The following is a 288,358-nucleotide window of genomic DNA, read 5'->3' on the forward strand; positions in this document are numbered from 1 at the left end:
CCATTCTTTTTACACTAGTTATAGATTCTGATGCTTCACTTCAGGTTTCTGTATCCCTGACCTTCTTATTGACGATGAAATACAGACATTGCATCGAAATTAAATACAAAAGGCACAATGCCGACTTAAGCACAAGTTAACTTACTTTTATTACTGTCTTTGATTTGTACCACTCCTGTGACACTAGCTATAGATTCCGATGTTTCGCTTCAAGCTTACTATATCCCTCTGACCTTCTTATTGACGATGAAACACAGAAATTGCATCGGAATTAAATACAAAAGGCACAATGCCGACTTAAGCACAAGAGGACTGACTCTTCTTACTGTCTATGTTTTGGACCATTCCTGTGACACTAGTTATAGATTCCGATGCTTCACTTCAGGTTTACTGTACCCCTCTGACCTTCGTATTGACGATGAAACACAGAAATTGCATCGGAATTAAATACAAAATGCAGACTGCCGACTTAAGTACAAGAAAACTGACTCTTCTTACTGTATATGTTTTGAACCATTCCTGAGACACTAGTTATAGATTCCGATGCTTCACTTCAGGTTTACTATATCCCTCTGACCTTCTTATTGAAGATGAAACATAGAAATTGCATCGGAATTTAATACAAAAGGCACAATGCTGACTTAAGTACAAGATAACTGACTCTCCTTACTGCCTATGTTTTGAACCATTCCTGTGCCACCAGTTATAGATTCCGATGCTTCACTTCAAGGTTACTGTATCCCTCTGACCTTCTTATTGACGATGAAACACAGATATTGCATTGGAATTGAATACAAAATTCACAATGCCGTCTTAAGTACAAGATAACTGACTCTTCTTACTGTCTATGATTTGACCCATTCCTGTGCCACTAGTTATAGAATCCGATGCTTCACTTCAGGTTTACTGTATCCCTCTGACCTTCATATTGACGATAAAACACAGAAATTGCATCGGAATTAAATACAAAAGGCACAATGCCTTCTTAAGTACGAGATAACTGACTCTCCTTACTGTCTATGATTTGAACCAATCCTGTGCCGCTAGTTACAGATTCCGATGCTTCACTTCAGGTTTACTGTATCCCTCTGACCTTCTTATTGACGATGAAACACAGATATTGCATCGGTATTAAATACAAAAGGCACAATGCCGTCTTAAGTACAGGAAGACTGACTCTTCTTACTGTCTATGTTTTGAACCATTCCAGTGACACTAGTTATAGATTCCGATTCTTCACTTCAGGTTTACTGAATCCCGCTGACGTTCTTGTTGACGATGAAACACAGAAATTGCATCGGAATTAAATACAAAAGGCACAATGCCAATTCAAATACAACAAGACTGGCTCTTCTTACTGTCTACGTTATGAACCTTCCCTGTGAGACCGGTTTTAGATTCCGATGCTTCACTTCAGGTTTACTGTATCCCTTGGACCTTATTATTGACGAGGAAACACAGAAATTGCATCGGAATTAAATACAAAAACGCACAATGCCGACTCAACTACAAGAAGACTGGCTCTTCTTAATGTCTATGTCTTAAACCATTCCTGTGACACTAGTTATAGATTTCGATGCTTCAATTCAGGTTTACTGTATCCCTCTGACCTTCTGATTGACGATGAAACACAAAAATTGCATCGGATCTAAATACCAAAGGCACAATGCCGACTTAAGTACAAGAAAACTGACTCTTCTTACTGTCTATGTTTTGAACCATTCCTGTGACACTGGTTATAGATTCCGATGCTTCACTTCAGGTTTACTGTTCCCTCTCACCTTCTTATTGACGATGAAACACAGATATTGCATCTGAATTAAATACAAAACGCACAATGCCGATTTAAGTACAGGAAAACTGACTCTTCTTACTGTCTATGTTTTGAATTATTCTTGTGACACTAGTTATAGATTCCGAAGCTTCACTTCAGGTTTACTGTATCCCTTGGACCTTCTTATTGACGACGAAACACAGAAATTGCATCGGAAATAAACACAAAAGGCACAATGCCGTCTTAAGTACAGGAAAACGGACTCTTCTAACTGTCAATGTTTTGAACCATTCTTGTGACACTAGTTACAGATTCCGATGCTTCAATTAAGGTTTACTGTATCTCTCTGACCTTCTTTTGACGATGAAACACAGAAATTGCATCGAATTAAATACAAAAGGCACAATGCCGACTTAAGTACAAGAAGACTGTCTCTTCTTACTGTATTTGTTTTGAACCATTCCTGTGACACTAGTTATAGATTCCGATTCTTCACTGCAGGTTTACTAAATCCCGCTGACCTTCTTGTTGATGATGAATTACAGAAATTGCATCGGAATTAAATACAAAAGGCAAAACGCCGACTCAAATACAGGTGACTGGCTCTTCTTAATGTCTATGTTATGAACCTTTCCTGTGAGACCGGTTATAGATTCCGATGCTTCACTTCAGGTTTACTGTATCCCGTGGACCTGTTTATTGACGACGAAACACAGAAATTGCATCAGAATTAAATAGAAAAGGCACAATGCCGACTAAAGTACTAGAAAACTGACTCTTCTTGCTGTATATGATTTGAACCATTCCTGTGACACTAGTTATAGATTCCGATGCTTCACTTCAGGTTTACTGTTCCCTCTCACCTTCTTATTGACGATGAAACACAGATATTGCATCTGAATTAAATACAAAACGCACAATGCCGTTTTAAGTACAGGAAAACTGACTCTTCTTACTGTCTATGTTTTGAATTATTCTTGTGACACTAGTTATAGATTCCGAAGCTTCACTTCAGGTTTACTGTATCCCTCTGACCTTCTTTTTGACGATGAAGCACAGAAACTGCATCGGAATTGAATTCAAAAGGCACAATGCCGACTCTTGTACAAGAAGACTGGCTCTTCTTACGGTCTATGTATTGAACCTTTGCTGTGAGACCGGTTTGAAATTCCGATGCTTCAATTCAGGTTTACTGTATCCGGTGGACCTTCTTATTGACGACAAAACGCAGAAATTGCATCGGAATTGAATACAAAAGGCACAATGCCGACTTAAGTACAAGAAATTTGACAGTACTTACTGTCTGTTTTGAACCATTCCTGTGACACTAGTTATACATTCCGATGCTTCACTTCAGGTTTACTGTATCCCTCTGATCTTCTTAGTGACGATGAAACACAGAAATTGCATCGGTAGTAAATACTAAAGACTCAATGCCGACATAAGTACAATTAAACTGACTCTTCTTACTGTCTATGTTTTGAACCACTCCTGTGACACTAGTTATAGATTACGATGCTTCACTTCAGGTTTACTATATCCCTCTGACCTTCTTATTGACGATGAAACACAGAAATTGCATCGGAATTATATACAAACGGCACAAAGCCGACTCAAGTACAAGAAGACTGGCTGTTCTTACTGTCTATGTTTTGAACCTTTCCTGTGAGCCCGGTTTTAGATTCTGATGCTTCACCTCAGGTTTAGTGTATCCCTTGCACATTCATGTTGACGATGCAACACAGAAATTGCATCGGAATTAAATACAAAAGCACAATGCCGACTTAAGTATAAGAAAACGGACTCTTCTTACTGTCTATGTTCTGAACCATTCCTGTGGACTAGTTATACATTCCGATGCTTCTCTTCAGGTTTACTGTATCCCTCTGACTTTCTTATTGACGATGAAACACACAAATTGCATCGGAATTAAATAGAAAAGGCACAATACCGACTTAAGTACAAGAAAACTGACTCTTCTTACTGTCTATGTTTTGAACCAGTCCTGTGACACTAGTTACAGATTCCGATTCTTCACTTCAGGTTTACTGAATGCCGCTGACCTACTTATTGACGATGAAACACAGAAATTGCATCGGAATTAAATACAAAAGGTATATCGCCGACTCCAATACAAGAACACTGGCTCTTCTTACTGTCTATGTTATGAACCTTTCCTGTGAGATCGGTTTTAGATTCCGATGATTCACTTCAGGTTTACTGTGTCCCGTGGACCTTCTTATTGACGACGAAACACAGAAATTGAATCGGAATTAAATTGAAAAGACACAATGCCGACTTTAGTACAAGAAAACTGACTCATCTTACTGTCTATATTTTGAACCATTCCTGTGACACTAGTTATAGATTCCGATGCTTCAATTCAGGTTTACTGTATCCCTCTGACCTTCTTATTGACGATGATACACAGAAATTGCATCGGAATTAATTACAAAAGGCACAATGCCGACTGAAGTACAAGAAGGCTGGCTCTTCTTACTGTCTATGTTTTAAACCTCTCCTGCGAGACCCGTTTTAGATTCCGATGCTTCACTTCAAGATTACTGTATCCGGTGGACCTTCTTATTGACGACGAAACGCAGAAATTGCATCGGAATTGAATACAAAAGGCAGAATGCCGACTTAAGTACAAGAAATCTGACAGTTCTTACTGTCTATGCTTTGAACCATTCCTGAGACACTAGTTCTACATTCCGATCCTTCTTTTCAGGTTTACTGTATCCCTCTGACCTTCTTATTGACGCTGAAACACAGAAATTGCATCGGAATTAAATAGAAAAGGCACACTGCCGACTTAAGTACAAAAAGACTGACTCTTCCTACTGTCTATGTTTTGAACCATTCCTGTGACACTAGTTACAGATTCAGATGCTTCACTTCAGGTTTACTGTATCCCTCTGGCCTTCTTATTGACGATGAAACACACAAATTGCATCGGAATTAAATAGAAAAGGAACAATGCCGACTTAAGTACATGAAGACTGACTCTTCTTACTGTCTATGATTTGAACCAATCCTGTGACACTAGTTATAGATTCCGATGCTTCACTTCAGGTGTACTGTATTCCTTGGACAATGTTATTGACGATGAAACACAGAAATTGCATCGGGATAAAATACAAAAGGCACAATGTCGACATAAGTACAAGTAGACTGACTCTTATTACTGTCTATAGTTTGAACCATTCCTGTGACACTAGTTATAGATTCTTATGCTTCCCTTCAGTATTACTGTATCTCTCTGACTTTATTGACGATGAAACACAGAAATTGCATCGGAATTAAATACAAAAGGCACAATGCCGACATAAGTACAAGAAGACTGACTCTTCCTACTGTCTATGTTTTGACCATTCCTGTGACACTAGTTATAGATTCCGATGCATTACTTCAGGTTTACTGTACCCCTTGGACTTTCTTATTGACGATGAAACACAGAAATTGCATCTTGAATCAAATACAAAAGGCACAATACCGACTTCAGGACAAGAAGACTGACTCTTCTTACTGACTATGTTTTGAACCATTCCTGCGACACTAGTTATGGATTCGGATGCTGCACTTCAGGTTTACTGTATCCCTCTGACCTTCTTATTGACGATGAAACACAGAAATTGCATCGGAATTAAATCCAAAAGGCACAGTGCCGAATTAAGTACAAGAAGACTGACTCTTCTTACTGTCTATGTTTTGAACCATTCCTGTGACACTAGTTATAGATTCCGACGCTTCACTTTAGGTTTACTGTATCCCTTGGACCTTCTTATTGACGATGATACACAGAAATTGCATCGGAGTTAAATACAAAAGGCACAATGCTGAATTAAGTACAGGAAGATTGACTCTTCTTACTGTCTATGTTTTGAACCATTCCTGTGACACTAGTTATAGATTCCGATGCTTCAATTCAGGTTTACTGTATCCCTCTGACCTTCTTATTGACGTTGAAACTCAGAAATTGCATCGGAATTAAATACAAAAGGCACAATGCCGACTCAAATACAAGATGACTGGCTCTTCTTACTCTCTATGTTTTGAACCTTTCCTGTGTGACCGGTTTTAGATTCCGATGCTTCACTTCAGGTTTACTGTATCCCTTGGACCTTCTTATTGACGACGAAACACAGAAATTGCATCGGAATTAAATAGAAAAGGCACAGTGCCGAATTAAGTACAAGACGACTGACTCTTCCTACTGGCTATGCTTTGAAACATTCCTGTGACACTAGTTATAGATTCCGAAGGCTCACTTCAGGTTTACCGTATCCCTTGGACCTTGTTATTGACGATGAAACACAGAAATTGCATCGGAATGAAATAGAAAAGGAACAATACCGACTTAAGTACAAGAAGACTGACTCTTCTTACTGTCTATGATTTGAACCATTCCTGTGTCACTAGTTATAGATTCTTATGCTTCACTTAAGTTTTACTGTATCCCTCTGACCTTCTTATTGACGATGAAACACAGAAATTGCATCGGAATTAAATACAAAATGCACAAAACCGATTTAAGTACAAGAAGACTGACTCTTCCTATTGTCTATGTTTTCAACCATCCCTGTGACACTAGTTAAAGATTCCGATGCTTCAATTGAGATTTACTGTATCCCTCTGACCTTCATATTGACGATGAAACACAGAAATTGCATCGGAATTAAATAGAATTGGCACAATGCCGACTTAAGTACAAGAAGACTGACCCTTCATACTAACTATGATTTGAGCCATTCCTGTGACACTAGTTATAGATTCCGATGCTTCACTTCAGGTTTACTGTATCCCTCTGACCTTCTTATTGACGATGAAACTCAGAAATTGCATCGGAATTAAATCCAAAAGGCACAGTACCGAATTAAGTACAAGGAGACTGACTCTTCTTACTGTCTATGTATTGAACCATTCCTGGGACACTAGTTATAGATTCCGATGCTTCACTCCAGGGTTACTGTATCCCTTGGACCTTCTTATTGACGATGAAACACAGATATTGCATCGGAATTTAATACAAAAGGCACAATGCCGACTTAAGTACAAGAATACTGACTCTTCTTACTGTCGATGTTTTGAACCATCCCTGTGACACTAGTCATAGATTCCGATGCTTCACTCCAGGTTTACTGTATCCCATGGACCTTCTTATTGACGATGAAACACAGAAATTGCATCGGATTTGAATACAAAAGGCACAATGCCGACTTTAGTAAAAGAAAACTGATTCTTCTTACTGACTATGTTTTGTACTATTCCTGTGACTCTAGTTATAGATTCCGATTCTTCACTTCAGATTTACTGTATCCCTCTGAAGTTCGTATTGACGATGAAACACAGAAATTGCGTCGGAATTAAATACAAAACGCACAATGCCGAATTAAGTACAAGAAGACTGACTCTTCATACTATGTTTTGAGCCATTCCTGTGACACTAGTTATAGATTTCGATGCTTCACTTCAGGTTTACGGTATCCCTCTGACCTTCGTATTGACGATGAAACACAGAAATTGCATCGGAATTAAATCTAAAAGGCACAGTACCGAATTAAGTACAAGAAGACTGACTCTTCTTACTGTCTATGTATTGAACCATTCCTGTGACACTAGTTCTAGATTCCGATGCTTCACTATATGTTTACTATATCCCTTGGACCATCTTATTGACAATAAAACACAGAAATTGCATCGGAATTAAATACAAAAGGCACCACTAGGACTTAAGTACAAGACGACTGACTCTTCTTACTGGCTATGCTTTAAAACATTCCTGTGACACTAGTTATAGATTCCGAAGGCTCACTTCAGGTTTACCGTATCCCTTGGACCTTGTTATTGACGATGAAACAGAGAAATTGCATCGGAATTAAATAGAAAAGGCACAATGTCGACTTAAGTACAAGTAGAATGACTCTTATTACTGTCTATGTTTTGAACCATTCCTGTGACACTAGTTATAGATTCTTATATTTCACTTAAGTTTTACTGTATCCCTCTGACCTTCTTATTGACGACGAATCACAGAAATTGCATCGGAAGTAAGTAGAATTGGCACAATGCCGACTTAAGTACAAGAAGACTGACTCTTCATACTAACTATGATTTGAGCCATTCCTGTGACACTAGTTATAGATTCCGATGCTTCACTTCAGGTTTACTGTATCCCTCTGACCTTCTTATTGACGATGAAACACAGAAATTGCATCGGAATTATATCCAAAAGGCACAGTACCGAATTAAGTACAAGAAGACTGTCTCTTCTTACTGCCTATGTATTGAACCATTCCTGTGACACTAGTTATAGATTCCGATGCTTCACTCCAGGTTTACTGTGTCCCTTGGACCTTCTTATTGACGATGAAACACAGATATTGCATCGGAATTTAATACAAAATGCACAATGGCGACTTAAGAACAAGCAGACTGACTCTTCTTACTGACTATGCTTTGACCCATTCCTGTGACACTAGTTATAGATTCCGATGCTTCACTCCAGGTTTACTGTATCCCATGGACCTTCTTATTGACGATGAAACACAGAAATTGCATCGGAATTGAATACAAAAGCCACAATGCCGACTTTAGTAAAAGAAAACTGATTCTTCTTACTGACTATGTTTTGTACTATTCCTGTGACTCTAGTTATAGATTCCGATTCTTCACTTCAGATTTACTGTATCCCTCTGAAGTTCGTATTGACGATGAAACACAGAAATTGCGTCGGAATTAAATACAAAACGCACAATGCCGAATTAAGTACAAGAAGACTGACTCTTCATACTATGTTTTGAGCCATTCCTGTGACACTAGTTATAGATTTCGATGCTTCACTTCAGGTTTACGGTATCCCTCTGACCTTCGTATTGACGATGAAACACAGAAATTGCATCGGAATTAAATCTAAAAGGCACAGTACCGAATTAAGTACAAGAAGACTGACTCTTCTTACTGTCTATGTATTGAACCATTCCTGTGACACTAGTTATAGATTCCGATGCTTCACTATATGTTTACTATATCCCTTGGACCATCTTATTGACAATAAAACACAGAAATTGCATCGGAATTAAATACAAAAGGCACCACTAGGACTTAAGTACAAGACGACTGACTCTTCTTACTGGCTATGCTTTAAAACATTCCTGTGACACTAGTTATAGATTCCGAAGGCTCACTTCAGGTTTACCGTATCCCTTGGACCTTGTTATTGACGATGAAACAGAGAAATTGCATCGGAATTAAATAGAAAAGGCACAATGTCGACTTAAGTACAAGTAGAATGACTCTTATTACTGTCTATGTTTTGAACCATTCCTGTGACACTAGTTATAGATTCTTATATTTCACTTAAGTTTAACTGTATCCCTCTGACCTTCTTATTGACGACGAATCACCGAAATTGCATCGGAAGTAAGTAGAATTGGCACAATGCCGACTTAAGTACAAGAAGACTGACTCTTCATACTAACTATGATTTGAGCCATTCCTGTGACACTAGTTATAGATTCCGATGCTTCACTTCAGGTTTACTGTATCCCTCTGACCTTCTTATTGACGATGAAACACAGAAATTGCATCGGAATTAAATCCAAAAGGCACAGTACCGAATTAAGTACAAGAAGACTGTCTCTTCTTACTGCCTATGTATTGAACCATTCCTGTGACACTAGTTATAGATTCCGATGCTTCACTCCAGGTTTACTGTGTCCCTTGGACCTTGTTATTGACGATGAAACACAGATATTGCATCGGAATTTAATAAAAAATGCACAATGGCGACTTAAGAACAAGCAGACTGACTCTTCTTACTGACTATGCTTTGAACCATTCCTGTGACACTAGTTATAGATTCCGGTGCGTCACTTCAGGTTTAATGGATCCCTTGGATCTACTTATCGAAGATGAAACACAGAAATTGCATCGGAATTAAATACAAAAGGCACAATGCCGACTTAAGTACAAGAATACTGACTCTTCTTACTGTCGATGTTTTGAACCATCCCTGTGACACTAGTTATAGATTCCGATGCTTCACTCCAGGTTTACTGTATCCCTTGGACCTTCTTATTGACGATGAAACACAGAAATTGCATTAGAATTATATCCAAAAGGCACAGTACCGAATTAAGTACAAGAAGACTGACTCTTCTTACTGTCTATGTATTGAACCATTCCTGTGACACTAGTTACAGCTTCCGATGCTTCACTTCATGTTTACTGTATCCCTCCGTCCTTCTTATTGACGATGAAACACAGAAATTGCATCGGAATTAAATACAAGAGGCACAATGCCGATTTAAGTACGAGAAGACTGACTCTTCTTACTGTCGTTGTTTTAAAACATTCCTGTGACACTAGTTATAGATGCCGATGCTTAATTTCATGGTTACTGTATCCCTTGGACCTTCTTATTGACGACGTAACACAGAAATTGCGTCGGAATTAAATAGAAAAGGCACATTGCCGACTTAAGCACAAGAACACTGACTCTTCCTACTGTCTATATTTTGAACCATTCCTGTGACACTAGTTATAGATTCCGATGCTTCACTTCAGGTTTACTGTATCCCTCTCACCTTCTTATTGACGATGAAACACAGAAATTGCATCGGAATTGATCAGAAAAGGCACAATGCCGACTTAAGTACAAGAAGACTGACTCTTCTTATTGTCTAAGTTTTGAACCATTCCTGTGATACTAATTATAGATACCGATTCCTCACCTCAGGTTTACTGTATCCCTTGGTCCTTCTTATAGACGATGAAACACAGAAAATGCATCGGAATTAAATACAAAAGGCACAATGCCGACTTAAGTACAAGAAGACTGACTCTTCCTACTGTCTATGTTTTGAACCATTCCTGTGACACTAGTTATAGATTCCGATGCTTCCCTTCAGGTTTACTGTATCCCTCTGACTTTCTTATTGACGATGAAATACAGAAATTGCATCGGAATTAAATAGAAAAGGCACAATGCCGACTTAAGTACAAGAAGACTAAATCTTCTTACTGTCTAAGTTTTGAACCATTCCTGTGACACTAGTTATAGATTCCGAATCCTCACTTCACGTTTACTGTATCCCTTGGCCCTTCTTATTGACGATAAAACACAGAAATTGCATCGGAATTAAATACAAAAGGCACAATGCCGACTTAAGTACAAGAAGACTGACTCTTCCTACTGTCTATGTTTGAACCCTTCCTGTGACACTAGTTATAGATACCGATTCTTCACTTCAGGTTTACTGTCTCCCTGTGACCTTCTTATTGACGATGAAACATAGAAATTGCATCGGAATTAAATAGAAAAGGCACAATGCGGACTTAAGTACAAGAAGACTGACTCTTCTTACTGTCTATGATTTGAACCATCCCTGTGACACTAGTTATAGATTCCGATATTTCACTTCAGGTGTACTGCATCCCATCGACCTTCATATTGACGATGAAACACAGAAATTTCATCGGAATTAAATTCAAAAGGCACAATGCCGACTTAAGTACGAGTAGACTGACTCTTCTTACTGCCTATGTTTTGAACCATTCCTGTGACACTACTTATAGATTCTAATGCTTCACTTCAGGTTTACTGTATCCCTCTGACCCTCTTATTGATGATGAAACACAGAAATTGCATAGGAATTAAATATCAAATGCACAATGCCGACTTAAGTACAAGAAGACTGAATCTTCCTAATGTCTACGATTTTAACCATCCATGTTACACTAGTTATAGATTCCGATGCTTCACTTCAGGTTTACTGTATCCCTCTGACCTTCTTATTGACGATAAAACCCAGAAATTGCATCGGAATTAAATAGAAAAGGCACAATGACGACTTAAGTACAAGAAGACTGACTCTTCATACTGTCTATGTTTTGAACCATTCCTGTGACACTAGTTATAGATTCCGATGCTTCACTTTAGGTTTACTGTATCCCTTGGACCTTCTTATTGACGACGAAACACAGAAATTGCATCGGAATTAAATAGAACAGGCACAATGCCGACTTAAGTACAAGAAGACTGACTCTTCTTACTGACTATGTTTTAAACATTTCCTGTGAGACCAGTCTTAGATTACGATGCTTCACTACATGTTTACTGTAACCCTTGGACCTTCTTATTGACTGTGAAACACATATATTGCATCGGAATTATATACAAAAGGCACCATGCCGACTTAAGTACAAGAAGTCTGACCCTTCCCACTGTCTATGTTTTGAACCATTCCTGTGACACTAGTTATATATTCCGATGCTTCACTTCAGGTTTACTGTATCCCTCCGTCCTTCTTATTGACGATGAAACACAGAAATTGCATCGGAATTAAATACAAGAGGCACAATGACGACTTAAGTACGAGAAGACTGACTCTTCTTACTGTCGTTGTTTTAAAACATTCCTGTGACACTAGTTATAGATGCCGATGCTTAATTTCATGGTTACTGTATCCCTTGGACCTTCTTATTGACGACGTAACACAGAAATTGCGTCGGAATTAAATAGAAAAGGCCCATTGCCGACTTAAGCACAAGAACACTGACTCTTCCTACTGTCTATATTTTGAACCATTCCTGTGACACTAGTTATAGATTCCGATGCTTCACTTCAGGTTTACTGTATCCCTCTCACCTTCTTATTGACGATGAAACACAGAAATTGCATCGGAATTAATCAGAAAAGGCACAATGCCGACTTAAGTACAAGATCCCTGACTCTTCTTATTGTCTTAGTTTTGAACCATTCCTGTGACACTAATTATAGATTCCGATTCCTCACCTCAGGTTTACTGTATCCCTTGGTCCTTCTTATAGACGATGAAACACAGAAAATGCATCGGAATTAAATACAAAAGGCACAATGCCGACTTAAGTACAAGAAGACTGACTCTTCCTACTGTCTATGTTTGAACCATTCCTGTGACACTAGTTATAGATTCCGATGCTTCCCTTCAGGTTTACTGTATCCCTCTGACTTTCTTATTGACGATGAAACACAGAAATTGCATCGGAATTAAATAGAAAAGGCACAATGCCGACTTAAGTACAAGAAGACTGACTCTTCTTACTGTCTATGATTTGAACCATGCCTGTGACACTAGTTACAGATTCCGATTCTTCATTTCAGGTGTACTGCATCCCTTCGACCTTCTTATTGACGATGAAACACAGAAATTTCATCGGAATTAGAATCAAAAGGCACAATGGCTACTTAAGTACGAGTAGACTGACTCTTCATACTGAATATGTTTTGAACCATTCCTGTGACACTAGTTATAGATTCTGATGCTTCACTTCAGGTTTACTGTATCCCTCTGACCCTCTTATTGACGATGAAATACAGAAATTTCATCGGAATTAAATACAAAAGGCACAATACCAACTTAAGTACAGGATGACTTACTCTTCTTACTGTCTATGTTTTGAACCATTCCTGTGACACTAGTTATAGATTCCGATGCTTCACTTCAGGTTTACTGTATCCCTCTGACCTTCTTATTGACGATGAAACACAGAAATTGCATCGGAATTAAATACAAAAGGCACAATGCCGACTTAAGTACAAGAGGACTGACTCTTCTTACTGTCTATGTTTTGAACCATTCCTGTAACGCTAGTTATAGATTCCGATGCTTCACATCAGGTTTACTGTATCCCTTGGACCTTCTTAGTGACGACGAAGCACAGAATTTGCATCGGAGTTAAATAGAAAAGGCACAATGCTGACATAAGTTCAAGAAGACTGACTCTTCCTACTGTCTCTGTTATGAACCATTCCTGTGACACTAGTTATAGATTCCGATCCATCACCTCAGGTTTACTGTATCCCTTGGACCTTCTTATTTACGATGAAACACAGAATTTGCATCGGAATTAAACAGAAAAGGCACAATGCCGACTTAAGTACAAGAAGACTAAATCTTCTTACTGTCTAAGTTTTGAACCATTCCTGTGACACTAGTTATAGATTCCGATTCCTCACTTCACGTTTACTGTATCCCTTGGCCCTTCTTATTGACGATAAAACACAGAAATTGCATCGGAATTAAATACAAAAGGCACAATGCCGACTTAAGTACAAGATGACTGACTCTTCCTACTGTCTATGTTTGAACCATTCCTGTGACACTAGTTATAGATAACGATTCTTCACTTCAGGTTTACTGTCTCCTTCTGACCTTCTTATTGACGATGAAACATAGAAATTGCATCGGAATTAAATAGAAAAGGCACAATGCGGACTTAAGTACAAGAAGACTGACTCTTCTTACTGTCTATGATTTGAACCATCCCTGTGACACTAGTTATAGATTCCGATATTTCACTTCAGGTGTACTGCATCCCATCGACCTTCATATTGACGATGAAACACAGAAATTTCATCGGAATTAAATTCAAAAGGCACAATGCCGACTTAAGTACGAGTAGACTGACTCTTCTTACTGCCTATGTTTTGAACCATTCCTGTGACACTACTTATAGATTCTAATGCTTCACTTCAGGTTTACTGTATCCCTCTGACCCTCTTATTGATGATGAAACACAGAAATTGCATAGGAATTGAATACCAAATGCACAATGCCGACTTAAGTACAAGAAGTCTGAATCTTCCTACTGTCTACGATTTGAACCATCCCTGTTACACTAGTTATAGATTCCGATGCTTCACTCCAGGTTTACTGTATCCCTCTGACCTTCTTATTGACGATAAAACCCAGAAATTGCATCGGAATTAAATAGAAAAGGCACAATGACGACTTAAGTACAAGAAGACTGACTCTTCATACTGTCTATGTTTTGAACCATTCCTGTGACACTAGTTATAGATTCCGATGCTTCACTTTAGGTTTACTGTATCCCTTGGACCTTCTTATTGACGACGAAACACAGAAATTGCATCGGAATTAAATAGAACAGGCACAATGCCGACTTAAGTACAAGAAGACTGACTCTTCTTACTGACTATGTTTTAAACATTTCCTGTGAGACCAGTCTTAGATTACGATGCTTCACTACATGTTTACTGTAACCCTTGGACCTTCTTATTGACTGTGAAACACATATATTGCATCGGAATTATATACAAAAGGCACCATGCCGACTTAAGTACAAGAAGTCTGACCCTTCCCACTGTCTATGTTTTGAACCATTCCTGTGACACTAGTTATATATCCCGATGCTTCACTTCAGGTTTACTGTATCCCTTGGACCTTGTTATTGACGATGAAACACAGAAATTGCATCGGAATTAAATACAAAAGGCACAATGCCGACTTAAGTACAAGAAGACAGACTCTTCCTACTGCCTTTGTTTTGAACCATTCCTGTGACACTAGTTATAGATTCCGATGCTTCACATCAGGTATACTGTATCCCACTGGCCTTCTTATTGACGATGAAACACAGAAATTGCATCGGAATTAAATAGAAAAGGTACAATGCCGACTTAAGTACAAGAAGACTGACTCTTCTTACTGTCTATGATTTGAACCATTCCTGTGACACTAGTGATAGATTCCGATGCTTCACATCAGGTATACTGTATCCCTTTGGCCTTCTTATTGACGATGAAACACAGAAATTGCATCGGAATTAAATAGAATAGGCACAATGCCGACTTAAGTACAAGAAGACTGACTCTTCTTACTAACTTTGCTTTGAACCAATCCTGTGACACTAGTTATAGATTCCGAAACTTCACTTCAGGTTTACTGTGTCCCTTTGACCTTCTTATTGACGATGAAACACAGAAATTGCATCGGAAATTAATACAAACAGCACAATGGCGACTTAAGTACAAGAAGATTGACTCTCCTTATTGACTATGTTTTGAACCATTCCTGTGTGACTAGTTATTGATTCCGGTGCTTCACTTCAGGTTTAATGGATCCCTTGGACCTACTTATTGACGATGAAACACAGAAACTACATCGGAATTAAATACAAAAGGCACAATTCCGACCTAAATACAAGAATACTGACTCTACTTACTGTCTATGATTTGAACCATCCCTGTGACACTAGTTATAGATTCCGATGCTTCACTCCAGGTTTACTGTATCCCTTGGACCTTCTTATTGACGATGAAACACAGAAATTGCATCGGAATTGAATACAAAAGGCAGAATGCCGACTTTAGTCCAAGAAAACTGACTCTTCTTTCTGACTATGTGTTGTACCATTCCTGTAACACTAGTTATAGATTCCGGTCCTTCACTTCAGATTTACTGTATCCCTCTGACGTTCTTATTGACGACGAAACACAGAAATTGCGTCGGAATTAAATGCAAAACGCACAATGCCGAATTAAGTACAAGAAGACTGACCCTTCCCACTGTCTATGTTTGAACCATTCCTGTGACACTAGTTATATATTCCGATGCTTCACTTCAGGTTTATTGTATCCCTTGGACCTTCTTATTGACGATGAAACATAGAAATTGCATCGGGATTAAATACAAAAGGCACAATGCCGACTTAAGTACAAGAGGACTTACTCTTCATACTGTCTATGCTTTGAACCATTCCTGTGACACTCGTTATAGATTCCGATGCTTCACTTCAGGTTTACTGTATCCCTCTGACCTCCTTATTGACGATGAAACACAGAAATTGCATCGGAATTAAATAGAAAAGGCACAATGCCGACTTAAGTACAAGAAGACTGACTCTTCTTACTGTCTATGTTTTGAACCATTCCTGTGACACTTGTTATAGATTCCGATGCTTCACTTCAGGTTTACTGTATCCCTTGGACCTTCTTAGTGACGACGAAGCACAGAATTTGCATCAGAGTTAAATAGAAAAGGCACAATGCCGTCTTAAGTACAAGAAGACTGACTCTTCCTACTGTCTATGTTTTAACCATTCCTGTGACACTAGTTATAGTTTCCGATGTTTCACTTCAGGTTTACTGATTCCCTCTGACCTTCTTATGGACAATCAAACACAGAAACGGCATCGGAATTAAATACAAAAGGCACAATGAAGACTCAAATACAAGATGACTGTCTCTTCTTACTCTCTATGTTTTGAACCATTCCTGAGAGACCGGTTTTAGATTCCGGTGCTTCACTTCCGGTTTACTGTATCGCTTGGACCTTCTTATTGACGACGAAACACAGAAATTGCATCGGAATTGAATAGAAAACGCACAATGCCGACTTAAGTACAAGAAGACTGACTCTTCCTGCTGTCTATGTTTGCACCATTCCTGTGACACTAGTTATAGATTCCAATGCATCACTTCTGGTTTACTGTATCCCTTGGACCTTCTTATTGACGATGAAACACAGATATTGCATCGGAATTAAATACAAAAGGCACAATGCAGACTTGTGTACAAGAAGGCTGACTCTTTTTGCTGTGTATGTTTTGAACAATTCCTGTGACACTAGTTATAGATTCCGATGCTTCACTTCAGGTTTACTGTATCCCTCTGACATTCTTAGTGACGATGAAACACACAAATTGCATCGGAATTAAATAGAAAAGGCACAATGCCGACTTAAGTACAAGATGACTGACTCTTCTTATAGTCTATGTTTTGAACAATTCCTGTGACACTAGCTATAGATTCCGATGCTGCACTTCAGGTTTACTGTATCCCTCTGACATTCTTGTTGACGATGAAACACACAAATTGCATCGGAATTAAATAGAAAAGGCACAATGCCGACTTAAGTACAAGAAGACTGACTCTTATTACAGTCTATGTTATGAACATTTCTTGTGAGACCAGTTTTAGATTACGATGCTTCACTATATGTTTACTGTATCCCTTGGACCTTCTTATTAACGATGACACACAGATATTGCATCGGAATTAAATACAAAAGGCACAATGCAGACTTGTGTACAAGAAGGCTGACTCTTCTTGCTGTGTATGTTTTGAACCATTCCTGTGACACTAGTTATAGATCCCGATGCTTCACTTCAGGTTTACTGTATCCCATGGACCTTCTTATTGACGATGAAACACAGAAATTGCATCGGAATTAAACACAAAAGGCACAATGCCGACTTAAGTACATGAAGACTGACTCTTCCTAATGTCTATGTTTTGAACCATTCCTGTGACACTAGTTATAGATTCCGATGCTTCACTTCAGGTTTACTGTATCCCTCTGACCTTCTTATTGACGAAGAAACACAGAAATTGCATCGGAATTAATTAGATAAGGCACAATGCCGACTTAATTACACAAAGACTCACTCTTCTTACTGACTATGTTTGAACCTTTCCTGTGACACTAGTTATAGATTCCGATGGTTCACTTCTGGTTTACTGTATCCCTTGGACCGTCTTATTGAAGATGAAACACAGAAATTGCATCGGGATTAAATAAAACGGCACAATGCCGACTTAAGAACAAGAAGACTGACTCTTCTTACTGACTATGTTTTGAACCATTCCTGTGACACTAGTTATAGATTCCGATGCTTCACTCAGGTTTACTGTATCCCTCTGACCTCCTTATTGACGATGAAACACAGAAATTGCATCGGAATTAAATAGAAAAGGCACAATGCCGACTTAAGTACAAGAAGACTGACTCTTCTTACTGTCTATGTTTTGAACCATTCCTGTGACACTTGTTATAGATTCCGATGCTTCACTTCAGGTTTACTGTATCCCTTGGACCTTCTTAGTGACGACGAAGCACAGAATTTGCATCAGAGTTAAATAGAAAAGGCACAATGCCGACTTAAGTACAAGAAGACTGACTCTTCCTAATGTCTTTGTTTTAACCATTCCTGTGACACTAGTTATAGTTTCCGATGTTTCACTTCAGGTTTACTGATTCCCTCTGACCTTCTTATGGACAATCAAACACAGAAACGGCATCGGAGTTAAATACAAAAGGCACAATGAAGACTCAAATACAAGATGACTGTCTCTTCTTACTCTCTATGTTTTGAACCATTCCTGAGAGACCGGTTTTAGATTCCGGTGCTTCACTTCCGGTTTACTGTATCGCTTGGACCTTCTTATTGACGACGAAACACAGAAATTGCATCGGAATTAAATAGCAAACGCACATTGCCGCCTTAAGTACAAGAAGACTGACTCTTCCGGCTGTCTATGTTTGCACCATTCCTGTGACACTAGTTATAGATTCCAATGCATCACTTCAGGTTTAATGTATCCCTTGGACCTTCTTATTGACGATGAAACACAGATATTGCATCGGAATTAAATACAAAAGGCACAATGCAGACTTGTGTACAAGAAGGCTGACTCTTCTTGCTGTGTATGTTTTGAACCATTCCTGTGACACTAGTTATAGATTCCGATGCTTCACTTCAGGTTTACTGTATCCCTCTGACATTCTTATTGACGATGAAATACACAAATAGCATCGGAATTAAATAGAAAAGGCATAATGCCGACTTAAGTACAAGAAGACTGACTCTTCTTATAGTCTATGTTTTGAACAATTCCTGTGACACTAGCTATAGATTCCGATGCTGCACTTCAGGTTTACTGTATCCCTCTGACATTCTTATTGACGATGAAACACACAAATTGCATCGGAATTAAATAGAAAAGGCACAATGCCGACTTAAGTACAAGAAGACTGACTCTTCTTACTGTCTATGTTATGAACATTTCTTGTGAGACCAGTTTTAGATTACGATGCTTCACTATATGTTTACTGTATCCCTTGGACCTTCTTATTAATGATGAAACACAGATATTGCATCGGAATTAAATACAAAAGACACAATGCAGACTTGTGTACAAGAAGGCTGACTCTTCTTGCTGTGTATGTTTTGAACCATTCCTGTGACACTAGTTATAGATCCCGATGCTTCACTTCAGGTTTACTGTATCCCATGGACCTTGTTACTGACGATGAAACACAGAAATTGCATCGGAATTAAATACAAAATGCACAATGCCGACTTAAGTACAAGAAGACTGAATCTTCTTACTGACTATGTTATGAACATTTCTTGTGAGACCAGTTTTAGATTACGATGCTTAACTATATGTTTACTGTATCCCTTGGACCTTCTTATTAACGATGAAACACAGAAATTGCATCGGAATTAAATACGAAAGGCACAATGCCGACTCAAATACAAGATGACTGGCTCTTCTTACTCTCTACGTTTTGAACATTTCCTGTGAGACCTGTTTTAGATTCCGAGGCTTCACTTCAGGTTTACTGTATCCCTTGGACCTTCTTATTGACGACGAAACACAGAAATTGCATCGGAATTAAATAGAAAAGGCACAATGCCGACTTAAGTATAGGAAGACTAACTCTTCTTACTGACTATGATTTGAACATTTCCTGTGAGACCAGTTATAGATTCCGATGCTTCACTATATGTTTAGTGTATCCCTAGGACCTTCTTATTGACGATGAAACACAGAAATTGCATCGGAATTAAATACAAAAGGCACAATGCCGACTTAAGTACAAGAAGACTGACACTTCCTACTGTCTATGTTTTGAACCATTCCTGTGACACTAGTTAGAGATTCCGATGCATCACTTCAGATTTACTGTATCCCTTGGACCTTCTTATTGACGATGAAACACAGAAATTGCATCGGAATTAAATACAAAAGGCACAATACCGACTTAAGTACAAGAAGGCTGACTCTTCCTACTGTCTATGTTTTGAACCATCCCTGTGACACTAGTTATAGATTCCGATGCTTCACTTCAGATTTACTGTATCCCTCTGACCTTCTTATTGACTATTAAACACAGAAATTGCATCGGAATTAAATACACTCCTGGAAATGGGAAAAAGAACACATTGACACCGGTGTGTCAGACCCACCATACTTGCACCATACACTGCGAGAGGGCTGTACAAGCAATGATCACACGCACGGCACAGCGGACACACCAGGAACCGCGGTGTTGGCCGTCGAATGGCGCTGGCTGCGCAGCATTTGTGCACCGCCGCCGTCAGTGTCAGCCAGTTTGCCGTGGCATACGGAACTCCATCGCAGTCTTTAACACAGGTAGCATGCCGCGACAGCGTGGACGTGAACCGTATGTGCAGTTGACGGACTTTGAGCGAGGGCGTATAGTGGGCATGCGGGAGGCCGGGTGGACGTACCGCCGAATTGCTCAACACGTGGGGCGTGAGGTCTCCACAGTACATCGATGTTGTCGCCAGTGGTCGGCGGAAGGTGCACGTGCCCGTCGACCTGGGACCGGACCGCAGCGACGCACGGATGCACGCCAAGACCGTAGGATCCTACGCAGTGCCGTAGGGGACCGCACCGCCACTTCCCAGCAAATTAGGGACACTGTTGCTCCTGGGGTATCGGCGAGGACCATTCGCAACCGTCTCCATGAAGCTGGGCTACGGTCCCGCACACCGTTAGGCCGTCTTCCGCTCACGCCCCTACATCGTGCAGCCCGCCTCCAGTGGTGTCGCGACAGGCGTGAATGGAGGGACGAATGGAGACAGGTCGTCTTCAGCGATGAGAGTTGCTTCTGCCTTGGTGCCAATGATGGTCGTATGCGTGTTTGGCGCCGTGCAGGTGAGCGCCACAAACAGGACTGCATACGACCGAGGCACACAGGGCCAACACCCGGCATCATGGTGTGGGGAGCGATCTCCTACACTGGCCGTACACCACTGGTAATCGTCGAGGGAACACTGAATAGTGCACGGTACATCCAAACCGTCATCGAACCCATCGTTCTACCATTCCTAGACCGGCAAGGGAACTTGCTGTTCCAACAGGACAATGCACGTCCGCATGTATCCCCTGCCACCCAACGTGCTCTAGAAGGTGTAAGTCAACTACCCTGGCCAGCAAGATCTCCGGATCTGTCCCCCATTGAGCATGTTTGGGACTGGATGAAGCGTCGTCTCACGCGATCTGCACGTCCAGCACGAACGCTGGTCCAACTGAGGCGCCAGGTGGAAATGGCATGGCAAGCCGTTCCACAGGACTACATCCAGCATCTCTACGATCGTCTCCATGGGAGAATAGCAGCCAGCATTGCTGCGAAAGGTGGATATACACTGTACTAGTGCCGACATTGTGCATGCTCTGTTGCCTGTGTCTATGTGCCTGTGGTTCTGTCAGTGTGATCATGTGATGTATCTGACCCCAGGAATGTGTCAATAAAGTTTCCCCTTTCTGGGACAATGAATTCACAGTGTTCTTATTTCAATTTCCAGGAGTGTAGAATAGGCACAATGCCGACTTAAGTACAAGAAGACTGACTCTTCTTACTGTCTATGTTTTTAACCATTCCTGTGACATTAGATATAGATTCCGATGCTTCACTCCAGGTTTACTGTATCCCTTGGACCTTCTTATTGACGATGAAACACAGAAATTGCATCGGAATTGAATACAAAATGCACAATGCCGACTTTAGTACAAGAAAACTGACTCTTGTTATTGACTATGATTTGAACCATTCCTGCGACACTAGTTATAGATTCCGGTGCTTCACTTCAGGTTTAATGGATGCCTTGGACCTACTTATTGACGATGAAACACAGAAATTGCATCGGAATTAAATACAAAAGGCACAATGCCGACCTAAGTACAAGAATACTGACTCTACTTACTGTCTATGTTTTGAACCATCCCTGTGACACTACTTATAGATTCCGATGCTTTACTCCAGGTTTACTGTATCCCTTGGACCTTCTTATTGACGATGAAACACAGAAATTGCATCGGAATTGAATACAAAAGGCACAATGCCGACTTTAGTACAAGAAAACTGACTCTTCTTTCTGACTATGTTTTGTACCATTCCTGTAACACTATTTATAGATTCCGATTCTTCACTTTAGATATACTGTATCCCTCTGACGTTCTTATTGACGACGAAACACAGAAATTGCGACGGAATTAAATGCAAAACGCACAATGCCGAATTAAGTATAAGAAGACTGACTCATCTTACTGTCTATTTTTTGAACCTTTCCTGTGACACTAGTTATAGATTCCGATGCTTCACTCTAGGTTTACTGTATCCCTTGGACCTTCTTATTGACGATGAAACACAGAAATTGCATCGGAATTAAATAAATAAGGCACAATGCCGACGTAAGTACAAAAAGAGTGACTCTGCATACTGTCTATGTTTTGAACCATTCCTGTAACACTAGTTAAAGATTCCGATGCCTCACTCCCGGTTTACTGTATCCCTCTGACCTTCTTATTGACGAAGAAACACAGAAAGTGCATCGGAATTAATTAGATAAGGCACAATGCCGACTTAATTTCAAGAAGACTCACTCTTCTTACTGACCATGTTTGAACCATTCCTGTGACACTAGTTATAGATTCCGACGCTTCACTTCAGGTTTACTGTATCCCTTGGACCTTCTTAGTGACGACGAAGCACACAATTTGCATCAGAGTTAAATAGAAAAGGCACAACGCCGAGTTAAGTACAAGAAGACTGACTCTTCCTAATGGCTCTGTTCTAAACCATTCCTGTGACACTAGTTATAGATTCCGATGCTTCTCTTCAGGTTTACTGTATCCCTCTGACCTTCTTATTGACGATGAAAAACAGAAATTGCATCGGAATTTAATACAAGAGGCACAATGCCGACTTAAGTACAAGAGGACTTACTCTTCATACTGTCTATGTTTTGAACCATACCTGTGACACTAGTTATGGATTCCGATGCTTCACTTCAGGTTTACTGTATCGCTCTGACCTTCTTATTGATGAAGAAACACAGAAATTGCATCGGAATTAAATACAAAAGGCACAATGCCGACTTAAGTACAAGACGACTGACTCTTGCTACTGTCTATGTTTCTAACCATTCCTGTGACACTAGTTATAGCTTCCGATGCTTCACTTCACGTTTACTGTATCCCTCTGACCTTCTTATTGACGATGAAACACAGAAATTGCATCGGAATTAAATACAAAAGGCACAATGCCGACTTAAGTACAAGAGGACTTACTCTTCATACTGTCTATGTTTTGAACCATTCCTGTGACACTTGTTATAGATTCCGATGCTTCACTTCAGGTTTACTGTATCCCTCTGACCTCCTTATTGACGATGAAACACAGAAATTGCATCGGAATTAAATAGAAAAGGCACAATGCCGACTTAAGTACAAGAAGACTGACTCTTCTTACTGTCTATGTTTTGAACCATTCCTGTGACACTAGTTATAGATTCCGATGCTTCACTTCAGGTTTACTGATTCCCTCTGACCTTCTTATGGACAATTAAACACAGAAACGGCATCGGAGTTAAATACAAAAGGCACAATGAAGACTCAAATACAAGATGACTGTCTCTTCTTACTCTCTATATTTTGAACCATTCCTGAGAGACCGGTTTTAGATTCCGGTGCTTCACTTCCGGTTTACTGTATCGCTTGGACCTTCTTATTGACGACGAAACACAGAAATTGCATCGGAATTAAATAGAAAACGCACAATGCCGCCTTAAGTACAAGAAGACTGACTCTTCCGGCTGTCTATGTTTGCACCATTCCTGTGACACTAGTTATAGATTCCAATGCATCACTTCAGGTTTAATGTATCCCTTGGACCTTCTTATTGACGATGAAACACAGATATTGCATCGGAATTAAATACAAAAGGCACAATGCAGACTTGTGTACAAGAAGGCTGACTCTTCTTGCTGTGTATGTTTTGAACCATTCCTGTGACACTAGTTATAGATTCCGATGCTTCACTTCAGGTTTACTGTATCCCTCTGACATTCTTATTGACGATGAAATACACAAATTGCATCGGAATTAAATAGAAAAGGCATAATGCCGACTTAAGTACAAGAAGACTGACTCTTCTTATAGTCTATGTTTTGAACAATTCCTGTGACACTAGCTATAGATTCCGATGCTGCACTTCAGGTTTACTGTATCCCTCTGACATTCTTATTGACGATGAAACACACAAATTGCATCGGAATTAAATAGAAAAGGCACAATGTCGACTTAAGTACAAGAAGACTGACTCTTCTTACTGTCTATGTTATGAACATTTCTTGTGAGACCAGTTTTAGATTACGATGCTTCACTATATGTTTACTGTATCCCTTGGACCTTCTTATTAACGATGAAACACAGATATTGCATCGGAATTAAATACAAAAGACACAATGCAGACTTGTGTACAAGAAGGCTGACTCTTCTTGCTGTGTATGTTTTGAACCATTCCTGTGACACTAGTTATAGATCCCGATGCTTCACTTCAGGTTTACTGTATCCCATGGACCTTGTTACTGACGATGAAACAGAGAAATTGCATCGGAATTAAATACAAAATGCACAATGCCGACTTAAGTACAAGAAGACTGAATCTTCTTACTGACTATGTTATGAACATTTCTTGTGAGACCAGTTTTAGATTACGATGCTTAACTATATGTTTACTGTATCCCTTGGACCTTCTTATTAACGATGAAACACAGAAATTGCATCGGAATTAAATACGAAAGGCACAATGCCGACTCAAATACAAGATGACTGGCTCTTCTTACTCTCTACGTTTTGAACATTTCCTGTGAGACCTGTTTTAGATTCCGAGGCTTCACTTCAGGTTTACTGTATCCCTTGGACCTTCTTATTGACGACGAAACACAGAAATTGCATCGGAATTAAATAGAAAAGGCACAATGCCGACTTAAGTATAGGAAGACTAACTCTTCTTACTGACTATGATTTGAACATTTCCTGTGAGACCAGTTATAGATTCCGATGCTTCACTATATGTTTAGTGTATCCCTAGGACCTTCTTATTGACGATGAAACACAGAAATTGCATCGGAATTAAATACAAAAGGCACAATGCCGACTTAAGTACAAGAAGACTGACACTTCCTACTGTCTATGTTTTGAACCATTCCTGTGACACTAGTTAGAGATTCCGATGCATCACTTCAGATTTACTGTATCCCTTGGACCTTCTTATTGACGATGAAACACAGAAATTGCATCGGAATTAAATACAAAAGGCACAATGCCGACTTAAGTACATGAAGACTGACTCTTCCTAATGTCTATGTTTTGAACCATTCCTGTGACACTAGTTATAGATTCCGATGCTTCACTTCAGGTTTACTGTATCCCTCTGACCTTCTTATTGACGAAGAAACACAGAAATTGCATCGGAATTAATTAGATAAGGCACAATGCCGACTTAATTACACAATGACTCACTCTTCTTACTGACTATGTTTGAACCTTTCCTGTGACACTAGTTATAGATTCCGATGGTTCACTTCTGGTTTACTGTATCCCTTGGACCTTCTTATTGAAGATGAAACACAGAAATTGCATCGGGATTAAATAAAACGGCACAATGCCGACTTAAGAACAAGAAGACTGACTCTTCTTACTGACTACGTTTTGAACCATTCCTGTGACACTAGTTATAGATTCCGATGCTTCACTCAGGTTTACTGTATCCCTCTGACCTTCTTATTGACGATGAAACACAGAAATAGCATCGGAATTAAATACAAAAGGCACAATACCGACATAAGTACAAGAAGGCTGACTCTTCCTACTGTCTATGTTTTGAACCATCCTTGTGACACTAGTTATAGATTCCGATGCTTCACTTCAGATTTACTGCATCCCTCTGACCTTCTTATTGACGATTAAACACAGAAATTGCATCGGAATTAAATAGAATAGGCACAATGCCGACTTAAGTACAAGAAGACTGACTCTTCTTACTGTCTATGTTTTTAACCATTCCTGTGACAATAGTTATAGATTCCGATGCTTCACTCCAGATTTACTGTATCCCTTGGACCTTCTTATTGACGATGAAACACAGAAATTGCATCGGAATTGAATACAAAATGCACAATGCCAACTTTAGTACAAGAAAACTGACTCTTCTTATTGACTATGTTTTGAACCATTCCTGCGACACTAGTTATAGATTCCGGTGCTTCACTTCAGGTTTAATGGATCCCTTGGACCTACGTATTGACGATGAAACACAGAAATTGCATCGGAATTAGTTACAAAAGGCACAATGCCGACCTAAGTACAAGAATACTGACTCTACTTACTGTCTATGATTTGAACCATCCCTGTGACACTACTTATAGATTCCGATGCTTCGCTCCAGCTTTACTATATCCCTTGGACCTTCTTATTGACGATGAAACACAGAAATTGCATCGGAATTGAATACAAAAGGCACAATGCCGACTTAAGTATAGGAAGACTAACTCTTCTTACTGACTATGATTTGAACATTTCCTGTGAGACCAGTTATAGATTCCGATGCTTCACTATATGTTTAGTGTATCCCTAGGACCTTCTTATTGACGATGAAACACAGAAATTGCATCGGAATTAAATACAAAAGGCACAATGCCGACTTAAGTACAAGAAGACTGACACTTCCTACTGTCTATGTTTTGAACCATTCCTGTGACACTAGTTAGAGATTCCGATGCATCACTTCAGGTTTACTGTATCCCTTGGACCTTCTTATTGACGATGAAACACAGAAATTGCATCGGAATTAAATACAAAAGGCACAATGCCGACTTAAGTACATGAAGACTGACTCTTCCTAATGTCTATGTTTTGAACCATTCCTGTGACACTAGTTATAGATTCCGATGCTTCACTTCAGGTTTACTGTATCCCTCTGACCTTCTTATTGACGAAGAAACACAGAAATTGCATCGGAATTAATTAGATAAGGCACAATGCCGACTTAATTACACAAAGACTCACTCTTCTTACTGACTATGTTTGAGCCTTTCCTGTGACACTAGTTATAGATTCCGATGGTTCAATTCTGGTTTACTGTATCCCTTGGACCTTCTTATTGAAGATGAAACACAGAAATTGCATCGGGATTAAATAAAACGGCACAATGCCGACTTAAGAACAAGAAGACTGACTCTTCTTACTGACTATGTTTTGAACCATTCCTGTGACACTAGTTATAGATTCCGATGCTTCACTCAGGTTTACTGTATCCCTCTGACCTTCTTATTGACGATGAAACAAAGAAATAGCAACGGAATTAAATAAAAAAGGCACAATACCGACTTAAGTACAAGAAGGCTGACTCTTCCTACTGTCTATGTTTTGAACCATCCCTGTGACACTAGTTATAGATTCCGATGCTTCACATCAGATTTACTGTATCCCTCTGACCTTCTTATTGATGATTAAACACAGAAATTGCATCGGAATTAAATAGAATAGGCACAATGCCGACTTAAGTACAAGAAGACTGACTCTTCTTACTGTCTATGTTTTTAACCATTCCTGTGACATTAGTTATAGATTCCGATGCTTCACTCCAGGTTTACTGTATCCCTTGGACCTTCTTATTGACGATGAAGCACAGAAATTGCATCGGAATCAAATACAAAATGCACAATGCCGACTTTAGTACAAGAAAACTGACTCTTCTTATTGACTATGTTTTGAACCATTCCTGCGACACTAGTTATAGATTCCGGTGCTTCACTTCAGGTTTAATGGATCCCTTGGACCTACGTATTGACGATGAAACACAGAAATTGCATCGGAATTAGATTCAAAAGGCACAATGCCGACCTAAGTACAAGAATACTGACTCTACTTACTGTCTATGTTTTGAACCATCCCTGTGACATTACTTATAGGTTCCGATGCTTCGCTCCAGGTTTACTATATCCCTTGGACCTTCTTATTGACGATGAAACACAGAAATTGCATCGAAATTGAATACAAAAGGCACAATGCCGACTTTAGTACAAGAAGACTGACTCTTCTTACTGTCTATGTTTTGAACCATTCCTGTGACACTAGTTATAGATTCCGACGCTTCACTTCAGGTTTACTGTATACTTGGACATTCTTAGTGACGACGAAGCACACAATTTGCATCAGAGTTAAATAGAAAAGGCACAACGCCGACTTAAGTACAAGAAGACTGACTCTTCCTACTGGCTCTGTTCTAAACCATTCCTGTGACACTAGTTATAGATTCCGATGCTTCTCTTCAGGTTTACTGTATCCCTCTGACTTTCTTATTGACGATGAAACACAGAAATTGCATCGGAATTTAATACAAGAGGCACAATGCCAACTTAAGTACAAGAGGACTTACTCTTCATACTGTCTAGGTTTGGAACCATACCTGTGACACTAGTTATAGATTCCGATGCTTCACTTCAGGTTTACTGTATCGCACTGACCTTCTTATTGATGACGAAACACAGAAATTGCATCGGAATTAAATACAAAAGGCACAATGCCGACTTAAGTACAAGACGACTGACTCTTGCTACTGTCTATGTTTCTAACCATTCCTGTGACACTAGTTATAGCTTCCGATGCTTCACTTCACGTTTACTGTATCCCTCTGACCTTCTTATTGACGATGAAACACAGAAATTGCATCGGAATTAAATAGAAAAGGCACAATGCCGACTTAAGTACAAGAAGACTGACTCTTCTTACTGTCTATGTTTTGAACCATTCCTGTGACACTTGTTATAGATTCCGATGCTTCACTTCAGGTTTACTGTATCCCTTGGACCTTCTTAGTGACGACGAAGTACAGAATTTGCATCAGAGTTAAATAGAAAAGGCACAATGCCGTCTTAAGTACAAGAAGACTGACTCTTCCTACTGTCTATGTTTTAACCATTCCTGTGACACTAGTTATAGTTTCCGATGTTTCACTTCAGGTTTACTGATTCCCTCTGACCTTCTTATGGACAATCAAACACAGAAACGGCATCGGAATTAAATACAAAAGGCACAATGAAGACTCAAATACAAGATGACTGTCTCTTCTTACTCTCTATGTTTTGAACCATTCCTGAGAGACCGGTTTTAGATTCCGGTGCTTCACTTCCGGTTTACTGTATCGCTTGGACCTTCTTATTGACGACGAAACACAGAAATTGCATCGGAATTGAATAGAAAACGCACAATGCCGACTTAAGTACAAGAAGACTGACTCTTCCTGCTGTCTATGTTTGCACCATTCCTGTGACACTAGTTATAGATTCCAATGCATCACTTCTGGTTTACTGTATCCCTTGGACCTTCTTATTGACGATGAAACACAGATATTGCATCGGAATTAAATACAAAAGGCACAATGCAGACTTGTGTACAAGAAGGCTGACTCTTTTTGCTGTGTATGTTTTGAACAATTCCTGTGACACTAGTTATAGATTCCGATGCTTCACTTCAGGTTTACTGTATCCCTCTGACATTCTTAGTGACGATGAAACACACAAATTGCATCGGAATTAAATAGAAAAGGCACAATGCCGACTTAAGTACAAGATGACTGACTCTTCTTATAGTCTATGTTTTGAACAATTCCTGTGACACTAGCTATAGATTCCGATGCTGCACTTCAGGTTTACTGTATCCCTCTGACATTCTTGTTGACGATGAAACACACAAATTGCATCGGAATTAAATAGAAAAGGCACAATGCCGACTTAAGTACAAGAAGACTGACTCTTATTACAGTCTATGTTATGAACATTTCTTGTGAGACCAGTTTTAGATTACGATGCTTCACTATATGTTTACTGTATCCCTTGGACCTTCTTATAAACGATGACACACAGATATTGCATCGGAATTAAATACAAAAGGCACAATGCAGACTTGTGTACAAGAAGGCTGACTCTTCTTGCTGTGTATGTTTTGAACCATTCCTGTGACACTAGTTATAGATCCCGATGCTTCACTTCAGGTTTACTGTATCCCATGGACCTTCTTATTGACGATGAAACACAGAAATTGCATCGGAATTAAACACAAAAGGCACAATGCCGACTTAAGTACATGAAGACTGACTCTTCCTAATGTCTATGTTTTGAACCATTCCTGTGACACTAGTTATAGATTCCGATGCTTCACTTCAGGTTTACTGTATCCCTCTGACCTTCTTATTGACGAAGAAACACAGAAATTGCATCGGAATTAATTAGATAAGGCACAATGCCGACTTAATTACACAAAGACTCACTCTTCTTACTGACTATGTTTGAACCTTTCCTGTGACACTAGTTATAGATTCCGATGGTTCACTTCTGGTTTACTGTATCCCTTGGACCGTCTTATTGAAGATGAAACACAGAAATTGCATCGGGATTAAATAAAACGGCACAATGCCGACTTAAGAACAAGAAGACTGACTCTTCTTACTGACTATGTTTTGAACCATTCCTGTGACACTAGTTATAGATTCCGATGCTTCACTCAGGTTTACTGTATCCCTCTGACCTCCTTATTGACGATGAAACACAGAAATTGCATCGGAATTAAATAGAAAAGGCACAATGCCGACTTAAGTACAAGAAGACTGACTCTTCTTACTGTCTATGTTTTGAACCATTCCTGTGACACTTGTTATAGATTCCGATGCTTCACTTCAGGTTTACTGTATCCCTTGGACCTTCTTAGTGACGACGAAGCACAGAATTTGCATCAGAGTTAAATAGAAAAGGCACAATGCCGACTTAAGTACAAGAAGACTGACTCTTCCTAATGTCTTTGTTTTAACCATTCCTGTGACACTAGTTATAGTTTCCGATGTTTCACTTCAGGTTTACTGATTCCCTCTGACCTTCTTATGGACAATCAAACACAGAAACGGCATCGGAGTTAAATACAAAAGGCACAATGAAGACTCAAATACAAGATGACTGTCTCTTCTTACTCTCTATGTTTTGAACCATTCCTGAGAGACCGGTTTTAGATTCCGGTGCTTCACTTCCGGTTTACTGTATCGCTTGGACCTTCTTATTGACGACGAAACACAGAAATTGCATCGGAATTAAATAGCAAACGCACATTGCCGCCTTAAGTACAAGAAGACTGACTCTTCCGGCTGTCTATGTTTGCACCATTCCTGTGACACTAGTTATAGATTCCAATGCATCACTTCAGGTTTAATGTATCCCTTGGACCTTCTTATTGACGATGAAACACAGATATTGCATCGGAATTAAATACAAAAGGCACAATGCAGACTTGTGTACAAGAAGGCTGACTCTTCTTGCTGTGTATGTTTTGAACCATTCCTGTGACACTAGTTATAGATTCCGATGCTTCACTTCAGGTTTACTGTATCCCTCTGACATTCTTATTGACGATGAAATACACAAATAGCATCGGAATTAAATAGAAAAGGCATAATGCCGACTTAAGTACAAGAAGACTGACTCTTCTTATAGTCTATGTTTTGAACAATTCCTGTGACACTAGCTATAGATTCCGATGCTGCACTTCAGGTTTACTGTATCCCTCTGACATTCTTATTGACGATGAAACACACAAATTGCATCGGAATTAAATAGAAAAGGCACAATGCCGACTTAAGTACAAGAAGACTGACTCTTCTTACTGTCTATGTTATGAACATTTCTTGTGAGACCAGTTTTAGATTACGATGCTTCACTATATGTTTACTGTATCCCTTGGACCTTCTTATTAATGATGAAACACAGATATTGCATCGGAATTAAATACAAAAGACACAATGCAGACTTGTGTACAAGAAGGCTGACTCTTCTTGCTGTGTATGTTTTGAACCATTCCTGTGACACTAGTTATAGATCCCGATGCTTCACTTCAGGTTTACTGTATCCCATGGACCTTGTTACTGACGATGAAACACAGAAATTGCATCGCAATTAAATACAAAATGCACAATGCCGACTTAAGTACAAGAAGACTGAATCTTCTTACTGACTATGTTATGAACATTTCTTGTGAGACCAGTTTTAGATTACGATGCTTAACTATATGTTTACTGTATCCCTTGGACCTTCTTATTTACGATGAAACACAGAAATTGCATCGGAATTAAATACGAAAGGCACAATGCCGACTCAAATACAAGATGACTGGCTCTTCTTACTCTCTACGTTTTGAACATTTCCTGTGAGACCTGTTTTAGATTCCGAGGCTTCACTTCAGGTTTACTGTATCCCTTGGACCTTCTTATTGACGACGAAACACAGAAATTGCATCGGAATTAAATAGAAAAGGCACAATGCCGACTTAAGTATAGGAAGACTAACTCTTTTTACTGACTATGATTTGAACATTTCCTGTGAGACCAGTTATAGATTCCGATGCTTCACTATATGTTTAGTGTATCCCTAGGACCTTCTTATTGACGATGAAACACAGAAATTGCATCGGAATTAAATACAAAAGGCACAATGCCGACTTAAGTACAAGAAGACTGACACTTCCTACTGTCTATGTTTTGAACCATTCCTGTGACACTAGTTAGAGATTCCGATGCATCACTTCAGATTTACTGTATCCCTTGGACCTTCTTATTGACGATGAAACACAGAAATTGCATCGGAATTAAATACAAAAGGCACAATGCCGACTTAAGTACATGAAGACTGACTCTTCCTAATGTCTATGTTTTGAACCATTCCTGTGACACTAGTTATAGATTCCGATGCTTCACTTCAGGTTTACTGTAACCCTCTGACCTTCTTATTCACGAAGAAACACAGAAATTGCATCGGAATTAATTAGATAAGGCACAATGCCGACTTAATTACACAATGACTCACTCTTCTTACTGACTATGTTTGAACCTTTCCTGTGACACTAGTTATAGATTCCGATGGTTCACTTCTGGTTTACTGTATCCCTTGGACCTTCTTATTGAAGATGAAACACAGAAATTGCATCGGGATTAAATAAAACGGGACAATGCCGACTTAAGAACAAGAAGACTGACTCTTCTTACTGACTATGTTTTGAACCATTCCTGTGACACTAGTTATAGATTCCGATGCTTCACTCAGGTTTACTGTATCCCTCTGACCTTCTTATTGACGATGAAACACAGAAATAGCATCGGAATTAAATACAAAAGGCACAATACCGACTTAAGTACAAGAAGGCTGACTCTTCCTACTGTCTATGTTTTGAACCATCCTTGTGACACTAGTTATAGATTCCGATGCTTCACTTCAGATTTACTGCATCCCTCTGACCTTCTTATTGACGATTAAACACAGAAATTGCATCGGAATTAAATAGAATAGGCACAATGTCGACTTAAGTACAAGAAGACTGACTCTTCTTACTGTCTATGTTTTTAACCATTCCTGTGACATTAGTTATAGATTCCGATGCTTCACTCCAGGTTAACTGTATCCCTTGGACCTTCTTATTGACGATGAAACACAGAAATTGCATCGGAATTGAATACAAAATGCACAATGCCGACTTTAGTACAAGAAAACTGACTCTTCTTATTGACTATGTTTTGAACCATTCCTGCGACACTAGTTATAGATTCCGGTGCTTCACTTCAGGTTTAATGGATCCCTTGGACCTACGTATTGACGATGAAACACAGAAATTGCATCGGAATTAGTTACAAAAGGCACAATGCCGACCTAAGTACAAGAATAGTGACTCTACTTACTGTCTATGTTTTGAACCATCCCTGTGACACTACTTATAGATTCCGATGCTTCGCTCCAGGTTTACTATATCCATTGGACCTTCTTATTGACGATGAAACACAGAAATTGCATCGGAATTGAATACAAAAGGCACAATGCCGACTTAAGTATAGGAAGACTAACTCTTCTTACTGACTATGATTTGAACATTTCCTGTGAGACCAGTTATAGATTCCGATGCTTCACTATATGTTTAGTGTATCCCTAGGACCTCCTTATTGACGATGAAACACAGAAATTGCATCGGAATTAAATACAAAAGGCACAATGCCGACTTAAGTACAAGAAGACTGACACTTCCTACTGTCTATGTTTTGAACCATTCCTGTGACACTAGTTAGAGATTCCGATGCATCACTTCAGGTTTACTGTATCCCTTGGACCTTCTTATTGACGATGAAACACAGAAATTGCATCGGAATTAAATACAAAAGGCACAATGCCGACTTAAGTACATGAAGACTGACTCTTCCTAATGTCTATGTTTTGAACCATTCCTGTGACACTAGTTATAGATTTCGATGCTTCACTTCAGGTTTACTGTATCCCTCTGACCTTCTTATTGACGAAGAAACACAGAAATTGCATCGGAATTAATTAGATAAGGCACAATGCCGACTTAATTACACAAGGACTCACTCTTCTTACTGACTATGTTTGAACCTTTCCTGTGACACTAGTTATAGATTCCGATGGTTCACTTCTGGTTTACTGTATCCCTTGGACCTTCTTATTGAAGATGAAACACAGAAATTGCATCGGGATTAAATAAAACGGCACAATGCCGACTTAAGAACAAGAAGACTGACTCTTCTTACTGACTATGTTTTGAACCATTCCTGTGACACTAGTTATAGATTCCGATGCTTCACTCAGGTTTACTGTATCCCTCTGACCTTCTTATTGACGATGAAACAAAGAAATAGCATCGGAATAAAATACAAAAGGCACAATACCGACTTAAGTACAAGAAGGCTGACTCTTCCTACTGTCTATGTTTTGAACCATCCCTGTGACACTAGTTATAGATTCCGATGCTTCACTTCAGATTTACTGTATCCCTCTGACCTTCTTATTGACGATTAAACACAGAAATTGCATCGGAATTAAATAGAATAGGCACAATGCCGACTTAAGTACAAGAATACTGACTCTTCTTACTGTCTATGTTTTTAACCATTCCTGTGACATTAGTTATAGATTCCGATGCTTCACTCCAGGTTTACTGTATCCCTTGGACCTTCTTATTGACGATGAAACACAGAAATTGCATCGGAATCAAATACAAAATGCACAATGCCGACTTTAGTACAAGAAAACTGACTCTTCTCATTGACTATGTTTTGAACCATTCCTGCGACACTAGTTATAGATTCCGGTGCTTCACTTCAGGTTTAATGGATCCCTTGGACCTACGTATTGACGATGAAACACAGAAATTGCATCGGAATTAGATACAAAAGGCACAATGCCGACCTAAGTACAAGAATACTGACTCTACTTACTGTCTATGTTTTGAACCATCCCTGTGACATTACTTATAGGTTCCGATGCTTCGCTCCAGGTTTACTATATCCCTTGGACCTTCTTATTGACGATGAAACACAGAAATTGCATCGGAATTGAATACAAAAGGCACAATGCCGACTTTAGTACAAGAAGACTGACTCTTCTTACTGTCTATGTTTTGAACCATTCCTGTGACACTAGTTATAGATTCCGACGCTTCACTTCAGGTTTACTGTATACTTGGACATTCTTAGTGACGACGAAGCACACAATTTGCATCAGAGTTAAATAGAAAAGGCACAACGCCGACATAAGTACAAGAAGACTGACTCTTCCTACTGGCTCTGTTCTAAACCATTCCTGTGACACTAGTTATAGATTCCGATGCTTCTCTTCAGGTTTACTGTATCCCTCTGACTTTCTTATTGACGATGAAACACAGAAATTGCATCGGAATTTAATACAAGAGGCACAATGCCAACTTAAGTACAAGAGGACTTACTCTTCATACTGTCTAGGTTTTGAACCATACCTGTGACACTAGTTATAGATTCCGATGCTTCACTTCAGGTTTACTGTATCGCACTGACCTTCTTATTGATGACGAAACACAGAAATTGCATCGGAATTAAATACAAAAGGCACAATGCCGACTTAAGTACAAGACGACTGACTCTTGCTACTGTCTATGTTTCTAACCATTCCTGTGACACTAGTTATAGCTTCCGATGCTTCACTTCACGTTTACTGTATCCCTCTGACCTTCTTATTGACGATGAAACACAGAAAATGCATCGGAATTAAATACAAAAGGCACAATGCCGACTTAAGTACAAGAGGACTTACTCTTCATACTGTCTATGCTTTGAACCATTCCTGTGACACTCGTTATAGATTCCGATGCTTCACTTCAGGTTTACTGTATCCCTCTGACCTCCTTATTGACGATGAAACACAGAAATTGCATCGGAATTAAATAGAAAAGGCACAATGCCGACTTAAGTACAAGAAGACTGACTCTTCTTACTGTCTATGTTTTGAACCATTCCTGTGACACTTGTTATAGATTCCGATGCTTCACTTCAGGTTTACTGTATCCCTTGGACCTTCTTAGTGACGACGAAGCACAGAATTTGCATCAGAGTTAAATAGAAAAGGCACAATGCCGTCTTAAGTACAAGAAGACTGACTCTTCCTACTGTCTATGTTTTAACCATTCCTGTGACACTAGTTATAGTTTCCGATGTTTCACTTCAGGTTTACTGATTCCCTCTGACCTTCTTATGGACAATCAAACACAGAAACGGCATCGGAATTAAATACAAAAGGCACAATGAAGACTCAAATACAAGATGACAGTCTCTTCTTACTCTCTATGTTTTGAACCATTCCTGAGAGACCGGTTTTAGATTCCGGTGTTTCACTTCCGGTTTACTGTATCGCTTGGACCTTCTTATTGACGACGAAACACAGAAATTGCATCGGAATTGAATAGAAAACGCACAATGCCGACTTAAGTACAAGAAGACTGACTCTTCCTGCTGTCTATGTTTGCACCATTCCTGTGACACTAGTTATAGATTCCAATGCATCACTTCTGGTTTACTGTATCCCTTGGACCTTCTTATTGACGATGAAACACAGATATTGCATCGGAATTAAATACAAAAGGCACAATGCAGACTTGTGTACAAGAAGGCTGACTCTTTTTGCTGTGTATGTTTTGAACAATTCCTGTGACACTAGTTATAGATTCCGATGCTTCACTTCAGGTTTACTGTATCCCTCTGACATTCTTAGTGACGATGAAACACACAAATTGCATCGGAATTAAATAGAAAAGGCACAATGCCGACTTAAGTACAAGATGACTGACTCTTCTTATAGTCTATGTTTTGAACAATTCCTGTGACACTAGCTATAGATTCCGATGCTGCACTTCAGGTTTACTGTATCCCTCTGACATTCTTGTTGACGATGAAACACACAAATTGCATCGGAATTAAATAGAAAAGGCACAATGCCGACTTAAGTACAAGAAGACTGACTCTTATTACAGTCTATGTTATGAACATTTCTTGTGAGACCAGTTTTAGATTACGATGCTTCACTATATGTTTACTGTATCCCTTGGACCTTCTTATTAACGATGACACACAGATATTGCATCGGAATTAAATACAAAAGGCACAATGCAGACTTGTGTACAAGAAGGCTGACTCTTCTTGCTGTGTATGTTTTGAACCATTCCTGTGACACTAGTTATAGATCCCGATGCTTCACTTCAGGTTTACTGTATCCCATGGACCTTCTTATTGACGATGAAACACAGAAATTGCATCGGAATTAAACACAAAAGGCACAATGCCGACTTAAGTACATGAAGACTGACTCTTCCTAATGTCTATGTTTTGAACCATTCCTGTGACACTAGTTATAGTTTCCGATGCTTCACTTCAGGTTTACTGTATCCCTCTGACCTTCTTATTGACGAAGAAACACAGAAATTGCATCGGAATTAATTAGATAAGGCACAATGCCGACTTAATTACACAAAGACTCACTCTTCTTACTGACTATGTTTGAACCTTTCCTGTGACACTAGTTATAGATTCCGATGGTTCACTTCTGGTTTACTGTATCCCTTGGACCGTCTTATTGAAGATGAAACACAGAAATTGCATCGGGATTAAATAAAACGGCATAATGCCGACTTAAGAACAAGAAGACTGACTCTTCTTACTGACTATGTTTTGAACCATTCCTGTGACACTAGTTATAGATTCCGATGCTTCACTCAGGTTTACTGTATCCCTCTGACCTCCTTATTGACGATGAAACACAGAAATTGCATCGGAATTAAATAGAAAAGGCACAATGCCGACTTAAGTACAAGAAGACTGACTCTTCTTACTGTCTATGTTTTGAACCATTCCTGTGACACTTGTTATAGATTCCGATGCTTCACTTCAGGTTTACTGTATCCCTTGGACCTTCTTAGTGACGACGAAGCACAGAATTTGCATCAGAGTTAAATAGAAAAGGCTCAATGCCGACTTAAGTACAAGAAGACTGACTCTTCCTAATGTCTTTGTTTTAACCATTCCTGTGACACTAGTTATAGTTTCCGATGTTTCACTTCAGGTTTACTGATTCCCTCTGACCTTCTTATGGACAATCAAACACAGAAACGGCATCGGAGTTAAATACAAAAGGCACAATGAAGACTCAAATACAAGATGACTGTCTCTTCTTACTCTCTATGTTTTGAACCATTCCTGAGAGACCGGTTTTAGATTCCGGTGCTTCACTTCCGGTTTACTGTATCGCTTGGACCTTCTTATTGACGACGAAACACAGAAATTGCATCGGAATTAAATAGCAAACGCACAATGCCGCCTTAAGTACAAGAAGACTGACTCTTCCGGCTGTCTATGTTTGCACCATTCCTGTGACACTAGTTATAGATTCCAATGCATCACTTCAGGTTTAATGTATCCCTTGGACCTTCTTATTGACGATGAAACACAGATATTGCATCGGAATTAAATACAAAAGGCACAATGCAGACTTGTGTACAAGAAGGCTGACTCTTCTTGCTGTGTATGTTTTGAACCATTCCTGTGACACTAGTTATAGATTCCGATGCTTCACTTCAGGTTTACTGTATCCCTCTGACATTCTTATTGACGATGAAATACACAAATAGCATCGGAATTAAATAGAAAAGGCATAATGCCGACTTAAGTACAAGAAGACTGACTCTTCTTATAGTCTATGTTTTGAACAATTCCTGTGACACTAGCTATAGATTCCGATGCTGCACTTCAGGTTTACTGTATCCCTCTGACATTCTTATTGACGATGGAACACACAAATAGCATCGGAATTAAATAGAAAAGGCACAATGCCGACTTAAGTACAAGAAGACTGACTCTTCTTACTGTCTATGTTATGAACATTTCTTGTGAGACCAGTTTTAGATTACGATGCTTCACTATATGTTTACTGTATCCCTTGGACCTTCTTATTAATGATGAAACACAGATATTGCATCGGAATTAAATACAAAAGACACAATGCAGACTTGTGTACAAGAAGGCTGACTCTTCTTGCTGTGTATGTTTTGAACCATTCCTGTGACACTAGTTATAGATCCCGATGCTTCACTTCAGGTTTACTGTATCCCATGGACCTTGTTACTGACGATGAAACACAGAAATTGCATCGGAATTAAATACAAAATGCACAATGCCGACTTAAGTACAAGAAGACTGAATCTTCTTACTGACTATGTTATGAACATTTCTTGTGAGACCAGTTTTAGATTACGATGCTTAACCATATGTTTACTGTATCCCTTGGACCTTCTTATTAACGATGAAACACAGAAATTGCATCGGAATTAAATACGAAAGGCACAATGCCGACCCAAATACAAGATGACTGGCTCTTCTTACTCTCTATGTTTTGAACATTTCCTGTGAGACCTGTTTTAGATTCCGAGGCTTCACTTCAGGTTTACTGTATCCCTTGGACCTTCTTATTGACGACGAAACACAGAAATTGCATCGGAATTAAATAGAAAAGGCACAATGCCGACTTAAGTATAGGAAGACTAACTCTTCTTACTGACTATGATTTGAACATTTCCTGTGAGACCAGTTATAGATTCCGATGCTTCACTATATGTTTAGTGTATCCCTAGGACCTTCTTATTGACGATGAAACACAGAAATTGCATCGGAATTAAATACAAAAGGCACAATGCCGACTTAAGTACAAGAAGACTGACACTTCCTACTGTCTATGTTTTGAACCATTCCTGTGACACTAGTTAGAGATTCCGAAGCATCACTTCAGATTTACTGTATCCCTCTGACCTTCTTATTGACGATGAAACACAGAAATAGCATCGGAATTAAATACAAAAGGCACAATACCGACTTAAGTACAAGAAGGCTGACTCTTCCTACTGTCTATGTTTTGAACCATCCTTGTGACACTAGTTATAGATTCCGATGCTTCACTTCAGATTTACTGCATCCCTCTGACCTTCTTATTGACGATTAAACACAGAAATTGCATCGGAATTAAATAGAATAGGCACAATGTCGACTTAAGTACAAGAAGACTGACTCTTCTTACTGTCTATGTTTTTAACCATTCCTGTGACATTAGTTATAGATTCCGATGCTTCACTCCAGGTTAACTGTATCCCTTGGACCTTCTTATTGACGATGAAACACAGAAATTGCATCGGAATTGAATACAAAATGCACAATGCCGACTTTAGTACAAGAAAACTGACTCTTCTTATTGACTATGTTTTGAACCATTCCTGCGACACTAGTTATAGATTCCGGTGCTTCACTTCAGGTTTAATGGATCCCTTGGACCTACGTATTGACGATGAAACACAGAAATTGCATCGGAATTAGTTACAAAAGGCACAATGCCGACCTAAGTACAAGAATAGTGACTCTACTTACTGTCTATGTTTTGAACCATCCCTGTGACACTACTTATAGATTCCGATGCTTCGCTCCAGGTTTACTATATCCATTGGACCTTCTTATTGACGATGAAACACAGAAATTGCATCGGAATTGAATACAAAAGGCACAATGCCGACTTAAGTATAGGAAGACTAACTCTTCTTACTGACTATGATTTGAACATTTCCTGTGAGACCAGTTATAGATTCCGATGCTTCACTATATGTTTAGTGTATCCCTAGGACCTCCTTATTGACGATGAAACACAGAAATTGCATCGGAATTAAATACAAAAGGCACAATGCCGACTTAAGTACAAGAAGACTGACACTTCCTACTGTCTATGTTTTGAACCATTCCTGTGACACTAGTTAGAGATTCTGATGCATCACTTCAGGTTTACTGTATCCCTTGGACCTTCTTATTGACGATGATACACAGAAATTGCATCGGAATTAAATACAAAAGGCACAATGCCGACTTAAGTACATGAAGACTGACTCTTCCTAATGTCTATGTTTTGAACCATTCCTGTGACACTAGTTATAGATTTCGATGCTTCACTTCAGGTTTACTGTATCCCTCTGACCTTCTAATTGACGAAGAAACACAGATATTGCATCGGAATTAATTACATAAGGCACAATGCCGACATAATTACACAAGGACTCACTCTTCTTACTGACTATGTTTGAACCTTTCCTGTGACACTAGTTATAGATTCCGATGGTTCACTTCTGGTTTACTGTATCCCTTGGACCTTCTTATTGAAGATGAAACACAGAAATTGCATCGGGATTAAATAAAACGGCACAATACCGACTTAAGAACAAGAAGACTGACTCTTCTTACTGACTATGTTTTGAACCATTCCTGTGACACTAGTTATAGATTCCGATGCTTCACTCAGGTTTACTGTATCCCTCTGACCTTCTTATTGACGATGAAACAAAGAAATAGCATCGGAATAAAATACAAAAGGCACAATAGCGACTTAAGTACAAGAAGGCTGACTCTTCCTACTGTCTATGTTTTGAACCATCCCTGTGACACTAGTTATAGATTCCGATGCTTCACTTCAGATTTACAGTATCCCTTGGACCTTCTTATTGACGATGAAACACAGAAATTGCATCGGAATCAAATACAAAATGCACAATGCCGACTTTAGTACAAGAAAACTGACTCTTCTTATTGACTATGTTTTGAACCATTCCTGCGACACTAGTTATAGATTCCGGTGCTTCACTTCAGGTTTAATGGATCCCTTGGACCTACGTATTGACGATGAAACACAGAAATTGCATCGGAATTAGATACAAAAGGCACAATGCCGACCTAAGTACAAGAATACTGACTCTACTTACTGTCTATGTTTTGAACCATCCCTGTGACATTACTTATAGGTTCCGATGCTTCGCTCCAGGTTTACTATATCCCTTGGACCTTCTTATTGACGATGAAACACAGAAATTGCATCGGAATTGAATACAAAAGGCACAATGCCGACTTTAGTACAAGAAGACTGACTCTTCTTACTGTCTATGTTTTGAACCATTCCTGTGACACTAGTTATAGATTCCGACGCTTCACTTCAGGTTTACTGTATCCCTTGGACATTCTTAGTGACGACGAAGCACACAATTTGCATCAGAGTTAAATAGAAAAGGCACAACGCCGACTTAAGTACAAGAAGACTGACTCTTCCTACTGGCTCTGTTCTAAACCATTCCTGTGACACTAGTTATAGATTCCGATGCTTCTCTTCAGGTTTACTGTATCCCTCTGACTTTCTTATTGACGATGAAACACAGAAATTGCATCGGAATTTAATACAAGAGGCACAATGCCAACTTAAGTACAAGAGGACTTACTCTTCATACTGTCTAGGTTTTGAACCATACCTGTGACACTAGTTATAGATTCCGATGCTTCACTTCAGGTTTACTGTATCGCTCTGACTTCTTATTGATGACGAAACACAGAAATTGCATCGGAATTAAATACAAAAGGCACAATGCCGACTTAAGTACAAGACGACTGACTCTTGCTACTGTCTATGTTTCTAACCATTCCTGTGACACTAGTTATAGCTTCCGATGCTTCACTTCACGTTTACTGTATCCCTCTGACCTTCTTATTGACGATGAAACACAGAAATTGCATCGGAATTAAATACAAATGCACAATGCCGACTTAAGTACAAGAGGACTTACTCTTCATACTGTCTATGTTTTGAACCATTCCTGTGACACTCGTTATAGATTCCGATGCTTCACTTCAGGTTTACTGTATCCCTCGGACCTCCTTATTGACGATGAAACACAGAAATTGCATCGGAATTAAATAGAAAAGGCACAATGCCGACTTAAGTACAAGAAGACTGACTCTTCTTACTGTCTATGTTTTGAACCATTCCTGTGACACTTGTTATAGATTCCGATGCTTCACTTCAGGTTTACTGTATCCCTTGGACCTTCTTAGTGACGACGAAGCACAGAATTTGCATCAGAGTTAAATAGAAAAGGCACAATGCCGTCTTAAGTACAAGAAGACTGACTCTTCCTACTGTCTATGTTTTAACCATTCCTGTGACACTAGTTATAGTTTCCGATGTTTCACTTCAGGTTTACTGATTCCCTCTGACCTTCTTATGGACAATCAAACACAGAAACGGCATCGGAATTAAATACAAAAGGCACAATGAAGACTCAAATACAAGATGACTGTCTCTTCTTACTCTCTATGTTTTGAACCATTCCTGAGAGACCGGTTTTAGATTCCGGTGCTTCACTTCCGGTTTACTGTATCGCTTGGACCTTCTTATTGACGACGAAACACAGAAATTGCATCGTAATTAAATAGAAAACGCACAATGCCGACTTAAGTACAAGAAGACTGACTCTTCCTGTTGTCTATGTTTGCACCATTCCTGTGACACTAGTTATAGATTCCAATGCATCACTTCTGGTTTACTGTATCCCTTGGACCTTCTTATTGACGATGAAACACAGATATTGCATCGGAATTAAATACAAAAGGCACAATGCAGACTTGTGTACAAGAAGGCTGACTCTTTTTGCTGTGTATGTTTTGAACAATTCCTGTGACACTAGTTATAGATTCCGATGCTTCACTTCAGGTTTACTGTATCCCTCTGACATTCTTAGTGACGATGAAACACACAAATTGCATCGGAATTAAATAGAAAAGGCACAATGCCGACTTAAGTACAAGAAGACTGACTCTTCTTATAGTCTATGTTTTGAACAATTCCTGTGACACTAGCTATAGATACCGATGCTGCACTTCAGGTTTACTGTATCCCTCTGACATTCTTGTTGACGATGAAACACACAAATTGCATCGGAATTAAATAGAAAAGGCACAATGCCGACTTAAGTACTAGAAGACTGACTCTTCTTACAGTCTATGTTATGAACATTTCTTGTGAGACCAGTTTTAGATTACGATGCTTCACTATATGTTTACTGTATCCCTTGGACCTTCTTATTAACGATGACACACAGATATTGCATCGGAATTAAATACAAAAGGCACAATGCAGACTTGTGTACAAGAAGGCTGACTCTTCTTGCTGTGTATGTTTTGAACCATTCCTGTGACACTAGTTATAGATCCCGATGCTTCACTTCAGGTTTACTGTATCCCATGGACCTTCTTATTGACGATGAAACACAGAAATTGCATCGGAATTAAATACAAAAGGCACAATGCCGACTTAAGTACATGAAGACTGACTCTTCCTAATGTCTATGTTTTGAACCATTCCTGTGACACTAGTTATAGATTCCGATGCTTCACTTCAGGTTTACTGTATCCCTCTGACCTTCTTATTGACGAAGAAACACAGAAATTGCATCGGAATTAATTAGATAAGGCACAATGCCGACTTAATTACACAAAGACTCACTCTTCTTACTGACTATGTTTGAACCTTTCCTGTGACACTAGTTATAGATTCCGATGGTTCACTTCTGGTTTACTGTATCCCTTGGACCTTCTTATTGAAGATGAAACACAGAAATTGCATCGGGATTAAATAAAACGGCACAATGCCGACTTAAGAACAAGAAGACTGACTCTTCTTACTGACTATGTTTTGAACCATTCCTGTGACACTAGTTATAGATTCCGATGCTTCACTCAGGTTTACTGTATCCCTCTGACCTTCTTATTGACGATGAAACAAAGAAATAGCATCGGAATTAAATACAAAAGGCACAATACCGACTTAAGTACAAGAAGGCTGACTCTTCCTACTGTCTATGTTTTGAACCATCCCTGTGACACTAGTTATAGATTCCGATGCTTCACTTCAGATTTACTGTATCCCTCTGACCATCTTATTGACGATTAAACACAGAAATTGCATCGGAATTAAATAGAATAGGCACAATGCCGACTTAAGTACAAGAAGACTGACTCTTCTTACTGTCTATGTTTTTAACCATTCCTGTGACATTAGTTATAGATTCCGATGCTTCACTCCAGGTTTACTGTATCCCTTGGACCTTCTTATTGACGATGAAACACAGAAATTGCATCGGAATCAAATACAAAATGCACAATGCCGACTTTAGTACAAGAAAACTGACTCTTCTTCTGACTATGTTTTGAACCATTCCTGCGACACTAGTTATAGATTCCGGTGCTTCACTTCAGGTTTAATGGATCCCTTGGACCTACGTATTGACGATGAAACACAGAAATTGCATCGGAATTAGATACAAAAGGCACAATGCCGACCTAAGTACAAGAATACTGACTCTACTTACTGTCTATGTTTCGAACCATCCCTGTGACATTACTTATAGGTTCCGATGCTTCGCTCCAGGTTTACTATATCCCTTGGACCTTCTTATTGACGATGAAACACAGAAATTGCATCGGAATTGAATACAAAAGGCACAATGCCGACTTAAGTACAAGAAGACTGACTCTTCTTACTGTCTATGTTTTGAACCATTCCTGTGACACTAGTTATAGATTCCGACGCTTCACTTCAGGTTTACTGTATCCCTTGGACATTCTTAGTGACGACGAAGCACACAATTTGCATCAGAGTTAAATAGATAAGGCACAACGCCGACTTAAGTACAAGAAGACTGACTCTTCCTACTGGCTCTGTTCTAAACCATTCCTGTGACACTAGTTATAGATTCCGATGCTTCTCTTCAGGTTTACTGTATCCCTCTGACTTTCTTATTGACGATGAAACACAGAAATTGCATCGGAATTTAATACAAGAGGCACAATGCCAACTTAAGTACAAGAGGACTTACTCTTCATACTGTCTATGTTTTGAACCATACCTGTGACACTAGTTATAGATTCCGATGCTTCACTTCAGGTTTACTGTATCGCTCTGACCTTCTTATTGATGACGAAACACAGAAATTGCATCTGAATTAAATACAAAAGGCACAATGCCGACTTAAGTACAAGACGACTGACTCTTGCTACTGTCTATGTTTCTAACCATTCCTGTGACACTAGTTATAGCTTCCGATGCTTCACTTCACGTTTACTGTATCCCTCTGACCTTCTTATTGACGATGAAACACAGAAATTGCATCGGAATTAAATACAAAAGGCACAATGCCGACTTAAGTACAAGAGGACTTACTCTTCATACTGTCTATGTTTTGAACCATTCCTGTGACACTCGTCATAGATTCCGATGCTTCACTTCAGGTTTACTGTATCCCTCTGACCTCCTTATTGACGATGAAACACAGAAATTGCATCGGAATTAAATAGAAAAGGCACAATGCCGACTTAAGTACAAGAAGACTGACTCTTCTTACTGTCTATGTTTTGAACCATTCCTGTGACACTTGTTATAGATTCCGATGCTTCACTTCAGGTTTACTGTATCCCTTGGACCTTCTTAGTGACGACGAAGCACAGAATTTGCATCAGAGTTAAATAGAAAAGGCACAATGCCGTCTTAAGTACAAGAAGACTGACTCTTCCTACTGTCTATGTTTTAACCATTCCTGTGACACTAGTTATAGTTTCCGATGTTTCACTTCAGGTTTACTGATTCCCTCTGACCTTCGTATGGACAATCAAACACAGAAACGGCATCGGAATTAAATACAAAAGGCACAATGAAGACTCAAATACAAGATGACTGTCTCTTCTTACTCTCTATGTTTTGAACCATTCCTGAGAGACCGGTTTTAGATTCCGGTGCTTCACTTCCGGTTTACTGTATCGCTTGGACCTTCTTATTGACGACGAAACACAGAAATTGCATCGGAATTAAATAGAAAACGCACAATGCCGACTTAAGTACAAGAAGACTGACTCTTCCTGCTGTCTATGTTTGCACCATTCCTGTGACACTAGTTATAGATTCCAATGCATCACTTCTGGTTTACTGTATCCCTTGGACCTTCTTATTGACGATGAAACACAGATATTGCATCGGAATTAAATACAAAAGGCACAATGCAGACTTGTGTACAAGAAGGCTGACTCTTTTTGCTGTGTATGTTTTGAACAATTCCTGTGACACTAGTTATAGATTCCGATGCTTCACTTCAGGTTTACTGTATCCCTCTGACATTCTTAGTGACGATGAAACACACAAATTGCATCGGAATTAAATAGAAAAGGCACAATGCCGACTTAAGTACAAGAAGACTGACTCTTCTTATAGTCTATGTTTTGAACAATTCCTGTGACACTAGCTATAGATTCCGATGCTGCACTTCAGGTTTACTGTATCCCTCTGACATTCTTGTTGACGATGAAACACACAAATTGCATCGGAATTAAATAGAAAAGGCACAATGCCGACTTAAGTACAAGAAGACTGACTCTTCTTACAGTCTATGTTATGAACATTTCTTGTGAGACCAGTTTTAGATTACGATGCTTCACTATATGTTTACTGTATCCCTTGGACCTTCTTATTAACGATGACACACCGATATGGCATCGGAATTAAATACAAAAGGCACAATGCAGACTTGTGTACAAGAAGGCTGACTCTTCTTGCTGTGTATGTTTTGAACCATTCCTGTGACACTAGTTATAGATCCCGCTGCTTCACTTCAGGTTTACTGTATCCCATGGACCTTGTTATTGACGATGAAACACAGAAATTGCATCGGAATTAAATACAAAATGCACAATGACGACTTACGTACAAGAAGACTGACTCTTCTTACTGACTATGCTTTGTACATTTCTTGTGAGACCAGTTTTAGATTACGATGCTTCATTATATGTTTACTGTATCCCTTGGACCTTCTTATTAACGATAAAACACAGAAATTGCATCGGAATTAAATACGAAAGGCACAATGCCGACTCAAATACAAGATGACTGGCCCTTCTTACTCTCTACGTTTTGAACATTTCCTGTGAGACCGGTTTTAAATTCCGAGGCTTCACTTCAGGTTTACTGTATCCCTTGGACCTTCTTATTGACGACGAAACACAGAAATTGCATCGGAATTAAATAGAAAAGGCACAATGCCGACTTAAGTATAGGAAGACTAACTCTTCTTACTGACTATGATTTGAACATTTCCTGTGACACTAGTTATAGATTCCGATGCTTCACTCATGTTTACTGTATCCCTCTGACCTTCTTATTGACGATGAAACACAGTAATAGCATAGGAATCAAATACAAAAGGCACAATACCGACTTAAGTACAAGAAGGCTGACTCTTCCTACTGTCTATGTTTTGAACCATCCCTGTGACACTAGTTATAGATTCCGATGCTTCACTTCAGATTTACTGTATCCCTCTGACCTTCTTATTGACGATTAAACACAGAAATTGCATCGGAATTAAATAGAATAGGCACAATGCCGACTTAAGTACAAGAAGACTGACTCTTCTTACTGTCTATGTTTTTAACCATTCCTGTGACATTAGTTATAGATTCCGATGCTTCACTCCAGGTTTACTGTATCCCTTGGACCTTCTCATTGACGATGAAACACAGAAATTGCATCGGAATTGAATACAAAATGCACAATGCCGACTTTAGTACAAGAAAACTGACTCTTCTTATTGACTATGTTTTGAACCATTCCTGCGACACTAGTTATAGATTCCGGTGCTTCACTTCAGGTTTAGTGGATCCCTTGGACCTACTTATTGACGATGAAACACAGAAATTGCATCGGAATTAGATACAAAAGGCACAATGCCGACCTAAGTACAAGAATACTGACTCTACTTACTGTCTATGTTTTGAACCATCCCTGTGACACTACTTATAGATTCCGATGCTTCGCTCCAGGTTTACTGCATCCCTTGGACCTTCTCATTGACGATGAAACACAGAAATTGCATCGGAATTGAATACAAAAGGCACAATACCGACTTTAGTACAAGAAAACTGACTCTTCTTTCTGACTATGTTTTGTACTATTCCTGTAACACTACTTATAGATTCCGATTCTTCACTTTAGATATACTGTATCCCTCTGACGTTCTTATTGACGACGAAACACAGAAATTGCGTCGGAATTAAATGCAAAACGCACAATGCCGAATTAAGTATAAGAAGACTGACTCTTCTTACTGTCTATGTTTTGAACCTTTCCTGTGACACTAGTTATAGATTCCGATGCTTCACTCTAGGTTTACTGTATCCCTTGGACCTTCTTATTGACGATGAAACACAGAAATTGCATCGGAATTAAATAAATAAGGCACAATGCCGACGTAAGTACAAAAAGAGTGACTCTGCTTACTGTCTATGTTTTGAACCATTCCTGTAACACTAGTTAAAGATTCCGATGCTTCACTCCCGGTTTACTGTATCCCTCTGACCTTCTTATTGACGAAGAAACACAGAAATTGCATCGGAATTAATTAGATAAGGCACAATGCCGACTTAATTTCAAGAAGACTCACTCTTCTTACTGACTATGTTTGAAACATTCCTGTGACACTAGTTATAGATTCCGATGGTTCACTTCAGGTTTACTGTATCCCTTGGACCTTCTTATTGAAGATGAAACACAGAAATTACATCGGGATTAAATAAAACGGCACAATGCCGACTTAAGTACAAGAAGACTGACTCTTCCTGCTGTCTATGTTTGCACCAGTCCTGTGACACTAGTTATAGATTCCTATGCATCACTTCAGGTTTACTGTATCCCTTGGACCTTCTTATTGACGATGAAACACAGATATTGCATCGGAATTAAATACAAAAGGCACAATGCAGACTTGTGTACAAGAAGGCTGACTCTTCTTGCTGTGTATGTTTTGAACAATTCCTGTGACACTAGTTATAGATTCCGATGCTTCACTTCAGGTTTACTGTATCCCTCTGACATTCTTATTAACGATGAAACACACAAATTGCATCGGAATTAAATAGAAAAGGCACAATGCCGACTTAAGTACAAGAAGACTGACTCTTCTTATAGTCTATGTTTTGAACAATTCCTGTGACACTAGCTATAGATTCCGATGCTGCACTTCAGGTTTACTGTATCCCTATGACATTCTTGTTGACGATGAAACACACAAATTGCATCGGAATTAAATAGAAAAGGCACAATGCCGACTTAAGTACAAGAAGACTGACTCTTCTTACAGTCTATGTTATGAACATTTCTTGTGAGACCAGTTTTAGATTACGATGCTTCACTATATGTTTACTGTATCCCTTGGACCTTCTTATTAACGATGACACACAGATATTGCATCGGAATTAAATACAAAAGGCACAATGCAGACTTGTGTACAAGAAGGCTGACTCTTCTTGCTGTGTATGTTTTGAACCATTCCTGTGACACTAGTTATAGATCCCGATGCTTCACTTCAGGTTTACTGTATCCCATGGACCTTGTTATTGACGATGAAACACAGAAATTGCATCGGAATTAAATACAAAATTCACAATGCCGACTTAAGTACAAGACGACTGACTCTTCTTACTGACTATGTTTTGAACATTTCTTGTGAGACCAGTTTTAGATTACGATGCTTCACTATATGTTTACTGTATCCCTTGGACCTTCTTATTAACGATGAAACACAGATATTGGATCGGAATTAAATACGAAAGGCACAATGCCGACTCAAATACTAGATGACTGGCTCTTCTTACTCTCTACGTTTTGATCATTTCCTGTGAGACCGGTTTTAGATTCCGAGGCTTCACTTCAGGTTTTCTGTATCCCTTGGACCTTCTTATTGACGACGAAACACAGAAATTGCAACGGAATTAAATAGAAAAGGCACAATGCCGACTTAAGTATAGGAAGACTAACTCTTCTTACTGACTATGATTTGAACATTTCCTGTGACACTAGTTATAGATTCCGATGCTTCACTCAGGTTTACTGTATCCCTCTGACCTTCTTATTGACGATGAAACACAGAAATAGCATAGGAATTAAATACAAAAGGCATAATACCGACTTAAGTACAAGAAGGCTGACTCTTCCTACTGTCTATGTTTTGAACCATCCCTGTGACACTAGTTATAGATTCCGATGCTTCACTTCAGATTTACTGTATCCCTCTGACCTTCTTATTGACGATTAAACACAGAAATTTCATCGGAATTAAATAGAATAGGCACAATGCCGACTTAAGTACAAGAAGACTGACTCTTCTTACTGTCTATGTTTTTAACCATTCCTGTGACATTAGTTATAGATTCCGATGCTTCACTCCAGGTTTACTGTATCCCTTGGACCTTCTTATTGACGATGAAACACAGAAATTGCATCGGAATTGAATACAAAATGCACAATGCCGACTTTAGTACAAGAAAACTGACTCTTCTTATTGACTATGTTTTGAACCATTCCTGCGACACTAGTTATAGATTCCGGTGCTTCACTTCAGGTTTAATGGATCCCTTGGACCTACTTATTGACGATGAAACACAGAAATTGCATCGGAATTAGATACAAAAGGCACAATGCCGACCTAAGTACAAGAATACTGACTCTACTTACTGTCTATGTTTTGAACCATCCCTGTGACACTACTTATAGATTCCGATGCTTCGCTCCAGGTTTACTGTATCCCTTGGACCTTCTCATTGACGATGAAACACAGAAATTGCATCGGAATTGAATACAAAAGGCACAATGCCGACTTTAGTACAAGAAAACTGACTCTTCTTTCTGACTATGTTTTGTACTATTCCTGTAACACTAGTTATAGATTCCGATTCTTCACTTTAGATATACTGTATCCCTCTGACGTTCTTATTGACGACGAAACACAGAAATTGCGTCGGAATTAAATGCAAAACGCACAATGCCGAATTAAGTATAAGAAGACTGACTCTTCTTACTGTCTATGTTTTGAACCTTTCCTGTGACACTAGTTATAGATTCCGATGCTTCACTCTAGGTTTACTGTATCCCTTGGACCTTCTTATTGACGATGAAACACAGAAATTGCATCGGAATTAAACAAATAAGGCACAATGCCGACGTAAGTACAAAAAGAGTGACTCTGCTTACTGTCTATGTTTTGAACCATTCCTGTAACACTAGTTAAAGATTCCGATGCTTCACTACAGGTTTACTGTATCCCTCTGACCTTCTTATTGACGAAGAAACACAGAAATTGCATCGGAATTAATTAGATAAGGCACAATGCCGACTTAATTTCAAGAAGACTCACTCTCCTTACTGACTATGTTTGAACCATTCCTGTGACACTAGTTATTGATTCCGATGGTTCACTTCAGGTTTACTGTATCCCTTGGACATTCTTAGTGACGACGAAGCACACAATTTGCATCAGAGTTAAATAGAAAAGGCACAACGCCGACTTAAGTACAAGAAGACTGACTCTTCCTACTGGCTCTGTTCTAAACCATTCCTGTGACACTAGTTATAGATTCCGATGCTTCTCTTCAGGTTTACTGTATCCCTCTGACCTTCTTATTGACGATGAAACACAGAAATTCCATCGGAATTTAATACAAGAGGCACAATGCCGACTTAAGTACAAGAGGACTTTTCATACTGTCTATGTTTTGAACCATACCTGTGACACTAGTTATAGATTCCGATGCTTCACTTCAGGTTTACTGTATCGCTCTGACCTTCTTATTGATGACGAAACACAGAAATTGCATCGGAATTAAATACAAAAGGCACAATGCCGACATAAGTACAAGACGACTGACTCTTGCTACTGTCTATGTTTCTAACCATTCCTGTGACACTAGTAATAGCTTCCGATGCTTCACTTCACGTTTACTGTATCCCTCTGACCTTCTTATTGATGATGAAACACAGAAATTGCATCGGAATTAAATACAAAAGGCACAATGCCGACTTAAGCACAAGAGGACTTACTCTTCATACTGTCTATGTTTTGAACCATTCCTGTGACACTCGTTATAGATTCCGATGCTTCACTTCAGGTTTACTGTATCCCTCGGACCTCCTTATTGACGATGAAACACAGAAATTGCATCGGAATTAAATAGAAAAGGCACAATGCCGACTTAAGTACAAGAAGACTGACTCTTCTTACTGTCTATGTTTTGAACCATTCCTGTGACACTAGTTATAGATTCCGATGCTTCACTTCAGGTTTACTGTATCCCTTGGACCTTCTTAGTGACGACGAAGCACAGAATTTGCATCAGAGTTAAATAGAAAAGGCACAATGCCGACTTAAGTACAAGAAGACTGACTCTTCCTACTGTCTATGTTTTAACCATTCCTGTGACACTAGTTATAGTTTCCGATGTTTCACTTCAGGTTTACTGATTCCCTCTGACCTTCTTATGGACAATCAAACACAGAAATGGCATCGGAATTAAATACAAAAGGCACAATGAAGACTCAAATACAAGATGACTGTCTCTTCTTACTCTCTATGTTTTGAACCATTCCTGAGAGACCGGTTTTAGATTCCGGTGCTTCACTTCCGGTTTACTGTATCGCTTGGACCTTCTTATTGACGACGAAACACAGAAATTGCATCGGAATTAAATAGAAAACGCACAATGCCGACTTAAGTACAAGAAGACTGACTCTTCCTGCTGTCTATGTTTGCACCATTCCTGTGACACTAGTTATAGATTCCAATGCATCACTTCAGGTTTACTGTATCCCTTGGACCTTCTTATTGACGATGAAACACAGATATTGCATCGGAATTATATACAAAAGGCACAATGCAGACTTGTGTACAAGAAGGCTGACTCTTCTTGCTGTGTATGTTTTGAACCATTCCTGTGACACTAGTTATAGATTCCGATGCTTCACTTCAGGTTTACTGTATCCCTCTGACATTCTTATTGACGATGAAACACACAAGTTGCATCGGAATTAAATAGAAAAGGCACAATGCCGACTTAAGTACAAGAGGACTGACTCTTCTTATAGTCTATGTTTTGAACAATTCCTGTGACACTAGCTATAGATTCCGATGCTGCACTTCAGGTTTACTGTATCCCTCTGACATTCTTGTTGACGATGAAACACACAAATTGCATCGGAATTAAATAGAAAAGGCACAATGCCGACTTAACTACAAGAAGACTGACTCTTCTTACTGTCTATGTTATGAACATTTGTTGTGAGACCAGTTTTAGATTACGATGCTTCACTATATGTTTACTGTATCCCTTGGACCTTCTTATTAACGATGACACACAGATATTGCATCGGAATTAAATACAAAAGGCACAATGCAGACTTGTGTACAAGAAGGCTGACTCATCTTGCTGTGTATGTTTTGAACCATTCCTGTGACACTAGTTATAGATCCCGATGCTTCACTTCAGGTTTACTGTATCCCATGGACCTTGTTATTGACGATGAAACACAGAAATTGCATCGGAATTAAATACAAAATTCACAATGCCGACTTAAGTACAAGACGACTGACTCTTCTTACTGACTATGTTTTGAACATTTCTTGTGAGACCAGTTTTAGATTACGATGCTTCACTATATGTTTACTGTATCCCTTGGACCTTCTTATTAACGATGAAACACAGAAATTGCATCGGAATTAAATACGAAAGGCACAATGCCGACTCAAATACAAGATGACTGGCTCTTCTTACTCTCTACGTTTTGAACATTTCCTGTGAGACCGGTTTTAGATTCCGAGGCTTCACTTCAGGTTTACTGTATCCCTTGGACCTTCTTATTGACGACGAAACACAGAAATTGCATCGGAATTAAATAGAAAAGGCACAATGCCGACTTAAGTATAGGAAGACTAACTCTTCTTACTGACTATGATTTGAACATTTCCTGTGACACTAGTTATAGATTCCGATGCTTCACTCAGGTTTACTGTATCCCTCTGACCTTCTTATTGACGATGAAACACAGAAATAGCATAGGAATTAAATACAAAAGGCACAATACCGACTTAAGTACAAGAAGGCTGACTCTTCCTACTGTCTATGTTTTGAACCATCCCTGTGTCACTAGTTATAGATTCCGATGCTTCACTTCAGATTTACTGTATCCCTCTGACCTTCTTATTGACGATTAAACACAGAAATTGCATCGGAAGTAAATAGAATAGGCACAATGCCGACTTAAGTACAAGAAGACTGACTCTTCTTACTGTCTATGTTTTTAACCATTCCTGTGACATTAGTTATAGATTCCGATGCTTCACTCCAGGTTTACTGTATCCCTTGGACCTTCTTATTGACGATGAAACACAGAAATTGCATCGGAATTGAATACAAAATGCACAATGCCGACTTTAGTACAAGAAAACTGACTCTTCTTATTGACTATGTTTTGAACCATTCCTGCGACACTAGTTATAGATTCCGGTGCTTCACTTCAGGTTTAATGGATCCCTTGGACCTACTTATTGACGATGAAACACAGAAATTGCATCGGAATTAGATACAAAAGGCACAATGCCGACCTAAGTACAAGAATACTGACTCTACTTACTGTCTATGTTTTGAACCATCCCTGTGACACTACTTATAGATTCCGATGCTTCGCTCCAGGTTTACTGTATCCCTTGGACTTTCTCATAGATGATGAAACACAGAAATTGCATCGGAATTGAATACAAAAGGCACAATGCCGACTTTAGTACAAGAAAACTGACTCTTCTTTCTGACTATGTTTTGTACTATTCCTGTAACACTAGTTATAGATTCCGATTCTTCACTTTAGATATACTGTATCCCTCTGACGTTCTTATTGACGACGAAACACAGAAATTGCGTCGGAATTAAATGCAAAACGCACAATGCCGAATTAAGTATAAGAAGACTGACTCTTCTTACTGTCTATCTTTTGAACCTTTCCTGTGACACTAGTTATAGATTCCGATGCTTCACTCTAGGTTTACTGTATCCCTTGGACCTTCTTATTAACGATGAAACACAGAAATTGCATCGGAATTAAACAAATAAGGCACAATGCCGACGTAAGTACAAAAAGAGTGACTCTGCTTACTGTCTATGTTTTGAACCATTCCTGTAACACTAGTTAAAGATTCCGATGCTTCACTCCAGGTTTACTGTATCCCTCTGACCTTCTTATTGACGAAGAAACACAGAAATTGCATCGGAATTAATTAGATAAGGCACAATGCCGACTTAATTTCAAGAAGACTCACTCTTCTTACTGACTATGTTTGAACCATTCCTGTGACACTAGTTATAGATTCCGATGGTTCACTTCGGGTTTACTGTATCCCTTGGACATTCTTAGTGACGACGAAGCACACAATTTGCATCAGAGTTAAATAGAAAAGGCACAACGCCGACTTAAGTACAAGAAGACTGACTCCTCCTACTGGCTCTGTTCTAAACCATTCCTGTGACACTAGTTATAGATTCCGATGCTTCTCTTCAGGTTTACTGTATCCCTCTGACCTTCTTATTGACGATGAAACACAGAAATTGCATCGGAATTTAATACAAGAGGCACAATGCCGACTTAAGTACAAGAGGACTTACTCTTCATACTGTCTATGTTTTGAACCATACCTGTGACACTAGTTATAGATTCCGATGCTTCACTTCAGGTTTACTGTATCGCTCTGACCTTCTTATTGATGACGAAACACAGAAATTGCATCGGAATTAAATACAAAAGGCACAATGCCGACATAAGTACAAGACGACTGACTCTTGCTACTGTCTATGTTTCTAACCATTCCTCTGACACTAGTTATAGCTTCCGATGCTTCACTTCACGTTTACTGTATCCCTCTGACCTTCTTATTGATGATGAAACACAGAAATTGCATCGGAATTAAATACAAAAGGCACAATGCCGACTTAAGTACAAGAGGACTTACCCTTCATACTGTCTATGTTTTGAACCATTCCTGTGACACTCGTTATAGATTCCGATGCTTCACGTCAGGTGTACTGTATCCCTCTGACCTCCTTATTGACGATGAAACACAGAAATTGCATCGGAATTAAATAGAAAAGGCACAATGCCCACTTAAGTACAAGAAGACTGACTCTTCTTACTGTCTATGTTTTGAACCATTCCTGTGACACTAGTTATAGATTCCGATGCATCACTTCAGGTTTACTGTATCCCTTGGACCTTCTTAGTGACGACGAAGCACAGAATTTGCATCAGAGTTAAATAGAAAAGGCACAATGCCGACTTAAGTACAAGAAGACTGACTCTTCCTACTGTCTATGTTTTAACCATTCCTGTGACACTAGTTATAGTTTCCGATGTTTCACTTCAGGTTTACTGATTCCCTCTGACCTTCTTATGGACAATCAAACACAGAAACGGCATCGGAATTAAATACAAAAGGCACAATGAAGACTCAAATACAAGATGACTGTCTCTTCTTACTCTCTATGTTTTGAACCATTCCTGAGAGACCGGTTTTAGATTCCGGTGCTTCACTTCCGGTTTACTGTATCGCTTGGACCTTCTTATTGACGACGAAACACAGAAATTGCATCGGAATTAAATAGAAAACGCACAATGCCGACTTAAGTACAAGAAGACTGACTCTTCCTGCTGTCTATGTTTGCACCATTCCTGTGACACTAGTTATAGATTCCAATGCATCACTTCAGGTTTACTGTATCCCTTGGACCTTCTTATTGACGATGAAACACAGATATTGCATCGGAATTATATACAAAAGGCACAATGCAGACTTGTGTACAAGAAGGCTGACTCTTCTTGCTGTGTATGTTTTGAACCATTCCTGTGACACTAGTTATAGATTCCGATGCTTCACTTCAGGTTTACTGTATCCCTCTGACATTCTTATTGACGATGAAACACACAAATTGCATCGGAATTAAATAGAAAAGGCACAATGCCGACATAAGTACAAGAAGACTGACTCTTCTTACTGTCTATGTTATGAACATTTGTTGTGAGACCAGTTTTAGATTACGATGCTTCACTATATGTTTACTGTATCCCTTGGACCTTCTTATTAACGATGAAACACAGATATTGCATCGGAATTAAATACAAAAGGCACAATGCACACTTGTGTACAAGGAGGCTGACTCTTCTTGCTGTGTATGTTTTGAACCATTCCTGTGACACTAGTTATAGATCCCGATGCTTCACTTCAGGTTTACTGTATCCCATGGACCTTGTTATTGACGATGAAACACAGAAATTGCATTGGAATTAAATACAAAATGTAAAATGCCGCCTTAAGTACAAGAAGACTGACTCTTCTTACTGACTATGTTATGAACATTTCTTGTGAGACCAGTTTTAGATTACGATGCTTCACTATATGTTTACTGTATCCCTTGGACCTTCTTATTAACGATGAAACACAGAAATTGCATCGGAATTAAATACGAAAGGCACAATGCCGACTCAAATACAAGATGACTGACTCTTCTTACTGACTATGTTTTGAACCATTCCTGTGACACTAGTTATAGATTCCGATGCATCACTCAGGTTTACTGTATCCCTCTGACCTTCTTATTGACGATGAAACACAGAAATTGCATCGGAATTAAATACAAATGCACAGTGCCGACTTAAGTATAAGAAGACTGACCCTTCCTACTCTCTATGTTTTGACCCATTCCCGTGACACTAGTTATAGATTCCGATGCTTCACTTCAGGTTTACTGTATCCCTCTGACCTTCTTATTGACGACGAAACACAGAAATTGCATCGGAATTCAATACAAAAGGCACAATGCCGACTTAAGTAGAAGAGGACTTACTGTTCATACTGTCTATGTTTTGAACCATTCCTGTGACACTAGTTATAGATTCCGATGCTTCACTTCAGGTTTACTGTATCGCTCTTACCCTCTTATTGATGACGAAACACAGAAATTGCATCGGAATTAAATACAAAAGGCACAATGCCGACTTAAGTACAAGGCGACTGACTCTTCCTACTGTCTGTGTTTTGAACCATTCCTGTGACACTAGTTATAGATTCCGATGCTTCACTTCAGGTTTACTGTATCCCTCTGACCTTCTTATTGACTATGAAACACAGAAATTGCATCGGAATTAAATACAAAAGGCACAATGCCGACTTAAGTACAAGAGGACTTACTCTTCATACTGTCAATGTTTTGAGCCATTCCTGTGACACTAGTTATAGATTCCGATGCTTCACTTCAGGTTTACAGTATCCCTCTGACCTTCTTATTGACGATGAAACACAGAAATTGCATCGGAATTAAATAGAAAAGGCACATTGCCGACTTAAGTACAAGAAGACTGTCTCTTCTTACTGTCTATGTTTTGAACCATTCCTGTGACACTAGTTACAGATTCCGATGCTTCACTTCAGGTTTACTGTATCCCTCTGTCCTTCTTATTGACGATGAAACACAGAAATTGCATCGGAATTAAATACAAAAGGCACAATGAAGACTCAATTACAAGATGACTGTCTCTTCTTACTCTCTTTGTTTTAAACCATTCCTGAGAGACCGGTTTTAGATTCCGGTGCTTCACTTCCGGTTTACTGTATTGCTTGGACCTTTTAATTGACGACGAAACACAGAAATTGCATCGGTATTAAATAGAAAACGCACAATGCCGACTTAAGTACAAGAAGACTGACTCTTCCTGCTGTCTATGTTTGAACCGTACCTGTGACACTAGTTATAGATTCCAATGCATCACTTCAGGTTTACTGTATCCCTTGGACCTTCTTATTGACGATGAAACACAGATATTGCATCGGAATTAAATACAAAAGGCACAATGCTGACTTAAGTACAAGAAGGCTAACTCTTCTTGCTCTGTATGTTTTGAACCATTCCTGTGACACTAGTTATAGATTCCGAAGGTATACTTCAGGTTTACTGTATCCCTCTGACCTTCGTATTGACGACGAAACACAGAAATTGAATCGGAATTAAATAGAAAAGGCACAATGCCGACTTAAGTACAAGAAGACTGACTCTTCTTACTGTCTATGTTTTGAACCTTTCCTGTGACATTAGTTATAGATTCCGATGCTTCACTTCAGGTTTACTGTATCCCTTGGACCTTCTTATTGACGACGAAATACAGAAATTGCATCGGAATTAAATAGGAAATGCACAATGCCGACTTAAGTACAAGAAGACTGACTCTTCTTACTGTCTATGATTTGAGCAATTCCTGTGACACTAGTTATAAATTCCGATGCTTCACTTCAGGATTACTGTATCCCTTGGACCTTCTAATCGACGATGAAACACAGAAATTGAATCGGAATTAAATACAAAAGGCTCAATGCCGACTTAAGTACATGAAGACTGACTATTCTTACTGTCTATGCTGTGAACCATTCCTGTGACACTAGTTATAGTTTCCGATACTTCACTTCAGGTTTACTGTATCCCTCTGACATTCTTAATGACGATGAAACACACAAATTGCATCGGAATTAAATAGAAAAGGCACAATGCCGACTTAAGTACAAGAAGACTGACTCTTCCTACAGTCTATGTTTGGAACCATTCCTATAACACTAGCTATAGATTCCGATGCTTCACTTCAGGTTTACTGTATCCCTCTGACATTTTTATTGACGATGAAACACACAAATTGCATCGGAATTAAATAGAAAAGGCACAATGCCGACTTAAGTGCAAGAAGACTGACTCTTCTTACTGTCTATGTTTTGAATCATTCCTGTGACACTAGTTATAGATCCCGATGCTTCACTTCAGGTTTACTGTATCCCTTGGACCTTGTTATTGACGATAAAACACAGAAATTGCATCGGAATTAAATACAAAATGCACAATGCCGACTTAAGAACAAGAGAACTGACTCTTTTTACTGACTATGTTGTAAACATTTCTTGTGAGACCAGTTTTAGATTCCGATGCTTCACTATATGTTTACTGTAACCCTTGGACCTTCTTATTACCGATGAAACACAGAAATTGCATCGGAATTAAATTCAAAAGGCACAATGCCGATTTAAGTACAAGAAGACTGACTCTTCCTACTGTCTATGTTTGAACCATTCCTTTGACACTAGTTATAGATTCCGATGCTTCACTCCAGGTTTACGTTATCCCTCTGACCTTCTTTTTGACAACTAAACACAGAAATTGCATCGGAATTAAATAGAAAAGGCACAATGCCGACTTAAGTACAAGAAGACTGACTCTTCCTACTGTCTATGATTTGAACCATTCCTGCGACACTAGTTATAGATTCCGATGCTTCACATCCAGTTTACTGTATACCTCTGACTTTCTTATTGTCGATGAAACACAGATATGGCATCGGAATTAAATACAAAAGGCACAATGCCGACTTAAGTACAAGAAGACAGACTCTTCTTAGTGTCTATGCATTGAACCTTTTCTCTGACACTAGTTATAGATTCCGATGCTTCACTTTAGGTTTACTGTATCCCTTGGACATTCTTATTGACGACGAAAAACAGAAATTGCGTCGGAATTAAATAGAAAAGGCACAATGCCGACTTACGTACAAGAAGACCGACTCTTCCTAGTTTCTATGTTTTGAACCATTCCTGTGACACTAGTTACAGATTCCGATGCTTCACTTCAGGTTTACTGTATCCCTCAGACATCCTTATTGACGATGAAACACACAAATTGCTTCGGACTTAAATAGAAAAGGCACAATGCCGACTTAAGTACAAGAAGACTGACTCTTCTTACAGTCTATGTTTTGAACCATTCCAGTAACACTAGTTATAGATTCCGATGCTTCACTTCAGGTTTACTCTATCCCTCAGACCTTCTTATTGACGACGAGACACAGAAATTGCATCGGAATTAAATACAAAAGGCACAATGCCGACTCAAATACAAGATGACTGGCTCTTCTTACTCTCTACGTTTTGAAACTCTCCTGTGAGACCGGTTTTAGATTCCGAGGCTTCACTTCAGGTTTACTGTATCCTTGGACCTTCTTATTGACGACGAAACACAAAAATTGCATCGGAATTATATAGAAAAGGCACAATGCCGACTTAAGTACAAGAAGACTGACTCTTCCTGCTGTCTATGATTTGAACCATTCCTGTGACACTAGTTATAGATTCCGATGCATCACTTCAGGTTTACTGTATCCCTTGGACCTTCTTATTGACGATGAAACACATAAATTGCATCGGAATTAAATACAAAAGGCACAATGCCGACTTAAGTACAAGAAGACTGACTCTTCTTACTCTCTATGATTTGAACATTACCTGTGAGACCAGTTTTAGATTCCTATGCTTCACTATATGTTTAGTGTATCCCTTGGACCTTCTTATTGACGATGAATCACAGAAATTGCATCGGAATTAAATACAAAAGGCACAATGCCGACTCAATTACAAGATGACTGACTCTTCTTACTCTCTACGTTTTGAACATATCCTGAGAGACCGGTTTTAGATTCCGGTGCTTCACTTCCGGTTTACTGTATCGCTTGGACCTTCTTATTGACGACGAAACACAGAAATTGCATCGGAATTAAATAGAAAACGCACAATGCCGACTTAAGTACAAGAAGACTGACTCTTCCTGCTGTCTATGTTTGCACCATTCCTGTGACACTAGTTGTAGATTCCAATGCATCACTTCAGGTTTACTGTATCCCTTGGACCTTCTTATTGACGATGAAACACAGATATTGCATCGGAATTATATACAAAATTCACAATGCAGACTTGTGTACAAGAAGGCTGACTCTTCTTGCTGTGTATGTTTTGAACCATTCCTGTGACACTAGTTATAGATTCCGATGCTTCGCTTCAGGTTTACTGTATCCCTCTGACATTCTTATTGACGATGAAACACACAAATGGCATCGGAATTAAATAGAAAAGGCACAATGCCGACTTAAGTACAAGAAGACTGACTCTTCTTATAGTCTATGTTTTGAACAATTCCTGTGACACTAGCTATAGATTCCGATGCTGCACTTCAGGTTTACTGTATCCCTCTGACATTCTTGTTGACGATGAAACACACAAATTGCATCGGAATTGAATAGAAAAGGCACAATGCCGACTTAAGTACAAGAAGACTGACTCTTCTTACTGCCTATGTTATGAACATTTGTTGTGAGACCAGTTTTAGATTACGATGCTTCACTATATGTTTACTGTATCCCTTGGACCTTCTTATTAACGATGAAACACAGATATTGCATCGGAATTAAATACAAAAGGCACAATGCAGACTTGTGTACAAGAAGGCTGACTCTTCTTGCTGTGTATGTTTTGAACCATTCCTGTGACACTAGTTATAGATCCCGATGCTTCACTTCAGGTTTACTGTATCCCATGGACCTTGTTATTGACGATGAAACACAGAAATTGCATCGGAATTAAATACAAAATGTACAATGCCGACTTAAGTACAAGAAGACTGACTCTTCTTACTGACTATGTTATGAACATTTCTTGTGAGACCAGTTTTAGATTACGATGCTTCACTATATGTTTACTGTATCCCTTGGACCTTCTTATTAACGATGAAACACAGAAATTGCATCGGAATTAAATACGAAAGGCACAATGCCGACTCAAATACAAGATGACTGACTCTTCTTACTGACTATGTTTTGAACCATTCCTGTGACACTAGTTATAGATTCCGATGCTTCACTCAGGTTTACTGTATCCCTCTGACCTTCTTATTGACGATGAAACACAGATATTGCATCGGAATTAAATACAAATGCACAGTGCCGACTTAAGTATAAGAAGACTGACCCTTCCTACTCTCTATGTTTTGACCCATTCCCGTGACACTAGTTATAGATTCCGATGCTTCACTTCAGGTTTACTGTATCCCTCTGACCTTCTTATTGACGACGAAACACAGAAATTGCATCGGAATTCAATACAAAAGGCACAATGCCGACTTAAGTAGAAGAGGACTTACTCTTCATACTGTCTATGTTTTGAACCATTCCTGTGACACTAGTTATAGATTCCGATGCTTCACTTCAGGTTTACTGTATCGCTCTTACCTTCTTATTGATGACGAAACACAGAAATTGCATAGGAATTAAATACAAAAGGCACAATGCCGACTTAAGTACAAGACGACTGACTCTTCCTACTTTCTATGTTTTGAACCATTCCTGTGACACTAGTTATAGATTCCGATGCTTCACTTCAGGTTTACTGTATCCCTCTGACCTTCTTATTGACTATGAAACACAGAAATTGCATCGGAATTAAATACAAAAGGCACAATGCCGACTTAAGTACAAGAGGACTTACTCTTCATACTGTCAATGTTTTGAGCCATTCCTGTGACACTAGTTATAGATTCCGATGCTTCACTTCAGGTTTACTGTATCCCTCTGACCTTCTTATTGACGATGAAACACAGAAATTGCATCGGAATTAAATAGAAAAGGCACAATGCCGACTTAAGTACAAGAAGACTGTCTCTTCTTACTGTCTATGTTTTGAACCATTCCTGTGACACTAGTTACAGATTCCGATGCTTCACTTCAGGTTTACTGTATCCCTCTGTCCTTCTTATTGACGATGAAACACAGAAATTGCATCGGAATTAAATACAAAAGGCACAATGCCGACTGAAGTACAAGAAATCTGACTCTTCTTACTGTCTATAATTTGAACCATTCATGTGACACTAGTTATAGATCTCGATGCTTCACTTCAGGTTTACTGTATCCCTCTGACCTTCTTATTGACGATGAAACACAGAAATTGCATCGGAATTAAATACAAAAGGCACAACGCCGACTTAAGTAGAAGAGGGCTTACTCTTCATACTGTCTATGTTTTGAACCATTCCTGTGACACTAGTTATAGATTCGGATGCTTCACTTCAGGTTTACTGTATCGCTCTGACCTTCTTATTGATGACGAAACACAGAAATTGCATCGGAATTAAATACAAAAGGCACAATGCCGACTTAAGTACAAGACGACTGACACTTCCTACTGTCTATGATTTGAACCATTCCTGTGACACTAGTTATAGATTCCGATGCTTCACTTCAGGTTTACTGTATCCCTCTGACCTTCTTATTGACGATGAAACACAGAAATTGCATCGGAATTAAATAGAAAAGGCACAATGCCGACTTAAGTACAAGAAGACTGTCTCTTCTTACTGTCTATGTTTTGAACCATTCCTGTGACACTAGTTATAGATTCCGATGCTTCACTTCAGGTTTACTGTATCCCTCTGACCTTCTTATTGACGATGAAACACAGAAATTGCATCGGAATTGAATACAAAAGGCACAATGCCGACTTAAGTACAAGAAGACTGACTCTTCTTACTGTCTATGTTTTGAACCATTCCTGTGACACTAGTTATAGATTCCGATGCTTCACTTCAGGTTTACTGTATCCCTTGGACCTTCTTATTGACGACGAAGCACAGAATTTGCATCAGAGTTAAATAGAAAAGGCACAATGCCGACTTAAGTACAAGAAGACCGACTCTTCTTACTGTCTATGTTTTGAACCATTCCTGTGACACTAGTTATAGTTCCCGATACTTCACTTCAGGTTTACTGTATCCCTCTGACATTCTTAATGACGATGAAACACACAAATTGCATCGGAATTAAATAGAAAAGGCACAATGCCGACTTAAGTACAAGAAGACTGACTCTTCCTACGAGTCTATGTTTGGAACCATTCCTATAACACTAGCTATAGATTCCGATGCTTCACTTCAGGTTTACTGTATCCCTCTGACATTCTTATTGACGATGAAACACACAAATTGCATCGGAATTAAATAGAAAAGGCACAATGCCGACTTAAGTGCAAGAAGACTGACTCTTCTTACTGTCTATGTTTTGAATCATTCCTGTGACACTAGTTATAGATCCCGATGCTTCACTTCAGGTTTACTGTATCCCTTGGACCTTGTTATTGACGATAAAACACAGAAATTGCATCGGAATTAAATACAAAATGCACAATGCCGACTTAAGAACAAGAAAACTGACTCTTTTTACTGACTATGTTGTAAACATTTCTTGTGAGACCAGTTTTAGATTCCGATGCTTCACTATATGTATACTGTAACCCTTGGACCTTCTTATTAACGATGAAACACAGAAATTGCATCGGAATTAAATTCAAAAGGCACAATGCCGATTTAAGTACAAGAAGACTGACTCTTCCTACTGTCTAGGTTTTAACCATTCCTGTGACACTAGTTATAGATTCCGATGCTTCACTTCAGGTTTACTGTATCCCTCTGACCTTCTTATTGACGATGAGACACAGAAATTGCATCGGAATTAAATACAAAAGGCACAATGCCGACTTAAGTACAAGAAGACTGACTCTTCCTACTGTCTATGTTTGAACCATTCCTTTGACACTAGTTATAGATTCCGATGCTTCACTCCAGGTTTACGTTATCCCTCTGACCTTCTTTTTGACAACTAAACACAGAAATTGCATCGGAATTAAATAGAAAAGGCACAATGCCGACTTAAGTACAAGAAGACTGACTCTTCCTACTGTCTATGCTTTGAACCATTCCTGCGACACTAGTTATAGATTCCGATGCTTCACATCCAGTTTACTGTATACCTCTGACCTTCTTATTGTCGATGAAACACAGATTTGGCATCGGAATTAAATACAAAAGGCACAATGCCGACTTAAGTACATGAAGACAGACTCTTCTTAGTGTCTATGCATTGAACCTTTTCTCTGACACTAGTTATAGATTCCGATGCTTCACTTTAGGTTTACTGTATCCCTTGGACATTCTTATTGACGACGAAAAACAGAAATTGCGTCGGAATTAAATAGAAAAGGCACAATGCCGACTTACGTACAAGAAGACCGACTCTTCCTAGTTTCTATGTTTTGAACCATTCCTGTGACACTAGTTACAGATTCCGATGCTTCACTTCAGGTTTACTGTATCCCTCAGACATTCTTATTGACGATGAAACACATAAATTGCTTCGGACTTAAATAGAAAAGGCACAATGCCGACTTAAGTACAAGAAGACTGACTCTTCTTACAGTCTATGTTTTGAACCATTCCTGTAACACTAGTTATAGATTCCGATGCTTCACTTCAGGTTTACTCTATCCCTCAGACCTTCTTATTGACGACGAGACACAGAAATTGCATCGGAATTAAATACAAAAGGCACAATGCCGACTCAAATACAAGATGACTGGCTCTTCTTACTCTCTACGTTTTGAAACTCTCCTGTGAGACCGGTTTTAGATTCCGAGGCTTCACTTCAGGTTTACTGTATCCCTTGGACCTTCTTATTGACGACGAAACACAAAAATTGCATCGGAATTATATAGAAAAGGCACAATGCCGACTTAAGTACAAGAAGACTGACTCTTCCTGCTGTCTATGATTTGAACCATTCCTGTGACACTAGTTATAGATTCCGATGCATCACTTCAGGTTTACTGTATCCCTTGGACCTTCTTATTGACGATGAAACACATAAATTGCATCGGAATTAAATACAAAAGGCACAATGCCGACTTAAGTACAAGAAGACTGACTCTTCTTACTCTCTATGATTTGAACATTACCTGTGAGACCAGTTTTAGATTCCTATGCTTCACTATATGTTTAGTGTATCCCTTGGACCTTCTTATTGACGATGAATCACAGAAATTGCAACGGAATTAAATACAAAAGGCACAATGCCGACTCAAATACAAGATGACTGACTCTTCTTACTCTCTACGTTTTGAACATTTCCTGTGAGACCGGTTTTAGATTCCGAGGCTTCACTTCAGGTTTACTGTATCCCTTGGACATTCTTATTGACGACGAAACACAGAAATTGCATCGGAATTAAATAGAAAAGGCACAAGGCCGACTTAAGTATAAGAAGACTGACTCTTCTTATTGACTATGATTTGAACATTTCCTGTGAGACCAGTTTTAGATTCCGATGCTTCACTATATGTTTAGTGTATCCCTAGGACCTTCTTATTGACGATGAAACACAGAAATTGCATCGGAATTAAATACAAAAGGCACAATGCCGACTTAAGTACAAGAAGACTGACTCTTCCTACTGTCTATGTTTTGAACCATTCCTGTGACTCTAGTTAGAGATTCCGATGCATCACTTCAGGTTTACTGTATCCCTTGGACCTTCTTATTGACGATGAAACACAGAAATTGCATCGGAATTAAATACAAAAGGCACAATGCCGACATAAGTACAAGAAGAGTGACTCGTCTTTTGTGAATGCTTTGAACCATTCCTGTGACACTAGTTATAGATTCCGATGCTTCACTTCAGGTTTACTGTATCCCTCTGACCTTCTTGTTGACGACGAGACACAGAAATTGCATCGGAATAAAATAGAAAAGGCACTATGCCGACTTACGTACAAGAAGACTGACTCTTATTAGTGTCTATGTTTTGAACCATTCCTGTGACTCTAGTTATAGATTCCGATGCATCACTTCAGGTTTACTGTATCCCTCTGACCTTCTTATTGACGAAAAAACACAGAAACTGCATCGGAATCAAATACAAAAGGCACAATGCCGACTTAAGTACAAGAAGACGGACTCTTCTTACTGCCTATGTTTTGAACCTTTTCTGTGACATTAGTTATAGATTCCGATGCTTCACTTCAGGTTTACTGTATCCCTTGGACCTTCTTATTGACGACGAAATACAGAAATTGCATCGGAATTAAATAGAAAATGCACAATGCCGACTTAAGTACAAGAAGACTGACTCTTCTTACTGTCTATGATTTGAGCAATTCCTGTGACACTAGTTATAGATTCCGATGCTTCACTTCAGGATTACTGTATCCCTTGGACCTTCTAATCGACGATGAAACACAGAAATTGAATCGGAATTAAATACAAAAAGCACAATGCCGACTTAAGTACATGAAGACTGACTCTTCTTACTGTCTATGCTGTGAACCATTCCTGTGACACTACTTATAGATTCCGATGCCTCACTTCAGGTTTACTGTATCCTTCTGACCTTCTCATTGACGTTGAAACACAGAAATTGCATAGGAATTAAATTCAAAAGGCACAATGCCGACTCAAATTCAAGATGACTGGCTCTTCTCACTCTCTATGTTTTGAACATTTCCTGTAAGACCGGTTTTAGATTCCGATGCTTCACTTCTGGTTTACTGTATCCCTTGGACCTTCTTATAGACGACGAAACACAGAAATTGCATCGGAATTAAATAGAAAAGGCACTATGCCGACTTAAGTACAAGAAGACTGACTCTTCTTACTGACTATGATTTGAACATTTCCTGTGAGACCAGTTTTAGATTCCGATGCTTCACTATAAGTTTACTGTATCCCTTGGACCTTCTTAATGACGATGAAACACAGAAATTGCATCGGGATTAAATAGAAAAGGCACAATGCCGACTTAAGTACAAGAGGACTGACTCTTCCTACTGTCTATGCTTTGAACCATTCCTGTGACTCTAGTTAGAGATTCCGATGCATCACTTCAGGTTTACTGTATCCCTTGGACCTTCTTATTGACGATGAAACACAGAAATTGCATCGGAATTAAATACAAAAGGCACAATGCCGACATTAGTACAAGAAGTGTGACTCTTCTTTTGTGAATGCTTTGAACCATTCCTGTGACACTAGTTATAGATTCCGACGCTTCACTTCAGGTTTACTGTATCCCTCTGACCTTCTTGTTGACGACGAGACACAGAAATTGCATCGGAATAAAATAGAAAAGGCACTATGCCGACTTAAGTACAAGAAGACTGACTCTTCCTAGTGTCTATGCTTTGAACCATTCCTGTGATTCTAGTTATAGATTCCGATGCATCACTACAGTATTACTGTATCCCTCTGACCTTCTTATTGACGAAAAAACACAGAAACTGCATCGGAATCAAATACAAAAGGCACAATGCCGACTTAAGTACAAGAAGACTGACTCTTCTTACTGTCTATGTTTTGAACCTTTTCTGTGACATTTGTTATAGATTCCGATGCTTCACTTCAGGTTTACTGTATCCCTTGGACCTTCTTATTGACGACGAAATACAGAAATTGCATCGGAATTAAATAGAAAATGCACAATGCCGACTTAAGTACAAGAAGACTGACTCTTCTTACTGTCTATGATTTGAGCAATTCCCGTGACTCTAGTTATAGATTCCGATGCTTCACTTCAGGATTACTGTATCCCTTGGACCTTCTAATCGACGATGAAACACAAAAATTGAATCGGAATTAAATACAAAAGGCACAATGCCGACTTAAGTACATGAAGACTGACTCTTCTTACTGTCTATGCTGTGAACCATTCCTGTGACACTACTTATAGATTCCGATGCTTCACTTCAGGTTTACTGTATCCTTCTGACTTTCTCATTGACGTTGAAACACAGAAATTGCATAGGAATTAAATTCAAAAGGCACAATGCCGACTCAAATTCAAGATGACTGGCTCTTCTCACTCTCTATGTTTTGAACATTTCCTGTAAGACCGGTTTTAGATTCCGATGCTTCACTTCTGGTTTACTGTATCCCTTGGACCTTCTTATTGACGACGAAACACAGAAATTGCATCGGAATTAAATAGAAAAGGCACTATGCCGACTTAAGTACAGGAAGACTGACTCTTCTTACTGACTATGATTTGAACATTTCCTGTGGGACCAGTTTTAGATTCCGATGCTTCACTATAAGTTTACTGTATCCCTTGGACCTTCTTAATGACGATGAAACACAGAAATTGCATCGGGATTAAATAGAAAAGGCACAATGCCGACTTAAGTACAAGAAGACTGACTCTTCCTACTGTCTATGCTTTGAACCATTCCTGTGACACTAGTTATAGATTCCGATGCTTCACTTTAGGTTTACTGTATCCCTTGGACATTCTTATTGACGACGAAACACAGAAATTGCGTCGGAATTAAATAGAAAAGGCACAATGCCGACTTACGTACAAGAAGACCGACTCTTCCTAGTTTCTATGCTTTGAACCATTGCTGTGACACTAGTTACAGATTCTGATGCTTCACTTCAGGTTTACTGTATCCCTCAGACATTCTTATTGACGATGAAACACACAAATTGCTTCGGACTTAAATAGAAAAGGCACAATGCCGACTTAAGTACAAGAAGACTGACTCTTCTTACAGTCTATGTTTTGAACCATTCCTGTAACACTAGTTATAGATTCCGATGCTTCACTTCAGGTTTACTCTATCCCTCAGACCTTCTTATTGACGACGAGACACAGAAATTGCATCGGAATTAAATACAAAAGGCACAATGCCTACTCAAATACAAGATGACTGGCTCTTCTTACTCTCTACGTTTTGAAACTCCCCTGTGAGACCGGTTTTAGATTCCGAGGCTTCACTTCAGGTTTACTGTATCCCTTGGACCTTCTTATTGACGACGAAACACAAAAATTGCATCGGAATTATATTGAAAAGGCACAATGCCGACTTAAGTACAAGAAGACTGACTCTTCCTGCTGTCTATGATTTGAACCATTCCTTTGACACTAGTTATAGATTCCGATGCATCACTTCAGGTTTACTGTATCCCTTGGACATTCTTATTGACGATGAAACACATAAATTGCATCGGAATTAAATACAAAAGGCACAATGCCGACTTAATTACAAGAAGACTGACTCTTCTTACTCTCTATGATTTGAACATTACCTGTGAGACCAGTTTTAGAGTCCTATGCTTCACTATATGTTTAGTGTATCCCTTGGACCTTCGTATTGACGATGAATCACAGAAATTGCAACGGAATTAAATACAAAAGGCACAATGCCGACTCAAATACAAGATGACTTACTCTTCTTACTCTCTACGTTTTGAACATTTCCTGTGAGACCGGTTTTAGATTCCGAGGCTTCACTTCAGGTTTACTGTATCCCTTGGACATTCTTATTAACGACGAAACACAGAAATTGCATCGGAATTAAATAGAAAAGGCACAAGGCCGACTTAAGTATTAGAAGACCGACTCTTCTTATTGACTATGATTTGAACATTTCCTGTGAGACCAGTTTTAGATTCCGATGCTTCACTATATGTTTAGTGTATCCCTAGGACCTTCTTATTGACGATGAAACACAGAAATTGCATCGGAATTAAATACAAAAGGCACAATGCCGACTTAAGTACAAGAAGACTGACTCTTCCTACTGTCTATGTTTTGAACCATTCCTGTGACTCTAGTTAGAGATTCCGATGCATCACTTCAGGTTTACTGTATCCCTTGGACCTTCTTATTGACGATGAAACACAGAAATTGCATCGGAATTAAATACAAAAGGCACAATGCCGAAATAAGTACAAGAAGACTGACTCTTCTTTTGTGAATGCTTTGAACCATTCCTGTGACACAGGTATAGATTCCGATGCTTCACTTCAGGTTTACTGTATCCCTCTGACCTTCTTGTTGACGACGAGACACAGAAATTGCATCGGAATAAAATAGAAAAGGCACTATGCCGACTTAAGTACAAGAAGACTGACTCTTCCTAGTGTCTATGTTTTAACCATTCCTGTGACTCTAGTTATAGATTCCGATGCATCACTTCAGGTTTACTGTATCCCTCTGACCTTCTTATTGACGAAAAAACACAGGAACTGCATCGGAATCAAATACAAAAGGCACAATGCCGACTTAAGTACAAGAAGACTGACCCTTCTTACTGTCTATGTTTTGAACCTTTTCTGTGACATTAGTTATAGATTCCGATGCTTCACTTCAGGTTTACTGTATCCCTTGGACCTTCTTATTGACGACGAAATACAGAAATTGCATCGGAATTAAATAGAAAATGCACAATGCCGACTTAAGTACAAGAAGACTGACTCTTCTTACTGTCTATGATTTGAGCAATTCCTGTGACACTAGTTATAGATTCCGATGCTTCACTTCAGGATTACTGTATCCCTTGGACCTTCTAATCGACGATGAAACACAGAAATTGAATCGGAATTAAATACAAAAGGCACAATGCCGACTTAAGTACATGAAGACTGACTCTTCTTACGGTCTATGCTGTGAACCATTCCTGTGACACTACTTATAGATTCCGATGCTTCACTTCAGGTTTACTGTATCCTTCTGACCTTCTCATTGACGTTGAAACACAGAAATTGCATAGGAATTAAATTCAAAAGGCACAATGCCGACTCAAATTCAAGATAACTGGCTCTTCTCACTCTCTATGTTTTGAACATTTCCTGTAAGACCGGTTTTAGATTCCGATGCTTCACTTCAGGTTTACTGTATCCCTTGGACCTTCTTATTGACGACGAAACACAGAAATTGCATCGGAATTAAATAGAAAAGGCACTATGCCGACTTATGTACAAGAAGACTGACTCTTCTTACTGACTATGATTTGAACATTACATGTGAGACCAGTTTTAGATTCCGATGCTTCACTATTAGTTTACTGTATCCCTTGGACCTTCTTAATGACGATGAAACACAGAAATTGCATCGGGATTAAATACAAAAGGCACAATGCCGACTTAAGTACAAGAGGACTGACTCTTCTTACTGTCTATATTTTGAAACATTCCTGTGACACTAGTTATAGATTCCGGTGCTTCACTTCCGGTTTACTGTATCCCTTGGACCTTCTTATTGAAGATGAAACACAGAAATTGCATCGGAATTAAATAGAAAAGGCACAATGCCGACTTAAGTACAAGAAGACTGACTCTTCTTGCTGTGTATGTTTTGAACCATTCCTGTGACACTAGTTATAGATTCCGATGCTTCACTTCAGGTTTACTGTATCCCTCTGACATTCCTATTGACGACAAAATACAGAAATAGCATCGGAATTAAATAGAAAATGCACAATGACGACTTAAGTACAAGAAGACTGACTCTTCCTACTGTCTATGCTTTGACCATTCCTTGACACTAGTTATAGTTTCCCATGCTTTACTTCAGGTTTACTGAATCCCTCTGATCTTCTTATTGACGATGAAACACAGAAATTGCATCGGAATTAAGTACAAAAGGCACAATGCCGACTTAAGTAGAAGAAGACTGACTCTTCTTAATGTCTATGCTGTGAACCATTCCTGTGACACTACTTATAGATTCCGATGCTTCACTTCAGGTTTACTGTATCCTTCTGACCTTCTCATTGACGTTGAAACACAGAAATTGCATAGGAATTAAATTTAAAAGGCACAATGCCGACTCAAATTCAAGATGACTGGCTCATCTCACTCTCTATGTTTTGAACATTTCCTGTAAGACCGGTTTTAGATTCCGATGCTTAACTTCAGGTTTACTGTATCCCTTGGACCTTCTTATTGACGACGAAACAAAGAAATTGCATCGGAATTAAATAGAAAAGGCACTATGCCGACTTAAGTACAAGAAGACTGACTCTTCTTACTGACTATGATTTGAACATTTCCTGTGAGACCAGTTTTAGATTCCGATGCTTCTATATAAGTTTACTGTATCCCTTGGACCTTCTTAATGACGATGAAACACAGAAATTGCATCGGGATTAAATAGAAAAGGCACAATTCCGACTTAAGTACAAGAAGACGGACTCTTCCTACTGTCTATGCTTTGAACCATTCCTGTGACACTAGTTATAGATTCCGATGCTTCACTTCAGGTTTACTGTATCCCTCTGACCTTCTTATTGACGATGAAACACAAATATTGCATCGGAATTAAATACAAAAGGCACAATGCCGACTTAAGTACAAGAAGACAGACTCTTCTTACTGTCAATGCTTTGAACCTTATCTCTGACACTAGTTATAGTTTCCGAAGCTTCACTTCAGTTTTACTGTATCCCTTGGACCTTCTTATTGACGATGAAACACAGAAATAGCATCGGAATTAAATAGAAAATGCACAATGCCGACTTAAGTACAAGAAGACTGACTCTTCCTACCGTCTATGCTTTGACCATTCCGTGACACTAGTTATAGTTTCCGATGCTTTCCTTCAGGTTTACTGTATCCCTCTGATACTCTTATTGACGATGAAACACAGAAATTGCATCGGAATAAAATAGAAAAGGCACAACGCCGATTTTAGTGCATGATGACTCACTCTTCTTAACGTCTATGTTTAGACCCATTCCTGTAAGACTAGTTATAGATTCCGATGCTTCACTTCAGGTTTACTGTATCCTTCTGACCTTCTCATTGACGTTGAAACACAGAAATTGCATAGGAATTAAATTCAAAAGGCACAATGCCGACTCAAATTCAAGATGACTGGCTCTTCTCACTCTCTATGTTTTGAACATTTCCTGTAAGACCGGTTTTAGATTCCGATGCTTCACTTCAGGTTTACTGTATCCCTTGGACCTTCTTATTGACGACGAAACACAGAAATTGCATCGGAATTAAATAGAAAAGGCACTATGCCGACTTATGTACAAGAAGACTGACTCTTCTTACTGACTATGATTTGAACATTACATGTGAGACCAGTTTTAGATTCCGATGCTTCACTATTAGTTTACTGTATCCCTTGGACCTTCTTAATGACGATGAAACACAGAAATTGCATCGGGATTAAATACAAAAGGCACAATGCCGACTTAAGTACAAGAGGACTGACTCTTCTTACTGTCTATATTTTGAAACATTCCTGTGACACTAGTTATAGATTCCGGTGCTTCACTTCCGGTTTACTGTATCCCTTGGACCTTCTTATTGAAGATGAAACACAGAAATTGCATCGGAATTAAATACAAAAGGCACAATGCCGACTTAAGTACAAGAAGACTGACTCTTCTTGCTGTGTATGTTTTGAACCATTCCTGTGACACTAGTTATAGATTCCGATGCTTCACTTCAGGTTTACTGTATCCCTCTGACATTCCTATTGACGACAAAATACAGAAATAGCATCGGAATTAAATAGAAAATGCACAATGACGACATAAGTACAAGAAGACTGACTCTTCCTACTGTCTATGCTTTGACCATTCCTTGACACTAGTTATAGTTTCCCATGCTTTACTTCAGGTTTACTGAATTCCTCTGATCTTCTTATTGACGATGAAACACAGAAATTGCATCGGAATTAAGTACAAAAGGCACAATGCCGACTTAAGTAGAAGAAGACTGACTCTTCTAAATGTCTATGCTGTGAACCATTCCTGTGACACTACTTATAGATTCCGATGCTTCACTTCAGGTTTACTGTATCCTTCTGACCTTCTCATTGACGTTGAAACACAGAAATTGCATAGGAATTAAATTTAAAAGGCACAATGCCGACTCAAATTCAACATGACTGGCTCATCTCACTCTCTATGTTTTGAACATTTCCTGTAAGACCGGTTTTAGATTCCGATGCTTCACTTCAGGTTTACTGTATCCCTTGGACCTTCTTATTGACGACGAAACAAAGAAATTGCATCGGAATTAAATAGAAAAGGCACTATGCCGACTTAAGTACAAGAAGACTGACTCTTCTTACTGACTATGATTTGAACATTTCCTGTGAGACCAGTTTTAGATTCCGATGCTTCACTATAAGTTTACTGTATCCCTTGGACCTTCTTAATGACGATGAAACACAGAAATTGCATCGGGATTAAATAGAAAAGGCACAATTCCGACTTAAGTACAAGAAGACGGACTCTTCCTACAGTCTATGCTTTGAACCATTCCTGTGACACTAGTTATAGATTCCGATGCTTCACTTCAGGTTTACTGTATCCCTCTGACCTTCTTATTGACGATGAAACACAAATATTGCATCGGAATTAAATACAAAAGGCACAATGCCGACTTAAGTACAAGAAGACAGACTCTTCTTACTGTCAATGCTATGAACCTTTTCTCTGACACTAGTTATAGTTTCCGAAGCTTCACTTCAGTTTTACTGTATCCCTTGGACCTTCTTATTGACGATGAAACACAGAAATAGCATCGGAATTAAATAGAAAATGCACAATGCCGACTTAAGTACAAGAAGACTGACTCTTCCTACCGTCTATGCTTTGACCATTCCGTGACACTAGTTATAGTTTCCGATGCTTTCCTTCAGGTTTACTGTATTCCTCTGATACTCTTATTGACGATGAAACACAGAAATTGCATCGGAATAAAATAGAAAAGGCACAACGCCGATTTTAGTGCATGATGACTGACTCTTCTTAACGTCTATGTTAAGACCCATTCCTGTAAGACTAGTTATACATTCTGATGCTTCACTTCAGGTTTACTGTATCCATCTAACCTTCCTTTTGACGATGAAACACAGTAAATGCATCGGAATTATATACAAAAGGCACAATGCCGACTTAAGTAGAAGATGACTGGCTCATCTCACTCTCTATGTTTTGAACATTTCCTGTAAGACCGGTTTTAGATTCCGAGGCTTCACTTCAGGTTTACTGTATCCCTTGGACCTTCGTATTGACGGCGAAACACAGAAATTGCATCGGAATAAAATAGAAAAGGCACAATGGCGACTTAAGTACAAGAAGACTGACTCTTCCTACTGTCTATGTGATGAACCATTCCCGTGACACTAGTTTTAGATTCTGATGCTTCACTTCAGGTTTACTGGATCCCTTGGACCTTCTTATTGACGGCGAATTGCAGAATTGGCATAGGAATGAAATAGGAAAGGCACAATGATGACTTAAGTACAAGAAGACTGACTCTTCCTATTGTCTAATTTTTGAACCATTCCTGTGACACTAGTTATAGATTCCGATGCTTCACTTCAGGTTTACTGTATCCCTCTGAACTTCTTATTGACGATGAAACCCAGAAAATGCATCGGAATTAAATAGAAAAGGCAGAATGCCGACTTAAGTTCATGAAGACTGACTCTTCTTACTGTCTATGTTTTGAACCATTCCTGTGACACTAGTTATAGATTCCGATGCATCACTTCAGGTTTACTGTGTCCCTTGGTCCTTCTTATTGACGATGAAACACAGAAATTGCATCGGAATTAAATACAAAAGGCGCAATGCCGACTCAAATACAAGATGACTGGTTCTTCTTACTCTCTACGTTTTGAACGTTTCCTGTGAGACCGGTTTTAGATTCCGAGGCTTCACTTCAGGTTTACTGTATCCCTTGGACCTTCTTATTGACGACGAAACACAGAAATTGCATCGGAATTAAATACAAAATGCACAATGCCGACTCAAATACAAGATGACTGGCTCTTCTTACTCTCTACGTTTTGAACGTTTCCTGTGAGACCGGTTTTAGATTCCGAGGCTTCACTTCAGGTTTACTGTATCCCTTGGACCTTCTTATTAACGATGAAACACAGAAATTGCATCGGAATTAAGTACAAAAGGCACAATGCCGACTTAAGTACAAGAAGACTGACTATTCTTACTGTCTATGCTTTGAACCATTCCTGTGACACTACTTATAGAGTCCGATGCTTCACTTCGGGTTTACTGTATCCCTCTGACCTCCTCATTGACGATGAAACACAAAAATTGCATCGGAATTAAATACAAAAGGCACAATGCCGACTCAAATACAAGATGACTGGCTCTTCTTACTCTCTATGCTTTGAACATTTCCTGTGAGACCGGTTTTAGATTTCGATGCTTCACTTCAGGTCTACTGTATCCCTTGGACCTTCTTATTGACGACGAAACACAGAAATTGCATCGGAATTAAATAGAAAACGCACAATGCCGACTTAAGCACAAGAAGACTGACTCTTCTTACTGACTATGATTTGAACATTTCCTGTGAGACCAGTTTTAGATTCCGATGCCTCACTATAAGTTTACTGTATCCCTTGGACCTTCGTATTGACGATGACACACAGAAATTGCATCGGAATTAAATACAAATGCACAATGCCGACTTAAGTGCAGGAAGACTGACTCTTCTTACTGTCTATGTTTTGAACCATTCCTGTGACACTAGTTATAGATTCCGGTGCTTCACTACAGCTTTACTGTATCCCTTAGACCTTCTTATTGACGATGAAACACAGAAATTGCATCGGAATTAAATGCAAAATGGGCAATGCCGACTTAAGTACAAGAAGACTGACTCTTCCTACTGCCTATGTTTTGAACCATTCCTGTGACACTAGTTATAGATTCCGATGCATCACTTCCGGTTTATTGTATCCCTTGGACCTTCTTATTGACGATGAAACACAGAAATTGCATCGGAATTAAATAGAAAAGGCACAATGCCGACTTAAGTACAAGAAGACTGACTCTTCCTACTGTCTATGCTTTGAACCATTCCTGTGACACTAGTTATAGATTCCGATGCTTCACTTCAGGTTTACTGTATGCCTCTGACCTTATTGACGATGAAACACAGTAATTGCTTCGGAATTAAATTCAAATGCGCAATGCCGACTTAAGTACAAGAAGACTGACTCTTCTTACTGTCTATGTTTTGAGACATTCCTGTGACACTAGTTATAGATTCCGATGCTTCACTATATGTTTAGTGTATCCCTTGGACCTGCTTATTGACGATTAAACACAGAAATTGCATCGGAATTAAATACAAAAGGCACAGTGCCGACATAAGTACAAGAAGACTGACTCTTCTTGCTGTGTATGCTTTGAACCATTTCTGTGACACTAGTTATAGATTGCGATGCTTCATTTCACGTTTACTGTTTCCCTTGGACCTTCTTATTGACGATGTAACACAGAAATTGCATCGGAATTAAATAGAAAAGGCACAATGCCGACTTAAGTACAGGGAGACTGACTCTTCTTACAGTCTATGTGTTGAACCATTTCTGTAACACTAGTTATAGATCCCGATGCTTCACTTCAGGTTTACTGTATCCTTTCGACCTTCGTATTGACGGCGAAACACAGAAATTGCATCGGAATAAAATAGAAAAGGCACAATGGCGACTTAAGTACAAGAAGACTGACTCTTCCAACTGTCTATGTTTTGAACCATTCCTGTGACACTAGTTATAGATTCCGATGCTTCACTTCAGGTTTACTTTATCCCTTGGACCGTCTTATCGACGATGAAACACAGAAATTGCATCGGAATTAAATACAAAAGGCACAATGCCGACACAAATACAAGATGACTGGCTCTTCTTACTCTGTATGTTTCGAACATTTCCTGTGAGACCGGTTTTAGATTCCGATGCTTCACTTCAGGTTTACTGTATCCCTTGGACCTTATATTGACAACGAAACACAGAAATTGCATCGGAATTAAATAGATAACGCACAATGCCGACTTAAGTACAAGAAGACTGACTCTTCTTACTGACTATGATTTGAACATTTCCTGTGAGACCAGTTTTAGATTCCGATGCTTCACTATACGTTTACTGTATCCCTTGGACCTTCTTGTCGACGATGAAACACAGAAATTGCATCGGAATTAAATACAAAAGGCACAATGCCGACTTAAGTACAAGAAGACTAACTCTTCTTACTGTCTATGCTTTGAACCATTCCTGTAACACTACTTATAGAATGCGATGCTTCACTTCAGGTTTACTGTATCCCTCTGACCTCCTCATTGACGATGAAACACAAAAATTGCATCGGAATTAAATACAAAAGGCACAATGCCGAATCAAATACAAGATGACTGGCTCTTCTTACTCTCTATGCTTTGAACATTTCCTGTGAGACCGGTTTTAGATTTCGATGCTTCACTTCAGGTCTACTGTATCCCTTGGACCTTCTTATTGACGACGAAACACAGAAATTGCATCGGAATTAAATAGAAAACGCACAATGCCGACTTAAGTACAAGAAGACTGACTCTTCTTACTGACTATAATTTGAACATTTCCTGTGAGACCAGTTTTAGATTCCGATGCTTCACTATAAGTTTACTGTATCCCTTGGACCTTCGTATTGACGATGACACACAGAAATTGCATCGGAATTAAATACAAAAGGCACAATGCCGACTTAAGTGCAGGAAGACTGACTCTTCTTACTGTCTATGTTTTGAACCATTCTTGTGACACTAGTTATAGATTCTGGTGCTTCACTACAGCTTTACTGTATCCCTTGGACCTTCTTATTGACGAAGAAACACAGAAATTGCATCGGAATTAAATGCAAAATGGGCAATGCCGACTTAAGTACAAGAAGACTGACTCTTCCTACTGACTATGTTTTGAACCATTCCTGTGACACTAGTTATAGATTCCGATGCATCACTTCCGGTTTAATGTATCACTTGGACCTTCTTATTGACGATGAAACACAGAAATTGCATCGGAATTAAATAGAAAAGGCACAATGCCGACTTAAGTACAAGAAGACTGACTCTTCCTACTGTCTATGCTTTGAACCATTCCTGTGACACTAGTTATAGATTCCGATGCTTCACTTCAGGTTTACTGTATGCCTCTGACCTTCTTATTGACGATGAAACACAGATATTGCATCGGAATTAAATACCAATGGCACAATGCCGACTTAAGTACAAGAAGACAGACTCTTCTTAGTGTCTATGCTTTGAACCTTTTCTCAGACACTAGTTATAGATTCCGATGCTTCACTTCAGGTTTACTGTATCCCTTGGACATTCTTATTGACGACGAAACACAGAAATTGCATCGGAATTAAATAGAAAAAGCACAATGCCGACTTAAGTACAAGAAGACTGACTCTTCCTAGTGTCTATGTTTTGAACCATTCCTGTGACACTAGTTATAGATTCCGATGCTTCACTTCAGGTTTACTGTATGCCTCTGACCTTATTGACGATGAAACACAGTAATTGCTTCGGAATTAAATTCAAATGCGCAATGACGACTTAAGTACAAGAAGACTGACTCTTCTTACTGTCTATGTTTTGAGCCATTCCTGTGACACTAGTTATAGATTCCGATGCTTCACTTCAGGTTTACAGTATCCCTTGGACCTTGTTATTGACGATGAAACACAGAAATTGCATCGGAATTAATTACAAAATGTGCAATGCCGACTTAAGTATAAGAAGACTGACTCTCCTTACTGTCTATGATTTGAACATTTCCTGTGAGACCAGTTTTAGATTCCGATGCTTCACTATATATTTAGTGTATCCCTTGGACCTTCTTATTGACGATTAAACACAGAAATTGCATCGGAATTAAATACAAAAGGCACAGTGCCGACATAAGTACAAGAAGGCTGACTCTTCTTGCTGTGTATGCTTTGAACCATTTCTGTGACGCAAGTTATAGATTGCGATGCTTCATTTCACGTTTACTGTTTCCCTTGGACCTTCTTATTGACGATGAAACACAGAAATTGCATCGGAATTTAATACAAAAGGCACAATGCCGACTTAAGTACAAGAAGACTGACTTTTCTTGCTGAGTATGCTTTGAACCATTCCTAGGACACTAGTTATAGATTCCGATGCTTCACTCCAGGTTTACTGTATCCCACTGACCTTCTTATTGACGACGAAACACAGAAATTGCATCGGAATGAAATAGAAAAGGCACAATGCCGACTTAAGTACAAGAAGACTGACTCCTCCTACTGTCTATGATTTGAACCATTCTTGTGACTCTAGTTATAGTTTCCGATGCTTCACTTCAGCTTTACTGTATCCGTGGGACCTTCTTATTGACGAAGAAACACAGAAATTGCATCGGAATTAAATGCAAAATGGGCAATGCCGAATTAAGTACAAGAAGACTGACTCTTCTTACTGTCTATGTTTTGAACCTTTTCTGTGACACTAGTTATGGATTCCGATGCTTCACTTCAGGTTTACTGTATCCCTTGGACCTTCTTATTGACGACGAAATACAGAAATAGCATGGGAATAAAATAGAAAATGCACAATGCCGACTTAAGTACAAGAAGACTGACTCTCCCTAGTGTCTAAGATTTAAACCATTCCTGTGACACTAGTTATAGATTCCGATGCTTCACTTCAGGTTTACTGTATCCCTCTGACATTCTTATTGTCGATGAAACACAGAAATTGCTTCGGAATTAAATAGAAAAGGCACAATGCCGACTTAAGTACAGGAAGACTGACTCTTCTTACAGTCTATGTGTTGAACCATTTCTGTAACACTAGTTATAGATCCCGATGCTTCACTTCAGGTTTACTGGATCCCTTGGACCTTCTTATTGACGGCGAATTGCAGAATTGGCATAGGAATGAAATAGGAAAGGCACAATGATGACTTAAGTACAAGAAGACTGACTCTTCCTATTGTCTAATTTTTGAACCATTCCTGTGACACTAGTTATAGATTCCGATGCTTCACTTCAGGTTTACTGTATCCCTCTGAACTTCTTATTGACGATGAAACCCAGAAAATGCATCGGAATTAAATAGAAAAGGCAGAATGCCGACTTAAGTTCATGAAGACTGACTCTTCTTACTGTCTATGTTTTGAACCATTCCTGTGACACTAGTTATAGATTCCGATGCATCACTTCAGGTTTACTGTGTCCCTTGGTCCTTCTTATTGACGATGAAACACAGAAATTGCATCGGAATTAAATACAAAAGGCGCAATGCCGACTCAAATACAAGATGACTGGTTCTTCTTACTCTCTACGTTTTGAACGTTTCCTGTGAGACCGGTTTTAGATTCCGAGGCTTCACTTCAGGTTTACTGTATCCCTTGGACCTTCTTATTGACGACGAAACACAGAAATTGCATCGGAATTAAATACAAAAGGCACAATGCCGACTCAAATACAAGATGACTGGCTCTTCTTACTCTCTACGTTTTGAACGTTTCCTGTGAGACCGGTTTTAGATTCCGAGGCTTCACTTCAGGTTTACTGTATCCCTTGGACCTTCTTATTGACGACGAAACACAGAAATTGCATCGGAATTAAATAGAAAACGCACAATGCCGACTTAAGTACAAGAAGACTGACTCTTCTTACTGACTATGATTTGAACATTTCCTGTGAGACCAGTTTTAGATTCCGATGCCTCACTATAAGTTTACTGTATCCCTTGGACCTTCGTATTGACGATGACACACAGAAATTGCATCGGAATTAAATACAAATGCACAATGCCGACTTAAGTGCAGGAAGACTGACTCTTCTTACTGTCTATGTTTTGAACCATTCCTGTGACACTAGTTATAGATTCCGGTGCTTCACTACAGCTTTACTGTATCCCTTAGACCTTCTTATTGACGAAGAAACACAGAAATTGCATCGGAATTAAATGCAAAATATGCAATGCCGACTTAAGTACAAGAAGACTGACTCTTCCTACTGCCTATGTTTTGAACCATTCCTGTGACACTAGTTATAGATTCCGATGCATCACTTCCGGTTTATTGTATCCCTTGGACCTTCTTATTGACGATGAAACACAGAAATTGCATCGGAATTAAATAGAAAAGGCACAATGCCGACTTAAGTACAAGAAGACTGACTCTTCCTACTGTCTATGCTTTGAACCATTCCTGTGACACTAGTTATAGATTCCGATGCTTCACTTCAGGTTTACTGTATGCCTCTGACATTCTTATTGACGATGAAACACAGATATTGCATCGGAATTAAATTCCAAAGGCACAATGCCGACTTAAGTACAAGAAGACAAACTCTTCTTAGTGTCTATGCTTTGAATCTTTTCTCTGACACTAGTTATAGATTCTGATGCTTCACTTCAGGTTTACTGTATCCCTTGGACATTCTTATTGACGACGAAACACAGAAATTGCATCGGAATTAAATAGAAAAGGCACAATGCCGATTTAAGTACAAGAAGACTGACTCTTCCTAGTGTCTATGTTTTGAACCATTCCTATGACACTAGTTATAGATTCCGATGCTTCACTTAAGGTTTACTGTATGCCTCTGACCTTATTGACGATGAAACACAGTAATTGCTTCGGAATTAAATTCAAATGCGCAATGCCGACTTAAGTACAAGAAGACTGACTCTTCTTACTGTCTATGTTTTGAGACATTCCTGTGACACTAGTTATAGATTCCGATGCTTCACTTCTGGTTTACTGTATCCCTTGGACCTTGTTATTGACGATGAAACACAGAAATTGCATCGGAATTAATTACAAAAGGTGCAATGCCGACTTAAGTATAAGAAGACTGACTCTCCTTACTGTCTATGATTTGAACATTTCCTGTGAGGCCAGTTTTAGATTCCGATGCTTCACTATATGTTTAGTGTATCCCTTGGACCTGCTTATTGACGATTAACACAGAAATTGCATCGGAATTAAATACAAAAGGCACAGTGCCGACATAAGTACAAGAAGACTGACTCTTCTTGCTGTGTATGCTTTGAACCATTTCTGTGACACTAGTTATAGATTGCGATGCTTCATTTCACGTTTACTGTTTCCCTTGGACCTTCTTATTGACGATGTAACACAGAAATTGCATCGGAATTAAATAGAAAAGGCACAATGCCGACTTAAGTACAGGAAGACTGACTCTTCTTACAGTCTATGTGTTGAACCATTTCTGTAACACTAGTTATAGATCCCGATGCTTCACTTCAGGTTTACTGTATCCCTTGGACCTTCGTATTGACGGCGAAACACAGAAATTGCATCGGAATAAAATAGAAACGGCACAATGGCGACTTAAGTACAAGAAGACTGACTCTTCCAACTGTCTATGCTTTGAACCATTCCTGTGACACTAGTTATAGATTCCGATGCTTCACTTCAGGTTTACTTTATCCCTTGGACCGTCTTATCGACGATGAAACACAGAAATTGCATCGGAATTAAATACAAAAGGCACAATGCCGACACAAATACAAGATGACTGGCTCTTCTTACTCTGTATGTTTCGAACATTTCCTGTGAGACCGGTTTTAGATTCCGATGCTTCACTTCAGGTTTACTGTATCCCTTGGACCTTATATTGACAACGAAACACAGAAATTGCATCGGAATTAAATAGATAACGCACAATGCCGACTTAAGTACAAGAAGACTGAATCTTCTTACTGACTATGATTTGAACATTTCCTGTGAGACCAGTTTTAGATTCCGATGCTTCACTATACGTTTACTGTATCCCTTGGACCTTCTTGTCGACGATGAAACACAGAAATTGCATCGGAATTAAATACAAAAGGCACAATGCCGACTTAATTACAAGAAGACTAACTCTTCTTACTGTCTATGCTTTGAACCATTCCTGTAACACTACTTATAGAATGCGATGCTTCACTTCAGGTTTACTGTATCCCTCTGACCTTCTCATTGACGATTAAACACAGAAATTGCATCGGAATTAATTACAAAAGGCACAATGTCGACTCAAATACAAGATGACTGGCTCTTCTTACCCTCTATGTTTTGAACAATTCCTGTGAGACCGGTTTTTGATTCCGATGCTTCACTTCAGGTTTACTGTATCCCTTGGACCTTCTTATTGACGACGAAACACAGAAATGGCATCGGAATTAAATACAAAAGGCACAATGCCGACTTAAGTACAAGAAGACTGACTCTTCTTACTGTCTATTCTTTGAGCAATTCCTATGACACTAGGTATAGATTCCGATGCTTCACTTCAGTTTTACTGTATTCCTTGGACCTTCTTGTCGACGATGAACACAGAAATTGCATCGGAATTAAATACAAAAGTCACAATGCCGACTTAAGTACAAGAAGACTGACTATTCTTACTGACTATGATTTGAACACTTCCTGTGAGACCAGTTTTAGATTCCGATGCTTTACAATAAGGTTACTGTATTCCTTGGACCTTCTTATTGATGATGAAACACAGAAATTGCATCGGAATTAAATACAAAAGGCACAACGCCGACTTAAGTGCAAGAAGACTGTCTCTTCTTACTGTCTATGTTTTGAACCATTCCTGTGACACTAGTTATTCATACCGGTGCTTCACTTCAGGTGTACTGTATCCCTTGGACCCTCTTATTGACGATGAAACACAGAAATTGCATCGGAAATAAATGCAAAATGCGCAATGCCGCCTTAAGAACCAGAAGACTGACTCTTCCTACTGTCTATGCTTTGAACCATCCCTTGACTCTAGTTATAGATTCCGATGCTTCACTTCAGGTAGACTGTATCCCTCTGACCTTCTTATTGACGATGAAACACAGAAATTGCATCGGAATTAAGTACAAAAGGTACAATGCCGACATAAGTAGAAGAAGACTGACTCTTCTTACTGTCTATGTTTTTAACCTTTCCTGTGACACTAGTTATAGATTCCGATGCTTCACTTCAGGTTTACTGTAACCCTCTGACATTCGTATTGACGACAAAATACAGAAATTACATCGGAATTAAATAGAAAAGGCACAATGCCGACTTAAGTACAAGAAGACTGACTCTTCCTACTGTCTATGCTTTGAACCATCCCTTGACTCTAGTTATAGATTCCGATGCTTCACTTCAGGTAGACTGTATCCCTCTGACCTTCTTATTGACGATGAAACACAGGAATTGCATCGCAATTAAGTACATAAGGTACAATGCCGACATAAGTAGAAGAAGACTGACTCTTCTTACTGTCTATGTTTTTAACCTTTCCTGTGACACTAGTTATAGATTCCGATGCTTCACTTCAGGTTTACTGTATCCCTTGGACCTTCTTATTGACGACGAAACACAGAAATTGCATCCGAATTAAATATAAAAGGCACAATGCCGACTTAAGTACAAGAAGATTGACTCACCCTAGTGTCTATGTTTTGAACCATTCCTGTGACACTAGTTATAGATTCCGATGCTTCACTTCAGGTTTACTGTATCCCTCTGACCTTCTTATTGACGATGAAACACAGAAATTGCATCGGAATTAAGTACAAAAGGCACAATGCCGACTTAAGTAGAAGAAGTCTGACTCTTCTTACGGTCTATGTTTTGAACATTTCCTGTGACACTAGTTATAGATTGCGATACTTCACTTCAGGTATACTGTACCCCTTGGACCTTCCTATTGAAGACGAAACACAGAAATTGCATCGGAATTAAATAGAAAAGGCACAATGCCGACTTAAGTACAAGAAGACTGACTCACCCTAGTGTCTATGTATTGAACCATTCCTGTGACACTAGTTATAGATTCCGATGCTTCACTTCAGGTTTACTGTATCCCTCTGACACTCTTATTGACGATGAAACACAGAAATTGCATCGAAATTAAATAGAAAAGGCACAATGCCGATTTTAGTGCATGAAGACTGTCTCTTCTTAACGTCTATGTTTTGAACCATTCCTGTATCACTAGTTATAGATTCCGATGCTTCACTTTAGGTTTACAGTATCGCTCTGAGGTTCTTATTGACGAGGAAACACAGAATTTGCATCGGAATTAAATAGAAAAGGCACAATGCCGACTTAAGTACAAGAGGATTGACTCTTCCAACTGTCTATGTTTTGAACCATTCCTGTGACACAAGTTTTAGATTCCGATGCATCATTTCAGGATTACTGTATCCCTTGGACCTTCTTATTGACGATGAAACACAGAAATTGCATCGGAAAAAAATACATAAGGCACAATGTCGACTTAAGTACAAGAAGGCTGACTGCTCTTGCTGTGTATGTTTTGAACCATTCCTGTGACACTAGTTATAGATTCCGATGCTCCACTTCATTTTTACTGTATCCCTCTGACATTCTTATTGACGACGAAACACACAAATAGCATCGGTATTAAATATAAAAGGCACAATGCCGACTTAAGTACAAGAAGACTGAGTGTTCTTACTGTCTATGTTTTGAACCATTCCTGTGACACTAGTTATAGATTCCGAGGCTTCACTTCAGGTTTACTGTATCCCTTCGACCTTCTTATTGACGATGAAACACAGAAATTGCATCGGAATTTAATACAATAGGCACAATGCCGACTTAATAATTAAATAGGAAAGGCACAACGCCGAGTTAAGTACAAGAAGTCTGACTCTTATTACTGTCTATGTTTTGAACCATTCCTGTGACACTAGTTATAGATTCCGATGCATCACTTCAGGTTTACTGTATCCCTTGGACCTTCTTATTGACGATGAAACACAGAAATTGCATCGGAATTAAATACAAAAGGCACAATGCCGACTTAAGTACAAGAAGATTGACTTTTCTTGCTGTGTATGCTTTGAACCATTCCTGTGACACTAGTTATAGATTCCGATGCTTCACTTCAGGTTTACTGTATCCCTCCGACCTTCTTATTGAAGACGAAGCACAGAAATTGCATTGGAATTAAATAGAAAAAGCATAATGCCGACTTAAGTACAAGAAGACTGACTCTTCCTACTGTCTATGTTTTGAACCATTCCTGTGACTCTAGTTACAGATTCCGATGCTTCACTTCAGGTTTACTGTATCCCTCTGACCATCATATTGACGAAAAAACACAGAAATTGCATCGGAATTAAATACAAAAGACACAATGCCGACTTAAGTACAAGAAGACTGACTCTTCTTACCGTCCATGTTTTGAACCTTTTCTGTGACACTAGTTATGGATTCCGATGCTTCACTTCAGGTTTACTGTATCCCTTGGACCTTCTTATTGACGACGATATACAGAAATTGGATCGGAATAAAATAGAAAATGCACAATGCCGACTTAAGTACAAGAGGACTGACTCTCCCTAGAGTCTAAGTTTTAAACCATTCCTGTAACACTAGTTATAGATTCCGATGCTTCACTTCAGGTTTACTGTATCCCTCTGACGCTCTTATAGACGATTTAACACAGAAATTACATTGGAATTAAATACAAAAGGCACAATGCCGACTTAAGTACAAGAAGACTGACTCTTCTTACTGTCTATGTTATGAACCATTCCTGTGACACTAGTTATAGATTCAAATGCTTCACTTCAGGTTTACTGTATCCCTTGGACCTTCGTATTGACGATGAAACACAGAATTTGCATCGGAATTAAAAACAAAAGGCACAATGCTGACTTAAGTACAAGATGACTGGCTCTTCTTACTCTCTACGTTTTGAACCTTTCCTGTGAGACCGGTTTTAGATTCCGAGGCTTCACTTCAGGTTTACTGTATCCTTTGGACCTTCTTATTGACGACGAAACACAGAAATTGCATCGGAATTAAATAGAAAAGGCACAATGCCGACTTAAGTAAAAGAAGACTGACTTTTCTTACTGTCTATGTTTTGAACCTTTCCTGTGACACTAGTTTTAGATTCCGATGCTTCACTTCAGGTTCACTGTATCCCTTGGACCTTCTTATTGGCGACGAAACACAGAAATGGCATCGGAATTAAATAGAAAACGCACAATGCTGACTTAAGTGCAAGAAGACTTACTCCTCCTACTGTCTATGTTTCGAACCATTGCCATGACACTAGTTATAGATTCCGATGCTTCACTTCAGGTTTACTGTATCCCTCTGACTTTCTTATTGACGATGAAACACAGAAATTGCATCGGAATTAAATACAAACGGCACATTGCCGACTTAAGTACAAGAGTACTTACTCTTCTTACAGTCTATGTTTTGAACCATTCCTGTGACACTAGTTAGAGATTCCGATGCTTCACTTCAGGTTTACTGCATCCCTTGGACCTACTTATTGACGACGAAACGCAGAAATTGCATCGGAATTAAATAGGAAAGGCACATTGCCGACTTAAGTACAAGAAGACTGACTCTTCTTACAGTCTATGTTTTGAACCATTCCTGTGACATTAGTTATAGATTCCGATTCTTCACTTCAGGTTTACTGTATCCCTTGGACCTTGTTATTGACGATGAAACACAGAAATTGCATCGGAATTAAATACACAACGCACAATGCCGACATAAGTACAAGAATACTGACTCATCCTACTGTCTATGCTTTGAACCATTCCTGTGACACTAGTTATAGATTCCGATCCATCACTTCAGGTTTACTGTTTCCCTCTGACCTTGTTATTCACGATAAAACACAGAAATTGCATCTGAATTAAATACAAAAGGAACAATGCCGACTTAAGTACAAGAAGACTGACTCTTCTTACTGTCTAAGTTTTGTACCTTTTCTGTGACACTAGTTATGGATTCCGATGCTTCACTTGAGGTTTTCTGTAACCCTTGGACATTCTTATTGACGACGAAACACAGAAATTGCATCGAAATTAAATTGAAAAATTCACAATGCCGACTTAAGTACAAGAAGACAGACTCTTCATAGTGTCTATGTTTTGAACCATTCTTGTGACACTAGTTATAGATTCCGATGCTTCACTTCAGGTTTACTGTATCCCTTGGACCATCGTATTGACGACGAAACACAGAAATTGCATCGGAATTAAATAGATAAGGCACAATGCCGACTTAAGTACAAGAAGACTGACTCTTACTACTGTCTATGTTTTGAACCATTCCTGTGACACTAGTTATGGATTCCGATGCTTCACTTCAGGTTTACTGTATCCCTCTGACCTTCTTATTGATGATGAAACACAAAAATTGCATCAGAATTAAATACAAAATTCACAATGCCGACTTAAGTACAAGAAGACTGACTTTTCTTATTGACTATGTTGTGAACATTTCCTATGAGACCAGTTTTAGATTCCGATGCTTCACTATATCTTTACTGTATACCTTGGACCTTCTTATTGACGATGAAACACAGTAATTGCATCGGAATTAAATACAAAAGACACAATGGCTACTTAAGTACAAGAAGACTGACTCCTCCTACTGTCTATGTTTTAACCATTCCTGTGACACTAGTTATAGATTCCGATGCTTCACTTCAGGTTTACTGTATCCCTCTGACCTTCTTATTGAAGATCAAACACAGAAATTGCATCGGAATTAAATACAAAAGGCACAATGCCGACTTAAGTACAAGAAGACTGACTCTTCTTTCTGACTATGTTGTGAACATTTCCTGTGAGACCAGTTTTAGATTCCGATGCTTCACTATATGTTTATTGTATCCCTTGGACCTACTTATTGACGATGAAACACAGAAATTGCATCGGAATTAAATACAAAAGGCACAATGCCGACTTAAGTACAAGAAGACTGACTCTTCTTACTGTCTATGTTTTGAACCTTTCCTGTGACACTAGATATAGATTCCGATGCTTCATTTCAGGTTCACTAAATTGCATCGGAAATAAATACAAAAGGCACAATGCCGACTTAAGTACAAGAAGACTGACTCTTCTTACTGTCTATGTTTTGAACCTTTCCTGTGACACTAGATATAGATTCCGATGCTTCACTTCAGGTTCACTGTATCCCTTGGACCTTCTTGTTGACGACGAAACACAGAAATTTGCTTCGGAATTAAATAGAAAAAGCACAATGACGGCTTAAGTACAAGAAGACTGACTCTTCCTACTGTCTATGTTTTGAACCATTCCCATGACACTTGTTATAGATTCCGATGCTTTACTTCAGGTTTACTCTGACCTTCTTATTGACGATGAAACACAGAAATTGCATCGGAATTAAATACAAACGGCACAATGCCGACTTAAGTACAGGAGGACTTACTCTTCTTACAGTCTATGTTTTGAACCATTCCTGTGACACTAGTTAGAGATTCCGATGCTTCACTTCAGGTTTACTGCATCCCTTGGACCTTCTTATTGACGACGAAACGCAGAAATTGCATCGGAATTAAATAGAAAAGGCACAATGCCGACTTAAGTACAAGAAGACTGACTCTTCTTACTGTCTATGTTTTAAAACATTCCTCTGACACTAGTTATAGATTCCGATGCTTCACTTCAGGTTTACTGTATCCCTTGGACCATCGTATTGACGACGAAACACAGAAATTGCGTCGGAACTAAATAGATAAGGCACAATGCCGACTTAAGTACAAGAAGACTGACCCTTCCTATTGTCTATGTTTTGAACCATTCCTGTGACACTAGTTATGGATTCCGATGCTTCACTTCAGGTTTACTGTATCCCTCTGACCTTCTTATTGATGATGAAACACAGAAATTGCATCAGAATTAAATACAAAATTCACAATGCCGACTTAAGTACAAGAAGACTGACTTTTCTTACTGACTATGTTGTGAACATCTCCTATGAGACCAGTTTTAGATTGCGATGCTTCACTATATCTTTACTGTATACCTTGGACCTTCTTATTGACGATGAAACACAGTAATTGCATCGGAATTAAATACAAAAGGCACAATGGCTACTTAAGTACAAGAAGACTGACTCTTCATACTGTCTATGTTTTAACCATTCCTGTGACACTAGTTATAGATTCCGATGCTTTACTTCAGGTTTACTGTATCCCTCTGACCTTCCTATTGACGATGAAACACAGAAATTGCATCGGAATTAAATACAAAACTCACAATGCCGACCTATGTACAAGAAGACTGACTCTTCTTTCCGACTATGTTGTGAACAATTCCTGTGAGACCAGTTTTAGATTCCGATTCTTCACCATATGTTTATTGTATCCCTTGGACTTTCTTATTGACGATGAAACACAGAAATTGCATCGGAATTAAATACAAAAGCAACAATGCCGACTTAAGTACAAGAAGACCGACTCTTCTTACTGTCTATCTTTAGAACCATTCCTGTGACACTAGTTATAGATTCCGAAGCTTCACTTCAGGTTTAGTGTATCCCTCTGACCTTCTTATTTACGACTAAACACAGAAATTGCATCGGAATTAAATACAAAAGGCACATTGCCGACGTAAGTACAAGAAGAGTGACTATTCTTATTGTCTATGTTTTGAACAACTCTTGATACACTAGTTATAGAATCCGATGCTTCACTTCAGGTCTACTGTATCCCTTGGACCTTCTTATCGACGATGAAAACTGAAATTGCATCGGAATTAAATACAAGAGGCACAATGCCGACTGAAGTACAAGAAGACTAACTCTTCTTACTGTCTACGTTCTGAACCATTCCTGTGACACTAGTTCTAGATTCCGATGCTTCATTTCAGGTTTACTGTATCCCTTGGACGTACTTATTGACGACGAAACACAGAAATTGCATCGGAATTAAATAGAAAACACACAATGCCGACTTAAGTACAAGAAGACTGACTCTTCCTACTGTCTATGTTTTGAACCGTTCCTGTGACACTAGTTATAGATTCCGATGCTTCACTTCAGGTTTACTGTATCCCTCTGACCTTCGTATTGACGATGAAACACAGAAATTGCTTCGGAATTAAATACAAACGGCACAATGCCGACATAAGTACAAGAGGACTTACTCTTCTTACAGTCTATGTTTTGAACCATTCCTGTGACACTAGTTATAGATTCCGATGCTTCACTACAGGTTTACTGCATCCCTTGGACCTTCTTATTGACGACGAAACGCAGAAATTGCATCGGAGTTATATAGGAAAGGCACAATGCCGACTTAAGTACAAGAAGACTGATTCTTCATACTGTCTATGTTTTGAACCGTTCCTGTGACACTAGTTATAGATTCCGATGCTTCACTTCAGGTTTACTGTATCCCTCTGACCTTCGTATTGACGATGAAACACAGAAATTGCATCGGAATTAAATACAAACGGTACAATGCCGACTTAAGTACAAGAGGACTTACCCTTCTTACGGTCTATGTTTTGAACCATTCCTGTGACACTAGTTATAGATTCCGATGCTTCACTTGATGTTTACTGTATCGCTCTGACACTCTTATTGACGATGAAACACAGAAATGCATCGGAATTAAATAGAAAAGGCGCAATGCCGATTTTAGCGCATGAAGACTGTCTCTTTTTAACGCCTATGTTTTGAACCATTCCTGTAACACTAGTTATAGATTCCGATGCTTCACTTCAGGTTTACTGTATCCCTCTGATCTTCTTATTGACGATGAAACAAAGAAATTGCATCGGAATTAAAGACAAACGGCACAATGCCTACTTAAGTACAAGAGGACTTACTCTTCTTACAGTCTATGTTTTGAACCATTCCTGTGACACTAGTTAGAGATTCCGATGCTTCACTTCAGGTTTACTGCATCCCTTGGACCTTCTTATTGACGACGAAACGCAGAAATAGCATCGGAATTAAATAGGAATGGCACATTGCCGACTTAAGTTCTAGAAGACTGACTCTTCCTATTGTCTATGTTTTCAACCATTCCTGTGACACTAGTTATAGATTCCGATGCTTCACTTCAGGTTTACTGTATCCCTCTGAACTTCTTATTGACGATGAAACACAGAAATTGCATCGTAATTAAATAGAAAAGGCACAATGCCGACTTAAGTACAAGAAGACTGACTCTTCTTACGGTCTATGTTTTGAACCATTCCTGTGATACTAGTTATAGATTCCGATGCTTCACTTCAGATTTACTGTATCCATTGGACATTCTTATTGACGACGAAACACAGAATTTGCATCGGAATTAAATGGAAAAGGCTCAATGCCGACTTAAGTACAAGAAGACTGACTCTTCCTACTGTCTCTGTTTTGAACCATTCCTGTGACACTAGTTATAGATTCCGATGCTTCACTTCAGGTTTACTGTATCCCTTGGACCTTGTTATTGACGATGAAACACGGAAATTGCATCGGAATTAAATACAAAAGGCACAATGACGACTTAAGTACAAGAATACTGACTCATCCTGCTGTCTATGCTTTGAACCATTCCTGTGACACTAGTTATAGATTCCGATGCATCACATCAAGTTTACCGTATCCCTTGGACCTTCTTATTGACGATGAAACACAGAAATTGCACCGGAATTAAATACAAGTGGTGCAATGCCGACTTAAGTACAAGAAGACTGACTCTTCTTGCTGTGTATGCTTTGAACCATTCCTGTGACACTAGTTATAGATTCTGATGCTTCACTTCAGGTTTACTGTATCCCTCTGACCTTCTTATTGACGACGAAACACAGAAAATGCATCGGAATTAAACAGAAAAGGTACAATGCCGACTTAAGTACAAGAAGACTGACTCTTCCTACTGTCTATGTTATGAACCATTCCTGTGACTCTAGTTATAGATTCCGATGCTTCACTTCAGGTTTACTGTATCCCTTGGACCTTGTTATTGACGATGAAACACAGAAATTGCACCGGAATTAAATACAAGTGGTGCAATGCCGACTTAAGTACAAGAAGACTGACTCTTGTTGCTGTGTATGCTTTGAACCATTCCTGTGACACTAGTTATAGATTCTGATGCTTCACTTCAGGTTTACTGTATCCCTTGGACCTTGTTATTGACGATGAAACACGGAAATTGCATCGGAATTAAATACAAAAGGCACAATGACGACTTAAGTACAAGAATACTGACTCATCCTGCTGTCTATGCTTTGAACCATTCCTGTGACACTAGTTATAGATTCCGATGCATCACATCAAGTTTACCGTATCCCTTGGACCTTCTTATTGACGATGAAACACAGAAATTGCACCGGAATTAAATACAAGTGGTGCAATGCCGACTTAAGTACAAGAAGACTGACTCTTGTTGCTGTGTATGCTTTGAACCATTCCTGTGACACTAGTTATAGATTCTGATGCTTCACTTCAGGTTTACTGTATCCCTCTGACCTTGTTATTGACGATGAAACACAGCAATTGCATCGGAATTAAATACAAGAGGCACAATGCCGACTTAAGTACAAGAAGACTAACTCTTCTTACTGTCTATGTTTTGAACCATTCCTGTGACACTAGTTCTAGATTCCGATGCTTCATTACGGGTTTACTGTATCCCTTGGACCATCGTATTGACGACGAAACACAGAAATTGCATCGGAATTAAATAGAAAATGCACAATGCCGACTTAAGTACAAGAAGACTCACTCTTCCTACTGTCTATGTTTTGAACCATTCCTGTGACACTAGTTATGGATTCCGATGCTTCACTTCAGGTTTACTGTATTCCTCTGACCTTCTTATTGATGATGAAACACAGAAATTGCATCAGAATTAAATACAAATTTCACAATGCCGACTTAAGTACAAGAAGACGGACTCTTCTTACTGACTATGTTGTGAACATTTCCTATGAGACCAGTGTTAGATTCCGATGCTTCACTATATCTTTACTGTATCTCTTGGAACTTCTTATTGACGATGAAACACAGTTATTGCATCGGAATTAAATACAAACGGCACAATGGCTACTTAAGTACAAGAAGACTGACTCTTCCTACTGTCTATGTTATAACCATTCCTGTGACAATAGTTATAGATTCCGATGCTTCACTTCAGGTTTACTGATTCCCTCTGACCTTCTTATTGACGAAGAAACACAGAAACTGCATCGGAATTAAATACAAAAGGCGCAATGCCGACTCAAATACAAGATGACTGGCTCTTCTTACTCTCTGTTTTGAACCTTTCCGGAGAGACCGGTTGTAGATTCCGGTGCTTCACTTCAGGTTTGCTGTATCCCTTGGACCTTCTTATTGACGACGAAACACAGAAATTGCATCGGAATTAAATAGAAAATGCACAATGCCGACTTAAGTACAAGAAGACTGACTCTCCCTAGTGTCTATGTTTTGAACCTTTCCTGTGACACTAGATATAGATTCCGATGCTTCACTTCAGGTTTGCTGTATCACTTGGACCATCGTATTGACGACGAAACACAGAAATTGCATCGGAATTAAATAGAAAGTGCACAATGCCGACTTAAGTACAAGAAGACTGACTCTTCCTACTGTCTATGTTTTGAACCGTTCCTGTGACACTAGTTATAGATTCCGATGCTTCACTTCAGGTTTACTGTATCCCTCGGACCTTCTTATTGACGACGAAACACAGAAATTGCATCGGAATTAAATACAAAAGGCGCAATTCCGACTTACGTACAAGAAGACCGACTCTTATTAGTGTCTATGTTTTGAACCATTCCTGTGACAGTAGTTATAGATTCCGATGCTTCACTTCAGGTTTACTGTATCCCTCTGACCTTCTTATTGACGGTGAAACACAGAAATTGCATCGGAATTAAATACAAAAGGCACAATGCCGACTTAAGTACAAGAAGACTGACTCTACTTTCTGACTATGTTGTGAACATTTCCTGTGAGACCAGTTTTAGATTCCGATGCATCACTATGCGTTTACTGTATCCCTTGGAGCTTCTTATTGACGATGAAACACAAAAATTGCATCGGAATTACATACAAAAGGCACAATGCCGACGTAAGTACAAGAAGAGTGACTCTTCTTACTGTCTATGTTTTGAACAATTCCTGTGACACTAGTTATAGATTCCGATGCTTCACTTCAGGTCTACTGTATCCCTTGGACCTTCTTATCGACGATGAAAACAGAAATTGCATCGGAATTAAATACAAGAGGCACAATGCCGACTTAAGTACAAGAAGACTAACTCTTCTTACTGTCTATGTTTTGAACCATTCCTGTGACACTAGTTCTAGATTCCGATGCTTCATTACAGGTTTACTGTATCCCTTGGACGTTCTTATTGACGACGAAACACAGAAATTGGATCGGAATTAAATAGAAAACGTACAATGCCGATTTAAGTACAAGAAGACTGACTCTTCCTACTGTCTATGTTTTGAACCGTTCCTGTGACACTAGTTATAGATTCCGATGCTTCACTTCAGGTTTACTGTATCCCTCGGACCTTCTTATTGACGACGAAACACAGAAATTGCATCGGAATTAAATACAAAAGGCGCAATTCCGACTTACGTACAAGAAGACTGACTCATCTTACTGTCTATGTTTTGAACCATTCCTGTGACACTAGTTACAGATTCCGATGCTTCACTTCAGGTTTACTGTATCCCTTTGACCTTCTTATTGACGACGAAACACAAAAATTGCATCGCAATTAAATAGAAAAGGCACAATGCCGACTTAACTACAAGAGGACTTACTCATCTTACAGTCTATGTTTTGAACCATTCCTGTGACACTAGTTATAGATTCCGATGCTTCACTTCAGGTTTACTGCATCCCTTAGACGTTTATATTGACGACGAAACGCAGAAATTGAATCGGAATTAAGTAGGAAAGGCACAATGCCGACTTAAGTACAAGAAGACTGACTCTTCCTATTGTCTATGTTTGAACCATTCCTGTGACACTAGTTATAGATTCCGATGCTTCACTTCAGGTTTACTGTATCCCTCTGAACTTCTTATTGACGATGAAACACAGAAATTGCATCGGAATTAAATAGAAAAGGCACAATGCCGACTTAAGTACAAGAAGACTGACACTTCTTACTGTCTATGTTTTGAACCATTCCTGTGACACTAGTTATAGATTCCGATGTTTCACTTCAGGATTACTGTATCCCATGGACCTTCTTATTGACGACGAAACACAGAATTTGCATCGGAATTAAATGGAAAAGGCACAATGCCGACTTAAGTACAAGAAGACTGACTCTTCCTACTGTCTATGTTTTGAACTATTCCTGTGACACTAGTTATAGATTCCGATGCTTCTCTTCAGGTTTACTGTATCCCTCTGAACTTCTTATTGACGATGAAACACAGAAATTGCATCGGAATTAAATACAAAAGTCTCAATGCCGACTTAAGTACAAGAGGACTGACTCTTCTTACTGTCTATGTCTTGAACCATTCCTGTGACACTAGTTATAGATTCCGAAGCTTCACTTCAGCTTTACTGTATCCCTTGGACCTTCTTATTGACGACGAAACACAGAATTTGCATCGGAATTAAATGGAAAACGCACAATGCCAACTTAAGTACAAGAAGACTGACTCTTCCTACTGTCTATGATTTGAACCAATCCTGTGACTGTAGTTATAGATTCCGATGCTTCACTTCATATTTACTGTATCCCTCTGACCTTGTTATTGACGATGAAACACAGAAATTGCATCGGAATTAAATACAAAATGAACAATGCCGACTTAAGTACATGAAGACTGACTCTTCTTACTGTCTCTGTTTGTACCTTTTCTGTGACACTAGTTATGGATTCCGATGCTTCACTTTAGGTTTACTGTATCCCTTGGACCTTCTTATTGACGACGAAACACAGAAATTGCATCGGAATTAAATAGAAAATGCACAATGCCGACTTAAGTACAAGAAGACTGACTCTCCCTAGTGTCTATGTTTTGAACCTTTCCTGTGACACTAGATATAGATTCCGATGCTTCACTTCAGGTTTGCTGTATCCCTTGGACCATCGTATTGACGACGAAACACAGAAATTGCATCGGAATTAAATAGAAAGTGCACAATGCCGACTTAAGTACAAGAAGACTGACTTTTCCTACTGTCTATGATTTGAACCATTCCTGTGACACTAGTTATGGATTCCGATGCTTCAACTCAGGTTTACTGTATCCCTCTGACCTTCTTATTGATGATGAAACACAGAAATTGCATCAGAATTAAATACAAAATTCACAATGCCGACTTAAGTACAAGAAGACTGACTCTTCTTACTGACTATGTTGTGCACATTTCCTATGAGACCAGATTTAGATTCCGATGCTTCACTATATCTTTACTGTATCCCTAGGACCTTCTTATTGACGATGAAACACAGTAATTGCATCGGAATTAAATACAAAAGGCACAATGTCTACTTAAGTACAAGAAGACTGACTCTTACTAATGTCTATGTTTTAACCATTCCTGTGACACTAGTTATAGATTACGATGCTTCACTTCAGGTTTACTGATTCCTTCTGACCTTCTTATTGACGATGAAATACAAAAACGGCATCGGAATTAAATACAGAAGGCACAATGCCGACTCAAATACAAGATGACTGGCTCTTCTTACTCTCTATGTTTTGAACCTTTCCTGAGAGACCGGTTTTAGATTCCGGTGCTTCACTTCAGGTTCACTGTATCATTTGGACATTCTTATTGACGACGAAACACACAAATTGCATCGGAATTAAATAGAAAAGGCACAATGCCGATTTAAGTACAAGAACACTGACTATTCTTACTGACAATGATTTGAACATTTCCTGTGAGACCAGTTTTACATTCCGATGCATCACTATCCGTTTACTGTATCCCTTGGAGGTTCTTATTGACGATGAAAAACAGAAATTGCATCGGAATTATATACAAAAGGCACAATGCCGACTTAAGTACAAGAAGACTGACTCTTCTCTCTGACTATGTTGTACACATTTCCGGTGAGACCAGTTTTAGATTTCGATGCTTCACTATATGTTTATTGTATCCCTTGGACCTTCTTATTGACGATGAAACACAGAAATTGCATCGGAATTAAATACAAAATGCACAATGCCGACCTAAGTACAAGAAGACTGACTCTTCTTACTGTCTATGTTTAGAACCATTCCTGTGACACTAGTTATAGATTCCGAAGCTTCACTTCAGGTTTACTGTATCCCTCTGACCTTTTTATTTACGATGAAACACAGAAATTGCATCGGAATTAAATACAAAAGGCATAATGCCGACGTAAGTACAAGAAGGCTGACTCTTCTTACTGTCTATGTTTTGAAACTTTCCGGTGACACTAGTTATAGTTTCCGATGCTATACTTCAGGTTTACTGTATCACGTGGACCTTCTATTGACGATGAAACACAGAAATTGCATCGGAATTAAATACAAAAGGCACAAAGCCAACTTAAGTACAGGAAGAGTGACTCTTCTTACTGTCTATGTTTTGAACAATTCCTGTGACACTAGTTATAGATTCCGATGCTTCACTTCAGGTCTACTGTATCCCTTGGACCTTCTTATCGACGATGAAAACAAAAATTGCATCGGAATTAAATACAAGAGGCACAATGCCGACATAATTACAAGAAGACTAACTCTTCTTACTGTCTATGTTTTGAACCATTCCTGTGACACTAGTTATAGATTCCGATGCTTCATTTCAGGTTTACTGTATCCGTTGGACCTTCTTATTGACGACGAAACACAGAAATTGCATCGGAATTAAATAGAAAACGCACAATGCCGACTTAAGTACAAGAAGACTGACTCTTCCTACTGTCTATGAGTTGAACCGTTCCTGTGACACTAGTTATAGATTCCGATGCTTCACTTCAGGTTTACTGTATCCCTCTGACCTTCCTATTGATGATGAAACACAGATATTGCATCGGAATTAAATACAAAATGCACAGTGCCGACTTAAGTACAAGAAGACTGACTCATCTTACTGACTATGTTGTGAACGTCTCCCGTGAGACCAATTTTAGATGCCGATGCTTCACTATATGTTTACTGTATCCCTTGGACCTTCTTATTGACGATGAAACACAGAAATTGCATCGGAATTAAATACAAAAGGTACAATGCCGACTTAAGTACAAGAAGACTGACCCTTCTTTCTGTGTATGCTTTGAACCATTCCTGTGAAACTAGTTATAGATTCCGATGCTTCACTTCAGGTTTACTGTATCCTTCTGACCTTCTTATTGACAACAAAACACAGAAATTGCATCGGAATTAAATAGAAAAGGTACAATGCCGACTTAAGTACAAGAAGACTGACTCTTCCTACTGTCTATGTTTTGAACCATTCCTGTGACTGTAGTTATAGATTCCGATGCTTCACTTCATATTTACTGTATCCCTCTGACCTTGTTATTGACGATGAAACACAGAAATTGCATCGGAATTAAATACAAAATGAACAATGCCGACTTAAGTACATGAAGACTGACTCTTCTTACTGTCTATGTTTTGTACCTTTTCTGTGACACTAGTTATGGATCCGATGCTTCACTTCAGTTTTACTGTATCCCTTGGACCTTCTTATTGACGACGAAACACAGAAATTGCATCGGAATTAAATAGAAAATGCACAATGCCGACTTAAGTACAAGAAGACAGACTCTCCCTAGTGTCTATGTTTTGAACCTTTCCTGTGACACTAGTTATAGATTACGATGCTTCACTTCATTTTTACTGTATCCCTTGGACCATCGTATTGACGACGAAACACAGAAAATGCATCGGAATTAAGTAGAAAGGGCACAATGCCGACTTAAGTACAAGAAGACTGACTTTTCCTACTGTCTACGTTTTGAACCATTCCTGTGACACTAGATATGGATTCCGATGCTTCACTTCAGGTTTACTGTATCCCTCTGACCTTTTTATTGACGATGAAAAACAGAATTTGCATCGGAATGATATACAAAAGGCATAATGCCAACGTAAGTACAAGAAGGCTGACTCTTCTTACCGTCTATGTTTTGAAACTTTCCGGTGACACTAGTTATAGTTTCCGATGCTATGCTTCAGGTTTACTGTATCACGTGGACCTTCTATTGACGATGAAACACAGAAATTGCATCGGAATTAAATGCTAAAGGCACAATGTCTACTTAAGTACAAGAAGACTGTCTCTTACTACTGTCTATGTTTTAACCATTCCTGTGACACTAGTTATAGATTACGATGCTTCACTTCAGGTTTACTGATTCCCTCTGACCTTCTTATTGACGATGAAATACAGAAACGGCATCGGAATTAAATACAAAAGGCACAATGCCGACTCAAATACAAGATGACTGGCTCTTCTTACACTCTATGTTTTGAACTTGTCCTGAGAGACCGGTTTTGGATTCCGGTGCTTCACTTCAGGTTCACTGTATCCCTTGGACATTCTTATTGACGACGAAACACACAAATTGCATCGGAATTAAATAGAAAAGGCACAATGCCGACTTAAGTACAAGAACACTGACTATTCTTACTGACAATGATTTGAACATTTCCTGTGAGACCTGTTTTAGATTCCGATGCATCACTATCCGTTTACTGTATCCCTTGGAGCTTCTTATTGACGATGAAACACAAAAATTGCATCGGAATTAAATACAAAAGCCACAATGACGACTTAAGTACAAGAAGACTCACTCTTCTTACTGTCTATGCTTTGAACGATTCCTGGGACACTAGTTATAGATTCCAATGCTTCAATTCTGGTTTACTGTATCCCTTGGACCTTCTTATTGACGATGAAACACAGAAATTGCATCGGAATTAAATACAAAAGGCGCAATGCCTACTCAAGTACAAGAAGACTGACTCTCATTAGTGTCTATGTTTTGAATCATTCCTGTGACACTAGTTATAGATTCCATTGCTACTCTTCAGGTTTACTGTATCCCTCTGACCTTCTTATTGACGATGAAAAACAGAATTTGCATCGGAATGATATACAAAAGGCACAATGCCGACTTAAGTGCAAGAAGACTGACTCTTCTCTCTGACTATGTTGTAAACATTTCCTGTGAGACCAGTTTTAGATTCCGATGCTTGACTATATGTTTATTGTATCCCTTGGACCTTCTTATTGACGATGAAACACAGTAATTGCATCGGAATTAAATACAAAAGTCCCAATGCCGACCTAAGTACAAGAAGACTGACTCTTCTTACTGTCTATGTTTAGAACCATTCCTGTGACACTAATTATAGATTCCGAAGCTTCACTTCAGGTTTATTTTATCCCGCTGACCTTTTTATTTACGATGAAACACAGAAATTGCATCGGAACTAAATACAAAAGGCATAATGCCGACGTAAGTACAAGAAGGCTGACTCTTCTTACTGTCTATGTTTTGAAACTTTCCGGTGACACTAGTTATAGTTTCCGACGCTATACTTCAGGTTTATTGTATCACGTGGACCTTCTATTGACGATGAAACACAGAAATTGCATCGGAATTAAATACAAAAGGCACAATGCCAACTTAAGTACAAGAAGAGTGACTCTTCTTACTGTCTATGTTTTGAACAATTCCTGTGACACTAGTTATAGATTCCGATGCTTCACTTCAGGTCTACTGTATCCCTTGGACCTTCTTATCGACGATGAAAACAAAAATTGCATCGGAATTAAATACAAGAGGCACAATGCCGACATAAGTACAAGAAGACTAACTCTTCTTACTGTCTATGTTTTGAACCAATCCTGTGACACTAGTTATAGATTCCGATGCTTCATTTCAGGTTTACTGTATCACTTGGACCTTCTTATTGACGACGAAACACAGAAATTGCATCGGAATTAAATAGAAAACGCACAATGCCGACTTAAGTACAAGAAGACTGACTCTTCCCACTGTCTATGTTTGAACCGTTCCTGTGACACTAGTTATAGATTCCGATGCTTCACTTCAGGTTTACTGTATCCCTCTGACCTTCTTATTGATGATCAAACACAGAAATTGCATCGGAATTATATACGAAATGCACAATGCCGACTTAAGTACAAGAAGACTGACTCATCTTACTGACTATGTTGTGATCGTCTCCCGTGAGACCAATTTTAGATTACGATGCTTCACTATATGTTTACTGTATCCCTTGGACCTTCTTATTGACGATGAAACACAGAAATTGCATCGGAATTAAATACAAAAGGCACAATGGCAACTTAAGTACAAGAAGACTGACTGTTCTTACTGTCTATCTTTTGAGCAATTCCTGTGACACTAGTTATAGATTCCGATGCTTCACTTCTGGTTAACTGATTCCCTCTGACCTTCCTATTGACGATGAAACACAGAAACTGAATCGAAATTAAATACAAAAGGCACAATGCCGACTCAAATACAAGATGACTGGCTCTTCTTACTCTCTATGTTTTGAACCTTTCCTGAGAGACCTGTTTTAGATTCTGGTGCTTCACTTCAGGTTTTCTGTATCCCTTGGACCTTCTTATTGACGACGAAACACAGAAATTTCATCGGAATTAAGTAGAAAAGTCACAATGCCGACTTAAGTACAACAAGACTGGCTCTTCTTACTGACTATGATTTGAACGTTTCCTGTGAGACCAGTTTTAGATTCCGATGCTTCACTATGCGTTTACTGTATCCTTTGTACCTTCTTATTGACGATGAAACACAGAAATTGCATCGGAACTAAATACAAAAAGCACAATGCCGACTTAAGTACAAGAAGACTGACTCTTCTTACTGTCTATGTTTTGAACCATTCCTGGGACACTAGTTATAGATTCCGATGCTGCACTTCAGGTTTACTGTATCCCTTAGACCTTCTTACTGACGATGAAACACAGAAATTGCATTGGAATTAAATACAAAAGGCACAATGCCGACTTAAGTACAGGAAGACAGAGTCTTCTTGCTGTGTATGTTCTGAATTATTCCTCTGACACTAGTTATAGATTCCGATGCTTCACTTCAGGTTTACTGTATCCCTCTGACCTTCTTATTGATGACGAAACACAGAAATTGCATCGGAATGAATTAGAAAAAGCACAATGCCGACTTAAGTACAAGAAGACTGAGTCTTCCAACTGTCTATGATTTGAACCATTCCTGTGACACTAGTTATAGATTCCGATGCTTCCCTTCAGGTTTACTGTATCCCTCTGACCTTCTTATTGACGATGAAGCAAAGAAATTGCATCGGAATTAAATACAAAAGCACAAAGCCGACTTAAGTACAAGAAGACAGACTCTTCTTACTGTCTATGCTTTGGCCCTTTTCTGTGACACTAGTTATAGATTCCCATGCTTCACTTCAGGTTTACTGTATCCCTTGGACCTTCTTATTGTCGACGAAACACAGAAAGTGCATCGGAATTAAATAGAAAAACACAATGCCGACTTAAGTACAAGAAGAGTGACTCTCACTAGTGTCTATGTTTTGAACAATTCCTGTGACACTAGTTATTGATTCCGATGCTTCACTTCAGGTTTACTGTATCCCTCTGACATTCTTCTTGACGATGAAACACAGAAATTGCATCGGAATTAAATAGAAAAGGCACAGTGCCGACTTAAGTACAGGAAGACTGACTCTTCTTACAGTCTATATTTTGAACCATTCCTGTAATACTAGTTATAGATTCCGATGCTTTACTTCAGGTTTACTGTATCCCTCTGATCTTCTTTTGACGATGAAACACAGTAATTGCATCGGAATTAAATACAAAAAGCACAATGCGGACTTAAGTGCAAGAAGACTGACTCTTCCATTTGTCTATGTTTTGAACCATTCCTGTGACACTAGATATAGATTCCGATGTTTCACTTCAGGTTTACTGTATCCCTTGGACATTCTTATTGACGACAATATACAGAAATTGCATCGGAAGTAAATAGAAAAGGCACAATGTCGACTTAAGTACAAGAGGACTGACTCCTCCTACTGTCTACGCTTTGAACCAGTCCTGTGACACTAGTTATAGATTCCGATGCTTCACTTCAGGTTTTACTGTATCCCTCTGACCTTCTTATTGACGATGAAACACAGTAATTGCATCGGAATTAAATACAAAAGGCACAATGTCGACTCATGTACAAGAAGACTGACTCTTCTTACTGACTATGATTTGAACATTTCCTGTGAGACCATGGCTACGACCTAGCAAGGCGCAATTAGCCTTACCTACTTTGAGAGTTATAGTATAAATGTCTCAAGAAGAACGCTGTATTCATCACATAATAAAAGTTAAGTATAAAGCAGCTACGTACTTTTCTTGCTACCATTCAATAGTTATCCTGTTCCAAAATCGACGCCAGTCGGCGTGTGTGTACGCGTGCCTTTCTTTCAATTGGCTACCTCAAGTGGCATAACAGTCTTGTTACGTCACTACAGATTCCGATGCTTCAATTCAGGTTTACTGTATCCCTTGCACCTTCTTATTGACGATGAAACACAGAAATTGCATCGCAATAAAATACAAAACTCACAATGCCGACTTAAGTACAAGAAGACTGATTCTTCCTACTGTCTATGATATGAACCATTCCTGTGACACTAGTTATAGATTCCCATGCATCACTTCAGGTTTACTGTATCCCTTGGAACTTCTTATTTACGATGAAACACAGAAATTGCATCTGAATTAAATACAAAAGGCACAATACCGATTTAAGTACAAGAAGACTGACTCTTCCTACTGTCTATGATTTGAACCATTCCTGTGACACTAGTTATAGATACCGATGCTTCACTTCAGGTTTACTGTATCCCTCTGACATTTACTGACGATGAAACACAGAAATTGCATCGGAATTAAATAGAAAAGGCACAATGCCGACTTAAGTACAAGAAGACTGACTCTTCTTACAGTCTATGTTTTAGACCATTCTTGTAACCCTAGTTATAGATTCCGATGCTTCACTTCAGGTTTACTGTATCCCTCTGACCTTCTTATTGACGATGAAAAACAGAGATTGCATCGGAATTAAATACAAAAGGCACAATGCCGAATTAAGTACAAGAAGACTGAATCTTCTTACTGTCTATGTTTGAACCAATCCTGTGACACTAGTTATAGATTCCTATGCTTCACTTCAGGTTTACTGTATCCCTTGGACCTTCTTATTGACGACGAAAAACAGAAATTGCATCGGAATCAAATAGAAAAGGCAGAATGCCAACTCAAGTACAAGAAGTCTGACTCTTCTTACTGACTATGTTTTGAACATTTCCTGAGAGACCAGTTTTAGATTCCGATGCTTCACTATCTGTTTACTGTATCCCTTGGACCTTCTTACTGACGACGAAACACAGAAATTGCATCGGATTTAAATAGAAGAGGCACAATGCCGACTTAAGTTTAAGAAGACTGACTCTTCCTACTGTCTATGTTTTGAACCATTCCTGTGACACTAGTTATAGATTCCGATGCTTCACTTCAGGTTTACTGTATCCCTTGGACCTTCATATTGACGATGAAAAACAGAAATTGCATCGGAATTAAGTAGAAAAGGCACAATGCCGACTTAAGTACAAGAAGACTGACTCTTCTTACTGTCTATGATTTTAACCTTCCCTGTGACACTAGTTATAGATTCCGATGTTTCACTTCAGGTTTACTGTATCCCTTGGACCTTCTTATTGACGACGAAACACAAAAATTGCATCGGAATGAAATAGAAAAGGCGCAATGCCGACTTATATACAAGAAGACTGACTCTTCCTACCGTCTATGTTTTGAACCATTCCTGTGACACTAGTTATAGATTCCGATGCTTCACTTCAGGTTTGCTGTATCCCTCTGACCTTCTTATTGACGACGAAACACAAAAATTGCATCGGAATTAAATAGAAAAGGCGCAATGCCGACTTATGTACAAGAAGACTGACTCTTCCTACTGTCTATGTTTGAACCATTTCTGTGACACTAGTTATAGATACCGATGCTTCACTTCAGGTTTACTGTATCCCTCTGACCTTCTTATTAACGATGAAACACAGAAATTGCATCGGAATTAAATACAAAGGGCACAATGCCGACTTAAGTACAAGAAGACGACTGTTCTTACTGTCTATGTTTTGAACCATTCCTGTGACACTAGCTATAGATTACTATGCTTCACTTCAGGTTTACTGTATCCTTTGGACCTTCTTATTGACGACGAAACACAGAAGTTGCATCGGAATTAAATAGAAAAGGCACAATGCCGACTTAAGTACAAGAAGACTGACTCTTCCTACAGTCATTACTTTGAACCATTCCTGTTTCACTAGTTATAGATTCCGATGCTTCACTTCAGGTTTACTGTATCCCATGGACCCCCTTATTGACGACGATATACAGAAATTGCATCGGAATTAAATAGAAAAGGCACAATGCCGACTTAAGTTCAAGAAGACTGACTCTTCCAACTGTCGACGTTTTGAACCATTCCTGTGACACTAGTTATAGATTCCGATGCTTCACTTCAGGTTTACTGTATCCCTTGGACCTTCTTATTGACAATGAAACACAGAAATTGCATCGGAATTAAATACAGAAGGCACAATGCCGACTTATGTACAAGACCACTGACTCTTCCTACTGTCTATGCCTTGAACCATTCCAGTGACACTAGTTATAGATTCCGATGCTTCACTTCGGGTTTACTGTATCCCTTGGACCTTCTTATTGACGATGAAACACGAAAATTGCATCGGTATTAAATATAAAGATAACATTGCCGACTTAGTACAAGAAGACTGACTCTTCTTACTGACTATGTTTAGAACATTTCCTGTGAGACCAGTTTTAGATTCCGGTGCTTCAGTATATGTTTACTGTATCCCTCTGACCTTCTTATTGACGATTAAACCCAGAAATTGCATCGGAATTAAATACAAAAGGCACAATGCCGACTCAAGTACAAGAAGACTGGCTCTTCTTACTGCCAGTGTTTTGAACCTTTCCTGTGAGACCGGTATTAGATTCCGATGCTTCACTTCAGGTTTACGGAATCCCATGGACCTTCTTATTGACGTCGAAACACAGAAATTGCATCGGAATTAAATAGAAAAGGCACAATGCCGACTTAAGTACAAGAAAACTGACACTTCTTACTGTCTATGTTTTGAACCATTCCTGTGACACTAGTTATAGATTCCGATGCTTCACTTCAGGTTTACTGTATCCCTCTGACCTTCTTATTGACGATGAATCACAGAAATTGCATCGGAATTAAATGCAAAAGGCGTAATGCCGACTCAAGTACAAGTAGACTGGCTCTTCTTACTGTCTATGTTTTGAAGCTTTGCTGTGAGACCGGTTTTAGATTCCGATGCTTTACTTCAGGTTTACTGTATCCCTTGGACCTTCTTATTGACGATGAAACACAGAAATTGCATCGGAATTAAATACAAAAGGCACAATACCAACTTAAGCACAAGATGACTGACTCTTCTTTCTGACTATGTTTTGAGCATTTAGTGTGAGACCAGTTTTAGATTCCGATGCTTCACTATACTATTACTGTATCCCTTGGACTTTCTTATTGACGATGAAACACAGAAATTGCATCAGAATTAAATACAAAAGGCACACTGCCGACATAAGTATAAAAAGACTGACTCTTCCTACTGACTATGATTTCAACATTTCCTGTGAGACCAGTTTTAGATTCCGATGCTTCACTATATGTTAACTGTATCCCTTGGACCTTCTTATAGACGATGAAACACAGAAATTGCATCGGAATTATATAGAAAAGGCACAATGCCGACTTAAGTACAAGCAAACTGACTCTTCTTACTGTCTATGTTTTTAACCATTCCTGTGACACTAGTTATATATTCCGATGCATCACTTCATGTTAACTGTATCGCTCTGACCTTCTTATTGACGATGAAACACAGAAATTGCATCGGAATTAAATACAAAAGGCACAATGCCGACTTAAGTTCAAGAAGACTGGCTCTTCTTACTGTCTATTTTTTGAATCATTCCTGTGACACTAGTTATAGATTCCGGTGCTACACTCCAGGTTTACTGTATCCCTCTGACCTTCTTATTGACGATGAAACACAGAAATTGCATTGGAATTAAATAAAAAAGGCACAATTCCGACTCAAGTACAAGAAGACTGGCTCTTCTTACTGTCTATGATTTGAACCATTCCTGTGACACTAGTTATAGATTCCGATGCTTCACTTCAGGTTAACTGTATCCCTCTGACCTTCTTATTGACGATGAAACACAGAAATTGCATCGGAATTAAATACAAAAGGCACAATGCCGAGTGAAGTACAAGAAGACTGACTCTTCATGCTGTCTATGTTTTGAACCACTCCTGTGACACTAGTTATAGATTTTGATGCTTCACTTCAGGTTTACTGTATCCCTTGGACCTTCTTATTGACGACGAAACACAGAAATTGCATCGGAATTAAATAGAAAAGGCACAATGCCGACTTAAGTTCAAGAAGACTGACTTTTGCAACTGTCTATGTTTTGAACCATTCCTGTGACACTAGTTATTGATTCCGATGCTTCACTTCAGGTTAACTGTATCTATCTGACCTTCTTATTGACGATTAAACCCAGAAATTGCATCGGAATTAAATACAAAATGCACAATGCCGTGTTAAGTACAAGAAGACTGACTCTTCTTACTGACTATGTTTTGAACATTTCCTGTGAGACCGGTATGAGATTCCGATGCTTCACTTCAGGTTTACTGTATCCCTTGGACATTCTTATTGACGATGAAACACAGAAATTGCATCGGAATTAAATACAAAAAGCACAATGCCGACTTATGTACAAGAACACTGACTCTTCCTACTGTCTATGCCGTGAACCATTCCTGTGACACTAGTTATACATTCCGATGCTTCACTTCGGGTTTACTGTATCCCTTGGACCTTCTTATTGACGATGAAACACGGAAATTGCATCGGTATTAAATATAAAAATAACATTGCCGACTTAGTACAAGAAGACTGACTCTTCTTACTGACTATGTTTTGAACATTTCCTGTGAGACCAGTTTAAATTCCGGTGCTTCACTATATGTTTACTGTATCCCTCTCACCTTCTTATTGACGATTAAACCTTGAAATTGCATCGGAATTAAATACAAAAGGCACAATGCCGACTCAAACACAAGAAGACTGGCTCTTCTTACTGCCGGTGTTTTGAACCTTTCCTGTGAGACCGGTATGAGATTCCGATGCTTCACTTCAGGTTTACGGTATCCCATGGAACTTCTTATTGACGTCGAAACACAGAAATTGCATCGGATTAAATAGAAAAGGCACAATGCCGACTTAAGTACAAGAAAACTGACACTTCTTACTGTCTATGTTTTGAACCATTCCTGTGACACTAGTTATAGATTCCGATGCTTCACTTCAGGTTTACTGTATCCCTCTGACCTTCTTATTGACGATGAAACACAGAAATTGCATCGGAATGAAACACAAAAGGCGCAATGCCGACTCAAGTACGAGTAGACTGGCTCTTCATAGTGTCTATGTTTTGAAGCTTTGCTGTGAGACCGGTTTTAGATTCCGATGTTTTACTTCAGGTTTACTGTATCCCTTGGACCTTCTTATTGACGATGAAACACAGAAATTGCATCGGAATGAAATACAAAAGGCACAATACCAACTTAAGCACAAGAAGACTGACTCTTCTTACTGACTATGTTTTGAACATTTCCTGTGAGACCAGTTTTAGATTCCGATGCTTCACTATATGTTTACTATATCCCTTGGACCTTCTTATTGACGATGAAACACAGAAATTGCATCGGAATTAAATAGAAAAGGCACAATGCCAACTTAAGTACAAGCAAACTGACTCTTCTTACTGTCTATGTTTTCAACCATTCCTGTGACACTAGTTATAGATTCCGATGCTTCACTTCAGGTATACTGTATCTCTCTGACCTTCGTATAGACGATGAAACACAGAAATTGCATCGGAAATAAATACAAAAGGCACAATGCCGACTCAAGTACAAGAAGACTGGCTCTTCTTACTGTCTATGTTTTGAAACCATCCTGTGAGATCGGGTTTAGATTCCGATGCTTCACTTCAGGTTTACTGTATCCCTTGCACCTTCTTATTGACGACGAAATACAGAAATTGTATCGGAATTAAATAGAAAAGGCACAATGCCGACTTAAGTACAAGAAAACTGACTCTTCTTACTGTCTACGTTTTGAACCATTCCTGTGACACTTGTTATAGATTCCGATGCTTCACTTCAGGTTTACTGTATCCCTTTGACCTTCTTATTGACGATGAAACACAGAAATTGCATCGGAATTAAATACAATAGGCACAATGCCGACTTAAGTACAAGAACACTGCCTCTTCCTACAGTCTATGCCTTGAACCATTCCTGTGACACAGGTTATAGATTCCGATGCTTTACCTCGGGTTTACTGTATGCCTTGGACCTCCTTATTAACGATGAAACACGGAAATTGCATCGGTATTAAATATAAAAGTCACATTGGCGACTTAAGTACAAGAAGACTGCCTCTTCTTACTGACTATGTTTTGAACATTTCCTGTAAGACCAGTTTTAGATTCCGGTGCTTCACTATATGTTTACTGTATACCTTTGACCTTATTACTGACGATTAAACCCAGGAATGGCATCGGAATTAAATACAAATGGCACAATGCCGACTCAAGTACAAGAAGACTGGCTCGTCTTACAGCCTGTGCTTTGAACCTTTCCTGTGAGACCGTTATTAGATTCCGATGCTTCACTTCAGGTTTACTGTATCCCATGGACCATCTAATTGACGTCGAAACACAGAAATTGCATCGGAATTAAATAGAAAATGCACAATGCCGACATAAGTACAAGAAAACTGACTCTTCTTACTGTCCATGTTTTTAACCATTCCTGTGACACTAGTTATATATTCCGATGCTTCACTTCAGGTATACTGTATCTCTCTGACCTTAGTATTGACGATGAAACACAGAAATTGCATCGGAAATAAATATAAGAGGCACAATGCCGACTCAAGTACAAGAAGACTGGCTCTTCTTACTGTCTATGCTTTGAAACTTTCCTGTGAGATCGGTTTTAGATTCCGATGCTTCACTTCTGGTTTACTGTATCCCTTGGACCTTCTTATTGACGACGAAGCACAGAAATTGTATCGGAATTAAATAGAAAAGGCACAATGTGGAATTAAGTACAAGAAAACTGACTCTACTTACTGTCTATGTTTTGAACCATTCCTGTGACACTAGTTATTGATTCCGATGCTTCACTTCATGTTTACTGTATCCCTCTGACCTTCTTAATGACGATGAGACACAGAAATTGCATCGGAATTAAATACAAAAGGCACAATGCCGTCTTAAGTACAAGAAGACTGGCTCATCTGACTGTCTATGTTTTGAATCATTCCTGTGACACTAGTTATAGATTCCGGTGCTACACTCCAGGTGTACTGTATCCCTCTGACCTTCTTATTGACGATGAAACACAGAAATTGCATCGGAATTAAATAGAAAAGGCACAATTCCGACTCAAGTTCAAGAAGACTGGCTCTTCTTACTGTCTATGTTTTGAACCATTCCTGTGACACTAGTTATAGATTCCGATGCTTCACTTCAGGTTAACTGTATCCCTCTGACCCACTTATTAACGATGAAACACAGAAATTGTATCGGAATTAAATACAAAAGGCACAATGCCGACTCAAGTACAAGAAGACTGACTCTTCTTACTGTCTATGTTTTGAACCACTCCTGTGACACTAGTTATAGATTCTGATGGTTCACTTCAGGTTTACTGTATCCCTTGGACCTTCTTATAGACGACGAAACACAGAAATTGCATCGGAATTAAATAGAAATGGCACAATGCCGACTTAAGTTCAAGAAGACTGACTTTTCCAACTGTCTATGTTTTGAACCATTCCTGTGACACTAGTTATAGATTCCGGTGCTTCACTTCAGGTTAACAATATCCCTCTGACCTTCTTATTGACGATTAAACCCAGAAATTGCATCGGAATTAAATACAAAAGGCACAATGCCGAGTTAAGTACAAGAAGACTGACTCTTCTTACTGACTATGTGTTGAACATTTCCTGTGAGACCAGTTTTAGATTCCGATGCTTCACTATATTTTTACTGTATCCCTTGGACTTTCTTATAGTCGATGAAACACAGAAATTGCATCGGAATTAAATACAACAGGCACAATGCCAACTTAAGTACAAGAAGACCGACTGTTCTTACTGTCTATGTTTTGAACCATTCCTGTGACGCTAGTTATAGATTACTATGCTTCACTTCAGGTTTACTGTATCCCTTGGACTTTCTTATTGACGACGAAACACAGAAGTTGCATCGGAATTAAATAGAAATGGCACAATGCCGACTTAAATACAAGAAGACTGACTCTTCCAACTGTCGACGTTTTGAACCATTCATGTGACACTAGTTAAAGATTCCGATGCTTCACTTCAGGTTTGCTGTATCCCTCTGACCTTCTTATTGACGATGTTACACAGAAATTGCATCGTAATTAAATACAAAAGGCACAATGCCGACTTAAGTACAAGAAAACTGACTCTTCTTACTGTCTTTGTTTCAAACCATTCCTGTAACACAAGTTATAGATTCCGTTGCTTCACTTCAGGTTTACTGTATCCCTCTGACCTTATTGACGATGAAACACAGAAATTGCATCGGAATTAAATACAAAATGCGCAATGCCGACTCAAGTACTAGTAGACTGCCTCTTCTTACTGTCTATGTTCTGAGGCTTTGCTGTGAGACCGGTTTTAGATTCCGATGCTTTACTTCAGGTGTACTGTATCCCTTGGACCTTCTTATTGACGATGAAACACAGAAATTGAATCGGAATTAAATACAGAAGGCACAATACCAACTTAAGCACAAGAAGACTGACTCTTCTTACAGACTATGTTTTGAACCACTCCTGTGACACTAGTTATAGATTCTGATGGTTCACTTCAGGTTTACTGTATCCCTTGGACCGTCTTATTGACGACGAAACACAGAAATTGCATCGGAATTAAATAGAAAAGGCACAATGCCGACTTAAGTTCAAGAAGACTGACTTTTCCAACTGTCCATGTTTTGAACCATTCCTGTGACACTAGTTATAGATTACTATGCTTCACTTCAGGTTTACTGTATCCTTTGGACCTTCTTATTGACGACGAAACACAGAAGTCGCATCGGAATTAAATAGAAAAGGCACAATTCCGACCCAAGTTCAAGAAGACTGGCTCTTCTTACTGTCTATGTTTTGAACCATTCCTGTGACACTAGTTATAGATTCCGATGCTTCACTTCAGGTTAACTGTATCCCTCTGACCCTCTTATTGACGATGAAACACAGAAATTGTATCGGAATTAAATACAAAAGGCACAATGCCGACTCAAGTACAAGAAGACTGACTCTTCTTACTGTCTATGTTTTGAACCACTCCTATGACACTAGTTATAGATTCTGATGGTTCACTTCAGGTTTACTGTATCCCTTGGACCTTCTTATTGACGACGAAACACAGAAATTGCATCGGAATTATATAGAAAAGGCACAATGCCGACTTAAGTTCAAGAAGACTGATTTTTCCAACTGTCTATGTTTTGAACCATTCCTGTGACACTAGTTATAGATTACTATGCTTCACTTCAGGTTTACTGTATCCCTTGGACCTTCTTATTGACGACGAAACACAGAAGTTGCATCGGAATTAAATAGAAATGGCACAATGCCGACTTAGGTACAAGAAGACTGACTCTTCCAAATGTCGTCGTTTTGAACCATTCATGTGACACTAGTTAAAGATTCCGATGCTTCACTTCAGGTTTGCTGTATCCCTCTGACCTTCTTATTGACGATGAAACACAGAAATTGCATCAGAATTAAATACAAAAGGCACAATGCCGACATAAGTATAAAAAGACTGACTCTTCCTACTGACTATGATTTCAACATTTCCTGTGAGACCAGTTTTAGATTCCGATGCTTCACTATATGTTTACTGTATCCCTTGGAACCCCTTATTGACGATGAAACACAGAAATTGCATCGGAATTAAATAGAAAAGGCACAATGCCAACTTAAGTACAAGCAAACTGACTCTTCATACTGTCTATGTTTTTAACCATTCCTGTGACACTAGTTATAGATTCCGATGCTTCACTTCAGGTATACTCTATCTCTCTGACCTTCGCATTGACGATGAAACACAGAAATTGCATCGGAAATAAATACAAAAGGCACAATGACGACTCAAGTACAAGAAGACTGGCTCTTCTTACTGTCTATGTTTTGAAACTTTCCTGTGAGATCGGGTTTAGATTCCGATGCTTCACTTCAGGTTTACTGTATCCCTTGGATCTTCTTATTGACGACGAAATACAGAAATTGTATCGGAATTAAATTGAAAAGGCACAATGCCGACTTAAGTACAAGAAAACTGACTCTTCTTACTGTCTATGTTTTGAACCATTCCTGTGACACTTGTTATAGATTCCGATGCTTCACTTCAGGTTTACTGTATCCCTTGGACCTTCTTATTGACGATGAAACACAGAAATTCCATCGGAATTAAATACAAAAGGCACAATGCCGACTTAAGTACAAGAACACTGACTCTTCCTACTGTCTATGCCTTGAACCATTCCTGTGACACAGGTTATAGATTCCGATGCTTCACTTCGGGTTTACTGTATCCCTTGGACCTTCTTATTGACGATGAAACACGGAAATTGCATCGGTATTAAATATAAAAGTCACATTGGCGACTTAAGTACAAGAAGACTGACTCTTCTTACTGACTATGATTTGAACATTTCCTGTGAGACCAGTTTTAGATTCCGGTGCTTCACTATATGTTTACTGTATCCCTTTGACCTTATTATTGACGATTAAACCCAGAAATTGCATCGGAATTAAATACAAAAGGCACAATGCCGACTCAAGTACATGAAGGCTGGCTCGTCTTACTGCCTGTGCTTTGAACCTTTCCTGTGAGCCGTTATTAGATTCCGATGCTTCACTTCAGGTTTACTGTATCCCATGGACCATCTTATTGAAGTCGAAACACAGTAATTGCATCGGAATTAAATAGAAAAGGCACAATGCCGACTTAAGTACAAGAAAACTGACTCTTCTTACTGTCTATGTTTTGAACCATTCCTGTGACACTAGTTATAGATTCCGATGCTTCACTTCAGGTTTACTGTATTCCTCTGACCTTCTTGTAGACGATGAATCACAGAAATTGCATCGAAATTAAATATAAAAAGCGCAATGCCGACTCAAGTACAAGTAGACTGGCTCCTCTTACTGTCTATGTTTTGAAGCTTTTCTGTGAGACCGGTTTAGGATTCCGATGCTTCACTTCAGGTTTACTGTATCCCTTGGACCTTCTTATTGATGACGAAACACAGAAATTGAATCAGAATTAAACAGAAAAGGCACAATGCTGACTTAAGTACAAGAAAACTAACTCTTCTTACTATCTATGATTTGAACCTTTCCTGTGAGACCAGTTTTAGATTCCGATGCTTCACTTCAGTTTTACTGTATCCCTTGGACCTTCTTACTGACGATGAAGCACAGAAATTGCATCGGAATTAAATGCAAAAGGCACAATGCCGACTTAGGTACAAGAAGGCTGACTCTTCTTACCGACTATCTTTTGAACATTTCCTGTTAGACCAGTTTTAGATTCTGATGCTTCACTATATTTTTACTGTATCCCTTGGACTTTCTTATAGTCGTTGAAACACAGAAATTGCATCAGAGTTAAATACAAAAGGCATAATGCCGACATAAGTACAAAAAGACTGGCTCTTCCTACTGACTATGATTTCAACATTTCCTGTGAGACCAGTTTTAGATTCTGATGCTTCACTTCAGGTTTACTGTATCCCTTGGACCTTCTTATTGACGACGAAACACAGAAATTGCATCGGAATGAAATAGAAAAGGCACAATGCCGACTTAAGTTCAAGAAGACTGACTCTTCCAACTGTCTATGTTTTCAACCATTCCTGTGACACTAGTTATAGATTCCGATGCTTCACTTCAGGTTTACTGTATCCATTGGACCTTCTTATTGACGATGAAACACAGAAATTGCATCGGAATTAAATACAAAAGGCACAATGCCGACTTAAGTACAAGAACACTAACACTTCCTACTGTCTATGACTTGAACCATTCCTGTGACACTAGTTATAGATTCGGATGCTTCACGTCGAGTTCACTGTATAACTTGGACCTTCTTATTGATGATGAAACACGGAAATTGCATCGGTATTGAATATAAAAGTAACATTGCCGACTTAAGTACAAGAAGACTGACTCTTCTTACTGACTATGTTTTGAACATTTCCTGTGAGACCAGTTTTAGATTCCGGTGCTTCACTATATGCTTCCTGTATCCCTCTGACCTTCTTATTGACGGTTAAACCCAGAAATTGCATCGGAATTAAATACAAAAGGCACAATGCCGACTCAAGTACAAGAAGACTGGCTCTTCTTACTGCCTGTGTTTTGAACCTTTCCTGAGAGACCGGTATTAGATTCCGACGCTTCACTTCAGGTATACTGTATCTCTCTGACCTTCGTATTGACGATGAAACACAGAAATTGCATCGGAAATAAATACAAAAGGCACAATGCCTACTCAAGTTAGGAAGACTGGCTCCTCTTACTGTCTATGATTTGAAACTTTCCTGTGAGATCGGGTTTAGATTCCGATGCTTCACTTCAGGTTTACTGTATCCCTTGGATCTTCTTATTGACGACGAAATACAGAAATTGTATCGGAATTAAATAGAAAAGGCACAATGCCGACTTAAGTACAAGAAAACTGACTCTTCTTACTGTCTATGTTTTGAACCATTCCTGTGACACTTGTTATAGATTCCGATGCTTCACTTCAGGTTTACTGTATTCCTCTGACCTTCTTGTAGACGATGAATCACAGAAATTGCATCGAAATTAAATACAAAAAGCGCAATGCCGACTCAAGTACAAGTAGACTGACTCCTCTTACTGTCTATGTTTTGAAGCTTTTCTGTGAGACCGGTTTAGGATTCCGATGCTTCACTTCAGGTTTACTGTATCCCTTGGACCTTCTTATTGAAGACGAGACACAGAAATTGAATCAGAATTAAACAGAAAAGGCACAATGCTGACTTAAGTACAAGAAAACTAACTCTTCTTACTATCTATGATTTGAACCTTTCCTGTGAGACCAGTTTTAGATTCCGATGCTTCACTTCAGTATTACTGTATCCCTTGGACCTTCTTACTGACGATGAAACACAGAAATTGCATCGGAATTAAATACAAAAGGCACAATGCCGACTTAGGTACAAGAAGGCTGACTCTTCTTACCGACTATCTTTTGAACATTTCCTGTGAGACCAGTTTTAGATTCTGATGCTTCACTATATGTTTTCTGTATCCCTTGGACCTTCTTATTGCCGACGAAACACTGAAATTGCATCGGAATTAAATACAAAAGGCACAATGCCTACTTAAGTACAAGATGACTGACTCTTCTTACTGACTATCTTTTGAACATTACCTGTAAGACTAGTTTTAGATTCAGATGCTTCACTATATGTTTACTGTATGCCTTGGACCTTCTTATTGACGATGAAACACAGAAATTGCATCGGAATGAAATACATAAGGCACAATACCGACTTAAGCACAAGAAGACAGACTCTTCTTACTGACTATGTTTTGAACATTTCCTGTGGGAAAAGTTTTAGATTCCGATGCTTCACTATATTTTTACTGTATCCCTTGGACTTTCTTATAGTCGTGGAAACACAGAAATTGCATCAGAGTTAAATACAAAAGGCATAATGCCGACATAAGTACAAAAAGACTGGCTCTTCCTACTGACTATGATTTCAACATTTCCTGTGAGACCAGTTTTAGATTCCGATGCTTCACTATATGTTTACTGTATCCCTTGGAACCCCTTATTGACGATGAAACACAGAAATTGCATCGGAATTAAATAGAAAAGGCACAATGCCAACTTAAGTACAAGCAAACTGACTCTTCATACTGTCTATGTTTTTAACCATTCCTGTGACACTAGTTATAGATTCCGATGCTTCACTTCAGGTATACTCTATCTCTCTGACCTTCGCATTGACGATGAAACACAGAAATTGCATCGGAAATAAATACAAAAGGCACAATGACGACTCAAGTACAAGAAGACTGGCTCTTCTTACTGTCTATGTTTTGAAACTTTCCTGTGAGATCGGGTTTAGATTCCGATGCTTCACTTCAGGTTTACTGTATCCCTTGGATCTTCTTATTGACGACGAAATACAGAAATTGTATCGGAATTAAATTGAAAAGGCACAATGCCGACTTAAGTACAAGAAAACTGACTCTTCTTACTGTCTATGTTTTGAACCATTCCTGTGACACTTGTTATAGATTCCGATGCTTCACTTCAGGTTTACTGTATCCCTTGGACCTTCTTATTGACGATGAAACACAGAAATTCCATCGGAATTAAATACAAAAGGCACAATGCCGACTTAAGTACAAGAACACTGACTCTTCCTACTGTCTATGCCTTGAACCATTCCTGTGACACAGGTTATAGATTCCGATGCTTCACTTCGGGTTTACTGTATCCCTTGGACCTTCTTATTGACGATGAAACACGGAAATTGCATCGGTATTAAATATAAAAGTCACATTGGCGACTTAAGTACAAGAAGACTGACTCTTCTTACTGACTATGATTTGAACATTTCCTGTGAGACCAGTTTTAGATTCCGGTGCTTCACTATATGTTTACTGTATCCCTTTGACCTTATTATTGACGATTAAACCCAGAAATTGCATCGGAATTAAATACAAAAGGCACAATGCCGACTCAAGTACATGAAGGCTGGCTCGTCTTACTGCCTGTGCTTTGAACCTTTCCTGTGAGCCGTTATTAGATTCCGATGCTTCACTTCAGGTTTACTGTATCCCATGGACCATCTTATTGAAGTCGAAACACAGTAATTGCATCGGAATTAAATAGAAAAGGCACAATGCCGACTTAAGTACAAGAAAACTGACTCTTCTTACTGTCTATGTTTTGAACCATTCCTGTGACACTAGTTATAGATTCCGATGCTTCACTTCAGGTTTACTGTATTCCTCTGACCTTCTTGTAGACGATGAATCACAGAAATTGCATCGAAATTAAATATAAAAAGCGCAATGCCGACTCAAGTACAAGTAGACTGGCTCCTCTTACTGTCTATGTTTTGAAGCTTTTCTGTGAGACCGGTTTAGGATTCCGATGCTTCACTTCAGGTTTACTGTATCCCTTGGACCTTCTTATTGATGACGAAACACAGAAATTGAATCAGAATTAAACAGAAAAGGCACAATGCTGACTTAAGTACAAGAAAACTAACTCTTCTTACTATCTATGATTTGAACCTTTCCTGTGAGACCAGTTTTAGATTCCGATGCTTCACTTCAGTTTTACTGTATCCCTTGGACCTTCTTACTGACGATGAAGCACAGAAATTGCATCGGAATTAAATGCAAAAGGCACAATGCCGACTTAGGTACAAGAAGGCTGACTCTTCTTACCGACTATCTTTTGAACATTTCCTGTTAGACCAGTTTTAGATTCTGATGCTTCACTATATTTTTACTGTATCCCTTGGACTTTCTTATAGTCGTTGAAACACAGAAATTGCATCAGAGTTAAATACAAAAGGCATAATGCCGACATAAGTACAAAAAGACTGGCTCTTCCTACTGACTATGATTTCAACATTTCCTGTGAGACCAGTTTTAGATTCTGATGCTTCACTTCAGGTTTACTGTATCCCTTGGACCTTCTTATTGACGACGAAACACAGAAATTGCATCGGAATGAAATAGAAAAGGCACAATGCCGACTTAAGTTCAAGAAGACTGACTCTTCCAACTGTCTATGTTTTCAACCATTCCTGTGACACTAGTTATAGATTCCGATGCTTCACTTCAGGTTTACTGTATCCATTGGACCTTCTTATTGACGATGAAACACAGAAATTGCATCGGAATTAAATACAAAAGGCACAATGCCGACTTAAGTACAAGAACACTAACACTTCCTACTGTCTATGACTTGAACCATTCCTGTGACACTAGTTATAGATTCGGATGCTTCACGTCGAGTTCACTGTATAACTTGGACCTTCTTATTGATGATGAAACACGGAAATTGCATCGGTATTGAATATAAAAGTAACATTGCCGACTTAAGTACAAGAAGACTGACTCTTCTTACTGACTATGTTTTGAACATTTCCTGTGAGACCAGTTTTAGATTCCGGTGCTTCACTATATGCTTCCTGTATCCCTCTGACCTTCTTATTGACGGTTAAACCCAGAAATTGCATCGGAATTAAATACAAAAGGCACAATGCCGACTCAAGTACAAGAAGACTGGCTCTTCTTACTGCCTGTGTTTTGAACCTTTCCTGAGAGACCGGTATTAGATTCCGACGCTTCACTTCAGGTATACTGTATCTCTCTGACCTTCGTATTGACGATGAAACACAGAAATTGCATCGGAAATAAATACAAAAGGCACAATGCCTACTCAAGTTAGGAAGACTGGCTCCTCTTACTGTCTATGATTTGAAACTTTCCTGTGAGATCGGGTTTAGATTCCGATGCTTCACTTCAGGTTTACTGTATCCCTTGGATCTTCTTATTGACGACGAAATACAGAAATTGTATCGGAATTAAATAGAAAAGGCACAATGCCGACTTAAGTACAAGAAAACTGACTCTTCTTACTGTCTATGTTTTGAACCATTCCTGTGACACTTGTTATAGATTCCGATGCTTCACTTCAGGTTTACTGTATTCCTCTGACCTTCTTGTAGACGATGAATCACAGAAATTGCATCGAAATTAAATACAAAAAGCGCAATGCCGACTCAAGTACAAGTAGACTGACTCCTCTTACTGTCTATGTTTTGAAGCTTTTCTGTGAGACCGGTTTAGGATTCCGATGCTTCACTTCAGGTTTACTGTATCCCTTGGACCTTCTTATTGAAGACGAAACACAGAAATTGAATCAGAATTAAACAGAAAAGGCACAATGCTGACTTAAGTACAAGAAAACTAACTCTTCTTACTATCTATGATTTGAACCTTTCCTGTGAGACCAGTTTTAGATTCCGATGCTTCACTTCAGTATTACTGTATCCTTTGGACCTTCTTACTGACGATGAAACACAGAAATTGCATCGGAATTAAATACAAAAGGCACAATGCCGACTTAGGTACAAGAAGGCTGACTCTTCTTACCGACTATCTTTTGAACATTTCCTGTGAGACCAGTTTTAGATTCTGATGCTTCACTATATGTTTTCTGTATCCCTTGGACCTTCTTATTGCCGACGAAACACTGAAATTGCATCGGAATTAAATACAAAAGGCACAATGCCTACTTAAGTACAAGATGACTGACTCTTCTTACTGACTATCTTTTGAACATTACCTGTAAGACTAGTTTTAGATTCAGATGCTTCACTATATGTTTACTGTATGCCTTGGACCTTCTTATTGACGATGAAACACAGAAATTGCATCGGAATGAAATACATAAGGCACAATACCGACTTAAGCACAAGAAGACAGACTCTTCTTACTGACTATGTTTTGAACATTTCCTGTGGGAAAAGTTTTAGATTCCGATGCTTCACTATATTTTTACTGTATCCCTTGGACTTTCTTATAGTCGTGGAAACACAGAAATTGCATCAGAGTTAAATACAAAAGGCATAATGCCGACATAAGTACAAAAAGACTGGCTCTTCCTACTGACTATGATTTCAACATTTCCTGTGAGACCAGTTTTAGATTCTGATGCTTCACTTCAGGTTTACTGTATCCCTTGGACCTTCTTATTGACGACGAAACACAGAAATTGCATCGGAATGAAATAGAAAAGGCACAATGCCGACTTAAGTTCAAGAAGACTGACTCTTCCAACTGTCTATGTTTTCAACCATTCCTGTGACACTAGTTATAGATTCCGATGCTTCACTTCAGGTTTACTGTATCCATTGGACCTTCTTATTGACGATGAAACACAGAAATTGCATCGGAATTAAATACAAAAGGCACAATGCCGACTTAAGTACAAGAACACTGACACTTCCTACTGTCTATGACTTGAACCATTCCTGTGACACTAGTTATAGATTCGGATGCTTCACTTCGAGTTAACTGTATCCCTTGGACCTTCTTATTGATGATGAAACACGGAAATTGCATCGGTATTGAATATAAAAGTAACATTGCCGACTTAAGTACAAGAAGACTGACTCTTCTTACTGACTATGTTTTGAACATTTCCTGTGAGACCAGTTTTAGATTCCGGTGCTTCACTATATGCTTCCTGTATCCCTCTGACCTTCTTATTGACGATTAAACCCAGAAATTGCATCGGAATTAAATACAAAAGGCACAATGCCGACTCAAGTACAAGAAGACTGGCTCTTCTTACTGCCTGTGTTTTGAACCTTTCCTGTGAGACCGGTATTAGATTCCGACGCTTCACTTCAGGTATACTGTATCTCTCTGACCTTCGTATTGACGATGAAACACAGATATTGCATCGGAAATAAATACAAAAGGCACAATGCCTACTCAAGTACAAGAAGACTGGCTCCTCTTACTGTCTATGATTTGAAACTTTCCTGTGAGATCGGGTTTAGATTCCGATGCTTCACTTCAGGTTTACTGTATCCCTTGGACCTTCTTATTGACGACGAAATACAGAAATTGTATCGGAATTAAATAGAAAAGGCACAATGCCGACTTAAGTACAAGAAAACTGACTCTTCTTACTGTCTATGTTTTGAACCATTCCTGTGACACTTGTTATAGATTCCGATGCTTTACTTCAGGTTTACTGTATCCCTTGGACCTTCTTATTGACGATGAAACACAGAAATTCCATCGGAATTAAATACAAAAGGCACAATGCCGACTTAAGTACAAGAACACTGACTCTTCCTACTGTCTATGCCTTGAACCATTCCTGTGACACAGGTTATAGATTCCGATGCTTCACTTCGGGTTTACTGTATCCCTTGGACCTTCTTATTGACGATGAAACTCGAAAATTGCATCGGTATTAAATATAAAAGTCACATTCGCGACTTAAGTACAAGAAGACTGACTCTTCTTACTGACTATGATTTGAACATTTCCTGTGAGACCAGTTTTAGATTCCGGTGCTTCACTATATGTTTACTGTATCCCTTTGACCTTTTTATTGACGATTAAACCCATAAATTGCATCGGAATTAAATACAAAAGGCACAATGCCGACTCAAGTACAAGAAGGCTGGCTCGTCTTACTGCCTGTGCTTTGAACCTTTCCTGTGAGACCGTTATTAGATTCCGATGCTTCACTTCACGTTTACTGTATCCCATGGACCATCTTATTGACGTCGAAACACAGAAATTGCATCGGAATTAAATAGAAGAGGCACAATGCCGACTTAAGTACGAGAAAACTTACTCTTCTTAATGTCTATGTTTTGAACCATTACTGTGACACTAGTTATAGATTCCGATGCTTCACTTCAGGTTTACTGTATTCCTCTGACCTTCTTGTAGACGATGAATCACAGAAATTGCATCGAAATTAAATATAAAAAGCGCAATGCCGACTCAAGTACAAGTAGACTGGCTCCTCTTACTGTCTATGTTTTGAAGCTTTTCTGTGAGACCGGTTTAGGATTCCGATGCTTCACTTCAGGTTTACTGTATCCCTTGGACCTTCTTACTGACGATGAAACACAGAAATTACATCGGAATTAAATACAAAAGGCACAATGCCTACTTAAGTACAAGATAACTGACTCTTCTTACTGACTATGATTTGAACATTTCCTGTGAGACCAGTTTTAGATTCCGATGCTTCACTATATTTTTACAGTATCCCTTGGACTTTCTTATAGTCGTTGAAACACAGAAATTGCATCAGAGTTAAATACAAATGGCATAATGTCGACATAAGTACAAAAAGACTGACTCTTCCTACAAACTATGATTTCAACATATCCTGTGAGACCAGTTTTAGATTCCGATGCTTCACTTCAGGTTTACTGTATCCCTCTGACCTTCTTATTGACGATGAAACACAGAAATTGCATCGGAATTAAATACAAAAGGCACAATGCCGACTTAAGTACAAGCAGACCGACTGTTCTTACTGTCTATGTTTTGAACCATTCCTGTGACACTAGTTATAGATTACTATGCTTCACTTCAGGTTTACTGTATCCCTTGGACCTTCTTATTGACGACGAAACACAGAAGTTGCATCGGAATTAAATAGAAATGGCACAATGCCGACTTAAGTACAAGAAGACTGACTCTTCTTACTATGTTTTGAACATTTCCTGTGTGACCAGTTTTTGATTCCGCTGCTTCACTATATGTTTACTGTATCCCTTGGACCGTCTTATTGACGACAAAACTCAGAAATTGCATCGGAATTAAATAGAAAACGCACAATGCCGACTTAAGTACAAGAAGATTGACTCTTCTTACTGTCTATGTTTCGAACCATTAATGTGACACTAGTTATAGATTCCGATGCTTCACTTCAGTTGAACTGTATCCCTCAGACCTTCTTATTGACGATGAGATACAGAAATTGCATTGGAATTAAATACAAAAATCACAATGCCGACTTAAGTACAAGAAGACTGACTCTTCTTTCAGTCTAAGTATTGGACCATTCCTGTGACACTAGTTATAGATTCCGATGCTTCACTTCAGGTTTACTGTATCCCTTGGACCTTCTTATTGAAGACGAAACACAGAAATTGCATCGGAATGAAATAGAAAAGGCACAATGCCGACTTAAGTACAAGAACACTGACTCTTCCTACTGTCTATGACTTGAACCATTCCTGTGACACTAGTTATAGATTCCGATGCTTCACTTCGAGTTAACTGTATCCCTTGGACCTTCTTATTGATGATGAAACACGGAAATTGCATCGGTATTGAATATAAAAGTATCATTGCCGACTTAAGTACAAGAAGACTGACTCTTCTTACTGACTATGTTTTGAACATTTCCTGTGAGACCAGTTTTAGATTCCGGTGCTTCACTATATGCTTCCTGTATCCCTCTGACCTTCTTATTGACGATTAATCCCAGAAATTGCATCGGAATTAAATACAAAAGGCACAATGCCGACTCAAGTACATGAAGACTGGCTCTTCTTACTGCCTGTGTTTTGAACCTTTCCTGTGAGACCGGTATTAGATTCCGACGCTTCACTTCAGGTATACTGTATCTCTCTGACCTTCGTATTGACGATGAAACACAGAAATTGCATCGGAAATAAATACAAAAGGCACAATGCCTACTCAAGTACCAGAAGACTGGCTCCTCTTACTGTCTATGATTTGAAACTTTCCTGTGAGTTCGGTTTTAGATTCCGATGCATCACTTCTGGTTTAATGTATACCTTGGACCTTCTTATTGACGACGAAACACAGAAATTGCATCGGAATGAAATAGAAAAGGCACAATGCCGACTTAAGTACAAGAAAACTGACTCTTCTTACTATGTTTTGAACCATTCCTGTGACACTAGTTACACATTCTGATGCTTCACTTCAGGTTTACTGTATCCCTCTGACCTTCTTATTGACAATGAAACACAGAAATTGCATCGGAATTAAATACAAAATGCAAAATGCCGACTTAAGTACAAGAAAACTGACTCTTCTTACTGTCTTTGTTTTGAACCATTCCTGTGACACTAGTTATGGATTTCGATGCTTCACTTCAGGTTTACTGTATCCCTCTGACCTTCTTATTGACGATGAAACACAGAAATTGCGTCGGAATTGAATTCAAAAGGCACAATGCCGACTTAAGTACCAGAAAACTGACTCTTCTTACTGTCTATGTTTTCAACCATTCCTGTGACACTAGTTATAGATTCCGATGCTTCACTTCAAATTTACTGTATCCCTCTGACCTTCTTATTGACGATGAAACAAAGAAATTGCATCTGAATTAAATAGAAAAGGCACAATTCCGACTCAAGTACAAGAAGACTGGCTCTTCTTACTGTCTATGTTTTGAACCATTCCTGTCACACTAGTTATGGATTCCGATGCTTCACTTCAGGTTAACTGTATCCCTCTGACCTTCTTATTGACGTCGAAACACAGAAATTGCGTCGGAATTAAATTCAAAAGGCACAATGCCGACTTAAGTACAAGAAGACTGACTCTTCTTACTGACTATCTTTTGAAAATTTCCTGTTTGACCAGTTTTAGATTCTGATGCTTCACTATATGTTTACTGTATCCCTTGGACCTTCTTACTGACGATGAAACACAGAAATGGCATCGGAATTAAATACAAAAGGCACAATACCAACTTAAGCACAAGAAGACTGACTCTTCTTACTGACTACGTTTTGAACATTTCGTGTGAGAGCAGTTTATGATTCCGATGCTTCACTATATTTTTACTGAATCCCTTGGACTTTCTTATTGACGATGAAACACAGAAATTGCATCAGAATTAAATACAAAAGGCACAATGCCGACATAAGCATAAAAAGACTGACTCTTCCTACTCACTATGATTTCAACATTTCCTGTGAGACCAGTTTAAGATTCCGATGCTTCAGTATATGTTTACTGTATCCCTTGGACCATCTTATTGACGATGAATCACAGAAATTGCAACGGAATTAAATAGAGAAGGCACCATGCCGACTTAAGTACAAGCAAACTGACTCTTCTTACTGTCTATGTTTTTAACCATTCCTGTGACACTAGTTATCGATTCCGATGCTTCACTTCAAGTATACTGTATCTCTCTGACCTTCGTATTGACGATGAAACACAGAAATTGCATCGGAATTAAATACAAAAGGCACAATGCCGTCTCAAGTACAAGAAGACTGGCTCTTCTTACTGTCTATGTTTTGAAACTTTCCTGTGAGATCGGTTTTAGATTCCGATGCTTCACTTCAGGTTTACTGTATCCCTTGGACCTTCTTATTGACGACGAAACACAGAAATTGCATCGGAATGAAATAGAAAAGGCACAATGCCGACTTAAGTACAAGAAAACTGACACTTCTTACTATGTTTTGAACCATTCCTGTGACACTAGTTACACATTCCGATGCTTCACTTCAGGTTTACTGTATCCCTCTGACCTTCTTTTTGACGATGAAACACAGAAATTGCATCGGAATTAAATACAAAACGCAAAATGCCGACTTAAGTACAAGAAGACTGATTCTTCTTACTGTCTTTGTTTGAACCATTCCTGTGACACTAGTTATGGATTTCGATGCTTCACTTCAGGTTTACTGTATCCCTCTGACCTTCTTATTGACGATGAAACACAGAAATTGCATCGCAATTAAATTTAAAAGGCACAATGCTGACATTAGTACAAGATATCTGACTCTTCTTAATGTCTGTGTTTTGAACTATTCCTGTGAAACTAGTTATCGATTCCGATGCTTCACTTCAGCTTTACTGTATCGCTCTGACCTTCTTATTGACGATGAAACATAGAAATTGCATCCGAATTAAATACAAAAGGCACAATGCGGACTTAAGTACAAGAAGACTAGCTCTTCTAGCTGACTGTGTTTTGAACATTTCCTGTAAGACCAGTTTTAGATTCCGGTGCTTCACTACATGTTTACTGTATCCCTCTGACCTGCTTATTGACGATGAAACCCGGAAATTGCATCGGAATTAAATACAAATGGCACAATGCCGACTCAAGTACAAGAATACTGGATCATCTTACTGCCTCAGTTTTGAACCTTTCCTGTGAGGCCGGTATTAGATTCCGATGTCTCACTTCAGGTTTACTGTATCCCATGGACATTCTTATTGACGTCGAAACACAGAAATTGCATCGGAATCAAATAGAAAAGGCACAATGCCGACTTAAGTACATGAAAACTGACTCTTCTTACTGTCTATGTTTTGAGCCATTCCTGTGACACTAGTTATAGATTCCGATGCTTCACTTCAGGTTTACTGTATCTCTCTGACCTTCTTATAGACGATGAATCACAGAAATTGCATCGGAATTAAATACAAAAGGCGCAATGCCGACTCAAGTACAAGTGGACTGGCTCTTCTTACTGTCTATGTTTTGAAGCTTTTCTGTGAGACCGGTTTTAGATTCCGATGCTTCACTTCAGGTTTACTATATCTCTTCGACCTTCTTATTGATGGCGAAACACAGAAATTGAATCAGAATTAAGTAGAAATGGAACAATGCTGACTTAAGTACAAGAAAACTAACTCTTCTTACTGTCTATGTTTTGAACCTTTCCTGTGAGACCAGTTTTACATTCCGATGCTTCACTTCAGTTTTACTGTATCCCTTGGACGTTCTTATTGACGATGAAACACAGAAATTGCATCGGAATTAAATACAAAAGGCACAATGCCGACTTCGGTACAAGAAGACTAACTTTTCTTACCGACTATCTTTTGAACATTTCCTGTGAGATCAGTTTTAGATTCTGATGCTTCACTATATGTTTACTGTATCCCATAGACCTTCTTATTGACGATGAAACACAGAAATTGCATCGGAATTAAATACAAAAGGCACAATGCCGACTTAAGTACAAGAAGACTGACTCTTCTTACTGTCTAAGTATTGAACAATTCCTGTGACACTAGTTATAGATTCCGATACTTCACTTCAGGTTTACGGCATCCCTTGGACCTTCTTATTGACGACGAAACACAGAAATTGCATCGGAATGAAATAGAAAAGGCACAATGCCGACTTAATTTCAACAAGACTGACTCTTCCAACTGTCTATGTTTTGAACCATTCCTGTGACACTAGTTATAGATTCCGATGCTTCACTTCAGGTTTACTGTATCCATTGGACCTTCTTATTGACGATGAAACACAGAAATTGCATCGGTATTAAATATAAAATTAACATTGCCGACTTAAGTACAAGAAGACTGACTCTTCTTACTGACTATGTTTTGAATATTTCCTGTGAGACCAGTTTTAGATTCCGGTGCTTCACTATATGTTTCCTGTATCCCTCTGACCTTCTTGTTGACGATTAAACCCAGAAATTGCATCGGTATTAAATACAAAAGGCACAATGCCGACTCAAGTACAAGAAGACTGGCTCTTCTTACTGCCTGTGTTTTGAACCTTTCCTGTGAGACCGGTATTAGATTCCGACGCTTCACTTCAGGTTTACGGTATCCCATGGGCCTTCTTATTGACGTCGAAACACAGAAATTGCATCGGAATTAAATAGAAAAGGCACAATGCCGACTTAAGTACAAGAAAACTGACTCTTCTTACTGTCTATGTTTTGAACCATTCCTGTGACACTAGTTATTGATTCGATGCTTCACTTCAGGTTTACTGTATCCCTATGACCTTCTTATTGACGATGAAACACAGAAATTGCATCGGAATTAAATACAAAAGGCACAATGCCGACTCAAGTACAAGAAGACTGGCTCTTCTTACTGCCTGTGTTTTGAACCTTTCCTGTGAGACCGGTATTAGTTTCCGACGCTTCACTTCAGGTTTACGGTATCCCATGGGCCTTCTTATTGACGTCGAAACACAGATATTGCATCGGAATTAAATACAAAAGGCGCAATGCCGACTTAGGTACAAGAAGACTGACTCTTCTCACTGACTATGCTTTGAACATTTCCTGTGAGACCAGTTTTAGATTCTGATGCTTCACTATATGTTTACTGTATTCCTTGGACCTTCTTATTGATGATGAAACACAGAAATTGCATCGGAATTAAATACAAAAGGCACAATGCCGACTTAAGTACAAGAAGACTGACTCTTTTTACTGACTATCTTTTGAACATTTCCTGTGAGACCAGTTTTAGATTCTGATGCTGCACTATATGTTTACTGTATCCCTTGGACATTCTTATTGACGATGAAACACAGAAATAGCATCGGAATTAAATGCAAAAGGCACAATACCGACTTAAGCACAAGAAGACTGACCCTTCTTACTGACTATGTTTTGAACATTTCCTGTGAGACCAGTTTTATTTCCTATGCTTCACTATATTTTTACTGTATCCCTTGGACCTTGATATTGACGATGAAACACAGAAATTGCATCAGAATTAAATACAAAAGGCACAATGCCGACATAAGTACAAAAAGACTGACTCTTCCTACTGACTACGATTTCAACATTTCCTGTGAGACCAGTTTCATATTCCGATGCTTCACTATATGTTTAGTATCCCTTGGACCTTCTTATTGACGATGAAACACAGAAATTGCATCGGAATTAAATAGAAAAGGCACAATGCCGACTTAAGTACAAGCAAACTGACTCTTGTTATTGTCTGTGTTTTTAACCATTCCTGTGACACTAGTTATAGATTCCGATGCTTCACTTCAGGTATACTGTATCTCTCTGACCTTCGTATTGACGATGAAACACAGAAATTGCATCGGAAATAAATACAAAAGGCACAATGCCAACTCAAGTACAAGAAGACTGGCTCTTCTTACTGTCTATGATTTGAAACTTTCCTGTGAGATCGGTTTTAGATTCCGATGCTTCACTTCAGGTTTACTGTATCCCTTGGACCTTCTTATTGACGACGAAACACAGAAATTGCATCGGAATGAAATTGAAAAGGCACAATGCCGACTTAAGCACAAGAAAACTGACTCCTCTTACTATGTTTTAAACCATTCCTGTGACACTAGTTACCCATTCCGATGCTTCACTTCAGGTTTACTGTATCCCTCTGACCATCTTATTGACGATGAAACACAGAAATTGCATCGGAATTAAATACAAAAGGCAAAATGCCGACTTAAGTACAAGAAAACTGACTCTTCTTACTGTCTTTGTTTTGAACCATTCCTGTGACACTAGTTATGGATTTCGATGCTTCACTTCAGGTTTACTGTATCCCTCTGACCTTCTTATTGACGTTCAAACGCAGAATTTGCATCGGAATTAAATTCAAAAAGCACAATGCCGACATAAGTACAAGGTACCTGACTCTTCTTAATGTCTGTGTTTTGAACTATTCCTGTGACACTAGTCATCGATTCCGATGCTTCACTTCAGCTTTACTGTATCGCTCTGACCTTCTTATTGACGATGAAACATAGAAATTGCATCGGAAGTAAATTCAAAAGGCACAATGCTGACTTAAGTTCAAGAAGACTGACTCTTCTTACTGTCTATATTTTGAACCACTCCTGTGACACTAGTTATAGATTCCGATGCTTCACTTCAGGTTTACTGTATCCCTCTGACCTTCTTATTGACGATGGAACACAGAAATTGCATCGGAATTAAATACAACAGGCACAATGCCGACTTAAGTACAAGAAGACTGACTCTTCCTACTGTCTATGTTTTTAACGATTCCTGTGACACTAGTTATAGATTCCGATGCCTCACTTCAGGTTTACTGTATCCCTCTGACCTGCTTATTGACGATGAAACAAGGAAATTGCATCTGAATTAAATAGAAAAGGCACAATTCCGACTCAAGTACAAGAAGACTGGCTCTTCTTACTGTCTATGTTTTGAACCATTCCTGTGACACTAGTTATAGATTCCGACGCTTCACGTCAGGTTAACTGTATCCCTCTGACCTTCTTATTGACGATGAAACACAGAAATTGCATCGGAATTAAATACAAAAGGCACAATGCTGACTTAAGTTCAAGAAGACTGACTCTTCTTACTGTCTATATTTTGAACCACTCCTGTGACACGAGTTATAGATTCCGATGCTTCACTTCAGGTGTACTGTATCCCTTGGACCTTCTTATTGACGACGAAACACAGAAATTGCATCGGAATTAAATAGAAAAGGCACAATGCCGTCGTCAAGATGACTGACTCTTCCAACTGTCTATGTTTTGAACCATTCCTGTGACACTTGTTATAGATTCCGATGCTTCACTTCAGGTTTACTGTATCCCTTGGACCTTCTTATTGATGACGAAACACTGAAATTGAATCAGAATTAAATAGAAAAGGCACAATGGTGACTTAAGTACAAGAAAACTGACCCTTCTTACTGTCTATGTTATGAACCATTCCTGTGACACTAGTTATTGATTCGATGCTTCACTTCAGGTTTACTGTATCCCTCTCACCTTCTTATTGACGATGAAACACAGAAATTGCATCGGAATTAAATACAAAAGGCGCAATGCCGACTCAAGTACAAGTAGACTGGCTCTTCTTACTGTCTATGTTTTGAAGCTTTTCTGTGAGACCGGTTTTAGATTCCGATGCTTCACTTCAGGTTTACTGTATCCCTTGGACCTTCTTATTGACGATGAAACACAGAAATTGCATCGGAGTTAAATACAAAAGGCACAATGCCGACTTAGGTACAAGAAGACTGACTCTTCTCACTGACTATGATTGGAACATATCCTGTGAGACCAGTTTTATGTCCTATGTTTCACAATATTTTTACTGTATCACTTGGACCTTGATATTGACGATGAAACACAGAAATTGCATCAGGATTAAATACAAAAGGCACAATGCCGACATAAGTACAAAAAGGCTGACTCTTCCTACTGACTATGATTTCAGCATTTCCTGTGAGACCAGGTTCATATTCCGATGCTTCACTATATGTTTAGTATCCCTTGGACCTTCTTATTGACGTTGAAACACAGAAATTGCATCGGAATTAAATAGAAAAGGCACAATGCCGACTTATTACAAGCAAACTGACTCTTGTTACTGTCTATGATTTTAACCATTCCGGTGACACTAGTTATAGATTCCGATGCTTCACTTCAGGTATACTGTATCTCTCTGACCTTCGTATTGACGATGAAACTCAGAAATTGCGTCGGAAATGAATACAAAAGGCACAATGCCGACTCAAGTACAAGAAGACTGGCTCTTCTTACTGTCTATGATTTGAAACTTTCCTGTGAGATCGGATTTAGATTCCGATGCTTCACTTCAGGTTTACTGTATCCCTTGGACCTTCTTATTGACGACGAAACACAGAAATTGCATCGGAATGAAATAGAAAAGGCACAATGCCGACTTAAGCACAAGAAAACTGACTCTTCTTACTATGTTTTGAACCATTCCTGTGACACTAGATACACAATCCGATGCTTCACTTCAGGTTTACTGTATCCCTCTGACCTTCTTTTTGACGATGAAACACAGAAATTGCATCGGAATTAAATACAAAAAGCAAAATGCTGACTTAAGTACAAGAAGACTGATTCTTCTTACTGTCTTTGATTTGAACCATTCCTGTGACACTAGTTATGGATTTCGATGCTTCACTTCAGGTTTACTGTATCCCTCCGACCTTCTTATTGACGATGAAACACAGAAATTGCATCGCAATTAAATTCAAAAGGCACAATGCCGACATTAGTACAAGATATCTGACTCTTCTTAATGTCTGTGTTTTGAACTATTCCTGTGACACTAGTTATCGATTCCGATGCTTCACTTCAGCTTTACTGTATCGCTCTGACCTTCTTATTGACGATGAAACATAGATATTGCATCGGAATTAAATACAAAAGGCACAATGCCGACTTAAGTACAAGACGACTGCCTCTTCTTACTGTCTATGTTTTGAACCATTCCTGTGACACTAGTTATAGATTCCGATGCTTCACTTCAGGTTAACTGTATTCCACTGACCTTCTTATTGACGATGAAACACAGAAATAGCATCGGAATTAAATACAAAAGGCACAATGCTGTCTTAAGTTCAAGAAGACTGACTCTTCTTACTGTCTATGTTTTGAACCACTCCTGTGACACTAGTTATAGATTCCGATGCTTCACTTCAGGTTTACTGTATCCCTTGGACCTTCTTATTGACGACGAAACACAGAAATTGCATCGGAATTAAATAGAAAAGGCACAATGCCGACGTCAAGATGACTGACACTTCCAACTGTCTATGTTTTGAACCATTCCTGTGACACTTGTTATAGATTCCGATGCTTCACTTCAGGTTTACTGTATCCCTTGGTCCTTCTTATTGACGATGAAACACAGAAATTGCATCGGAATTAAATACAAAAGGAACAATGCCGACTTAAGTACAAGAACACTGACTCTTCCTACTGTCTATGCCTTGAACCTTTCCTGTGACACTAGTTATAGATTCCGATGCTTCACTTCGGGTTTACTGTATCCCTTGGACCTTCTTAATGACGATGAAACACGAAAACTGCATCGGTATTAAATATAAAAGTCACATTGCCGACTTAAGTACAAGAAGACTAACTCTTCTAGCTGACTGTGTTTTGAACATTTCCTGTGAGACCAGTTTTAGATTCCGGTGCTTCACTATATGTTTACTGTATCCCTCTGACCTGCTTATTGACGATGAAACCCGGAAATTGCATCGGAATTAAATACAAATGGCACAATGCCGACTCAAGTACAAGAATACTGGATCATCTTACTGCCTCAGTTTTGAACCTTTGCTGTGAGGCCGGTATTAGATTCCGATGTCTCACTTCAGGTTTACTGTATGCCATGGACATTCTTATTGACGTCGAAACACAGAAATTGCATCGGAATTAAATAGAAAAGGCACAATGCCGACTTAAGTACATGAAAACTGACTCTTCTTACTGTCTATGTTTTGAGCCATTCCTGTGACACTAGTTATAGATTCCGATGCTTCACTTCAGGTTTACTGTATCCCTCCGACCTTCTTATAGACGATGAATCACAGAAATTGCATCGGAATTAAATACAAAAGGCGCAATGCCGACTCAAGTACAAGTGGACTGGCTCTTCTTACTGTCTATGTTTTGAAGCTTTTCTGTGAGACCGGTTTTAGATTCCGATGCTTCACTTCAGGTTTACTATATCCCTTGGACCTTCTTATTGATGACGAAACATAGAAATTGAATCAGAATTAAGTAGAAATGGAACAATGCTGACTTAAGTACAAGAAAACTAAATCTTCTTACTGTCTATGTTTTGAACCTTTCCTGTGAGACCAGTTTTAGATTCCGATGCTTCACTTCAGTTTTACTGTATCCCTTGGACGTTCTTATTGACGATGAAACACAGAAATTGCATCGGAATTAAATACAAAACGCACAATGCCGACTTCGGTACAAGAAGACTAACTTTTCTTACCGACTATCTTGTGAACATTTCCTGTGAGACCAGTTTTAGATTCTGATGCTTCACTATATGTTTACTGTATCCCTTAGACCTTCTTATTGACGATGAAACACAGAAATTGCATCGGAATTAAATACAAAAGGCACAATGTCGACTTAAGTACAAGAAGACTGACTCTTCTAACTGTCTAAGTATTGAACAATTCCTGTGACACTAGTTATAGATTCCGATGCTTCACTTCAGGTTTACGGTATCCCTTGGACCTTCTTATTGACGACGAAACACAGAAATTGCATCGGAATGAAATAGAAAAGGCACAATGCCAACTTAATTTCAAGAAGACTGACTCTTCCAACTGTCTATGTTTTGAACCATTCCTGTGACACTAGTTATAGATTCCGATGCTTCACTTCAGGTTTACTGTATCCATTGGACCTTCTTATTGACGATGAAACACAGAAATTGCATCGGTATTAAATATAAAATTAACATTGCCGACTTAAGTACAAGAAGACTGACTCTTCTTACTGACTATGTTTTGAACATATCCTGTGAGACCAGTTTTAGATTCCGGTGCTTCACTATATGTTTCCTGTATTCCTCTGACCTTGTTGTTGACGATTAAACCCAGAAATTGCATCGGTATTAAATACAAAAGGCACAATGCCGACTCAAGTACAAGAAGACTGGCTCTTCTTACTGCCTGTGTTTTGAACCTTTCCTGTGAGACCGGTATTAGATTCCGACGCTTCACTTCAGGTTTACGGTATCCCATGGGCCTTCTTATTGACGTCGAAACACAGAAATTGCATCGGAATTAAATAGAAAAGGCACAATGCCGACTTAAGTACAAGAAAACTGACTCTTCTTACTGTCTATGTTTTGAACCATTCCTGTGACACTAGTTATTGATTCGATGCTTCACTTCAGGTTTACTGTATCCCTATGACCTTCTTATTGACGTTGAAACACAGAAATTGCATCGGAATTAAATACAAAAGGCACAATGCCGACTCTAGTACAAGAAGACTGGCTCCTCTTACTGCCTGTGTTTTGAACCTTTCCTGTGAGACCGGTATTAGTTTCCGACGCTTCACTTCAGGTTTACGGTATCCCATGGGCCTTCTTATTGACGTCGAAACACAGAAATTGCATCGGAATTAAATACAAAAGGCTCAACGCCGACTTAGGTACAAGAAGACTGACTCTTCTCACTGACTATGTTTTGAACATTTCCTGTGAGACCAGTTTTAGATTCTGATGCTTCACTATATGTTTACTGTATCCCTTGGACCTTCTTATTGATGATGAAACACAGAAATTGCATCGGAATTAAATACAAAAGGCACAATGCCGACTTAAGTACAAGAAGACTGACACTTTTTACTGACTATCTTTTGAACATTTCCTGTGAGACCAGTTTTAGATTCTGATGCTGCACTATATGTTTACTGTATCCCTTGGACCTTCTTATTGACGATGAAACACAGAAATAGCATCGGCATTAAATGCAAAAGCCACAATACCGACTTAAGCACAAGAAGACTGACCCTTCTTACTGACTATGTTTTGAACATTTCCTGTGAGACCAGTTTTATTTCCTATGCTAACTATATTTTTACTGTATCCCTTGGACATTCATATTGACGATGAAACACAGAAATTGCATCAGAATTAAATAGAAAAGGCACAATGCCGACTTAAGTACAAGCAAACTGACTCTTGTTACTGTCTGTGTTTTTAACCATTCCTGTGACACTAGTTATAGATTCCGATGCTTCACTTCAGGTATACTGTATCTCTCTGACCTTCGTATTGACGATGAAACACAGAAATTGCATCGGAAATAAATACAAAAGGCACAATGCCAACTCAAGTACAAGAAGACTGGCTCTTCTTACTGTCTATGATTTGAAACTTTCCTGTGAGATCGGTTTTAGATTTCGATGCTTCACTTCAGGTTTACTGTATCCCTTGGACCTTCTTATTGACGACGAAACACAGAAATTGCATCGGAATGAAATAGAAAAGTCACAATGCCGACTTAAGTACAAGAAGACTGACTGTTCCTACTGTCTATGTTTTTAACCATTCCTGTGACACTAGTTATAGATTCCGATGCTTCACTTCAGGTTTACTGGATCCCTCTGACCTTCTTATTGACGATGAAACAAAGAAATTGCATCTGAATTTAATAGAAAAGGCACAATTACGACTCAAGTACAAGAATACTGGCTCTTCTTACTGTCTATGTTTTGAACCATTCCTGTGACACTAGTTATAGATTCCGACGCTTCACGTCAGGTTAACTGTATCCCTCTGACCTTCTTATTGACGATGAAACACAGTAATTGCGCCGGAATTAAATACAAAAGGCACAATGCTGACTTAAGTTCAAGAAGACTGACTCTTCTTACTGTCTATATTTTGAACCACTCCTGTGACGCTAGTTATAGATTCCGATGCTTCACTTCAGGTATACATTATCCCTTGGACCTTCTTATTGACGACGAAACACAGAAATTGCATCGGAATTAAATAGAAGAGGCACAATGCCGACGTCAAGATGACTGACTCTTCCAACTGTCTATGTTTTGAACCATTCCTGTGACACTAGTTATAGATTCCGATGCTTCACTACGGGCTTACTGTACCCCTTGGACCTTCTTATTGACGATGAAACACGTAAATTGCATCGGTATTAAATATAAAAGTCACCTTGCCGACTTAACTACAAGAAGACTAACTCTTCTTACTGACTGTGTTTTGAACACCTCCTGTTAGACCAGTTTTAGATTCCGGTGCTTCACTATATGTTTACTGTATCCCTCTGACCTTCTTATTAACGATTAAACCCGGAAATTGCATCGGAATTAAATACAAATGGCACAATGCCGACTCAAGTACAAGAATACTGGATCATCTTACTGCCTCAGTTTTGAACCTTTCCTGTGAGGCAGGTATTAGATTCCGATGTCTCACTTCAGGTTTACTGTATCCCTCTGACCTTCTTATAGACGATGAATCACATAAATTGCATCGGAATTTAATACTAAAGGCGCAATGCCGACTCAAGTACAAGTGGACTGGCTCTTCTTACTGTCTATGTTTTGAAGCATTTCTGTGAGACCGGTTTTAGATTCCGATGCTTCACTTCAGGTTTACTCTATCCCTTGGACCTTCTTATTGACGATGAAATACAGAAATTGCATCGGAATTAAATACAAAAAGCACAATGCCGTCTTCGGTATAAGAAGACTGACTTTTCTTACCGACTATCTTTTGAACATTTCCTGTGAGACCAGTTTTAAATTCTGATGCTTCACTATATGTTTACTGTATCCCTTAGACCTTCTTATTGACGATGAAACACAGAAATTGCATCGGAATTACATACAAAAGGCAGAATGCCGACTTAAGTACAAGAAGACTGACTCTTCTTACTGACTATCTTTTGAACATTTCCTGTGAGACCAGTTTTAGATTCTGATGCTTCACTAAAGGTTTACTGTATCCCTTGGACCTTCTTATTGACGATGAAACACAGAAATTGCATCGGAATTAATTACAAAAGGCACAATACCAACTTAAGCACAAGAAGACTGACTCTTTTTACTGACTATGTTTTGAACATTTCCTGTGAGACCAGTTTTTGATTCCGATGCGTCACTATATTTTTACTGTATCCCTTGGACTTTCTTATTAACGATGAATCACAGATATTGCATCGGAATTTAATACAAAAGGCGCAATGACGACTCAAGTACAAGTGGACTGGCTCTTCTTACTGTCTATGTTTTGAAGCATTTCTGTGAGACCGGTTTTAGATTCCGATGCTTCACTTCAGGTTTACTCTATCCCTTCGACCTTCTTATTGACGATGAAACTCAGAAATTGCATCGGAATTAAATACAAAAGGCACAATACCAACTTAAGCACAAGAAGACTGACTCTTCTTACTGACTATGATTTCAACATTTCCTGTGAGACCAGTTTTAGATTCCGATGCTTCACTATATGTTTTCTGTATCCCTTGGACCATCTTATTGACGATGAAACACAGATATTGCATCGGAATTAAATACAAAAGGCAAAATTCCGACTTAATTACAAGAAAACCGACTCTTCTTACTGTCTTTGTTTTGAACCATTCCTGTGACACTTGTAATGGATTTCGATGCTTCACTTCAGGTTTACTGTATCCCTCTGACCATCTTCTTGACGATGAAACACAGAAATTGCATCGGAATTAAATAGAAAAGGCACAATGCCGACGTCAAGATGACTGACTCTTCCAACTGTCTATGTTTTGAACCATTCCTGTGACGCTTGTTATAGATTCCGATGCTTCACTTCAGGTTTACTGTATCCTTTGGACCTTCTTATTGACGATGAAACACAGAAATTTCATCGGAATTAAATACAAAAGGCACAATGCCGACTTAAGTACAAGAACACTGACTGTTCCTACTGTCTATGCCTTGAACCTTTCCTGTGACACTAGTTATAGATTCCGATGCTTCACATCAGGTTTACTGTATCCCTTGGACCTTCGTATTGACGATGAAACACAGAAATTGCTTCGGAATTAAATACAAAAGGCACAAAGCCGACTTAAGTACAAGAAAACTGACTCTTCTTACTGTCTATGATTTGAACTATTCCTGTGACACTAGTTACACATTCCGATGCTTCACTTCAGGTTACTGTATCCCTCTGACCTTCTTATTGACGATGAAACACAGATATTGCATCGGAATTAAATACAAAAGGCAAAATTCCGACTTAATTACAAGAAAACTGACTCGTCTTACTGTCTTTGTTTTGAACCATTCCTGTGACACTTGTTATGGATCTCGATGCTTCACTTCAGGTTTACTGTATCCCTCTGACCATCTTATTGACGATTAAACACAGAAATTGCATCGGAATTAAATACAAAAGGCACAATGCCGACTTAAGTACAAGAAGACTGTCTCTTCTACTGACTATCTTTTGAACATTTCCTGTGAGACCAGTTTTAGATTCTGATGCTTCACCATATGTTTACTGTATCCCTTGCACCTTCTTATTGACAATGAAACACAGATATTGCATCGGAATTAAATACAAAAGGCACAATACCAACTTAAGCACAAGAAGACTGACTCTTCTTACTGACTATGTTTTGAACATTTCCTGTGAGACCAGTTTTTGATTCCGATGCTTCACTATATTTTTACTGTATCCCTTGGACTTTCTTATTGACGATGAAACACAGAAATTGCATCAGAATAAATACAAAAAACATAATGCTGACTTAAGTACAAGAAGACTGACTCTTCCTACGGGCTATGATTTCAACTTATCCTGTGAGACCAGTTTTAGATTCCGATGCGTCACTATATGATTACTGCATCCCTTAGACCTTCTTATTGACGAAGAAACACAGAAATTGCATCGGAATTAAATGGAAAAGGCACAATGCGGACTTAAGTACAAGAAAACTGACTCTTCTTACTGTCTATGTTTTGAACCATTCCTGTGACACTAGTTATTGATTCCGATGATTCACTTCAGGTTTACTGTATCCCTCTGACCTTGCTATTGACGATGAAACACAGAAATTGCATCGGAATTAAATACAAAAGGCGCATTGCTGACTCAAGTACAAGAAGACTGGCTCTTCTTACTGACTATGTTTTGAACATTTCCTGTGATACCAGTTTTAGATTCCGATGCTTCACTATATTTTTACTGTATCCCTTGGACTTCTTATTGACGATGAAACACTGAAATGGCATCGGAATTAAATAGAAAAGGGACAATGCCGACTTAAGTGCAAGAAAACTGACTCTTCTTACTGTCTATGTTTTGACCCATTCCCGTGACACTAGTTATAGATTTCGATGCTTTACTTCAGGTTTACTGTATGTCTCTGCCCTTCTTATTGACGATGAAACAAAGAAATTGCATCGGAATTAAACACAAAAGCACAATGCCGACTTAAGTACAAGAGAACTGACTCTTCTTACTGTCTATGTTTTGAACCATTCCTGTGACACTAGTTATAGATTCCGATGATTCACTTCAGGTTTACTGTATCCCGCTGACCTTACTATTGACGATGAAACACAGATATTGCATCGGAATTAAATACAAAAGGCACAATGCCGACTTAAGTACGAGAAGACTGACTCATCCTACTGTCTATGTTTTGAACCATACCTGTGTCACTAGCTATAGATTCCGATGCTTCACTTTAGGTTTACTGTATCCCTCTGACCTTCTGACTGACGATGAAACATCCAAATTGCATCGGAATTAAATAGGAAAGGCACAATTCCGAGTCAAGTACAAAAAGACTGGCTCCTCTTACTGTCTATGTTTTGAACCATTCCTGTGACACTAGTTATAGATTCCGATGCTCCACTTCAGGTTAACTGTATCCCTCTGACCATCTAATTGACGATGAAACACAGGAATTGCATCGGAATTAAATGGAAAAAGCACAATGCCGATTTAAGTACAAGAAAACTGACTTTTCTTGCTGTCAATGTTTTGAACCATTCCAGTGACAGTAGTTATAGATTCCGATGCTTCACTTCAGGTTTACTGTATGCCTCTGTGCCTTCTTATTGACGATGAAACACAGAAATTGCATCGGAATTAAATACAAGAGGCACAATGCCGAATTAAGTACAAGAAAACTGACTCTTCTTACTGTCTATGTTTTGAACCATTCCTGTGACACTAGTTATAGATTCCGATGCTTCACTTCAAGTTTACTGTAGCCCTCTGACCTTCTTATTGACGATGAAACACAAGAATTTTATCGTAATTAAATACAAAAGGCACAATGCCGACTTAAGTACAAGAAGACTGACTCTTCTTGTCTATGTTTTGAACCTTTCCAGTGACACTAGTTATAGATTCCGATTCTTCACTTCAGATTTATTGTATCCCTCTGTCTTTCGTATTGACGATGTAACACAGAAATTACATCGGAATTAAATACATAGGCACAATGCCGACTCAAGTACAAGAACACTGGCTCTTCTTACTGTCTATTTTTTGAACCATTCCTGTGACACTAGTTATAGATTCCGATGCTTCGCTTCAGGTTTACTGTATCCCTTGGACCTTCTTATTGACGATGAAACACAGAAATTGCATCGGAATTAAATACATAGGCACAATACCGACTCAAGTACAAGAAGACTGGCTCTTCTTACTGCCTATGTTTTGAACCATTTCTGTGACACTAGTTATACATTCCGATATTTCACTTCAGGTTTACTGTATCCCTCTTACCTTTTTATTGACGATGACACTCAGAAATTGCATCGGAATTAAATAGAAAAGGCACAATGCCGACTCAAGTACAAGAACACTGACTCTTCTTACTGTCGAGGTTGTGAAGCATTCCCGTGACACTAGTTATAGGTTCCTATGATTCACTTCCGGTTTACTGTATCTCTCTGACCTTCTTATTGACGATGAAACACAGAAATTGCATCGGAATTAAATACAAAAAGCACAATGCCGACTTACTTACAAGAGGACCGACTCTTCCTACTGTCTATGTTTTGAGCCATTCCTGTGACACTAGTTATAGATTCCGATGCTTCGCTTCAGGTTTACTGTATCCCTTGGACCTTCTTATTGACGATGAAACACAGAAATTGCATCGGAATTAAATACATAGGCACAATACCGACTCAAGTACAAGAAGACTGGCCCTTCTTACTGTCTATGTTTTGAACCATTCCTGTGACACTAGTTATACATTCCGATTCTTCACTTCAGGTTTACTGTATCCCTCTTACCTTCTTATTGACGATGAAACTCAGACATTGCATCGGAATTAAATAGAAAAGGCACAATGCCGACTCAAGTACAAGAACACTGACTCTTCTTACTGTCGAGGTTTTGAAGCATTCCCGTGACACTAGTTATAGGTTCCTATGATTCACTTCCGGTTTACTGTTCCTCTCTGACCTTCTTATTGACGATGAAACACAGAAATTGCATCGGAATTAAATACAAAAAGCACAATGCCGACTTACTTACAAGAAGACCGACTATTCCTACTGTCTATGTTTTGAACCATTCCTGTGACACTAGTTATAAATTCCGATGCTTCACTTCAGGTTTACTGTATCCTTCTGACCTTTTTACTGATGATGAAACATAGAAATTGCATCGGAATTAAATAGAAAAGGCACCATTCCGACCCAAGTAAAAGAAGACTGGATCTTCTTACTGTCTATGTTTTGAACCATTCCTGTGACACTAGTTATAGATTCCGATGCTTCAATTCAGGTTAACTGTATCCCTCTGAACTTCTTATTGACGATGAAACACAGAAATTGCATCGGAATTAAATAGAAAAAGCACAATGCCGACTTAAGTACAAGAAGACTGACATTTCTTACTGTCTATGTTTTGAACCATTCCTGTGGAACCAATTTTAGATTCCGATGCTTCAATTCAGTTTTACTGTATCCCTTGGACCTTCTTATTGACGATGAAACACAGAAATTGCATCGGAATTAAAAACAAAACACAATGCCGACTTAGGTACAAGAAGACTGACTCTTCTTACTGACTATGTTTTGAACATTTCTTGTGAGACCAGTTTTAGATTATGATGCTTCACTATATGTTTACTGTATCCTTTGGACCTTCTTATTGACGATGAAACACAGAAATTGCATCGGAGTTAAATAGAAAAGGCACAATGCCGACTTAAGTACAAGAAGACTGGCTCCTCTTACTGTCTATGTTTGAAACTTTCCTGTCATATCGGTTTTAGATTCCGATGCTTCACTTCAGGTTTACTGTATCCCTTTGACCTCCTTGGTGACGACGAAACACAGAAATTGCATCGGAATTAAATAGAAAAGGCACAATGTCGACATAAGTACCAGAAAACTGACTCTTCTTACTGTCTATGTTTGAACCATTCCTGTGACGCTAGTTATAGATTCTGATGATTCACTTCCCGTTTACTGTATCTCTCTGGCCTTCTTATTGACGATGAAACACAGATATTGCATCGGAATTAAATACAAAAGGCACAATGCCGACTTAAGTACAAGAAGACTGACTCATCCTACTGTCTATGTTTTGAACCATTCCTGTGTCACTAGTTATAGATTCCGATGCTTCACTTCAGGTTTACTGTATCCCTCTGACCTTCTTACTGACGATGGAACATTGAAACTGCATCGGAATTAAATAGGAAAGGCACAATTCCGACTCAAGTACAAGAAGACTGGCTCCTCTTACTGTCTATGTTTTGAACCATTCCTGTGACACTAGTTATAGATACCGATGCTCCACTTCAGGTTAACTGTATCCCTCTTACCATCTTATTGACGATGAAACACACAAATTGCATCGGAATTAAATACAAAAGGCACAATGCCGAATTAAGTACAAGAAAACTGACTCTTCTTATTGTCTATGTTTTGAACCATTCCTGTGACACTAGTTATAGATTCCGATTCTTCACTTCAAGTTTACTGTATCCCTCTGACTTTCTTATTGACGATGTAACACAGAAATGACATCGGAATTAAATACATAGGCACAATGCCGACTCAAGTACAAGAAGACTGGCTCTTCTTACTGTCTATTTTTTGAACCAATCCTGTGACACTAGTTATAGATTCCGTTGCTTCGCTTCAGGTTTACTGAATCCCTTGGACCTTCTTATTGACGATGAACCACAGAAATTGCATCGGAATTAAATTAATAGGCACAATACCGACTCAAGTACAAGAAGACTGGCTCTTCTTACTGTCTATGTTTTGAACCATTCCTGTGGCACTAGTTATAGATTCCGATGCTTCACTTCAGGTTTACTGTATCCCTAGGACCTTCTTATTGACGATGAAAGACAGAAAGTGCATCGGAATTAAATACAAATGGCACAATGCCGACTTACGTACAAGATATCTGACTCTTCTTACTGTCAATGTTTTGAACCATTCCTGTGACACTAGTTATCGATTCCGATGTTTCACTTCAGGTTTACTGTATCCCATGGACGTACTTATTGACGTCGAAACACAGAAATTGCATCGGAATTAAATAGAAAAGGCACAATGTCGACTTAAGTACAAGAAAATTGACTCTTCTTACTGTCTATGTTTGAGCCATTCCTAAGACACTAGTTATAGATTCCGATGCTTCACTTCAGGTTTACTGTATCCCTCTGACCTTGCTGTTGACGATGTAACACAAAAATTGCATCGGAATTGAATACAAAAGGCACATTGCCGACTCAAGTATTAGAAGACTGGCTCTTCTTATTGACTATGTTTTGAACATTTCCTGTGAGACCAGTTTTAGATTCCGATGCTTCACTATATGTTTACTGTATCCCTTGGACCTTCTTATTGACGATGAAACACAGAAATCGCATCAGAAGTAAATACAAAAAGCATAATGCTGACTTAAGTACAAGAAGACTGACTCTTCCTACTGACTATGATTTCAACATTTCCTGTGAGACCAGTTATAGAATTCGATGCGTCACTATATGATTACTGCATCCCTTGGACCTTCTTATTGACGAAGAAACACAGAAATTGTATCGGAATTAAATAGAAAAGGCACAATGCGGACTTAAGTACAAGCAAACTGACTCTTCTTACTGTCTATGTTGGAACCATTCCTGTGACACTAGTTATACATTCCGATGCTTCACTTCAGGTATACTGTATCTCTCTGACCTTCTTATTGACGATGAAACACAGAAATTGCATCGGAATGAAATACAAAAGGCACAATGCCGACTCAAGTACAAGAAGACTGGCTCTTCTTACTGTCTCTGTTCTGAAACTTTTCCTGTAAGAACTGTTTTAGATTCCGATGCTTCACTTCAGGTTTACTGTATCCCTTGGATCTTCTTGTTGACGAAGAAACAGAAATTGCATCGGAATTAAATAGAAAAGGCACAATGCCGACTCAAGTACAAGAAGACATGCTCCTCTTACTGTCTATGTTTTGAACCATTCCTGTGACACTAGTTATAGATTCCGATGCTCCACTTCAGGTTTACTGTATCCCTCTTACCATCTTATTGACGATGAAACACACAAATTGCATCGGAATTAAATAGAAAAGGGACAATGCCGATTTAAGTGCTAGAAAACTGACTCTTCTTACTGTCTATGTTTTGACACATTCCCGTGACACTAGTTATAGATTCCGATGCTTCACTTCAAGTTTACTGTATCCCTCTTACCTTCTTATTGTCGATGAAACACAGAAATTGCATCGGAATTAAATACAAAAGCACAATGCGGATTTAAATACAAGTGAACTGACTCTTCTTACTGTCTATGTTTTGAACCATTCCTGTGACACTAGTTATAGATTCCGATGCTTCACTTCAGGTTTACTGTATGCCTCTGTGCCTTCTTATTGACGATGAAACACAGAAATTGCATCGGAATTAAATACAAAACGCACAATGACGAATTAAGTACAAGAAAACTGACTCTTCTTACTGTCTATGTTTTGAACCATTCCTGTGACACTAGTTATAGATTCCGATGCTTCACTTCATGTTTACTGTATCCCTCTGACCTTCTTATTGACGATGAAACACAGGAATTTTATCGTTATTAAATACAAAAGGCACAATGCCGACTTAAGTACAAGAAGACTGACTCATCTTACTGTATATGTTTCGAACCATTCCAGTGACACTAGTTATAGATTCCGATTCTTCACTTCAGATTTACTGTATCCCTCTGACTTTCTTATTGACGATGTAACACAGAAATTACATCGGAATTAAATACATAGGCACAATGCCGACTCAAGTACAAGAAGACTGGCTCTTCTTACTGTCTATTTTTGGAACCATTCCTGTGACACTAGTTATAGATTCCAATGCTTCGCTTGAGGTTTATTGTATCCCTTAGAGCTTCTTATTGACGATGAACCACAGAAATTGCATCGGAATTAAATTCATAGGCACAATACCGACTCAAGTACAAGAAGACTGGCTCTTCTTACTGTCTATGTTTTGAACCATTCCTGTGACACTAGTTATAGATTCCGATGCTTCACTTTAGGTTTACTGTATCCCTTGGACCTTCTTATTGACGATGAAAGACAGAAAGTGCATCGGAATTAAATACAAATGGCACAATGCCGACTTACGTACAAGAAATCTGACCCTTCTTACTGTCTTTGTTGAACCATTCCTGTTACACTAGTTATAGACTTCGATGCTTCACTTTAGGTTAACTGTATCCCTCTCACCATCTTATTGACGATGAAACACAGAAATTGCATCCGAATTAAAAACAAAAGGCACAATGCCGACTTAAGTACAAGAAATCTGACTCTTCTTACTGTCAATGTTTTGAACCATTCCTGTGACACTAGTTATCGATTCCGATGTTTCACTTCAGGTTTACTGTATCGCTCTGACATTCTTATTGACGATGAAACACAGAAATTGCATCGGAATGAAATACAAAAGGCACAATGCCGAATTAAGCACAAGAAAACTGACTCTTCCCTCTGTCTATACTTTGAACCATTCCTGTGACACTAGTTGTAGATTCCAATGCATCACTTCAGGTTTACTGTATCCCATGGACGTACTTATTGACGTCGAAACACAGAAATTGCATCGGAATTAAATAGAAAAGGTACAATGTCGACTTAAGTACAAGAAAACTGACTCTTCTTACTGTCTATGTTTGAGTTATTCCTGTGACACTAGTTATAGATTCCGATGCTTCACTTCAGGTATACTGTATCCCTCTGACCTTGCTGTTGACGATGTAACACAAAAATTGCATCGGAATTGAATACAAAAGGCACATTGCCGACTCAAGTATTAGAAGACTGGCTCTTCTTATTGACTATGATTTGAACATTTCCTGTGAGACCAGTTTTAGATTCCGATGCTTCACTATATGTTTACTGTATCCCTTGGACCTTCTTTTTGACGATGAAACACAGAAATTGCATCAGAAGTAAATACAAAAAGAATAATGCTGACTTAAGTACAAGAAGAATGACTCTTCCTACTGACAATGATTTCAACATTTCCTGTGAGACCAGTTTTAGATTTCGATGCGTCACTATATGATTACAGCATCCCTTGGACCTTCTTATTGACGAAGAAACACAGAAATTGTATCGGAATTAAATAGAAAAGGCACAATGCGGACTTAAGTACAAGAAAACTGACTCTTCTTACTGTCTATGTTTTGAACCATTCCTGTGACACTAGTTATAGATTCCGATGCTTCACTTCAGGTTTACTGTATCCCTCTGACCTTCTTATTGACGATGAAACACAGAAATTGCATCAGAATTAAATAGAATAGGCACAATGCGGACTTAAGTACAAGCAAACTGACTCTTCTTACTGTCTATGTTTAAACCATTCCTGTGACAATAGTTATAGATTCCGATGCTTCACTTCAGGTATACTGTATCTCTCTGACCTTCTTATTGACGATGAAACACAGAAATTGCATCGGAATGAAATACAAAAGGCACAATGCCGACTCAAGTACAAGAAGACTGGCTCTTCTTACTGTCTCTGTTCTGAAACATTTTCTGTGAGACCTGTTTTAGATTCCGATGCTTCACTTCAGGTTTACTTTATCCCTTGGATCTTCTTATTGACGAAGAAACAGAAATTGCATCGGAATTTAATACAAAAGGCACAATGCCGAATTAAGTACAAGAAAACTGACTCTTCTTACTGTCTATGTTTTGAACCAATCCTGTGACACTAGTTATAGATTCCGATGCTTCGCTTCAGGTTTACTGTATCCCTCTGACCTTCTTATTGACGATGAAACACAGAAATTGCATCGGAATTAAATACAAAAGCACAATGCCGACTTAAATACAGGGGAACTGACTCTGCCAACTGTCTATGTTTTGAACCATTCCTGTGACACTAGCTATAGAATGCGATGCTTCACTTCGGGTTCACTGTATCCCACAGACATTCTTATTGACGATGAACACAGAAATTGCATCGGAATTAAATACAAAAGGCATATTGCCGACTCAAGTACAAGAAGACTGGCTCTTCTTACTGTCTATGCTTTGAACCATTCCTGTGACACTAGTTATAGATTCCGATGCTTCACTTCATGTTTACTGTATCCCTTTGACCTTCTTATTGACGAAGAAACACAGAAATTTCATCGGAATTAAATACATAGGCACAATTTCGACCCAAGTACAAGAAGGCTGGCTCTTCTTACTGTCTATGTTTGAACCATTCCTGTGACACTAGTTATAGATTCCGATGCTCCACTTCACGTTTACTGTATCCCTCTGACCATCTTATTGACGATGAAACACACAAATTGCATCGGAATTAAATAGAAAAGGGACAATCCCGATTTAAGTGCTAGAAAACTGACTCTTCTTACTGTCTATGTTTTGACCCATTCCCGTGACACTAGTTATAGATTCCGGTGCTTCACTTCAGGTTTACTGTATCCCTCTGACCTTCTTATTGACGATGAAACACAGAAATTGCATCGGAATTAAATACAAAAGCACAATGCCGACTTAAGTACAAGAGAACTGACCCTTCTTACTGTCTATGTTTTGAACCATTCCTGTGACACTAGTTATAGATTCCGATGCTCACTTCAGGTTTACTGTATCCCGCTGACCTTCTTATTGACGATGAAACACACATATTGCATCGGAATTAAATACAAAAGGCACAATGCCGAATTAAGTACAAGAAGACTGACTCAACCTACTGTCTATGTTTTGAAACATTCCTGTGTCACTAGTTATAGATTCCGATGCTTAACTTCAGGTTTACTGTATCCCTCTGACCTTCTTACTGACGATGAAACATCGAAATTGCATCGGAATTAAATAGGAAAGGCACAATTCCGACTCAAGTACAAGAAGACTGGCTCCTCTTACTATCTATGTTTTGAATCATTCCTGTGACACTAGTTATAGATTCCGATGCTCCACTTTAGGTTAAATGTATCCCTCTGACCTTCTTATTGACGATGAAACACAGAAATTGCATCGGAATTAAATAGAAAAAGCACAATGCCGATTTAAGTACAAGTAAACTGACTTTTCTTGCTGTCCATGTTTTGAACCATTCCAGTGACACTAGTTATAGATTCCGATGCTTCACTTCAGGTTTACTGTATGCCTCTGACCTTCTTATTGACGATGAAACACAGGAATTTTATCGTTATTAAATACAAAAGGCACAATGCCGACTGAAGTACAAGAAGACTGACTCATCTTACTGTATATGTTTTGAACCATTCCAGTGACACTAGTTATAGATTCCGATTCTTCACTTCAGATTTACTGTATCCCTCTGACTTTCTTATTGACGATGTAACACAGAAATTACATCGGAATTAAATACATAGGCACAATGCCGACTCAAGTACAAGAAGACTGGCTCTTCTTACTGTCTATTTTTTGAACCATTCCTGTGACACTAGTTATAGATTCCGATGCTTCGCTTCAGGTTTACTGTATCCCTTGGAGCTTCTTATTGACGATGAAAGACAGAAAGTGCATCGGAATTAAATACAAATGGCACAATGCCGACTTACGTACAAGAAATCTGACCCTTCTTACTGTCTTTGTTGAACCATTCCTGTTACACTAGTTATAGACTTCGATGCTTCACTTTAGGTTAACTGTATCCCTCTCACCATCTTATTGACGATGAAACACAGAAATTGCATCCGAATTAAATACAAAAGGCACAATGCCGACTTAAGTACAAGAAATCTGACTCTTCTTACTGTCAATGTTTTGAACCATTCCTGTGACACTAGTTATCGATTCCGATGTTTCACTTCAGGTTTACTGTATCGCTCTGACCTTCTTATTGACGATGAAACACAGAAATTGCATCGGAATGAAATACAAAAGGCACAATGCCGAATTAAGCACAAGAAAACTGACTCTTCCCTCTGTCTATACTTTGAACCATTCCTGTGACACTAGTTATAGATTCCGATGCTTCACTTCAGGTTTACTGTATCCCATGGACGTACTTATTGACGTCGAAACACAGAAATTGCATCGGAATTAAATAGAAAAGGTACAATGTCGACTTAAGTACAAGAAAACTGACTCTTCTTACTGTCTATGTTTGAGCCATTCCTGTGACACTAGTTATAGATTCCGATGCTTCACTTCAGGTTTACTGTATCCCATGGACGTACTTATTGACGATGAAACACAGAAATTGCATCGGAATTAAATACAAAAGCACAATGTCGACTTAAGTACAAGAGAACTGACTCTTCTTACTGTCTATGTTTTGAACCATTCCTGTGACACTAGTTATAGATTCCGATGCTTCACTTCAGGTTTACTGTATCCCGCTGACCTTCTTATTGACGATGAAACACACATATTGCATCGGAATTAAATACAAAAGGCACAATGCCGAATTAAGTACAAGAAGACTGACTCATCCTACTGTCTAAGTTTTGAACCATTCCTGTGTCACTAGTTATTGATTCAGATGCTTCACTTCAGGTTTACTGTATCCCTCTGACCTTCTTACTGACGATGAAACATCGAAAATGCATCGGAATTAAATAGGAAAGGCACAATTCCGACTCAAGTACAAGAAGACTGGCTCCTCTTACTGTCTATGTTTTGAACCATTCCTGTGACACTAGTTATAGATTCCGATGCTCCACTTTAGGTTAAATGTATCCCTCTGACCTTCTTATTGACGATGAAACACAGAAATTGCATCGGAATTAAATAGAAAAAGCACAATGTCGATTTAAGTACAAGAAAACTGACTTTTCTTGCTGTCCTTGTTTTGAACCATTCCAGTGACACTAGTTATAGATTCCGATGCTTCACTTCAGGTTTACTGTATGCCTCTGTGCCATCTTATTGACGATGAAACACAGAAATTGCATCGGAATTAAATACAAAAGGCACAATGCCGAATTAAATACAAGAAAATTGACTCTTCTTACTGTCTATGTTTTGAACCATTCCTGTGACAATAGTCATAGATTCCGATGCTTCACTTCAAGTTTACTGTATCCCTCTGACCTTCTTATTGACGATGCAACACAGGAATTTTATCGTAATTAAATACAAAAGGCACAATGCCGACTTAAGTACAAGAAGACTGACTCTTCTTACTTTCTATGTTTTGAACCATTCCAGTGACACTAGTTACAGATTCCGATTCTTCACTTCAGATTTACTGTATCCCTCTGACTTTCTTATTGACGATGTAACACAGATATTACATCGGAATTAAATACATAGACACAATGCTGACTCAAGTACAAAAAGACTGGCTCTTCTTACTGTCTATTTTTTGAACCATTCCTGTGACACTTGTTATAGATTCCGATGCTTCGCTTCAGGTTTACTGTATCCCTTGGACCTTCTTATTGACGATGAAACACAGATATTGCATCGGAATTAAATACATAGGCACAATACCGACTCGAGTACAAGAAGACTGGCTCTTCTTACTGTCTATGTTTTGAACCATTCCTGTGACACTAGTTATAGATTTCGATGTTTCACTTCAGGTTTACTGTATCCCTTTGACCTTTTTATTGACGATGAAAGACAGAAAGTGCATCGGAATTAAATACAAATGGCACAATGCCGACTTAAGTACAAGAAGACTGACTCTTCTTACTGTCTATGTTTTGAACCATTCCAGTGACACTAGTTACAGATTCCGATTCTTCACTTCAGATTTACTGTATCCCTCTGACTTTCTTATTGACGATGTAACACAGAAATTACATCGGAATTAAATACATAGGCACAATGCCGACTCAAGTACAAGAAGACTGGCTCTTCTTACTGTCTATTTTTTGAACCATTCCTGTGACACTAGTTATAGATTCCGATGCTTCGCTTCAGGTTTACTGTATCCCTTGGATCTTCTTATTGACGACGAAACACAGAAATTGCATCGCAATTAAATACAAAAAGCACAATGCCGAATTAAATACAAGAAAACTGACTCTTCTTACTGTCTATGTTTTGAACCATTCCTGTGACACTAGTTATAGATTCCGATGCTTCACTTCAAGTTTACTGTATCCCTCTGACCTTCTTATTGACGATGCAACACAGGAATTTTATCGTAATTAAATACAAAAGGCACAATGCCGACTTAAGTACAAGAAGACTGACTCATCCTACTGTCTATGTTTTGAACTGTTCCTGTGTCACTAGTTATAGATTCCGATGCTTCACTTCAGGTTTACTGTATCCCTCTGACCTTCTTACTGACGATGAAACATCGAAATTGCATCGGAATTAAATAGGAAAGGCACAATTCCGACTCAAGTACAAGAAGACTGGCTCCTCTTACTGTCTATGTACTGAACCATTCCTGTGACACTAGTTATAGATTCCGATGCTCCACTTTAGGTTAACTGTATCCCTCTGACCTTCTTATTGACGATGAAACACAGAAATTGCATCGGAATTAAATAGAAAAAGCTAAATGCCGATTTAAGTACAAGAAAACTGACTTTTCTTGCTGTCCATGTTTTGAACCATTCCAGTGACACTAGTTATAGATTCCGATGCTTCACTTCAGGTTTACTGTATGCCTCTGTGGCTTCTTATTGACGATGAAACACAGAAATTGCATCGGAATTAAATACAAAAGGCACAATGCCGAATTAAATACAAGAAAATTGACTCTTCTTACTGTCTATGTTTTGAACCATTCCTGTGACACTAGCCATGGATTCCGATGCTTCACTTCAAGTTTACTGCATCCCTCTGACCTTCTTATTGACGATGCAACACATTAATTTTATCGTAATTAAATACAAAAGGCACAATGCCGACTTAAGTACAAGAAGACTGACTCTTCTTACTGTCAATGTTTGAACCATTCCAGTGACACTAGTTACAGATTCCGATTCTTCACTTCAGATTTACTGTATCCCTCTGACTTTCTTATTGACGATGTAACACAGAAATTACATCGGAATTAAATACATAGGCACAATGCCGACTCAAGTACAAGAAGACTGGCTCTTCTTACTGTCTATTTTTTGAACCATTCCTGTGACACTAGTTATAGATTCCGATGCTTCGCTTCAGGTTTACTGTATCCCTTGGACCTTCTTATTGACGACGAAACACAGAAATTGCATCGCAATTAAATACAAAAAGCACAATGCCGAATTAAATACAAGAAAACTGACTCTTCTTACTGTCTATGCTTTGAACCATTCCTGTGACACTAGTTATAGATTCCGATGCTTCACTTCAAGTTTACTGTATCCCTCTGACCTTCTTATTGACGATGCAACACAGGAATTTTATCGTAATTAAATACAAAAGGCACAATGCCGACTTAAGTACAAGAAGACTGACTCATCCTACTGTCTATGCTTTGAACTGTTCCTGTGTCACTAGTTATAGATTCCGATGCTTCACTTCAGGTTTACTGTATCCCTCTGACCTTCTTACTGACGATGAAACATCGAAATTGCATCGGAATTAAATAGGAAAGGCACAATTCCGACTCAAGTACAAGAAGACTGGCTCCTCTTACTGTCTATGTACTGAACCATTCCTGTGACACTAGTTATAGATTCCGATGCTCCACTTTAGGTTAACTGTATCCCTCTGACCTTCTTATTGACGATGAAACACAGAAATTGCATCGGAATTAAATAGAAAAAGCACAATGCCGATTTAAGTACAAGAAAACTGACTTTTCTTGCTGTCCATGTTTTGAACCATTCCAGTGACACTAGTTATAGATTCCGATGCTTTACTTCAGGTTTACTGTATGCCTCTGTGCCTTCTTATTGACGATGAAACACAGAAATTGCATCGGAATTAAATACAAAAGGCACAATGCCGAATTAAATACAAGAAAATTGACTCTTTTTACTGTCTATGTTTTGAACCATTCCTGTGACACTAGCCATGGATTCCGATGCTTCACTTCAAGTTTACTGCATCCCTCTGACCTTCTTATTGACGATGCAACACATTAATTTTATCGTAATTATATACAAAAGGCACAATGCCGACTTAAGTACAAGAAGACTGACTCTTCTTACTGTCAATGTTTTGAACCATTCCTGTGACACTAGTTACAGATTCCGATTCTTCACTTCAGATTTACTGTATCCCTCTGACTTTCTTATTGACGATGTAACACAGAAATTACATCGGAATTAAATACATAGACACAATGCCGACTCAAGTACAAGAAGACTGGCTCTTCTTACTGTCTATTTTTTGAACCATTCCTGTGACACTAGTTATGGGTTCCGATGCTTCGCTTCAGGTTTACTGTATCCCTTGGACCTTCTTATTGACGATGAAACACAGAAATTGCATCGGAATTAAATACATAGGCACAATACCGACTCAGGTACAAGAAGACTGGCTCTTCTTACTGTCTTTGTTTTGAACCATTCCTGTGACACTAGTTTTAGATTCCGATGTTTCACTTCAGGTTTACTGTATCCCTTGGACCTTCTTATTGACGACGAAACACAGAAATTGCATCGGAATTAAATACAAAAGGCACAATGCCGAATTAAATACAAGAAAACTGACTCTTCGTACTGTCTATGTTTTGAACCATTCCTGTGACACTAGTTATAGATTCCGATGCTTCACTTCAAGTTTACTGTATCCCTCTGACCTTCTTATTGACGATGCAACACAGGAATTTTATCGTAATTAAATACAAAAGGCACAATGCCGACTCAAGTACAAGAAGACTGACTCTTCTTACTGTCTATGTTTTGAACCATTCCATTGACACTAGTTACGGATTCAGATTCTTCACTTCAGATTTACTGTATCCCTCTGACTTTCTTATTGACGATGTAACACAGAAATTACATCGGAATTAAATACATAGGCACAATGCCGACTCAAGTACAAGAAGACTGGCTCTTCTTACTGTCTATTTTTTGAACCATTCCTGTGACACTAGTTATAGATTCCGATGCTTCACTTCAGGTTTACTGTATCCCTTGGACCTTCTTATTGACGATGAAAGACAGAAAGTGCATCGGAATTAAATACAAATGGCACAATGCCGACTTACGTACAAGAAATCTGACCCTTCTTACTGTCTTTGTTGAACCATTCCTGTTACACTAGTTATAGACTTCGATGCTTCACTTTAGGTTAACTGTATCCCTCTCACCATCTTATTGACGATGAAACACAGAAATTGCATCCGAATTAAATACAAAAGGCACAATGCCGACTTAAGTACAAGAAATCTGACTCTTCTTACTGTCAATGTTTTGAACCATTCCTGTGACACTAGTTATCGATTCCGATGTTTCACTTCAGGTTTACTGTATCGCTCTGACATTCTTATTGACGATGAAACACAGAAATTGCATCGGAATGAAATACAAAAGGCACAATGCCGAATTAAGCACAAGAAAACTGACTCTTCCCTCTGTCTATACTTTGAACCATTCCTGTGACACTAGTTATAGTTTCCAATGCTTCACTTCAGGTTTACTGTATCCCATGGACGTACTTATTGACGTCGAAACACAGAAATTGCATCGGAATTAAATAGAAAAGGTACAATGTCGACTTAAGTACAAGAAAACTGACTCTTCTTACTGTCTATGTTTGAGCCATTCCTGTGACTCTAGTTATAGATTCCGATGCTTCACTTCAGGTATACTGTATCCCTCTGACCTTGCTGTTGACGATGTAACACAAAAATTGCATCGGAATTGAATACAAATGGCACATTGCCGACTCAAATATTAGAAGACTGGCTCTTCTTATTGACTATGTTTTGAACATTTCCTGTGAGACCAGTTTTAGATTCCGATGCTTCACTATATGTTTACTGTATCCCTTGGACCTTCTTTTTGACGATGAAACACAGAAATTGCATCAGAAGTAAATACAAAATGAATAATGCTGACTTAAGTACAAGAAGACTGACTCTTCCTACTGACTATGATTTCAACACTTCCTGTGAGACCAGTTTTAGATTTCGATGCGTCACTATATGATTACAGCATCCCTTGGACCTTCTTATTGACGAAGAAACACAGAAATTGTATCGGAATTAAATAGAAAAGGCACAATGCGGACTTAAGTACAAGAAAACTGACTCTTCTTACTGTCTATGTTTTGAACCATTCCTGTGACACTAGTTATAGATTCCGATGCTTCACTTCAGGTTTACTGTATCCCTCTGACCTTCTTATTGACGATGAAACACAGAAATTGCATCAGAATTAAATAGAATAGGCACAATGCGGACTTAAGTACAAGCAAACTGACTCTTCTTACTGTCTATGTTTAAACCATTCCTGTGACAATAGTTATAGATTCCGATGCTTCACTTCAGGTATACTGTATCTCTCTGACCTTCTTATTGACGATGAAACACAGAAATTGCATCGGAATGAAATACAAAAGGCACAATGCCGACTCAAGTACAAGAAGACTGGCTCTTCTTACTGTCTCTGTTCTGAAACATTTCCTGTGAGACCTGTTTTAGATTCCGATGCTTCACTTCAGGTTTACTTTATCCCTTGGATCTTCTTATTGACGAAGAAACAGAAATTGCATCGGAATTTAATACAAAAGGCACAATGCCGAATTAAGTACAAGAAAACTGACTCTTCTTACTGTCTATGTTTTGAACCATTCCTGTGACACTAGTTATAGATTCCGATGCTTCGCTTCAGGTTTACTGTATCCCTCTGACCTTCTTATTGACGATGAAACACAGAAATTGCATCGGAATTAAATACAAAAGCACAATGCCGACTTAAATACAGGGGAACTGACTCTGCCAACTGTCTATGTTTTGAACCATTCCTGTGACACTAGCTATAGAATGCGATGCTTCACTTCGGGTTTACTGTATCCCACAGACCTTCTTATTGACGATGAAACACAGAAATTGCATCGGAATTAAATACAAAAGGCATATTGCCGACTCAAGTACAAGAAGACTGGCTCTTCTTACTGTCTATGCTTTGAACCATTCCTGTGACACTAGTTATAGATTCCGATGCTTCACTTCATGTTTACTGTATCCCTTTGACCCTCTTATTGACGAAGAAACACAGAAATTTCATCGGAATTAAATACATAGGCACAATATCGACCCAAGTACAAGAAGGCTGGCTCTTCTTACTGTCTATGTTTTGAACCATTCCTGTGACACTAGTTATAGATTCCGATGCTCCACTTCAGGTTTACTGTATCCCTCTGACCATCTTATTGACGATGAAACACACAAATTGCATCGGAATAAAATAGAAAAGGGACAATCCCGATTTAAGTGCTAGAAAACTGACTCTTCTTACTGTCTATGTTTTGACCCATTCCCGTGACACTAGTTATAGATTCCGGTGCTTCACTTCAGGTTTACTGTATCCCTCTGACCTTCTTATTGACGATGAAACACAGATATTGCATCGGAATTAAATACAAAAGCACAATGCCGACTTAAGTACAAGAGAACTGACCCTTCTTACTGTCTATGTTTTGAACCATTCCTGTGACACTAGTTATAGATTCCGATGCTCACTTCAGGTTTACTGTATCCCGCTGACCTTCTTATTTACGATGAAACACACATATTGATCGGAATTAAATACAAAAGGCACAATGCCGAATTAAGTACAAGAAGACTGACTCATCCTACTGTCTATGTTTTGAAACATTCCTGTGTCACTAGTTATAGATTCCGATGCTTAACTTCAGGTTTACTGTATCCCTCTGACCTTCTTACTGACGTTGAAACATCGAAATTGCATCGGAATTAAATAGGAAAGGCACAATTCCGACTCAAGTACAAGAAGACTGGCTCCTCTTACTATCTATGTTTTGAATCATTCCTGTGACACTAGTTATAGATTCCGATGCTCCACTTTAGGTTAAATGTATCCCTCAGACCTTCTTATTGACGATGAAACACAGAAATTGCATCGGAATTAAATACAAAAGGCACAATGCCGAATTAAATACAAGAAAATTGACTCTTCTTACTGTCTATGTTTTGAACCATTCCTGTGACACTAGTTATAGATTCCGATGCTTCACTTGATGTTTACTGTATCCCTCTGACCTTCTTATTGACGATGAAACACAGGAATTTTATCGTTATTAAATACAAAAGGCACAATGCCGACTTAAGTACAAGAAGACTGACTCATCTTACTGTATATGTTTTGAACCATTCCAGTGACAGTAGTTATAGATTCCGATTCTTCACTTCAGATTTACTGTATCCCTCTGACTTTCTTATTGACGATGTAACACAGAAATTACATCGGAATTAAATACATAGGCACAATGCCGACTCAAGTACAAGAAGACTGGCTCTTCTTACTGTCTATTTTTTGAACCATTCCTGTGACACTAGTTATAGATTCCGATGCTTCGCTTCAGGTTTACTGTATCCCTTGGAGCTTCTTATTGACGATGAAAGACAGAAAGCGCATCGGAATTAAATACAAATGGCACAATGCCGACTTACGTACAAGAAATCTGACCCTTCTTACTGTCTTTGTTGAACCATTCCTGTTACACTAGTTATAGACTTCGATGCTTCACTTTAGGTTAACTGTATCCCTCTCACCATCTTATTGACGATGAAACACAGAAATTGCATCCGAATTAAATACAAAAGGCACAATGCCGACTTAAGTACAAGAAATCTGACTCTTCTTACTGTCAATGTTTTGAACCATTCCGGTGACACTAGTTATCGATTCCGATGTTTCACTTCAGGTTTACTGTATCGCTCTGACCTTCTTATTGACGATGAAACACAGAAATTGCATCGGAATGAAATACAAAAGGCACAATGCCGAATTAAGCACAAGAAAACTGACTCTTCCCTCTGTCTATACTTTGAACCATTCCTGTGACACTAGTTATAGATTCCGATGCTTCACTTCAGGTTTACTGTATCCCATGGACGTACTTATTGACACCGAAACACAGAAATTGCATCGGAATTAAATAGAAAAGGTACAATGTCGACTTAAGTACAAGAAAACTGACTCTTCTTACTGTCTATGTTTGAGCCATTCCTGTGAAACTAGTTATAGATTCCGATGCTTCACTTCAGGTTTACTGTATCCCATGGACGTACTTATTGACGATGAAACACAGAAACTGCATCGGAATTAAATACAAAAGCACAATGCCGACTTAAGTACAAGAGAACTGACTCTTCTTACTGTCTATGTTTTGAACCATTCCTGTGACACTAGTTATAGATTCCGATGCTTCACTTCAGGTTTACTGTATCCCGCTGACCTTCTTATTGACGATGAAACACACATATTGCATCGGAATTAAATACAAAAGGCACAATGCCGAATTAAGTACAAGAAGTCTGACTCATCCTACTGTCTATGTTTTGAACCATTCCTGTGTCACTAGTTATAGATTCCGATGCTTCACTTCAGGTTTACTGTATCCCTCTGACCTTCTTACTGACGATGAAACATCGAAATTGAATCGGAATTAAATAGGAAAGGCACAATTCCGACTCAAGTACAAGAAGACTGGCTCCTCTTACTGTCTATGTTTTGAACCATTCCTGTGACACTAGTTATAGATTCCGATGCTCCACTTTAGGTTAAATGTATCCCTCTGACCTTCTTATTGACGATGAAACACAGATATTGCATCGGAATTAAATAGAAAAAGCACAATGTCGATTTAAGTACAAGAAAACTGACTTTTCTTGCTGTCCTTGTTTTGAACCATTCCAGTGACACTAGTTATAGATTCCGATGCTTCACTTCAGGTTTACTGTATGCCTCTGTGCCTTCTTATTGACGATGAAACACAGAAATTGCATCGGAATTAAATACAAAAGGCACAATGCCGAATTAAATACAAGAAAATTGACTCTTCTTACTGTCTATGTTTTGAACCATTCATGTGACACTAGTTATAGATTCCGATTCTTCACTTCAGATTTACTGTATCCCTCTGACTTTCTTATTGACGATGTAACACAGAAATTACATCGGAATTAAATACATAGACACAATGCTGACTCAAGTACAAAAAGACTGGCTCTTCTTACTGTCTATTTTTTGAACCATTCCTCTGACACTTGTTATAGACTCCGATGCTTCGCTTCAGGTTTACTGTATCCCTTGGACCTTCTTATTGACGATGAAACACAGATATTGCATCGGAATTAAATACATAGGCACAATACCGACTCGAGTACAAGAAGACTGGCTCTTCTTACTGTCTATGTTTTGAACCATTCCTGTGACACTAGTTATAGATTCCGATGTTTCACTTCAGGTTTACTGTATCCCTTTGACCTTTTTATTGACGATGAAAGACAGAAAGTGCATCGGAATTAAATACAAATGGCACAATGCCGACTTAAGTACAAGAAGACTGACTCTTCTTACTGTCTATGTTTTGAACCATTCCAGTGACACTAGTTACAGATTCCGATTCTTCACTTCAGATTTACTGTATCCCTCTGACTTTCTTATTGACGATGTAACACAGAAATTACATCGGAATTAAATACATAGGCACAATGCCGACTCAAGTACAAGAAGACTGGCACTTCTTACTGTCTATTTTTTGAACCATTCCTGTGACACTAGTTATAGATTCCGATGCTTCGCTTCAGGTTTACTGTATCCCTTGGACCTTCTTATTGACGACGAAACACAGAAATTGCATCGCAATTAAATACAAAAAGCACAATGCCGAATTAAATACAAGAAAACTGACTCTTCTTACTGTCTATGTTTTGAACCATTCCTGTGACACTAGTTATAGATTCCGATGCTTCACTTCAAGTTTACTGTATCCCTCTGACCTTCTTATTGACGATGCAACACAGGAATTTTATCGTAATTAAATACAAAAGGCACAATGCCGACTTAAGTACAAGAAGACTGACTCATCCTACTGTCTATGTTTTGAACTGTTCCTGTGTCACTAGTTATAGATTCCGATGCTTCACTTCAGGTTTACTGTATCCCTCTGACCTTCTTACTGACGATGAAACATCGAAATTGCATCGGAATTAAATAGGAAAGGCACAATTCCGACTCAAGTACAAGAAGACTGGCTCCTCTTACTGTCTATGTACTGAACCATTCCTGTGACACTAGTTGTAGATTCCGATGCTCCACTTTAGGTTAACTGTATCCCTCTGACCTTCTTATTGACGATGAAACACAGAAATTGCATCGGTATTAAATAGAAAAAGCACAATGCCGATTTAAGTACAAGAAAACTGACTTTTCTTGCTGTCCATGTTTTGAACCATTCCAGTGACACTAGTTATAGATTCCGATGCTTCACTTCAGGTTTACTGTATGCCTCTGTGCCTTCTTATTGACGATGAAACACAGAAATTGCATCGGAATTAAATACAAAAGGCACAATGCCGAATTAAATACAAGAAAATTGACTCTTCTTACTGTCTATGTTTTGAACCATTCCTGTGACACTAGCCATGGATTCCGATGCTTCACTTCAAGTTTACTGCATCCCTCTGACCTTCTTATTGACGATGCAACACATTAATTTTATCGTAATTAAATACAAAAGGCACAATGCCGACTTAAGTACAAGAAGACTGACTCTTCTTACTGTCAATGTTTTGAACCATTCCAGTGACACTAGTTACAGATTCCGATTCTTCACTTCAGATTTACTGTATCCCTCTGACTTTCTTATTGACGATGTAACACAGAAATTACATCGGAATTAAATACATAGACACAATGCCGACTCAAGTACAAGAAGACTGGCTCTTCTTACTGTCTATTTTTTGAACCATTCCTGTGACACTAGTTATAGATTCCGATGCTTCGCTTCAGGTTTGCTGTATCCCTTGGACCCTCTTATTGACGATGAAACACAGAAATTGCATCGGAATTAAATACATAGGCACAATACCGACTCAAGTACAAGAAGACTGGCTCTTCTTACTGTCTATGTTTTGAACCATTCCAGTGACACTAGTTATCGATTGCGATGTTTCACTTCAGGTTTATTGTATCGCTCTGACCTTCTTATTGACGATGAAACACAGAAATTGCAGCGGAATGAAATACAAAAGGCACAATATCGAATTAAGCACAAGAAAACTGACTCTTCCCTCTGTCTATACTTTGAACCATTCCTGTGACACTAGTTATAGATTCCGATGCTTCACTTCAGGTTTACTGTATCCCATGGACGTACTTATTGACGTCGAAACACAGAAATTGCATCGGAATTAAATAGAAAAGGTACAATGTCGACTTAAGTACAAGAAAACTGACTCTTCTTACTGTCTATGTTTGAGCCATTCCTGTGACACTAGTTATAGATTCCGATGCTTCACTTCAGGTTTACTGTATCCCATGGACGTACTTATTGACGACGAAACACAGAAATTGCATCGGAATTAAATACAAAAGCACAATGCCGACTTAAGTACAAGAGAACTGACTCTTCTTACTGTCTATGTTTTGAACCATTCCTGTGTCACTAGTTATAGATTCCGATGCTTCACTTCAGGTTTACTGTATCCCGCTGACCTTCTTATTGACGATGAAACACACATATAGCATCGGAATTAAATACAAAAGGCACAATGCCGAATTAAGTACAAGAAGACTGACTCATCCTACTGTCTATGTTTTGAACCATTCCTGTGTCACTAGTTATAGATTCCGATGCTTCACTTCAGGTTTACTGTATCCCTCTGACCTTCTTACTGACGATGAAACATCGAAATTGAATCGGAATTAAATAGGAAAGGCACAATTCCGACTCAAGTACAAGAAGACTGGCTCCTCTTACTGTCTATGCTTTGAACCATTCCTGTGACACTAGTTATAGATTCCGATGCTCCACTTTAGGGTAAATGTATCCCTCTGACCTTCTTATTGACGATGAAACACAGAAATTGCATCGGAATTAAATAGAAAAAGCACAATGTCGATTTAAGTACAAGAAAACTGACTTTTCTTGCTGTCCTTGTATTGAACCATTCCAGTGACACTAGTTATAGATTCCGATGCTTCACTTCAGGTTTACTGTATGCCTCTGTGCCTTCTTATTGACGATGAAACACAGAAATTGCATCGGAATTAAATACAAAAGGCACAATGCCGAATTAAATACAAGAAAATTGACTCTTCTTACTGTCTATGTTTTGAACCATTCCTGTGACACTAGTCATAGATTCCGATGCTTCACTTCAAGTTTACTGTATCCCTCTGACCTTCTTATTGACGATGCAACACAGAATTTTATCGTAATTAAATACAAAAGGCACAATGCCGACTTAAGTACAAGAAGACTGACTCTTCTTACTCTCTATGTTTTGAACCATTCCAGTGACACTAGTTACAGATTCCGATTCTTCACTTCAGGTTTACTTTATCCCTCTGACCTTCTTATTGACGATGTAACACAGAAATTACATCGGAATTAAATACATAGACACAATGCTGACTCAAGTACAAAAAGACTGGCTCTTCTTACTGTCTATTTTTTGAACCATTCCTGTGACACTTGTTATAGATTCCGATGCTTCGCTTCAGGTTTACTGTATCCCTTGGACCTTCTTATTGACGATGAAACACAGATATTGCATCGGAATTAAATACATAGGCACAATACCGACTCGAGTACAAGAGGACTGGCTCTTCTTACTGTCTATGTTTTGAACCATTCCTGTGACACTAGTTATAGATTCCGATGTTTCACTTCAGGTTTACTGTATCCCTTTGACCTTTTTAATTGACGATGAAAGACAGAAAGTGCATCGGAATTAAATACAAATGGCACAATGCCGACTTAAGTACAAGAAGACTGACTCTTCTTACTGTCTATGTTTTGAACCATTCCAGTGACACTAGTTACAGATTCCGATTCTTCACTTCAGATTTACTGTATCCCTCTGACTTTCTTATTGACGATGTAACACAGAAATAACATCGGAATTAAATACATAGGCACAATGCCGACTCAAGTACAAGAAGACTGGCTCTTCTTACTGTCTATTTTTTGAACCATTCCTGTGACACTAGTTATAGATTCCGATGCTTCGCTTCAGGTTTACTGTATCCCTTGGACCTTCTTATTGACGACTAAACACAGAAATTGCATCGCAATTAAATACAAAAAGCACAATGCCGAATTAAATACAAGAAAACTGACTCTTCTTACCGTCTATGTTTTGAACCATTCCTGTGACACTAGTTATAGATTCCGATGCTTCACTTCAAGTTTACTGTATCCCTCTGACCTTCTTATTGACGATGCAACACAGGAATTTTATCGTAATTAAATACAAAAGGCACAATGCCGACTTAAGTACAAGAAGACTGACTCATCCTACTGTCAATGTTTTGAGCTATTCCTGTGTCACTAGTTATAGATTCCGATGCTTCACTTCAGGTTTACTGTATCCCGCTGACCTTCTTACTGACGATGAAACATCGAAATTGCATCGGAATTAAATAGGAAAGGCACAATTCCGACTCAAGTACAAGAAAACTGGCTCCTCTTACTGTCTATGTATTGAACCATTCCTGTGACACTAGTTATAGATTCCGATGCTCCACTTTAGGTTAACTGTATCCCTCTGACCTTCTTATTGACGATGAAACACAGAAATTGCATCGGAATTAAATACAAAAGGCACAATGCCGAATTAAATACAAGAAAATTGACTCTTCTTACTGTCTATGTTTTGAACCATTCCTGTGACACTAGCCATGGATTCCGATGCTTCACTTCAAGTTTACTGCATCCCTCTGACCTTCTTATTGACGATGCAACACATTAATTTTATCGTAATTAAATACAAAAGGCACAATGCCGACTTAAGTACAAGAAGACTGACTCTTCTTACTGTCAATGTTTTGAACCATTCCAGTGACACTAGTTACAGATTCCGATTCTTCACTTCAGATTTACTGTATCCCTCTGACTTTCTTATTGACGATGTAACACAGAAATTACATCGGAATTAAATACATAGACACAATGCCGACTCAAGTACAAGAAGACTGGCTCTTCTTACTGTCTATTTTTTGAACCATTCCTGTGACACTAGTTATAGATTCCGATGCTTCGCTTCAGGTTTACTGTATCCCTTGGACCTTCTTATTGACGATGAAACACAGAAATTGCATCGGAATTAAATACATAGGCACAATTCCGACTCAAGTACAAGAAGACTGGCTCTTCTTACTGTCTATTTTTTGAACCATTCCTGTGACACTAGTTATAGATTCCGATGCTTCACTTCAGGTTTACTGTATCCCTTGGACCTTCTTATTGACGATGAAAGACAGAAAGTGCATCGGAATTAAATACAAATGGCACAATGCTGACTTACGTACAAGAAATCTGACCCTTCTTACTGTCTTTGTTCAACCATTCCTGTTACACTAGTTATAGACTTCGATGCTTCACTTTAGGTTAACTGTATCCCTCTCACCATCTTATTGACGATGAAACACAGAAATTGCATCCGAATTAAATACAAAAGGCACAATGCCGACTTAAGTACAAGAAATCTGACTCTTCTTACTGTCAATGTTTTGAACCATTCCTGTGACACTAGTTATCGATTCCGATGTTTCACTTCAGGTTTACTGTATCGCTCTGACCTTCTTATTGACGATGAAACACAGAAATTGCATCGGAATGAAATACAAAAGGCACAATGCCGAATTAAGCACAAGAAAACTGACTCTTCCCTCTGTCTATACTTTGAACCATTCCTGTGACACTAGTTATAGATTCCGATGCTTCACTTCAGGTTTACTGTATCCCATGGACGTACTTATTGACGTCGAAACACAGAACTTGCATCGGAATTAAATAGAAAAGGTACAATGTCGACTTAAGTACAAGAAAACTGACTCTTCTTACTGTCTATGTTTGAGCCATTCCTGTGACACTAGTTATAGATTCCGATGCTTCACTTCAGGTTTACTGTATCCCATGGACGTACTTATTGACGATGAAACACAGAAATTGCATCGGAATTAAATACAAAAGCACAATGCCGACTTAAGTACAAGAGAACTGACTCTTCTTACTGTCTATGTTTTGAACCATTCCTGTGTCACTAGTTATAGATTCCGATGCTTCACTTCAGGTTTACTGTATCCCGCTGACCTTCTTATTGACGATGAAACACACATATTGCATCGGAATTAAATACAAAAGGCACAATGCCGAATTAAGTACAAGAAGACTGACTCATCCTACTGTCTATGTTTTGAACCATTCCTGTGGCACTAGTTATAGATTCCGATGCTTCACTTCAGGTTTACTGTATCCCTCTGACCTTCTTACTGACGATGAAACATCGAAATTGCATCGGAATTAAATAGGAAAGGCACAATTCCGACTCAAGTACAAGAAGACTGGCTCCTCTTACTGTCTCTGTTTTGAACCATTCCTGTGACACTAGTTATAGATTCCGATGCTCCACTTTAGGGTAAATGTATCCCTCTGACCTTCTTATTGACGATGAAACACAGAAATTGCATCGGAATTAAATAGAAAAAGCACAATGTCGATTTAAGTACAAGAAAACTGACTTTTCTTGCTGTCCTTGTATTGAACCATTCCAGTGACACTAGTTATAGATTCCGATGCTTCACTTCAGGTTTACTGTATGCCTCTGTGCCTTCTTATTGACGATGAAACACAGAAATTGCATCTGAATTAAATACAAAAGGCACAATGCCGATTTAAATACAAGAAAATTGACTCTTCTTACTGTCTATGTTTTGAACCATTCCTGTGACACTAGTCATAGATTCCGATGCTTCACTTCAAGTTTACTGTATCCCTCTGACCTTCTTATTGACGATGCAACACAGAATTTTATCGTAATTAAATACAAAAGGCACAATGCCGACTTAAGTACAAGAAGACTGACTCTTCTTACTGTCTATGTTTTGAACCATTCCAGTGACACTAGTTACAGATTCCGATTCTTCACTTCAGGTTTACTTTATCCCTCTGACCTTCTTATTGACGATGTAACACAGAAATTACATCGGAATTAAATACATAGACACAATGCTGACTCAAGTACAAAAAGACTGGCTCTTCTTACTGTCTATTTTTTGAACCATTCCTGTGACACTTGTTATAGATTCCGATGCTTCGCTTCAGGTTTACTGTATCCCTTGGACCTTCTTATTGACGATGAAACACAGATATTGCATCGGAATTAAATACATAGGCACAATACCGACTCGAGTACAAGAGGACTGGCTCTTCTTACTGTCTATGTTTTGAACCATTCCTGTGACACTAGTTATAGATTCCGATGTTTCACTTCAGGTTTACTGTATCCCTTTGACCTTTTTATTGACGATGAAAGACAGAAAGTGCATCGGAATTAAATACAAATGGCACAATGCCGACTTAAGTACAAGAAGACTGACTCTTCTTACTGTCTATGATTTGAACCATTCCAGTGACACTAGTTACAGATTCCGATTCTTCACTTCAGATTTACTGTATCCCTCTGACTTTCTTATTGACGATGTAACACAGAAATTACATCGGAAATTAAATACATAGGCACAATGCCGACTCAAGTACAAGAAGACTGGCTCTTCTTACTGTCTATTTTTTGAACCATTCCTGTGACACTAGTTATAGATTCCGATGCTTCGCTTCAGGTTTACTGTATCCCTTGGACCTTCTTATTGACGACGAAACACAGAAATTGCATCGCAATTAAATACAAAAAGCACAATGCCGAATTAAATATAAGAAAACTGACTCTTCTTACTGTCTATGTTTTGAACCATTCCCGTGACACTAGTTATAGATTCCGATGCTTCACTTCAAGTTTACTGTATCCCTCTGACCTTCTTATTGACGATGCAACACAGGAACTTTATCGTAATTAAATACAAAAGGCACAATGCCGACTTAAGTACAAGAAGACTGACTCATCGTACTGTCTATGTTTTGAACTATTCCTGTGTCACTAGTTATAGATTCCGATGCTTCACTTCAGGTTTACTGTATCCCTCTGACCTTCTTACTGACGATGAAACATCGAAATTGCATCGGAATTAAATAGGAAAGGCACAATTCCGACTCAAGTACAAGAAGACTGGCTCCTCTTACTGTCTATGTATTGAACCATTCCTGTGACACTAGTTATAGATCCCGATGCTCCACTTTAGGTTAACTGTATCCCTCTGACCTTCTTATTGACGATGAAACACAGAAATTGCATCAGAATTAAATAGAAAAAGCACAATGCCGATTTAAGTACAAGAAAACTGACTTTTCTTGCTGTCCATGTTTTGAACCATTCCAGTGACACTAGTTATAGATTCCGATGCTTCACTTCAGGTTTACTGTATGCCTCTGTGCCTTCTTATTGACGATGAAACACAGAAATTGCATCGGAATTAAATACAAAAGGCACAATACCGAATCAAATACAAGAAAATTGACTCTTCTTACTGTCTATGTTTTGAACCATTCCTGTGACACTAGCCATGGATTCCGATGCTTCACTTCAAGTTTACTGCATCCCTCTGACCTTCTTATTGACGATGCAACACATTAATTTTATCGTAATTAAATACAAAAGGCACAATTCCGACTTAAGTACAAGAAGACTGACTCTTCTTACTGTCAATGTTTTGAACCATTCCAGTGACACTAGTTACAGATTCCGATTCTTCACTTCAGATTTACTGTATCCCTCTGACTTTCTTATTGACGATGTAACACAGAAATTACATCGGAATTAAATACATAGACACAATGCCGACTCAAGTACAAGAAGACTGGCTCTTCATACTGTCTATTTTTTGAACCATTCCTGTGACACTAGTTATAGATTCCGATGCTTCGCTTCAGGTTTACTGTATCCCTTGGACCTTCTTATTGACGATGAAACACAGAAATTGCATCGGAATTAAATACATAGGCACAATACCGACTCAAGTACAAGAAGACTGGCTCTTCTTACTGTCTATTTTTTGAACCATTCCTGTGACACTAGTTATAGATTCCGATGCTTCACTTCAGGTTTACTGTATCCCTTGGACCTTCTTATTGACGATGAAAGACAGAAAGTGCATCGGAATTAAATACAAATGGCACAATGCTGACTTACGTACAAGAAATCTGACCCTTCTTACTGTCTTTGTTCAACCATTCCTGTTACACTAGTTATAGACTTCGATGCTTCACTTTAGGTTAACTGTATCCCTCTCACCATCTTATTGACGATGAAACACAGAAATTGCATCCGAATTAAATACAAAAGGCACAATGCCGACTTAAGTACAAGAAATCTGACTCTTCTTACTGTCAATGTTTTGAACCATTCCTGTGACACTAGTTATCGATTCCGATGTTTCACTTCAGGTTTACTGTATCGCTCTGACCTTCTTATTGACGATGAAACACAGAAATTGCATCGGAATGAAATACAAAAGGCACAATGCCGAATTAAGCACAAGAAAACTGACTCTTCCCTCTGTCTATACTTTGAACCATTCCTGTGACACTAGTTATAGATTCCGATGCTTCACTTCAGGTTTACTGTATCCCATGGACGTACTTATTGACGTCGAAACACAGAAATTGCATCGGAATTAAATAGAAAAGGTACAATGTCGACTTAAGTACAAGAAAACTGACTCTTCTTACTGTCTATGTTTGAGCCATTCCTGTGACACTAGTTATAGATTCCGATGCTTCACTTCAGGTTTACTGTATCCCATGGACGTACTTATTGACGATGAAACACAGAAATTGCATCGGAATTAAATACAAAAGCACAATGCCGACTTAAGTACAAGAGAACTGACTCTTCTTACTGTCTATGTTTTGAACCATTCCTGTGACACTAGTTATAGATTCCGATGCTTCACTTCAGGTTTACTGTATCCCGCTGACCTTCTTATTGACGATGAAACACACATATTGCATCGGAATTAAATACAAAAGGCACAATGCCGAATTAAGTATAAGAAGACTGACTCATCCTACTGTCTATGTTTTGAACCATTCCTGTGTCACTAGTTATAGATTCCGATGCTTCACTTCAGGTTTACTGTATCCCTCTGACCTTCTTACTGACGATGAAACATCGAAATTGCATCGGAATTAAATAGGAAAGGCACAATTCCGACTCAAGTACAAGAAGACTGGCTCCTCTTACTGTCTATGTTTTGAACCATTCCTGTGACACTAGTTATAGATTTCGATGCTCCACTTTAGGTTAAATGTATCCCTCTGACCTTCTTATTGACGATGAAACACAGAAATTGCATCGGAATTAAATAGAAAAAGCACAATGCCGATTTAAGTACAAGAAATCTGACTTTTCTTGCTGTCCTTGTTTTGAACCATTCCAGTGACACTAGTTATAGATTCCGATGCTTCACTTCAGGTTTACTGTATGCCTCTGTGCCTTCTTATTGACGATGAAACACAGAAATTGCATCGGAATTAAATACAAAAGGCACAATGCCGAATTAAATACAAGAAAATTGACTCTTCTTACTATCTATGTTTTGAACCATTCCTGTGACACTAGTCATAGATTCCGATGCTTCACTTCAAGTTTACTGTATCCCTCTGACCTTCTTATTGACGATGCAACACAGGAATTTTATCGTAATTAAATACAAAAGGCACAATGCCGACTTAAGTACAAGAAGACTGACTCTTCTTAATGTCTATGTTTTGAACCATTCCAGTGACACTAGTTACAGATTCCGATTCTTCACTTCAGATTTACTGTATCCCTCTGACTTTCTTATTGACGATGTAACACAGAAATTACATCGGAATGAAATACATAGACACAATGCTGACTCAAGTACAAAAAGACTGGCTCTTCTTACTGTCTATTTTTTGAACCATTCCTGTGACACTTGCTATGGATTCCGATGCTTCGCTTCAGGTTTACTGTATCCCTTGGACCTTCTTATTGACGATGAAACACAGATATTGCATCGGAATTAAATACATAGGCACAATACCGACTCGAGTACAAGAAGACTGGCTCTTCTTACTGTCTATGTTTTGAACCATTCCTGTGACACTAGTTATAGATTCCGATGTTTCACTTCAGGTTTACTGTATCCCTTTGACCTTTTTATTGACGATGAAAGACAGAAAGTGCACCGGAATTAAATACAAATGGCACAATGCCGACTTAAGTACAAGAAGACTGACTCTTCTTACTGTCTATGTTTTGAACCATTCCAGTGACACTAGTTACAGATTCCGATTCTTTACTTCAGATTTACTGTATCCCTCTGACTTTCTTATTGACGATGTAACACAGAAATTACATCGGAATTAAATGCATAGGCACAATGCCGACTCAAGTACAAGAAGACTGGCTCTTCTTACTGTCTATTTTTTGAACCATTCCTATGACACTAGTTATAGATTCCGATGCTTCGCTTCAGGTTTACTGTATCCCTTGGACCTTCTTATTGACGACGAAACACAGAAATTGCATCGCAATTAAATACAAAAAGCACAATGCCGAATTAAATACAAGAAAACTAACTCTTCTTACTGTCTATGTTTTGAACCATTCCTGTGACACTAGTAATAGATTCCGATGCTTCACTTCAAGTTTACTGTATCCCTCTGACCTTCTTATTGATGATGCAACACAGGAATTTTATCGTAATTAAATACAAAAGGCACAATGCCGACTTAAGTACAAGAAGACTGACTCATCCTACTGTCTATGTTTTGAACTATTCCTGTGTCACTAGTTATAGATTCCGATGCTTCACTTCAGGTTTACTGTATCCCTCTGACCTTCTTACTGACGATGAAACATCGAAATTGCATCGGAATTAAATAGGAAAGGCACAATTCCGACTCAAGTACAAGAAGACGGGCTCCTCTTACTGTCTATGTATTGAACCATTCCTGTGACACTAGTTATAGATTCCGATGCTCCACTTTAGGTTAACTGTATCCCTCTGACCTTCTTATTGACGATGAAACACAGAAATTGCATCGGAATTAAATAGAAAAAGCACAATGCCGATTTAAGTACAAGAAAACTGACTTTTCTTGCTGTCCATGTTTTGAACCATTCCAGTGACACTAGTTATAGATTCCGATGCTTCACTTCAGGTTTACTGTATGCCTCTGTGCCTTCTTATTGACGATGAAACACAGAAATTGCATCGGAATTAAATACAAAAGGCACAATGCCGATTTAAATACAAGAAAATTGACTCTTTTTACTGTCTATGTTTTGAACCATTCCTGTGACACTAGCCATGGATTCCGATGCTTCACTTCAAGTTTACTGCATCCCTCTGACCTTCTTATTGACGATGCAACACATTAATTTTATCGTAATTAAATACAAAAGGCACAATGCCGACTTAAGTACAAGAAGACTGACTCTTCTTACTGTCAATGTTTTGAACCATTCCAGTGACACTAGTTACAGATTCCGATTCTTCACTTCAGATTTACTGTATCCCTCTGACTTTCTTATTGACGATGTAACACAGAAATTACATCGGAATTAAATACATAGACACAATGTCGACTTAAGTATAAGAAAACTGACTCTTCTTACTGTCTATGTTTGAGCCATTCCTGTGACACTAGTTATAGATTCCGATGCTTCACTTCAGGTTTACTGTATCCCATGGACGTACTTATTGACGATGAAACACAGAAATTGCATCGGAATTAAATACAAAAGCACAATGCCAACTTAAGTACAAGAGAACTGACTCTTCTTACTGTCTATGTTTTGAACCATTCCTGTGACACTAGTTATAGATTCCGATGCTTCACTTCAGGTTTACTGTATCCCGCTGACCTTCTTATTGACGATGAAACACACATATTGCATCGGAATTAAATACAAAAGGCACAATGCCGAATTAAGTACAAGAAGACTGACTCATCCTACTGTCTATGTTTGAACCATTCCTGTGTCACTAGTTATAGATTCCGATGCTTCACTTCAGGTTTACTGTATCCCTCTGACCTTCTTACTGACGATGAAACATCGAAATTGCATCGGAATTAAATAGGAAAGGCACAATTCCGACTCAAGTACAAGAAGACTGGCTCCTCTTACTGTCTATGTTTTGAACCATTCCTGTGACACTAGTTATAGATTCCGATGCTCCACTTTAGGTTAAATGTATCCCTCTGACCTTCTTATTGACGATGAAACACAGAAATTGCATCGGAATTAAATAGAAAAAGCACAATGCCGATTTAAGTACAAGAAAACTGACTTTTCTTGCTGTCCTTGTTTTGAACCATTCCAGTGACACTAGTTATAGATTGCGATGCTTCACTTCAGGTTTACTGTATGCCTCTGTGCCTTCTTATTGACGATGAAACACAGAAATTGCATCGGAATTAAATACAAAAGGCACAATGCCGAATTAAATACAAGAAAATTGACTCTTCTTACTATCTATGTTTTGAACCATTCCTGTGACACTAGTCATAGATTCCGATGCTTCACTTCAAGTTTACTGTATCCCTCTGACCTTCTTATTGACGATGCAACACAGGAATTTTATCGTAATTAAATACAAAAGGCACAATGCCGACTTAAGTACAAGAAGACTGACTCTTCTTACTGTCTATGTTTTGAACCATTCCAGTGACACTAGTTACAGATTCCGATTCTTCACTTCAGATTTACTGTATCCCTCTGACTTTCTTATTGACGATGTAACACAGAAATTACATCGGAATTAAATACATAGACACAATGTCGACTTAAGTACAAGAAAACTGACTCTTCTTACTGTCTATGTTTGAGCCATTCCTGTGACACTAGTTATAGATTCCGATGCTTCACTTCAGGTTTACTGTATCCCATGGACGTACTTATTGACGATGAAACACAGAAATTGCATCGGAATTAAATACAAAAGCACAATGCCGACTTAAGTACAAGAGAACTGACTCTTCTTACTGTCTATGTTTTGAACCATTCCTGTGACACTAGTTATAGATTCCGATGCTTCACTTCAGGTTTACTGTATCCGCTGACCTTCTTATTGACGATGAAACACACATATTGCATCGGAATTAAATACAAAAGGCACAATGCCGAATTAAGTACAAGAAGACTGACTCATCCTACTGTCTATGTTTTGAACCATTCCTGTGTCACTAGTTATAGATTCCGATGCTTCACTTCAGGTTTACTGTATCCCTCTGACCTTCTTACTGACGATGAAACATCGAAATTGCATCGGAATTAAATAGGAAAGGCACAATTCCGACTCAAGTACAAGAAGACTGGCTCCTCTTACTGTCTATGTTTTGAACCATTCCTGTGACACTAGTTATAGATTCCGATGCTCCACTTTAGGTTAAATGTATCCCTCTGACGTTCTTATTGACGATGAAACACAGAAATTGCATCGGAATTAAATAGAAAAAGCACAATGCCGATTTAAGTACAAGAAAACTGACTTTTCTTGCTGTCCATGTTTTGAACCATTCCAGTGACACTAGTTATAGATTCCGATGCTTCACTTCAGGTTTACTGTATGCCTCTGTGCCTTCTTATTGACGATGAAACACAGAAATTGCATCGGAATTAAATACAAAAGGCACAATACCGAATCAAATACAAGAAAATTGACTCTTCTTACTGTCTATGTTTTGAACCATTCCTGTGACACTAGCCATGGATTCCGATGCTTCACTTCAAGTTTACTGCATCCCTCTGACCTTCTTATTGACGATGCAACACATTAATTTAATCGTAAATAAATACAAAAGGCACAATGCCGACTTAAGTACAAGAAGACTGACTCTTCTTACTGTCAATGTTTTGAACCATTCCAGTGACACTAGTTACAGATTCCGATTCTTCACTTCAGATTTACTGTATCCCTCTGACTTTCTTATTGACGATGTAACACAGAAATTACATCGGAATTAAATACATAGACACAATGTCGACTTAAGTACAAGAAAACTGACTCTTCTTACTGTCTATGTTTGAGCCATTCCTGTGACACTAGTTATAGATTCCGATGCTTCACTTCAGGTTTACTGTATCCGCTGACCTTCTTATTGACGATGAAACACACATATTGCATCGGAATTAAATACAAAAGGCACAATGCCGAATTAAGTACAAGAAGACTGACTCATCCTACTGTCTATGTTTTGAACCATTCCTGTGTCACTAGTTATAGATTCCGATGCTTCACTTCAGGTTTACTGTATCCCTCTGACCTTCTTACTGACGATGAAACATCGAAATTGCATCGGAATTAAATAGGAAAGGCACAATTCCGACTCAAGTACAAGAAGACTGGCTCCTCTTACTGTCTATGTTTTGAACCATTCCTGTGACACTAGTTATAGATTCCGATGCTCCACTTTAGGTTAAATGTATCCCTCTGACGTTCTTATTGACGATGAAACACAGAAATTGCATCGGAATTAAATAGAAAAAGCACAATGCCGATTTAAGTACAAGAAAACTGACTTTTCTTGCTGTCCATGTTTTGAACCATTCCAGTGACACTAGTTATAGATTCCGATGCTTCACTTCAGGTTTACTGTATACCTCTGTGCCTTCTTATTGACGATGAAACACAGAAATTGCATCGGAATAAAATACAAAAGGCACAATGCCGAATTAAATACAAGAAAATTGACTCTTTTTACTGTCTATGTTTTGAACCATTCCTGTGACACTAGCCATGGATTCCGATGCTTCACTTCAAGTTTACTGCATCCCTCTGACCTTCTTATTGACGATGCAACACATTAATTTAATCGTAAATAAATACAAAAGGCACAATGCCGACTTAAGTACAAGAAGACTGACTCTTCTTACTGTCAATGTTTTGAACCATTCCAGTGACACTAGTTACAGATTCCGATTCTTCACTTCAGATTTACTGTATCCCTCTGACTTTCTTATTGACGATGTAACACAGAAATTACATCGGAATTAAATACATAGACACAATGTCGACTTAAGTACAAGAAAACTGACTCTTCTTACTGTCTATGTTTGAGCCATTCCTGTGACACTAGTTATAGATTCCGATGCTTCACTTCAGGTTTACTGTATCCCATGGACGTACTTATTGACGATGAAACACAGAAATTGCATCGGAATTAAATACAAAAGCACAATGCCGACTTAAGTACAAGAGAACTGACTCTTCTTACTGTCTATGTTTTGAACCATTCCTGTGACACTAGTTATAGATTCCGATGCTTCACTTCAGGTTTACTGTATCCGCTGACCTTCTTATTGACGATGAAACACACATATTGCATCGGAATTAAATCCAACAGGCACAATGCCGAATTAAGTACAAGAAGACTGACTCATCCTACTGTCTATGTTTTGAACCATTCCTGTGTCACTAGTTATAGATTCCGATGCTTCACTTCAGGTTTACTGTATCCCTCTGACCTTCTTACTGACGATGAAACATCGAAATTGCATCGGAATTAAATAGGAAAGGCACAATTCCGACTCAAGTACAAGAAGACTGGCTCCTCTTACTGTCTATGTTTGAACCATTCCTGTGACACTAGTTATAGATTCCGATGCTCCACTTTAGGTTAAATGTATCCCTCTGACGTTCTTATTGACGATGAAACACAGAAATTGCATCGGAATTAAATAGAAAAAGCACAATGCCGATTTAAGTACAAGAAAACTGACTTTTCTTGCTGTCCTTGTTTTGAACCATTCCAGTGACACTAGTTATAGATTCCGATGCTTCACTTCAGGTTTACTGTATGCCTCTGTGCCTTCTTATTGACGATGAAACACAGAAATTGCATCGGAATTAAATACAAAAGGCACAATGCCGAATTAAATACAAGAAAATTGACTCTTCTTACTGTCTATGTTTTGAACCATTCCTGTGACACTAGTCATAGATTCCGATGCTTCACTTCAAGTTTACTGTATCCCTCTGACCTTCTTATTGACGATGCAACACAGGAATTTTATCGTAATTAAATACAAAAGGCACAATGCAGACTTAAGTACAAGAAGACTGACTCTTCTTACTGTCTATGTTTTGAACCATTCCAGTGACACTAGTTACAGATTCCGATTCTTCACTTCAGATTTACTGTATCCCTCTGACTTTCTTATTGACGATGTAACACAGAAATTACATCGGAATTAAATACATAGACACAATGCTGACTCAAGTACAAAAAGACTGGCTCTTCTTACTGTCTATTTTTTGAACCATTCCTGTGACACTTGTTATAGAGTCCGATGCTTCGCTTCAGGTTTACTGTATCCCTTGGACCTTCTTATTGACGATGAAACACAGATATTGCATCGGAATTAAATACATAGGCACAATACCGACTCGAGTACAAGAAGACTGGCTCTTCTTACTGTCTATGTTTTGAACCATTCCTGTGACACTAGTTATAGATTCCGATGTTTCACTTCAGGTTTACTGTATCCCTTTGACCTTTTTATTGACGATGAAAGACAGAAAGTGCATCGGAATTAAATACAAATGGCACAATGCCGACTTAAGTACAAGAAGACTGACTCTTCTTACTGTCTATGTATTGAACCATTCCAGTGACACTAGTTACAGATTCCGATTCTTCACTTCAGATTTACTGTATCCCTCTGACTTTCTTATTGACGATGTAACACAGAAATTACATCGGAATTAAATACATAGGCACAATGCCGACTCAAGTACAAGAAGACTGGCTCTTCTTACTGTCTATTTTTGGAACCATTCCTGTGACACTAGTTATAGATTCCGATGCTTCGCTTCAGGTTTACTGTATCCCTTGGACCTTCTTATTGACGACGAAACACAGAAATTGCATCGCAATTAAATACAAAAAGCACAATGCCGAATTAAATACAAGAAAACTGACTCTTCTTACTGTCTATGTTTTGAACCATTCCTGTGACACTAGTTATAGATTCCGATGCTTCACTTCAAGTTTACTGTATCCCTCTGACCTTCTTATTGACGATGCAACACAGGAATTTTATCGTAATTAAATACAAAAGGCACAATGCCGACTTAAGTACAAGAAGACTGACTCATCCTACTGTCTATGTTTTGAACTATTCCTGTGTCACTAGTTATAGATTCCGATGCTTCACTTCAGGTTTACTGTATCCCTCTGACCTTCTTACTGACGATGAAACATCGAAATTGCATCGGAATTAAATAGGAAAGGCACAATTCCGACTCAAGTACAAGAAGACTGGCTCCTCTTACTGTCTATGTATTGAACCATTCCTGTGACACTAGTTATAGATTCCGATGCTCCACTTTAGGTTAACTGTATCCCTCTGACCTTTTTATTGACGATGAAACACAGAAATTGCATCGGAATTAAATAGAAAAAGCACAATTCCGATTTAAGTACAAGAAAACTGACTTTTCTTGCTGTCCATGTTTTGAACCATTCCAGTGACACTAGTTATAGATTCCGATGCTTCACTTCAGGATTACTGTAACCTCTGTGCCTTCTTATTGACGATGAAACACAGAAATTGCATCGGAATTAAATACAAAAGGCACAATGCCGAATTAAATACAAGAAAATTGACTCTTCTTACTGTCTATGTTTTGAACCATTCCTGTGACACTAGCCATGGATTCCGATGCTTCTCTTCAAGTTTACTGCATCCCTCTGACCTTCTTATTGACGATGCAACACATTAATTTTATCGTAATTAAATACAAAAGGCACAATGCCGACTTAAGTACAAGAAGACTGACTCTTCTTACTGTCAATGTTTTGAACCATTCCAGTGACACTAGTTACAGATTCCGATTCTTCACTTCAGATTTACTGTATCCCTCTGACTTTCTTATTGACGATGTAACACAGAAATTACATCGGAATTAAATACATAGACACAATGCCGACTCAAGTACAAGAAGACTGGCTCTTCTTACTGTCTATTTTTTGAACCATTCCTGTGACACTAGTTATAGATTCCGATGCTTCGCTTCAGGTTTACTGTATCCCTTGGACCTTCTTATTGACGATGAAACACAGAAATTGCATCGGAATTAAATACATAGGCACAATACCGACTCAAGTACAAGAAGACTGGCTCTTCTTACTGTCTGTGTTTTGAACCATTCCTGTGACACTAGTTATAGATTCCGATGTTTCACTTCAGGTTTACTGTATCCCGCTGACCTTCTTATTGACGACGAAACACAGAAATTGCATCGGAATTAAATAGAAAAGGCACAATGCCGAATTAAATACAAGAGAACCGACTCTTCGTACTGTCTATGTTTTGAACCATTCCTGTGACACTAGTTATAGATTCCGATGCTTCACTTCAAGTTTACTGTATCCCTCTGACCTTCTTATTGACGATGCAACACAGGAATTTTATCGTAATTAAATACAAAAGGCACAATGCCGACTCAAGTACAAGAAGACTGACTCTTCTTACTGTCTATGTTTTGAACCATTCCATTGACACTAGTTACAGATTCCGATTCTTCACTTCAGATTTACTGTATCCCTCTGACTTTCTTATTGACGATGTAACACAGAAATTACATCGGAATTAAATACATAGGCACAATGCCGACTCAAGTACAAGAAGACTGGCTCTTCTTACTGTCTATTTTTTGAACCATTCCTGTGACACTAGTTATAGATTCTGATGCTTCACTTCAGGTTTACTGTATCCCTTGGACCTTCTTATTGACGATGAAAGACAGAAAGTGCATCGGAATTAAATACAAATGGCACAATGCCGACTTACGTACAAGATATCTGACCCTTCTTACTGTCTTTGTTGAACCATTCCTGTTACACTAGTTATAGACTTCGATGCTTCACTTTAGGTTAACTGTATCCCTCTCACCATCTTATTGACGATGAAACACAGAAATTGCATCCGAATTAAATACAAAAGGCACAATGCCGACTTAAGTACAAGAAATCTGACTCTTCTTACTGTCAATGTTTTGAACCATTCCTGTGACACTAGTTATCGATTCCGATGTTTCACTTCAGGTTTACTGTATCGCTCTGACCTTCTTATTGACGATGAAACACAGAAATTGCATCGGAATGAAATACAAAAGGCACAATGCCGAATTAAGCACAAGAAAACTGACTCTTCCCTCTGTCTATACTTTGAACCATTCCTGTGACTCTAGTTATAGATTCCGATGCTTCACTTCAGGTTTACTGTATGCCATGGACGTACTTATTGACGTCGAAACACAGAAATTGCATCGGAATTAAATAGAAAAGGTACAATGTCGACTTAAGTACAAGAAAACTGACTCTTCTTACTGTCTATGTTTGAGCCATTCCTGTGACACTAGTTATAGATTCCGATGCTTCACTTCAGGTTTACTGTATCCCATGGACGTACGTATTGACGATGAAACACAGAAATTGCATCGGAATTAAATACAAAAGCACAATGCCGACTTAAGTACAAGAGAACTGACTCTTCTTACTGTCTATGTTTTGAACCATTCCTGTGACACTAGTTATAGATTCCGATGCTTCACTTCAGGTTTACTGTATCCCGCTGACCTTCTTATTGACGATGAAACACACATATTGCATCGGAATTAAATTCAAAAGGCACAATGCCGAATTAAGTACAAGAAGACTGACTCATCCTACTGTCTATGTTTTGAACCATTCCTGTGTCATTAGTTATAGATTCCGATGCTTCACTTCAGGTTTACTGTATCCCTCTGACCTTCTTACTGACGATGAAACATCGAAATTGCATCGGAATTAAATAGGAAAGGCACAATTCCGACTCACGTACAAGAAGACTGGCTCCTCTTACTGTCTATGTTTTGAACCATTCCTGTGACACTAGTTATAGATTCCGATGCTCCACTTTAGGTTAAATGTATCCCTCTGACCTTCGTATTGACGATGAAACACAGAAATTGCATCGGAATTAAATAGAAAAAGCACAATGCCGATTTAAGTACAAGAAAACTGACTTTTCTTGCTGTCCTTGTTTTGAACCATTCCAGTGACACTAGTTATAGATTCCGATGCTTCACTTCAGGTTTACTGTATGCCTCTGTGCCTTCTTATTGACGATGAAACACAGAAATTGCATCGGAATTAAATACAAAAGGCACAATGCCGAATTAAATACAAGAAAATTGACTCTTCTTACTGTCTATGTTTTGAACCATTCCTGTGACACTAGTCATAGATTCCGATGCTTCACTTCAAGTTTACTGTATCCCTCTGACCTTCTTATTGACGATGCAACACAGGAATTTTATCGTAATTAAATACAAAAGGCACAATGCCGACTTAAGTACAAGAAGACTGACTCTTCTTACTGTCTATGTTTTGAACCATTCCAGTGACACTAGTTACAGATTCCGATTCTTCACTTCAGATTTACTGTATCCCTCTGACTTTCTTATTGACGATGTAACACAGAAATTATATCGGAATTAAATACATAGACACAATGCTGACTCAAGTACAAAAAGACTGGCTCTTCTTACTGTCTATTTTTTGAACCATTCCTGTGACACTTGTTATGGATTCCGATGCTTCGCTTCAGGTTTACTGTATCCCTTGGACCTTCTTATTGACGATGAAACACAGAAATTGCATCGGAATTAAATACATAGGCACAATACCGACTCGAGTACAAGAAGACTGGCTCTTCTTACTGTCTATGTTTTGAACCATTCCTGTGACACTAATTATAGATTCCGATGTTTCACTTCAGGTTTACTGTATCCCTTTGACCTTTTTATTGACGATGAAAGACAGAAAGTGCATCGGAATTAAATACAAATGGCACAATGCCGACTTAAGTACAAGAAGACTGACTCTTCTTACTGTCTATGTTTTGAACCATTCCAGTGACACTAGTTACAGATTCCGATTCTTCACTTCAGATTTACTGTATCCCTCTGACTTTCTTATTGACGATGTAACACAGAAATTACATCGGAATTAAATACATAGGCACAATGCCGACTCAAGTACAAGAAGACTGGCTCTTCTTACTGTCTATTTTTTGAACCATTCCTGTGACACTAGTTATAGATTCCGATGCTTCGCTTCAGGTTTACTGTATCCCTTGGACCTTCTTATTGACGACGAAACACAGAAATTGCATCGCAATTAAATACAAAAAGCACAATGCCGAATTAAATACAAGAAAACTAACTCTTCTTACTGTCTATGTTTTGAACCATTCCTGTGACACTAGTTATAGATTCCGATGCTTCACTTCAAGTTTAATGTATCCCTCTGACCTTCTTATTGACGATGCAACACAGGAATTTTATCGTAATTAAATACAAAAGGCACAATCCCGACTTAAGTACAAGAAGACTGACTCATCCTACTGTCTATGTTTTGAACTATTCCTGTGTAACTAGTTATAGATTCCGATGCTTCACTTCAGGTTTACTGTATCCCTCTGACCTTCTTACTGACGATGAAACATCGAAATTGCATCGGAATTAAATAGGAAAGGCACAATTCCGACTCATGTACAAGAAGACTGGCTCCTCTTACTGTCTATATATTGAACCATTCCTGTGACACTAGTTATAGATTCCGATGCTCCACTTTAGGTTAACTGTATCCCTCTGACCTTCTTATTGACGATGAAACACAGAAATTGCATCGGAATTAAATAGAAAAAGCACAATGCCGATTTAAGTACAAGAAAACTGACATTTCTTGCTGTCCTTGTTTTGAACCATTCCAGTGACACTAGTTATAGATTCCGATGCTTCACTTCAGGTTTACTGTATGCCTCTGTGCCTTCTTATTGACGATGAAACACAGAAATTGCATCGGAATTAAATACAAAAGGCACAATGCCGAATTAAATACAAGAAAATTGACTCTTCTTACTGTCTATGTTTTGAACCATTCCTGTGACACTAGTCATAGTTTCCGATGCTTCACTTCAAGTTTACTGTATCCCTCTGACCTTCTTATTGACGATGCAACACAGGAATTTTATCGTAATTAAATACAAAAGGCACAATGCCGACTTAAGTACAAGAAGACTGACTCTTCTTACTGTCTATGTTTTGAACCATTCCAGTGACACTAGTTACAGATTCCGATTCTTCACTTCAGATTTACTGTATCCCTCTGACTTTCTTATTGACGATGTAACACAGAAATTATATCGGAATTAAATACATAGACACAATGCTGACTCAAGTACAAAAAGACTGGCTCTTCTTACTGTCTATTTTTTGAACCATTCCTGTGACACTTGTTATGGATTCCGATGCTTCGCTTCAGGTTTACTGTATCCCTTGGACCTTCTTATTGACGATGAAACACAGAAATTGCATCGGAATTAAATACATAGGCACAATACCGACTCGAGTACAAGAAGACTGGCTCTTCTTACTGTCTATGTTTTGAACCATTCCTGTGACACTAGTTATAGATTCCGATGTTTCACTTCAGGTTTACTGTATCCCTTTGACCTTTTTATTGACGATGAAAGACAGAAAGTGCATCGGAATTAAATACAAATGGCACAATGCCGACTTAAGTACAAGAAGACTGACTCTTCTTACTGTCTATGTTTTGAACCATTCCAGTGACACTAGTTACAGATTCCGATTCTTCACTTCAGATTTACTGTATCCCTCTGACTTTCTTATTGACGATGTAACACAGAAATTACATCGGAATTAAATACATGGGCACAATGCCGACTCAAGTACAAGAAGACTGGCTCTTCTTACTGTCTATTTTTTGAACCATTCCTGTGACACTAGTTATAGATTCCGATGCTTCGCTTCAGGTTTACTGTATCCCTTGGACCTTCTTATTGACGATGAAACACAGAAATTGCATCGGAATTAAATACATAGGCACAATACCGACTCAAGTACAAGAAGACTGGCTCTTCTTACTGTCTATGTTTTGAACCATTCCTGTGACACTAGTTATTGATTCCGATGTTTCACTTCAGGTTTACTGTATCCGTTGGACCTTCTTATTGACGACGAAACACAGAAATTGCATCGGAATTAAATACAAAAGGCACAATGTCGAATTAAATACAAGAAAACTGACTCTTCGTACTGTCTATGTTTTGAACCATTCCTGTGACACTAGTTATAGATTCCGATGCTTCACTTCAAGTTTACTGTATCCCTCTGACCTTCTTATTGACGATGCAACACAGGAATTTTATCGTAATTAAATACAAAAGGCACAATGCCGACTCAAGTACAAGAAGACTGACTCTTCTTACTGTCTATGTTTTGAACCATTCCATTGACACTAGTTACAGATTCCGATTCTTCACTTCAGATTTACTGTATCCCTCTGACTTTCTTATTGACGATGTAACACAGAAATTACATCGGAATTAAATACATAGGCACAATGCCGACTCAAGTACAAGAAGACTGGCTCTTCTTACTGTCTAATTTTTGAACCATTCCTGTGACACTAGTTACAGATTCCGATTCTTCACTTCAGATTTACTGTATCCCTCTGACTTTCTTATTGACGATGTAACACAGAAATTACATCGGAATGAAATACATAGGCACAATGCCGACTCAAGTACAAGAAGACTGGTTCTTCTTACTGTCTATTTTTTGAACCATTCCTGTGACACTAGTTATAGATTCCGATGCTTCGCTTCAGGTTTACTGTATCCCTTGGACCTTCTTATTGACGACGAAACACAGAAATTGCATCCGAATTAAATACAAAAGGCACAATGCCGACTTAAGTACAAGAAATCTGACCCTTCTTACTGTCTATGTTGAACCATTCCTGTTACACTAGTTATAGACTTCGATGCTTCACTTTAGGTTAACTGTATCCCTCTCACCATCTTGTTGACGATGAAACACAGAAATTGCATCCGAAATAAATACAAAAGGCACAATGCCGACTTAAGTACAAGAAATCTGACTCTTCTTACTGTCAATGTTCTGAACCATTCCTGTGACACTAGTTATCGATTCCGATGCTTCACTTCAGGTTTACTGTATCGCTCATTACCTTCTTATTGACGATGAAACACAGATATTGCATCGGAATGAAATACAAAAGGCACAATGCCGAATTAAGTACAAGAAAACGGACTCTTCCTACTGTCTATGATTTGAACCATTCCTGTGACACTAGTTATAGATTCCGATGCTTCACTTCAGGTTTAATGTATCCCATGGACCTACTTATTGACGTCGAAACACAGAAATTGCATCGGAATTAAATAGAAAAGGCACAATGACGACTTAAGTACAAGAAAACTGACTCTTCTTACTGTCTATGTTTGAGCCATTCGTTTGACACTAGTTATAGATTCCGATGCTTCACTTCAGGTTTACTGTATCCCTCTGACCTGGCTATTGACGATGTAACACAAAAATTGCATCGGAATTGAATACAAAAGGCACATTGCCGACTCAAGTACTAGAAGACTGGCTCTTCTTATTGACTATGTTTTGAACATTTCCTGTGAGACCAGTTCTAGATTCCGATGCTTCACTATATGTTTACTGTATCCCTTGGACCTTCTTATTGACGATGAAACACAGAAATTGCATCAGAAGTAAATACAAATAGCATAATGCTGACTTAAGTACAAGAAGACTGACTCTTCCTACTGACTATGATTTCAACATTTCCTGTGAGACCAGTTTTTGATTCCGATGCGTCACTATATGATTACTCCATCCCTTGGACCTTCTTATTGACGAAGAAACACAGAAATGGCATCAGAATTAAATAGAAAAGGCACAGTGCGGACTTAAGTACAAGAAAACTTACTCGGCTTACTGTCTATGTTTGAACAAATCCTGTGACACTAGTTATAGATTCCGATGCTTCACTTCAGTTTTACTGTATCCCTCTGACCTTGCTATTGACGATGAAACACAGAAATTGCATCGGAATTAAATACAAAAGGCGCATTGCCGACTCAAGTACAAGAAGACTTTCTCTTCTTACTGACTATGTTTTGAACATTTCCTGTGATACCAGTTTTGGATTCCGATGCTTCACTATATGTTTACTGTATTCCTTGGACCTTCTTATTGACGATGAAACACAGAAATTGCATCGGAATTAAATAGAATAGGCACAATGCGGACTCAAGTACAAGATGACTGGCTCTTCATACTGTCTATGTTTTGAACCATTCCTGTGACACTAGTTATAGATTCCGATGCTTCACTTCATGTTTACTGTATCCCTCTGACCTTCGTATTGACGATGAAACACAGAAATTTCATCGGAATTAAATACAAAAGCACAATGCCGACTTAAATACTGGAGAACTGACTCTGCCTACTGTCTATGCTTTGAACCATTCCTGTGACACTAGTTATAGATTCCGATGCTACACTTCGGGTTCACTGTATCCCACTGACCTTCTTATTGACGATGAAACACAGAAATTGCACCGGAATTAAATACAAAAGGCACAATGCCGACTCAATTACAAGAAGATTGGCTCTTCTTACTGTCTATTTTTTGAACCATTCCTGTGACACTAGTTATAGATTCCGATGCTTCACTTCAGATTTACTGTATCCCTCTGACCACCTTATTGACGATGAAACACAGAAATTGCGTCGGAATTAAATAGAAAAGCGACAAAGCCGACTTAAGTGCAAGAAAACTGACTCTTCTTACTGTCTATGTTTTGACCCATTCCCGTGTCACTAGTTATAGATTCCGATGCTTCACTTCAGGTTTACTGTATCCCTCTGACCTTCTTATTGACGATGAGACACAGAAATTGCATCGGAATTAAATACAAAAGCACAATGCCGACTTAAGTACAAGAGAACTGACTCATCTTACTGTCTATGTTTTGAACCATTCCTGTTACACTAGTTATAGATTCCGATGCTTCACTTCAGGTTTACTGTATCCCGCTGAGCTTCTTATTGACGATGAAATACAGAAATTGCGTCGGAATTAAATACAAATGGCACAATGCCAACTCAAGTACAAGAAGACGGGTTCTTCCTACTGTCTATGTATTGAACCATTCCTGTGACACTAGTTATAGATTCCGATGCATCACTTCAGGTTTACTGTATCCCTCTGTCCTTCCTATTGACGATGAAACACAGAAATTGCATCGGAATAAAATAGAAAATGCACAATGCCGACTTAAGTTCAAGAAAAATGATTCTTCTCACTACCTATGTTTTGAACCATTCCTGTGACACTAGTTATAGATTCCGATGTTTCACTTCAGGTTTACTGTATCCCTTGGACCTTCTTATTGACGATGAAAGACAGAAAGTACATCGGAATTAAATACAAATGGCACAATGCCGACTTAAGTACAAGAAGACTGACTCTTCTTACTGTCTATGTTTTGAACCATTCCAGTGACACTAGTTACAGATTCCGATTCTTCACTTCAGATTTACTGTATCCCTCCGACTTTCTTATTGACGATGTAACACAGAAATTACATCGGAATTAAATACATAGACACAATGCCGACTCAAGTACAAGAAGACTGGCTCTTCTTACTGTCTATTTTTTGAACCATTCCTGTGACACTAGTTATAGATTCCGATGCTGCGCTTCAGGTTTACTGTATCCCTTGGACCTTCTTATTGACGATGAAACACAGAAATTGCATCGGAATTAAATACATAGGCACAATACCGACTCAAGTACAAGAAGACTGGCTCTTCTTTTTGTCTATGTTTTGAACCATTCCTGTGACACTAGTTATAGATTCCGATGTTTCACCTCAGGTTTACTGTATCCCTTGGACCTTCTTATTGACGACGAAACACAGAAATTGCATCGGAATTAAATACAAAAGGCACAATGTCGAATTAAATACAAGAAAACTGACTCTTCGTACTGTCTATGTTTTGAACCATTCCTGTGACACTAGTTATAGATTCCGATGCTTCACTTCAAGTTTACTGTATCCCTCTGACCTTCTTATTGACGATGCAACACAGGAATTTTATCGTAATTAAATACAAAAGGCACAATGCCGACTCAAGTACAAGAAGACTGACTCTTCTTACTGTCTATGTTTTGAACCATTCCATTGACACTAGTTACAGATTCCGATTCTTCACTTCAGATTTACTGTATCCCTCTGACTTTCTTATTGACGATGTAACACAGAAATTACATCGGAATTAAATACATAGGCACAATGCCGACTCAAGTACAAGAAGACGGGCTCTTCTTACTGTCTATTTTTTGAACCATTCCAGTGACACTAGTTATAGATTCCGATGCTTCGCTTCAGGTTTACTGTATCCCTTGGACCTTCTTATTGACGACGAAACACAGAAATTGCATCGGAATTAAATACGAAAGGCACAATGCCGAATTATATACAAGAAAACTGACTCTTCGTACTGTCTATGTTTTGAACCATTCCTGTGACACTAGTTATAGATTCCGATGCTTCACTTCAAGTTTACTGTATCCCATTGACCTTCTTATTGACGATGCAACACAGGAATTTTATCGTAATTAAATACAAAAGGCACAATGCCGACTCAAGTACAAGAAGACTGACTCTTCTTACTGTCTATGTTTTGAACCATTCCATTGACACTAGTTACAGATTCCGATTCTTCACTTCAGATTTACTGTATCCCTCTGACTTTCTTATTGACGATGTAACACAGAAATTACTTCGGAATTAAATACATAGGCACAATGCCGACTCAAGTACAAGAAGACTGGCTCTTTTTCCTGTCTATTTTTTGAACCATTCCTTTGACACAGTTATAGATTCCGATGCTTCGCTTCAGGTTTACTGTATCCCTTGGACCTTCTTATTGACGATGAAACACAGAAATTGCATCGGAATTAAATACATAGGCACAATACCGACTCAAGTCCAAGAAGACTGGCTCTTCTTACTGTCTATGTTTTGAACCATTCCTGTGACACTAGTTATAGATTCCGATGTTTCACTTCAGGTTTACTGTATCCCTTGGACCTTCTTATTGACGATGAAAGACAGAAAGTACATCGGAATTAAATACAAATGGCACAATGCCGACTTAAGTACAAGAAGACTGACTCTTCTTACTGTCTATGTTTTGAACCATTCCAGTGACACTAGTTACAGATTCCGATTCTTCACTTCAGATTTACTGTATCCCTCTGACTTTCTTATTGACGATGTAACACAGAAATTACATCGGAATGAAATACATAGACACAATGCCGACTCAAGTACAAGAAGACTGGCTCTTCTTACTGTCTATTTTTTGAACCATTCCTGTGACACTAGTTATAGATTCCGATGCTTCGCTTCAGGTTTACTGTATCCCTTGGACCATCTTATTGACGACGAAACACAGAAATTGCATCCGAATTAAATTCAAAAGGCACAATGCCGACTTAAGTACAAGAAATCTGACCCTTCTTACTGTCTTTGTTGAACCATTCCTGTTACACTAGTTATAGACTTCGATGCTTCACTTTAGGTTAACTGTATCCCTCCCACCATCTTGTTGACGATGAAACACAGAAATTGCATCCGAAATAAATACAAAAGGCACAATGCCGACTTAAGTACAAGAAATCTGACTCTTCTTACTGTCAATGTTTTGAACCATTCCTGTGACACTAGTTATCGATTCCGATGCTTCACTTCAGGTTTACTGTATCGCTCATTACCTTTTTATTGACGATGAAACACAGAAATTGCATCGGAATGAAATACAAAAGGCACAATGCCGAATTAAGTACAAGAAAACGGACTCTTCCTACTGTCTATGATTTGAACCATTCCTGTGACACTAGTTATAGATTCCGATGCTTCACTTCAGGTTTAATGTATCCCATGGACCTACTTATTGACGTCGAAACACAGAAATTGCATCGGAATTAAATAGAAAAGGCACAATGACGACTTAAGTACAAGAAAACTGTCTCTTCTTTCTGTCTATGTTTGAGCCATTCGTTTGACACTAGTTATAGATTCCGATGCTTCACTTCAGGTTTACTGTATCCCTCTGACCTGGCTATTGACGATGTAACACAAAAATTGCATCGGAATTGAATACAAAAGGCACATTGCCGACTCAAGTACTAGAAGACTGGCTCTTCTTATTGACTATGTTTTGAACATTTCCTGTGAGACCAGTTCTAGATTCCGATGCTTCACTATATGTTTACTGTATCCCTTAGACCTTCTTATTGACGATGAAACACAGAAATTGCATCAGAAGTAAATACAAATAGCATAATGCTGACTTAAGTACAAGAAGACTGACTCTTCCTACTGACTATGATTTCAACATTTCCTGTGAGACCAGTTTTTGATTCCGATGCGTCACTATATGATTACTGCATCCCTTGGACCTTCTTATTGACGAAGAAACACAGAAATGAAATAAGAATTAAATAGAAAAGGCACAGTGCGGACTTAAGTACAAGAAAACTTACTCGGCTTACTGTCTATGTTTGAACAAATCCTGTGACACTAGTTATAGATTCCGATGCTTCACTTCAGTTTTACTGTATCCCTCTGACCTTGCTAATGACGATGAAACACAGAAATTGCATCGGAAATAAATACAAAAGGCGCATTGCCGACTCAAGTACAAGAAGACTTTCTCTTCTTACTGACTATGTTTTGAACATTTCCTGTGATACCAGTTTTAGATTCCGATGCTTCACTATATGTTTACTGCATTCCTTGGACCTTCTTATTGACGATGAAACACAGAAATTGCATTGGAATTAAATAGAATAGGCACAATGCGGACTCAAGTACAAGATGACTGGCTCCTCATACTGTCTATGTTTTGAACCATTCCTGTGACACTAGTTATAGATTCCGATGCTTCACTTCATGTTTACCGTATCCCTCTGACCTTCGTATTGACGATGAAACACAGAAATTTCATCGGAATTAAATACAAAAGCACAATGCCGACTTAAATACAGGAGAACTGACTCTGCCTACTGTCTATGCTTTGAACCATTCCTGTGACACTAGTTATAGATTCCGATGCTTCACTTCGGGTTCACTGTATCCCACTGACCTTCTTATTGACGATGAAACTCAGAAATTGCACCGGAATTAAATACAAATGGCACAATGCCGACTCAATTACAAGAAGATTGGCTCATCTTACTGTCTATTTTTTGAACCATTCCTGTGACACTAGTTATAGATTCCGATGCTTCACTTCAGATTTACTGTATCCCTCTGACCACCTTATTGACGATGAAACACAGAAATTGCGTCGGAATTAAATAGAAAAGCGACAATGCCGACTTAAGTGCAAGAAAACTGACTCTTCTTACTGTCTATGTTTGACCCATTCCCGTGTCACTAGTTATAGATTCCGATGCTTCACTTCAGGTTTACTGTATCCCTCTGACCTTCTTATTGACGATGAAACACGGAAATTGCATTAGAATTAAATACAAAAGCACAATGCCGACTTAAGTACAAGAGAACTGACTCATCTTACTGTCTATGTTTTGAACCATTCCTGTTACACTAGTTATAGATTCCGATGCTTCACTTCAGGTTTACTGTATCCCGCTGAGCTTCTTATTGACGATGAAATACAGAAATTGCGTCGGAATTAAATACAAATGGCACAATGCCAACTCAAGTACAAGAAGACGGGTTCTTCTTACTGTCTATGTATTGAACCATTCCTGTGACACTAGTTATAGATTCCGATGCATTACTTCAGGTTTACTGTATCCCTCTGTCCTTCTTATTGACGATGAAACACAGAAATTGCATCGGAATAAAATAGAAAATGCACAATGCCGACTTAAGTTCAAGAAAAATGATTCTTCTCACTACCTATGTTTTGAACCATTCCTGTGACACTAGTTATAGATTCCGATGCTTCACTTCAGGTTTACAGTATCCCTCTGACCTTCTTATTGACGATGAAACACAGTTATTGCATCGGAATTAAATACAAAAGGCACAGTGCCGACTTATGTACAAGAAAGCTGACTCTTCTTATTTCTATGTTTTGGACCATTCATGTGACACTAGTTATAGATTCCGATGCTTCACATCAGGTTTACTGTATCCCTCTGACCTTCTTATTGAGGATGAAACACAGATATTGCATCGGAATTAAATACAAAATGCACAATGCCGACTTAAGGACAAGAAGACTGACTCTACCTACTGTCTATGTTTGAACCATTCCTGTGACACTAGTTATAGATTCGGATGCTTCACTTCAGGTTTACTGTATCCCATGGGCCTACTTATCGACGTCGAAACTCAGAAATTGCATCGGAATTAAATAGAAAAGGCACAATGTCGACTTAAGTACAAGAAAACTGACTCTTCTTACTGTCTATGTTTGAGCCATTCCCGTGACACTCGTTATAGATTCCGATGCTTAACTTCAGGTTTACTGTATCCCTCTGACCTTGCTAATGACGATGAAACACAAAAATTGCATCGGAATTGAATACAAAAGGCACATTGCCGACTCAAGTAATAGAAGACTGGCTCTTTTTATTGGCTATGTTTTGAACATTTCCTGGAAGACCAGTTTTAGATTCCGATGCTTCACTATATGTTTACTGTATCTCTTGGACTTTCTTATTGACGATGAAACACAGAAATTGCATCGGAATTAAATGCAAAATGCACAGTGCCGACTTAAGTACAAGAAAACTGACTCTTTTTACTGTCTATGTTTTGAACCATTCATGTGACACTAGTTATAGATTCCGAGGTTTACTGTCTCCCTCTGACCTTCGTATTGACGATGAAACACAGATATTGCTTCGGAATTAAATATAAAAGGCACAATGCCGACTTAAGGACAAGAAAACTGACTCTTCCTACTGTCTATGTTTTGAACCATTCCTGTGACACTAGTTATAGATTCCGATCCTTCACTTCAGGTTTACTGTATCCCGTGGGCCTACTTATTGACGTCGAAACACAGAAATTGCATCGGAATTAAATAGAAAAGGCACAATGTTGACTTAAGTACAAGAAAACTGACTCTTCTTACTGTCTATGTTGGGGCCATTCCTGTGACACTAGTTATAGATTCCGATGCTTCACTTCAGGTTTACTGTATCCCTCTGACCTTGCTATTGACGATGATACACAAAAATTGCATCGGAATTGAATACAAATGGCACATTGCCGACTCAAGTACTAGAAGACTGGCTCCTTTTATTGACTATGTTTTGAACGTTTCCTGTAAGACCAGTTTTAGATTCCGATGCTTCACTATAAGTTTACTGTATCCCTTGGACTTTCTTATTGACGATGAAACACAGAAATTGCATCAGAATTAAATACAAAAAGCATAATGCTGACTTAAGTACAAGAAGACTGACTCTTCCTACTGACTATGATTTCAACATTTCCTGTCTGCATCTGCATCTGCATCTGCATCTGTACTCCGCGAGCCACCTTACGGTGTGTGGCGGAGGGTACTTATTGTACCACTATCTGATCCCCCCTTCCCTGTTCCATTCACGAATTGTGCGTGGGAAGAACGACTGCTTGTAAGTCTCCGTATTTGCTCTAATTTCTCGGATCTTTTCGTTGTGATCATTACGCGAGATATATGTGGGCGGTAGTAATATGTTGCCCATCTCTTCCCGGAATGTGCTCTCTCGTAATTTCGATAATAAACCTCTCCGTATTGCGTAACGCCTTTCTTGAAGTGTCCGCCACTGGAGCTTGTTCAGCATCTCCGTAACGCTCTCGCGCTGACTAAATGTCCCCATGACGAATCGCGCTGCTTTTCGCTGGATCATGTCTATCTCTTCTATTAATCCAACCTGGTAAGGGTCCCATACTGATGAGCAATACTCAAGAATCGGACGAACAAGCGTTTTGTAAGCTACTTCTTTCGTCGATGAGTCACATTTTCTTAGAATTCTTCCTATGAATCTCAACCTGGCGCCTGCTTTTCCCACTATTTGTTTTATGTGATCATTCCACTTCAGATCGCTCCGGATAGTAACTCCTAAGTATTTTACGGTCGTTACCGCTTCCAATGATTTACCACCTATGGCATAATCGTACTGGAATGGATTTCTGCCCCTGTGTATGCGCATTATATTACATTTATCTACGTTTAGCGAAAGCTGCCATCTGTCGCACCATGCATTAATCCTCTGCAGGTCCTCCTGGAGTACGTACGAGTCTTCTGATGTTGCTACTTTCTTGTAGACAACCGTGTCATCTGCAAATAGCCTCACGGAGCTACCGATGTTGTCAACTAAGTCATTTATGTATATTGTAAACAATAAAGGTCCTATCACGCTTCCCTGCGGTACTCCCGAAATTACCTCTACATCTGCAGATTTTGAACCGTTAAGAATGACATGTTGTGTTCTTTCTTCTAGGAAATCCTGAATCCAATCACAAACCTGGTCCGATATTCCGTAAGCTCGTATTTTTTTCACTAAACGTAAGTGCGGAACCGTATCAAATGCCTTCCTGAAGTCCAGGAATACGGCATCAATCTGCTCGCCAGTGTCTACGGCACTGTGAATTTCTTGGGCAAATAGGGCGAGCTGAGTTTCACATGATCTCTGTTTGCGGAATCCATGTTGGTTATGATGAAGGAGATTTGTATTATCTAAGAACGTCATAATACGAGAACACAAAACATGTTCCATTATTCTACAACAGATTGACGTAAGCGAAATAGGCCTATAATTATTCGCATCTGATTTATGACCCTTCTTGAAAATGGGAACGACCTGCGCTTTCTTCCAGTCGCTAGGTACTTTACGTTCTTCCAGCGATCTACGATAAATTGCTGATAGAAAGGGGGCAAGTTCTTTAGCATATTCACTGTAGAATCTTAAGGGTATCTCGTCTGGTCCGGATGCTTTTCCGCTACTGAGGGATAGCAGTTGTTTTTCAATTCCGATATCGTTTATTTCAATATTTTCCATTTTGGCGTCCGTGCGACGGCTGAAGTCAGGGACCGTGTTACGATTTTCCGCAGTGAAACAGTTTCGGAACACTGAATTCAGTATTTCTGCCTTTCTTCGGTCGTCCTCTGTTTCGGTGCCATCGTGGTGAACGAGTGACTGAATAGGGGATTTAGATCCGCTTACCGATTTTACATACGACCAAAACTTTTTAGGGTTTTTGTTTAGATTGTTTGCCAATGTTTTATGTTCGAATTCGTTGAATGCTTCTCTCATTGCTCTCTTTACGCTCTTTTTCGCTTCGTTCAGCTTTTCCTTATCAGCTATGATTCGACTACTCTTAAACCTATGATGAAGCTTTCTTTGTTTCCGTAGTACCTTTCGTACATGATTGTTATACCACGGTGGATCTTTCCCCTCGCTTTGGACCTTAGTCGGTACGAACTTATCTAAGGCGTACTGGACGATGTTTCTGAGTTTTTTCCATTTTTGTTCCACATCCTCTTCCTCAGAACTGAACGTTTGATGGTGGTCACTCAGATATTCTGCGATTTGTGCCCTATCACTCTTGTTAAGCAAATATATTTTCCTTCCTTTCTTGGCATTTCTTATTACACTTGTAGTCATTGATGCAACCACTGACTTATGATCACTGATACCCTCTTCTACATTCACGGAGTCGAAAAGTTCCGGTCTATTTGTTGTTATGAGGTCTAAAACGTTAGCTTCACTAGTTGGTTCTCTAACTATCTGCTCGAAGTAATTCTCGGACAAGGCAGTCAGGATAATGTCACAAGAGTCTCTGTCCCTGGCTCCAGTTCTGATTGTGTGACTATCCCATTCTATACCTGGTAGATTGAAGTCTCCCCCTATTACAATAGTATGATCACGAAACTTCTTCACGACGTTCTGCAGGTTCTCTCTGAGGCGCTCAACTACTACGGTTGCTGATGCAGGTGGTCTATAGAAGCATCCGACTATCATATCTGACCCACCTTTGATACTTAACTTAACCCAGATTATTTCACATTCGCATTCGCTAATAACTTCACTGGATATTATTGAATTCTTTACTGCTATAAATACTCCTCCACCATTGGCGTTTATCCTATCCTTGCGGTATATATTCCATTCTGTGTCTAGGATTTCGTTACTGTTCACTTCCGGTTTTAACCAACTTTCCGTTCCTAATACTATATGCGCACTATTTCCTTCAATAAGAGATACTAATTCAGGAACCTTGCCCTGGATACTCCTGCAGTTTACCAATATTACGTTAACTTTTCCTGTTTTTGGTCTCTGAGGACGGACGTTCTTTATCAACGATGATAATGTCCTCTCTGGTAAGCCGTCAGGTATTTTATCGTTTCGCCCAAGGGGGGGTCCCTCTAACCTAAAAAACCCCCGTGTGCACGTCACACGTACTCTGCTACCCTAGTAGCTGCTTCCGGTGTGTAGTGCACGCCTGACCTGTCTAGGGGGGCCCTACAGTTCTCCACCCAATAACGGAGGTCGATGAATTTGCAACCATTATAGTCGCAGAGTCGTCTGAGCCTCTGGTTTAGACCCTCCACACGGCTCCAAACCAGAGGACCGCGATCGACTCTGGGCACTATGCTGCAGATAATAAGCTCAGCTTGCACTCCGCGTGCGATGCTGGTTGTCTTCACCAAATCAGCCAGCCGCCGGAAGGAACCAAGGATGGCCTCAGAACCCAAGCGGCAGGCGTCATTCGTTCCTGTGAGACCAGATTTAGATTTAGATGCGTCACTATATGATTACTGCATCCCTTGGACCTTCTTATTGACGAAGAAACACAGAAATTGCATCGGAATTAAATAGAAAAGGCACAATGCGGACTTAAGTACAAGAAAACTGATTCTTCTTACTGCCTATGTTTTGAACCATTCCTGTGACACTAGTTATAGATTCCGGTGCTTCACTTCAGGTTTACTGTATCCCTCTGACCTTATTGACGATGAAACACAGAAATTCCATCAGAATTAAATAGAAAAGGCACTATGCCGACTTAAGTACAAGAAAACTGGCTCTTCTTACTGTCTATGTTTGAACCATTCCTGTGACACTAGTTATAGATTCCGATGCTTCACTTCAGGTTTACTGTATCCCTCTGACCTTGCTATTGACGATGAAACACAGAAATTGCATCGGAATTAAATACAAAAGGCGCATTGCCGACTCAAGTACAAGAAGACTGGCTCTTCTTACTGACTATGTTTGAACTTTTCCTGTGATACCAGATTTAGATTCCGATGCTTCACTATATGTTTACTGTATCCCTTGGACCTTCTTATTGACGATGAAACACAGAAATTGCATCAGAATCAAATACAAAAGCACAATGCTGACTTAAGTACAAGAAGACTGACTCTTCCTACTGACTATGATTTCAACATTTCCTGGGAGACCAGTTTTAGATTCCGATGCTTCACTATATGTTTACTGTATCCCTTGGACCTTCTTATTGACGATGAAACACAGAAATTGCATCAGAATCAAATACAAAAGGCACAATGCCAACTCAAGTATAAGAAGACTGGCACTTCTTACTGTCTATGTTCTGAAACATTCCTGTGATACCGGTTTTAGATTCCGATGCTTCACTTCAGGTTTACTGTTTCCCTTGGATCTTCTTATTGACGACGAAACAGAAATTGCATCGGAATTAAATCGAGAAGGCACAATGCCGACTTAAGTACAAGAAAACTGACCCTTCTTACTGTCTATGTTTTGAACTATTCCTGTGACACTAGTTACAGATTCCGATGCTTCACTTCAGGTTTACTGTATCCCTCTGTCCTTCTTATTGACGATGAAACACAGAAATTGCATCGGAATAAAATAGAAAAGCCACAATGCCGACTTAAGTACAAGAAAAATGGTTCTTCTTACTGTCTATGCTTTGAACCATTGCTGTGACACTAGTTATAGATTCCGATGCTTCACTTCAGGTTTACTGTATCCCTCTGACCTTCTTATTGAGGATGAAACACAGGTATTGCATCGGAATTAAATACAAAAGGCACAATGCCGACTTAAGTACAAGAAAACTGACTCTTCTTTCTGTCTATGTTTTAAACCATTCATGTGACACTAGTTATAGATTCCGATGCTTCACTTCAGGTTTACTGTATCCCTCTGACCTTCTTATTGACGATGAAACACAGAAATTGCATCGGCATTAAATACAAAATGCACAATAACGACTAAAGTACAAGAAAACTGACTCTTCTTACTCTCTATGTTTTGAACCATTCATGTGACACTAGTTATAGATTCCGATGCTTTACTTCAGGTTTACAGTATCCCTCTGACCTTCTTATTGACGATGAAACACAGAAATTGCATCGGAATTAATTACAAGAGGCACAATGCCGACTTAAGTACAAGAAAACTGACTATTCTTACTTTCTATGCTTTGAACCATTCCTGTGACACTAGTTATAAATTCCCATGCTTTACTTCAGGTTCACTGTATCCCTCTGACCTTCTTATTGACGATGAAACACAGAAATTGCGTCGTAATGAAATACAAGAGGCACAATGCCGACTTAAGTAGAAGAAAACTGACTCTTCTTACTGTCTATGTTTTGAACCATTCCTGTGACACTAGTTATAGATTCCGATGCTTCACTTCAGGTTTACTGTGTCCCTCTGACCTTCTTATTGACGATGAAACATAGAAATTGCGTCGGAATTAAATACAAAAGGCACAATGCCGACTTAAGTACACGAAAACTGACTCTTCTTACTGTCTATGTTTTGAACCATTCCTGTAACACTAGTTATAGATTCCGATGCTTCACTGTAGGTTTACTGTATCGCTCTGACCTTCTTATTGACGATGAAACACAGAAATTGCATCGGAATTAAATACAAAAGGCACAATGACGACTTAAGTACAAGAAAACTGACTCTTCTGACTGTCTATGTTTTGTACCATTCCTGTGACACTAGTTATAGATTCCGATGCTTCACCTCAGGTTTACTGTATGCCTCTGACCTTCTTATTGACGATGAAACACAGAATTTGCATCGTAATTAAATACAAAAGGCATAATGCCGATTTAAGTACAAGAAAGCTGACTCTTCTTACTGTCTATGATTTCAACCAATCCTGTGACACTAGTTATAGATACCGATGCTTCACTTCAGGTTTACTGTATCCCTCTGACCTTCTTATTGACGATGAAACACAGAAATTTGCATCGGAATTAAATACAAAAGGCACAATGGCGAATCAAGTACAAGGAGACAGGCTCTTCTTACTGTCTATGTTTTGAACCATTCCTGTGACACTAGTTATGGATTCCGATGCTTCACTTCAGGTTTACTGTATCCCTCGGACCTTCGTATTGACGATTAAACACAGAAATTGCATCAGAATTAAATAGAAAAGGCACAATGCCGTCTTAAGTCCAAGAAAACTGACTCTTCTTACTGCCTATGTTTTGAAGCATTCCCGAGACACTAGTTATAGATTCCGATGCTTCACTTCAGGTTTACTGTATCCCTCTGACCTTCTTATTGACGATGAAACACAGAAATTGCACCGGAATTAAATACAAAAGCACAATGCCGACTTAAGTACAGGAGAACTGACTCTTCCTACTGTCTATGTTTTGAACCACCCCTGTGACACTAGTTATACATTCCGATGCTTCACTTCGGGTTCACTGTATCCCTCTGACCTTCTTAATGTCGATGAAACGCAGAAATTGCATCGGAATTAAATACAAAAGGCACAATGCCGACTCAAGTACAAGAAGACTGGCTCTTCTTACTGTCTATGTTACCATTCCTGTGAGACTAGTTACAGATTCCGATGCTTCACTTCAGGTTTACTGTTCCCTCTGACCATCTTATTGACGATGAAACACAGAAATTGCATCGGAATTAAATAGAAAAGGCACAATGCCGACTTAAGTGCAAGAAAACTGACTCTTCTTACTGTCTAGGTTTTGACCCGTTCCCGTGACACTAGTTATAGATTCCGATGCTTCACTTCAGGTTTAATGTATCCCTATGACCTTCTTATTGACGATGAAACACAGAAATTGCATCGGAATTCAATACAAAAGCACAATGTCGACTTAAGTACAAGAGAACTTACTCTTCTTACTTTCTATGTTTTGAACCATTCCTGTGACACTAGTTATAGATTCCGATGCTTCACTTCAGGTTTACTGTATCCCTCTGACCTTCTTATTGACGATGAAACACAGAAATTGCATCGGACTTAAATACAAAAGGCACAATGACGACTTAAGTACAAGAAAACTGACTCTTCTTACTGTCTGTGTCTTGGACCATTCCTGTGACACTAGTTATAGATTCCGATGCTTCACTTCAGTTTTACTGTATCCCTCTGACCTGCTTATTGACGATGAAACACAGAAATTGCATCGGAATTAAATACAAAAGGCACAATGCCGACTCAAGGAGACTGGCTCTTCTTACTGTCTATGATTTGAAATTTTCCTGTGAGACTGGTTTTAGATTCCGATGCTTCACTTCAGGATTACTGTATCCCTCTGACCTTCTTATTGACGATGAAACACAGAAATTGCATCGGAATGAAATACAAAAGGCACAATGCCAACTCAAGTACAAGAAGACTGACACTTCTTACTGTCTATGTTCTGAAACTTTCCTGTGATACCGGTTTTAGATTCCGATGCTTCACTTCAGGTTTACTGTTTGCCTTGGATCTTCTTATAGACGACGAAACAGAAATTGCATCGGAATTAAATCGAAAAGGCACAATGCCGACTTAAGTACAAGAAAACTGACCCTTCTTACTGTCTACGTTTTGAATTATTCCTGTACACTAGTTACAGATTCTGATGCTTCACTTCAGGTTTACTGTATCCCTCTGACCTTCTTATTGACGATGAAACACAGAAATTGCATCGGAATAAAATAGAAAAGGCACTATGCCGACTTAAGTACAAGAAAAATGGTTCTTCTTACTGTCTATGCTTTGAACCATTCCTGTGACACTAGTTATAGATTCCGATGCTTCACTTCAGGTTTACTGTATCCCTCTGAAATTCTTATTGACGATGAAACACAGATATTGCATCGGAATGAAATACAAAAGGCACAATGCCGACTTAAGTACAAGAAAACTGACTCTTCTTTCTGTCTATGTTTTAAACCATTCATGTGACACTATTTATAGATTCCGATGCTTCACTTCAGGTTTACTGTATCCCTCTGACCTTCTTATTGACGATGAAACACAGAAATTGCATCGGAATGAAATACAAAAGGCACAATACCGACTTAAGTACAAGATAACTGACTCTTCTTACTGTGGTGTTTTGAACCATTCCTGTGACACTAGTTATAGGTTCCGATGCTTCACTTCCGGTTTACTGTATCCCTCTGACCTTCTTATTGACTTTGAAACACAGATATTGTATCGGAATTAAATACAAACGGCACATTTCCGACTTAAGTACAAGAAAACTGACTCTTCTTACTGTGAAGTTTTGAACCATTCCTGTGACACTAGTTATAGGTTCCGATGCTTCACTTCCGGTTTACTGTATCCCTCTGACATTCTTATTGACGATGAAACACAGAAATTGCATCGGAATTAAATACAAACGGCTCAATGCCGACTTAAGTACAAGAAAACTGACTCTTCTTACTGTCTAAAGTTTGAACTATTCCTGTGACACTACTTATAGATTCCGATGCTTCACTTCAGGTTTACTGTATCCCTCTGACCTTCTTATTGACGATGAAACACAGAAATTGCATCGGAATTAAATATAAAATGCACAATGCCGACTTAAGTACAAGATAACTGACTCTTCTTACTGTCTATGTTTTGAACCAATCATGTGACACTAGTTATAGATTCCGATGCTTTACTTCAGGTTTACAGTATCCCTCTGACCTTCTTACTGACGATGAAACACAGAAATTGCATCGGAATTAATTACAAGAGGCACAATGCCGACTTAAGTACAAGAACACTGACTATTCTTACTTTCTATGCTTTGAAACATTCCTGTGACACTAGTTATAGATTCCCATGCTTCACTTCAGGTTCACTGTATCCGTCTGGCCTTCTTATTGACGATGAAACACAGAAATTGCGTCGTAATGAAATACAAGAGGCACAATGCCGACTTAAGTAGAAGAAAACTGACTCTTCTTACTGTCTATGATTTGACCCATTCCCGTGACACTAGTTATAGATTGCGATGCTTCACTTCAGGTTTACTGTATCCCTCTGACCTTCTTATTGACGATGAAACACAGAAATTGCATCGGAATTAAATACAAAAGCACAATGTCGACTTAAGTACAAGAGAACTTACTCGTCTTACTTTCTATGTTTTGAACCATTCCTGTGACACTAGTTATAGATTCCGATGCTTCACTTCAGGTTTACTGTATCCCTCTGACCTTCTTGTTGACGATGAAACACAGACATTGCATCGGAATTAAATACAAAAGGCACAATAACGACTTAAGTACAAGAAAACTGACTCTACTTACTGTCTATGTTTTGGACCATTCCTGTGACACTAGTTATAGATTCCGATGCTTCACTTCAGTTTTACTGTATCCCTCTGAACTTCTTATTGACGATGAAACACAGAAATTGCATCGGAATTAAATACAAAAGGCAAAATGCCGACTCAAGAAGACTGGCTCTTCTTACTGCCTATGATTTGAAACTTTCCTGTGAGACCGGTTTTAGATTCCGATGCTTCACTTCAGGATTACTGTATCCCTCTGACCTTCTTATTGACGATGAAACACAGAAATTGCATCGGAATTAAATACAAAAGGCACAATGCCAACTCAAGTACAAGAAGACTGGCACTTCTTACTGTCTATGATCTGAAACTTTCCTGTGATACCGGTTTTAGATTCCGATGCTTCACTTCAGGTCTACTGTTTCCCTTGGATCTTCTTATTGACGACGAAACAGAAATTGCATCGGAATTAAATCGAAAAGGCACAATGCCGACTTAAGTACAAGAAAACTGACCCTTCTTACTGTCTACGTTTTGAACTATTCCTGTGACACTAGTTACAGATTCCGATGCTTCACTTCAGGTTTACTGTATCCCTCTGACCTTCTTATTGACGATGAAACACAGATATTGCATCGGAATTAAATACAAAAGGCACAATGCCGACTTAAGCACTAGAAAACTGACTCTTCTTTCTGTCTATGTTTTAAACCATTCATGTGACACTAGTTATAGATTCCGATGCTTCACTTCAGGTTTACTGTACCCCTCTGACCTTCTTATTGACGATGAAACACAGAAATTGCATCGGAATGAAATACAAAAGGCACAATGCCGACTTAAGTACAAGAAAACTGACTCTTCGTACTGTGATGTTTTGAACCATTCCTGTGACACTAGTTATAGGATCCGATGCTTCACTTCCGGTTTACTGTATCCCTCTGACCATCTTATTGACTTTGAAACACAGAAGATGTATCGGAATTAAATACAAACGGCACATTGCCGACTTAAGTACAAGTAAACTGACTCTTCTTACTGTGATGTTTTGAACCATTCCTGTGACACTAGTTATAGGTTCCGTTGCTTCACTTCCGGTTTACTGTATCCCTCTGACATTCTTATTGACGATGAAACACAGAAATTGCATCGGAATTAAATACAAAAGGCTCAATGCCGACTTAAGTACAAGATAACTGACTCTTCTTACTGTCTAAAGTTAGAACTATTCCTGTGACACTACTTATAGATTCCGATGCTTCACTTCAGGTTTACTGTATCCCTCTGACCTTCTTATTGACGATGAAACATAGAAATTGCGTCGGAATTGAATACAAAAGTCACAATGCCGACTTCAGTACACGAAAACTGACTCTTCTTACTGTCTATGATTTGAACCATTCCTGTGACACTAGTTATAGATTCCGATGCTTCACTATAGGTTTACTGTATCCCTCTGACCTTCTTATTGACGATGAAACACAGAAATTGCATCGGAATTAAATACAAAAGGCACAATGACGACTTAAGTACAAGAAAACTGACTCTTCTGACTGTCTATGTTTTGAACCATTCCTGTGACACTAGTTATAGATTCCGATGCTTCACTTCAGGTTTACTGTATGCCTCTGACCTTCTTATTGACGATGAAACACAGAAATTGCATCGGAATTAAATACAAAAGGCACAATGCCGACTTAAGTACATGAGAACTGACTCTTCCTACTGTCTATGTTTTGAACCACCCCTGTGACACTAGTTATACATTCCGATGCTTCACTTCGGGTTCACTGTATCCCTCTGACCTTCTTATTGACGATGAAACACAGAAATTGCATCGGAATTAAATACAAAAGGCACAATGCCGACTTAAGTACAAGAAAACTGACTCTTCTTACTGTCTATGTTTTGAACCATTCCTGTATTACTAGTTATAGGTTCCGATGCTTCGCTTCAGGTTTACTGTATCCCTCTGACCTTCTTATTGACTTTGATACTCATTAATTGTATCGGAATTAAATATAAAAGGCACATTGCCGACTTAAGTACAAGAAAACTGACTTTTCTTACGGTCTATGCTTTGAACCATTCCTGTGACACTAGTTATAGGTTCCGATGCTTCACTTCCGGTTTACTGTATCCCTCTGACCTTCTTATTGACGATGAAAGACAGAAATTGCATCGGAATTAAATACAAAAGGCACAATGCCCACTTAAGTACAAGAAAACTGACTCTTCTTACTGCCTATGTCTTGAACTATTCCTGTGACACTAGTTATAGATTCCGATGTTTCACTTCAGGTTTACTGTATCCCTCTGACCTTCTTAATGATGATGAATCACAGAAATTGCATCGGATGTAAATACAAAATGCACAATGCCGACTTAAGTACAAGAAAACTGACTCTGCTTACTGTCTATGTATTGAACCATTCATGTGACACTAGCTATAGATTCCGATGCTTTACTTCAGGTTTAGAGTATCGCTCTGACCTTCTTATTGACGATGAAACACAGAAATTGCATCGGAATTAAATACAAGAGGCACAATGCCGACTTAAGTACTAGAAAACTGACTATTCTTACTGTCTATGTTTTGAACCATTCCTGTGGCACTAGTTATATGTTCCGATGCTTCACTTCAGGTTTACTGTATCCCTCTGACCTTCTTATTGCCGATGAAACACAGAAATTGTATCGGAATTAAATACAAAAGGCACATTGCCGACTTAAGTACACAGAAACAGACTCTTCTTACTGTCTATGTTTTGAACGATTCCTGTGACACTAGTTATAGGTTCCGATGCTTCACTTCCGCTTTACTGTATCCCTCTCACCATCTTATTGACGATGAAACACAGAAATTGCATCGGAATTAAATACAAAAAGCACAATGCCGACTTAAGTACAAGAAAACTGACTCTTCTTACTGTCTATGTTTTGAACTATTCCTGTGACACTTGTTATAGATTCCGATGCTTCACTTCAGGTTTACTGTATCCCTCTGACCTTCTTATTGACAATAAAACAGAAATTGCATCGGAATTAAATACAAAATGCACAATGAGGATTTCAGTACAAGAAAACTAACTCTTCTTACTGTCAATGTTTTGAACCATTCCTATGACACTAGATATAGATTCCGATGCTTTACTTCAGGTTTACTGTACCCCTCTGACCTTCTTATTGACGATGAAACACAGATATCGCATCGGAATTAAATTTAAGTTTCACAAAGCCGACTTAAGTACAAGAAAACTGACTCTTCTTACTGTCTATGTTTTGAACCATTCCTGTATCACTAGTTATAGGTTCCGATGCTTCGCTTCAGGTTTACTGTATCCCTCTGACCTTCTTATTGACTTTGATACTCATTAATTGCATCGGAATTAATTACAAGAGGCACAATGCCGACTTAAGTACAAGAAAACTGACTTTTCTTACGGTCTATGCTTTGAACCATTCCTGTGACACTAGTTATAGGTTCCGATGCTTCACTTCCGGTTTACTGTATCCCTCTGACCTTCTTATTGACGATGAAAGACAGAAATTGCATCGGAATTAAATACAAAAGGCACAATGCCCACTTAAGTACAAGAAAACTGACTCTTCTTACTGCCTATGTTTTGAACTATTCCTGTGACACTAGTTATAGATTCCGATGTTTCACTTCAGGTTTACTGTATCCCTCTGACCTTCTTAATGACGATGAATCACAGAAAGTGCATCGGATGTAAATACAAAATGCACAATGCCGACTTATGTACAAGAAAACTGACTCTGCTTACAGTCTATGTATTGAACCATTCATGTGACACTAGCTATAGATTCCGATGCTTTACTTCAGGTTTAGAGTATCGCTCTGACCTTCTTATTGACGATGAAACACAGAAATTGCATCGGAATTAAATACAAGAGGTACAATGCCGACTTAAGTACTAGAAAACTGACTATTCTTACTGTCTATGTTTTGAACCATTCCTGTGGCACTAGTTATATGTTCCGATGCTTCACTTCAGGTTTACTGTATCCCTCTGACCTTCTTATTGCCGATGAAACACAGATATTGTATCGGAATTAAATACAAGAGGCACATTGCCGACTTAAGTACAAGAAAACAGACTCTTCTTACTGTCTATGTTTTGAACGATTCCTGTGACACTAGTTATAGGTTCCGATGCTTCACTTCCGGTTTACTGTATCCCTCTCACCTTCTTATTGACGATGAAACACAGAAATTGCATCGGAATTAAATACAAAAGGCACAATGCCGACTTAAGTACAAGAAAACTGACTCTTCTTACTGTCTATGTTTTGAACCATTCATGTGACACTAGTTATAGATTCCGATGCTTTACTTCAGGTTTACAGTATCCCTCTGACCTTCTTATTGACGATGAAACACAGAAATTGCATCGGAATTAATTACAAGAGGCACAATGCCGACTTAAGTACAAGAAATCTGACTGTTCTTACTTTCTATGCTTTGAACCATTCCTGTGACACTAGTTATAGATTCCCATGCTTCACTTCAGGTTCACTGTATCCCTCTGACCTTCTTAGTGACGATGAAACACAGAAATTGCGTCGTAATGAAATTCAAGAGGCACAATGCCGACTTAAGTGGAAGAAAACTGACCCTTCTTACTGTCTATGTTTTGAACCATTCCTGTGACACTAGTTATAGATTCCGATGCTTCACTTTAGGTTTACTGTATCCCTCTGACCTTCTTATTGACGATGAGACACAGAAATTGCATCGGAATTAAATACAAAAGGCACAATGACGACTTAAGTACAAGAAAACTGACTAATCTGACTGTCTATGTTTTGAACCATCCTTGTGACACTAGTTATAGATTCCGATGCTTCACTTCAGGTTTGATGTATGCCTGTTACCTTCCTATTCGCCGATGAAACACAGAATTTGCATCGGAATTAAATACAAAAGGCACAATACCGAATCAAGTACAAGAAGACTGACTCTTCCTACTGTCTATGTTTTGAACCATTCCTGAGACACTAGTTATAGATTCCGATGCTTCACTTCAGGTATACTGTATCCCTCTGACCGTCTTATTGACGATGAAACACAGAAATTGCATCGAAATTTAATACATTGCCACAATGCCGAATCAAGAACAAGAAGAGTGGCTCTTCTTACTGTCTATGTAATATCTACTTAAATTTTGTTGCACTTCTTCAAGCCATAACCTAGCCTTTCACGACTCCATAACAAAATCGAGATATAATTTTAGTACCCATGACGCGTATTTACTGAAACTGACTAAGTGACCAGATGTTCTTACTTTTCCTTTCACTAAAAAAATGACTAAGATAACAATCGTCCCAGATTTTTACCAACATTTGAATTATCAGCCAGCAGAGCATACTGTTTTGGCTGTGAAGTCTTTCGCTACCTAGTCCTTAGACAAAAAGTTATCGGGAAATTTGCCCTCTGACCTTCTTATTGACGATGAAACACAGAAATTGCATCGGAATTAAATACAAAATCACAATGCTGACTTAAGTACAAGAAAACTGACTCTTCTTAGTGTCTACGTTTTAAACCTTTCCTGTGACACTCGTTATAGATTCCGATGCTTCACTTAAGGTTTACAGTATCCCTCTGACCTTCTTATAGACGATGAAACACAGATATTGCATCGGAATTAAATACAAAAGGAACAATGCCGACTTAAGTACAAGAAAACTGACTCTTCTTTCTGTCTATGTTTTGAACCATTCATGTGACACTAGTTATAGATTCCGATGCTTCACTTCAGGTTTACTGTATCCCACTGACCTTCTTATTGACGATGAAACACAGAAATTGCATCGGAATTAAATACAAAAGGCACAATGCCGACTCAAGTACTAGAAGACTGGCTCTTCTTACTGTCTATGGTTTGAACCATTCCTGTTACACTAGTTATAGATTCCGATGCTTCACTTCAAGTTTACTGTATCCCTTATGACGTTCTTATTGACGATGAAACACAGAAATCGCATCGGAATTAAATACAAAAGGCACAATGCCGACTCAAGTACAAGAAGACTGGCTCTTCTTACTGTCTATGTTTTGAAACTTTCCTGTGAGACCGGTTTTAGATTCCGATTCTTCACTTCAGGATTACTGTATCCCTCTGACCTTCTTATTGACGATGAAACACAGAAATTGCATCGGAATGAAATACAAAAGGCACAATGCCGACTTAAGTACAAGAAAACTGACTCTTCTTACTGTCTATGTTTTGAACCATTCCTGTATTACTAGTTATAGGTTCCGATGCTTCGCTTCAGGTTTACTGTATCCCTCTGACTTTCTTATTGACTTTGATACTCATTAATTGTATCGGAATTAAATATAAAAGGCACATTGCCGACTTAAGTACAAGAAAACTGACTTTTCTTACGGTCTATGCTTTGAACCATTCCTGTGACACTAGTTATAGGTTCCGATGCTTCACTTCCGGTTTACTGTATCCCTCTGACCTTCTTATTGACGATGAAAGACAGAAATTGCATCGGAATTAAATACAAAAGGCACAATGCCCACTTAAGTACAAGAAAACTGACTCTTCTTACTGCCTATGTTTTGAACTATTCCTGTGACACTAGTTATAGATTCCGATGTTTCACTTCAGGTTTACTGTATCCCTCTGACCTTCTTAATGACGATGAATCACAGAAATTGCATCGGATGTAAATACAAAATGCACAATGCCGACTTAAGTACAAGAAAACTGACTCTGCTTACTGTCTATGTATTGAACCATTCATGTGACACTAGCTATAGATTCCGATGCTTTACTTCAGGTTTAGAGTATCGCTCTGACCTTCTTATTGACGATGAAACACAGAAATTGCATCGGAATTAAATACAAGAGGCACAATGCCGACTTAAGTACTAGAAAACTGACTATTCTTACTGTCTATGTTTTGAACCATTCCTGTGGCACTAGTTATATGTTCCGATGCTTCACTTCAGGTTTACTGTATCCCTCTGACCTTCTTATTGCCGATGAAACACAGAAATTGTATCGGAATTAAATACAAAAGGCACATTGCCGACTTAAGTACACGAAAACAGACTCTTCTTACTGTCTATGTTTTGAACGATTCCTGTGACACTAGTTATAGGTTCCGATGCTTCACTTCCGGTTTACTGTATCCCTCTCACCTTCTTATTGACGATGAAACAAAGAAATTGCATCGGAATTAAATACAAAAGGCACAATGCCGACTTAAGTACAAGAAAACTGACTCTTCTTACTGTCTATGTTTTGAACTATTCCTGTGACACTTGTTATAGATTCCGATGCTTCACTTCAGGTTTACTGTATCCCTCTGACCTTCTTATTGACAATAAAACAGAAATTGCATCGGAATTAAATACAAAATGCACAACGAGGATTTCAGTACAAGAAAACTAACTCTTCTTACTGTCAATGTTTTGAACCATTCCTATGACACTAGACATAGATTCCGATGCTTTACTTCAGGTTTACTGTATCCCTCTGTCCTTCTTATTGACGATGAAACACAGATATTGCATCGGAATTAAATACAAGTTTCACAATGCCGACTTAAGTACAAGAAAATTGACTATTCTTACTTTCTATGATTTGAACCATTCCTGTGACACTAGTTATAGATTCCGTGCTTCACTTCTGGTTCACTGTATCCCTCTGACCTTCTTATTGATGATGAAACACAGAAATTGCATCGGAATGAAATACAAAAGGCACAATGCCGACTTAAGTAGAAGAAAACTGACACTACTTACTGTCTATGTTTTGAACCATTCCTGTGACACTAGTTATGGGTTCCGATGCTTCACATCAGGTTTACTGTGTCCCTCTGACCTTCTTATTGCCGATGAAACACAGAAATTGTATCGGTATTATATACAAAGGGCACATTGCCGACTTAAGTACAAGAAAACTGACTCTTCTTACTGCCTATGATTTGAACCATTCCTGTGACACTAGTTATAGGTTCCGTTGCTTCACTTACAGTTTACTGTATCCCTCTGACCTTCTTATTGACGATGAAACACAGAAATTGCATCGAAATTAAAATAAAAACTCACAATGCCGACTTAAGTACAAGAAAACTGACTCTTCTTACAGTCTATGCTTTGAACTATTCCTGTGACACTAGTTATAGATTCCGATGCTTCACTTCAGGTTTACTGTATCCCTTTGACCTTCTTATTGACGATGAAACACAGAAATTGCATCGGAATTAAATACAAAAGGCACAATGCCGACTTAAGTACAAGAAAACAGTGTCTTCTTACTGCCTATGTTTTGAACCATTCATGTGACACTAGCTATAGATTCCGATGCTTTACTTCAGGTTTACTGTATCCCTCTTACCTTCTTATTGACGATGAAACACAGAAATTGCATCGGAATTAAATACAAAAGGCACATTGCCGACTCAAGTACAAGAAGACTGACCCTCCTTACTGACTATTTTTGAAAAGTTCCTGTGAGACCAGTTTTCGATTCCGATGCTTCACTATATGTTTACTGTATCCCTCTGACCGTCTTATTGACGATGAAACACAGAAATTGCATCGGAATTAAATACAAAAGGCACGATGCTGTCTTAAGTACAAGAAGACACTCTTCCTACTGACTATGATTTCAACATTTCCTGTGAGACCAGTTTTAGATTCCGAAGCCTCACATTCTGTTTACTGTATCCCTCTGACCTTCTTATTGACGATGAAGCACCGAAATTGCATCGCAATTAAATACAAGTTTCACAATGCCGACTTAAGTACAAGATAACTGACTATTCTTACTTTCTATGCTTGGAACCATTCCTGTGACACTAGTTATAGATTCCGATGTTTCCCTTGAGTTTTACTGTATCCCTCTGACCTTCTTATTGACGATGAAACACAGAAATTGCATCGGAATCAAATACAAAAGGCACAATGCCGACTTAAGTAGAAGAAAACTGACTCTTCTTACTGTCTAAGTTTTGAACCATTCCTGTGACACTAGTTATATATTCCGATGCTTCACTTTAGGTTTACTGTATCCCTCTGACCGTCTTATTGACGATGAAACACAGAAATTGCATCGGAATTAAATACAAAAGGCACAATGACGACTTAAGTACAAGAAAACTGACTCTTCTTACTGTCTATGTTTTGAACCATTCCTGTGACACTAGTTATAGGTTCCGATGCGTCACTTCAGGTTTACTGTATCCCTCTGACTTTCGTATTGACGATGAAACACAGAAATTGCATCGGAATGAAATACAAAAGGCACAACGCCGTCTTAAGTAGAAGAAAACTCACTCTTCTTACTGTCTATGATTTGAACCATTCCTGTGAACTAGTTATAGATTCCGATGCTTCACCTCAGGTTTACTGTATCCCTCTGACCTTCTTATTGACGATGAATCATAGAAATTGCGTCGGAATTAAATACAAAATGCACAATTCTGACTTAAGTACAAGAAAACTGACTGTTTTTTCTGTCTATGATTTGAACCATTCATGTGACACTAGTTATAGATTCCGATGCTTCACTTCAGGGTTCACTGTATCCCTCTGACCTTCTTATTGACGATGAAACACAGATATTGCATCGGAATTAATTACAAAAGGCACAATGCTGACTTAAGTACAAGAAAATAGACTCTTCATTCTGTCTATGTTTTGAACCATTCATGTGACACTAGTTATAGATTCCGATGCTTCACTTCAGTTTTACTGTATCCCTCTGACCTTCTTATTGACGATGAAACACAGAAATTGCATCGGAATTAAATACAAAAGGCACAATGCCGACTCAAGTACAAGAAGACTGGATCATCTTACTGTCTATGACTTGAAACTTTCCTGTGAGACCGGTTTTAGATTCCGATGCTTCACTTCAGATTTACTGTATCCCTCTGACTCTCTTATTGACAATGAAACACAGAAATTGCATTGGAATTAAATACAAAATGCACAATGAGGACTTCAGTACAAGTAAACTAACTCTTCTTACTGTCAATGTTTTGAACCATTCCTGTGACACTAGATATAGATTCCGATGCTTTACTTCAGGTTTACTGTATCCCCCTGACCTTCTTATTGACGATGAAACACAGAAATTGCATCGGAATTAAATACAAGTTTCACAATGCCGACTTAAGAACAAGAAAACTGACTATTCTTACTTTCTATGGTTTGAACCATTCCTGTGACACTAGTTATAGATTCCGATGCTTCACTTCTGGTTCAATGTATCCCTCTGACCTTCTTATTGACGATGAAACACAGAAATTGCATCGGAATGAAATACAAAAGGCACAATGCCGACTTAAGTAGCAGAAAACTGACTCTTCTTACTGTCTATGATTTGAACCATTCCTGTGACACTAGTTGTAGATTCCAATGTTTCCCTTCAGTTTTACTGTATCCCTCTGATCTTCTTATTGACGATGAAACACAGAAATTGCATCGGAAATAAATACAAAAGGCACAATGACGACTTAAGTACAAGAAAACTGACTCTTCTTACTGTCTATGTTTTGAACCATTCCTGTGACACTAGTTATGGGTTCCGATGCTTCACTTCAGGTTTACTGTGTCCCTCTGACCTTCTTATTGCCGACGAAACACAGAAATTGCATCGGAATTAAATACAAAAGGCACAATGCCGACTTAAGTACAAGAAAACAGACTCTTCTTACTGCCTATGGTTCAAATGGTTCTGAGCACTATGGGACTCAACTGCTGAGGTCATTAGTCCCCTAGAACTTAGAACTAGTTAAACCTAACTAACCTAAGGACATCACAAACATCCATGCCCGAGGCAGGATTCGAACCTGCGACCGCAGCGGTCTTGCGGTTCCAGACTGCAGCGCCTTTAACCGCACGGCCACTTCGGCCGGCTTACTGCCTATGTTTTGAACCATTCATGTGACACTAGTTATAGATTCCGATGCTTTACTTCAGGTTTACTGTATCCCTCTGACCTTCTTATTGACGATGAAACACAGAAATTGCATCGGAATTAAATACAAGTTTTACAATGCCGACTTAAGTACAAGAAAACTGACTATTCTTACTCTCTATGCTTTGAACCATTTCTGTGACACTAGTTATAGATTGCGATGCTTCACTTCAGGTTGACTGTATCCCTCCGACCTTGCTATTGACGATGAAACACAGAAATTGCATCGGAATTAAATACAAAAGGCACATTGCCGACTCAAGTACAAGAAGACTGGCTCTTCTTACTGACTATGTTTGAAAATTTCCTGTGACTCTAGTTATAGATTCCGATGCTTCACTTTAGGTTTACTGTATCCCTCTGACCTTCTTATTGACAATGAAACACAGATATTGCATCGGAATTAAATACAAAAGGCACAATGACGACATAAGTACAAGAAAACTGACTCGTTTTACTGTCTATGTTTTGAACCATTTCTGTGACACTAGTTATAGGTTCCGATGCTTCACTTCAGGTTTACTGTGTCCCTCGGACCATCTTATTGCCGATGAAATACAGAAATTGTATCGCAATTAAATACAAAAGGCACATTGCCGACATAAGTACAAGAAAACTGACTCTTCTTACTGGCTATGTTTTGAACCATTCCTGTTAAACTAGTTATAGGATCCGATGCTTCACTTCCGGTTTACTGTATCCCTCTGACCTTCTTATTGACGATGAAACACAGAAATTGCATTGGAATTAAATACAAAAGCCACAATGCCAACTTAAGTACAAGAAAACTGACTCTTCTTACTGTCTATGTTTTGAACCATTCATGTGACACTAGTTATAGATTCCGATGCTTTATTTCAGGTTTACTGTATCCCTCTGACCTTCTTGTTGACGATGAAACACAGAAATAGCATCGGAATTAAATAAAAGTTTCACAATGCCGACTTAAGTACAAGAAAACTGACTATTCTTACTTTATATGCTTTGAACCATTCCTGTTACACTAGTTATAGATTCCGATGCTTCACTTCAGGTTCACTGTATCCCTCTGACCTTCTTATTGACGATGAAACATAGAAATTGCGTCGAAATTAAATACAAAAGGCACAATGCCGACATAAGTACAAGAAAACTGACCCTTCTTACTGTCTATGTTTAGAACCATACCTGTTACACTAGTTATAGATTCCGATGCTTCAGTTTAGGTTTACTGTATCCCTCTGACCTTCTTATTGACGATGAAACACAGAAATTACATCGGAATTAAATACAAAAGGCACAATGACGACTTAAGTACAAGAAAACTGACTCTTCTTACTGTCTATGTTTCGAACCATTCCTGTGACACTAGTTATAGGTTCCGATGCTTCACTTCAGGTTTACTATATCCCTCTTACCTTCTTATTGCCGATGAAACACAGAAATTGTATCGGAATTAAATACAAAAGGCACATTGCCGACTTAAGTACAAGAAAACTGACTCTTCTTACTGTCTATGTTTTGAACGATTCCTGTGACACTAGTTATAGATTCCGATGCTTCACTTTAGGTTTACTGTATCCCTCTGACCATCTTGTTGACGATGAAACTCAGAAATTGCATCGGAATTAAACACAAAGGGTACAATGACGACTTAAGTACAAGAAAACTGACTCTTCTTACTGTCTGTGTTTGAACCATTCCTGTGACACTAGTTATAGATTCCGATGCTTCACTTAAGGTCTACTGTAAGCCTCTGACTTTCTTATTGACGATGAAACACAGAATTTCCTTCGGAATTAAATACAAAAGGCACAAAGCCGACTTAAGTACAAAAAACTGACTCTTCTTACTGTCTATGATATGAACAATTCCTGTGACACTAGTTATAGATTCCGATGCTTCACTTCAGATTTACTGTATGCCTCTGACATTCTTACTGACTATGAAACACAGTTATAGATTCCGATGCTTCACTTCAGGTTTACTGTATCCCTCTGACCTTCTTATTGACGATGAAACACAGATATTGCATCGGCATTAAATACAAAAGGCACAATTCTGACTTAAGTACAAGAAAACTGACTCTTTTTACTCTCTATGTTTTGAACCATTCATGTGACACTAGTTATAGATTCCGATGCTTCACTTCAGGTTCACTGTACCCCTCTGACCTTCTTATTGACGATGAGACACAGAAATTGTATCGGAATTAAATACAAAAGGCACAATGCCGACTTAAGTACAAGAAAACTGACTATTCTTACTATCTATGCTTTGAACCATTCCTGTGACACTAGTTATAAATTCCGATGCTTCACTTCAGGTTTACTGTATCCCTCTGACCTTGTTTTTGACAATGAAACACAGAAATTGCATCGGAATTAAATAGAAAAGGTACAATGCCGACTTAAGTACAAGAAAACTGACTCTTCTTACTGTCTATGTTTGAACCATTCCTGTGACACTAGTTATAGGTTCCGATGCTTCACTTCCGGTTTACTGTATCCCTCTGACCTTCTTATTGACGATGAAACACAGAAATTACATCGGAATTAAATACAAAAGGCACAATGCCGACATAAGTACAAGAAAACAGACCCTTATTACTGTCTATGTTTTGAACCATTCATGTGACACTAGTTATAGATTCCGATGCTTTACTTCAGGTTTACTGTATCCCTCTGACCTCCTTATTGACGATGAAACACAGAAACTGCATCGGAATTAAATACAAGTTTCACAATGCCGACTTAAGTACAAGAAAACTGACTCTTTTTACTGTCTATGTTTTGAACCATTCCTGTGACTCTAGATATAGATTCCGATACTTCACTTCAGGTTTACTGTGTCCCTCGGACCATCTTATTGCCGATGAAATACAGAAATTGTATCGCAATTAAATACAAAAGGCACATTGCCGACATAAGTAAAAGAAAACTGACTCTTCTTACTGGCTATGTTTTGAACCATTCCTGTTAAACTAGTTATAGGTTCCGATGCTTCACTTCCGGTTTACTGTATCCCTCTGACCTTCTTATTGACGATGAAACACAGAAATTGCATAGGAATTAAATACAAAAGTCACAATGCCAACTTAAGTACAAGAAAACTGACTCTTCTTACAGTCTATGTTTTGAACTATTCCTGTGACACTAGTTATAGATTCCGATGCTTCACTTCAGGTTTACTGTATCCCTTTGACCTTCTTATTGACGATGAAACACAGAAATTGCATCGGAATTAAATACAAAAGGCACAATGCCGACTTAAGTACAAGAAAACTGACTCTTCTTACTGTCTATGTTTTGAACCATTCATGTGACACTAGTTATAGATTCCGATGCTTTACTTCAAGTTTACTGTATCCCTCTGACCTTCTTGTTGACGATGAAACACAGAAATTGCATCGGAATTAAATACAAGTTTCACAATGCCGACTTAAGTACAAGAAAACTGACTATTCTTAGTTTATATGCTTTGAACCATTCCTGTGACACTAGTTATAGATTCCGATGCTTCACTTCAGGTTCACTGTATCCCTCTGACCTTCTTATTGACGATGAAACATAGAAATTGCGTCGGAATTAAATACAAAAGGCACAATGCCGACATAAGTACAAGAAAACTGACTCATCTTACTGTCTATGATTAGAACCATACCTGTTACACTAGTTATAGATTCCGATGCTTCAGTTTAGGTTTACTGTATCCCTCTGACCTTCTTATTGACGATGAAACACAGAAATTACATCGGAATTAAATACAAAAGGCACAATGACGACTTAAGTACAAGAAAAAAAGTCTCTTCTTACTGTCTATGTTTCGAACCATTCCTGTGACACTAGTTATAGGTTCCGATGCTTCACTTCAGGTTTACTATATCCCTCTTACCTTCTTAATGCCGATGAAACACAGAAATTGTATCGGAATTAAATACAAAAGGCACATTGCCTTCTCTTCTTACTGTCTATGTTTTGAACCATTCCTGTGACACTAGTTATAGATTCCGATGCTTCACTTTAGGTTTACTGTATCCCTCTGACCATCTTGTTGACGATGAAACTCAGAAATTGCATCGGAATTAAACACAAAGGGTACAATGACGACTTAAGTACAAGAAAACTGACTCTTCTTACTGTCTATGTTTGAACCATTCCTGTGACACTCGTTATAGATTCCGATGCTTCACTTAAGGTCTACTGTAAGCCTCTGACTTTCTTATTGACGATGAAACACAGAATTTCCTTCGGAATTAAATACAAAAGGCACAAAGCCGACTTAAGTACAAAAAACTGACTCTTCTTACTGTCTATGATATGAACAATTCCTGTGACACTAGTTATAGATTCCGATGCTTCACTTCAGGTTTACTGTATGCCTCTGACATTCTTACTGACTATGAAACACAGTTATAGATTCCGATGCTTCACTTCAGGTTTACTGTATCCCTCTGACCTTCTTATTGACGATGAAACACAGATATTGCATCGGCATTAAATACAAAAGGCACAATTCTGACTTAAGTACAAGAAAACTGACTCTTTTTACTCTCTATGTTTTGAACCATTCATGTGACACTAGTTATAGATTCCGATGCTTCACTTCAGGTTCACTGTACCCCTCTGACCTTCTTATTGACGATGAGACACAGAAATTGTATCGGAATTAAATACAAATGGCACAATGCCGACTTAAGTACAAGAAAACTGACTATTCTTACTTTCTATGCTTTGAACCATTCCTGTGACACTAGTTATAAATTCCGATGCTTCACTTCAGGTTTACTGTATCCCTCTGACCTTGTTATTGACAATGAAACACAGAAATTGCATCGGAATTAAATAGATAAGGTACAATGCCGACTTAAGTACAAGAAAACTGACTCTTCTTACTGTCTATGTTTGAACCATTCCTGTGACACTAGTTATAGGTTACGATGCTTCACTTCCGGTTTACTGTATCCCTCTGACCTTCTTATTGACGATGAAACACAGAAATTACATCGGAATTAAATACAAAAGGCACAATGCTGACATAAGTACAAGAAAACTGACCCTTCTTACTGTCTATGTTTTGAACCATTCATGTGACACTAGTTATAGATTCCGATGCTTTACTTCAGGTTTACTGTATCCCTCTGACCTCCTTATTGACGATGAAACACAGAAATAGCATCGGAATTAAATACAAGTTTCACAATGCCGACTTAAGTACAAGAAAACTGACTCTTTTTACTGTCTATGTTTTGAGCCATTCCTGTGACTCTAGTTGTAGATTCCGATGCTTCACTTTAGGTTTACTGTATCCCTCTGACCTTCTTAATGACAATGAAACACAGAAATTGCATCGGAATTAAATACAAAAGGCACAATGACGACTTAAGTACAAGAAAACTGACTCGTTTTACTGTATATGTTTTGAACCATTCCTGTGACACTAGTTATAGGTTCCGATGCTTCACTTCAGGTTTACTGTGTCCCTCGGACCATCTTATTGCCGATGAAATACAGAAATTGTATCGCAATTAAATACAAAAGGCACATTGCCGACATAAGTACAAGAAAACTGACTCTTCTTACTGGCTATGTTTTGAACCATTCCTGTTAAACTAGTCATAGGTTCCGATGTTTCACTTCCGGTTTACTGTATCCCTCTGACCTTCTTATTCACGATGAAACACAGAAATTGCATTGGAATTAAATACAAAAGTCACAATGCCAACTTAAGTACAAGAAAACTGACTCTTCTTACAGTCTATGTTTTGAACTATTCCTGTGACACTAGTTATAGATTCCGATGCTTCACTTCAGGTTTACTGTATCCCTTTGACCTTCTTATTGACGATGAAACACAGAAATTGCATCGGAATTAAATACAAAAGGCACAATGCCGACTTAAGTACAAGAAAACTGACTCTTCTTACTGTCTATGTTTTGAACCATTCATGTGACACTAATTATAGATTCCGATGCCTTACTTCAGGTTTACTGTATCCCTATGACCTTCTTGTTGACGATGAAACACAGAAATTGCAACGGAATTAAATACAAGTTTCACAATGCCGACTTAAGTACAAGAAAACTGACTATTCTTACTTTCTATGCTTTGAACCATTCCTGTGACACTAGTTATAGATTCCGATGCTTCACTTCAGGTTCACTGTATCCCTCTGACCTTCTTATTGACGATGAAACACAGATATTGCATCGGCATTAAATACAAAAGGCACAATTCTGACTTAAGTACAAGAAAACTGACTCTTTTTACTGTCTATGTTTTGAACCATTCATGTGACACTAGTTATAGATTCCGATGCTTCACTTCAGGTTCACTGTACCCCTCTGACCTTCTTATTGACGATGAGACACAGATATTGCATCGGAATTAAATACAAAAGGCACAATGCCGACTTAAGTACAAGAAAACTGACTATTCTTAGTTTATATGCTTTGAACCATTCCTGTGACACTAGTTATAGATTCCGATGCTTCACTTCAGGTTCACTGTATCCCTCTGACCTTCTTATTGACGATGAAACATAGAAATTGCGTCGGAATTAAATACAAAAGGCACAATGCCGACATAAGTACAAGAAAACTGACTCATCTTACTGTCTATGATTAGAACCATACCTGTTACACTAGTTATAGATTCCGATGCTTCGGTTTAGGTTTACTGTATCCCTCTGACCTTCTTATTGACGATGAAACACAGAAATTACATCGGAATTAAATACAAAAGGCACAATGACGACTTAAGTACAAGAAAAAAGTCTCTTCTTACTGTCTATGTTTCGAACCATTCCTGTGACACTAGTTATAGGTTCCGATGCTTCACTTCAGGTTTACTATATCCCTCTTACCTTCTTATTGCCGATGAAACACAGAAATTGTATCGGAATTAAATACAAAAGGCACATTGCCTTCTCTTCTTACTGTCTATGTTTTGAACCATTCCTGTGACACTAGTTATAGATTCCGATGCTTCACTTTAGGTTTACTGTATCCCTCTGCCCATCTTGTTGACGATGAAACTCAGAAATTGCATCGGAATTAAACACAAAGGGTACAATGACGACTTAAGTACAAGAAAACTGACTCTTCTTACTGTCTATGTTTGAACCATTCCTGTGACACTCGTTATAGATTCCGATGCTTCACTTAAGGTCTACTGTAAGCCTCTGACTTTCTTATTGACGATGAAACACAGAATTTCCTTCGGAATTAAATACAAAAGGCACAAAGCCGACTTAAGTACAAAAAACTGACTCTTCTTACTGTCTATGATATGAACAATTCCTGTGACACTAGTTATAGATTCCGATGCTTCACTTCAGGTTTACTGTATGCCTCTGACATTCTTACTGACTATGAAACACAGTTATAGATTCCGATGCTTCACTTCAGGTTTACTGTATCCCTCTGACCTTCTTATTGACGATGAAACACAGATATTGCATCGGCATTAAATACAAAAGGCACAATTCTGACTTAAGTACAAGAAAACTGACTCTTTTTACTCTCTATGTTTTAAACCATTCATGTGACACTAGATATAGATTCCGATGCTTTACTTCAGGTTTACTGTATCCCTCTGACCTTCTTATTGACGATGAAACACAGAAATTGCATCGGAATTAAATACAAGTTTCACAATGCCGACTTTAGTACAAGAAAACTGACTATTCTTACTTTCTATGGTTTGAACCATTCCTGTGACACTAGTTATAGATTCCGATGCTTCACTTCTGGTTCACTGTATCCCTCTGACCTTCTTATTGACGATGAAACACAGAAATTGCATCGTAATGAAATACAAAAGGCACAATGCGGACTTAAGTAGAAGAAAACTGACTCTTCTTACTGTCTATCTTTTGAACCATTCCTGTGACACTAGTTATACATTCCGATGTTTCCCTTCAGTTCTACTGTATCCCTCTGACCTTCTTATTGACGATGAAACACAGAAATTGCATCGGAATTAATCACAAAAGGCACAATGACGACTTAAGTACAAGAAAACTGACTCTTCTTACTGTCTAGGTTTTGAACCATTCCTGTGACACTAGTTATGGGTTCCGATGCTTCACTTCAGGTTTACTGTGTCCCTCTGACCTTCTTATTGCCGATGAAACACAGAAATTGTATCGGAATTAAATACAAAAGGCACATAGCCGACTTAAGTACAAGAAAACTGACTCTTCTTACTGTCTATGTTTTGAACCATTCCTGTGACACAAGTTATAGGTTCCGATGCTTCACTTCCAGTTCACTGTTTCCCTCTGACCTTCTTATTGACGATGAAACACAGAAATTGCATCGAAATTAAATAAAAAAGGCACAATGCCGACTTAAGTAAAAGAAAACTGACTCTTCTTACTGTCTATGTTTTGAACCATTCCTGTGACACTAGTTATAGATTTCGATGTTTCCCTTCAGTTTTACCGTATCCCTCTGACCTTCGTATTGACGATGAAACACAGAAATTGCATCGGAATTAATCACAAAAGGCACAATGACGACTTAAGTACAAGAAAACTGACTCTTCTTACTGTCTATGTTTTGAACCATTCCTGTGACACTAGTTATAGATTCCGACGTTTCCCTTCAGTTTAATTGTATCCCTCTGACCTTCTTGTTGACGATGAAACACAGAAATTGCATCGTAATGAAATACAAAAGGCACAATGCGGACTTTAGTAGAAGAAAACTGACTCTTCTTACTGTCTATCTTTTGAACCATTCCTGTGACACTAGTTATAGATTCCGATGTTTCCCTTCAGTTCAACTGTATCCCTCTGACCTTCTTATTGACGATGAAACACAGAAATTGCATCGGAATTAATCACAAAAGGCACAATGACGACTTAAGTACAAGAAAACTGACTCTTCTTACTGTCTAGGTTTTGAACCATTCCTGTGACACTAGTTATGGGTTCCGATGCTTCACTTCAGGTTTACTGTGTCCCTCTGACCTTCTTATTGCCGATGAAACACAGAAATTGTATCGGAATTAAATACAAAAGGCACATTGCCGACTTAAGTACAAGAAAACTGACTCTTCTTACTGTCTATGTTTTGAACCATTCCTGTGACACAAGTTATAGGTTCTGATGCTTCACTTCCAGTTCACTGTATTCCTCTGACCTTCTCATTGACGATGAAACACAGAAATTGCATCGAAATTAAATAAAAAAGGCACAATGCCGACTTAAGTAGAAGAAAACTGACTCTTCTTACTGCCTATGTTTTGAACCATTCATGTGACACTAGTTATAGATTCCGATGCTTTACTTCAGGTTTACTGTATCCCTCTGACCTTCTTATTGACGATGAAACACAGAAATTGCATCGGAATTAAATACAAGTTTCACAATGCTGACTTAAGTACAAGAAAACTGACTATTCTTACTTTCTATGCTTTGAACCATTTCTGTCACACTAGTTATAGATTCCGATGCTTCACTTCAGGTTTACTGTATCCCTCTGACCTTGCTATTGACGATGAAACACAGAAATTGCATCGGAATTAAATACAAAAGGCACATTGCCGACCCAAGTACAAGAAGACTGGCTCTTCTTACTGACTGTGTTTGAAAATTTCCTGTGAGACCAGTTTTAGATTCCGATGCTTCACTATATGTTTACTGTATCCCTTGGACCTTCTTACTGACGATGAAACACAGAAATTGCATCAGAATTAAATACAAAAGGCACGATGCTGACTTAAGTACAAGAAGACACTCTTCCTACTGACTATGATTTCAACATTTCCTGTGAGACCAGTTTTAGATTCCGATGCCTCACTTTATGTTTACTGTATCCCTCTGACCTCCTTATTGACGATGAAGAACAGAAATTGCATCGGAATTAAATACAAGTTTCACAATGCCGGCTAAAGTACAAGAAAACTGACTATTCTTACTTTCTATGCTTTGAACCATTCCTGTGACACAAGTTATAGATTCCGATGCTTCACTTCAGGTTCACTGTATCCCTCTGACCGTCTTATTGACGATGAAACACTGAAATTGCATCGGAATGAAATACAAAAGGCACAATGCCGACTTAAGTAGAAGAAAACTGACTCTTCTTACTGTCTATGTTTTGAACCATTCCTGTGACACTAGTTATAGATTCCGATGCTTCACTTCAGGTTTACTGTATCCCTCTCACCTTCTTATTGACGATGAAACATAGAAATTGCGTCGGAATTAAATACAAAAGGCACAATGCCGACTTAAGAACAAGAAAATTGACTCTTCTTACTGTCTATATTTAGTATCATTCCTGTGACACTAGTTGTAGATTCCGATGCTTCACTTCAGGTTTACTGTATCCCTCTGACCTTCTTATTGACGATGAAACACAGAAATTGCATCGGAATAAATACAAAAGGCACAATGACGACTTAAGTACAAGAAAACAGACTCTTCTTACTGTCTATGTTTGAACCTTTCATGTGACACTAGTTATAGTTTCCGATGCTTCACTTCAGGTTTACTGGATCCCTTTGACCTTCTTATTGACGATGAAACACAGAAATTGCATCGGAATTAAATACAAAAGGCACAATGCCGACTTAAGTAAAATAAAACTGACTCTTCTTACTGTCTATGTTTTGAACCATTCATGTGACACTAGTTATAGATTCCGATGCTTTACTTCGGGTTTACTGTATCCCTGTGACCTTCTTATTGACGATGAAACACAGAAATTGCATCGGAATTAAATACAAGTGTCACAATGCCGACTTAAGTACAAGAAAACTGACTATTCTTACTTTCTATGCTTTGAACCATTCCTGTGACACTAGTTATAGATTTCGATGCTTCACTTCAGGTTCACTGTATCCCTATGACCTTCTTATTGACGATGAAACACAGAAATTGCATCAGAATTAAATACAAAAGGCACGATGCTGACGTACGTACAAGAAGACTGACTCTTCCTACTGACTATAGTTTCAACATTTCCTGTGACACTAGTTATAGATTCCGATGCTTCACTCGAGGTTGACTGTATCCCTCTGACCTTCTTATTGACGATGAAACATAAAAATTGCGTCGGAATTAAATACAAAAGGCACAATGCCGACTTAAGAACAAGAAAACTGACTCTTCTTACTGTCTATGTTTAGAATCATTCCTGTGATACTAGTTGTAGATTCCGGTGCTTCACTTCAGGTTTACTGTATCCCTCTGACCTTCTTATTGACGATGAAACACAGAAATTACATCGGAATTAAATACAAAAGGCACAATGCCGACTTAAGTACAAGAAAACTGACTCTTCTTACTGTCTATGTTTTGAACTATTCCTGTGACACTAGTTATAGGTTCCGATGCTTCACTTCCAGTTTACTGTATCCCTCTGACCTTCTTATTGACGATGAAAAACAGAAATTGCATCGAAATTAAATAAAAAAGGCACAATGCCGACTTAAGTAGAAGAAAACTGACTCTTCTTACTGTCTATGTTTTGAACCATTCCTCTGACACTAGTTATAGATTCCGATGTTTCCCTTCAGTTTTACTGTATCCCTCTGACCTTCTTATTGACGATGAAACACAGAAATTGCATCGGAATTAATCACAATAGGCACAATGACGACTTAAGTACAAGAAAACTGACTCTTCTTACTGTCTATGTTTTCAACCATTCCTGTGACACTAGTTATAGGTTCCCATGCTTCACTTCCAGTTTACTGTATCCCTCTGACCTTCTTATTGACGATGAAACACAGAAATTGCATCGAAATTAAATAAAAAAGGCATAATGCCGACTTCAGTAGAAGAAAACTGACTCTTCTTACAGTCTAAGCTTTGAACTATTCCTGTGACACTAGTTATAGATTCCGATGCTTCACTTTAGATTTACTGTGTCCGTTTGCCCTTCTTATTGACGATGAAACACAGAAATTGCATCGGAATTAAATACAAAAGGCACAATGCCGACTTAAGTACAAGAAAACTGCCTCTTCTTACTGTCTATGTTTAAACCATTCATGTGACACTAGTTATAGATTCCGATGCTTTACTTCAGGTTTACTGTATCCCTCTGACCTTCTAATTGACGATGAAACACAGAAATTGCATCGGAATTAAATACAAGTGTCACAATGCCGACTTAAGTACAAGAAAACTGACTATTCTTACTTTCTATGCTTTGAACCATTCCTGTGACACTAGTTATAGATTCCGATGCTTCACTTCAGGTTCACTGTATCCCTCTGACCTTCTTATTGACGATGAAACACAGAAATTGCATCAGAATTAAATACAAAAGGCACGATGCTGACTTAAGTACAAGAAGACACTCTTCCTTCCTACTGACTATGATTTCAACATTTCCTGTGAGATCAGTTTTAGATTCCGATGCCTCACTTTATGTTTACTGTATCCCTCTAACCTTCTTATTGACGATGAAGAACAGAAATTGCATCAGAATTAAATACAAGTTTCACAATGCCGACTTAAGTAGAAGAAAACTGACTCTTCTTACTGTCTATGTTTTGAACCATTCCTGTGACACTAGTTATAGATTCCGATGCTTCACTTCAGGTTTACTGTATCCCTCTGACCTTCTTATTGACGATGAAACATAGAAATTGCGTCGGAACTAAATACAAATGGCACAATGCCGACTTAAGAACAAGAAAACTGACTCTTCTTACTGTCTATGTTTTGAACCATTCCTGTGACACTAGTAATAGGTTCCGATGCTTCACTTCCAGTTTACTGTATCCCTCTGACCTTCTTATTGACGATGAAACACAGAAATTGCATCGAAATTAAATAAAAAAGGCATAATGCCGACTTCAGTAGAAGAAAACTGACTCTTCTTACAGTCTAAGCTTTGAACTATTCCTGTGACACTAGTTATAGATTCCGATGCTTCACTTTAGTTTTACTGTGTCCGTTTGCCCTTCTTATTGACGATGAAACACAGAAATTGCATCGGAATTAAATACAAAAGGCACAATGCCGACTTAAGTACAAGAAAACTGCCTCTTCTTACTGTCTTTGTTTAAACCATTCATGTGACACTAGTTATAGATTCCGATGCTTTACTTCAGGTTTACTGTATCCCTCTGACCTTATTGACGATGAAACACAGAAATTGCATCGGAATTAAATACAAGTGTCACAATGCCGACTTAAGTACAAGAAAACTGACTATTCTTACTTTCTATGCTTTGAACCATTCCTGTGACACTAGTTATAGATTCCGATGCTTCACTTCAGGTTCACTGTATCCCTCTGACCTTCTTATTGACGATGAAACACAGAAATTGCATCACAATTAAATACAAAAGGCACGATGCTGACTTAAGTACAAGAAGACACTCTTCCTTCCTACTGACTATGATTTCAACATTTCCTGTGAGACCAGTTTTAGATCCGATGCCTCACTTTATGTTTACTTTATCCCTCTAACCTTCTTATTGACGATGAAGAACAGAAATTGCAACAGAATTAAATACAATAGTCACGATGCCGACTTAAGTAGAAGAAAACTGACTCTTCTTACTGTCTATGTTTTGAACCATTCCTGTGACACTAGTTATAGATTCCGATGCTTCACTTCAGGTTTACTGTATCCCTCTGACCTTCTTATTGACGATGAAACATAGAAATTGCGTCGGAACTAAATACAAAAGGCACAATGCCGACTTAAGAACAAGAAAACTGACTCTTCTTACTGTCTATTTTTAGAATCATTCCTGTGACACTAGTTGTAGAATCCGATGCTTCACTTCAGGTTTACTGTATCCCTCTGACCTTCTTATTGACGATGAAACACAGAAATTGCATCGAAATTAAATAAAAAAGGCATAATGCCGACTTCAGTAGAAGAAAACTGACTCTTCTTACAGTCTAAGCTTTGAACTATTCCTGTGACACTAGTTATAGATTCCGATGCTTCACTTTAGTTTTACTGTGTCCGTTTGCCCTTCTTATTAACGATGAAAAACAGAAATTGCATCGGAATTAAATTCAAAGGCACAATGCCGACTTAAGTACAAGAAAACTGCCTCTTCTTACTGTCTATGTTTAAACCATTCATGTGACACTAGTTATAGATTCCGATGCTTTACTTCAGGTTTACTGTATCCCTCTGACCTTCTTATTGACGATGAAACACAGAAATTGCATCGGAATTAAATACAAGTGTCACAATGCCGACTTAAGTACAAGAAAACTGACTATTCTTACTTTCTATGCTTTGAACCATTCCTGTGACACTAGTTATAGATTCCGATGCTTCACTTCAGGTTCACTGTATCCCTCTGACCTTCTTATTGACGATGAAACACAGAAATTGCATCAGAATTAAATACAAAAGGCACGATGCTGACTTAAGTACAAGAAGACACTCTTCCTTCCTACTGACTATGATTTCAACATATCCTGTGAGACCAGTTTTAGATTCCGATGCCTCACTTTATGTTTACTGTATCCCTCTAACCTTCTTATTGACGATGAAGAACAGAAATTGCATCAGAATTAAATACAAGTTTCACAATGCCGACTTAAGTAGAAGAAAACTGACTCTTCTTACTGTCTATGTTTTGAACCATTCCTGTGACACTAGTTATAGATTCCGATGCTTCACTTCAGGTTTACTGTATCCCTCTGACCTTCTTATTGACGATGAAACATAGAAATTGCGTCGGAACTAAATACAAATGGCACAATGCCGACTTAAGAACAAGAAAACTGACTCTTCTTACTGTCTATGTTTTGAACCATTCCTGTGACACTAGTTATAGGTTCCGATGCTTCACTTCCAGTTTACTGTATCCCTCTGACCTTCTTATTGACGATGAAACACAGAAATTGCATCGAAATTAAATAAAAAAGGCATAATGCCGACTTCAGTAGAAGAAAACTGACTCTTCTTACAGTCTAAGCTTTGAACTATTCCTGTGACACTAGTTATCGATTCCGATGCTTCACTTTAGTTTTACTGTGTCCGTTTGCCCTTCTTATTGACGATGAAACACAGAAATTGCATCGGAATTAAATACAAAAGGCACAATGCCGACTTAAGTACAAGAAAACTGCCTCTTCTTACTGTCTATGTTTAAACCATTCATGTGACACTAGTTATAGATTCCGATGCTTTACTTCAGGTTTACTGTATCCCTCTGACCTTATTGACGATGAAACACAGAAATTGCATATGAATTAAATACAAGTGTCACAATGCCGACTTAAGTACAAGAAAACTGACTATTCTTACTATCTATGCTTTGAACCATTCCTGTGACACTAGTTATAGATTCCGATGCTTCACTTCAGGTTCACTGTATCCCTCTGACCTTCGTATTGACGATGAAACACAGAAATTGCATCAGAATTAAATACAAAAGGCACGATGCTGACTTAAGTACAAGAAGACACTCTTCCTTCCTACTGACTTTGATTTCAACATTTCCTGTGAGACCAGTTTTAGATTCCGATGCCTCACTTTATGTTTACTGTATCCCTCTAACCTTCTTATTGACGATGAAGAACAGAAATTGCATCAGAATTAAATACAAGTTTCACAATGCCGACTTAAGTAGAAGAAAACTGACTCTTCTTACTGTCTATGTTTTGAACCATTCCTGTGACACTAGTTATAGATTCCGATGCTTCACTTCAGGTTTACTGTATCCCTCTGACCTTCTTATTGACGATGAAACATAGAAATTGCGTCGGAACTAAATACAAATGGCACAATGCCGACTTAAGAACAAGAAAACTGACTCTTCTTACTGTCTATGTTTTGAACCATTCCTGTGACACTAGTTATAGGTTCCGATGCTTCACTTCCAGTTTACTGTATCCCTCTGACCTTCTTATTGACGATGAAACACAGAAATTGCATCGAAATTAAATAAAAAAGGCATAATGCCGACTTCAGTAGAAGAAAACTGACTCTTCTTACAGTCTAAGCTTTGAACTATTCCTGTGACACTAGTTATAGATTCCGATGCTTCACTTCAGGTTTACTGTATCCCTTTGACCTTCTTATTGACGATGAAACAGAGAAATTGCGTCGTAATTAAATACAAAGGGCACAATGCCGACTTAAGTACAAGAAAACTGACCCTTCTTACTGTCTATGTTTTGAACCATGCATGTGACACTAGTTATAGATTCCGATGCTTTACTTCAGGTTTACTGTATCCCTTTGACCTTCTTATTGACGTTGAAACACAAAAATTGCATCGGAATGAAATACAAAAGGCACAATGCCGACTTATGTAGAAGAAAACTGACTCTTCTTACTGTCTATGTTTTGAACCATTCCTGTCACACTAGTTATAGATTCCGATGTCTCACTTCAGGTTTACTGTATCCCTCTGACCTTCTTATTGTCGATGAAACATATAAATTGCGTCGGAATTAAATACAAAAGGCACAATGCCGACTTAAGTGCAAGATAACAGACTCTTCTTACTGTCTATGTTTAGAATCATTCCTGTGACACTAGTTGTAGATTCCGATGCTTCACTTCAGGTTTACTGTATCAGTCTGACCTTCTTATTGACGATGAAACACAGAAATTGCATCGGAATTAAATAGAAAAGGCACAATCCCGACTTAAGTACAAGAAATTTGACTCTTCTTACTGTCTATGTTTTGAACCATTCCTGTGACACTAGTTATAGATTTCGATGCTTCACTTTAGGTTTACTGTATCCCTCTGACCTTCTTATTGACGATGAAACACAGAAATTGCATCGGAATAAATACAAAAGGCACAATGACGACTTAAGTACAAGAAAACTGACTCTTCTTACTGTCTATGTCTTGAACCATTCCTGTGACACTAGTTGTAGATTCCGATGCTTCACTTCAGGTTTACTGTATCCCTCTGACCTTCTTATTGACGATGAAACACAGAAATTGCATCGGAATTAAATACAAAAGGCACAATGCCGACTTAAGTACAAGAAAACTGCCTCTTCTTACTGTCTATGTATAAACCATTCATGTGACACTAGTTACAGATTCCGATGCTTTACTTCAGGTTTACTGTATCCCTCTGACCTTCTTATTGACGATGAAACACAGAAATTGCATCGGAATTAAATACAAGTTTCACAATGCCGACATAAGTACAAGAAAACTGACTATTCATACTTTCTATGCTTTGAACCATTCCTGTGACACTAGTTATAGATTCCGATGCTTCACTTCAGGTTCACTGTATCCCTCTGACCTTCTTATTGACGATTAAACACAGAAATTGCTTCGGAATTAAATACAACTTCACAATGCCGACTTAAGTACAAGAAAACTGACTATTCTTACTTTCTATGCTTTGAACCATTCCTGTGACACTAGTTATAGATTCCGATACTTCACTTCAGGTTCACTATATCCCTCTGACCTTCTTATTGACGATGAAACATTGAAATTGCGTCGGAATTAAATACAAAAGGCACAATGCCGACTTAAGTACAAGAAAACTGACTCTTCTTACTGTCTATGTTTAGAATCAATCCTGTGACACTAGTTATAGGTTCCGATGCTTCACTTCCGGTTTACTGTATCCCTCTGACCTTCTTATTCACGATGAAACACAGAAATTGCATCGCAATTGAATACAAAAGGCACAATGCCGACTTAAGTACAATAAAAATGACTCTTCTTACTGTCTATGCTTTGAACTATTCCTGTGACACTAGTTATAGTTTCCGAAGCTTCACTTCAGGTTTACTGGATCCCTTTGTCCTTCTTATTGACGATGAAACACAGAAATTGCATCGGAATTAAATACAAAAGGCACAATGCCGACTTAAGTAAAAGAAAATTGACTCTTCTTACTGTCTATGTTATGGACCATTCATGTGACACTAGTTATAGATTCCGATGCTTTACTTCAGGTTTACTGTATCCCTCTGACCTTCTTATTGACGATGAAACACAGAAATTCCATCGGAATTAAATACAAGTGTCACAATGCCGACTTAAGTACAAGAAAACTGACTATTCTTACTTTCTATGCTTTGAACCATTCCTGTGACACTAGTTATAGATTCCGATGCTTCACTTCAGGTTCACTGTATCCCTCTGACCTTCTTATTGACGATGAAACACAGAAATTGCATCAGAATTAAATACAAAAGGCACGATGCTGACTTAAGTACAAGAAGACTGACTCTTCCTACTGACTATGGTTTCAACATTTTCTGTGACACTAGTTATAGATTCCGATGCTTCACTCGAGGTTGACTGTATCCCTCTGACCTTCTTATTGACGATGAAACATAGAAATTGCGTCGGAATTAAATACAAAAGGCACAATGCCGACTTAAGAACAAGAAAACTGACTCTTCTTACTGTCTATGTTTAGAATCATTCCTGTGACACTAGTTGTAGATTCCGATGCTTCACTTCAGGTTTACTGTATCCCTCTGACCTTCTTATTGACGACGAAACACAGAAATTGCATCGGAATTAAATAGAAAATGCACAATGACGACTTAAGTACAAGAAAACTGACTCTTCTTTCTGTCTATGTTTTGAACCATTCCTGTGACACTAGTTATAGGTTCCGATGCTTCACTTCAGGTTTACTGTATCCCTCTGACCTTCTTATTGCCGATGAAACACAGAAATTGTATCGGAATTAAATACAAAAGGAACATTGCCGACTTAACTACAAGAAAACTGACTCTTCTTACTGTCTATGTTTTGAACCATTCCTGTGACACTAGTTATAGGTTCCGATGCTTCACTTCCGGTTTACTGTATCCCTCTGACCTTATTATTGACGATGAAACACAAAAATTACATCGGAATTAAATACAAAAGGCACAATGCCGACTTAAGTACAAGAAGACTGACTCTTCTTACTGTCTATGTTTTGAACTATTCCTGTGACACTAGTTATAGATTCCGACGCTTCACTTCAGATTTACTGTATCCCTTTGACCTTCTTATTGACGATGAAACAGAGAAATTGCGTCGTAATTAAATACAAAAGGCACAATAACAACTTAAGTACAAGAAAACTGACCCTTCTTACTGTCTATGTTTTGAACCATGCATGTGACACTAGTTATAGATTCCGATGCTTTACTTCAGGTTTACTGTATCCCTCTGACCTTCTTATTGACGATGAAACACAAAAATTGCATCGGAATTAAATACAAGTTTCACAATGCCGACTTGAGTACAAGAAAACTGACTATTCTTACTTTCTATGCTTTGAACCATTCCTGTGACACTAGTTGTAGATTCCGATGCTTCACTTCAGGTTCACTGTATCCCTCTGACTTTCTTATTGACGATGAAACACAGAAATTGCATCGGAATGAAATACAAAAGGCACAATGCCGACTTGAGTAGAAGAAAACTGACTCTTCTTACTGTCTATGTTTTGAACCATTCCTGTCACACTAGTTATAGATTCCGATGTCTCACTTCAGGTTTACTGTATCCCTCTGACCTTCTTATTGACGATGAAACATAGAAATTGCGTCGGAATTAAATACAAAAGGCACAATGCCGACTCAAGTGCAAGAAAACTGACTCTTCTTACTGTCTATGTTTAGAATCATTCCTGTGACACTAGTTGTAGATTCCGATGCTTCCCTTCAGGTTTACTGTATCCCTCTGACCTTCTTAATGACGATGAAACACTGAAATTGCATCGGAATTAAATAGAAAATGCACAATGCCGACTTAAGTACAAGAAAACTGACTCTTCTTACTGTCTATGTTTTGAACCATTCCTGTGACACTAGTTATAGATTCCGATGCTTCACTTTATGTTTACTGTATCCCTCTGACCTTCTTATTGTCGATGAAACACAGAATTTGCATCGGAATTAAATACAAAAGGCACAATGACGACTTAAGTACAAGAAAACTGACTCTTCTTACTGTCTATGTTTTGAACCATTCCTGTGACACTAGTTATAGGTTCCGACGCTTTACTTCAGGTTTACTGTATCTCTTTGACCTTCTTATTGACAATGAGACACAGAAATTGCATCGGAATTAAATACAAAAGGCACAATGCCGACTTAAGTACAAGAAAACTGACTCTTCTTACTGTCTATGTTTTGAACAATTCATGTGACACTAGTTATAGATTCCGATGCTTTACTTCAGGTTTACTGTATCCCTCTGACCTTCTTATTGACGATGATACACAGAAATTGCATGGGAATTAAATACAAGTTTCACAATGCCGACTTAAGTACAAGAAAACTGACTATTCTTACTTTCTATGCTTTGAACCATTCCTGTGACACTAGTTATAGATTCCGATGCTTCACTTCAGGTTCACTGTATCCCTCTGACCTTCTTATTGACGATGAAACACAGAAATGGCATCGGAATGAAATACAAGTTTCACAATGCCGACTTACGTACAAGAAAACTGACTATTCTTACTTTCTATGCTTTGAACCATTCCTGTGACACTAGTTATAGATTCCGATGCTTCACTTCAGGTTCACTGTATCCCTCTGACCTTCTTATTGACGATGAAACACAGAAATTGCATCAGAATTAAATACAAAAGGCACGATGCTGACTTAAGTACAAGAAGACTGACTCTTCCTACTGACTATGGTTTCAACATTTCCTGTGACACTAGTTATAGATTCCGATGCTTCACTCGAGGTTTACTGTATCCCTCTGACCGTCTTATTGACGATGAAACACAGAAATTGCATCGGAATTAAATAGAAAATGCACAATGACGACTTAAGTACAAGAAAACTGACTCTTCTTTCTGTCTATGTTTTGAACCATTCCTGTCACACTAGTTATAGGTTCCGATGCTTCACTTCAGGTTTACTGTATCCCTCTAACCTTCTTATTGCCGATGAAACACAGAAATTGTATCGGAATTAAATACAAAAGGCACATTGCCGACTTAACTACAAGAAAACTGACTCTTCTTACTGTCTATGTTTTGAACCATTCCTGTGACACTAGTTATAGGTTCCGATGCTTCACTTCAGGTTTACTGTATCCCTCTGACCTTCTTATTGCCGATGAAACACAGAAATTGTATCGGAATTAAATACAAAAGGCACATTGCCGACTTAAGTACAAGAAAACTGACTCTTCTTACTGTCTATGTTTTGAACCATTCCTGTCACACTAGTTATAGATTCCGATGTCTCACTTCAGGTTTACTGTATCCCTCTGACCTTCTTATTAGCGATGAAACACAGAAATTGCATCGGAATTAAATAGAAAATGCACAATGACGACTTAAGTACAAGAAAACTGACTCTTCTTTCTGTCTATGTTTTGAACCATTCCTGTGACACTAGTTATAGGTTCCGATGCTTCACTTCAGGTTTACTGTATCCCTCTGACCTTCTTATTGCCGATGAAACACAGAAATTGTATCGGAATTAAATACAAAAGGCACATTGCCGACTTAAGTACAAGAAAACTGACTCTTCTTACTGTCTATGTTTTGAACCATTCCTGTGACACTAGTTATAGGTTCCGATGCTTCACTTCCGGTTTACTGTATCCCTCTGACCTTATTATTGACGATGAAACACAAAAATTACATCGGAATTAAATACAAAAAGGCACAATGCCGACTTAAGTACAAGATGACTGACTCTTCTTACTGTCTATGTTTTGAACCATTCCTGTGACACTAGTTATAGATTCCGATGCTTCACTTCAGGTTTACTGTATCCCTTTGACCTTCTTATTGACGATGAAACAGAGAAATTGCGTCGTAATTAAATACAAAAGGCACAATAACGACTTAAGTACAAGAAAACTGACACTTCTTACTGTCTATGTTTTGAACCATGCATGTGACACTAGTTATAGATTCCGATGCTTTACTTCAGGTTTACTGTATCCCTCTGACCTTCTTATTGACGATGAAACACAAAAATTGCATCGGAATTAAATACAAGTTTCACAATGCCGACTTGAGTACAAGAATACTGACTATTCTTACTTTCTATGCTTTGAACCATTCCTGTGACACTAGTTGTAGATTCCGATGCTTCACTTCAGGTTCACTGTATCCCTCTGACTTTCTTATTGACGATGAAACACAGAAATTGCATCGGAATGAAATACAAAAGGCACAATGCCGACTTAAGTAGAAGAAAACTGACTCTTCTTACTGTCTATGTTTTGAACCATTCCTGTCACACTAGTTATAGATTCCGATGTCTCACTTCAGGTTTACTGTATCCCTCTGACCATCTTATTGACGATGAAACATAGAAATTGCGTCGGAATTAAATACAAAACGCACAATGCCGACTTAAGTGCAAGAAAACTGACTCTTCTTACTGTCTATGTTTAGAATCATTCCTGTGACACTAGTTGTAGATTCCGATGCTTCCCTTCAGGTTTACTGTATCCCTCTGACCTTCCTATTGACGATGAAACACAGAAATTGCATCGGAATTAAATAGAAAAGGCACAATGCCGACTTAAGTACAAGAAAACTGACTCTTCTTACTGTCTATGTTTTGAACCATTCCTGTGACACTAGTTATAGATTCCGATGCTTCACTTTATGTTTACTGTATCCCTCTGACCTTCTTAGTGACGATGAAACACAGAATTTGCATCGGAATTAAATACAAAAGGCACAATGACGACTTAAGTACAAGAAAACTGACTCTTCTTACTGTCTATGTTTTGAACCATTCCTGTGACACTAGTTATAGGTTCCGACGCATTACTTCAGGTTTACTGTATCCCTTTGACGTTCTTATTGACGATGAGACACAGAAATTGCATCGGAATTAAATACAAAAGGCACAATGCCGACTTAAGTACAAGAAAACTGACTCTTCTTACTGTCTATGTTTTGAACAATTCATGTGACACTAGTTATAGATTCCGATGCTTTACTTCAGGTTTACTGTATCCCTCTGACCTTCTTATTGACGATGATACATAGAAATTGCATCGGAATTAAATACAAGTTTCACAATGCCGACTTAAGTACAAGAAAACTGACTATTCCTACTTTCTATGCTTTGAACCATTCCTGTGAGACTAGTTATCGATTCCGATGCTTCACTTCAGGTTCACTGTATCCCTCTGACCTTCTTATTGACGATGAAACACAGAAATGGCATCGGAATGAAATACAAGTTTCACAATGCCGACTTAAGTACAAGAGAACTGACTATTCTTACTTTCTATGCTTTGAACCATTCCTGTGACACTAGTTATAGATTCCGATGCTTCACTTCAGGTTCACTGTATCCCTCTGACCTTCTTATTGACGATGAAACACAGAAATTGCATCGGAATGAAATACAAAAGGCACAATGCCGACTTAAGTAGAAGAAAACTGACTCTTCTTACTGTCTATGTTTTGAACCATTCCTGTCACACTAGTTATAGATTCCGATGTCTCACTTCAGGTTTACTGTATCCATCTGACCTTCTTATTGACGATGAAACATAGAAATTGCGTCGGAATTAAATACAAAAGGCACAGTGCCGACTTAAGTGCAAGAAAATTGACTCTTCTTACTGTCTATGTTTAGAATCATTCCTGTGACACTAGTTGTAGATTCCGATGCTTCACTTCAGGTTTACTGTATCCCTCTGACCTTCTTATTGACGATGAAACACAGAAATTGCATCGGAATTAAATAGAAAAGGCACAATGCCGACTTAAGTACAACAAAACTGACTCTTTTTACTGTCTATGTTTTGAACCATTCCTGTGACACTAGTTATAGATTCCGATGCTTCACTTTATGTTTACTGTATCCCTCTGACCTTCTTATTGACGATGAAACACAGAATTTGCATCGGAAATAAATACAAAAGGCACAATGACGACTTAAGTACAAGAAAACTGACTCTTCTTACTGTCTATGTTTTGAACCATTCCTGTGACACTAGTTACAGGTTCCGACGCTTTACTTCAGGTTTACTGTATCCCTTTGACCTTCTTATTGCCGATGAGACACAGAAATTGCATCGGAATTAAATACAAAAGGCACAATGCCGACATAAGTACAAGAAAACTGACTATTCTTACTTTCTATGCTTTGAACCATTCCTGTGACACTAGTTATAGATTCCGATGCTTCACTTCAGGTTCACTGTATCCCTCTGACCTTCTTATTGACGATGACACACAGAAATGGCATCGGAATGAAATACAAGTTTCACAAAGCCGACTTAAGTACAAGAAAACTGACTAATCTTACTTTCTATGCTTTGAACCATTACTGTGACACTAGTTATAGATTCCGATACTTCACTTCAGGTTTACTGTATCCCTCTGACCTTCATATTGACGATGAAACACAGAATTGCATCAGAATTAAATACAAAAGGCACGATGCTGACTTAAGTACAAGAAGACTGACTCTTCCTACTGACTATGGTTTCAACATTTCCTATGACACTAGTTATAGATTCCGATGCTTCACTCGAGGTTTACTGTATCCCTCTGACCTTCTTATTGACGATGAAACACAGAAATTGCATCGGAATTAAATTGAAAATGCACAATGACGACTTAAGTACAAGAAAACTGACTCTTCTTTCTGTCTACGTTTTGAACCATTCCTATGACACTAGTTATAGGTTCCGATGCTTCACTTCAGGTTTACTGTATCCCTCTGACCTTCTTATTGTCGATGAAACACAGAAATTGTATAGGAATTAAATACAAAAGGCACATTGCCGACTTAAGTACAAGAAAACTGACTCTTCTTATTGTCTATGTTTTGAACCATTCCTGTGACACTAGTTATAGGTTCCGATGCTTCACTTCAGGTTTACTGTATGCATCTGACCTTCTTATTGACGATGAAACACAGAATTTGAATCGGAATTAAATACAAAAGGCACAATGCCGACTTAAGTACGAGAGAACTGACTCTTCTTACTGTCTATGCTATGAACCATTCCTGGGACACTAGTTATAGATTCCGATGCTTCACTTTAGGTTTACTGGATCCCTCTGACCATCTTATTGACGATGAAACACACAAATTGCATCAGAATTAAATACAAAAGGCACATTGCCGACTCAAGTACAAGAAGACTGACTCTTCTTACTGACTATGTTTGAACACTTCCTGTGAGACCAGTTTTAGATTCCCGTGCTTCACTATATGTTAACTGTATCCCTTGGACCTTCTTATTGACGATGAAACAAAGAAATTGCATCAGAATTAAATACAAAAGGCACGATGCTGACTTAAGTACAAGAAGACTGACTCTTCCTACTGACTATGATTTCAACATTTCCTGTGAGACCAGTTTTAGATTCCGATGCCTCACTTTATGTTTACTGTATCCCTTGGTTCTTCTTATTGACGATGAAACTCAGAAATTGCATCAGAATAAAAAGAAAAGGCACAATGCGGACTTAAGTACAAGAAAACTGACTCTTCTTACTGTCTATGTTTTGAACCATTCCTGTGACACTAGTTGTAGATTCCGAAGCTTCACTTCAGGTTTACTGTACCCCTCTGACCTTCTTATTGACGATGAAACACAGAAATTGCATCGGAATTAAATAGAAAAGGCACAATGGCGACTTAAGTACAAGAAAACTGACTCTTCTTACTGTCTATGCTATGAACCATTCCTGTGACACTAGTTATATATTCCGATGCTTCACTTTAGGTTTACTGTATCCCTCTGACCATCTTATTGACGATGAAACACACAAATTGCATCAGAATTAAATACAAAGGACACAATGACGACTTAAGTACAAGAAAACCGACTCTTCTTACAGTCTATGTTTTGAACCATTCCTGTGACACTAGTTATAGATTCCGATGCTTCACTTCAGGTTCACTGTATCCCTCTGACCTTCTTATTGACGATGAAACACAGAAATTGCATCGGAATGAAATACAAAAGGCACAATGCCGACTTAAGTAGAAGAAAACTGACTCTTCTTACTGTCTATGTTTTGAACCATTCCTGTCACACTAGTTATAGATTCCGATGTCTCACTTCAGGTTTACTGTATCCCTCTGACCTTCCTATTGACGATGAAACATAGAAATTGGTTCGGAATTAAATACAAAAGGCACAATGCCGACTTAAGTACAAGAAAACTGACTGATCTTACTTTCTATGTTTTGAACCATTCCTGTGACACTAGTTAAAGATTCCGATGCTTCACTTCAGGTTCACTGTATCCCTCTGACCTTCTTATTGACGATGAAACCCAGAAATTGCATCGAAATTAAATAGAAAATGTACAATGACGACTTAAGTACAAGAAAACTGACTCTTCTTACTGTCTATGTTTTGAACCATTCCTGTGACACTAGTTATAGGTTCCGATGCTTCACTTCAGGTTTACTGTATCCCTCTGACCTTCTTATTGCCGATGAAACACAGAAATTGTATCGGAATTAAATACAAAAGGCACATTGCCGACTTAAGTACAAGAAAACTGACTCTTCTTACTGTCTATGATTTGAACCATTCCTGTGACACTAGTTATAGGTTCCGGTGCTTCACTTCCGGTTTACTGTATCCCTCTGACCTTATTATTGACTATGAAACACAGAAATTACATCGGAATTAAATACAAAAGGCACAATGCCGACTTAAGTACAAGAAAACTGACTCTTCTTACTGTCTATGTTTTGAACCATTCCTGTCACACTAGTTATAGATTCCGATGTCTCACTTCAGGTTTACTGTATCCCTCTGACCTTCTTATTGACGATGAAACACAGAAATTGCATCGGAATTAAATAGAAAAGGCACAATGCCGACTTAAGTACAAGAAAACTGACTCTTCTTACTGTCTATGTTTTTAACCATTCCTGTGACACTAGTTACAGATTCCGATGCTTCACTTTAGGTTTACTGTATCCCTCTGACCTTCTTATTGACGATGAAACACAGAAATTGCATCGGAATTAAATACAAAAGGCACAATGCCGACTTAAGTACAAGAAAACTGACTCATCTTACTGTCTATGTTTTGAACCATTCCTGTGACACTAGTAATAAGGTTCCCACGCTTCACTTCAGGTTTACTGTATCCCTCTGACCTTCTTATTGACGATGAAACACAGAAATTGCATCGGAATTAAATACAAGTTTCACAATGCCGATTTAAGTACAAGAAAACTGACTCTTCTTACTGTCTATGTTTTGAACCATTCATGTGACACTAGTTAGAGATTCCGATGCTTCACTTCAGGTTCACTGTATCCCTCTGACCTTCTTATTGACGATGAAACACAGAAATTGCATCGGAATTAAATACAAGTTTCACAATGCCGACTTAAGTACAAGAAAACTGACTATTCTTACTTTCTATGCTTTGAACCATTCCTGTGACACTAGTTATAGATTCCTATACTTCACTTCAGGTTCACTGTATCCCTCTGACCTTTTTATTGACGATGAAACATAGATACTGCGTCGGAATTAAATACAAAAGGCACAATGCCGACTTAAGTACAAGAAAACTAACTCTTCTTACTGTCTATGTTTAGAATCAATCCTGTGACACTAGTTATAGGTTCCGATGCTTTACTTCCGGTTTACTGTATCCCTCTGGCCTTCTAATTGACGATGAAACACAGAAATTGCATCGGAATTAAATACAAGTGTCACAATGCCGACTTAAGTACAAGAAAGCTGACTATTCTTACTTTCTATGCTTTGAACCATTCCTGTGACACTAGTTATAGATTCCGATGCTTCACTTCAGGTTCACTGTATCCCTCTGACCTTCTTATTGACGATGAAACACAGAAATTGCATCAGAATTAAATACGAAAGGCACGATGCTGACCTAAGTACAAGAAGACTGACTCTTCCTACTGACTATGGTTTCAACATTTCCTGTGGCACTAGTTATAGATTCCGATGCTTCACTCGAGGTTTACTGTATCCCTCTGACCTTCTTATTGACGATGAAACATAGAAATTGCATCGGAATTAAATACAAAAGTCACAATAACGACTTTAGTACAAGAAAACTGACTCTTCTTACTGTCTATGTTTTGAACCATTCCTGTGACACTAGTTATAGATTCCGATGCTTCACTTCAGGTTCACTGTATCCCTCTGACCTTCTTATTGACGATGAAACACAGAAATTGCATCGGAATGAAATACAAAAGGCATAATGCCAACTTAAGTGCAAGAAAACTGACTCTTCTTACTGTCTATGTTTAGTATCATTCCTCTGACACTAGTTGTAGATTCCGATGCTTCACTTCACGTTTACTGTATCCCTCTGACCTTCTTATTGACGATGAAACACAGAAATTGCATCGGAATTAAATAAAAAAGCACAATGCCGACTTAAGTACAAGAAAACTGACTATTCTTACTTTCTATGCTTTGAACCATTCCTGTGACACTAGTTATAGATTCCGATGCTTCACTTCAGGTTCACTGTATCCCTCTGACCTTCTTATTGACGATGAAACACAGAAATTGCATCGGAATTAAATACAAGCTTCACAATGCCGACTTAAGTACAAGAAAACTGACTATTCTTACATTCTATGCTTTGAACCATTCCTGTGACACTAGTTATAGATTCCGATACTTCACTTCAGGTTCACTATATCCCTCTCACCTTCTTATTGACGATGAAACACAGAAATTGCATCGGAATTAAATACAAGTGTCACAATGCCGGCTTAAGTACAAGAAAACTGACTATTCTTACTTTCTATGTTTTGAACCATTCCTGTGACATTAGTTAAAGATTCCGATGCTTCACTTCAGGTTCACTGTATCCCTCTGACCTTCTTATTGACGATGAAACACAGAAATAGCATCGGAATTAAATAGAAAATGCACAATGACGACTTAAGTACAAGAAAACTGACTCTTCTTTCTGTCTATGTTTTGAACCATTCCTGTGACACTAGTTATAGGTTCCGATGCTTCACTTCAGGTTTACTGTATCCCTCTGACCTTCTTATTGCCGATGAAACACAGAAATTGTATCGGAATTAAATACAAAAGGCACATTGCCGACTTAAGTACAAGAAAACTGACTCTTCTTACTGTCTATGTTTTGAACCATTCCTGTGACACTAGTTATAGGTTCCGATGCTTCACTGCCGGTTTACTGTATCCCTCTGACCTTATTATTGACTATGAAACACAGAAATTACATCGGAATTAAATACAAAAGGCACAATGCCGACTTAAGTACAAGAAAACTGACTCTTCTTACTGTCTATGTTTTGAACTATTCCTGTGACACTAGTTATAGATTCCGATGCTTTACTTCAGGTTTACTGTGTCCCTTTGACCTTCTTATTGACGATGAAACAGAGAAATTGCGTCGTAATTAAATACAAAAGGCACAATACCGACTTAAGTACAAGAAAACTGACCCTTCTTACTGTCTATGTTTTGAACCATGCATGTGACACTAGTTATAGATTCCGATGCTTTACTTCAGGTTTACTGTATCCCTCTGACCTTCTTATTGACGATGAAACACAAAAATTGCATCGGAATGAAATACAAGTTTCACAATGCCGACTTAAGTACAAGAAAACTGACTATTCTTACTTTCTATGCTTTGAACCATTCCTGTGACACTAGTTATAGATTCCGATGCTTCACTTCAGGTTCACTGTATTCCTCTGACCTTCTTATTGACGATGAAACACAGAAATTGCATCGGAATGAAATACAAGAGGCACAATGACGACTTAAGTAGAAGCAAGACTGACTCTTCTTATAGTCTATGTTTTGAACCATTCCGGTCACACTAGTTATAGATTCCGATGTCTCACTTCAGGTTTACAGTATCCTTCTGACCTTCCTATTGACGGTGAAATATAGAAATTGCGTCGGAATTAAATACAAAAGGCACAATGCCGACTTAAGTGCAAGAAAACTGACTCTTCTTACTGTCTATGTTTAGAATCATTCCTGTGTACACTAGTTGTAGATTCCGATGCTTCACTTTAGGTTTACTGTATCCCTCTGACCTTCTTATTGACGATGAAACACAGAAATTGCATCGGAATTAAATACAAACAACACAATGACGACTTAAGTACAAGAAAACTGACTCTTCTTACTGTCTATGTTTTGAACCATTCCTGTGACACTAGTTATAGGTTCCCACGCTTCACTTCAGGTTTAGTGTATCCCTTTGACCTTCTTATTGACGATGAGACACAGAAATTGCATCGGAATTAAATACAAAAGGCACAATGCCGAATTAAGTACAAGAAAACTGACTCTTCTTACTGTCTATGTTTTGAACCATTCATGTGACACTAGTTATAGATTCCGATGCTTTACTTCAGGTTTACTGTATCCCTCTCACCTTCTTATTGACGATGAAACACAGAAATTGCATCGGAATTAAATACAAGTTTCACAATGCCGACTTAAGTACAAGAAAACTGACTATTCTTACTTTCTATGCTTTGAACCATTCCTGTGACACTAGTTATAGATTCCGATGCTTCACTTCAGGTTCACTGTATCCCTCTGACCTTCTTATTGACGATGAAACACAGAAATTGCATCGGAATTAAATACAAGTTTCACAATGTCGACTTAAGTACAAGAAAACTGACTATTCTTACTTTCTATGCTTTTAACCATTCCTGTGACACTAGTTATAGATTCCGATACTTCACTTCAGGTTCACTGTATCCCTCTGACCTTTTTATTGACGATGAAACATAGAAACTGCGTCGGAATTAAATACAAAAGGCACAATGCCGACTTAAGTACAAGAAAACTGACTCTTCTTACTGTCTATGTTTTGAACCATTCCGGTCACACTAGTTATAGATTCCGATGTCTCACTTCAGGTTTACTGTATCCCTCTGACCTTCCTATTGACGATGAAACATAGAAATTGCGTCGGAATTAAATACAAAAGGCACAATGCCGACTTAAGTGCAAGAAAACTGACTCTTCTTACTGTCTATGTTTAGAATCATTCCTGTGTACACTAGTTGTAGATTCCGATGCTTCACTTTAGGTTTACTGTATCCCTCTGACCTTCTTATTGACGATGAAACACAGAAATTGCATCGGAATTAAATACAAAAGGCACAATGACGACTTAAGTACAAGAAAACAGACTCTTCTTACTGTCTATGTTTTGAACCATTCCTGTGACACTAGTTATAGGTTCCCACGCTTCACTTCAGGTTTAGTGTATCCCTTTGACCTTCTTATTGACGATGAGACACAGAAATTGCATCGGAATTAAATACAAAACGCACAATGCCGAATTAAGTACAAGAAAACTGACTCTTCTTACTGTCTATGTTTTGAACCATTCATGTGACACTAGTTATAGATTCCGATGCTTTACTTCAGGTTTACTGTATCCCTCTCACCTTCTTATTGACGATGAAACACAGAAATTGCATCGGAATTAAATACAAGTTTCACAATGCCGACTTAAGTACAAGAAAACTGACTATTCTTACTTTCTATGCTTTGAACCATTCCTGTGACACTAGTTATAGATTCCGATGCTTCACTTCAGGTTCACTGTATCCCTCTGACCTTCTTATTGACGATGAAACACAGAAATTGCATCGGAATTAAATACAAGTTTCACAATGTCGACTTAAGTACAAGAAAACTGACTATTCTTACTTTCTATGCTTTTAACCATTCCTGTGACACTAGTTATAGATTCCGATACTTCACTTCAGGTTCACTGTATCCCTCTGACCTTTTTATTGACGATGAAACATAGAAACTGCGTCGGAATTAAATACAAAAGGCACAATGCCGACTTAAGTACAAGAAAACTGACTCTTCTTACTGTCTATGTTTTGAACCATTCCTGTGACACTAGTTATAGATTCCGATGCTTCACTTTAGGTTTACTGTATCCCTCTGACCTTCTTATTGACGATGAAACACAGAAATTGCATCGGAATTAAATACAAAAGGCACAATGACGACTTAAGTACAAGAAAACTGACTCTTCTTACTGTCTATGTTTTGAACCATTCCTGTGACACTAGTTATAGGTTCCCACGCTTCACTTCAGGTTTACTGTATCCCTTTGACCTTCTTATTGACGATGAGACACAGAAATTGCATCGGAATTAAATACAAAAGGCACAATGCCGAATTAAGTACAAGAAAACTGACTCTTCTTACTGTCTATGTTTTGAACCATTCATGTGACACTAGTTATAGATTCCGATGCTTTACTTCAGGTTTACTGTATCCCTCTCACCTTCTTATTGACGATGAAACACAGAAATTGCACCGGAATTAAATACAAGTTTCACAATGCCGACTTAAGTACAAGAAAACTGACTATTCTTACTTTCTATGCTTTGAACCATTCCTGTGACACTAGTTATAGATTCCGATGCTTCACTTCAGGTTCACTGTATCCCTCTGACCTTCTTATTGACGATGAAACACAGAAATTGCATCGGAATTAAATACAAGTTTCACAATGTCGACTTAAGTACAAGAAAACTGACTATTCTTACTTTCTATGCTTTTAACCATTCCTGTGACACTAGTTATAGATTCCGATACTTCACTTCAGGTTCACTGTATCCCTCTGACCTTTTTATTGACGATGAAACATAGATACTGCGTCGGAATTAAATACAAAAGGCACAATGCCGACTTAAGTACAAGAAAACTAACTCTTCTTACTGTCTATGTTTAGAATCAATCCTGTGACACTAGTTATAGGTTCCGATGCTTTACTTCCGGTTTACTGTATCCCTCTGGCCTTCTAATTGACGATGAAACACAGAAATTGCATCGGAATTAAATACAAGTGTCACAATGCCGACTTAAGTACAAGAAAGCTGACTATTCTTACTTCTATGCTTTGAACCATTCCTGTGACACTAGTTATAGATTCCGATGCTTCACTTCAGGTTCACTGTATCCCTCTGACCTTCCTATTGACGATGAAACACAGAAATTGCATCAGAATTAAATACGAAAGGCACGATGCTGACCTAAGTACAAGAAGACTGACTCTTCCTACTGACTATGGTTTCAACATTTCCTGTGGCACTAGTTATAGATTCCGATGCTTCACTCGAGGTTTACTGTATCCCTCTGACCTTCTTATTGACGATGAAACATAGAAATTGCATCGGAATTAAATACAAAAGTCACAATAACGACTTTAGTACAAGAAAACTGACTCTTCTTACTGTCTATGTTTTGAACCATTCCTGTGACACTAGTTATAGATTCCGATGCTTCACTTCAGGTTCACTGTATCCCTCTGACCTTCTTATTGACGATGAAACACAGAAATTGCATCGGAATGAAATACAAAAGGCATAATGCCAACTTAAGTGCAAGAAAACTGACTCTTCTTACTGTCTATGTTTAGTATCATTCCTCTGACACTAGTTGTAGATTCCGATGCTTCACTTCACGTTTACTGTATCCCTCTGACCTTCTTATTGACGATGAAACACAGAAATTGCATCGGAATTAAATAAAAAAGCACAATGCCGACTTAAGTACAAGAAAACTGACTATTCTTACTTTCTATGCTTTGAACCATTCCTGTGACACTAGTTATAGATTCCGATGCTTCACTTCAGGTTCACTGTATCCCTCTGACCTTCTTATTGACGATGAAACACAGAAATTGCATCGGAATTAAATACAAGCTTCACAATGCCGACTTAAGTACAAGAAAACTGACTATTCTTACATTCTATGCTTTGAACCATTCCTGTGACACTAGTTATAGATTCCGATACTTCACTTCAGGTTCACTATATCCCTCTCACCTTCTTATTGACGATGAAACACAGAAATTGCATCGGAATTAAATACAAGTGTCACAATGCCGGCTTAAGTACAAGAAAACTGACTATTCTTACTTTCTATGTTTTGAACCATTCCTGTGACATTAGTTAAAGATTCCGATGCTTCACTTCAGGTTCACTGTATCCCTCTGACCTTCTTATTGACGATGAAACACAGAAATTGCATCGGAATTAAATAGAAAATGCACAATGACGACTTAAGTACAAGAAAACTGACTCTTCTTTCTGTCTATGTTTTGAACCATTCCTGTGACACTAGTTATAGGTTCCGATGCTTCACTTCAGGTTTACTGTATCCCTCTGACCTTCTTATTGCCGATGAAACACAGAAATTGTATCGGAATTAAATACAAAAGGCACATTGCCGACTTAAGTACAAGAAAACTGACTCTTCTTACTGTCTATGTTTTGAACCATTCCTGTGACACTAGTTATAGGTTCCGATGCTTCACTGCCGGTTTACTGTATCCCTCTGACCTTATTATTGACTATGAAACACAGAAATTACATCGGAATTAAATACAAAAGGCACAATGCCGACTTAAGTACAAGAAAACTGACTCTTCTTACTGTCTATGTTTTGAACTATTCCTGTGACACTAGTTATAGATTCCGATGCTTTACTTCAGGTTTACTGTATCCCTTTGACCTTCTTATTGACGATGAAACAGAGAAATTGCGTCGTAATTAAATACAAAAGGCACAATACCGACTTAAGTACAAGAAAACTGACCCTTCTTACTGTCTATGTTTTGAACCATGCATGTGACACTAGTTATAGATTCCGATGCTTTACTTCAGGTTTACTGTATCCCTCTGACCTTCTTATTGACGATGAAACACAAAAATTGCATCGGAATGAAATACAAGTTTCACAATGCCGACTTAAGTACAAGAAAACTGACTATTCTTACTTTCTATGCTTTGAACCATTCCTGTGACATTAGTTAAAGATTCCGATGCTTCACTTCAGGTTCACTGTATCCCTCTGACCTTCTTATTGACGATGAAACACAGAAATTGCATCGGAATTAAATAGAAAATGCACAATGACGACTTAAGTACAAGAAAACTGACTCTTCTTTCTGTCTATGTTTTGAACCATTCCTGTGACACTAGTTATAGATTCCGATGCTTCACTTCAGGTTCACTGTATTCCTCTGACCTTCTTATTGACGATGAAACACAGAAATTGCATCGGAATGAAATACAAGAGGCACAATGACGACTTAAGTAGAAGCAAGACTGACTCTTCTTATAGTCTATGTTTTGAACCATTCCGGTCACACTAGTTATAGATTCCGATGTCTCACTTCAGGTTTACAGTATCCTTCTGACCTTCCTATTGACGGTGAATTATAGAAATTGCGTCGGAATTAAATACAAAAGGCACAATGCCGACTTAAGTGCAAGAAAACTGACTCTTCTTACTGTCTATGTTTAGAATCATTCCTGTGTACACTAGTTGTAGATTCCGATGCTTCACTTTAGGTTTACTGTATCCCTCTGACCTTCTTATTGACGATGAAACACAGAAATTGCATCGGAATTAAATACAAACAACACAATGACGACTTAAGTACAAGAAAACTGACTCTTCTTCCTGTCTATGTTTTGAACCATTCCTGTGACACTAGTTATAGGTTCCCACGCTTCACTTCAGGTTTAGTGTATCCCTTTGACCTTCTTATTGACGATGAGACACAGAAATTGCATCGGAATTAAATACAAAAGGCACAATGCCGAATTAAGTACAAGAAAACTGACTCTTCTTACTGTCTATGTTTTGAACCATTCATGTGACACTAGTTATAGATTCCGATGCTTTACTTCAGGTTTACTGTATCCCTCTCACCTTCTTATTGACGATGAAACACAGAAATTGCATCGGAATTAAATACAAGTTTCACAATGCCGACTTAAGTACAAGAAAACTGACTATTCTTACTTTCTATGCTTTGAACCATTCCTGTGACACTAGTTATAGATTCCGATGCTTCACTTCAGGTTCACTGTATCCCTCTGACCTTCTTATTGACGATGAAACACAGAAATTGCATCGGAATTAAATACAAGTTTCACAATGTCGACTTAAGTACAAGAAAACTGACTATTCTTACTTTCTATGCTTTTAACCATTCCTGTGACACTAGTTATAGATTCCGATACTTCACTTCAGGTTCACTGTATCCCTCTGACCTTTTTATTGACGATGAAACATAGAAACTGCGTCGGAATTAAATACAAAAGGCACAATGCCGACTTAAGTACAAGAAAACTGACTCTTCTTACTGTCTATGTTTTGAACCATTCCGGTCACACTAGTTATAGATTCCGATGTCTCACTTCAGGTTTACTGTATCCCTCTGACCTTCCTATTGACGATGAAACATAGAAATTGCGTCGGAATTAAATACAAAAGGCACAATGCCGACTTAAGTGCAAGAAAACTGACTCTTCTTACTGTCTATGTTTAGAATCATTCCTGTGTACACTAGTTGTAGATTCCGATGCTTCACTTTAGGTTTACTGTATCCCTCTGACCTTCTTATTGACGATGAAACACAGAAATTGCATCGGAATTAAATACAAAAGGCACAATGACGACTTAAGTACAAGAAAACAGACTCTTCTTACTGTCTATGTTTGAACCATTCCTGTGACACTAGTTATAGGTTCCCACGCTTCACTTCAGGTTTAGTGTATCCCTTTGACCTTCTTATTGACGATGAGACACAGAAATTGCATCGGAATTAAATACAAAAGGAACAATGCCGAATTAAGTACAAGAAAACTGACTCTTCTTACTGTCTATGTTTTGAACCATTCATGTGACACTAGTTATAGATTCCGATGCTTTACTTCAGGTTTACTGTATCCCTCTCACCTTCTTATTGACGATGAAACACAGAAATTGCATCGGAATTAAATACAAGTTTCACAATGCCGACTTAAGTACAAGAAAACTGACTATTCTTACTTTCTATGCTTTGAACCATTCCTGTGACACTAGTTATAGATTCCGATGCTTCACTTCAGGTTCACTGTATCCCTCTGACCTTCTTATTGACGATGAAACACAGAAATTGCATCGCAATTAAATACAAGTTTCACAATGTCGACTTAAGTACAAGAAAACTGACTATTCTTACTTTCTATGCTTTTAACCATTCCTGTGACACTAGTTATAGATTCCGATACTTCACTTCAGGTTCACTGTATCCCTCTGACCTTTTTATTGACGATGAAACATAGAAACTGCGTCGGAATTAAATACAAAAGGCACAATGCCGACTTAAGTACAAGAAAACTGACTCTTCTTACTGTCTATGTTTTGAACCATTCCTGTGACACTAGTTATAGATTCCGATGCTTCACTTTAGGTTTACTGTATCCCTCTGACCTTCTTATTGACGATGAAACACAGAAATTGCATCGGAATTAAATACAAAAGGCACAATGACGACTTAAGTACAAGAAAACTGACTCTTCTTACTGTCTATGTTTTGAACCATTCCTGTGACACTAGTTATAGGTTCCCACGCTTCACTTCAGGTTTACTGTATCCCTTTGACCTTCTTATTGACGATGAGACACAGAAATTGCATCGGAATTAAATACAAAAGGCACAATGCCGACTTAAGTAAAAGAAAACTGACTCTTCTTACTGTGTATGCTTTGAACCATTCATGTGACACTAGTTATAGATTCCGATGCTTTACTTCAGGTTTACTGTATCCCTCTGACCTTCTTATTGACGATGAAACACAGAAATTGCATCGGAATTAAATACAAGTTTCACAATGCCGACTTAAGTACAAGAAAACTGACTATTCTTACTTTCTATGCTTTGAACCACTCCTGTGACACTAGTTATAGATTCCGATGCTTCACTTCAGGTTCACTGTATCCCTCTGACCTTCTTATTGACGATGAAACACAGAAATTGCATCGGAATTAAATACAAGTTTCACAATGCCGACTTAAGTACAAGAAAACTGACTATTCTTACTTTCTATGCTTTTAACCATTCCTGTGACACTAGTTATAGATTCCGATACTTCACTTCAGGTTCACTGTATCCCTCTGACCTTTTTATTGACGATGAAACATAGAAACTGCGTCGGAATTAAATACAAAAGGCACAATGCCGACTTAAGTACAAGAAAACTGACTCTTCTTACTGTCTATGTTTAGAATCAATCCTGTGACACTAGTTATAGGTTCCGATGCTTTACTTCCGGTTTACTGTATCCCTCTGACCTTCTTATTGACGATGAAACACAGAAATTGCATCGGAATTAAATACAAGTGTCACAATGCCGACTTAAGTACAAGAAAGCTGACTATTCTTACTCTCTATGCTTTGAACCATTCCTGTGACACTAGTTATAGATTCCGATGCTTCACTTCAGGTTCACTGTATCCCTCTGACCTTCTTATTAACGATGAAACACAGAAATTGCATCAGAATTAAATACGAAAGGCACGATGCTGACTTAAGTACAAGAAGACTGACTCTTCCAACTGACTATGGTTCAACATTTCCTGTGACACTAGTTATAGATTCCGATGCTTCACTCGAGGTTTACTGTATCCCTCTGACCTTCTTATTGACGATGAAACATAGAAATTGCATCGGAATTAAATACAAAAGTCACAATAACGACTTTAGTACAAGAAAACTGTCTCTTCTTACTGTCTATGTTTTGAACCATTCCTGTGACACTAGTTATAGATTTCGATGCTTCTTTTCAGGTTTACTGTATGCCTCTGACCTTCTTATTGACGATCAAACACAGAATTTGAATCGGAATTAAATACAAAAGGCACAATGCCGACTTAAGTACAAGAAAACTGACTCTTCTTACTGTCTATGCTATGAACCATTCCTGTGACACTAGTTATAGATTCCGATGCTTCACTTTAGGTTTACTGTATCCCTCTGACCATCTTATTGACGATGAAACACACAAATTACATCAGAATTAAATACAAAAGGCACATTGCCGACTCAAGTACAAGAAAACTGACTCTTCTTACTGTCTATGCTACGAACCATTCCTGTGACACTAGTTATAGATTCCGATGCTTCACTTTAGGTTTACAGTATCCCTCTGACCATCTTATTGACGATGAAACACACAAATTGTATCAGAATTAAATACAAATGGCACAATGAGGACTTAAGTACAAGAAGACTGACTCTTCCTACTGACTATGAATTCAACATTTCCTGTGAGACCAGTTTTAGATTCCGATGCCTCACTTTATGTTTACTGAATCCCTTGGTCCTTCTTATTGACGATGAAACTCAGAAATTGAATCAGAATAAAAAGAAAAGGCACAATGCAGACTAAAGTACAAGAAAACTGACTCATCTTACAGTCTATGTTTTGAACCATTCCTGTGACACTAGTTGTAGATTCCGAAGCTTCACTACAGGTTTACTGTACCCCTCTGACCTTCTTATTGACGATGAAACACAGAAATTGCATCGGAATTAAATAGAAAAGGCACAATGCCGACTTAAGTACAAGAAAACTGACTCTTCTTACTGTCTATGCTATGAACCATTCCTGTGACACTAGTTATAGATTCCGATGCTTCACTTTAGGTTTACGGTATCCCTCTGACCATCTAATTGACGATGAAAGACACAAATTGCATCAGAATTAAATACAAAGGGCACAATGACGACTTAAGTACAAGAAAACTGACACTTCTTACAGTCTATGTTTTGAACCATTCCTGTGACACTAGTTATAGATTCCGATGCTTCACTTCAGGTTTACTGTATGCCTCTGACCTTCTTGTTGACGATGAAACATAGAATTTGCATCGGAATTAAATACAAAAGGCGCAATGCAGACTTAAGTACAAGAAAACTGATTCTTCTTACTGTCTATGATTTGAACCATTCCTGTGACACTAGTTATAGATTCCGATGCTTCACTTCAGGTTTACTGTATCCCTCTGACCCTCTTATTGACGATGAAACACAGTTATAGATTCCGATGCTTCACTTCAGGTTTACTGTATCCCTCAGACCTTCTTATTGACGATGAAACACAGAAATTGCATCGGCATTAAATACAAAAGGCATAATTCTGACTTAAGTACAAGAAAACTGACACTTTTTACTGTCTATGTTTTGAACCATTCATGTGACACTAGTTATAGATTCCGATGCTTCACTTCAAATTCACTGTATCCCTCTGACCTTCTTATTGACGATGAAACACAGAAATTACATCGAAATTAAATACAAAAGGCACAATGCCAACTTAAGTACAAGAAAATTGACTCTTCTTACTGTCTATGTTTGAACCATTCCTGTGACAGTAGTTATAGATTCCGATGTTCCACTTCAGGTTCACTGTATCCCTCTGACCTTGCTATTGACGTTGAAACACAGAAATTGCATCATACTTAAATACAAAAGGCTCATAGCCGACTCAAGTACAAGAAGACTGGCTCTTCTTACTGACTATGTTTGAACATTTCCTGTGAGATCAGTTTTAGATTCCGATGCTTCACTATATGTTTACTGTATCCCACTCACCTTCTTATTGACGATGAAACACAGAAATTGCATCGGAATTAAATACAAAAGGCACAATGCCGTATTTAGTACAAGAAATCTGACTCTTCTTACAGTCTATGTTTTGAACCATTCCTGTGACACTAGTTATCGATTCCGATGCTTCACTTCAGTTTTACCGTATCGCTCTGACCTTCTTATTGACGTTGAAACACAGATATTGCATCGGAGTTAGATACAAAAGGTACAATGCCGAATTAAGTACATGAAAACTGACTCTTCTTACTGTGTATGTTTTGAACCATTCCTGTGACACTAGTTATAGATTCCGATACTTCACTTCAGGTTCACTGTATCCCTCTGACCTTTTTATTGACGATGAAACATAGAAACTGCGTCGGAATTAAATACAAAAGGCACAATGCCGACTTAAGTACAAGAAAACTGACTCTTCTTACTGTCTATGTTTAGAATCAATCCTGTGACACTAGTTATAGGTTCCGATGCTTTACTTCCGGTTTACTGTATCCCTCTGACCTTCTTATTGACGATGAAACACAGAAATTGCATCGTAATTAAATACAAGTGTCACAATGCCGACTTAAGTACAAGAAAGCTGACTATTCTTACTTTCTATGCTTTGAACCATTCCTGTGACACTAGTTATAGATTCCGATGCTTCACTTCAGGTTCACTGTATCCCTCTGACCTTCTTATTGACGATGAAACACAGAAATTGCATCAGAATTAAATACGAAAGGCACGATGCTGACCTAAGTACAAGAAGACTGACTCTTCCTACTGACTATGTTTTCAACATTTCCAGTGGCACTAGTTATAGATTCCGATGCTTCACTCGAGGTTTACTGTATCCCTCTGACCTTCTTATTGACGATGAAACACAGAAATTGCATCGGAATTAAATAAAAAAAGCACAATGCCGACTTAAGTACAAGAAAACTGACTCTTCTTACTGCCTACGCTTTGAACCATTCCTGTAACACTAGTTATAGATTCCGATGCTTCACTTTAGGTTTACTGTATCCCTCTGACCTTCTTATTGACGATGAAACACAGAAATTGCATCGGAATTAAATACAAAAGGCACAATGACGACTTAAGTACAAGAAAACTGACTCTTCTTATTGTCTATGTCTTGAGCCATTCCTGTGACACTAGTTATAGGTTCCGACGCTTCACTTCAGGTTTACTGTGTCCCTCGGACCATCTTATTGCTGATGAAACACAAAAATTGTATCGGAATTAAATACAAAAGGCACAATGCTGACTTAAGTACAAGAAAACTGCCTCTTCTTACTGTCTATGTTTGAACCATTCATGTGACACAAGTTATTGATTCCGATGCTTTACTTCCGGTTTACTGTATCCCTCTGACCTTCTTATTGACGATGAAACACAGAAATTGCATCGGAATTAAATACAAGTTTCATAATGCCGACTTAAGTACAAGAAAACTGACTATTCGTACTTTCTATGCTTTGAACCATTCCTGTGACACTAGTTATAGATTCCGATGCTTCACTTCAGGTTCACTGTATCCCTCTGACCTTCTTATTGACGATGAAACACAGAAATTGCATCGGAATTAAATACAAGCTTCACAATGCCGAGTTAAGTACAAGAAAACTGACTATTCTTACATTCTATGTTTTGAACCATTCCTGTGACACTAGTTATAGATTCCGATACTTCACTTCAGGTTCACTATATCCCTCTGACCTTCTTATTGACGATGAAACACAGAAATTGCATCGGAATTAAATACAAGTGTCACAATGCAGGCTTAAGTACAAGAAAACTGACTATTCTTACTTTCTATGCTTTGAACCATTCCTGTGACACTAGTTAAAGATTCCGATGCTTCACTTCAGGTTCACTGTATCCCTCTGACCTTCTTATTGACGATGAAACACAGAAATTGCATCGGAATTAAATAGAAAATGCACAATGACGACTTAAGTACAAGAAAACTGACTCTTCTTTCTGTCTATGTTTTGAACCATTCCTGTGACACTAGTTATAGGTTCCGATGCTTCACTTCAGGTTTACTGTATCCCTCTGACCTTCTAATTGCCGATGAAACACAGAAATTGTATCGGAATTAAATACAAAAGGCACATTGCCGACTTAAGTACAAGAAAACTGACTCTTATTACTGTCTATGTTTTGAACCATGCATGTGACACTAGTTATAGATTACGATGCTTTACTTCAGGTTTACTGTATCCCTCTGACCTTCTTATTGACGATGAAACACAAAAATTGCATCGGAATTAAATACAAGTTTCACAATGCCGACTTAAGTACAAGAAAACTGACTCTTCTTACTGTCTATGTTTTGAACTATTCCTGTGACACTAGTTATAGATTCCGATGCTTTACTTCAGGTTTACTGTATCCCTTTGACCTTCTTATTGACGATGAAACAGAGAAATTGCGTCGTAATTAAATAAAAAAGGCACAATACCGACTTAAGTACAAGAAAACTGACCCTTCTTACTGTCTATGTTTTGAACCATGCATGTAACACTAGTTATAGATTCCGATGCTTTACTTCAGGTTTACTGTATCCCTCTGACCTTCTTATTGACGATGAAACACAAAAATTGCATCGGAATTAAATACAAGTTTCACAATGCCGACTTAAGTACAAGAAAACTGACTATTCTTACTTTCTATGCTTTGAACCATTCCCTTTACACTAGTTATAGATTCCGATGCTTCACTTCAGGTTCACTGTATTCCTCTGACCTTCTTATTGACGATGAAACACAGAAATTGCATCGGAATGAAATACAAGAGGCACAGTGACGACTTAAGTAGAAGAAAACTGACTCTTCTAACTGTCTATGTTTTGAACCATTCCTGTCACACTAGTTATAGATTCCGATGTCTCACTTCAGGTTTACTGTATCCCTCTGACCTTCCTATTGACGATGAAACATAGAAATTGCGTCGGAATTAAATACAAAAGGCACAATGCCGACTAAAGTGCAAAAAAACTGACTCTTCTTACTGTCTATGTTTAGAATCATTCCTGTGTACACTGGTTGCAGATTCCGATGCTTCACTTCAGGTTGACTGTATCCCTCTGACCTTCTTATTGACGATGAAACACAGAAATTGCATCGGAATTAAATAGAAAAGGCACAATGCCGACTTAAGTACTAGAAAACTGACTCTTCTTACTGTCTATGTTTTGAACCATTCCTGTGACACTAGTTATAGATTCCGATGCTTCACTTTAGGTTTACTGCATCCCTCTGACCTTCTTATTGACGATGAAACACAGAAATTGCATCGGAATTAAATACAAAAGGCACAATGACGACTTAAGTACAAGAAAACTGACTCTTCTTACTGTCTATGTTTTGAACCATTCCTGTGACACTAGTTATAGGTTCCCACGCTTCACTTCAGGTTTACTGTATCCCTTTGACCTTCTTATTGACGATGAGACACAGAAAATGCATCTGAATTAAATACAAAAGGCACAATGCCGACTTAAGTACAAGAAAACTGACTCTTCTTACTGTCTATGTTTTGAACCATTAATGTGACACTAGTTATAGATTCCGATGCTTTACTTCAGGTTTACTGTATCCCTCTGACCTTCTTATTGGCGATGAAACACAGAAATTGCATCGGAATTAAATACAAGTTTCACAATGCCGACTTAAGTACAAGAAAACTGACTATTCTTACTTTCAATGCTTTGAACCATTCCTGTGACACTAGTTATATTTTCCGATGCTTCACTTCAGGTTCACTGTATCCCTCTGACCTTCTTATTGACGATGATACACAGAAATTGCATCGGAATTAAATACAAGTTTCACAATGCCGACTTAAGTACAAGAAAACTGACTATTCTTACTTTCTATGCTTTGAACCATTCCTGTGACACTAGTTATAGATTCCGATACTTCACTTCAGGTTCACTGTATCCCTCTGACCTTTTTATTGACAATGAAACATAGAAACTGCTTCGGAATTAAATACAAAAGGCACAATGCCGACTTAAGTACAAGAAAACTGACTCTTCTTACTGTCTATGTTTAGAATCAATCCTGTGACACTAGTTATAGGTTCCGTTGCTTTACTTCCGGTTTACTGTATCCCTCTGACCTTCTTATTGACGATGAAACACAGAAATTGCATCGGAATTAAATACAAGTGTCACAATGCCGACTTAAGTACAAGAAAGCTGACTATTCTTACTTTCTATGCTTTGAACCATTCCTGTGACACTAGTTATAGATTCCGATGCTTCACTTCAGGTTCACTGTATCCCTCTGACCTTCTTATTGACGATGAAACACAGAAATTGCATCAGAATTAAATACGAAAGGCACGATGCTGACTTAAATACAAGAAGACTGACTCTTCCTACTGACTATGGTTCAACATTTCCTGTGACACTAGTTATAGATTCCGATGCTTCACTCGAGGTTTACTGTATCCCTCTGACCTTCTTATTGACGATGAAACATAGAAATTGCATCGGAATTAAATACAAAAGTCACAATAACGACTTTAGTACAAGAAAACTGACTCCTCTTACTGTCTATGTTTTGAACCATTCCTGTGACACTAGTTATAGATTTCGATGCTTCTTTTCAGGTTTACTGTATGCCTCTGACCTTCTTATTGACGATCAAACACAGAATTTGAATCGCAATTAAATACAAAAGGCACAATGCCGACTTAAGTACAAGAAAACTGACTCTTCTTACTGTTTATGCTATGAACCATTCCTGTGACACTAGTTATAGATTCCGATGCTTCACTTTAGGTTTACTGTATCCCTCTGCCATCTTATTGATGATGAAACACACAAATTGTATCAGAATTAAATACAAAAGGCACATTGCCGTCTCAAGTACAAGAAAACTGACTCTTCTTACTGTCTATGCTACGAACCATTCCTGTGACACTAGTTATAGATTCCGATGCTTCACTTTAGGTTTACTGTATCCCGCTGACCATCTTATTGACGATGAAACACACAAATTGCATCAGAATTAAATACAAATGGCACAATGAGGACTTAAGTACAAGAAGACTGACTCTTCCTACTGACTATGAATTCAACATTTCCTGTGAGACCAGTTTTAGATTCCGATGCCTCACTTTATGTTTACTGTATCCCTTGGTCCTTCTTATAGACGATGAAACTCAGAAATTGAATCAGAATAAAAAGAAAAGGCACAATGCGGACTTAAGTACAAGAAAACTGACTCTTCTTACTGTCTATGCTATGAACCATTCCTGTGACACTAGTTATAGATTCCGATGCTTCACTTTAGGTTTACGGTATCCCTCTGACCATCTTATTGACGATGAAACACACAAATTGCATCAGAATTAAATACAAAGGGCACAATGACGACTTAAGTACAAGAAAACTGACACTTCTTACAGTCTATGTTTTGAACCATTCCTGTGACACTAGTTATAGATTCCGATGCTTCACTTCAGGTTTACTGTATGCCTCTGACCTTCTTATTGACGATGAAACACAGAATTTGCTTCGGAATTAAATACAAAAGGCGCAATGCCGACTTAAGTACAAGAAAACTGATTCTTCTAACTGTCTATGATTTGAACCATTCCTGTGACACTAGTTATAGATTCCGATGCTTCACTTCAGGTTTACTGTATCCCTCTGACCTTCTTATTGACGATGAAACACAGTTATAGATTCCGATGCTTCACTTCAGGTTTACTGTATCCCTCAGACCTTCTTATTGACGATGAAACACAGAAATTGCATCGGCATTAAATACAAAAGGCACAATTCTGACTTAAGTACAAGAAAACTGACTCTTTTTACTGTCTATGTTTTGAACCATTCATGTGACACTAGTTATAGATTCCGATGCTTCACTTCAAATTCACTGTATCCCTCTGACCTTCTTATTTGACGATGAAACACAGAAATTACATCGAAATTAAATACAAAAGGCACAATGCCGACTTAAGTACAAGAAAATTGACTCTTCTTACTGTCTATGTTTGATCCATTCCTGTGACAGTAGTTATAGATTCCGATGCTCCACTTCAGGTTCACTGTATCCCTCTGACCTTGCTATTGACGTTGAAACACAGAAATTGCATCATACTTAAATACAAAAGGCACGTAGCCGACTCAAGTACAAGAAGACTGGCTCTTCTTACTGACTATGTTTGAACATTTCCTGTGAGATCAGTTTTAGATTCCGATGCTTCACTATATGTTTACTGTACCCCACTCACCTTCTTATTGACGATGAAACACAGAAATTGCATCGGAATTAAATACAAAAGGCACAATGCCGAATTTAGTACAAGAAATCTGACTCTTCTTACAGTCTATGTTTTGAACCATTCCTGTGACACTAGTTATCGATTCCGATGCTTCACTTCAGGTTTACCGTGTCGCTCTGACCTTCTTATTGACGTTGAAACACAGATATTGCATCGGAGTTAGATACAAAAGGTACAATGCCGAATTAAGTACATGAAAACTGACTCTTCTTACTGTGTATGTTTTGAACCATTCCTGTGACACTAGTTATAGATTTCGATGCTTCACTTCAGGTTTACTGTATCCCTCTGACCTTCTTATTGACGATGAAACACAGAAATTGCATCGGAATTAAATACAAAAGGCACAATGCCGACTTAAATTCAAGAAGACTGACTCTTCATACTGTCTATGATATGAACTATTCCTGTGACCCTAGTTATAGATTCCGATGCTTCCCTTCAGGTTTACTGTGTTCCTCTGACCGTCTTATTGACGATGAAACATAGAAATTGCATCGGAATTAAATACATAGGCTTAACGCCGACTCAAGTGCAAGAAGACTCGCTCTTCTTACTGTCTATGATTTGAACCATTCCTGTGACACTTGTTATAGATTCCGATGCTTCACTCGAGGTTAACTGTATCCCCCTGACCTCCTTATTGACGATGAACCACAGTAATTGCATCGGAATTAAACACATAGGCACAAAACCGACTCAAGTACAAGAAGACTTGCTCTTCCTACTGTCTATGTTTTGAACCATTCCTGTGACACTAGTTATAGATTCCGATGCTTTACTTCAGCTTTACTGTATCCCTCTGACCTTCTTATTGACGATGAAACACAGAAATTGCATCGGAATAAAATAGAAAAGGCACAATGCCGACTTAAGGACAAGAAAAACGATTCCTCCTACTATCTATGTTTTGAACCATTCCTGTAACAGTAGTTACAGATTCCGATGCTTCACTTCAGATTTACTGTATCCCTCTGACCTTCTTATTAACAATGAAACAGAGATATTGCATCGGAATTAAATACAAAAGGCACAATGCCGACTTAAGTACAAGAAAACTGACTCTTCTTTTATTCTATGTTTTGAACCATTCATGTGACACTAGTTATAGATTCCGATGCTTCTCTTCAGGTTTACTGTATCCCTCTGACCTTCTTATTGACGATGAAACACAGAAATTGCATCGGAATTAAATACAAAAGGCACTATGCCGACTCAAGTACAAGAAGACTGGCTCTTCTTACTGTCTATGTTTTGAAACTTTCCTGTGAGACCGGTTTTAGATTCCGATGCTTCACTTCAGGATTACTGTACCCCTCTGACCTTCTTATTGACGATGAAACACAGAAATTGCATCGGAATTAAATACAAAAGGCACAATGCCGACTTAAGTACAAGAAAACAGACTCTTCTTTCAGTCTATGTTTTGAACCATTCATGTGACACTAGCTATATATTCCGATGCTTCACTTCAGGTTTACTGTATCCCTCTGACCTTCTTATTAACGATGAAACACAGATATTGCATCGGAATTAAATACAAAAGGCACAATGCCGACTTAAGTACAAGAAAACTGACTCTTCTTTCAGTCTATGTTTCGAACCATTCATGTGACACTAGTTATAGATTCCGATGTTTCACTTCAAGTTTACTGTATCCCTCTGACCTTCTTATTGACGATGAAACACAGAAATTGCATCGGAATTAAATACAAAAGGCACAATGCCGACTCAAGTACAAGAAGACTGGCTCTTCTTACTATCTATGTTTTGAAACTTTTCTGTGAGACCGGTTTTAGATTCCGATGCTTCACTTCAGGATTACTGTACCCCTCTGACCTTCTGATTGTCGATGAAACACAGAAATTGCGTCGCAATTAAATACAAGAGGCACAATGCCGACTTAAGCACAAGAAAACTGACTCCACTTACTGTCTATGTTTTGAACCATTCCTGTGACACTAGTTATAGGTTTCGATGCTTCACTTCTGGTTTACTGTATGCCTCTGACCTTCTTACTGACGATGAAACACAGAAATTGCATCGGAATTAAATACAAAAGGCACAATGCCGACTTAAGTACAAGAAAATTGACTCTTCTTAATGTCTATGTTTGACCACTCCTGTGACACTAGTTATAGATTCAGATGCTTCACTTCAGGTTTACTGTATCCCTCTGACCTTGCTATTGACGATGAAACACAGATATTGCATCGGAACTACATACAACAGGCACATTGCCGACTCAAGTACAAGAAGACTGGCTCTTCTTACTGCCTATGTTTGAACATTTCCTGTGAGACCACTTTTAGATTCCGATGCTTCACTATATGTTTACTGTATCTCTCAGACCTTCTTATTGACGATGAAACACAGAAATTGCATCAGAATTAAATACAAAAGTCACGATGCTGACTTAAGTACAAGAAGACTGACTCTTCCTACTGACTATGATTTCAACATTTCCTGTGAGACCAGTTTTAGATTCCGATGCCAAACTATATGTTGACTGTATCCCTTGGTCCTTCTTATTGACGATGAAACTCAGAAATTGCATCAGAATAAAAAGAAAAGGCACAATGCGGACTTAAGTACAAGAAAACTGACTCTTCTTACTGTCTATGTTTTGAACCATTCCTGTGACACTAGTTGTAGATTCCGAAGCTTCACTTCAGGTTTACTGTCCCCCTCTGACCTTCTTATTGACGATGAAACACAGAAATTGCATCGGAATTAAATAGAAAAGGCACAATGCCGACTTAAGTACAAGAAAACTGACTCTTCTTACTGTCTATGCTATGAACCATTCCTGTGACACTAGTTATAGATTCCGATGCTTCACGTTAGGTTTACTGTATCCCTTTGACCATCTTATTGACGATGAAACACACAAATTGCATTAGAATTAAATACAAAGGGCACAATGACGACTTAAGTACAAGAAAACTGACTCTTCTTACAGTCTATGTTTTGAACCATTCCTGTGACACTAGTTATAGATTCCGATGCTTCACTTCAGGTTTACTGTATGCCTCTGACCTTCTTATTGACGATGAAACACAGAATTTGCATTGGAATTAAATACAAAAGGCGCAATGCCGACTTAAGTACTAGATAACTGATTCTTCTTACTGTCTATGATTTGAACCATTCATGTGACACTAGTTATAGATTCCGATGCTTCACTTCAGGTTTACTGTATCCCTCTGACCTGCTTATTGACGATGAAACACAGTTATAGATTCCGATGCTTCACTTCAGGTTTACTGTATCCCTCAGACCTTCTTATTGACGATGAAACACAGAAATTGCATCGGCATTAAATACAAAAGGCACAATTGTGACTTACGTACAAGAAAACTGACCCTTTTTACTGTCTATGTTTTGAACCATTCATGTGACACTACTTATAGATTCCGATGCTTCACTTCAAATTCACTGTATCCCTCTGACCTTCTTATTGACGATGAAACACAGAAATTGCTTCGAAATTAAATACAAAAGGCACAATGCCGACTTAAGTACAAGAAAATTGACTCTTCTTACTGTCTATGTTTGAACTATTCCTGTGACTCTAGTTATAGATTCCGATGCTTCACTTCAGGTTCACTGTATCCCTCTGACCTTGCAATTGACGATGAAACACAGAAATTGCATCATAATTAAATACAAAAGGCACATAGCCGACTCTAGTACAAGAAGACTGGCTCTTCTTACTGACTATGTTTGAACATTTCCTGTGAGACCAGTTTTAGATTCCGATGCTTCACTATATGATTACTGTATCCCTTGGACCTTCTTATTGACGATGAAACACAGAAATTGCATCAGAATTAAATACAAAAGACACGATGCTGACTTAAGTACAAGAAGACTGACTCTTCCTACTGAATATGATTTCAACATTTCCTGTGAGACTAGTTTTAGATTCCGATGCCTCACTTTATGTTTACAGTATCCCTTGGTCCTTCTTATTGACGATGACTCTCAGAAATTGCATCGGAATTAATTAGAAAAGGCACATTGCGGACTTAAGTACAAGAAAACTGACTCTTCTTACTGTCTATGTTTTGAACCATTCCCGTGACACTAGTTATTGATTCCGATGCTTCACTTCGGGTATACTGTATCTCTCTGACCTTCTTATTGACGATGAAACACAGAAATTGCATCGGAATTAAATACAAAAGGCACAATGCCGACTCAAGTACAAGAAGACTGGCACTTCTTATAGTCTATGTTCTGAAACTTTCCTGTGAGACCGGTTTAAGATTCCGATGCTTCACTTCAGGATTACTGTATCCCTTGGATCTTCTTATTGACGACGAAACACAGAAATTGCATCGAAATTAAATCGAAAAGGCACAATGCTGACTTAAGTACAAGAAAACTGACTCTTCTTACTGTCCATAATTTGAACCATTCCTGTGACACTAGTTACACATTCCGATGCCTCACTTCAGGCTTACTGTATCCCTCTGACCTTCTAATTGACGATGAATTACAGAAATTGCAGCGGAATCAAATACAAAAGGCAAAATGCCGACTTAAGTACAAGAAAACTGACTCTTCTTACTGTCTTTGTTGAACCATCCCTGTGACACTAGTTATAGACTTCGATGCTTCACTTCAGGTTTACAGTATCCCACTCACCTTCGTATTGACGATGAAACACAGAAATTGCATCGGAATTAAATACAAAAGGCACAATGCCGACTTAAGTACAAGAAATCTGACTCTTCTTACAGTCTATGTTTTGAACCATTCCTGTGACACTACTTATCGATTCCGATGCTTCACTTCAGGTTTACCGTATCGCTCTGACCTTGTTGTTGTTGTTGTGGTCTTCAGTCCTGAGACTGGTTTGATGCAGCTCTCCATGCTACTCTATCCTGTGCAAGCTTTTTCATCTCCCAGTACCTACTGCAACCTACATCCTTCTGAATCTGCTTAGTGTATTCATCTCTTGGTCTCCCTCTACGATTTTTACCCTCCACGCTGCCCTCCAATACTAAATTGGTGATCCCTTGATGCCTCAGAACATGTCCTACCAACCGATCTCTTCTTCTGGTCAAGTTGTGCCACAAACTTCTCTTCTCCCCAATCCTATTCAATACTTCCTCATTAGTTATGTGATCTACCCATCTAATCTTCAGCATTCTTCTGTAGCACCACATTTGGAAAGCTTCTATTCTCTTCTTGTCCAAACTATTTATCGTCCATGTTTCACTTCCATACATGGCTACACTCCATACGAATACTTTCAGAAATGACTTCCTGACACTTAAATCAATACTGGATGTTAACAAATTTCTCTTCTTCAGAAACGCTTTCCTTGCCATAGCCAGCCTACATTTTATATCCTCTCTACTTCGACCATCATCAGTTATTTTGCTCCCTAAATAGCAAAACTCCTTTACTACTTTAAGTGTCTCATTTCCTAATCTAATTCCCTCAGCATCACCCGACTTAATTAGACTACATTCCATTATCCTTGTTTTGCTTTTGTTGATGTTCATCTTATATCCTCCTTTCAAGACACTGTCCATTCCATTCAACTGCTCTTCCAAGTCCTTTGCTGTCTCTGACAGAATTACAATGTCATCGGCGAACCTCAAAGTTTTTATTTCTTCTCCATGAATTTTAATACCTACTCCGAATTTTTCTTTTGTTTCCTTTACTGCTTGCTCAATATACAGATTGAACAACATCGGGGAGAGGCTACAACCCTGTCTTACTCCCTTCCCAACCACTGCTTCCCTTTCATGTCCCTCGACTCTTATAACTGCCATCTGGTTTCTGTACAAATTGTAAATAGCCTTTCGCTCCCTGTATTTTACCCCTGCCACCTTTAGAATTTGAAAGAGAGTATTCCAGTCAACATTGTCAAAAGCTTTCTCTAAGTCTACAAATGCTAGAAACGTAGGTTTGCCTTTTCTTAATCTTTCTTCTAAGATAAGTCGTAAGGTCAGTATTGCCTCACGTGTTCCAGTGTTTCTACGGAATCCAAACTGATCTTCCCCGAGGTTGGCTTCTACTAGTTTTTCCATTCGTCTGTAAAGAATTCGTGTTAGTATTTTGCAGCTGTGACTTATTAAGCTGATAGTTCGGTAATTTTCACATCTGTCAACACCTGCTTTCTTTGGGATTGGAATTATTATGTTCTTCTTGAAGTCTGAGGGTATTTCGCCTGTTTCATACATCTTGCTCACCAGATGGTAGAGTTTTGTCAGGAATGGCTCTCCCACGGCCGTCAGTAGTTCCAATGGAATATTGTCTACTCCGGGGGCCTTGTTTCGACTCAGGTCTTTCAGTGCTCTGTCAAACTCTTCACGCAGTATCATATCTCCCATTTCATCTTCATCTACATCCTCTTCCAATTTCATAATATTGTCCTCAAGTACATCGCCCTTGTATAGACCCTCTATATACTCCTTCCACCTTTCTGCTTTCCCTTCTTTGCTTAGAACTGGGTTTCCATCTGAGCTCTTGATATTCATACAAGTCGTTCTCTTATCTCCAAAGGTCTCTTTAATTTTCCTGTAGGCGGTATCTATCTTACCCCTAGTGAGATAGGCCTCTACATCCTTACATTTGTCCTCTAGCCATCCCTGCTTAGCCATTTTGCACTTCCTGTCGATCTCATTTTTGAGACGTTTGTATTCCTTTTTGCCTGTTTCACTTACTGCATTTTTATATTTTCTCCTTTCATCAATTAAATTCAGTATTTCTTCTGTTACCCAAGGATTTCTACTAGCCCTTGTCTTTTTACCTACTTGATCCTCTGCTGCCTTCACTACTTCATCCCTCAAAGCTACCCATTCTTCTTCTACTGTATTTATTTCCCCCATTCCTGTCAATTGCTCCCTTATGCTCTCCCTGAATCTCTGTACAACCTCTGGTTCTTTTAGTTTAACCAGGTCCCATCTCCTTAAATTCCCACCTTTTTGCAGTTTCTTCAGTTTTAATCTACAGGTCATAACCAATAGATTGTGGTCAGAGTCCACATCTGCCCCTGGAAATGTCTTACAATTTAAAACCTGGTTCCTAAATCTCTGTCTTACCATTATATAATCTATCTGATACCTTTTAGTATCTCCAGGGTTCTTCCATGTATACAACCTTCTTTCATGATTCTTAAACCAAGTGTTAGTTATGATTATGTTGTGCTCTGTGCAAAATTCTACAAGGCGGCTTCCTCTTTCATTTCTGTCCCCCAATCCATATTCACCTACTATGTTTCCTTCTCTCCCTTTTCCTACACTCGAATTCCAGTCACCCATGACTATTAAATTTTCGTCTCCCTTCACAATCTGAATAATTTCTTTTATTTCATCATACATTTCTTCAATTTCTTCGTCATCTGCAGAGCTAGTTGGCATATAAACTTGTACTACTGTAGTAGGTGTGGGCTTCGTATCTATCTTGGCCACAATAATGCGTTCACTATGCTGTTTGTAGTAGCTTACCCGCATTCCTATTTTCCTATTCATTATTAAACCTACTCCTGCATTACCCCTATTTGATTTTGTGTTTATAACCCTGTAGTCACCTGACCAGAAGTCTTGTTCCTCCTGCCACCGAACTTCACTAATTCCCACTATATCTAACTTCAACCTATCCATTTCCATTTTTAAATTTTCTAACCTACCTGCCCGATTAAGGGATCTGACATTCCACGCTCCGATCCGTAGAACGCCAGTTTTCTTTCTCCTGATAACGACATCCTCTTGAGTAGTCCCCGCCCGGAGATCCGAATGGGGGACTATTTTACCTCCGGAATATTTTACCCAAGAGGACGCCATCATCATGTAATCATACAGTAAAGCTGCATGCCCTCGGGAAAAATTACGGCTGTAGTTTCCCCTTGCTTTCAGCCGTTCGCAGTACCAGCACAGCAAGGCCGTTTTGGTTATTGTTACAAGGCCAGATCAGTCAATCATCCAGACTGTTGCCCTTGCAACTACTGAAAAGGCTGCTGCCCCTCTTCAGGAACCACACGTTTGTCTGGCCTCTCAACAGATACCCCTCCGTTGTGGTTGCACCTACGGTACGGCTATCTGTATCGCTGAGGCACGCAAGCCTCCCCACCAACGGCAAGGTCCATGGTTCATGGGGGGGGCTCTGACCTTATTGACGTCAAAAAGCTCTGACCTTATTGACGTTGAAACACGGATATTGCATCGGAATTAAATACAAAAGGCACAAAGCCGAATTAAGTACATGAAAACTGACTCTTCTTACTGTGTATGTTTTGAACCATTCCTGTGACACTACTTATAGATTCCGATGCTTCACTTCAGGTTTACTGTATCCCTCTGACCTTCTTATTGACGATGAAACACAGAAATTGCATCGGAATTAAATACAAAAGGCACAATGCCGACTCAAGTACAAAAAGCCTGGCTCTTCTTACTGTCTATGTTTTGAACCATTCATGTGACACTAGTAATGGATTCCGATGCTTCACTTCAGGTTTACTGTATGCCTCTGACCTTCTTACTGACGATGAAACACAGAAATTGCATCGGAATTAAATACAAAATGTACAATGCCGACTTAAGTACAAGAAAATTGACTCTTCTTAATGTCTACGTTTGACCACTCCTGTGACACTAGTTATAGATTGCGATGCTTCACTTCAGGTTTACTGTATCCCTCTGACCTTGCCATTGACGATGAAACACAGATATTGCATCGGAACTACATACAACAGGCACATTGCCAACTCAAGTACAAGAAGACTGGCTCTTCTTACTGACTATGTTTGAACATTTCCTGTGAGACCAGTTTTAGATCCGATGCTTCACTATATGATTATTGTATCCCTCAGACCTTCTTATTGACGATGAAACACAGAAATTGCATCAGAATTAAATACAAATGGCACGATGCTGACTTAAGTACAAGAAGACTGACTCTTCCTACTGACTATGATTTCAACATTTCCTGTGAGACCAGTTTTAGATTCCGATGCCTAACTATATGTTGACTGTATCCCTTGGTCCTTCTTATTGACGATGAAACTCAGAAATTGCATCAGAATAAAAAGAAAAGGCACAATGCGGACTTAAGTACAAGAAAACTGACTCTTCTTACTGTCTATGTTTTGAACCATTCCTGTGACACTAGTTGTAGATTCCGAAGCTTCACTTCAGGTTTACTGTACCCCTCTGACCTTCTTGTTGACGATGAAACACAGAAATTGCATCGGAATTAAATAGAAAAGGCACAATGCCGACTTAAGTACAAGAAAACTGACTCTTCTTACTGTCTATGCTATGAACCATTCCTGTGACACTAGTTATTGATTCCGATGCTTCACTTTAGGTTTACTGTATCCCTCTGACCATCTTATTGACGATGAAACACACAAATTGAATCAGAATTAGTTACAAAGGGCACAATGACGACTTAAGTACAAGAAAAGTGCCTCTTCTTACAGTCTATGTTTTGAACCATTCCTGTGACACTAGTTATAGATTCCGATGTTTCACTTCAGGTTTACTGTATGCCTCTGACCTTCTTATTGACGATGAAACACACAAATTGCATCAGAATTAAATACAAAGGGCACAATGACGACGTAAGTACAAGAAAACTGCCTCTTCTTACAGCCTATGTTTTGAATCATTCCTGTGACACTAGTTATAGATTCCAATGCTTCACTTCAGGTTTACTGTATCCCTCTGACCTTCTTATTGACGATGAAACACAGTTATAGATTCCGATGGTTCACTTCAGGTTTACTGTATCCCTCAGACCTTCTTATTGACGATGAAAGACAGAAATTGCATCGGCATTAAATACAAAAGGCACAATTGTGACTTAAGTACAAGAAAACTGACTCTTTTTACTGTCTATGTTTTGAACCATTCATGTGACACTACTTATAGTTTCCGATGCTTCACTTCAAATTCACTGTATCCCTCTGACCTTCTTATTGACGATGAAACACAGAAATTGCTTCGAAATTAAATACAAAAGGCACAATGCCGACTTAATTACAAGAAAATTGACTCTTCTTACTGTCTATGTTTCAACCATTCCTGTGACACTAGTTATAGATTCCGATGCTTCACTACAGGTTCACTGTATCCCTCGGACCTTGCTATTGACGATGAAACACAGAAATTGCATCATAATTTAATCCAAAAGGCACATTGCCGACTCCAGTACAAGAAGACTGGCTCTTCTTACTGACTATATTTGAACATTTACTGTGAGATCAGTTTTAGATTCCGATGCTTCAGTATATGTTTACTGTATACCTTGGTCCTTCTTATTGACGATGAAACACAGAAATTGCACCAGAATTAAATACAAAAGACACGATGCTGACTTAAGTACAAGAAGACTGACTCTTCCTACTGACTATGATTTCAACATTTCCTGTGAGACCAGTTTTAGATTCCGATGCCTCACTTTATGTTTACAGTTTCCCTTAGTCCTTCTTATTGACGATGAATCTAAGAAATTGCATCGGAATTAAATAGAAAAGTCACAATGTGGACATAAGTACAAGAAAACTGACTCTTCTTAATGTCTATGTTTTGAACCATTCCTGTGACACTAGTTATTGATTCCGATGCTTCACTTCGGGTATACTGTATCTCTCTGACCTTCTTATTGACGATGAAACACAGAAATTGCATCGGAATTAAATACAAAAGGCACAATGCCGACTCAAGTACAAGAAGACTGGCACTTCTTATAGTCTATGTTCTGAAACTTTCCTGTGAGACCGGTTGTAGATTCCGATGCTTCACTTCAGGATTACTGTATCCCTTGGATCTTCTTATTGACGACCAAACGCAGAAATTGCATCGAAATTAAATCGAAAAGGCACAATGCCGACTTAAGTACAAGAAAACTGACTCTTCTTACTGTCTATAATTTGAACCATTCCTGTGACACTAGTTACACATTCCGATGCCTTACTTCAGGCTTACTGTATCCCTCTGACCTTCTTATTGACGATGAATTACAGAAATTGCAGCGGAATCAAATACAAAAGGCAAAATGCCGACATAAGTACAAGAAAACTGACTCTTCTTACTGTCTTTGTTGAACCATCCCTGTGACACTAGTTATAGACTTCGATGCTTCACTTCGGGTGTACAGTATCCCACTCACCTCCGTATTGACGATGAAACACAGAAATTGCATCGGAATTAAATACAAAAGGCACAATGCCGACTTCAGTACAAGAAATCTGACTCTTCTTTCAGTCTATGTTTTGAACCATTCCTGTGACACTAGTTATAGATTACGATGCTTCACTACAGGTTCACTGTATCCCTCGGACCTTGCTATTGACGATGAAACACAGAAATTGCATCATAATTAAATCCAAAAGGCACATTGCCGACTCCAGTACAAGAAGACTGGCTCTTCTTACTGACTATATTTGAACATTTACTGTGAGATCAGTTTTAGATTCCGATGCTTCAGTATATGTTTACTGTATCCCTTGGTCCTTCTTATTGACGATGAAACACAGAAATTGCACCAGAATTAAATACAAAAGACACGATGCTGACTTAAGTACAAGAAGACTGACTCTTCCTACTGACTATGATTTCAACATTTCCTGTGAGACCAGTTTTAGATTCCGATGCCTCACTTTATGTTTACAGTTTCCCTTGGTCCTTCTTATTGACGATGAATCTAAGAAATTGCATCGGAATTAAATAGAAAAGTCACAATGTGGACATAAGTACAAGAAAACTGACTCTTCTTAATGTCTATGTTTTGAACCATTCCTGTGACACTAGTTATTGATTCCGATGCTTCACTTCGGGTATACTGTATCTCTCTGACCTTCTTATTGACGATGAAATACAGAAATTGCATCGGAATTAAATACAAAAGGCACAATGCCGACTCAAGTACAAGAAGACTGGCACTTCTTATAGTCTATGTTCTGAAACTTTCCTGTGAGACCGGTTGTAGATTCCGATGCTTCACTTCAGGATTACTGTATCCCTTGGATCTTCTTATTGACGACCAAACGCAGAAATTGCATCGAAATTAAATCGAAAAGGCACAATGCCGACTTAAGTACAAGAAAACTGACTCTTCTTACTGTCTATAATTTGAACCATTCCTGTGACACTAGTTACACATTCCGATGCCTTACTTCAGGCTTACTGTATCCCTCTGACCTTCTTATTGACGATGAATTACAGAAATTGCAGCGGAATCAAATACAAAAGGCAAAATGCCGACATAAGTACAAGAAAACTGACTCTTCTTACTGTCTTTGTTGAACCATCCCTGTGACACTAGTTATAGACTTCGATGCTTCACTTCGGGTGTACAGTATCCCACTCACCTCCGTATTGACGATGAAACACAGTAATTGCAACGGAATTAAATACAAAAGGCACAATGCCGACTTCAGTACAAGAAATCTGACTCTTCTTTCGGTCTATGTTTTGAACCATTCCTGTGACACTAGTTATCGATTCCGATGCTTCACTTCAGGTTTACCGTATCGCTCTGACCTTCTTATTGACGTTGAAACACGGATATTGCATCGGAATTAAATACAAAAGGCACAAAGCCGAATTAAGTACATGAAAACTGACTCTTCTTACTGTGTATGTTTTGAACCATTCCTGTGACACCACTTATAGATTCCGATGCTTCACTTCAGGTTTACTGTATTCCTCTGACCGTCTTATTGACGTTGAAACACAGAAATGCATCGGAATTAAATACATAGGCATAATGCCGACTTAAGTACAACAAGACTGGCTCTTCCTACTGTCTATGTTTTGAAACTTTCCTGTGAGACCGTTTTTAGATTCCGATGCTTCACTTCAGGATTACTGTACCCCTCTGACCTTCTTATTGACGACGAAACACAGAAATTGCATCGGAATTAAATACAAAAGGCACTTTGCCGACTCAAGTACAAGAAGACTGGCTCATCTTACTGTCTATGTTTTGAAACTTTCCTGTGAGACCGTTTTTAGATTCCGATGCTTCACTTCAGGATTACTGTACCCCTCTGACCTTCTTATTGACGACGAAACACAGAAATTGCATCGGAATAAAATAGAAAAGGCACAATGGCGACTTAAGTACAAGAAAAATGATTCCTCTTTCTATCTATGTTTTGAACCATTCCTGTAACAGTAGTTATAGATTCCGATGCTTCACTTCAGGTTTACTGTATCCCTCTGACCTTCTTATTAACGATGAAACACAGATATTGCATCGGAATTAAATACAAAAGGCACAATGCCGACTTAAGTACAAGAAAACTGACTCTTCTTTTAGTCTATGTTTTGAACCATTCATGTGACACTAGTTATAAATTCCGATGCTTCTCTTCAGGTTTGCTGTATCCCTGTGACCTTCTTATTGACGATGAAACACAGAAATTGCATCGGAATTAAATACAAAAGGCACATTGCCGACTCAAGTACAAGAAGACTGGCTCATCTTACTGTCTATGTTTTGAAACTTTCCTGTGAGACCGTTTTTAGATTCCGATGCTTCACTTCAGGATTACTGTACCCCTCTGACCTTCTTATTGACGACGAAACACAGAAATTGCATCGGAATTAAATACAAAAGGCACAATGCCGACTTAAGTACAAGAAAATTGACTCTTCTTAATGTCTATGTTTGACCACTCCTGTGACACTAGTTATAGATTCCGATGCTTCACTTCAGGTTTACTGTATCCCTCTGACCTTGCTATTGACGATGAAACACAGATATTGCATCGGAACTACATACAACAGGCACATTGCCGACTCAAGTACAAGAAGACTGGCTCCTCTTACTGACTATGTTTGAACATTTCCTGTGAGACCAGTTTTAGATTCCGATGCTTCACTATATGATTACTGTATTCCTCAGACCATCTTATTGACGATGAAACACAGAAATTGCATCACAATTAAATACAAAAGGCACGATGCTGACTTAAGTACAAGAAGACTGACTCTTCCTACTGACTATGATATAAACATTTCCTGTGAGACCAGTTTTAGAATCCGATGCCTAACTATATGTTGACTGTATCCCTTAGACCTTCTTATTGACGATGAATCTCAGAAATTGCATCGGAATTAAATAGAAAAGGCACAATGCGGACTTAAGTTCAAGAAAACCGATTCTTCTTACTGTCTATGTTTTGTACCATTCCTGAGACACTAGTTATAGATTCCGATGCTACACTTCAGGTATACTGCATCTCTCTGACCTTTTTATTGACGATGAAACACAGAAATTGCATCGGAATTAAATAAAAAAGGCATAATGCCGACTCACGTACAAGAAGACTGGTTCTTCTTATTGTCTATGTTCTGAAACTTTCCTGTGAGACCGGTTTTAGATTCCGAAGCTTCACTTCAGGTTTACTGTATCCCTTGGATCTTCTTATTGACGACGAAACACAGAAATTGCATCGGAATGAAATCGAAAGGCACAATGCCGACTTAAGTATATGAAAACTGACTCTTCTTACTGTGTACGTTTTGAACCATTCCTGTGACACTACTTATAGATTCCGATGCTTCACTTCAGGTTTACTATATCCCTCTGACCTTCTTATTGACGATGAAACACAGAAATTGCATCGGAATTAAATACAAAAGGCACAATGCCGACTTAAGTACAAGAAGACTGACTCTTCATACTGTCTATGTTTTGAACTATTCCTGTGACCCTAGTTATAGATTCCGATGCTTCCCTTCAGGTTTACTGTATCCCTCTCACATTCTTATTGACGATGAAACACAGAAATTGCATCGCAATTATTTACAAAAGGCACAATGCTGAATCAATTACAAGAAGACTGGCTCTTCCTTCTGTCTATGTTTTGAACCATTCCTGTGACACTAGTTTAAGATTCCGATGCTTCACTTCAGGTTTACTGTATTCCTCTGACCTTCTTATTGACGATGAAACACAGTAATTGCATCGGAATTAATTACATAGGCACAATGCCGACTCAAGTACAAGAAGACTGGCTCTTCCTACTGTCTATGTTTCGAACCATTCCTGTAACACTAGTTATAGATTCCGATGCTTCACTTCAGGTTTACTGTATCCCTCTGACCTTCTTATTGACGATGAAACACAGAAATTGCATCGGAATTAAATACAAAAAGCACAATGCCGACTTAAGTACAAGAAAACTGACTCTTCTATCAGTCTATGTTTTGAACCATTCATGTGACACTAGTTATAAATTCCGATGCTTCACTTCAGGTTAACTGTATCCCACTGACCTTCTTATTGACGATGAAACACGGAAATTACATCGGAATTAAATACAAAAGGCACAATGCCGACTCAAGTACAAGAAGACTAACTCTTCTTACTGTCTATGCTTTGAACCATTCATGTGACACTAGTTATAGATTCCGATGCATCACTTCAGGTTTACTGTATCCCTCTGACCTTCTTATTAACGTTGAAACACAGATATTGCATCGGATTTAAATACAAAAGGCACAATGCCGATTTCGGTTAAAGAAATCTGACTCTTCTTACTGTCTATGTTTTGAACCATTCCTGTGACACTAGTTATCGATTCCGATGCTTCACTTCACGTTTACTGTATCGCTCTGACCTTCTTATTGACGATGAAACACAGATATTGCATCGAAATTAAATACAAAAGGCACAAAGCCGAATTAAGTACATTAAAACCGACTCTTCTTACTGTGTATGTTTTGAACCATTCCTGTGACACTACTTATAGAATCCGATGCTTCACTTCAGGTTTGCTGTATGCCTCTGACTTTCCTATAGACGATGAAACACAGAAATTGCATCGGAATTAAATACAAAAGTCACAATGCCGACTTCAGTACAAGTAGACTGACTCTTCATAATGTCTATGTTTTGAACTATTCCTGTGACACTAGTTATAGATTCCGATGCTTCACTTCAGGTTTACTGTATCCCTCTGACATTCTTATTGACGATGAAACACAGATATTGCATCGCAATTGAATACAAAAGGCACAGTGCCGAATCAACTACAAGAAGACGGGCTCTTCCTCTTGTCTATGTTTTGAACCATTCCTGTGACACTAGTTATAGATTCCGATGCATCACTTCAGGTTTACTGTATCCCTCTGACCGTCTTATTGACGATGAAACACAGAAATTGCATCTGAATTAAATACATAGGCACAATGCCGACTCAAGTACAAGAAGACTGGCTCTTCTTACTCTCTATGTTTTGAACCATTCCTTTGACACTAGTTATCGATTCCGATGATTCACTTCAGGTTTACTGTATCGCTCTGACCTTCTTATTGACGATGAAACACAGAAATTGCATCAGAATTAAATAGAAAAGGCACGATGCCGACTTAAGTACTAGAAAACTGACTCTTCTTACTATCTATGTTTTCAAGCATTCCCGTGACACTAGTTATAGATTACGATGCTTCACTTCATGTTTACTGTATCTCTCTGACCTTCTTATTGAAGATGAAACACAGAAATTGGATCGGAATTAAATACAAAAGCACAATGCCGACTTAAGTACAAGAGAACTGAATCTTCCAGCTGTCTATGTTATGAACATTCCTGTGACACTAGTTATAGATTTCGATGCTTCACTTCAGGTTTACTGTATCCCACTGAGCTTCTTATTGACGATGAAACACGGAAATTACATCGGAATTAAATACAAAAGGCACAATGCCGACTCAAGTACAAGAAGACTAACTCCTCTTACTGTCTATGCTTTGAACCATTCCTGTGACACTAGTTATAGATTCCGATGCTTCACTCCAATTTCTCTGTATCCCTCTGACCTTCTTATTGACGATGAAACACAGAAATTGCATCGGAATTAAATACATAGGCACAACGCCGACTTAAATACAAGAAGACTGGCTCTTCTTACTGTCTATGATTTGAACCATTCCTGTGACACTAGTTATAGATTCCGATGCTTCACATCAGGTTTACTGTATCCCTCTGACCTTCTTATTGACGATGAAACACAGAAATTGCATCGGAATTAAATAGAAAAAGCACAATGCCGACTTAAGTACAAGAAAACTGACTCTTCTTACTGTCTTTGTTTTGAACCATTCCCGTGACACTAGTTATAGATTCCGATGCTTCACTTCAGGTTTACTGTATCCCACTGACCTTCTTATTGACGATGAATTACAGAAATTGCATCGGAATTAAACAGAAAAGGCACAATGCCGACTCAAGTACAAGAAGACTGGGTCTTGCTACTCTCTATGTTTTGAACCATTCCTGTGACACTAGTTATAGATTCCGATGCTTCACTTAAAGTTTACTGTTTCCCTCTGACCTTCTTATTGACGATGAAACACAGTTATTGCATCGGAATTAAATACATAGGCACAATGCCGACTCAAGTACAAGAAGACTGGCTCTTCTTACTGTCTATGTTTTGAACCATTCCTGTGACACTAGTTATAGATTCCGAAGCTTCACTTCCGGTTTATTGTATCCCTCTGACCTTCTTATTGACGATGAAACACAGAAATTGCATCGGAATTAAATAGAAAAGGCACAATGCCGAGTTAAGTACAAGAAAACTGACTCTTCTTTCAGTCTATGTTTTTGACCCATTCCCGTGACACTAGTTATAGATTCCGATGCTTCACTTCAGGTTTACTGTATCCCTCTGACCTTCTTATTGACGATGAAACACAGAAATTGTATCGGAATTAAATACAAAAGGCACAATGCCGACTTAAGTACAAGAAAACTGACTCTTCTTACTATCTATGTTTTGAACCATTCCTGTGACACTAGTTATAGATTCCGATGCTTCACTTTAGGTTTACTGTATCCCTCTGACCTTCTTATTGACGATGAAACACAGAAATTGCATCAAACTTAATAGAAAAGACACAATGCCAACTTCAGTACAAGAAAACTGACTCTTCTTACTGTCTATGATTTGAACCATTCCAGTGACACTAGTTATAGATTCCGATGCTTCACTTTAGGTTTACTGTATCCCTCTGACATTCTTATTGACGATGAAACACAGATATTGCATCGGAATTAAATACAAAAGGCACAATGCCGACTTAAGTACAAGAAAACTGACTCTTCTTTCTGTCTAAGTTTTGAACCATTCATGGGACACTAGTTATAGATTCCGATGCTTCACTTCAGTTTTACTGAATCTCTCTGACCTTCTTATTGACGATGAAACACAGAAATTGCATTGGAATTAAATACAAAAGCACAATGCCGACTTAAGTACAAGAGAACTGACTCTTTTTACGGTCTATGTTTTGAACTATTCATGTGACACTAGTTATAGATTGCGATGCTTCACTTCAGGTTTACTGTATCCCTCGGACCTTCTTATTGACGATGAAACTGAGATATTGCATCGGAATTAAATACAAAAGGCACAATGCCGACTGAAGTACAAGAAGACTGGCTCTGCTTACTGTATATGTTTTGAAACTTTCCGGTGAGACCGGTTTTAGATTCCGATGCTTCACTTCAGGATTACTGTATCCCTCTGACCTTTTTATTGACGATGAAACACAGAAATTGGATCGGAATTAAATACAAAAGGCACAATGCCGACTTAAGCACAAGAAAACTGACTCTTCTTACTGTCTATGCTTTGAACCATTCCTGTGACACTAGTTATAGTTTCCGATGCTTCACTTCATGTTTACTGTATCCCTCTGACCTTCTTATTGACGTTGAAACACAGAAATTGTATTGGAATGAAATACAAAAGGCCCAATGCCGACTCAAGTACAAGAAGACTGGGTCTTCTTACTGTCTATGTTGTGAACCATTCCTGTGACACTAGTTATAGTTTCCGATGCATCCCTTCAGGTTTACTGTATCCCTCTGACCTTCTTATTGACGATGAAACACAGAAATTACATCGGAATTTAATACAAAAGGCACAATGCCGACTTAAGTACAAGAAAACTGATTCTTCTTACTGTATATGTTTTGAACCATTCCTGTGACACTAGTTATAGATTCCGATGCTTCACTTTAGGTTTACAGTATCCCTCTGACCTTCTTATTGACGATGAAACACAGAAATTGCATCGGAATTAAATACAAAAGGCACAACGCCGACTTAAGTACAAGAAAAGTGACTCTTCTTACTGTCTATGTTTTGAACCATTCCTTTGACACTAGTTATAGATTCCGATGCTTCACTTCAGGTTTACTGTATGCCTCTGGCCTTCTTATTGACGATCAAACACAGATATTGCATCGGAATTAAATACAAAAGGCACAATGCCGACTTAAGTACAAGAAAACTGACTCTTCTCTCTGTCTAAGTTTTGAACAATTCATGTGACACTAGTTATAGATTCCGATGCTTCACTTCAGGTCACTGTATCCCTCTGACCTTCTTGTTGACGATGATACACAGAAATTGCATCGGAATGAAATACAAGAGGCACAATGACGACTTAAGTAGAAGAAAACTGACTCTTCTTACTGTCTATGTTTTCAACCATTCATGTGACACTAGTTATAGATTCCGATGCTTCACTTCAGGTTCACTGTATCCCTCTGACCTTCTTATTGACGAAGAAACACAGAAATTGCATCGGAATGAAATACAAGAGGCACAATGACAACTTAAGTAGAAGAAAACTGACTCTTCTTACTGTCTATGTTTTGAACCATTCCTGTGACACTAGTTATAGATTCCGATGGTTCACTTCAGGTTTACTCTATCCCTCTGACCTTCTTATTGACGATAAAACACAGAAATTGCATCGGAATAAAATAGAAAAGGCACAATGCCGACATAAGTACAAGAAACATGATTCTTCTTACTATCTATGGTTTGAACCACTGCTGTGACAGTAGTTATAGATTCCGATGCTTCACTTCATGTTTACTGTATCCCTCTGACCTTCTTATTGACGATGAAACACAGATGTTGCATCGGAATTAAATACAAAATGCACAATGCCGACTTAAGTACAAGAAAACTGACTCTTCTTTCTGGTTATGATTTAAACCATTCATGTGGCACTAGTTATAGATACCGATGCTTCACTTCAGGATACTGTATCCCTATGACCTTCTTATTGACGATGAAACACAGAAATTGCATCGGAATTAAATACAAAAGGCACAATGCCGACTTAAGCACAAGAAAACTGACTCTTCTTACTGTCTATGCTTTGAACCATTTCTGTGACACCAGATATAGGTTCCGATGCTTCACTTCAGTTTTACTGTATCCCTCTGACATTCTTATTGACGATGAAACACAGAAATTGTATCGGAATGAAATACAAAAGGCACAATGCCGACTTAAGTACAAGGAAACTGACTCTTCTTACTATCTATGTATTGAACCATTCCTGTGACACTAGTTATAGATTCCGTTGCTTCACTTTAGGCTTACTGTATCCCTCTGACCTTCTTATTGACGATGAAACACAGAAATTGCATCAAACTTAATAGAAAAGACACAATGCCGACTTCAGTACAAGAAAACTGACTCTTCTTACTGTCTATGTTTTGAACTATTCCTGTGACACTAGTTATAGATTGCGATGCTTCACTTCAGGTTTACTGTATCCCTCTGACCTTCTTATTGACGATGAAACACAGAAATTGCATCGGAATTAAATACAAAAGGCACAATGCCGACTCAAGTACAAGAAGACTGGCTCTGCTTACTGTCTATGTTTTGAAACTTTCCAGTGAGACCGGTTTTAGATTCCGATGCTTCACTTCATGTTTACTGTATCCCTCTGACCTTCTTATTGACGTTGAAACACAGAAACTGTATTGGAATGAAATACAAAAGGCCCAATGCCGACTCAAGTACAAGAAGACTGGCTCTTCTTACTGTCTATGATTTGAACCATTCCTGTGACACTAGTTATAGATTCCGATGCTTCACTTCAGGTTCACTGTATCCCTCTGACCTTCTTATTGACGATGAAACACAGAAATTGCATCGGAAAGAAATACAAGAGGCACAATGACGACTTAAGTAGAAGAAAACTGACTCTTCTTACTGTCTATGTTTTGAACCATTCCTGTGACACTAGTTATAGATTCCGATGCTTCACTTCTGGTTTACTGTATCCCTCTGACCTTCTTATTGACGATGAAACACAGATATTGCATCGGAATTAAATACAAAAGGCACAATGCCGACTTAAGTACAAGAAAACTGACTCTTCTTTCTGTCTATGTTTTGAACCATTCATGTGACACTAGTTATAGATACCGATGCATCACTTCAGGTTACTGTATGCCTCTGACCATCTTATTGACGATGAAACCCAGAAATTGCATTGGAATTAAATACAAAAGGCACAATGCCGACTTAAGCACAAGAAAACTGACTGTTCTTACTGTCTATGCTTTGAACCATTCCTGTGACACTAGTTATAGGTTCCGATACTTCACTTCAGATTTACTGTATCCCTCTGACATTCTAATTGACGATGAAACACAGAAATTGTATCGGAATTAAATTCAAAATTCACAATGCCGACTTAAGTGCAAGAAAACTGACTCTTCTTACTATCTATGTTTTGTACCATTCCTGTGACACTAGTTATAGATTCCGGTGCTTAACTTCCGGTTTACTGTATCCCTTTGACCTTCTTATTGACGATGAAACACAGAAATTGCATCATAATTAAATAGAAAAGGCACATTGCCGGATTAAGTACAAGAAAACTGACTCTTCGTACTGTCTATGTTTTGAGCAATTCCTGTGACACTAGTTATAGATTCCGATGCTTCACTTCAGGTTTACTGTATCCCTCTGACCTTCTTATTGACGATGAAATACAGAAATTGCATCGGAATTAAATACAAAAGGCACAATGCCGACTTAAGTGGAAGAAAACTGACTCTTCTTACAGTCTATGCTTTTAACCATTCCTGTGACACTAGTTATAGATTCCGATGCTTCACTCCAGGTTTACTGTATCCCTCTGACCTTCTTATTGACGATGAAACACAGAAATTACATCGGAATTTAATAGTAAAGACACAATGCCGACTTCAGTACAAGAAAACTGACTCTTCTTACTGTCTATGTTTTGAACCATTCCTGTGACACTTGTTATAGTTTCCGATGCTTCACTTTAGGTTTACTGTATCACTCTGACCTTCTTATTGACGATGAAACACAGAAATTGCATCGGAATTAAATACAAAGGGCACAATGCCGACTTCAGTACAAGAAAATTGACTCTCTTTACTGTCTATGTTTTGAACCATTCCTGTGACACTAGTTATAGATTCCGATGCTTCACTTCAGGTTTACTGTATGCGTCTGACCTTCGTATTGACGATGAAACACAGATATTGCATCGGAATGAAATACAAAAGGCACAATGCCGACTAAAGTACTAGAAAACTGACTCTTCTCTCTGTCTAAGTTTTGAACCATTCATGTGACACTAGTTATAGATTCCGATGCTTCACTTCAGTTTTACTGTTTCCCTCTGACCTTCTTATTGACGATGAAACACAGAAATTGCATCAGAATTAAATACAAAAGCACAATGCCGACTTAAATACAAGAGAACTGACTCTTCTTACTGTCTATGTTTTGAACCATTCCTGTGACACTAGTTATAGATTCCGATGTTTCACTTCAGGTTTACTGTATCCCACTGACCTTTTTATTGACGATGAAACACAGAAATTACTTCGGAATTAAATACAAAAGGCACAATGCCGACTCAAGTACAAGAAGACTGGCACTTCTTACTGTCTATGTTTTGAACCATTCCCGTGACACGAGTTATAGTTTCCGATGCTTCACTTCAGGTTTACTGTATCCCTCTGACCTTCTTATTGACGATGAAACTAAGAAATTTGCGTCGGAATAAGATAGAAAAGGCACCGTGCCGACTTAAGTACAAGAAAACTGACTTTTCTTCCTGTCCATGTTTTGAACCATTCATGTGACACTAGTTATAGATTCCGATGCTTCATTTCAGGTTTACTGTATCCCTCTGACCTTCTTATTGACGATGAAACACAGAAATTGCTTCGGAATTAAATACAAAAGGCACAATGCCGACTGAAGTACAAGAAGACTGGCTCAGCTTACTGTCTATGTTTTGAAACATTCCTGTGACACTAGTTATAGATTCCGATGCTTCACTTCCGGTTTATTGTATCCCACTGACCTTCTTTTTGACGATGAAACACAGAAATTGCATCGGAATGAATTACAAAAGGCACAATGCCGACTTAAGTACAAGATAACTGACTCTGCTTACTGTCTATGATTTGAACCGTTCCTGTGACACTAGTTATAGATTCCGATACTTCACTTGC

The sequence above is a fragment of the Schistocerca serialis genome, chromosome 10 (assembly GCF_023864345.2).
Source record: "Schistocerca serialis cubense isolate TAMUIC-IGC-003099 chromosome 10, iqSchSeri2.2, whole genome shotgun sequence".
Lineage (NCBI taxonomy): Eukaryota > Metazoa > Arthropoda > Insecta > Orthoptera > Acrididae > Schistocerca > Schistocerca serialis.